The 211,647-nt window shown below is 34.8% G+C and overlaps 5 protein-coding genes and 1 long non-coding RNA gene across 10 annotated transcripts; 4 read left to right on the forward strand and 2 right to left on the reverse strand.

Moving 5' to 3' along the window:
* Positions 1–14,795: 14,795 nt before the first annotated feature.
* On the reverse strand, positions 14,796–83,169 carry LOC132547573 (sodium bicarbonate cotransporter 3-like). 5 transcript variants are annotated; one of them, XM_060211350.1, is made up of 23 exons: positions 82,772–83,169; positions 65,041–65,318; positions 63,788–63,925; positions 61,409–61,498; positions 47,725–47,863; positions 47,016–47,176; positions 43,192–43,404; positions 39,575–39,643; positions 36,596–36,744; positions 30,076–30,321; positions 29,498–29,644; positions 29,252–29,361; positions 28,468–28,642; positions 27,627–27,760; positions 26,655–27,135; positions 25,939–26,052; positions 25,223–25,384; positions 24,020–24,198; positions 23,619–23,691; positions 22,695–22,940; positions 22,185–22,322; positions 20,890–21,113; positions 14,796–20,402 (listed from the first exon to the last, which is right to left on the reverse strand). In XM_060211350.1, exons 2-23 carry the CDS (start codon positions 65,123–65,125, stop codon positions 20,183–20,185), a joined length of 3,693 nt encoding a protein of 1,230 aa, XP_060067333.1. In that variant the 5' UTR covers positions 65,126–65,318; positions 82,772–83,169; the 3' UTR covers positions 14,796–20,182. The 5 variants fall into 5 exon arrangements, with proteins under 5 accessions (XP_060067333.1, XP_060067330.1, XP_060067331.1 ...); XM_060211347.1 differs by having other exon boundaries at positions 43,156–43,404; XM_060211348.1 differs by lacking the exon at positions 82,772–83,169 and adding an exon at positions 68,861–68,926 and having other exon boundaries at positions 43,156–43,404.
* LOC132547574 (uncharacterized) lies at positions 63,798–103,651 on the forward strand. Its single transcript, XR_009554123.1, has 5 exons — positions 63,798–63,883; positions 67,695–67,836; positions 99,477–99,597; positions 100,228–100,331; positions 103,584–103,651. It is a non-coding gene; the product is annotated as an uncharacterized LOC132547574 (long non-coding RNA).
* A 4,823-nt stretch (positions 103,652–108,474) lies between these two features.
* On the forward strand, positions 108,475–136,381 carry LOC132547584 (ADAM 17-like protease). The gene is made up of 23 exons (XM_060211362.1): positions 108,475–108,535; positions 109,796–109,928; positions 110,285–110,421; positions 111,150–111,238; positions 111,561–111,670; positions 113,781–113,872; positions 114,037–114,155; positions 114,431–114,511; positions 116,245–116,334; positions 117,278–117,413; positions 118,191–118,301; positions 118,993–118,998; positions 121,515–121,633; positions 122,717–122,786; positions 123,111–123,246; positions 130,166–130,276; positions 130,713–130,775; positions 132,163–132,236; positions 132,570–132,682; positions 133,057–133,135; positions 134,079–134,167; positions 134,803–134,856; positions 136,056–136,381. Exons 1-23 carry the CDS (start codon positions 108,475–108,477, stop codon positions 136,272–136,274), a joined length of 2,292 nt encoding a protein of 763 aa, XP_060067345.1. The 3' UTR covers positions 136,275–136,381.
* A 4,059-nt stretch (positions 136,382–140,440) lies between these two features.
* LOC132547576 (microspherule protein 1-like) lies at positions 140,441–171,460 on the reverse strand. Its single transcript, XM_060211354.1, has 12 exons — positions 171,339–171,460; positions 170,287–170,696; positions 168,242–168,295; positions 167,481–167,561; positions 146,290–146,399; positions 145,418–145,526; positions 144,932–145,070; positions 144,526–144,630; positions 144,122–144,214; positions 143,602–143,684; positions 142,866–143,081; positions 140,441–142,267 (listed from the first exon to the last, which is right to left on the reverse strand). Exons 1-12 carry the CDS (start codon positions 171,352–171,354, stop codon positions 142,181–142,183), a joined length of 1,503 nt encoding a protein of 500 aa, XP_060067337.1. The 5' UTR covers positions 171,355–171,460; the 3' UTR covers positions 140,441–142,180.
* Positions 171,461–171,700: 240 nt separating this feature from the next.
* LOC132547571 (dnaJ homolog subfamily B member 11-like) lies at positions 171,701–180,241 on the forward strand. The gene is made up of 10 exons (XM_060211345.1): positions 171,701–171,771; positions 172,959–173,115; positions 173,742–173,833; positions 174,874–175,003; positions 175,658–175,800; positions 176,163–176,245; positions 176,771–176,828; positions 177,482–177,593; positions 178,489–178,648; positions 179,185–180,241. The coding sequence occupies exons 1-10, from the start codon at positions 171,701–171,703 to the stop codon at positions 179,256–179,258; spliced, it is 1,080 nt and encodes a 359-aa protein (XP_060067328.1). The 3' UTR covers positions 179,259–180,241.
* Positions 180,242–187,571: 7,330 nt separating this feature from the next.
* Positions 187,572–194,686, forward strand: LOC132547586 (D-serine dehydratase-like). The gene is made up of 8 exons (XM_060211364.1): positions 187,572–187,732; positions 188,550–188,687; positions 190,060–190,202; positions 190,813–190,993; positions 192,116–192,237; positions 192,937–193,129; positions 193,726–193,831; positions 194,597–194,686. The coding sequence occupies exons 1-8, from the start codon at positions 187,572–187,574 to the stop codon at positions 194,684–194,686; spliced, it is 1,134 nt and encodes a 377-aa protein (XP_060067347.1).
* Positions 194,687–211,647: the final 16,961 nt, after the last annotated feature.

A 211,647-nucleotide genomic window follows, 5' to 3' on the forward strand; every position in this document is an offset into this window, starting at 1 on the left:
ATTGGTACCACTTGTACAGGTACATGGACATTCAGGTCTTATAAACGGAGACTCAGGACTGGTGGAAGTGGTAGACGGAGACTCAGGACTGGTGGAAGTGGTAGACGGAGACTCAGGACTGGTGGAAGTGGTAGACGGAGACTCAGGACTGGTGGAAGTGGTAGACGGAGATTCAGGACTGGTGGAAGTGGTAGACGGAGATTCAGAACTGGTGGAAGTGGTAGACGGAGACTCAGGACTGGTGGAAGTGGTAGACGGAGATTCAGGACTAGTGGAAGTGGTAGACGGTGACTCAGGACTGGTGGAAGTGGTAGACGGAGACTCAGGACTGGTGGAAGTGGTAGACGGAGACTCAGGACTGGTGGAAGTGGTGGAAGTGGTAGACGGAGATTCAGGACTAGTGGAAGTGGTAGACGGTGACTCAGGACTGGTGGAAGTGGTAGACGGAGACTCAGGACTGGTGGAAGTGGTAGACGGAGACTCAGGTCTGGTGGAAGTGGTGGACGGGGACTCAGGTCTGGTGGAAGTGGTGGACGGGGACTCAGGTCTGGTGGAAGTGGTAGACGGAGATTCAGGACTGGTGGAAGTGGAAGACGGAGACTCGGGACTGGTGGAAGTGGTAGACGGAGACTCGGGACTGGTGGAAGTGGTAGACGGAGATTCAGGACTGGTGGAAGTGGAAGACGGAGACTCGGGACTGGTGGAAGTGGTAGACGGAGATTCAGGACTGGTGGAAGTGGTAGACGGTGACTCAGGACTGGTGGAAGTTATAGACGGAGACTCAGGACTGGTAGAAATGGTAGACGGAGACTCAGGACTGGTGGAATTGGTGGACGGAGACTCAGGACTAATGGAAGTGGTAGACAGAGACTCGGGACTGGTGGAAGTCGTAGACGGAGACTCGGGACTGGTGGAAGTGGTAAACGGAGACTCAAGACTGGTTGAAGTGGTGGACGGGGACTCAGGTCTGGTGGAAGTGGTGGACGGAGATTCAGGACTGGTGGAAGTGGTAGACGGAGACTGAGGACTGGTGGAAATGGTAGATGGAGACTCAGGATTGGTGGAGGTGGTAGTCGGAGACTCAGGACCGGCAGAAGTGGTAGACGGAGACTCAGGACTGGTGGAAGTGGTGGACGGAGACTCAGGACTGGTGGAAGTGGTAGGCGATGATCCGGATGTTGTGGTCGATGTCGATGACGATGACCCAGTTGTGGTCGATGTCGATGACGGTGACCCAGTTGTGGTCGATGTCGATGACGGTGACCTAGTTGTGGTCGATGTCGATGACGGTGACCCAGTTGTGGTAGATGTCGAAGACCCAGAATCAGAACTGGTGGAGGTCGTAGACGCAAAATCTGGTGACGATGTACATTAGGGAAATAAATTAACTGTGCATCTGTCCTAAATCAGTTTGACAACATTTACATACAAAAAAGGAAAATGGAAAAGGAAAAATATTACAATGACAAACCATAGGTCACTTCCACCCAACCCCTACTCGAAATTGTATATCGATGAGGAACCACTATATAGAATATATATATAGAGAAAATAAAATAAAAATGCGTATCATCACTTACATGAAAAATTTGTTGGTGTTGTCATCGTCAAATTGTTACAATTTCTGGCTTCTACAAGGAAAAAACAAAAGTGATGAAACATAGAGACAATAGACACAAAGTGAGGGGACAAAGAGAGAACAAATATAGAGAGACAATAGACACAAAGTGATGGGACATAGAGAGAACAGACATTGATAGACAATAGACACAAAGTGATGGGACAAAGAGAGAACAAACATAGAGAGACAATAGACACAAAGTGATGGGACAAAGAGAGAACACACATTGAGAGACAATAGACACAAAGTGATGAGACATAGAGAGAGGACAAACATAGAGAGACAATAGCCACAAAGTGATGGGACATAGAGAGAGGACAAACATAGAGAGACAATAGCCACAAAGTGATGGGACAAAGAGAGAACACACATTGAGAGACAATAGACATAAAGTGAAGGGACATGGAGAGAACAAACATAGAGAGACAATAGACACAAAGTGATGGGACAAAGAGAGAACAAACATAGAGAGACAATAGCCACAAAGTGATGGGACAAAGAGAGAACACACATTGAGAGACAATAGACATAAAGTGAGGGGACATAGAGAGAACAAACATAGAGAGACAATAGACACAAAGTGATGGGACATAGAGAGAACAAACATAGAGAGAGACACAAACATGGGACAAAGAGAGAGAGACAATAGACACAAAGTGATGGGACAAAGAGAGAACAAACATAGAGAGACAAGAGACACAAAGTGATGGGACAAAGAGAGAACACACATTGAGAGACAATAGACACAAAGTGATGAGACATAGAGAGAGGACAAACATAGAGAGACAATAGCCACAAAGTGATGGGACATAGAGAGAGGACAAACATAGAGAGACAATAGCCACAAAGTGATGGGACAAAGAGAGAACACACATTGAGAGACAATAGACATAAAGTGAAGGGACATGGAGAGAACAAACATAGAGAGACAATAGACACAAAGTGATGGGACAAAGAGAGAGAGAACAAACATGGGACAAAGAGAGACAATAGAGAGACACAAAGTGATGGGACAAAGAGAGAGAGAGACAAACATGAAGGGACAGAGAGACATAGAGAGAATAGACACAAAGTGATGGGACAAAGAGAAGAGAGAGACACACATGGGACAAAGAGAGAACACACATTGAGAGACAATAGACATAAAGTGAGGGGACATAGAGAGAACAAACATAGAGAGACAATAGACACAAAGTGATGGGACATAGAGAGAACAAACATAGAGAGACAATAGACACAAAGTGATGGGACAAAGAGAGAACAAACATTGAGAGACAATATATATATCAAAAGACTTCTCTGTGGTGACCCAGTACTGCTTGAAATAAACAAAGTAAGAAATATAACGCTAATAAACAAATTATCCAAGATTACCCCTCATCATTTTTTGAAAATTTAATTGCCAAATCTAGGATGACCAACTATCCACCATTTTGTTTTTCTGATCTGTCCCAGACTCAAAGGGTCACAATTAAGGACCAAGAAAAATGTTCATCTGAAATCTGAGAAATATGTATCCAGTACTTTCAATATCATAATCGAAGATAGCCGCTTGACCATTGTGTTCATCTAACCAGTCGCAAAATCTCCATAGCACAAATAGGGATCACGGGGAATGCCCATATGAAATTTGAGAAAGATTCTTCCTATCTACCTTCCAAGAAATATCGATGACAAACTTCCATTTAAAAAAAAAATGTCCGCTTATCCGCTGTTTTTTTTAAAAATCTGTCTCAGAATGGAACAATCTACAACTTAAGACGAAAGGGAGCGGCTTAAGAAATCCGTGAAGTATCCACCCTTCTCTTCTAGAGAAGTAGACTTTTATTGTCAAAGCGCAACATCACCGCCAGTCGGCCATTTTGTTTCTCAAATCAGTGCTAAAATAAGGTAATGCACCACTATGGACAAGTAGAAATGAAATTTGAAAATAACCTTTCCATTACTACAAAAAATTAGTGTCAGTATCCAAGACGACCAGCTTTCAGCCATTTCGCTTTTCAAATCAGTCAAAAAATGGAACATTGCACAACCAGGGACCATTGAGAAACTATACTTTAAATCTGAAAGTGATACCTCCAGTACTTCTCAAAACATAGCGATAACAAGGATTGTTTAATGACAGACAGTCCGACAACGGACGACAGATAACGGAGAAACGGCGATTTGAATAGTTTAACATTTAATGATTCGGTTTGTTAAAAAGCATGTGAAGTGGGATGCCGCTGAGATAAACACTGGGATAACAATGACTTTAGGCGATGTTACGTTTGATAATAAGACTGGAAATAAACCATCAAGCCCTCAAACATGTACAAACTTTGGTATGATATGATAACGATAATTAAACATTCTAATATTCTTCTCAACAAGCCCAGTGACAAATATTACCTAACACACCAATCTCGCATTGTTCAAGGACGGACGGACGGCCTTCAAACATGATGTTGCCGATGCCATCTCCGGGGTAACTATACATTCAGTCTGATTCTAGCTTAGATGACTAGGTGATGACAGGATAATAACAATACCTTTCAATCAGTAAAAGTATATAAAAAATGTCAAATGTCTGGGCATCTCTAACCAGCCAATCTTACCTAACAGTATATCAAACATGTCAAATGTCTGGGCATCTCCAACCAGCCAATCTTACCTAACAGTATATCAAACATATCAAATTGTTAACCAGCCAATGGTTAACAGTATATCAAACATATCTTTAAACTTTCTTATCATCACAATCTTACCTAACAATATATCAAACATGTCAAATGTCTGGGCATCTCTAATCAGCCAATCTTACCTAACAGTATATCAAACATGTCAAATGTCTGGGCATCTCTAATCAGCCAATCTTACCTAACAGTATATCGAACATGTACCTAAGAGTTTGATAAACAAATTTCAAAATTCCGTAAGCGTCTGTCTGTGAAAAAAACATATTTATCATCATTTCTACAACCTAACAATGGAACTCAACTTTAACAGACTCAAACATTCAATCACAAACACTTCTCGTGGACCTAAATCTTATTTACACAGTATCATCAAACATGTACCTCAACAAATGTCACAGTCACTCACAAACCTAATCTTACCTCAACAGTATATAACATGTCACACAGTCACTCACCAAACCTACCTAACAGTTTATCAAACATATCAAATGATTAACAGTCACTCACCAAACCTACCCATTACCTCAACAATAACAGATCAAACAGTCAATCACCAAACCTACCCATCTCAACAATAACAAATTCACACAGTCACTCACCAAACACCTCAACCTCAACAATAAATGATTAACAGTCACTCACCAAACTTTCTTATCATCACCTCAACAATAACAGATTTACAGTCACTCACCAAACCTGCCATGTATCTCAACAATAACAAATTCACACAGTCAAAACGTTCGGAAGAGTTTGATAAACAACCAAACCTACCCATGTACCTAAACAATAACAGATTCACAGTCACTCTACAACCTAACATGTACCTCAACAATAACATATTCACATTCAATCACAAACACTTCTCGTGGACCTAAACAATAACAGATTTACACAGTCACTCACCACACCTACCCATGTACCTCAACAATAACAGATTCACAGTCACTCACCAAACCTACCCATGTACCTCAACAATAACAGATTCACACAGTCACTCACCAAACCTACCCATGTACCTCAACAATAACAGATTAACAGTCACTCACCAAACCTACCCATGTACCTCAACAATAACAGATTAACAGTCACTCACCAAACCTACCCATGTACCTCAACAATAACAAATTCACACAGTCACTCACCAAACCTACCCATGTACCTCAACAATAACAGATTTACAGTCACTCACCAAACCTACCCATGTACCTCAACAATAACAAATTCACACAGTCACTCACCAAACCTACCCATGTACCTAAACAATAACAGATTCACAGTCACTCACCAAACCTACCCATGTACCTCAACAATAACATATTCACAGTCACTCACCAAACCTACCCATGTACCTCCACAATAACAGATTCACAGTCACTCACAACACCAACCTGTGTATCTCAACAATAACAGATTCACAGTCACTCACCAAACCTACCCATGTACCTCAACAATAACAGATTCACGGTCACTCAACAAACCTACCCATGTACCTCAACAATAACAGATTCACGGTCACTCACCACACCTACCCATGAACCTGAACAATAACAGATTCACAGTCACTCACCAAACCTGCCCGTGTACCTCAACAATAACATGTTCACAGTCACTCACTAAACCTACCCATGGACCTCAACAATAACATGTTCACAGACACTCACTAAACCTACCCATGGACCTCAACAATAACATGTTCACAGTCACTCACTAAACCTACCCATGTACCTCAACAATAACATGTTCACAGTCACTCACTAAACCTGCCCATGGACCTCAACAATAACAGATTCAAGGTCATTCACCAAACCTACCCATTGACCTCAACAATAACAGATTCAAGGTCACTCACCAAACCTACCCATTGACCTCAACAATAACAGATTCAGGGTCACTCACCAAACCTATCAACGGATATTAGACATGGCAACTGCGCACAAACACATGGTAACTCATCACTGATCTTTACAGTATTAATCCCCTTACATATGAACAGATATATACCTGTATTTTTCGATACAAAACTATTGAATATAATACAAAATCGAGATTTACACTTCGAGGAAATAAAACAGTTTTTTATGCGAGTACATCAAGTCCATTAATTACATTGTGCGGTCGGGTTATATCTGTAAACGGTCACAAACCCGACACCACACCCTATTCAAGGAAACGATATATTACCCACACGAGAACCTGTTAAAATATTCCCGGTGTTTAAATCATAAACATCCTACCTTACATAAAATCTATAATTTAACATTTTGGTTCTGAATGGTATACAAGAACAAAAATCGCAACTTGTGCAGGCTCCGAATTTAACACACTGCACATGGTCTTAGTGTGACAAATGTATAAACGTTTCTTTATCCTAGGTAAATGCTTCGGACACGGGTTTGTCTCGGGCCCTGACTTTGTTACATGTATACGTCAAATTTATTATCCTATTTCTTATGCGAGCAAAGCTGCTCCAGTCACTCTGTAAATAAAGGGTTGTGGGCCTTGGAGTTACAATGCACATCGCTTTAAAGTAACTTATGTAGAAACCGAGTTCCACGATCCTTGCTTAAGGACTGTATCGGTTATCTTTTATTGGTTCAAAGTTTCACAGAGCTGCATTCGTTTGTCGGTTTAAGTTCGTTTATGAAATTAGGACTTTCATGTTGTCCTTTCTGTTGAGCTTCGAGTAAGCTTAAGGCTTACATGAATATTTGTAGGTCCGCCCCGATTTGTGCTGGGTGTTACATTAAACGTATTGTATTAACAAACAGGCCCAAAGTTCTGCTAAAACATGTAACAATAAACTAGAGATTGTATTCCTTACGTAATTCATAAAGCGATGTATGGTTTTCGTTGGTAGTATAATTAGCAATGTCTCGTTTTCACAATTTCATTCCAATCTGAAAAATATCGAAAGAGTAAATATTTTGAGAGTATATATGAAGTGAACTATTCGTAGATATTATTGAAATATGTACTTACATGATGGTTCATGTTGACGATTAGTTATGACTACGTTACTGATGTTTGCCATGTAGCCAAGATTTACTTTCCACCATCTGTCGCCGGTGTCGCGCGTATGTGAACACGAGCCTTTACTATACCACGGGTTCCGGTTACCGTCCACGGCCCTTGATGCCACGCCTTTGTAAATAACAGAGGATTGAGAAGCATTCTTGTGTAAGGCGATGTTGTGTAATGTACAGGTATTATCTGGAATAAAGACACCACAGAGGGATGAATAAGGAAAGGAATGTAGGTGATGGTGGGGATGTGAGGGATGTAGGTGGGGATGTGTGTGGTGTGTGTGATGTGGGGAATGTAGGCGAGGATGTGTGTGGTGTGGGGATGTGTGTGGTGTGGGGGATGTAGGTGGGGATGTGTGTGATGTGAGGGATGTAGGTGGGGATGTGTGTGGTGTGAGGGATGTAGGTGGGGATGTGTGTGGTGTGGGGATGTGTGTGGTGTGGGGATGTGTGTGGTGTGGGGATGTAGGTGGGGATGTGTGTGATGTGGGGAATGTAGGTGAGGATGTGTGTGGTGTGGGGATGTGTGTGGTGTGGGGGATGTAGGTGGGGGTTTGTGTGGTGTGGGGGATGTAGGTGGGATGTGTGTGATGTGGGGATGTGTGTGGTGTGGGGGATGTAGGTGGGGATGTTGGTGGGGACGTGTATGGTGTGGGGAATGTAGGTGGGGATGTGTGTGGTGTGGGGGATGTAGGTGGGGACATGTGTGGTGTGGGGGATGTTGGTGGGGATGTGTGTGTTGTGGGGGGATCTAGGTGGGGATATGTGCGGTGTGGGGGATGTAGATGGGGATGTGTGTGGTGTGGGGGATGTTGGTGGGGATGTGTGTGGTGTGGGGGATGTAGGTGGAGATGTGTGGTGTGGGGATGTTGGTGGGGACGTGTGTGGTGTGGGGGATGTAGGTGGGGATGTGTGTGATGTGGGGGATGTAGGTGGGGATTTGTAAGGTGTGGGGGATGTTGGTGGGATGTGTGTGATGTGGGGATGTGTGTGGTGTGGGGGATGTAGGTGGGGATGTTGGTGGGGACGTGTATGGTGTGGGTGATGTAGGTGGGGATGTGTGTGATGTGGGGGATGTTGGTGGGGACGTAGATTGGGATGTTTGTGGTGTGGGAATGTAGGTGAGGATGTGTTTGGTGTGGGAACGTAGATGAGGGATGTTTGTGGTGTGGGAATGTAGGTGGGGATGCTTGTAGTGTGGGAATTTACGTGGGGATGTTTGTGGTGTGGGAATGTAGGTGGGGATGCTTGTAGTGTGGGAATTTACGTGGGGATGTGTGCGGTGTGGTGGATATAGGTGGGGATGTGTGTGATGTGGGAATTTACGTGGGGATGTGTGTGATGTGGGGGATGTAGGTAGGAATGTGCGTGATGTGGGAATTTACGTGGGGATGTGTGCGGTGTGGGGGATATAGGTGGGGATATATGGTTTATGGATGTAGGTGATGATGTAGGTGAGAATGCGTATGGGCTGATGGTGTAGTGATGTAAGAGGAGATATGTGTGGTGTGGGGATGTAGGTGGGGATGTGTTTGGTGTGGGAACGTAGATGAGGGATGTTTGTGGTGTGGGTGATGTAGGTGTGGAAGAGAGTGGTGTGGGGATGTAGGTCGGGATGTTTGTGGTGTGGGTGATGTAGGTTGGGATGTTTTCGGTGTGGAGATGTAAATTGAGATGTAGGCGAGGTTGTGGGGGATTTGAGGATATGGCAGATGTAGATTGGGGCGTGGTGGGGACGAAGATGGGGATATAGATGGGAATTTAGATGAGGATGTTGATGGAGATGTTGGTAAGGATGGGTATGTTGATGAGGATGGAAATGTAGAAATATAGGTAGGGATGTAGGGATGTAGATGGGGATGTTTGTGGTGTGGGTGATGTAGGTGGGGATGTAGTTGTGGATGGGAATTACATGAGGATGGAGATGTTGATGTGGATGGGAATGTAGATGTTGATGTAAATGTAGATAGGTATGTAGATGTTGATGTAGATGTAGATAGGTATGTAGCTGGTAATGTAGATGTAGATAATGAAGTAGATGGGGATGTAGATGTAGATAGGTATTAAGATGTTGATGTAAATGTAGATAAGTATGTAGATGGGGATGTAAATGTAGATAGGTATGTAGATGTAGATAGGTATGTAGATGGGGATGTAAATGTAGATAGGTATGTAGATGGGGATGTAGATGTAGATAGGTATGTAGATGGGGATGTAAATGTAGATAGGTATGTAGATGGGGATGTAAGTGTAGATATGTATGTAGATGGGGATGTAGATGTAGATAGGTATGTAGATGGGGATGTAAATGTAGATAGCTATGTAGATGGGGATGTAGATGTAGATAGGTATGTAGATGGGGATGTAGATGTAGGTATGTATGTAGACAGGTATGTAGATGGGGATGTAGATGTAGATATGTATGTAGATAGGTATGTAGATGGGGATGTAAATGTAGATAGGTATGTAGATGGGTATGTAAATGTAGATAGGTATGTAGATGAGAATATATAGGGGAATGTAGACTGGGATGTCCAATGTCTACATAGACAAGATCCTGACAAATAACCAGTGATATGTTTTCTATATATTCTACAAACCTGTAATAACTGGAAACAAAAATATACGTAACGGAAAACAGACTGCAAAAAATGCTCGCATTGTCTACTTCTTATTTTGTTTTACATACCTGTATTCCCTTCAACAACGTGTATCAAGGTCCAAAGAAATCGCCCGAAAACAAGCACTAACGAAAAAATCATGGTTTTTTTCCGAAAGGGACATCTCTACTTCGTAAAAGTTTTGTAACACCGAGATGTGTTTTCCCCAGGTGATGGCAGTTCACACGGTATTATCAGCGTATCCATGAGACACCAGTAAACTTCATTTCTTTGTTTCATCATTGTGTGTTGTTATCATGGTATCCATATCAATTTCTTTCGATATTAATACTGGATTTTTTTTTTCAAATAAATTCCATACGCATCAATGCCGTTTCCTTAAAATAGCAATGTCGTGTCCATTCATTCTATTTCCATGGGGTATATAACGGTTGCCTTAATGCATATCAGCATAATGTAAAACTAAGGTTCTTTCCGTTGTGTCCTTCTGACACAAACCTTGGTATCGTCTGGACGGTTTCTGTTTCCTGTTGAATGTTGTCGCTATTTTGACACGGGTAACGCACGAGCTGAGACCGTGACACGGATAATGTGTTCAACTAGGCTCGTGCAGTAAATTATTTAACTATCATAACACAAATATGTAATTAACTTCGTAGCATTTGCTGCCAACGTTTCAGAATGACGCTTTTTTCACTCTATATCACTCATGATATTAAAATTACCATCGTTTATTCAGTTGTGAAACATCATTAGTTTTATTATATATCTATATTATATCCTCTTTCATGCTTCTAACTTTTCACTTTGACGTATGGTTAACTTTATAAACCCCATATAAGGACTGCAATCAATGTCGTTTTCAGACAAGACAATCTGAAAAGACAAGCATGAAATATGGAAGACGGGAGTGTACTTTGTAATTTCCAACCCTGAAATCCTATGAGATTTTTCCGGTCATTGTTCAGTCGATAATGTGACAATGCGGTCTTCGTTATTTGGAAGTTGCCTGTACCTCTAAGCCATTAATAACATATTCAGTATTTTCACGTTACCCTTCGCCCTATAATGATTAAGACGGAATCGGTTAAAAAATCCGTGCTTTATTTTTCGAGGGAGATAATTCCCTACGTTTATACAAAATAAGTTGGCCGACTCCAAATTTCGTCGAACTCTATGAAGGTGTTCTTGACACGAAGAGTTAAGGTTAACAAATAGACAGATATAGTAGTCTCGGTGAGACTATGACGTTGCGTCCTGAAAAAAATTCTAGAACAGTGTCGGATGTGGCAGGACAGGCTAGTGTGGGAATGGTAGTCCATCCCACACCAATGACATTTGTAGTCCAAAGCTGGACAGTCGGTCAGGTTTTGGGCGGCCTTTCTCCCCGATCATTTTGAGCAGGTGGTGATTACTGTACCGTCTCCGAAAAGTCCCGCAGGCATTCAGTTAGACTTTGGACTTCGCTTTGTCAGTAGAGACATGGTCCAAAGAGAGATGCCTTCTGTGGCAGTTCCGAAGGCATGCTTAAGTATGACTATGAAGACGGTATCAAGCAGGATGGTTGCAATGTCTTGCTCCGTTTTACTTCTCTACGGATGTCGAATGTGTCCGATGTTGAACCGTCGAAGACCACAGTGCCCTTTCAGCCTTCACAGATGAACGAGGTGGACAGATGATTTTGTTGGGGATCTAACTGAGGCTATCCCTGCTGACTAGGTCGAATGTCTTCACCAGATCTATGAAGGCGATGAAGAGTGGCTGCCTTTATTCATCGCTCTTCTTCTGAGCTGTCCGAGAGAGACGACCATATCGATGGTGGGCCACACTGATTCTGGGTAGACCCTCTCTGCAAAGTACTTGAAGCCTCTTTAGTGTGACTCGAGCAAAGAGATTCCCGAGGACGCTGAGGAGAGAAATCCCGAGATAATTGCTACGGTCAACCATATCGCCTTTGTTTTTTGATAGAGTGGCACCCCTACTGTCTCGTGGCAATTTGCCTTCTTTCAAGCAAAGACAGTTAATTTCGTGCATCTCAGTGAATAGGGTCCCTTTGCAGCTCTTCAGGACCTAGTCAGGAATGCCGTCCTTTCCAGGAACTTAACTAAAGGTAACATTATCCAGGGCCTCGATCAGCTATCCGAGAGTTGGTTTTCTGTCAAACTCTTGCAACACAAACAGGCCCTCGATGGTGTTTTCAGGGACGAAGTTCTCCTTTGTGTAAAGTTCAGTGTAGTGTTTTATCTAGCGCAGTATCTGTTGTGCCTGGTCCAGGATTACCTTGCTGTGGTTGACTGCAAAAGGTGAGAGTCCGTTATCTCCTTCTCTGCCTTCGCACAGCCTTTTGATGTTTCCGGTGTCAGCTGCAATCTTGGAGCAGAGCGGGAGCCAGTAGTCAGTGATGTATCAGTATCGTCTAACGTTCTGCTGCAGTTATCTTTCGGCGGAGGACCTACAGATTCCGTTCACTGGGGCAAATTTTGTACACAGTCAGGATGTGTCTCTTCTCCTCGATCACAGTTATCAGTTCCGAGGAGTGAGTCTCAAGCCAATCTGGCCACTTGGTGGTCTTTTATCTAAAGGTGGACGTGTCAGCGTTCTAGACAGCGTCCGTCTGTGCAGTGCTCCCATCTTTTGCAAGCCTTTTTACTGGAAGGACCCGGAAGGGAGCCCTCTAGAGCTCTTGAAAGCTGACATCGATGAAAAGTCTGGCATCCATTCCAGCGAAGCTGGAGTGTTCTCTCCAGGGCAGTAAATATGGAAGTCCTGCGTTGCCCAAGCGTCAAGACCCTTCCTCTTGGTCTCGCTGGATGAGTCTTAAGTAAAGGACATTAGAAATCAGGTTGACTGCACATCCGCCTTAGCGGCTCCACTCCGGATTTGTGCAGGTTTTACTCCCCTGGTATTTGCCTCTCCCGGGGCACCTACATAGCAGTGGGGCTAATTACTCGTAGCTTGGGTCAGTTCACGGGACCAGGGCGTATCCACAAACCAGGGGCTACCGTGCTACATGGCTGGGGTCCTGACCTCCTCCGAGTCATCTGTAGTTTAGCTTCAGTCTCTAAGACGCTCAGGTACCATACATGCTATGGAGAGGCACACCATGAGGTACATTGTTCCTGAGGCTATGTTTGGTAGAGAGAGGCTTACACACAACACTCCTATTTCGTATGACTGCTAGCCAGCAGCGATAGCTCAAACCGGGAGTGACAAGCACGGCCACTACAACAGCAGAGGCCCTTTTCGTTCACCTGGTTTTGTTGCTAATATTGATTAACTACAATTAAAGGAAATCAGTAGGATGTATTTCCCTGTAATAGCCTCATACCTTCTTTCAAAGGGGGCTAGATGCACTGCTTGTACAAAACTGAGTTCTCTTTGCCAAAGATTTCTTTAGTTTGAACAGAAGGATTTTAAGGAATTTGCTCTATTTTACCTATTTGTCCTCGCCCCAAGGGGCAGAGACCTACAACTGATACAAATTTAATTCCCATTCATCCAACAATGCTTTAGGCCTAATTTGGGAAATCCAGTCCTGCAGGAGGATTTTAAAGTATTGGTCTAATTCTATTTGGTTTAATCCTCTTCACCATGCATACTTCATATCAAATTGAACATCCAGGTATTCCTCCACAAGGATTATAGAGAATTTGCTCCAGGAGGCCGACTTTCACTGATTATATTAAACTGAATTCTCTTCCTCCAAGCATTCTGCAGGCCAAATTTTGACGTTATAATGCTATCCCTGATGAGCAAGACGGATTTGAAAAAAGAAAATCGATTTTTCCCCTTTGAACCCTGCCCCTCTGGCCACCAAGTGGGTCACTGATTTCTCTTCAACTAGGCATGCTTCAGACCAAATCAATCGTTCAAGACTATTTGTATTTTATACAACAAGAAATCCCAGAGGGATCTTGGCGTCCACCATTGTTTGATCTTTATATGCTCTTTGAAAGTTGGATATTTTCCCTTTTTTCACTTTTCTTCTCTGTTAATCTGGTAATCTTCACTTGCAAATTCCAAAATGGCCACCTGGAAGCCATTTTGTTTCTTCTGATCAGTCCCAAAATCAAACGAGCACAAGGACAGACCAAAGGAAACATACGTAAAAAAATTGAGAGATGTCCATTCAGTACTTTTTAAGAAATAGTAATAGCAATCTTTACTAGGTAAATCTTAGATGGCTGCCTGTCGGCCATTTTGTTTTTCTGGTCAATCCCAAACACAAACAGGCACAACTAGGCACTAAAGGGCACCTACATTGAAATTTAAGAAAGATACATGTACTTCTCAAGAAAGAGAAATAACAAATTTTCATAATCAAAATCAAAGATGGCTGCAATTCCACCATGTTGATTTTCTAATCAGTCCGAAAATAACAGGGGGACAACTAGGGACTAAGGGATCCATCCAGGACCTCTCAGGAAATAGGGATGACAAGAATTATTTACGGAATGACGGACGGACAGACGGACGACAGATGATGATGGCAGGCAAAAAAGTTGAGAGACAACAGCATACCTATAGCTCCTTTTGGGCCAGGTGAGCTAACCAACCATTAAATTGACAGAGAATTAGGCAATATAACTAAAAAAATTTGTAAGACATGAATGTTTCCTCTTCCATGAAAAACCAGAATCATTTCAGATATAGAAAATGATGTTGATACTATGAGGTAAGTATGAACCATTTCTATGGAGAAGTTCTCAAAATAAGGTGTTGATTTAGTATGGGAGGTGACAGACAGACAGACAGACAGACAGACAGACGCTATATGCTTTCTCCTGCCCCAAGATAAAGTGACTGGGGTATAGTCTTATCTCTCTGACTAAAATCAGAAACAACTCATAAGTACTGGTTGTAAAGTCATCTTTTATTCAAGAAAAAATTATCATAAATGATTTCAATCTGATGATGTTAATACATTTTGTATTGCTGAATCAAATTTGATTTGTTCTTTTCTTGGAGAGTTGAGTTGTAAACATTGTAGGAAGAAACACAATGTAAAAGCAGAGACTTTAAATAATAACATTAGTTTGGAGAAGAATACAGGCTTATATAAAAGTTGTACAGGGCTGTTCTCATGTTTAGGGTATTTTTTCGCAGGGGGAGACAATTAGCAAATTCAAGATAAATGCTAGAATTTGTAGACCAGTTAAGTAAATTTCAAAATCACAAATTCAACTTTTGGGAAATTAGGAATATTACACATCAGTGTAAAAACATTACTGAGTGGAATCTGTGATGGTGCAGTGAATCTTGTCAACTATGTTGATATCAATGTAGTTCCAGCTATTTAAATTGTGAAATGAAACAGAATGCTAGGACTAAAAGATGAATACTATATTCACTCCATTAACAGCAATGGCATCAAAGAAATATTTTTTTCCCCAAAAAAAGATGGAGTTTGAATTATTTTTGATAACTGAATTAAATGACAGAAACATGATGGGGGCAGGGGTATACCAAACTTTTCTACTTTTTGATTACACAAGAGACAAACACACCAATTTAAAGAGCGTATCCAACTTTTCGAAAAAAAAGACAAAACAAAACAAAACTCTTCGGTGTTATAACGGTTTGACCTATTCTTTGATGAAATCTTCCTTCCTTATGATATTCTTTTGATTTTTAACATCTTTTACACAAATCATTTGTGGTATCCACCACACTCTTGATTTCTGGATTTCATTTATTTTCATACATGATTAATATAACTGGGGTTATAAGTAGGTCCCAGACAGAATTTTTTAACAAATAAATACAAGTCGTTTCTGTTTGAATTGCAGTTAAGGGATTTGATAATTAGGACAGGAAGAAGACATTTGCACTAAATAACACACAGAAACAGAATATTTAATATAATCAACAAATGCTAGATGTTCCTGAGACAAAAACATTAAAAGCACATTTAGAGAACATTAAATAAAATCAATCAAAAAATTGACCTTGATACATGTACTATTCATAATAATTTAGCCATAAAGTCACAAATCAGTACAATTTTCTCTTGATTACTTGATATGGTACATTGCTACACAAATCGACATTTCTACATTTAACGAAAACATAATCAAAATATTGAACTTTAATAATGACATCATATTAAACGGTGATGTCATCAAAAATTGACAAAATGGTGACATCACATAAAACGACATACATTTATGACATCATCAAATCAAATGATGACATCATCACAAAAATTATGACATCATATAATATAGACATCACATAAATTAATGACATCATCACAAAAATGATGACATGATGATACAATGACATAACTTGAAATTATTTCTTAAAATCACAAAATTACAGAAAAAGGGTAGAGTAATCACAATGATATGGTGATGACACTTTGGCTACTTTTTCAAGACATCATCACCATACGGAATAAGCATTTCATTCATAATATCACAATACATGAGCACATCATCACCATCATCATTTCTGATGACATCATTACAAAACCTATGACATCATCATAACATGTGTATAACAATACCTTTTAGATGTCACAGATGATCCAGTATTGACTAAAGCACTATGAATTACACAACTGCTATGCAATATATTTTCCTGTTTCACTAGTGACGTCGAAAAAATATAATGTACTATATATCATATTTAGTATTAATTCATTTAACTCTAACTGAACACATAAAACAAATTATCGTCATCAAATTTCAGAATACACCGAGGAATCTTACTACGAAGTACTCATCTCCACGTTTTTGGATTTAAATAAGTCTCTCTCATACACTCTTTTCTTCAGAGTCAGACAACCTTCACAGTCACAGCTGGATCTATCAATTCACTCTCAAAGTCATGTCAATATTACACCAGATTAGGACTAATGTTTAAATATGTGTAAGTATAATGACATACAAAATAACACATCTCTCTTTCTCTCCGTTGTTTAAAGATTTGTCAGCTTACCGACCTACAATATTACACACATCTGTATTGTTTAAAGATTTGTCAGCTTAACAATCTACAATATTACACACATCTGTATTGTATAAAGATTTGTCAGCTTAACGACCTACAATATTACACACATCTGTATTGTATAAAGATTTGTCAGCTAAACAATCTACAATATTACATACATCAGTATTGTTTAAAGATTTGTCAGCTTTACAACCTAAAATATCATGCATCTCTCTCCCTCTTCTATTTACTTTATAAGGATATGCAGGCAAAATTCATATCACTGAACTTTTTATATACAAATAACATAAACATTTATGTATTTTCTGAGAAAATGAAAAGAAAATGCAGTGTTACATGTCGGTGCTATCTGTTGATATGGTAATAAAACGGATTATAAGATATAAGGTAGTTTATTTTAAAAAAAAGGTCATTCAACATGGTGTAAGATGCTGTAACAAGACAGGACAAATTATTGCTATGAATCCTGGTTATTTCCCGTATATTTGTGCATCCATGTAGCGAACCAAAGTATAGCTGTTTTCATGCTTATATTCCGCAATTTAATTTTGACTGGTTGAAATATTTTGGTGAGTATACCGGGACACTTTTTATTCTTACATAGGCATGGATTTCATCTGATACATATATATATATCTAAGATTAAAACAAAGGTAGAAAAAAATAAACAAAAGATCTCACTATAAAGAGCCAATGAAAATAACTTATTGTTAAACAAAAAAAAAAAAATAAATAAAAAAAAAATAAAGGAAACAAATCCCTAAAAATCTAACAAGCTGTAAATGAATCGGTAAAAGATTAAAAACTAAAACGTCAGGGACTTATTTATGAAATGAGACAATACATGGTCTACATGCTCTAAAAATAACTTGGTGAATAAAAAAAATAATTAATTCTGCAAGGGGAATTCATTAGTTAATGGATTTGAAAAAAAATAGTAAGATTTAATTGCAGTAATTATGATTCATTATACCTATATTATAAACAATTATCACAATAAAATACTACAATGAGTTTTAGTACAATAAGTATGTGATAATGACACATACTGAAAATCCCTTTCTATATATACATGTGTCAATTTGAATTTTCAATCAGTCCCAATACTTATAACATATGATATATAACAGCTATTGCAATATAATGTTAGATTCTAGTTATCAAAGGATATAAAGGGAGATAACTTGACATGAAGGGAGATAACCAGGGACCTAAAGGCAGATAATAAATGATACAAAGGGAGACAACAAATTATACATGGAAACATATAAAATGATACAAAGGGAGATAACACATGATACATGGAAAAATCTCAATTTATACAAAGGGAGATAACAAATGAAACATGGACACACATTAAATGATACAAAGGGAGGTAACAAGTGATATAATGGTTGTAAATAAACAACACATTAGGAGACAAGATTATGATGAAACTTCTAATGAGTCTTTAAGAATAAGGACATAAGCTATGGGACTTTTCGGTACTATCTTCCATAAAATGTAGGTGTCCCATGATCACCATGCTTGTAGATACTACAAAATTAAACAATATCTGGGACATAAATGGTAACAGTTTACAAAATCCGCTGATCTGATTCTAGATAATTTATATGACATTAGCAATATATATGGATAATGATAGAAATCGATAACATTTGCCTCTACCAGACTCGGGTGTAATCATGACAAGGATTTCGGATCAACAGACATATTGGGAGAGGTAGGGTTGATAATAATTAAACAATCAACCAGACAGAATGACGGTCTCACTTTTCACAAAGTTTAGCACACACTAACATCAAATCAGTTTTTTCATGTAACATGACCAAATGGTAGAGTACTGTTAAAATGCATTTCTGTCACTTTATCACATACATGTATATAGAGTTATGTTTAATGTATCATTAAACATAGTACTGACAAACAAATCTTTAACGCACCTCATGAAATCAAGTTATAATTTCATACTTCACTAAACTGATACTGTATTTATCAAATGGCTGATAAGATGCCAACTTCAGCATATTACAGAATAAATGGAAAGGTAAATGCTAGTACCTAAAATTCCATTATTTTAAAATATCATTCCTAAAAAAATGAAAATGAAACATCAACAAAGAGAAATCATGAAGAGTGCGACATGGAGAGACTGAACTTACTTGGAAATATCCAATTGGATAGTCTTCAAATCTTACCGTAATCTCGAGCTCCAAAATTTGTTTGATTGCCAATCAAAGAGCTATGGATTATGGTAAGCTTAAGCAGACTAGACTAGACTCAGAATAAAAGTAGGAACTGAACACGTCGATGCCTTAATCAGAAATGTGCAATATTCCAGCCCAAAGTCACACTTAAAAATAAATTCTCTACTTTTCTTTGTTATTGGATTTGAGGAATAGATCTCAAAAAATATATTAGAAACACAACAAATGAGAAAAAAGGGCAAAAACTTTTGTTATTATAAAACTGATATGAAGGTCATAATTTGTAAAGGGCTATAACCCTCTTACTGTGAAAACATAAAAGGCAATAACTATTTTAGGTATAGTGTTCTAAAAGTAACTGGAGACAAGTCAGGAAAATCACCAATGATTAGCTGGGACAATTGTGACCTCTGAACTTTAACCTGCTGATCTCTACAAGGAATCAAGGTTACAATACTGCAGATAGAATGATAAATAATATTTGAGGTATCACTATATTTTGATAAACACCATCTGGAATAAATCATATTGACTTTAAATGATGTCAAAAGTAACAAATTACTATCCCAATTCATAGTTATCTGACATAACAAATTGAATTCCAAATCCCAGGCTACATTTAGAATCAAAATATTGTCTGGAATGTTTCCTTGTTTGCAGAGAATATTCCACACAGAGGTCTCAATAAAAAAATAAGTTTCTAAAAACATTCCAGAAATTTTCAGGTTCTGAATTTTCAAGTCAAGTGCCGATGTCATGTAACACAGTCAAATCAACAAAGTGAGACTAAGATTATGGTATGGAACTGTCACGTGTGACACATCACCTCACATCACATGGCCATCCCCGATACATCACTTTGTCAACTGACAGGGCCTATTCCGACACCGTAGCACATAATGAGGCCATTCTGATGCCTTGTGTGACTTAGCAAACCCTAGACACACTAATTAATCTCCCTGTACTGGTGAGATCTGTTATAATGATATATAAATATTGCATATTTAGTCCTACAGGTCAAACAACAAACTAACTGTAATAACAGCAATTAAACATGTGACTATTTTGGCTAAGTTTAACAGACGGTGTCCTCATCAATTCGACTGATTGAACCCTTCGTACTCGGAGGGTCAACCACAATCTCTATTTTTGCAGGATTGTTTGGTTTATCATCTAGTAGCTGCTCTTTTTCCTCGTCGTCGATGTAGAACTGAACAGGCATCTTGTTCTTTTTGGACTTGTGTTTATGATGGCCATGTGAATTATGGTCATCATCTGGGTATTTGGACTTGTGGCTGAAAGTAAACAAATATCTGTGAAACACGATCATCACTAATTTACTACAAGGAAGCATGACTAAAAGATACCATATCTTATTTTGTAACTGCAAGGCCAGCTTTTGAATCTAAATTTAGCAAAGTGAACATTTGCATGTGTTTTTTTCTGTCTTTAGAGAAATCCCTTTTTTGTCTGTATTTTTAACAGATCTCTTATCTCAGAGTCAATTAGAAATTCTTGTTTTTTGGGATTTTTTTTGTGCGTATCTTAAGGGGTATCTTTTCGTGTTTTTAAGAGAATCTCTAATTTTCTGCGTCTCAAAAGGAATGACCTAATTTTTTTTCTGTGTCTTTAGTAGTTTTCCTGTTTTTCTGCATCTTAAGAGAATTACTTACTTACTTTGTCTTAAGGAAAATACCTTGTTCAATCTGAGTCTTTAAGGTAATTCCCTGTTTTTATATGTGTCCTGCTAACACTGAGGTTCAGATCCAATTAGAAACTTACTTTTTAACACTGTCTCCATGAAGGTTAGGAGATGATTCGTTAGCCACTATTGTTTTCCAGAGTGTGGTCTTGGCCATTTCCTCAGAGATATTCACTGGTTCCATCTCCATGCCTACAGTGACACGATCTACCGGGATATTGATGAAGCTGCCGGTCTGGAGCGGCAGATTGACATGGCCTGGAGTGTATTTATTTGGATCTAACAGCATGCTCTGTTCCTCTTCCTGTAAACATCAAATCATTTAAATATTATATACATTTTCACAAGGTCGCTTCATATCCAATGTATTAGCAGACTTTTTAATATCTTCTAAGTGCAGTAAACCTGTAGTTTGATGGTGTGAACATTTAACTGAAAAACATCAATATCAATTGGAGCTCTTTCATCAAAAATCTAGAAATCAGCTATAGTTATATAAAATTCACAAACACAATATGATATATATATGTCTCAAACCTCCTTTATAAGGAGAATATTAAAATGACAGTTGTCTTGAAATTGAGGATTAAGTAGTTTTGATGCTATCAGGATATAACTTTCTATACAGAAAGCAATTTTAATATTTATCTTTACTTGTTTGCATGTGCATGATACCTCTAAATTTTGAATTTCTATCTCAAAATTTTGCGTTGCTATCTCAAAATTTTGGGTTAATATCTCGAAATTTCGGATTACTAACTCGAAATTTTGAGTTACTGACTCAAAATTTCGAGTTGCTATCTCGAAATTTTGCGATAAAATAAAACACAACATGGCTGGAATATGCTTCCATACTGAACACATATACATTTACTAAATGCTGATGGCTTTCAAGCAGTTGCTGTTTCAGTATTTTTGCCTGGCTTAGAAATTTCCTCACCCTAAGAGGCTAAATACTACTTACACTTTAAACTTTGCTAGACTTACTCTTTTACAGTAGATATAAAACATTATTTAGCACTTATTTTGGTTTTGTGTTCAAGTAGAGAAGAATTTTTTTTAAAGCAGTACGTTTTTTGCTTTGTTTCTGCCCCGCCCCATAGGCCCTAGGAGTGTGGGGACCACAAATTTTACAATTTTGATGCCTTCAGGTATTAAAGCTAGTGACAGAGTTTTGTTAAAATTGGCTCAACAGTTCTTGAGAAGAAGTATGGACAAAAGGTTAACGAAAACCTTTGGCTCAGGTGACCTAAAAAATGTTAAATCAAAATGCTGATCAGAATATTGCAATTTGATTTTACATACAAAATGTATTTACAAAGCGGACAAAGCGTGCTCTACCCTAATCAATATTTCCCGTGATTATTTGACTTACTTTTTGTTCTTTTTCCTCCTTCTTGGCATCTTCCTTGGCTCTTGAGTGTGACTCCGGCATGATATCATCTAGCCATTTTAGTTCTGTCTGCGTGAATATCCAATCCATTCCCTTACGTACGAAACACATTGCAAGTACCTGTAAAATACCAGAGATAACTTATGTATGAAGCACGTTTGGATTAAGTCAGGTTAAAGTACCTGTAAAACATCAGCGATTACGAATTATTAAAGAACATTGACGGTGGGTCAGGTAAAGTACCTGTATAATATCAGCCATTACGAAATATTAAAGCACATCGTCAGCAGGTCAGGTTAAAGTTTCTATATAATAGCAGCCATTACGAATTATTAAAGAACATTGACGGTGGGTCAGGTAAAGTTCCTGTATAATAGCAGCCATTATGAAATATTAAAGCACACTGATGTTAGATCAGGTAAGAGATTCACTTATCAAAGATTGGCTTGACTCTGAGATATTAGTTTTGCTCTGTAATGAATGTTTACATACCATGAGTGGAAATGCGATTGAGATGGACTTGATAGTTTTGATGACCCACAGACATGCAAGGCAGAGGACCTGTATAATGGTGAACATGTGGACCCGCACAGTTCTGACATGTCGCAGGTACATGACATCTGGTTGGTACTTCTGAGGCATGAACCATATCATGATTCGGTCCACAGCCTGCATCCCTCGTAGAGAGGACACACCCATGTAGAGAAACACACCATACAATACTGGCATCGGCAGAGCCTAAAAAAAACACAAGGTCTCATTACTAAATACTTGAGGTATGCAATGAATTTTGAAAATTATAATTCCAAAACCCCAGCAAGAACACGCACAATCAATCTTTGACAAACTCACTAGCAGCACCCATTGCAAAACAGTTTTATTTTTTCTGATTTTTTCAACGTTTATCGATACAAGTATTGTGAAATACAGAAGTTCCATATGTATATGTATTGCTAAACCCTCATACCCTTGATTTTACTCCAAAAACTGAGAGGGTACCCTATTTAAAGTGATAAATTCTGGTTATCCATAACTAGTAAGCTTAATACCAAAGACACATGATGAACTATGGTGTTATTAATCCTTAGAACAATCTGCTTCATGCAAGTAGTAAGCATGTAGTACTTATAGATAACCTGATATGGAATGTACCAATTCCTAACTGACTGCCTACAAGCAGTGTACAGAGTTGATTTCTACATTCACATTTGAATTATGCCCGTGATTTATCCCATGAAGGATATAGTGTTTTCCATTAATAAAATATTATTTCATCAGCCCAATACAACCCACTATAAACAAGTTGTAGAGTATAGTCGCTGCTAAATACACTGAGTGGAGGATAATGAAAGCCTTTACCTCTAAAAGGTTGCCTTCATAGTAATTAGCAGGAATTCTTTGTTAGATCATTTTTACCTTCAGCACTCTTGTCAGCAGCACCGACATCCCAATCACAAAGAAGATGGCTATTCCAGTTACCCTCTGCTCCCTTCAAAACAAAACAGTTACCATAGTAACAGACATCAAAATTTATCCTCTCCTCCCTTCAATACAAAACAGTTACCATAGTAACAGACATCAGAATTTACCCTCTGCTCCCTTCAATACCAAACAGTTACCATAGTAACAGACATCAAAATTTACCCTCTCCTCCCTACAATAAAAAAACAGTTTCCATAGTAACAGACATAAACATTTTACCCTCTGCTCCCTTCAATACAAAACAGTTACCATAGTAACAGACATCAATATTTATTCACCTCTTCTTCTGACCAGTAAAACTATTCTCCCAGATTTGATCTTGTGCCCATGCTTACCTGACACCCAGGAACTTTGGCCTCTCTCCTGGAGCTGTACATTCAGACTCCTGTTTCAGACTCATCACATGATTGATGGAGAGAACAGTGGCAGCAACAAACCATGGCAATCCCAGAAAGGAGCAGATCATGATCAGAATAGCGACGATAAAAAGGTCCAGATGATAACCCTTCCCTTTCTGCAGAAAAACAAAAACTCATTTTCAGATCTTTTGTACAAAAAATTAAACAAGAGGCTCATGGGCCTTAATGGTCATCTGACATAAAATACAAGATTTCAAATTTTGAACTTGAGAAGAAGTCGAAAAAGTGTTTTCAAGATGGCGGCCATGTTGGATTTTGGACCAACCCGAAATTAACAAACAATCATTTCAGGTTAGTTTCATCTCAATGAGACATGTAGAACTTGAGAAGAAGTTGAAAATGTTTACGACGGATGATGCCGGACAAAAGGCAATCCCAATAGGTCATCATACCCTTCAATCAGATGACCTAAAAACTCCATGAGCCTGAAAATTCCCCTTTGTCTGTCAACAAGATAAACCCATCCATCAAGGAAAACTACACAAAAGGAAGCTACTAGGTTTTATTCTGTACTATAAAGTTGACCTCCGTCATTTTGAACACTTTTTGCAGCAAGATGAACTTAAAATGCATATGGGGTTGGAATTTTAATCTTATTTGCTACATAGCTTTCGAGCTACACCAAAATGGCAGAGCCTGAGAAATACAACCATTTTACATATAAATATACTTAATATATATTAGAGTGTTTTTTATGGTTTTAACTATTCCTCAATTTCAATGAGAGCTGTAATTTGTATAAATTTGCCTTTGAAATCTATAATATCTGATGACGATATTTTATTTTTCCTAAAATGTTCTTAACTGTATAGTACAGGAGTCATTTTCTATTTTGTGCCAGTTTCCCTTGATCTGTCGGAGCATAAGTTTGTGTTTTATATTGCCATGACAACTCTTCTGTAAATCTATCAAATTTAGCACAATGAAATTTTAGTGCTTGATCCTTACTTGACAAATTCATGCATCCACCATAATTGCTATTTAAACAACATATAGAAACTGGAAATAGCTTTGTTATACTTTAGTGCTATATCTTAAGCTTAAAAAAAAATTGCAAATATAAAATTACCGCTAGAACATGTATGTTTACAGTATTTTCTGTATAATACAGTTACCTACCTTTAGTTTATTCTCCTTCCTGTTAACAATAACGGCTGTGATCTGTTGGTCCATGAAAATCAAAATGGTTGCCAACAGTGACGGAATAATGGCTGCAATAATAGTCCACCAGGGATTCTTACCGACTGGATTGATTATCCATCCGCGACCAGCCTTGGTTGGCTAAACATATACAAACTTATATTACTTACAAATCTACTCATCTACTGAAAGGGGAAAGGTCATAATAGTGGACGTAAAACCCGTTAAATGAAGAAATAAAGCTCAATGCTAAACTAGCTTTGGTAGCCATCTGAAGAATCAATTTGATCAACAATAAACATTGTTGGTTTCAACAAGTTAAAAATGAGTGTTAAACAACAAAATTCAAACAGCTAATAAAGTAACCCTTGAAATAGTTTAAAACTTACTTTAAAAAAAAATTTTATGAGCAGAGGGAATAGTCGTACAAATTAAGCGAAAATTGACCTAACATTATACAGTAGTTGTTATTGCAAAGATTTTACTCTCTCATTCTTGTTTCTAATAAACCCATTATTATCTTTTATATAAAATTTAAGCCCCTATACTCTACACCAGGATATTTCAATACATCTAAGATTAAAAAAATCAAGTCAATGCTTGTGCAATGATGGAAATGGAACTATGAAGAAGCCTTACATACAAATTTCGATTGGAAAAAAAAAGTGTACAGTTCAAGAAGTTATGAGACTTACAGCAAAGCTGTCAGGGACTTCAAGTTTTGGTGTGTCCAATCCCAGGCCAGCATCAAGTCCTACCATTGACATAATTGCTATGAGAACAGCAAAGTCACTGATAATGGTTCTCACCTGTAAGACAAGCATCAATGTTTCAACATATGCAATATAACTCACTGATATCAGTGTAAAATAGTTAATTTTCACAGAGTTTTTATCGATGGTCTAAAGCAAAGAAACTATATGTCCATGGACTGATACAATTTAAAACTGACATTAAATTTTTGTATTTGTGGGTATCATGGAAACTTTTTATCCATGAAATCAAACATTGATGAAACAGTCATTTTTTTTTCAAAACCACAAAATCTTGGCACCATTTTAAAGTATAAGCAGATTGAAGATTACTTTTCAACTTTGTAAGTATTATACTTATCACGCAGTAAGCCAGGGGTGGGTGGGAACTATAAGTAACATTTTCATAACCTCTGTCTCAATGTCAGGGGTTAGGCTTATTACAGGACAATGAAATACCATTTGTTTACAATTCTATAGCACATAAACAGACATGGATTAGCTCATTACCAGGACATGTGGTTATTATTTTGATAAATACGGTAGATATAACTCACTACCAGACATGGTGGGATCATTGTTGAATTAACAAGTAAGTACCATCTCTAACTTTTTAGTGTTTATCATTATGTTATAGACTAGGTTCTGTCCACACTTACAAAGCTAGGGAAAAATGCACTGTTCCTCATCATCTTGAGAGAGTAGGCGAGGGTAAATGTTCCGATGAAGAGAAGAATGGAGAGGAAAAAGATATCAGCTTTGTAATCTATACAGCCTTCTCCATCCAGCTTTCCCTCCAGTCCTTCACAGTCCAGCTTGGTGAAGTTGGACCAGTATTTTGCCTTGCCTTCGATTGGATATATGTCTGTATCCTTGGTGATATTATTAAAAACAAGGCAGTTACATGGAAAAAAGAGACTTGGGTGAAAGTTAACAGGGTACTTGTCTTTGATGTGGACCACTTTGGCGATGGCTTCCTTGATGAAGATCAGGGAGATTAAAAGAGCAAAACTCTCCTCCGTAAATCTGGTGATGTAACGCACCAGTGCACTGAGGTCAAATGCCGTCATGGTGATCAGAATGATTCCAGTCCATATCCCTATCCAAAATCTCAGTTCTAAATAATCTAGACCCATATCACTGAGAAAAAAAAATAATAAAAGAGTTATCTCCCTTCAGCAATACAACTTAAACAAACTAACTTTATCAACACACACATACAGTATAAATCATAAAAAAGGGGAAAAAATCAATGAGATACGAGGAAAGTTTTTGTCTAATGAAAAGTTTACAAAAAAACAAAAAAAAAGCCAAAATAGCAGACATAAAAGTACTGAATATTTATAGAATAATATTGGTATATACAGTTGTAACTCATCATAGTTAACTGCCTTTAAAAAAGCCAGGGTCATATAAAAACAGAAATAGATTCATTCACCCGCCTTTAATTCTAGGCTAATTTTCACCCAAAACATTTTAAACTGTTGTATAGTTACAGCTAGACAGCACAATCTTCACATATCTGATAATTATCTATAAAAAATGTCAATGGATATTGCTCCATATTAGATGGCATGTTCTTTATGTGTAAGAAGCAGAGTAAAAGGAATATTTATTTTAACATAACCTACCCACAAAACTGGAATGTAATTGTTTCAAATACCAGGACTGGTCCTGTGCTACCAAGGATGGTCAGAGGCTGTCCAGCACAGAGGGCGTATACCACACCACAGATGGCTCCTGCCAGGATACTCTCAAATGCCGCCTAAATCCAATATCAAAGAATGAGATCAATGTCAGTAGGACTCTTGCCTCATGTAACACAAGACAGTTGTAAGAACTACATATAAGCTGTGTAAACATTAATTAATAATTAACTAAGGGCAGTTCAACAAAATCGGGGAATATTTTCAGATCAGACATTATCTGATTCTGGCAAAAAAATTTGAAGGATCTCAAAGGAATGGATGTAAGCCTTTTATTTATTAGCAGTAATATACTGCCTGGTTTGAAAGATCTCTTTGTCTCAATGTGTTGAGTTTGTGCCAGGCAAGCCTGATGTCTCAGGTTCAAACCAAAGTAGAGACAAATGAGATCTGTTACAAACATAGGTTTTGATCAATGATTCCCAATCATTAATATATATATCTGGTTCCTTTACTTTTATATCAGAACCATTACAGGGAGCTTACTTTATATTGTAATATTGTGATATTGTGTATTATAATCCGCTAATTCAATACATTTGCGATGTTACCAAAATCTTAATGCAAACAGGAGATATATTTTACAGAAGTTATAAAACTGTGCTTAGTTTTCCCTCTTTAATACATCTGTTTAAGTTGTCTATTTCCCCCCAATTACACTCTATCCCTAAAAATAGTAAAAATAGGAAATCCCTAGAGTATATCTGACTTTATCGTAGAAAGTAGAATACACATTATGGAGACATCCTTTCGTTTTGCCACTGACCATATTGTTTTTTGTAGCATCTCCGAGGAGACCCCCAAAGGTGATGATTGGTGTCAGACAAGCGAAGTAGAGGAACACAAACGAGGCTATACACTGTACATGTAGTACGTCTTTAAAGTCACTCCCGTAGAATGGTGTCTTTCTCTTCACATCGTCTATCAAACCTCCAAAAAACCTGTATGTAGTGAATTGATATGCAGATGAGCAGCAATCGCAGACCAGACAAAGTTTTTATCATCAGTCTGAAAGTTGTAACCTGATAGATCATTTCTTAATAAACAACTTCTATAATTTATCAGATTTTCATTCCACAAAGATTGTATTGAAAAGTTTGTAAGTATTGGACAACAGGGTGAATAAAGCCTATGTAAGCACTCTCCCTAGGGTAGACAATTACGTAATTATTGCATATGACATATCGCACATTAACTGCAACACGAACAACTGACATCTATGTCTACTTAATTTGAAATGAGTTACCTCCTCTTGTTTACGAGAAAACAATTTACGGTACATGATCTGTTCAATGAGGTTGTATGTTTACCATCTAAATCAGTTCTCAAAATTTCCAAAGTAAAGTGAAAATTGATAAATTGATAATTCATGACTCTATGAAATTCAACATTGAAATATTCGATAGAGTTAAGAATGAAATTTCAGACGGAGATGTCTACTTACCGTTCATGAATCCTAATTTTTGCAGAAATTATTTCCTGAATTCTTTATTGATCTATTTTTACACAAATAATGTTTTTGTATAATCGCATAAACCCAAATTACTGACCTGCCTGTACGTTGGAGACAAGGGTCGTCTCCATGGGATTCCTCAACCTCTTCCTCCACATCTGCTTTTCCTGAGGGGGTCTGGCCTGAAGGAGCTGTCTTACGACTTGTCTGTAGGGAGAACACAAGCTCAGGGGTCAATTGAAATCAAAACACCATGGATGCAAAATGGAGCTAAAATTCAACCTTTTATATTGCTATGGCTAGATGGGTATGTTTAGATCTTAGATATTTCAATCTATCTTACCTGTGATGGAACACTCTGTGGTGGTTCGATACGGATGCTGGGATCCCATTCTCCAGGGGGCAGCACTGTTACCTGGTCCAGAAACTCATCAATACCAGCTAACAAGTCTTCACGGTTTCTGGCGTGATATGCCACATCATGGAATACCTGTGTTAAATAATACACACAAATTAATACATATTGTCTCTGATTGTCTCTGGAGGACAGTTGAGAAATAACTGATGTTTTATAACATGTGTAATTCAGAACATATCCGAAACAGAAAGATAATCGACAGAAATTCCTCATTACCAACTCTAATGTTTTATAATGTGAAATTTACCATTAGAACTGACTAAATGAAAACATGTTTTAGTCCTTTCTTATCTTTCTTTTCTACAAGATCAGAAGGCAACAGATGTAAGTACAGCTATGGAGTGACCAATCTCATGGAACTTGTTATATAAACTCACCTCATCGGACATGAGAGTAGCTATCGAGCAACCAATCTCATGGAACTTGTTCTAAAAAATTACCTCATCGGACATGAGAGTAGCTATGGAGCGACCAATCTCATGGAACTTGTTATATAAACTCACCTCATCGGACATGAGAGTAGCTATGGAGCGACCAATCTCATGGAACTTGTTCTGGTTTCCCCTGGGTCCTAACAGGAAGAAGATGAACTTGGTGGGAACAGGAACCTCTGTGAGATCCCCCATTAGTTGAGAATGGAGAAGGCGAGTGAATCCGACAATAGGATAGTTCAGGAAGTCAACCTCGCCCACAAGAATATTAGCCGCTTCAGCCTCTTTAGGAATTTTCTTCATGAAATGCATGTTCAGCTAAAATACAAAAAACATCACAAATATAAGAATAATTCTGAATTGTGATAAGGCAGTCCAAGTCTTTAAAAGTCTTTAACTTAATTCTATAACAAAAATCAAAACTTTGAAAAAATTCCAAGCATTTGTGTAATTTGTTGGTTGGGAAGAACAATTTGTGTGATTGATCAGAACTGACCAATAGAAACAATTTGACAAATATTCATCATAAAGTGTTTGATTGTGACTTACAACTTCTTTATACAGCTAGAGTTATTGAAGAGAAATATCGTACGATAGATAACTCTCATTTAAATCCACTTGGGGTCCCTTAAAAACAGAGTATCACATTCAGTAGATAGTGCATCAGTAGAAAAAAAAACCAGGCACAATCTTGATGAAGAGCAACAAAACAAGCATTGTCTAGAAACCTCTACGTTTTGTCCAGTACTGTTTCAGCTATAACTACAAAATGTCAAACATGCTGTGTTTAGCGTATGAAAAAGTGCAACAAGATGAGTAATTGATGAATAATAGATATTTAATATTTAAAGAAAGAAAAATTACAAAATGCATCGAGGCATTCTTGTAAAATAAAACAAATAGATTCTAGAAGAATCTTTGTACTTTCGTTTTTTGGCATTTCATTGGGTCAACGTAACTTTGTACTTTTCTTTATTTGAAAATACTCTCAGTATCAATTGAATCATGTGTTAATATGTTAAAAAATATATATACAGCAGTACTGTAGGTACTACTGCATCTATCCTGCAGCTACAGAAGATCAATCCTTTTTTTTTTTTGAGAAATATCAATAACAGTCAAATGTCATAATCCAATATGGCTGAAAGTCGTCCATTTTGTTATATTCAAACCAGTCCCAAAATCAAACACCTATGACGATATTAACAGGAACCAACTTATAGACTCTGAGAAAGAGCCATCATTGCTTCTTCATGTGTAAGACCAAATATCTTACTGTTAAAATCAAAGGTGATCTGACAACACAACATCTGATCATCAAGGGTGGATGAGAACAACACACTTATAATAATAACTGCACATTGTATATTGTTTCTCAAAAATACTGTTTCTTGTAAACATTGTATCTGATAAATATACATATGTTGATATATACATCTGACAAATATGTTTCTTACATAAATTGTTTGTAACATAATATTTTATATACACATTGATCTGTTAATCGTGTTTACAATATACATTAAAATTGTATCAAATGAATAATTCATCTTGTATATATGTTTCTGATATACATTGTATCTTTTAAACATTGTTTTTGTTATACTTATTTGTGGTAAATGCTATATTACAGATAAACCAATTTCAGGATGTTTCCAACACCATTGTAAAATGTTATAAAGCAGATTAACCCTGTTCTTGCTATAAACCTTTCCACATCCTGGGTTTGAATTAGCAACATGCGATATTTGTGGTATACTTTTGTTTGTTACACCTTAACCATACACGTAGCTGTTTGTTTAGTCTTGTTGAGGTAAATATTTCCTCACGTACATACACAAAATAATATAGAAATACAAACATTAAATCTTAATGGACTTTCTCATAAAAACATTTCTTATTTATATTCAAACAATTAACTTCATACCATCATCACCCTGTAAACACTTAAAACAATTAAATTTTGGCACAATTCATTACATAAAAATGCTTTCAATATCTAAATCCTCATGAATTTAAAAAAAAGCCAATTCAAAAAATAATTTTCTGGTACATATATAGCATAGTTGTAAAACTTCATGCAGTATAATGTATTCTTGATACAAGCATCAAGTCATACTGGAAAGTCCAGTTAGTAACTGCCTATACAACAGAATGATTACTGGTGGTAGAAGTCTTTTTTGGCATTAATGATATAAACATATTCTATCTATCGAGAGTTGAGAGATGTTATATGTTTGATGGGGAACACGATATTGAAAGAGAAGATATTTTTCAGTGGGTTATTTTTCTACAGGGGCTTTCTGCCATATCGGTACAGGTATGAAAAGTATCTGAATATTTTTTAAACATATGAGGTATATCTAATGTATAATACAGGGTTTTGACATTCTAATGATAGATTAATTTTCCGATTCATTTTGTGAAGACAAGACAGTTTTTAGCCCCGCCACTCAGGCCCCAGGGGGTTGGGGGTTGGGGGGGGGCATATAATTTACAAATATGGTGCACCTTCAGCCATGGAAGGCTTTTGTAAAATTTCATTAAAATCATTTCAGGAGTTTTCCAGAAGAAATATTAACATTGACTTTTAAATACTGATACTATAGTCTCACAAACATGACTTTGAAGCTTTCTTAAACGGGCAGTCACTTTATCAACCTGATCCCTTTTTACATTACCGAGGATTTGTGCGGGGTATCAAAAATATCAGAGCTTTAAATATTGATAATGAGCCCATGAATCCTGCAGTAGTTGGTCCTAGGGCATGGGAGAACAAATAATCAACATCAAAATCTTATCGTCCCATCCATTCAACTCCTCAGGACATAAACGAAAGGGAAATCGATTTTCACAGTAAAGTAGAGAATATTTCATATAAATCTTCTATGTGATGACCTTTTTCTTGACAAAGGTGCCAAAAAAGACTTCATAAAAAGTACAGCATATACAGGCTTATTTCAGAAGGAGATTTATCTTTTAATACAATATAATGGAATTGGGATAGTTTGAATATTATTAGATTTTAGTGTTAATTAGATTCTCAGTTAAAACTAATGTATACCACTACAAGTTCGTAAATTATATAAATGTACCCCACAAGTTCGTAAATTATATAAATGTACCCCACAAGTTCGTAAATTATATAAATGTACCCCACAAGTTCGTAAATTATATAAATGTACCCCACAAGTTTGTAAATTATATAAACATCCCCACAAGTTCATAAATTATATAAACATCCCCACAAGTTCGTAAATTATATAAACATCCCCACAAGTTCATAAATTATATAAACATCCCCACAAGTTCGTAAATCATATAAATGTACCCCACAAGTTCATAAATTATATAAATGTACCCCACAAGTTCATAAATCATATAAATGTACCCCACAAGTTCGTAAATCATATAAATGTACCCCACAAGTTCATAAATTATATAAACATCCCCACAAGTCCAAATACATTACAGAAAGAAACCCAATAAGCCAGTGCCATTATATGAATTTACTCTACAAGACAAGATCATTACAAAATCACATACTCCACCATGTTAATTACATTACTTGAATCTGACAAAAACTCTAGAGTGAAATATTGGTGAGTTCAAACTATCCCAATTGTATGATACAGGTAAAATGTGTATAAATTGAAGTAGAGTGGGCGAAAGCACCAAATATCAGCAAATGCTACGACATTCTGACGATATATAACGTAGGATGTTTATTACCAGCTACCTTGGTATGGTTATCATGGTGAGGATGAGTCGCATGTTCTGACGAAACCGTTAACTTCGCGTCCCCTAAGGATGGCTTTGGTTAATAGAGGTAACCAAACAGATATACATAAAAATCACTCAAAAAATTACAGTTTATACAAGTATATTGAAGAAAGATATAAATCACCTGAACTGTCATCACACATAGTATAGAGAACACTGTCCAATCCACTTTTTGAAAATATAACCTGGCCAATCAATTTGGTTAATGACACTGTATGGCAGGCAGACTTTCAAAATCACAAAACTGATGTGAGACCAGAAATGTCCTAGCTATGACAAATTTCTAATGTGAGAATCTAATTTTTAAACTTTCTGTTTCCATTTTTCAGCTAGCTGTCCAGCGTTTTTTTAAAAATAACTTTACTTAGTTCTGGATTGGACTTGTATATATGTATATGATAACACTCATGTTAAATACAGAAGTGGAAAAGGATTTATATAAGTTGTTAACTTGTTTCCAATTCCTCTGTCTACTTTGCTATGTATTATTCGCATGTTGTTATGGAATAAAAATAAAGTTTATATTAAAGACAGAAGTGACATCACTCAGATATTAAGAGAACTTGTTGTCAAATCAGCACTCAATCACACAGATGTTTGTTACTGAATAAGAGTGAAAAGTTATTGGCGTAGAAATTACTTTTAATGACATCCTACTGATGATGTTTATGAATCAATGATAAAGTGATGACCATGATATGTCCTTAGTGATGACCCTAATGATGATGATAGTGGTGTCCCTAGAGATGACCCTAATGATGAGAGTGATGTCCCTAGTGATGACCCTAATGATGAAGATAGTGGTGTCCCTAGTGATGACCCTAATGATAGTGGTGTTCCGAGTGATGACCCTAATGGTGATAGTGGTGTTCCTAGTGATGACCCTAATGATAGTGGTGTCTCTTGTGATGACCCTAATGATAGTAGTATCCCTAGTGATGACCCTAATGGTGATAGTGGTGTCCCTAGTGATGACCCTAATGATAGTGGTGTTCCTAGTGATGACCCTAATGGTGATAGTAGTATCCCTAGTGATGACCCTAATGATAGTGGTGTCCCTAGTGATGACCCTAATGATAGTGGTGTCCCTTGTGATGACCCTAATGATAGTAGTATCCCTAGTGATGACCCTAATGATAGTAGTATCCCTAGTGATGACCCTAATGATAGTGGTGTTCCTAGTGATAACCCTAATGATAGTGGTGTCCCTAGTGATGACCCTAATGATGAAGATAGTGGTGTCCCTAGTGATGACCCTAATGATGATGATAGTTGTGTCCCTAGTGATGACCCTAATGATGATAGTGGTGTCCCTAGTGATGACCCTAATGATAGTAGTGTCCCTAGTGATGACCCTAATGATAGTGGTGTCCCTAGTGATGACCCTAATGATAGTGGTGTCCCTAGTGATGACCCTAATGATAGTAGTATCCCTAGTGAAGACCCTAATGATAGTAGTATCCCTAGTGATGACCCTAATGATGAAGATAGTGGTGTCCCTAGTGATGACCCTAATGATAGTAGTATCCCTAGTGATGACCCTAATGATGAAGATAGTGGTGTCCCTAGTGAAGACCCTAATGATGAAGATAGTGGTGTCCCTAGTGAAGACCCTAATGATAGTAGTATCCCTAGTGATGACCCTAATGATGAAGATAGTGGTGTCCCTAGTGATGACCCTAATGATAGTGATGTCCCTAGTGATGACCCTAATGATAGTAGTATCCCTAGTGAAGACCCTAATGATAGTAGTATCCCTAGTGATGACCCTAATGATAGTAGTATCCCTAGTGATGACCCTAAAGATGAAGATAGTGGTGTCCCTAGTGATGACCCTAATGATAGTGATGTCCCTAGTGATGACCCTAATGATAGTAGTATCCCTAGTGATGACCCTAATGGTGATCACAGCGATGTCCTTTATGACTTTTAAGCCTTCCACACCACACAGAAATCCTGTTAAAATTGTTCAGGTCTATAAAAAATTTACCTTTCTTTTAAACCGCTAAAATGTACAGTTATCTGGAATTCATTCATAAAGGTCAAGATATCGACACTGGAGCCTATAGTTAATGCTGTCTGATTGGCTATTAAATTCAGTTTTTTTGTTAATAATTGAAAAAAAGTACATTGGTAGGTACATTATTTCTACAAGCCAAACTCAAAATCAATGCTCGATAGACCATGACGCTTAAACTTTCCCTCAAAGATAGATCAATACTGCCTTTTGTGACTAGACATTCCAAAACCATGTTACAGAGAAATTATCAACTTTCTCCTGGAATCCAGGAGATTAGGTTAAAAGATGATGGCTTTGGTTTATATTTGAGAAAAATAAAGATAAAAAACACATGGTTTTGACTGCATTTCCTGTTTTAAAGCACTGAAAAACAAATACACTCCTCAAACAGAATACAATAAACCTGTCATTTGGTTTCAAGTGGTATTAAGCTAAACAACCAATTTTGGAATGCTGATGATAGAAATGTACTTCCAAATCAATGGATTCTCAAGGGTTTTTTTTAACCTTTTAAATCTACAATTAAATTACTTTACGTCTTTTGAGACTCACCAAGCACTGGAAAATGGAATCCAGTCAATGGTTTATATTTCAGAATTGCTAAATATTGCAAAATATTGGAAACAAACTGTGGGATTTTAACTTTTAAATTCACTGCATTTCATTTTCACTTTACCTATCAACTGATTGCATGTTTTCAAAATATTTTAAACAATTCTCAATTATGTTTGACAAGTAATATTAAGGAAAACTACTCTGTTCTTAGTAAGGGAGACAACTGTGGCTTACCTTATGATTAGAAGAGTGTTCGAGAATGTCTGAACTACCATTATGGCTGAGGAAGGATGGCTGTGTGTTGTGGTGCTCTATCCGTGGTGTGCTGTTGTTACGTTGTAAGTTGTTGAAGTTTGGCGTACTTTTAGCTCCTGGTAATCCAACTGTAAACAGATTGCCACCCAAAACACAATTAGTCCATGACAGATCACATTTTTCGCCATGAAAGTTTTAATGATTAAATACTGGATACAAGGTACATCCAATTATTGAGACTTTGATTTAACAAATGAAAAGTATTCACAGAACATTGATATGTAACTGAATCACATGACAAAGAAAAATTTATCAAATTTAATTATTAGTATGTATATAACATTATACAACTATCACTTTCTATATATTCAGAATTTTTGTCAGCACAATTTCTTGATTTTCAAAACAATTTATTTCCACATTCTGAATGTTTCTGAAATCAATTCTTATGTACCCACTGGTAATTGGATGTAAAAGAATTGTGTCTCATTGAAAATTTAACTAAGTTTTCTAACTGAAAATACTGCTGAATTTTATAATGATACAACATGTTACTTCTAACATTTACTTTGACAAGTGAAATAACAATCAATAAACTGATACACAGCTATTTTCTGTCACTAATACACATTTACTAAATAGCTAATTCATAACGTTGCTATTCCCTAAATCACAGAAAACTTTTATAATTAACTAATATATATATAACTTTTATAATTAACTAAAATATATATAACTTTTATAATTAACTAATATCTGTAAATTTTATAATTAATTAAAATAATTCATAACTTCATTCAAACCATATGTGATGCAAAGTAGCTACCTTTCATATCTAAATATTTAACAAAAAAATGCAGTTATACCCCTGTGGAATAACATTTATGCATACTAGCTAACTTAACTCCAGCTATAATAACGCAGTTCTGCTAAGCTAAACACAATCTGAACATTCTTCTCTATATACAATAAGCATGTTGCCTAGCACTAAATACTTATTATATAACAACATTCAAAATTTAATCAACAACAATTGTTTAGAAGTTTTTAATTATCACATAGTATTGTCCAATAGTAGATAGATCAATTCCATTGAAATTGAACATAACATTTTTTTATAAATCAAAAATTCCCCTTAATAAGATGACCATCACATTTATTCCAGACTAATATAGATTTGTAAAATGTCATCAGTTGTCAAAATGTGGGGTGTTCAGGGAAAGGACTCTGATGACAATCTCTTTACGGAAAAAAGGAAAGTTCATTGTACACAACGTCTTTCAAAACTTTGGCTTAAAATGGACATGGGGAAGGAATGTATTTGTAATGACAAACTCTCGACATTCCAAGGAAATGAGGAAGTTTAACATGAGCAATATCTTTCAAAATTGTGGCTTGTATTTGGACACAGGAAAGGAATGTATTTTTCTTGACAAATTTTAAATTCTGGGGAAAATTTAAAAAAAAAAAAAAAAAGGCTGTACTTGGACAATTAAAAGGAAAGGAGTGTATTTCTAACAAACAGTCATCATTTTGTAGGACAAGAAACATCAGGAGGACTGCATGTCTTTCCAAATTCAAAATCTTTGGCTTTACTAAGAACAAAAAAAGATTGATAATATGTGTTTAGGTTTTGTTTGTGATTTGTATTTATCTTGCCTGACATAGAGATTGGTAATTGGTAAAGTCAAGGTTTTTGCTCTTAAGACAACTTTTCAAAAACGTAAAAATAAAAAAAATCTCCATAAAATTAAAACAGACATCCTGGGTTGGAAAACATCAAATTCAAAATTTCCTGCGTAATCAAAATGTATTACTGGATATCTATTTAAGTTACAGTAAAATAAGACCTGTAATATATCTAGGGTGTATTTAATGTGATATTGGTAATATAAAAAGATTTCAATAATACCATACCACCTTTGTTAGAAGTATATAATTCTTTCCACTTACAAAGTTATCCTGTATATATATATATATATATATATAGAGAGAGAAACTACACAGAGGTGCTAACAATGTTAAAGTGTATGTATAATATATCACCACCTTGTAGCATGTTAGTTGTGTTTGTGATACTCCAATCTGAAGTATTCAAGTCTGGTTGGCTTATTTTCCCCCGAGAAAATGCATCAGATTTCCCATTCTAAATCCTTACACATCACAAAAATAATTTCTGGTGACATAAAAACTTTTAATTTGACATCTTAATCTTTAACCAACCGATTTCTCCGATTTGAGAGCAGCCATCTTGTAGTCTTAAACCCTTTTACTTTTTGTTTTAATAAACGCAATAATTGATCATGGCACTATCGCTTTACTTGATCTCAAAATTGGAGACCAAGGGGAAACAACTCCTCTGTAACTTCAAAATGATTTAACCCTGCAAGCTCTTATATACACAAACAACAATCATGTCATCGAAAGCATCCACTGACAGCCAAAGTGCAATAATGATCAGCGATGAATCTGATTGGCCAAAAAACTGCATTCCTTCATTCAATTATTCTACTTATATAAAAATTAGCGTTGAAAATATTCAGGATTTTTTCTAAAACAACAAAAACAGCAGACAATATCTAAACAGAATATTGTTTAAAACAAATCCAAAGCTTTGTTCTCTGAACATATCTATTGAACAAAATAACCTATTTATTACACCGAAGATTCAGTACATTTTATAGATATATAAATGACTGTCACAAAATTTTTACATTAGATTTAAAACTCCGCTAGAAAAATTTGGGTTTTTTTTCTTTTTATATAACCAAATTTAAAATTGAAGAGGAAAAAAATTGAATATAAAATCATTTCCAGTACTGAATCCCAGTCTGAATCTGATGCAGGGAGTGGGGGGTGGGGTGCATGCTATTCTATATGCAGACCACGGTTACTCAACCGTGTCTAAGTTCAACAGAAGGTAAATAAAGGAAACCAAAACAGAAAAATAGGTTTCACCATCAACACTTAGGCAATTTATGTCAACAGCACTGGATGACTTTTTTTCTGCGGCTGGTGGTAAAAGTTCTGAAAATAGGATCATTACCATAGCAACAACACTGTTTCTAGGCAACAACCTGTTGATAATTAATTCTGATTAACAAGTTTGTGTTTATTTCCATAAAATATCTGTTTCTAGGCAACATCTAAACAACAAATTAAAAATTGTTTATCCATTACATGTAAGTCATGATATATCTATTAACCTGAGGTGACTTTTTTTCCAATTTCTTACAAAACAACTTAAATCTTGCTGATGGCGTAAAACATTGATACGTTAAAGTTTTTGTTTATTTATAAAAAGAAGATAAATTATTACCTAAATCAACATTGGTTTGTTAGTAAAAGTTGTCAGTAAATATTCATTTCACTTTCTTCCTGTTTCAGATTCACAACAAAACTTGTATTCAGAAGTCAAACCATTGGTATGAAATAAGGCTATTACTACATTTTCTTGTGTTTCGTCAATCTTTCACTTAAATAAATTTTGCAGATCCATTCTAGCTCGGCCAAGCCTTATTTAGATGACACCAATGATCATATTTTACAGTGTCTCGTAAACCTTAATAGACCGGGTGTCAATCTTACTACATGATATACATTCTTCAATCTATTTATATCATGTACCTTCTGAAAAATTGACATGTGACACTTGTAACAAGATATATTTCTTTAAACATTAGAATTTTGCTTTCATTCTCAGTATATCTCACGAAATGTTTTCTCTCAACACATCAACTACAAATTAATACTATATCTATGTAACTGAATTCTACCTGTACAAACTATCAAATTAAATTCTACCTACACACATATACCGGGGGTATGTCTTGTGTACTCCATCAAAAATATCAACTGTATGACAAACAGAAATACTTTCTATTCAGGGATTCATTCTTTGAAATAGAAATATGAGCCGAAAGACTAAATAATACCTTTGCTTCAACAAGTAAAAAATAAACTTGGGGCACAAATCTCAGCAGAACCATCAAAATGAAACAAAATAAGGTTTGAACAATAATTAATTTTTAAGTTCCATGTGCTGCCTAGACTGACAAAGAGCAGGTTTCAATTTATCTTTGCTGACCACAAAAATTACATAAAATCTTGAATTATGCAAATACCTTTTTTCTATTTCACTCAATGAATTGTTTACTAAATTCCAAACTCAATCTTTTGTCTCAATTTTGAGAAAAAGAGATTTTTTAATGAACTGTCTCAATTTTTAGAAAAAGATATCTTTCAATAAATTGTCTCAATTTTGAGAAAAAGATATTTTTTAATAAATATTTTTCTTCTTCTATGAATGATGGAATCAACTTATGCCATAATACTGTTTAGATAAATTATCAGCATTTATACTTACTGGCTATTTATAATACAAACAAGAAAGTTTGACAAATTCAAACGGACTGTCACAGAGCCTCATAACATAGAGATATATTGCTTGTTGCCTAATCTAGTTTACAATAATAAAATCAATAGTAATTAGCAAGCCTCCGTCAAATTTTCTGAATGCATGGGCGAACAAAAATGTCTAAATACTGTAAAGGTACATATTCTAGCTGTAATCTTATCTTAGCACTTTTTGTGATATGATTTTGCTAATCGTACATTTAAGCATGTCGTTAAGAAAGATATTACAGCAAATACACCACTGAGCCTTTACACCTTTAATTTTCAATCAAAATTAATATTGTACTATAATTTGATTGCGCCAAAATAGATATGTTTACAGTATTCTCATACTACAAGGGAAAAAAAATATATAACTTGTGTTTGTATGGGACCCTGAATCACTTCTATTGCGAGCTGATACATCAGCCTTTTAGCGCATGACAAGTTAGTTGTAAGTTCATCACAACAGGGGTAGGGGTAAGGAAGAGGGGGTTAATAATTAGATTAAATGTTTTAAAGGGAAAATATATTACATGTTAAAGAAGTTTGACAGTGTTGGTTTAATTAATGAAATAATGTATAATTATATTTTTTGCTCTGTTTTTACAGCCAAAAACACTGTTTTTGTAGGTAAAAAGTCTCCTTTTCTAAAATAAAGGAAAATTTAGGAATATCTTTCAAATTAAAAAAAATACAAGCAAAGGTAGCTATATAATTCAGGTAGAAAAAACACTGCTCATAGTTAGTCATAATGGTTTTATAATCATTGTTTTGCAAATAATTAACCTTTTTGTGTAATTCTTCATGCTAAGTGTGCTTAGGACATAGGTTCGTATTGGAGTCATATATATTAAATCTTTGCTGAATCTCCTTTTTGTTAAAACCTACCTTAAATTTCATTCCAGTATCGTATCATGTGTTCAAACAAAATAACATTGTGCCTTCACAAGTAATAATATCAGTACCATTTAATCTCAAAAATAAAAAAAAAAATTGTGACACAATGTGGTGAAGAATTCAGGAGCCATACTTGATACAAACGCAAAACAAATGTTGCTGTTATAAATAATGATGGTGATATACAGGTGTACAGTAAGATTTCAAATGAGAAATAGTATATTAGCAGCAACAAACAGGAAGAGCCTACTACAGGTATATATAGTCAGCCGCACTAATACATTTAGATATAAGAAAAAGAATTTATTCTAGCGACAGAATAAACATATACACAACAGATCATTTTCAATATAGAAATGATAAGTTGCATTTGAAAAGGTTTATCATAAAGAGCCAAGATTTATTTAACATTTCACTCACAGTGGAGCTCTTTTCTCTAATCTTTGTAGTTAAATACCAGGTAAGAAAAAATTCTCATTTTCTCTATTTCTTGACCCTAATGACATTTTCTGTGTAATCTGATCGTGCGGAGTTACTTTTCGTCATTTCATTTTATCAGATGAGACAGAGGAAGTTTTGGTGTTGATGGGCAAATATTAAGAAAGAAATAGTTATTCTCCTTTTTGCTAATGCACCATGTGAAAATTTTGGTGAATTCTACCAATTATTCAGTTATTCCCAGCATCACAAAGTACTTAAATTCATCTAGTAAGTGGAAATTTCAAAATAACCTGTATTACACCTGAATTTCTGTTTTCTTTTAATTTCCTAGTAAAAACTAATACTTCCTATGAATATATATTTTTGCAAAGATTTTAGTGAATTTTGGAATTTACAAAAATATGGGGGGAAAAGGAACAGAGTTCATACTTCATATTGAATTTTAATTATCGGTAAGATAAGTTCATTTCAGGAGGAGATAAAGGATGTTGCATAACTGGTAGACTGAACTAGATAATCGATGATATTTTTTTTTCAAATTAAACTTAACATTTGATATCAAATCATGTAAAATTCAAACTTCATTTAAGGACAGTTAACTAAAAAAATAAAAAATAAAAAACACCAATACATTTAAAAAAAATGTAAATAATGATAAAAAGGGTATGAAGTATGAAATAAACTGAAGACTCACACTAAAAGTAGTCGGGTAAACAGAAGATGTACTGTGCAGCATATACATGCACGATACTGGAAGCCCACGTCTAGCCACGAGAGAAAAATTTAGAAAATTTATTTTGTACCTTCTCCGGGTGGACTTGGGCTGTCGGTGTCCTTACCATGGTTATTTAGAGCGCGAGGCTCAGAATACTTCCTGCCTATCTCGGCAAAGGAACGTATAAGGGGCAGGTGGTATTTGCTACCACCATTTTCATCGTGTTTGTGTTTTCGATCGTAGAGATGTCGATGTCGTAGTAGGAGAATGTCGCGTACTTCTTCCTTGAGGGGCTCCTCTAACTGTTTTGAAGCCACCATATTGTCCAGGAAAACATCTAAAAAGACAGATATTGTAATAATAGCCGAGATAGAGAGAGATGAGATTGAAAATGTTTGTTTTACAATGAGCAAATTTTATTTATTGATACCGAGTAAAAATATCTATTCATGCCAGAACTAATTGAAAGGACATAAAAGAACTTCAAAAAGTTCAGGAGAATAGCAACGGGCCTATATTCTATTCAGGATGTGTGTACAATTCAGGTATAAAATGGAATGATTTCTATTCATAGTAACTGTGACCTTTTTTTAAAAACCAGAATGTGGATATAGGGAAATCATTAAAGAGTTAAAGTTGTGTTCATGTTTGATGTTCATAGGACAATAACTGTCAGCAGAACGAGAACATCAAACAGTTTTCAAAAGTAAAAGTAACCTTATTTGAAACCATGATGTCAATATGCACACTCATACAAAATGTTTTGATTGCCTAGTAAGTGCAGGAGATAGAGCCAGGACAACTGTTTTTTCAATGAAGGTCAAAGGTCAAAATGTACGCCAGAGTGACCTATTTTTGATACATTACACACCGTGTCACCAAGGTGAATCCATACCCAAAGTATAAGTTTCAGTGACAAGTATCGTAGGGAGAAAGAGCCTGGACAAACATTTTTCAATGAAGGTCAAAAGTCAAAATATATGCCAGAGTGACCTACTTTTAATACAAGACACACTATCTTAATAAGAAGTGTACGAAAAGCAGCCCAAAAAGTCTATACGACCTTTCCTTTTGAGGCATGTTGAAGGTTAAAATATATATCAGAGTGACCTACTTCTAATACAAGACAAACTGTCTTAATAAGAGGTTTCATTGACGAGTAGTTTAGGAAATGGGCCCAAAAAACCTATACGACCTTATCCTTTAAAGCATGTTGAGGGTTAAATATAGGTCAGAGTGACCTAATTCTGATATACACCACACTGCCTCAGCATGAGTTCCACTGACTAGTAGTGTAGTATGTAGACAGACAGACTTTTTCTTTGATGTAGAACAAAGTCATAATAAAGGTCAGGGTGACCTCCTTTTGATGTACGACACACAAAATCAACGAGGTGAAGCCACATCCCAAGTAAGCAGTTTCAGTGACCACAACTGTAGGTGAATCTGCCTATCTCTAACACATGGTTGTGAATTTACTTACCTACAACACATGGTGGTGAATCTACCTACCTACAACACATGGTAATGAATCTACCTACCTACAACACATGGTAATGAATCTACTTACCTACAACACATGGTGGTGAATCTACTTACCTACAACACATGGTAATGAATCTACTTACCTACAACACATGGTAATGAATCTACTTACCTACAACACATGGTAATGAATCTACCTACCTACAACACATGGTGGTGAATCTACTTACCTACAACACATGGTAATGAATCTACCTACCTACAACACATGGTGGTGAATCTACTTACCTACAACACATGGTGGTGAATCTACTTACCTACAACACATGGTGGTGAATCTACTTACCTACAACACATGGTAATGAATCTACTTACCTACAACACATGGTGGTGAATCTACTTACCTACAACACATGGTGGTGAATCTACTTACCTACAACACATGGTAATGAATCTACTTACCTACAACACATGGTAATGAATCTACTTACCTACAACACATGGTAATGAATCTACCTACCTACAACACATGGTGGTGAATCTACTTACCTACAACACATGGTAATGAATCTACTTACCTACAACACATGGTAATGAATCTACCTACCTACAACACATGGTAATGAATCTACTTACCTACAACACATGGTAATGAATCTACTTACCTACAACACATGGTGGTGAATCTACCTACCTACAACACATGGTAATGAATCTACCTACCTACAACACATGGTAATGAATCTACCTACCTACAACACATGGTAATGAATCTACTTACCTACAACACATGGTAATGAATCTACCTACCTACAACACATGGTAATGAATCTACTTACCTACAACACATGGTAATGAATCTACTTACCTACAACACATGGTAATGAATCTACCTACCTACAACACATGCTAATGAATCTACTTACCTACAACACATGGTAATGAATCTACCTACCTACAACACATGGTGGTGAATCTACTTACCTACAACACATGGTAATGAATCTACCTACCTACAACACATGGTGGTGAATCTACTTACCTACAACACATGGTAATGAATCTACCTACCTACAACACATGGTAATGAATCTACTTACCTACAACACATGGTAATGAATCTACTTACCTACAACACATGGTAATGAATCTACCTACCTACAACACATGGTAATGAATCTACCTACCTACAACACATGGTGGTGAATCTACTTACCTACAACACATGGTAATGAATCTACTTACCTACAACACATGGTAATGAATCTACCTACCTACAACACATGGTAATGAATCTACCTACCTACAACACATGGTAATGAATCTACTTACCTACAACACATGGTGGTGAATCTACTTACCTACAACACATGGTAATGAATCTACCTACCTACAACACATGGTAATGAATCTACTTACCTACAACACATGGTGGTGAATCTACCTACCTACAACACATGGTGGTGAATCTACCTACCTACAACACATGGTAATGAATCTACTTACCTACAACACATGGTAATGAATCTACTTACCTACAACACATGGTGGTGAATCTACTTACCTACAACACATGGTAATGAATCTACTTACCTACAACACATGGTGGTGAATCTACTTACCTACAACACATGGTAATGAATCTACCTACCTACAACACATGGTAATGAATCTACTTACCTACAACACATGGTGGTGAATCTACTTACCTACAACACATGGTAATGAATCTACCTACCTACAACACATGGTGGTGAATCTACTTACCTACAACACATGGTAATGAATCTACTTACCTACAACACATGGTGGTGAATCTACCTACCTACAACACATGGTAATGAATCTACTTACCTACAACACATGGTAATGAATCTACCTACCTACAACACATGGCAGTGAATCTACCTACCTACAACACATGGTAATGAATCTACTTACCTACAACACATGGTAATGAATCTACCTACCTACAACACATGGTAATGAATCTACTTACCTACAACACATGGTAATGAATCTACTTACCTACAACACATGGTGGTGAATCTACTTACCTACAACACATGGTAATGAATCTACCTACCTACAACACATGGCAGTGAATCTACCTACCTACAACACATGGTGGTGAATCTACTTACCTACAACACATGGTAATGAATCTACTTACCTACAACACATGGTAATGAATCTACTTACCTACAACACATGGTGGTGAATCTACTTACCTACAACACATGGTAATGAATCTACCTACCTACAACACATGGCAGTGAATCTACCTACCTACAACACATGGTGGTGAATCTACTTACCTACAACACATGGTAATGAATCTACTTACCTACAACACATGGTAATGAATCTACCTACCTACAACACATGGTAATGAATCTACTTACCTACAACACATGGTGGTGAATCTACTTACCTACAACACATGGTAATGAATCTACTTACCTACAACACATGGCAGTGAATCTGCAGCCATATCCAGTATCACAGTACCCTGGAGGATGTTACACCTCAACTCAAACAGAGAGTGAAGTGAAAGGGTGGCCACGTGGGGCTTAGACCACCGCTCGCCTCCTTCTTCTACATCCTCCTCAAACTTTACCCATCTACAAAACAGAAAGGATTACCTTCAACCATAGACTTCGGACTTGTCACATAGAGTGATATGAGACAAGAACGGTTCTTCACTGTAGTATATATTTTATCATACAAAAGCTTATCAAATATAGTGTTAAAATAAAAAGGAGGTAATATATAGTGTTCCAAAAAAAGGGAGGCAATCCACTTTTGCCTGGCTTATTTTCATATCCTATACTCAGGATGTTCCATCTGACGCAGTTACATAAGAGGATAAAAACAACCAATCACTGCCTTGCTTCCAAAGGATGATGCATGCACAGACAATGTCTAGTTTTCCAGTTTTCCAAAGTGATATGGTAGGTCAAGCTGTGGTGTCATTACTCATGGGAATTACAATCTACTAAAGTAAGTTCAATCTTACAGCTGGTGATCTGCCTGGGCCAAAGTGTTATAAGGGAGATAATCCACTTTTACCTTTAATTGTTATATGCAGTATTATAATACAAGGGAGATAATTCACTGTAACCTGAATTATTATGTGCATTGCAATACAAGGATGATAATTCATTGTTACCTAGCCGTTTCTTTCCACTCCACATCTCCACCGTCCTTGTACAGAAGTTCGGCCATCTCACAGAACACATCATGTGCTTTATGCTCTTCATCCTCCTCCTCACCGAGCAGGAACTGAACTCTCTGGGCTGGGGATGTCGCTGTTAAATTTAGAAATATAGTCACAAATCACATTCCAGTCAAATTTTTAAATCTAACAGAAATGTTATTCAAATTTACAGAATATTCTAAAAAGCTCTGATTTTGTTAATTTCAATCAGATATCTAGAACATTTATCTCAATCACCAACAATATACAAGTCAACACCATTAAAATCTATAATGTATAATGTTCCTATTACTAAATTCTGAACTTTATCAACTTCACATATCAAATACATGTATTACACGTAACTAATAACTACGCCGTAAATAAGAAATATATATTCATTTGCAGCTAAAAGAAAATACACTGTATTTAATGAAAAAGCATTGAATGGGACCAACAAAAAGCTCTAGGCTGCAATCTCTATTTAAAATTGGCATGCAGCACAATAAGACATAACCTGAAACAAAATTGTTCAATATATTGGAATTCTTATAATTCAATACAGACATGTATTACAAAATATAACTTTAAATTAAACTTTGATCAACAGAAAACATATATGAACCACATTGTGATTTTGATCCAAGTCTTCTTATGGAAATTCCTTATACTGAAAAAAAAAATTATAAATGGATTTGGTTTTAATTCCATTAGCACCATTTCCTTTGTTTATTTGCAAATTAAAACTTATAAATGTCTTTTAAATTTGGATTCTCTACCAGAATACCATAAAATCTGTCCTTGAATTATTGTTTGTTTCAAATCTAATCTACACATCTCTGGCAGATTGCAAACAAAAGACCAGGATGGATTTTTTAAACTTGAGGATTGTGAGATTTTGCATCACAAGCATTTGAGCAAAATAAAAGGTAGATACATGTTTGTTACCACAGCTGAAATGTATGGTTGTATGATTTGAGCTTGAACTCAACAATGGTCAATTTTTTAGTTCCACACAAACTACCATTGTTGGAACAGAATCCTCTTTATCTTCAGATATCTGTAGTGTGACAGAAAAGTATATCATATAAAAAGATAACCATAAGTGAAAAAGAATTTTCCTTTTTTTGAGATATCTGTGGTGTGACAGATAAGTATATCACATAAATAGATTACCATAAGTGAACAGAATTTTCCCTATGCTTATCATCATCATTGATAAAACCATTTACTGGTTTAAGATCGATGACTTCAGTATTTAAAATAATACTTAATCAACGCCATCTCAGACAACTTGGTCAGTATAGTTTTAACTCTGTCCATGAATTTAGTATTTTTTTCAAATTCTAGAAATCTGATTTTGTTGTGATGACCAGAGCTACCAAAGAAACATTATCTACTACTATTACACCAACATATATCAGAGAGGAAACCAAGATAAATGTTTTAAGTTTTGAGTTATTTTAATTATCGTCTGTGTACCAGTCATTTAAGGTCATACAAGGATGAAGCTCTAGGGAAAGATCATATGAGGACGAGGCCCTAGGGAAAGATCATATGAGGAGGAGGCTCTAGGGAAAGACCATATGAGGAGGAGGCTCTAGGGAAAGACCATATGAGGAGGAGGCTCTAGGGAAAGATCATACAAGGACTAGGTCCTTGAAAAAGATCATAAGAGGATGAGGCTCTAGGGCTTTACAGAAGCGCTTATGTCATTGCCACAGTGACACCATGTAAAGAGTATGCTAATTGAGAGAAAATGTGTGTGAATTTCTGTTACAGTGCCTTGTGCCTGTGTTAGTTCAAATTTGTTATGTATATACAGATTTACATAGTGTAACCTTTAAGTGAATGGCAATTAGCACATAAAACTTGCTATCAAAAGAAAGTCAAGTTTTGTCTCCCTCCTATTGGAAACGGTGTAACTAAATTACCGCCATCCTTTTTGATAATGATTTCTCACATGCATCATCAAGCCAGGGTAATGCCCTAATGATGGCCAACCACAAATCAATACTGGACTCTCCTTACTAACTAGGTGAGTAGTCCATACAGAAAAAGTGACACCATCCACACACCTAAATGGAACCGTAAATGGAACATGTCACAAAATGTCAAATGGCCTACCGTCACATTATTACTCATCACGACCCAAAAGCTGGACAAATCTGGTAGCTGCTGATAATGCAGGAAAGACGTCGCCTTCATGATTCAGGGGACATCTAGCTTCTCCATAGCCACCGAGGGACATTTAAGGCAAGATTTAAGCCTTTAAGATTTGGGACATCTAGCTTCTCCATAGCCATTGAGGGACATCTAAGGCAAGATGGCCTCTTGGTCTGTAGTATGGACTTTGAGCTCTGGGTTTGGGAGTGTAGTTGAATGAAATTTTATCCCAGACTTGAAGAAAGTTTTCCAAATCTTCCATTTTCTACAACCCATCTTCTGAATTATTCTGTATCCTCCTTCCCCAACCCCAAACCATTCCACTATTATGTCTGTTCTTTTAACTCTAAGCCAGTGTAACATTCAGAAGCCACTTGCACGAGCAAACAGATCTGTCTATAAAGTGTTTACTTGTGGTGATTATAGAAACATGAGCATTACAGGACTAAAAACTCCTAACACAAAGTATGGTGAAAGGCAAAATCAATATCACATTCTGTACTGTAGGTATTAAAACACTCCTAAACTCCTCTGTAACTCTAGATGGTATTTAAATTGAAACAAGAAGTGAATCAGCAAAATAGCATAAAGCTGAATCCCCCCTTCCCCTACACCATCCCCAAGTCGGGCTGGAATAAGGACTGTCTATATAAATTTGTTATACTGTCATGGAGCCCAGCACTTGTACCTCACTGGTCTTCATGGGGCCCAGGACTTGTACATCACTGGTCATCATGATGCCCAGGACTTGTACCTCACTGGTCTTCATGGGGCCCAGGACTTGTACATCACTAATCTTCATGGGGCCCAGGACTACTATCTCACTGGTCTTCATGAGCCCAGGACTTGTACCTCACTGATCTTCATGGGGCCCAGGACTACTATCTCACTGGTCTTCATGGAGCCCAGGACTTGTACCTCACTGATCTTCATGGGGCCCTGGACTACTATCTCACTGGTCTTCATGGAGCCCAGGACTTGTACCTCACTGATTTTCAAACCTAAATCCCAACTCAAAGGAGTTCCTATTGTCTGAAAGACCCACAGGTGCCATGAACAAATATGCACAACTTAAGGCATATAACTCTACATAAAGAAAACTATAACTTATAAATAACAACAAGACAATAAAATAAAGGACAGAAATACCGTATTTGTTCTAAATCAAATCCAGATGACCTGTACAATCTGTTAACAATAAGAAATATACCAATGTGGATATCAAAGTTACTCCTGGTGAAACTTCAGTATCAGTTAGGAACAAAGGGGCACATAGGACCTCCCAATGTCATCACAAGACACTCAGTGTACAGATGATACATTTTCATGGTCATATTGGTGAAAAAAATGTGATAGGGAGTTCTGCTCCAGACACACATTGCTGGCAACTCATCAGACATTGTCATACCCTAATTTGTTCTGTGATAGATGAACATTGACCATCTCTGAGAAGTGGAGCTAGCTGTTTCTCTATATATGTTTATACTGTTGATGTCTGCTCCTTGTCCAAAACAATACAAGATTGGTAATATTGATGTCCTGTTGGATGTTCTGTACACTGTACCAGTAAATCTGGTTTATAATCAATAGAATGATCAAATTATTGTCTACGATTCAATGACAGATTACCAATATTTTTATATATATTATGAGGCCCACTGTTTGACATTTCCACCTACGAGATCCATCTGACTCCAGAACACATCACATGTGCATTTCCTCATCAGCTGCATATAGAGCCTCAAGTCACATTGTTTTGGTTGTTGTGATGCATCTTATGTAATCTTGTAATTCCAGCTGTCATTAACATCTAGAAAACCATCCATCATAGGTAACAAGATATAACCACTAGTCGCTCTTACTTAGAAAAAAATAAAAACCAACATGTGCTTATTTAACAATATACCCTCAGTTGTAATTAAATTATGAAACGGGACACTAAAACTGTACTATGAAAGGCATGTGCTAATTGTATGTAGACATTGTGATACACTTGTCTTCGTTGTGGTGACGATTTTTTTTACTTAAAAATGCAGGTCAAAGGTCATGGTCAAGGTCACATGGTACCACAAGAAAGATCTTGTCACAAGGGACACACATTCCAAATATGAAAGCCCTACCTCTTACAGTACAATAGTTATGGCCATAATTATATCTTTTTGAAATGTAGTCAAAGGTCATTGTCAAGGTCAGTGGTGAAAAATGTTGGTACCTCCAGAAAGGTCTCTTCAGTAGGGACACACTTGCTAAATATGAAAGTCCTATTCATACAGTGCAATAGCTGTGGGCAACGTTAAAGTTGACAACAGACAAACAGACAACACAAAAATAATATGCCCCCGACCTTTCCATCCAGGGACATAAAAAAACCTAGAAAACGTCATCAAGACATGAACACCCTTGCTCCAATTCAAAGCACAATCAGATCAGGTGTAGAACCTAATGTTATAAGATACTATGTGCTGAATAGGAAATCTCTTGAGAAGTATTCAAGACATGACATTGATCTGGAACAAAGCAGGACAGACATGGGAACACTTATATATATGATCAACTGTCGAATAGCTAAGGGTAATATTCTCAGACAGCAATTACTTTGCTTCCTTGCCATTTTACAAGAGTAGAAGTTGAGTGTACAAGTCACCTTACTAGCCTCGGCTAGTGGAAATTTCCTTATAGTCAAGAGGTCTGGTGTGTGGCTAGAGTTTAAAGGGTGGCTAGCTCAAACCCTGCTGGGTGCAAGATTTTTTTTCATCACTCATTCCTATCAAAGATTTTATAATGTTGACCACTCCTGGGATAGAATTTAGCTATAGGAGATTGAGATGCTTCCTAGAAGATGTTGAATATAGGTTTTTATTGTTTTCAAAGTCAAAGACTTTGAGGAGTGAGTAGTGTCATGTTGTCAGTACAGGTCGTCTTGCAAGCATAGGCTTATAGGAATTTCTCTTTAGTCGAGCAATAGGATGTCCGGCTAGGGATAGAATGGTTACTAATTCAAACTGTGGCAGGGTATTTTTCATTACATCATCATATTACACAGGCAATCATAGCTTGTTGATAAAAAAAATTCATGTATCTTCAGTTTAAGGATTTACAATTTCTTATCAAGTATATGTGTGTCATTTGATATTAAATACTGCCCATTGAAGTGTTGTGATCCATTTACATTCAGTTTTCACACACCTTTAATAGGAAAATAAAAAAACCATAATAATAATAAAAAAATCTAAATAACAAACATAGTTAACAATATAACCAATATAGTTTAGACAGGAAGACAACTCTTACAGCTGTACGTTTACATAACCAGCATAGTTAGCAATATAACCAATATAGTTTAGACAGGGAGACAACTCTTACAGCTGTACATTTACATAACCAGCCTAGTTAACAATATAACCAATATAGTTTAGACAGGGAGACAACGCTTACAGCTGTAAATATAACCAATATAGTTTAGACAGGGAGACAACTCTTACGGCTGTACATTTACATAACCAGCATAGTTAATAATATAACCAATATAGTTTAGACAGGGAGACAACTCTTACAGCTGTACATTTACATAACCAGCATAGTTAACAATATAACCAATATAGTTTAGACAGGGAGACAACTCTTACGGCTGTACATTTACATAACCAGCATAGTTAATAATATAACCAATATAGTTTAGTTACAGCTGTACATTTACATAACCAGCATAGTTAACAATATAACCAATATAGTTTAGACAGGGAGACAACTCTTACGGCTATACCCAAAGATCATTACAATTTAACAGATGAGTGATATGAGTATTTCAGGGAAGTATGTTTACTAAGTCGACCTATGGAAGATTACAAATCATGTTTTGTCTTAACAGATCCACAGGTATCAGGTATTGTCCATTACAGTGACTGTATCACTGAATACTGTATTATATCAGTTTTATTCTGCTTCCTATTGAAACCAAATAAAACAGCCAAGAAGATATTCTATTGCTTCCGAGTACTTTTTTTATTGACATCTTTCAAAACTGCTCCTTTTGCAAATCAAAAAGCTCGATGTTGCCTCTCAATGATTTTGCCTATTATGTATTCCCTAAACATTACTCTGAATTAATTTGATGGATTCTGCAAAAGTTTTTTAACCCAGCTCGATTACCTCTCAACCCTTATTTCCAAACTGGAAATGGCTGGTAAGACAGCTTTCTTTTATCAGTTTAAATCTGAAGATATCAGTTAATCTCTTAATACTAGCATCAACACTTTCAAAGTTGCTAAAAACTTTTTGAGTGATTGTAACATATCTTCCATGCTACCAATCAGCGCTTGAGTTTAAAACAAAGAATAACAGTGTTTTAGGATAAGTAAACTGTGGTAAACACCTATTTTTTTATAAGCCAGATTTTGTAAATTTTGGTAAACACCTTTTTTATTGGTTTTTTGTGATGTTATCACAGACATGACAGATTCCATACCACCCTGAAATATTACATTAGCTTCCCACATGTTAAAATATTTTCTGGTGTAGATTTACATACAAATCCACTACCTTTGTATTAAGACAGAATCAGCTATGTATTTATAGCATGAAAATTAACACATATCAGATTATAAACTTGAAGCATATTATAAAGTATATATTATAACTCTAAAAATTTCATGTATTCAATTAAAATATGTAAAATAACTCTGTGAAATCCTGTGTACTGTTAAAACTGTTATAAACAGACATCCAGGTATAATAATTATCTACACAATAGAGTGTTATATATAGTGAAAACAAACGGTATCCTCACCACAGGCTCTGTAAAATAAACCTTGTGTTATGTAGAATAATTTACACGGAGCAGCTAGTATCACTACTGTACAAAGAGCAGCCTTCAGACCTAGTTTTTAGACAAGTCTCAAGAGCCAGCATTATCTGCCCTAGTTCCAGGACAACTGTGACTAGGTACGCATGCACTGATAAGAATTGTTTACATATCATCAAAATCTTGTTTTGAGCTAATGGGGTTCTCTTCTAGACATGTTTCCTCCCTACTTTTATGTTCAAATCATGATATTACAGGAGGTATATGTCACAACTAATACCAAATGATTGATACCTCATCAAACATTCTCCCTAATGTAACATACTTCATCAGGCCCGTTATAGTAGCCATTGATAACCCATATATCACGTGTCTAAAGATCACAGCAATATCATACATCAGTATGGCAACAATGGTATAACATCATAATATCGACTTGAAAATACATTGGAATTGTACAATATATATATTATGAAAAACAAAAGTAGGGTTTTAGTCCAAGTTTGATAGGACACTCTAATGTAGACTACAGTTGGGGAAAAGTGGTCAAGAGCAAGGTAAGGTAGATCACACTAGATTGATAAAAATATACAATACATAGAGAAGAAGGGTGGGCAATATGATGGATGACAATCACTACATAATATTACAACATGGTCCCCTTCTGTTGATATGTGTCAAACTTTATACAAGTTAATTTATATATGACATCCCCCATTTTTACCACACTAAAACCATTGTGATGTAGGAGATCATTTGGTCTATCTACTATAAAATCTTTGAATTTTCGACAAAAAAAAAAGGGAGAGAAAAAAAAAGAAGGGACATAACTCTGGTAACAAAATATATAAATATATATATATATATATATATATATATAAATGAACTCTATCTAAATATAAGCATTAGGCATTAATTAATTCATGACAATTTGATAATTATTTTGAAGCTATCACAACTTGTACACACTATATCTGATCATCAGACTGAAAACTGACATCCTGACAACAGAAAAATTACTGGATATTTCATCCCAGACCGTTTCAATTCATCTTTGTGTAAATATCACCTCAGAATAAAACAAAATCACTTCAATACATGTGTAAAAATAGCCCTGAAAATCAGTGCCACCAACTTAATCAAATTGGTATATAAATATAAAGTTCCTAATTTCTTCAGGATTACTTTATAATCATGCATTTGTTTGATATTTTATTTCAAGATTATCTAAATTGTACCTACAATAGCATAAAGTGGCAGCACAATTCATATATGCATTTGTCATACTGCAAACAAAAATTAAGCTATTTCTAGTTGATGAACTTTTGTATCTTTCTAACACTGATACATCAATATCAAGGGCGACAACTCTCAATACCAGAGAGCGGTATAATAATTCATGTCAGTTATAATGCATGATATTTTCTCTTACTTAACAAATGTTAGCAGTACAACAAATACATATTACACCACATAGCATTTCCTGTGATAAGTCATATTTGCAGTGAACAACACTTAATTTTTAAAAACAAAATTCTGTTTAGGAACTTTTAATAGGCCAACTGGGGAATACTGGTCTGTTCTTATTTTGTAATTGTCTGGACTTATCACAGGTGAAATGGGTAACGACGTCACAAAATGGTAGGCAAATTCAAGATGATAATGGAAAACTATATGCATAAACAGTACAAAAGTTACTTCCATAGATTACCTGTCTTAGATACATCTGTTTCCTCCTCAATGACTGACAAAGAAAAATCATTCAATACTCTTAACAATTCTGAAGATAAAAAGTTCTCCCTTTTTCCCCCATTGCACTATTTTCATCTCATTAAACAATTGTACTGTCAAAATACTGGCTGATCTAGAGATAGCCACATCCTGATGGTACCAAGTTCCAGGTCGTGGCTTCATGGTGTTCTATTGCCAAATCAAATACAGATATGTAACATGCTTTTAACTGGGTATCCAGTTGATGTTTGACATTTCCAAATTTCAGAAGAATCTGAAGGCTTAAAATATATGTGAAATATAAATCATGTTTCTTTAAAAACAAGAATCAAACATATATTTGAAAGTCAAAAACATATACTCTTAAGGGTCTAGTGCTGGATGCCTGAACTCTCAGATCACCATATTTTCCGGATTTTTCCAGATTATGAAAAAAAAACACAAAATAACAGAAAGTGTCCTGGTTCACCAGTACGGGACGGCACTGAGTACCTGCCCATAAGTGTTTGAGACTGAAAGAGATCATCTAGAACCGTCATTTGCAATTGTATACAGGATGACTTAAAGATTGAAATAAAATAAACATTCTCATGGATTTAATTAATCATAGTTTTTAATATGAATCGCAATATCTTTTTTGGACTTTCCAAGTCACTTCGGAGCCATAGCGGAAGTCTACAATAGCCTTTTGCTGCCTGGGATTGACAGGTCAACAGGTTAAAGGTCAGTTGTAGAATGAATGCTTTGCTTGTTTACAATATGAATGGCTTCATGTAGCTTACAAGAAGAAAGATTATGGGACTATAAGAATATGGTCAGCATGCGAGCACCTTTATTAATATTTTACAATACAGAAGATGGAGAGATTGCTTAGTAAACTGCACATAACATTAGGCCCTATATCTGTGCATAAACAATCTATAAAGACACCCAAACCAAATAAGTTTGATATTTGCTATTTTACGTTTTTTGAAATACATCAATAAGATAACGGATTATCTGTGTATAATTCATTTGCAAACTTCGTTGTCCATCACATCAACAAACTTTGGTCAACGTAATGGTTACCACTTCATAAGCAAGGGTGCGGCTTATATGTGAATAAAATCGAAAAAAAAAAAACTCTGCGGCTTATATACCAGTTCTTCTTATAACCTGGTATGATAATAAGTGTCTCGGGTAAAATAGAAAACCATCAGCATTCACCATATTACCAGCAACATATATATTGATCGACCTCAATCACTGCTATTGACAAGCTTTAATCATGTAGGTCACCTGTCACAGCAGCCTTGGATATTATCCTAATGCTACAGAACAGGGCACATTGCTAAGACAACTGGACTTGTGAGAGGAATTAGCCCTGAGAATCAGCACTAATACACAGTAGGATAATTAGCTCCTTGTTTTTAACGAATTTACATTCATCAGCTGCAACATATCTGCAGCAAATGACAAATAGGTAACAGATAATCAAAAACCTGCTTGGACAAATATTGTTTTAGAGTATGAACAATGGTCACTTCGGATTTGTCAAATAAGGCTTTTCTGAGAGCCTCACTCTAGTTTAGTTGTGATTCAGTCTAATTGTCTGTGACTGAGGTAAACATTATTACATTCTTAACGACCTGTCAACGCATAAAATGTCATTAGGGCCATCAACCGGTAAAACACACAGCTGAATCTGAACAGTTTCAAAATGGGTCTCTAGACCTGTAACATTACGATAAAATTTTTCTCGAGTAGACAGAAGGTCAATGCAGTCCAAGTTTAACAGTGAATGGCTCATCACATACTATGCACTGAGGGTTGTCTTCAGCTTTCAGCATATATGAATGTGTAACATTTTTGGTTTAAGTTTTTTTGTTTTTTTGATTTTACAAAAATCATTTTCAAAAGAAGAGTTAAAGTAGCCATTAAGATATAATATTTATACTTACTTCAATCTTATATTTCCATAGGTTATAACTTATCATTTCAAATACTGTTTGTATAATTATATACATTTCATGGTTGTTTGGCTCTTGATTTCGTGGAATAATCTTGCTTACACCAGTGCTCCAGATAGCCTGCGTGAATGCGTTTTCACGCACAATATTTCTAATTTCACGCTAGGAAAAAAATAAGATTTACCCATTAAAAATGCGAAATAATTTTTACAAAAAGATATTACGTAGTTAGAAAACTCAATAATCTAAGTCAAACAGACACTTATCAAGTAAACGAAACTCGTAACAACGCTTTCTTGAACGTGATTATAAACCAGTCACACAGCAAATATGGCGCTGTCAAAAATGTTTACAAATTCAGTGTTACCACACATATGGAAAAACCCATACACTTGATGAAGGCAGGGGTGAAAAAAACCCTCAATTTATAAAGGTAGGAGTGAAAACCCCACATGTCAAAAAGTTATCTGGAGCACTGTTACACAATCAACTAGTACTATAATCCATGTAAACATTTATCATGGATTGAAATATAGTACCCATGAATTAAACAAAAATAAATTACCCACCAAAAATGAATAATTTTTACAAAAAGATTTTTGGTGAATCAGAACCATTAATTATCAAAGAAAAGTCAGTGATGCTATGTACATCACACAGCTATTTCACTTGTTGGTGATGCTATGTACATCACACAGCTATTTCATCCTTCTAGGACTTGTCAGTGATGCTATGTACATCACACAGCTATTTCATCCTTCTAGGACTTGTCAGTGATGCTATTTACATCACACAGCTATTTCGTCCTTTTAGGACTTGTCGGTGATGCTATTTACAGCACACGGCTATTTCATCCTTCTAGGACTTGTCGGTGATGGTAAGGGCCTAAATTTTGAAGCCTAGGAGGTGACTGGTGAAAATCCAAAGTAATCAAAGGAAAAGTTAAAATATAAATGGGGAGGTGCACTAGCCCCATAATTTCATATACTTCATAATTTTCTTATATAATAGACAATTTTAGAAAGTCTTGTCTGACTTGTGGACTAAATGTCCACCAGTAGTGTGTTCCACCTGCAATCTTGAAAATTGTACAAAAGACACACAGGTAGATAGCCTTTCAGTATAAAATATTATAGAATGATATGACAGAATGGTAGTAAGTACCATAAGACAGAATAGTATCTTATACAAACAAGACACTTTATAATGATTATAAGCATGATATGACACAATGGTATCTGATACAGACAAGACTGTCAGTATTGTAAGACAGAATGGTACAGACATACATTTTTAAAGACAGGTCTTGACTTATGCCAATAACTGCGTTACCCATGAAGGTCATAATACCTTCTGTTGAGGGCAATAAAAACAGGTAAAAATCATGAATAACTAAAGAAGAGTACAATCTTTACACACAATCAAACGATCCATAATACTGCAGGGTATCAATAGTACACTTGACTTCCTGAAAAAAAATTAATGATGAAAATATTAAATCTGATCCTATAAGAATCCTTTCTGCTGGCTCTACAGTGAATTATTCCTGTAAAAAAAATTTTTTTAATCACATGTACATATTTTTTTTACCAAATTATTTATATTTTTATCACAAAAAAATAAGAAATTAACCATCAGTTATGTCCCTTGATTTGGAGTCATCATGAATATTCATGATACATGTAATTTGTGATTTTTTTTCTTTTTTAAAATAAGAAATCCCGGAACAAAGTGATGAAACATCACCTGAAACTGAAAAGTAATTCTGTCTGTACAAAGATATATGTACAATATCACACACCATGGATTTTCTTTCTCCAAGATATCACAAAATAATGAAACTTAATAAAATAAAAAATAAAGTTTGATTGTGTTAATCATGAAAGGTTTAGATATTAGTTTAATTGTGTTGTGTTTAATAAATCAAGAAGTAGCTGTAAGAAAGTCTAGATATAAAACTATTATGAATATTATCTCCCGATCAATATTTATCAATTTTACATTCATTCGTGATCACAATAAACGAACTTTTCTCAAGGCTAACATTGTTTTGTTATAAACTACCAATCGGAGGAAATTTCAATCTCATCTTTGACACAATTTTCTTTCTTACAAATTATCATCCATATAATTCAGAATAATTTTGTTGCTTTTTTTTTTAACCTGGAGGACATCACTATGTTCGATATAATTATTTGCAAGGAAATAAATAAAAAAAATTGTTTTAGATAAGACTTTGCTCAAAGCAGAGAAAAATAAAATGAAATAATTATTGTTACTCTTTGTTCAAAGTACAGATAAATAAGATAAATTGAATATTCTAACTTGTTAGAAGTTTGGAAGGAAGTCTGATATGATATTATTATTATTTAGTAAGTCCAACAAGAAACGGAGCCTGCAGAACAAATTCACTTACACAGCTGGTGTCAACTTCATTAAAAACATGTTTAAAAAAAATCTGTTAAATTGAAAAATCATATTTAGAAACCAGAAGCCTTTTACTTCACAGCATATCTTATATAAGATTTTGCTATTTTCTGTTAAAAAAAAATTATTTTAAAAATTTAAATAGTCTAATTAATTAAAATTTTTTTTTAAACCTGGTAAAACAATTGTGCGTTTTGATCTGCTACTGAAAGAATAAAGGAAAGTAGATGAGGCAGGACGCCTGCATCAAGAAACTCTCACTCCACAGAACCATTCCTTGATCAACCTCGGAAATAAGGACAGTACCACACACAAGACAGGAAGTAGGGACAGGCCAAAGCCATACATGACAACACATACCATCCAGATCGCCATATTGGCTGAACTGGCTGATCTGACTACCACGCCGAAAATCCCTGCCAGGCGGCAACAAGAAATTACCTGAACGTAAAAATGCAAACAAAAATGGCGTCAAAAATGGTTTAGGGATAGGGAGATCTTCAAATCTTGTTGTTGCTGTAAAGTAAATGGTCACAGGAAAATTTGTAACAAGGATTTTTGGTTCACATCTGTACCAACCTACCGTCAAGGTCACCATAAACACTAAACTGCCAAACCTGGCTCACTTGGCTAGCTCTGCGGGTATTAGCCGCATAGGGCATCAACAGGGTATCTGGTGACAGAAGGTGTCACATCCTAATAATTCATCCACATTACATTTTTGCTCTTTTTTTTCCCATGAACATGAAGGTGAATTTAAGATGGGGCAAAAATTTGTTGTACTTATATTTATGACTCTTTAACATAATCCTCAGAAAGTGAAATGGACATGAGGCCAATTTTTGTATAATGATACATGCAAAGAACTTAAATTGGGGCAAAATATTCCGATATACAGCATGTAATTTCTCATCAAACTCTTCTGTTAAATTTAGAAAAAACAGTTTTATTTTATAGAAAAACTCTCTACTTAAAAAAATTGTCATTGCATCGTGACATATAACATACATGTCTATTGGAATTACTCCGATTACAAAAAGCCTTCTTTAGAACCATAAATACTATACTAACAAGTGATCACATTCTTTCTTTTCCAAGCACCTACCCCTTTAATTTGAACTTATGGTTTTTTTTTTAGATTAGTCAGTAACATTGATTAATGATACTCTATGTAGAAATCAATGTAACTGAACATCTATAGAATGATAGAAACATTCTATAATTTTGATCAGCAGTAAAATATTCTAAACTTATTAACATTAAATATATGTTAATCTCCACAAAGAAAAATTTCAAATCTTACTCTCAATATCACAAAGGATATTGCTCCCAAATCTCACTCTCAATATCACATGATATTGTTCCCAAATCTTACTCTCGATATCACACAGGATGTTTATCCCATTACACGAAACATGAATGAGAAATTACTTAAGGAAGGAGTGGTTATTTATTTTTAGAATGACATTTTAAATCAAGTTTCATGTCACCATGTCAATAGGACTTACTGATAACATACAATTCTTGACCTAGACATGTCTGATACTGGTCAAAAGTTTAAAATGGATCTACACTAGTTAAAGGTAAAATCTCAGGTTAACATTATATCAGATAATTTCCTTATGGCAATATCTTTACTGCTCAATAATATTTTTATCTTTTTATAGTGAAATCTTTATATTGGCATATACTTGCCAACTAAATGGAATTTACATGATCATTCAAAATATCCAAGCCCCTTCATACTTCCATCAAGACCAACCACAGTAATGAATATAAGCTGACAGCATGATTTACAATTGTTGTAAAATAAATAAAGTTTATATTATATTTAAATATCCAAGCCTTTACATAATGTGCAGTTGATGCACTTCCTAATGACAGGTACTTAAAAGCAATATGTGTTAACTGCCTTTTCTGGAGGAATTATCTAATTTTTGAAATTATAGACAATTTAGAAGTCTTATGAACAGAGAAGGTTGGCAAAGATGGAAAATCACGTTAACTAGACCTTTTTCTTTGTAAAATCTTTTTGAGTTTGACTATCGTTTAAATATATAATGTATATAAATCATCTGGATCCTTGGATCTCTTCATAGTACACTTTGTCATGAATACATTATATTATAAAACATATATTCCCATAAACAGATACAGATCAAAACATTTATATAAAAAAATAAACCTGTAAAAATACATTCATACTTTTCAAAATTTAAAACCCATATAAAACTTTGGCTCGAAACTTCCTGGCTACAGCAATATATTTGTAAAATATGAGTTCTTATCCGGAATGTTAAATATTTTCATTTTAATTTTGTCAAAATTTTTATTTTTTTTTTTTAATTTTAAATGTATAATCTCAACCGTGTAAACCACAAATTCAAAACATTTCTACGTAACACAGATTACATAGCAATTAAGAACAACTTTATGATTGTACAAGGATTAATCTATGTACTTGCATGACTATTTACACCAATTATAAACCCTTGAAGCATGAGAGTAATTACAATACACCTATATCTTCAACTTAGTGTTTGGGTAACATATCTTAAGATGTACACCAGTACGTCATTAAACAAACTAGACAATACATCTTCAACTCCCCATTTTTTTGTATCAGACAACAGGTTATATATACATAACAAAGCAGAGTGCTATTATTGATAATGTACATTATATTTCATCATAGCCCTCCATCACCAACCAAAATATTGCCACGAAAAAAAAATTAATGAAGAATCAAATGTTATATGTAAACATCGGACATATATGATTGTATCCAAGAAATCACTTAGATATTAAGACAAGGTCAGTTGACAAATTATACAAGACATGTCCCTGACAAACTGACAATAATGAATATTGGACAATAAATCCAGATATAGGTCCATCAGACCTAATATCACTGCTGGAGAACTATATACAACATCTGTTATATAATACTACAAGTACCTACCATCAGATGGCGCTGATGTGTTATGGGATTTTTCCGTATTGGAGCCTTCACGTTTATGGTGGCGACGATGTTTGTGTCTATGTCGATGTTGTTTTGGTAGGTGTAAACCTATGTACACTTTGTCCTGCGACCTGTGATCTACAAAGTTACAAGAATATAAAAAATCAGTCATACGTTAAGATAAAATTGTTATAATTTTCTTAGACAGCAATCTCATCAGAATTAAACAGGAGAATGGCTTGGATTTTTTTTAGATTGTTGAAAAAATCTTTTTAAAAAAGAACAGCCTCTCTTGATGATAAAATATTAGTTCTGACTTACCTCCCTTGGTTAGAAATCTCAAAATTAGAGTATAGTATGATGCAGTACAGCCAATACTTTTATTTATTTATTTATTTATTTATTTATGTCTGACTGTTAAGAAATATTTAATGTTATTTTCTTTCACACTGAATATCGTGTCTGTTTGTGTATTGGCAGAAGTTAGCATTGATATATTAGCATGTGGAGTGTGGATTGAGAATTATAACTACAAATTTAATATTTATCAAAGTTGGTCTCAATGGTGTTTTACGAAGCATGAGAGTCTTAAAATTACTCATTATGAAATAGGGAACTTTGAGTATGTGAATATCTCACTAAAATGTGTAGTGAAATACTGTTACTCTTTTGACAAAACACATTTCTACATTCTCTGTAAACTGATTGCTTGCAATACTGAGTTGGGACCTCAATTTAAGTCAACTGGCACAGACACAATTTGACAGCAAGACATGAAGGAAAACCTGATTTATGGAGAGTTTATTTACCTGGTTTGGTCATTAATAGGCAGATAATTACCTGTACCCATGATAACCACACTGAATAATGTTGATTAGTGTGAAGACAAATGTTTGTGTACTTAAGATGATTAAATCAAGGTTAACTGGACAGACGAGTATACAATACAACATCTCTGATGACAAACATTACCTGCACAAGCAGATATTTTGTTTTTTTTCAACTGTATTGTACATATAATTATATAGAACATGGTAAATGAAAGTCAATATCTGAGATGAAACTTTTTTCAACTGTTTCTCGAAGTTTTGGGCTATTCACATCATTGATCAGTATAGAACCATATTTCCAGCATTTTCAACCCCACAAAAATACACCTGTACAACTTAATCCAAAATTTCAACAATTAATTCAAACATCACCAATATCCTGTGATGTGATACAGCCATCTTAAAAAAAACAGAGTTACCTACCCTTGATGTCGGCATCACTTGGTATATTTGAGGCCACAAAAGACCCCAAATCCTTGATTGGCATTGTGCCATGTTGTGCATCCATGGTGACAGGTCAGCACTTTTTTTTCTTAAATATGATCTCTTTTTGATTTCACAAATACTTTGAGATATATCCTGGGGTGAATTACTGATTCTCCTCAACTAAAATATTCTTTGTAGAAAACAGTTTCTGGTTCACTTTCTTCAGATCTGTCTTCAGTACTTGTAACCATGGTAACCGTTATTGCTCAGTCAACCTGTAAAGTGAAACAAAAAATGTTATCATACACGATACAAAAATTTTACCTGCAGTCCTTAGAGACTTGTTAACATTACCATAAGTTGTTAAAAGTCCATTCACACTTAAAAACCTCCTAATCTACTAAACTAAATATAGAAAATGCACCTCCTTCAATAAATATGGCTATATATTGCTCCCACTGGGATCATTTATGTTGTGGCCACACTTGAAATGGTCAGTATCCTTTACTGTCTCCGTACTCAGATATATTCTGTGCTCTGTGCCATGTTATACTTTACCAATGTGCAGTACCTAGTGTTGTATAATTTTTTCTGTACTTATGAGACCCACGACTAAAGACAGAACTGAAGTATTTCTACCTGTCATCTTAATGTAAATCCACACATTTCTGAGATTTTAAACAAAAACGTGAGTATACCATCCATGCCTACACATTAGTGGAAACTGATAAAAGTGGTTTACTCTTATCAACATGTGAAGTCTGACTCACAGCTTCCTCCACTGGTCCCCTCCCCCCACCCACTGTTTACCTTGTCACACACATGGCCCCCTAAACCCCAACCCTCTACCTCTAATGTCACACACATGGCCCCAAGGTGTCAGGATGTAGCCCTCATCAACTCATCTTCTTCTGATGTTTTTTGTCATTTTTTAGACGATGAAAAGAATTTTATTGCTTCATGAAATCTGAAAAACCGAAGTTCTATAATCATTTTCAATTATCATCATTCTTTTTTAATGTCTTGAATTTTTAGTTCTTGAAGTTATGAATGAGTTGAGTATTATACTGTAAGAGCAGGGCGTGTCTATATCAAATTCAGGTACACAGCCTATAGGGCCCTGACTTCTGAGCCTTCAAAACTAAGACTTTCATAAAGATAGTCTGTTATATGGTAAATCCAGGCCAATCTATTCACATGTCAGTCAACTGGAATTTACGTAGAGCTTGTCCTTATGATCAAGTACTGAAAGTTCATTATAGTGAGGCAGTCAGAGTCGTTATGAAAAAGTACTGTTACTATGCTAACACAGATGTTAAGTAATTAATAACATATCTATATATCTTATTGCATAATAGACTGTACTCTTGGATTTACATAACTATCTCAGGACTGTTACCCTTCAGATATCCCTATGTTATAGTACAAACCTGTGCAGTCATATCACATTGCCAAGAAACTGACTTTCTTGGATATGAAAGGAGTTTAACACTAGCTTTAATAACCTTTAGCCTTTTCCCTAGAAGCACAATCTGTTTTACAAGATGAGGCTCAACAGTCACCCTGAGTGTACCGTCCACCGTGTTGTTGTAGTGAATCTACCTATCAGTCCTGGTACACAGTAATTTTTTTTAATAATCGCACTGAAATTGGAAAATTCAACATGCTTAAAATATATATAGGAAATATGTCCCATTATTTGACCCTTTTCTGAGGAAAATGTTCTGACATTTTTAAATGTAAGTAATTTAAATCACTTTTGTTGTAGTTGTGGCATGACAAAAAAACAAATACTTCATTTTTTAAATTAACAAAGTACTTGTATCTGTCTCAGATGAACTTAAGTCAAGATTTGACAAAGATTTCTGATTTTCATTTTTTTACACAATGATTCAAAGTTAAAACACCATGTTTCAGATACAGAATTAAGGCAGCTATCATAAAACGTAATTATTGTAACCATAATTATAACAGATTCCAATTCAATTTTTGGGGGGTTTCAGGTACACTAGTGAATTGACAATGTGAAAACAAGTATTAAGTAACATTATCTTCAGCTATATGCTTGACCTCTAGGGGTAACTTCTTGTCCCAATTCAAGCTAGCATTAAGTACTGACATAAATCTCACTAAACAAACACCAATCTTGATACTGTGACATTTTCGGTAAACTTTAGCCATCCATAGATCAACTTGACCCCACATCAATATGTGAAAAAGAGATGAAAACTCTGATGGATTTAGTATGTTTCATCCTCTATGTCGCTAGATTTACTCGACTGATGTCAGACTAACATAAACCTCTCCAACACCCTAAGCCTCCACCTCCTTCCCTCCAAAACCCAATCCCACCTCATCGTTTATTCTTAATGAGAGTTTGTTTGTAGAGGATCATACATAAGATTTATGAGAATTATGAAACAAGTCTTAAAATTTTTCATTATACCGAGTCTGGGTTTGCGATCCATTTTATGGACTCTTGGTTAGGGATAAAGTTTACAGAGTCTGGGTCAGGTTTTGGACTTGAGAACACACTCCAAACATTATAGTCTACATCAAATTCTTCAACAATGATAATTGCTGAGCAAGTCACTTAAATATTATTCATTCTTGTCTGTTTTAAATTTTTCCATGTGAATTTCATATTTCAGAGATGAGTGTATGGCCCCTGATCCTCTTTATAATCACAACTGTACAGGAAGGTCAAAGAGATAAACCAATAATAACCTTCTTTATGTGTAACAACGTTGGAAAACCCTGGGATTGACTTCACTCACAGATAATGACTGTAAGGTGAGTGTTCCACATATATCCCCTTGACAGAATAATTTTCTCCTCAGCAGACTAGATATGCACCAAATGCTCACCTATTAATTGGCCATCTTTGCTCACAGAAGATCTGGTTACTCAGCGATAGATTTCAATAGTCAATACTTAGGAACACACTGCCCTGATTCATCACCAACCTTACATATATACTGTAACGACTCAGTCCAATAGTTAATACTTGGGAACACACTGCCCTGATCTCATCACCAACCTTACATATATACTGTAACGACTCAGTCCAATAGTCAATACTAAGTAACAGTTTACAACCTCAGTAACAGTAGCTTAGTAACATGACATACCCTCAGTAACAGTAGCTTAGTAACATGACATACCCTCAGTAACAGTAGCTTAGTAACATGACATACCCTCAGTAACAGTAGCTTAGTAACATGACATACCCTCAGTAACAGTAGCTTAGTAACATGACATACCCTCAGTAACAGTAGCTTAGTAACATGACATACCCTCAGTAACAGTAGCTTAGTAACATGACATACCCTCAGTAACAGTAGCTTAGTAACATGACATACCCTCAGTAACAGTAGCTTAGTAATAGAATTAATATTCATTAACAAAAGCTTAATTACATGGTGATGTCCTCAGTAACAGAAAATACAGTGACATACTGTAAGAATGCTTTATTCTTCAGTTGAAAGATGCAGCCTACGCTGGTAGCAGCTTCAGTTGATCAGTCTTTAATAATCAATAATCTGTTAAACCTCAAATGAAACGCTATCGTCTATGATCTGCAAAATTGTTCAGAGTTATGCTGTCTAATTAAATTGAACACTAATTGGAACAAGCTCAACAAGATCAATACATATTACATATAGCTTAGTGTATAAAACCCGATACAGCCATAATTATGTCACAGACTGAGTCAATAAAATTAATCTGGTGGACTGGAAAATATGATTCCTGTCACATTGTCTCAACATAATTGTACAATTTAATCTCAAAGTTGCAAATCTTTACAAATACTTACCAACATTATGAATCAACATGAGCTCTACATTTCTTAAAGTAAAAGATGAGTAGGAGATTTATCTTGCTGAAAATGACATCACTATACAGCAGTCCTCTCCAGAAGACACATTTTCCCCATGCACATCATAGCTAAACCAGACACGTAAATGAAATATATTCATAAACTTTTGGGAGGCAAATGTAACAGTAGATGAATAAAAAGTATCTGAGGGAGGCAAATGTAATAGTAGATGAATAACAAGTATCAGAGGGAGGCAAATGTAATAGTAACTGTATAACAAAATTGTGTCAGTGGGAGGCAAATGTAACTGTATAACAACTGTTGTCGGAGGAAATCCAAATCTACAGTAACTACACTTGTGATACAGCCTACAGTTCCGATTTATTTAGATTAATGGGTTGTTATCATTGTCATCAAGACGGGTTGTTATCATTGTCATCATGACAGGTGGACATGACCAAATCAATCACTTACATTGTACCAAATAGGTTTCATAACAAATATTGCCAAAGGATATTCAATATTCTAGAATGATACGTATTCTAATTAGTTATTGTACCGTTTATAACCACCTGTTACAAATTAAATTGTATTGTCCAGCTGTTTACTAACAGTATGGCCCTGTAGGTATCAGTAGTCTCAGTACTTGTTGACCTGTCCAGTACTAGCAATTTCCCTCACTACATGCACAAATAACTACAACAGTAGCTTGCTTCAAGTTCTCCTACATTTACAGTTACTTTATAACAACTTAGTATCAGAGGGAGGCAAATGTAACAGTAACTGTATAACATCTTAGTATGAGAGGGAGGCAAATGTAATTGTAACTGTATAACAACTTGGTATCAGAGGGAGGCAAATGTAACAGTTACTATATAACAACTTGGTATCAGAGGGAGGCAAATGTAACAGTAACTGTATAACAACTTAGTGTCAGAGGGAGGCAAATGTAACAGTTACTATATAACAACTTATTGTCAGAGGGAGGCAAATGTAACAGTAACTGTATAACAACTTATTGTCAGAGGGAGGCAAATGTAACAGTAACTTTATAACAACTTAGTGTCATTGGGAGGCAAATGTAACAGTTACTGTATAACAACTTCTTGTCAGAGGGAGGCAAATGTAACAGTAACTGTATAACAACTTATTGTCCTAGGTAGGCAAGTACTGTAGCCTGTATTTGAATTCAATATTCCTTTTCAAAAAGTTTCCTACAGTACTAATTCTGTTGATATTATAATAGACAGTAATACACATTTCCTTTTGATCTGTGCAGCATGTGTAGATAATGAAGTATTAAACAATCTTCTTGGATAGTAGTAGAAGGGTTATGTTCTGGGAGAGGTCATGACATGTAGCATACAATTTTCATACATCATTTCCCATAGTTCTTCAAGGATGTAGGCTTTTATGTCAGAAACAAATTAGAGAACTTTCACATTTTATTGCTTTCTCATCTGCCACTTCCTCTACGGGCAATTAGTATGGGTTATCTCATTTGAGGTGGATAGATCTTGAGGTGTATCTGTAAATATAACAACTGTATCTTTTTTATTGCCAGGAAATGAGAACAATTCAAAAATTTTGATAAATCATGCTTGCACCTTCAGGAGTTAGCAGAGGTCTTACTTCCCTATTAACACTTTATTAGATAAAAACCACCTCAAAATGGGAGCGTTTCATTTACGTTTCACAACTACTGACTGATAAAATCATCAACATGGATTTCAACACCTTTCCACTCTGGTTTAAAAACCACTCCCTATTACTGTTGCCCTATATGTACATAGTAGAAGCATATTATAGTATCAGGTAACCTTTTAAAATGGTGCTTTTTCTTGTTCATCCACAAAGACTCAATCAGATCAATGACAGATCCATTTTGCTATTTTTCCTTCTCAATTCCCCAATTTTCTTCCTAAAATGAGCAAAAAATATGTCTGATCACAAAATCGTAAAAAGCGTCCTATATTATTAGATCTATATATAGATGTAGTATAGTGTCTTTCCCATTTAGAAATTGTAATTTCATTTTAAAACTCTTTCTTCAAATAAGTATTAATTGGAATTTTTCTGGCATGTTTAATTTAACTTGTCTAAGACATTCTATAACATGCATTTTATTTCTTCACTCGATAAACTCATGTCACACTGGTAAACTGTAAAGTTCTGAGATGTACTGCCATACAGCATTGCAATGCATAATGGCTCAATGTACAGATTTCTCACCTGGAGGGTGCAGTAGTTCACACGGTCTATACAGATCAGTGGTGAGAACTCAACAACCTGAAGCTCAAACCTATGTATTATATAATAGAATCACATGTAGAATCCTGATTATTCTACAAGGTGATCTCCACTGAGGACTTTCCTTATTTACAAATGAATTGGAGATTAGCCAACACACCATCATCGACTATGTTCTTATCCCTGAGAAAGCCTTGTGTGCATTACACTGATCTGACTCCACAAAATATCATTACATAGTACAACTGTCTTGATGTCTTTTATATAATTAATTATTCCTGTGAATCATCTTGGTCGAATTTTCAGGTGAGATTAAGAGTTAAGAAAGACAATATATTTTTTTCTTTAATTATTTACAAGATTTAGCTGACTATGTAAACAGCATAGAATGTCCATATATATATTTTATAAAAGGTACAAAGATTTTCACATTCATGGATTTACCCATCAAATACTACTTCAGTCTATTTTCCAGTTTCTTCTGTCCATTGAGGTACATGCTTAAAACATTTTATTACCCTATCTTCTTGTACCACCAACAAAAATATATTCAAAATTCAGTTTACAGATTCAAATCAGCACTTTCCCTACCAATAATTTCCCATGTACCTTAATATCAGTTACATCAACACAGAATCTTTGCACGTTTTACTCCGAGGCTGAGAAATTAATACAATCTTATCGGGTAATATATAGAACATCTACACCACATGCAGGACAGATTTCAAGTTCTGGTTTGTTGAAGTTTCAAGAATTTATAGACATAAAAATTCTGATCTGTTAAATACGATTGGCTGTAATACCTGGTACGAACTTGTACCTGTACATATATACAAACTTAGGTCATTGTATATTAATGTAAGTAAATTAAATGAGACCTAATGCTAACACATACCTATACACCTGAACATACTATATATATATATGATGTTTATAGTTATAAAGTCACCAGTACCTAAGTCATGAAGCTTAGATAGATTCAAGCAAATTTTTCCAAGCTTCAAAATTTCTGTAATTTTTAAAAATTATTTTCTGGTGGTAGATTTCTCCAATCCTGAAGAATTCCCAAAAGCCTTTATTCAAAGATATGTTATTAAATCAAATTTCAAATTTCATCTTTTTGATTTCTTTCAATCAAATTGAAAACATTAGGGAAAAATACGGGTATGTTTTGCGAACAAAATCAATTCACACCATGGCATATAAAAAATATTTTAAAAGTAACGAGACCTATGTGTAAACCCTTAAAATAAAACCCAATAGTTGTATGTAATACTAGTAGATAAAGTCTCAGTCAGTTTCACTGTGACTTCATAAACTTTAAAAATAATGAATCCTTTAAAAATTTTGGTCTTAAAGGGGACTTCAATATTAAAGTTTTATAGATGGTCAGAGTGTTAGTCTACATGACCCCAATCATGTCTTCATTTTAAGTCCTTGTTAAAATTCTATATGGGGCATGATAAATAATTTATGCAGATCATAGATTAAATCAGTATAACATACATGATGACATTTTCTACTAAACATGCCGGACAATATGATAAAAGAGTTAACTGATGTTTTAATGGCCTAGAAAATATCTATATTTAGAACTTTACTCTGTTATCAATATTTTCTTATAAAATCTTTTAAAAGTTTGTCTTATCTTAAGAATAATCTTAAAATCACTCACTTCCAAAGGAGAAGGAAATGTTGATTATACAAAGAAACTGCACCATCTCGCTTCTGTATGGGGTGTTTATGGCCGTGTTGCAGATTGATACTCTCCAGTGTGTCAGGTGTGAGAAGAGAGAGTATTTCCAGCATAATCAGTCCATGTAATATTTATAAGTATCCTTGATCCCAGGATAGTATTTTACAGATACACCAGGTACAGAGAAATAAAGCAAGGCCTCCAAACCTTGGCCAAGGATTTTTGTTCTTAATTCTCAGTTATTCAGCTAAAGAGCATAAAGAAAGTGACAAAATGGCACCAATGTTTCACCAAACGCTCGACCAAAATATCAAGGGGCGATGCACCAAATCAACGATTGAAAATCTCAGCTGATCAGCAAAATCTATAAACAACCGTGGAATATCATGCACATCATCCATGAACATGGCATCTCATAAACAACATTAATGACCTTGGTTAAACATAGCAACTGGCCTCTGTTATGAAAAACATCAATGACCTTGATTTATCAAACAGAACATCAATGACTTTTAATTTATCAGACATAAATTCAATGACTTTGATTATAAACACATCATCAATGACCATGGTTTATCATGGAAAATTACTTTTGTTTGTCTTACATATACTGAAGAATGGCATTTGTTGATATTTCATATTGGTTCAAACAGATCATAAAGAGTTAGCATTCTTTTTGGTTAACACATGGATGTTCAATGACCTTGAGGAATGTCAATCAAGTGTTCAAGGTTAGCATGCTGTTCCAGACTTTAAGTCTAGGCCAGGAAAGCTGACTGGCAGGTACAGAGAGGTGAAATACTTCTCAACTGTGAGATATGCCAGGTATCCATGCCAGGTAGCTAGGATTCCCTGTACTGCTGAATGTTAACATTGTTTAGTACTGTTCAAGGCTCCTACTTATTACATAATACACGTGAAACTCTTCCTGTAATGTAACTTTAGTATGCAACATAAATAAAGCTGAAAAAAACTCAGCAACCATAGATAGAAAGAAGAGAAAAACAAGTGAAAATGTCTTTGATTTCCTTGAATGATGATGCAAATTTAAGGATGAACTACCATATTATAAAAAGCATAAATATGTAATCAAATTTCTTCTCATTTTTGTTCTAGATAATCACAATGAAATATCAGTTACTGATGATTTCGGGTAAATCAGGGGATATAACTCCCATACAAATCAGATATATACACTAAATAACGTATACATTTAAAAAAAAAAAAACATGTGCAGTCAAGAGACAGGTTATGCTCCCCAAACGGGACAAAATATAAGTATGGAAAATACCAAAGGGCAATAAGAGAGTTATGACTCTATTGCACTTCCCTCCTTCTTGCTGAGATCTATCTAGGAAGTTTCATGCCTAATATAGATTTAGTGTAAGGCTCCGAACAAAATACGAATATGAAAAAATTAACAAAAGGCAATAACTCCTAAATTATGCAAAAGAGAGTGATGATTCTTGTACACTGTACTTCTCCTTGCTGTGATCTATCTACCTATGACCTTTTATGCTGATGCTTCTAATGGTTTTTTGTGTTATGCTCTGGAAAAAATTATGACAGATGGATGGACAAAGTGGCGACTATATGCTCTCAGGGAGCATAAAAACTGTTACATGTGTATCAGGGTATGTCACTTTTGGTTAGGTCAGAGGTCATACTTCTTGGTTATAATAAGGAGCTGGAGGTCAGCTAAACTCAAATATCAATTCATATCAACTACACCTGTAAGCTCAAATGGCAGTGTCAGGGGATATTAACCTGACAGGAGCATCTACCAAAAGCTTACATCATTGAGCAAGAAACCCTTAAACAGTTCACATTCAAATGGGGAGTCTTGGTGATAGGTAAATATACACTGCTGGTAATAAATTTATTTATAAAGCACTCAAGTTTTAACAAATAAATCTATAAATATACCAAACTTGGAAGACAAGTCTCATAATAAAAAAACCCATGAATTATATAATATTGATTACAAAGTTCAGGGACATATTCAACGGAGAAATTTTTTAGTCAGCACAATATCTAAAATGACTTGGTTTTGAACTAAGAAAGCTTGAAACATTGACTCTGGAAACTGATAACTGACCAATATATACAGAGAACGTTGTCTTCACATTTAATTACCTAAGTAGGTCATGATTAACGCGTACCTGGTAGTGATGATCATGTCATATTTACCTTCTTGTCCTAAGGCTTTCTACCGCAGGATTATATCCTGGTCTGTACACAACGCTATCAGGTACCTTCAATTTTTTCTTGTAAAATTGTCCTGTGTCCTGCTTTTACCAAAGAATCTAATATGTAAACACAATTTTCTATATATACTTAGTAGTACAAATGTAATATGAGCGTCTGTTAGCGTTCCTGCAGTATACAAACATTATACCGGAAATATAACAAAAGCAGAAAAACGCTCCACTTTGACACAAGGTCAACATTTGACATGTATACCACTGTGTGACTTAGCATCATCCATGATAAAAGCAAGTGTATCAATGTCTACATAAGACTAGATTCCTTAAATAACAAGCTAATAATCCAGTCCCTCTGTTACTAGCATTAAGCCCTTAGCTGGTAGTATGGTCACCCTTAATTACTGCTGATTGTAGAAGTACAAACTACCTTTAAAAGTTCCCTAATAATTAAGCCTGACCTCTGACTATGAGTTTGAGATAATAGATTAAATCTTTTGGCCTACTGATGGATAATTACGATATAGAAATCATGGTACCGGAAACAAGAAAAGGCAAAATATTCCACTCAGACACACTAGGTCAACATCAGATACACACACCAACTGATATATTGGCCCTATAAGTTAGAATAGAAGTTCTTATAACACAACCAGTAGAAGATTAGAGTGTGATGTTTAGATGACTACGCAGTCACCTTCATCAGACACTATGTACATCAATGTGCTAGTGCACTGTACACTGGACACTCGTCTGATGAAGGAGACAGTGCAGTCATGAAATATCACGTCCAAATCTTCTACTGATTGTGTTATAAGAACTTCTATTCTATTGACATTACCAACCTGAAGTAAATGTTCCAAAATGGCTTCTAAGTTATTGTAGGTTAAATAAAGTTCCCTACAAAATTCCAATCCTATTCAGAAATGTTTCTATGTCTGTAAAAGTCTAGAATTTGGCTTCAATTGGAACCAAAGTGTTGTGACAAAGCTAGTTCCAGTTTACCAACATCAGCACCATGTTAATGCACTGGTTCACCTTAAAGTGGCTACAGACACATCAACTTGACGGGAACAAATTTCCCTGTAATGGGCGACAACCTTCTGCAGAATCTGTCTTTAATCTTTACTTCACCTATACATGTTCATTATCTTACATGTTCCTGATTCTGTGTATACCCTGAGGAATTATGTATACAACAAACACTAACACAAGTGCACTGTTATTTTGAAATTGCTCATTAATCCTATATGTGATAGAATATTGTTATATAAGCACTCATGAGTGGCGACATTATGTCACTATAGTCTGGATTGAAAAGTAGACATCATTCATGTTTAATCTGGAGGCCACCAACCTGAGCATCCTAATTTCCTCTTACTGAATTGACTGAATATATATATACTGGGTAGTCGGTTAGAGTTACCTTCATTCAACTCAGTGATTCAATCAACTTTTTACAATAGTTTGGGTGAATACTTTTCACAAATTGAACATGATCCTCATTTCAAGCAGGACTTGAGCAAGTCTACTATTTAATGAGAACATTGACTCCTAGCCTTGTCTTACCTTGTGTTGGCAAGGTACTGCAGCATATATACCTCTTTGAGTGAACTTGTTGATAAACTTTTGGTTAAAATTTTAGCTATCATTCCCATGCTTCTTTTACAACGGATCCGTAACAACGTCCTGTTGATAAGTGTAATTGATACAAGCAAAATATCAGATTTTTAACACTTGATGGTTTTAGCATGTGTAAACTGTGTGCCCTTTAAGCTAACAATGAATCAGTTCTACCAAGACCAACCCAAAACCAATCAGTGTGTACCGACTTTAAGGTTCTCCTTAGGGTATCATGTGTCATAACATTCTACACAATAATAACAATCTGTTTTGTATACAGGAGGTCTACATCATGGGGGGTGGTGGGGGGGGGGGAAGAGGGGTGGGGGTTTGTGTGTGGTCAGTGTTTATTATTGCTAGAGCTGGGGCGATAACCTTTGTTAATGGATGGGGAAATAGGGGGACAATCTCTGAGGGAAAGAGGGTGGATATGATAATTACTTACCATTTATAAGGCTGAGGCCATAACCTTGGTTCAGGATAGGGAAATAGGGGGACAATCTCTGAGAGGAATAGGGTGGTGTGTGGTCATTGTTGATCATTCCTTAAGCTAGGGCGATAACCTTTGTTTCATGGATGGGGAAATAGGGCGACAATCTCTGAGAGGAAGAGGGTGGTGTGTGGTCATTGTTGATCATTCCTTAGGGATGGGGAAATAGGGCGACAATCTCTGAGAGGAAGAGGGTGGTGTGTGGTCATTGTTGATCATTCCTTAGGGATGGGGAAATAGGGCGACAATCTCTGAGAGGAAGAGGGTGGTGTGTGGTCATTGTTGATCATTCCTTAGGGATGGGGAAATCTGGGAACATTTTTTGAGGGAAAGAGGGTGGATGTGGTCATTATCTATTCCTTAGGGAAGGGGACATCCATTTCATGGGTGGGCTAACAGGGAGGCCTGTGATAAGGTGGATGTAGTCATCATTTCATATTCTTTAAGGGTAGAGACCTTTGTTTCATGGATGGGGATGGGAAGGTGAGTGTGGCAACCTGCACTTAAAATAGGGCAGGGTGGGTGAGGCATCTGTTTGTGTGAAGAAGGGTCACTTAGGTACATAAATAAAAATGGAAAAAGCAATCTGGAATTCCCTAGGACTGCACTTTGTAATCTGTAATTATCAGGTAAATTGTGTAACATCAGTATCATCACAGGAATTCTGAACAAGATGAATATCAGTTTCAAACTAACATCACAGCTAATCTCATCAAGCCTCCACTGTCCCCAGTGTTAGGACCAAGACATTGACATCACAGGAATCTGTGCCTGATCTGGGACAGTCAACTCCAACAGGTCCTGTACTACAAAGCACACACACACCTGTCTGAGTAATTGTGTACTGTTCATTGGGTACATAGATATTGACCCACAGTCATACATATCTGGTATATACAATGTACACTTCATTGGTACATAAACACACAGGTATTGTACATCTCAAACAACAGTTCGAACATAACTTCTTTTAACACTTTTTTACAGTTTCTCTTTGATGTAAATAAGTCTAGCTTAAAACCTGTTTCACATGTGTTGGTGTCACAAAATCTACTTAAGTGTTTTACCACTAATCTAACCTTTAAATTTAGCAAATTAGTAATCTCTAAACCTATAGCGAAACTTTAATGTTGTAAACACCTGAAAAGGAATCGAACAGAAATAAAGTGCAGCAAAAACAATCAGGAAGTTAGGAATGCAGAAACTTCACATCAGTCGTCTGTCAGTCAAATGTCAGGAGGCCATCCAAACCTCAAAGCTGTGTGACATTGAAGGCCTTGCTTTTTATCTGTATCTCAGTCAGCATTCGTCAATACACAACTCTTGAATCTGACCTATTGAAAAGTCAATTATCATCAACAAAGTATGACCTTGACCTGTGAAAGGTCATTTATGAACAAAGGCTGACTTTGAAATATGGAAGGTCATTTATTTGTATCATAGTTAGCATTAGAAATATTCCAAAATAAGACCTCAAAATAGTGTTTTAGTCAGTATGCATCAAAATTTTGAAAGCAACATTACAGCGTTAGAGTTTGAACCAAAAGAAAACCTGAATGCCAAAACGAAACATCACAAAACCTCTTAATTCTGATGGATAAGTGGAAACTGCACAGATTGAAGGACAAAACAAACTATACACATGTATTACAAATTTGCCTCTAGTCATTTCATGACAAGAGAATTAAAATATTCGAAGGAAAACTTCTGCTGGAATGATTTGCCTTTAAGTGATTTATGTGATAGGAGATAATTACTATACATACTCCAAATACTGTGTTTCTCATCTCTATAATGTATCTTTGTAATCTGATTCAAATTAAGTGGATGAAATTGGATGTCACACTCCACCACCAAGATATCCTTTATATGCTCTATTTATCAAACATTTAAAGTGATGTGTCACCCATGTGCTGGATTTACTTAGAGAAAACATAAACAAGTTAGAATATAAAAATAGAGTATTGGCCAAAAACAGAAAATTTTAGTTAGAGATATGTACCTAAACGTAAAGACATTTAAATATACCAAGGTAAAGGTACCTAGAGACAGATAGAATCTACTTATAGACATTTAAATATACCGAAACATAGGTATCTTGAGACAGGAGACAGATAAAATTGACATAAAGGCATTTAGATATATGAAGACAGGTATCTAGAGGTGGGTAGAATTTACAGAGACAGATATACAAAGACAGGTATCTAGAGGTGGGTAGAATTTACAGAGACAGATATACAAAGACAGATATCTAGAGGTGGGTAGAATTTACAGAGACAGATATACAAAGACAGGTATCTAGAGGTGGGTAGAATTTAGAGAGACATTTAGACATACAAAGACAGGTATCCAGAGGTGGGTAGAATTTACAGAGACAGATATATGAAGACAGGTATCTAGATGTGGGTAGAATTTACAGAGACAGTTAGATATACAAAGACAGGTATCTAGAGGTGGGTAGAATTTACAGAGACAGTTAGATATACAAACACAGGTATCTAGAGGTGGGTAGAATTTACAGAGACAGATATATGAAGACAGATATCTAGAGGTGGGTAGAATTTACAGAGACAGATACACAAAGACAGGTATCTATATGTGGGTAGAATTTACAGAGACAGATATACAAAGACAGGTATCTAGAGGTGGGTAGAATTTACAGAGACAGATATATGAAGACAAATATCTAGAGGTGGGTAGAATTTACAGAGACAGATACACAAAGACAGGTATCTAGATGTGGGTAGAATTTACAGAGACAGATATACGAAGACAGGTATCTAGAGGTGGGTAGAATTTACAGAGACAGATATACAAAGACAGGTATCTAGAGGTGGGTAGAATTTACAGAGACAGATATACAAAGACAGGTATCTAGAGGTGGGTAGAATTTACACAGAGACATATATACAAAAAGATCAAAATCAATTCTAGATTGATATATCATATATATTTTCAAAGTGGTTACCAAGGAAATATCAACAGCTGTTTCTGGAACTAATAGGTCAAAGGTCAAAAGTGGCCATCTGAAGAAGTGACACTGGTGAACACAGAGACTTTGTCACCTAATCAAATAATTAGTTACAGCTCTGTGATAAACATATAGAATTAACCTCAACAGATATCTCTATATACAATGTTGACAAAAGTCGTCATCTACTTCAAAGTGATCACGGCCAATGACCAAGGTCACAGAGAACAAAGATATACAAAACACAGTTGCGATGTATAATTATATTATAGATATATAGAATTATTTAGAACCGACAGGATGTGTATCATGACAGGGTAAGTTTGATTCATTTTTTGAGAGCAAGTATCCGTTAACAATCATGACAATGGGACGTATAAACCTGCAGAGTAGATATATAGTATTGGTGATTAATACATCATGTAAAATTGATCTAGTTTTTTCATTTTTTGTGGTAAATTCTGTTGTTGTTCTTTTCTGCTTGTGTTTTTTTTCAGCCATGCTGTTTTTATTATTACCTGTGCTATGTGCAAAGCATGATGGGATTTAAGGCTAAATACATGTTATCTAGTCAGTCTGACAAGTTTCATGGGATAAGGATTTCCTACATTCATTAAGTAATTAAACATTTTCCGGATCTCAGGTATTCAGTTTGGGATATAGAAAAACTAGACAAATATTCAAATACCATTTCACTCTTCAAATGTTTAGGAAAAAATATTTGTTCCTGAATATTTCAATATTCATTTTAGTTCTACTACAGTCATCATATGTATTCTATTTATATGTTGAGCTAAGAAAACACATCTAATTTGCATGTGTTAGGAGATGTGTTATTTCAAGTCACTCAAATGCAAATATTAATGACGTATTGTTTTAAAAGATCATTCAGCCATACCTATCAACCAAACATCAGTTCATCAAACTTATCAGAGAGACTTGTTATTCATACAGGTGACCAGGTGTGAGTTTAACTGTTTGGTCAAATTACATGGGACTATGCACCTATGCATCTCAGTGAAATCACATATTGTATAACTGAAGTTTTTTTTTCATTTTTTCAAAATACTTTTACCTAATATAAAGGTTTTTAATGAATTGTACAGAATAGAAGTTGAGAATTGGATTCAGATCATTTGTTCACTTCTGCAATCAGAATCCTTTTTAAATTACAAACTGGCCAAATGTTCACATCCCATATATATACTAGGCTGATTTGGAGAAGATGCACATTATTGTCACACCAATATGAGTAATATTAACCACTGATTATTTTTGATGCTTGTGAAGCAATATCAGAAAACACCTGTCGATCAATGTATTATATTTGTAAAGTATTTGTATATAGTTTTTTTACATTACCTAAAACTACAAAATCTGGGGCCACAATGAATCTATAGCTTTGTCCCAATTACTGACCCACACACGTAGGCCTAGCACAGTATATATTTAGCTATGTATCTGAATACTGACCCACACACACATATGACCCACACCCACATATGACCTACATACACATATGACCCACACACACATATGACCCACATACACATGACCCACACACACATATGACCCACACACACATATGACCAGCACAGTATATATTTAGCTATATATCTGAATACTGACCAACACACACATATGACCAGCACAGTATATATTAAGCTATATCTTAATCCACTTATACTGATCTATGACTTCGTTCACTGACACTTGCTCCCTTGAACCTAACAATACTTAAAATTACTACACAGTTAACATGTGGTCTTCTACTCTAGGTTACACATATGTATGGATGGCCTTCAAAACAAACCTAACCTTCAGTGTTTGTAAAATCTTCACAAATTTACTTACCACAAGTACAGTGGGGTCATTGCTCCTGTAGTCTAATTTTAACAAGTACTACACAGGGATTCCAGCCTACATTAGGGTTTATTCTAATACACATTGGCCGGGGGGAAGTGTACACGACTTCATTGAATGGGTATGCATGTAACAATATCAGCCAACCTATCATGCATGACAGATTGGGTAAAAGAAAATGTCAGAAACATGGTTTACGTTACTCAGTATAGGTGACATATCCTACCAAGAACCATAACTTGTAAATTTTCTACCGATAAGCACGGTGCCGAAAGTCTTCTATTATTCGTTGCACAATATTGACACTGAACATCCACATGAAACAGACTAAGCGTCTCAAAGAAATCTAAATATGGTCGCATACAAGCACTCATTAGGAATCAATACCCTCCATTGTGCTGCCTCTGGACTAAAATCTGGGCTAGCCTTTCTGTAAACATATCTCTAGATCATCCACATTGTATATTGAATCTGTTTACAAATTACCACAGGTAATACACTTTTTTTAGTTAGATAATTTCTAAACAGTGCGTGTGTATAATCAATTATTGCTTTCTTGTCACCTGAGAGGAGATTTAAATATTTGATATTGACAGTAATACAAAACAGGTTATTAATTTGACTTGAATTTTACAGCATACTACTATTACAATCCTTAACTTCATTAAAAGCTAGGTGTCTACTCAGGGAATATTTCATCAACACTGGCTAACATTACTCCTATGAAACTCCAGGACAGCTGATTACACTGAAAACATTTAATTATGTTCTGACCTCATGTCTGCTATATTAAAAACTTAAATACACCTACCCTTTTAAAGCATCTGAACATGTACCAATTCCAAAACAATCCTGGGCATTGATATTGCCGTGTCACCTTGTGTCAATATGACTCAGTACTGTCCAGTCAACTGGACGTATACACACGGATCAGGTGAATCAAATCCTCCACAGGTTAACACTACATCAATTTACAACAGGTTCACAAATTTGTGTGACACTAAACTGTTAAACCGTTTCCTTTATACTTTGACCTCCACGCAAGTCTTCAATGATAAAAAATCCTCCAAAACGTGATTCACCTTCAAGATAGAGCTAGCATGGTGAAGAGAAATGCCAGCTTTAGATAAATGTTTGTATGTACAGATACAGTGTGTAGATTTTACTCTAATTATATCCAGTTTCTTCCTCATGTAGTGAACACTGGCTGCAGGTGAAATGGCTGCTGTAACCTTGTATGTCCCCGCGTGTGTTTACACTACAGTCTGATGCTACTGATGCTGGGCTCATTGGAGGTGTTGATGCAATTTTCACCCCTATAAAATTAGTTCCTCTGGAAAGAGGTGTAATCTTTCTTGCATATTTGAATAATTTATAAATTATACAATATATTAAATATCTAATCTTTTTACATTTATACAGAACTTGAAGTCAATTCTGAAAAGAATAATATAGTAATCGTGATAATTTCAGAGAAACTTGAAATACATGTATCATTAGTATGATCAATACCATGACAAGCTTTGGGAAATGGCTTCAAAATTCTATAAGGATCATCAGATTCATCACAATTACTCAAAAGATGCAATCATGAACTTAGCAGGAAATAAATGGCGAAGTATTCACCGAAACGGTTAAAATGTGATAAGTCGGAAGATTCTGAAGATTCATTAAAATTTTGATTTATTAAGAAATGTATTCTCTATGCAGTTTATGAAGAAACAGTGAGTAATGATTTTCATTTTTCTAGTTTCTAAGAAGTTAGAGTTCCTCGTTAATTGACTAATTATCCCCAAATTAATTACCATAGATACCAACAATGTATTTATATAAGATCACACATCTGTGGTTCAAAATGGGTAAGATAAGAAAAATGATTAAATTGCCTGTTTTTATATAAATGAGGAGAAAATAATCCAGAGTTTTTTTTATTTTATTTTTCTTTAATCTATTATTTTAAACCCTACAAATCCTTGACAGACCCAATTATAATTTTTTTGCCCTTGTAAACTGTTGTTAGGTTTATGAAGATAATTAGTCCACAAGAATCTTAAATCTTTAAAGTGCTCATCTTGTGTCGGGAAACTCTGCTAAATAGAATCCTGGAAGGGATCTAGGGATATATCATAGAATATCATAGTGTTATCTCTGTCTATATTTAACAGCAAAACCCACCTATATAAGTTAGTGCAATATTGTCTGCAAAAATCATCCATATAATCTATTTTTGCACATCTGCACATCCCCTGCATCTACTTCAAAATTACAATGATAATAACATTTTATTCTGATGACAAGGATACATAATATGTTCAAACAACAACACTTACACCATAAAGTTTAAACCATATTTTCCGAGTTATAAACCGCATCAGTATATAAACCACAGAGCCAATTTTTAATGTTTTTTTTTAGATTTGATCCATATATCAGTCGCACCCGAATATAAGTCGCACCTTTTCTTACGATGTGGTAACCGTTACGTTGACCAAAGTTTGTTGATATAACAAACAACAAAAGGCAATTAATCAATATTGTCAGTGAAACATTTAATATATGTTTGCAAATGAATTATACACAGATAATACTTTATTTCATTGATGTGTTTCAAGAATGTAAAATAGCATTTATCGAACTTGTTTGGCTTGGAACTCTCCAAAGATTGTGTACACAGATATATGGCCTGACGTTACATATGGTTTACTTAACAATATCTCCATCGGTGTCTGTTCTGTTAAATATAAGCAAAGGCCCTTGCATGCTAACAAATATCTTATAGTCCCATATTATTTCTTGTAAGTTACATGAAGCCATTCTTATCGTATGCAAGCATAGCGGTTGTTCCAGAATTTGACCTTTAACATGATGACCTATTGACCTCAGGATACAACAGGCTAATGTAAACTTCTGCTATGGCTTCCAAAGCAACCACGGAAGTTCAGAAAATATTATTGTGATTCATATTAAAAGGTATTATTAATTTCATCCATGAGAATATTATTTTCATTTTAATCTACAGATCATTCTGCATATGATTGCAGATGGTGGTTCTAGACGATCTGTTTCAGTCACAAACAGGTGATGGACAGGTACTCATAAAAACTTGGTGGTGTATTTCTTTTTTTATTCTGCTATTTTTTTCATCCACATATAAACTGTACTGGTATGTGAGCTGCATGCCTGACCACCAAGGGAAAAAACAGCAGCTTATAATCCGGATCACGATACTTGAACTTGAAGAACATGTAACATGGCATATCCTGTTATGTTAAGTCTGGCATATCCTGTTATGTTAAGTCTGGCATATCCTGTTATGTTAAGTCTGGCATATCTTGTTATGTTAAGTCTGGCATATCCTGTTATGTTAAGTCTGGCATATCTTGTTATGTTAAGTCTGGCATATCCTGTTATGTTAAGTCTGGCATATCTTGTTATGTTAAGTCTGGCATATCCTGTTATGTTAAGTCTGGCATATCCTGTTATGTTAAGTCTGGCATATCCTGTTATGTTAAGTCTGGCATATCCTGTTATGTTAAGCTATCATATCCTGTTATGTTAAGTCTGGCATATCTTGTTATGTTAAGCTTGCATATCCTTTTATGTTAAGTCTGGCATATCCTGTTATGTTAAGCTTAAATATCCTGTTATGTTAAGCTTGCATATCCTGTTATGTTAAGCTTACATATCCTGTTATGTTAAGCTTGCATATCCTGTTATGTTAAGTCCTGTTATGTTAAGCTATCATATCCTGTTATGCTACTTCTGGCATATCTTGATATGTTAAGCTTAAATATCCTTTTATGTTAAGTCTGGCATATCCTGTTATGTTAAGCTTAAATATCCTGTTATGTTAAGCTTACATATCCTGTTATGTTAAGCTTGCATATCCTGTTATGTTAAGCCTGGCCTACCATATCCTGTTATGTTCAGTCTAGCCTACCATATCCTGTTATGTTAAGCCTGGCCTATCCTGTTATGTTAAGCTATCATATCCTGTTATGTTAAGTCTGGCATATCTTGTTATGTTAAGCTTAAATATCCTTTTATGTTAAGTCTGGCATATCCTGTTATGTTAAGCCTGGCCTATCCTGTTATGTTAAGTTTGGCATATCCTGTTATGTTAAGTCTGGCCTATCCTGTTATGTTAAGCCTGGCCTATCCTGTTATGTTAAGTTTGGCATATCTTGTTATGTTAAGCTTGCATATCCTGTTATGTTAAGCTATCATATCCTGTTATGTTAAGTCTGGCATATCCTGTTATGTTAAGCTAGCATATCCTGTTATGTTAAGTCTGGCATATCCTGTTATGTTAAGCTTGCATATCCTGTTATGTTAAGCCTGGCCTATCCTGTTATGTTAAGCTATCATATCCTGTTATGTTAAGTCTGGCATATCTTGTTATGTTAAGCTTAAATATCCTTTTATGTTAAGTCTGGCATATCCTGTTATGTTAAGCTTGCATATCCTGTTATGTTAAGCTTGCATATCCTGTTATGTTAAGCTTGCATATCCTGTTATGTTAAGCTTGCATATCCTGTTATGTTAAGTCTGGCATATCTTGTTATGTTAAGCTTGCATATCCTGTTATGTTAAGTCTGGCATATCCTGTTATGTTAAGCTAGCATATCCTGTTATGTTAAGCTTGCATTTCCTGTTATGTTAAGCTTGCATATCCTGTTATGTTAAGTCTGGCATATCCTGTTATGTTAAGTCTGGCATATTTTGTTATTTAAGCTAGCATATCCTGTTATGTTAAGCTACCATATCCTGTTATGTTAAGTCTGGCATATCTTGTTATTTAAGCTTGCATATCCTGTTATGTTAAGTCTGGCATATCCTGTTATGTTAAGCTTGCATATCCTGTTATGTTAAGTCTGGCATATCTTGTTATGTTAAGCTTGCATATTCTGTTATGTTAAGTCTGGCATATCTTGTTATGTTAAGCTTGCATATCCTGTTATGTTAAGCTTGCATATCCTGTTATGTTAAGCTTGGCCTATCTTGTTATATTAAGCGTATTATCTAGGTATATAGTTAATCCTTACATGACCATTTTATACTCAATCTTTGATAACACAATAGACTATAATGTGACAACTGACATGGACAACACAATTCTCTAACAAGGATAAAGAGGGATGGAGACAACGTCAGGTAGAAGTTATTGGGTATTAAGTTAGATACTTAACTCTACCCTAAGATCACTAAAAATGCCCTAGGACTTTGGGATCAAACATTCTGCTGAAGGAGGGAGGAGTGTAGCTAAAGTGGACATAGCCAGTCCTTGGGAACCAAGCTTACTATAAAGCCTGTGTACACAGAGATAAGAAAGAACAATAAGACTAGTTTTTTGGGTGACAATCAGACAGATAACACAATCTACTGTTCGTCTTGTTCTCGGACAGGTACACTCATCGTGTCAAAATCATTATGGGAATACACATGTTCTTCCCATAATTTAACCTATAATACAAACAGTGGTTACTTGACCTTTTCCCTCTGACACTTCAAGATCTATTTCACATCTGCAGCACCTGACACATTTTGGCCAATATTCCTTATTTTTACCTCTATACTGCCTTCAAACACCTTAGTCTCTCACTTACACACATACAAATTACCATCATTTCCAAAGGAACATTCCATTCTAGTCATCGTGCTTTAATATATAATCTTGATGTAATCCTACGAGGTAATATACATACCATATACAAGCTGCTAATTCTACTGATTTGGCTTGAGAGAATGTCTTTGTGACTTATTTGGTTATAGTCGGCCTGATTTGATCCCAAGCTGAGGCATTTTAAATGTAATGGTCTGTATTAGATCAACACCTACGTACTTCCTTGGTTTGTAACCATGTTAAGTAGTACCCTGCATTTTTCACCTCCTAACTCCATTAGCTCAAATTTTTCTCTAACACAAGTCATACTGTCATAGGTTTTCCGTCTCCATGCACCGAGACTATAGCTGGGCACAATCTCACTATGAGCGTTAGTGTTCTGGCTACGTCAATCGTCCGAGGGTTTAAGTTTAAGTTAGCCAAAGGTCCCAATTCAACCCCTGTGATTGGCAGATTCATTAAATAATATTTGTTCTCTGTAACATCAATATTGTACAGTATATTTTCCTGAATTTTTTTAGGTGAGCCTTAAAATTACGAAGACTTTGCTAAAGAATCAGAAATTCTAAATGTATATACACATTTCTATTTGTCCATTGGACCCAAAACCTGTGCACTCATTGGCTTCAAACCTACTGCTTACATAAACTGAAGTCCCTTCCATCCAAGGATGTTTCAGACCAAATAATTGGACAGAATCTAGGCATTCTTACAAAAGAATGATTTGAAGAATTTTCTCCATTTCCTCTATTGGATCCTGCCCCTCTGGCCCAAGGGAGCATAGACCAACAATTCATAAAAAATTGATCCCCCATTACCTAAGAAGGCTTCAGACAAAATTTAGACAAAATCTTATCTTTCCTGCAGAAACAAAAGGATTTTAAAGAATATAAGCCCCACACTTCAGGCCCCCTGAGGCACAGACCCACCAATTATATAAACTTGGCTCCTCTTTCCTTAGCAATGCTTCAGACAAAATTTGGTTCAATTGATCAGGACATGTAGTAATTTTAAGTAACAAGTCCACATCAGACGGTGAACTGTTGACATGCAATGGCATTGAAGCTCAGGTGAGCTGAAAACAGAAAATGTCATGAATGCTACAACTCCTGTACGAACCAGAATAAAAGGTTTAGAAATTGCTGTTGCAATATGATGGAGCAAGTATGAACCAAATCTGTTGGGAGGTACCCAGCAAGTATTGGGACTGGCTCTCAACAGCTAATAAGACACACCTTTGGTGGTTTTTGTCTTTTTATGAAAGGAAAACTGAGTACACAGAGAAAATGACAGACACATGACTTCTTACTAAACCTAATATATGTCTATTTCATTAATTAATATTTCAGTAAAAATGTTATCCAGTGATATTTTACTAACTTACAATAAGCTTGCCCCCTCAAAGAGTCAAAGTTGAAGAGTTGCACACTTCACCTTATTACAGGTATTTTCTTGCCTGTCTATGCCTGACATCCGTACTGATGAACCTTTCCCACTTTGTTACGTCAGTTGATGACGTGCAACGTTATCAATGAACATGTGTGTCACGAACACTAGTAAATATTAAGTAGTAGAGTATCAGTCATTTCAAACATTCCATAAGTGTTTGGTTTATCAGAGTAAATAACATAATCATATTAAAGCAAATTAATCTCTTGTGCAAATATTTTACTTATTTAATCTACTAAACGTAAGAAAATGTGACCTCTGTATTTACTGGTCATCACACATACAAGATAAAATATCCTCTCATTCATAATACTGCTGTACGAATCAAAATATTACAAACTTTGAAACTGTCTTCAAGAAATTTGGGTCACCAATATATATGGCACTATATATGGCCGACATATGATATACAGAAAACAGATTTTCTCCTCATTCTCACTATGGCATTGGCGACCGCAAACTTAATATTATCCACACAAAGCTTACAACACCAGTGTAGTTCTTTAAATTACGACTTATTCTGTTTGAGCCTGGTGGAAACCCCTAGCTGCACATGTGGACATATTTGTGAGAATGCCTATCATTTTTTCTTTGTATGTGGTGGTTTTGATACTGAAAGAAATATTCTCTTTCAGAATCTAAACGACAAGATTTGCAGGTTCCTTGTGATTTGGATTTGCTTTATTTGGTAACCAAGAATTGTCGCATGATGCAAACTGTGAAATTTTCTTACGTGTTCAGCACTTTTTAAAGTCCAGTAGCAGGTTCTGAGTATAACGTTTCATGCCCGCCCCCCCACTCTTCCCTCTCTTCTTCCCCATCCCTTTCCTTCTCTCTCTCCCTTACTTTCCCACTTCTCTCTCTTCTTCCCCATCCCTTTCCTTCTCTCTCTCCCTCACTTCCCCCCTCTCTATCTCTCTCGCTTCTTCCCCATCCCTTTCCTTCTCTCTCTCCCTCTCCCTTACTTCCCTACTCTCTTTCTAGAAATAGTCATTTGTTGTTGATTTGAAATACGTATTGTCATAATTGTATTATGTACATTGTATTTATTTGTTTGTATTTTGGAGAGGGCGTTTTACAAGTTGAAATAACTTGTGCCCAATCCATTTACAACTTTGTTGAATAAAATATCTTTAAACTAGAAAACAGATCTAAACCTTCATTAATATTTCATGTTGGAATGAACATGTAAAAGAGAGAATAGAAAATGAGAAATGCTGATAGTGCAAGGACAGAAGAGTTTCACTTTAAGAATTGGTGACCCAGGTGACTAAAAAAAACATTAGCTCAGAGAAATCAGGTGCAATGGTCTTTTTGGTAATCAGGTTAAAGAAAAAGAGAAAAACATTGTGTATTTTTACGAGAAATGGTATAAATTGAAAGGATTTCTAAACATTTGAGCATCACACCAAACCGATAATCTATGATAGCGAGTGATTGTGTAGGACATGTTTATACCACTGTTCCTGTGTGTTCAGCTGTAGTTACCTACATGTAAGTACCTCCCCTACAGAGATATATCAGCTACAGCCACAAACATCACAGGAGATCACTTGTAATACAAAAGGTCAAACACTTCAGAGATATCATAGCGTACTCAGGTGTTAATCATGAGGATGATATATAATCTGACCACTGTCACCAAGGCCCTGTTAGCTTGGTTACAGTACTAGACACAAATTACCTCTTATTTATGCTTCTCATCACACAATGAACAGATTCACATAGTTAACAGTCAAATATGAAGTCAACATAACATCATCTATAAAATTTGATTAACCAGGAGAAGTTTTTTTCAATATTTTACAAATTTGATTCTTGTGACCTTGGAAATTAGTCAAAGTAATTTCTTTTCAACACTGTGTTATTAGGAACCTACCAGCTAAATTTCTATGATTTTAAATCTTTTGGTCAATCAGGTCAAGATGATTTCTTATTACAAACTTGTCTAATCTGGGGGACCTATCAGCCAAATATCATGATTTTAAACTTCATTTGGTTCATTAAAAATTGCCTGAAAAGTTTAAGTAAATTTGACACATGTGACCTTAAACATGCAAAAAACAATGTAAGGATTCATTTCAGGAACCTATCAACTAAGAGAGGGCTAAACACATTAATTCTTACTCTAGGTCAGGGGGTGGGCTTATTATAGGACAATGTCTAATAGCATTGGTTTATCAATATACTGATAAGTAATATACCTGGGTAGCTCACTGGGCTTAAGAACAGAGACTGACTTAATGTCAGATAATTGCATAAAAAAATGATGACTATCAATATTCCCCCAAGATAGATTTCTAACGTCTTACATTACACTTGATGAGCATTAATAATGGAATACAGAGTTCAATAAACTGTAACTACAAATACCACGACGGTACTTCATTTGCAGAAATTTCCAAAGAACCAATTTGATATGACTCATGAATTCAGTGGCTATGATTGATTAATAAATCTCCATGGAATTTGATACAACTGATCCATGGAGCAGAGGAGGAATTTAGTTCATCAATTATCACTTTATGGAATTCATGAATGTATGAAGAATGCAAATTAATCATTCAAATTTCGAGAATGATCATAGGAATTTATTAAAAATAACTGTTTCAAAGCGAGAAAATTTGCCTAGAAACTAAACATTTAGGGTTTGTATTTCAAACATAAATTAATTGGTTTTGCATCGTACAGTTTAAATTTGAAAATTGTCAAGATGGTTCATCTTGTATCATCAATTCATTATAACATTTGGAAACGGAATCAGAATTGACAACAAATTTACTGTTATCATAGCTTACCAAATGTTTTACTTAAACCAGCTAATATCATAAAATGGTGATGTACTGGTCGTTCATATCTGACGATCACATCTCGTTTGTAAAATTTAACTATAAAATAGGTTTTAATTGGCAAAGACATTTCCTTCTAATCAAAACTTCTGCTTCCAATAAAAAATAAATGTTTTGTTTGCTTGTTTTATTCTCCAATCAACAGTCTGGGTCATTTTGAGCAAGGGTCAACTTGTTAAATCTAAAGGCTATCTCCATGAACAACATGAAGGAGCTTGTTACATCGACCATCCAGTGCAATTAAATAATAATAATAATAACCTATATCTATTTTACAACATTTGTGAAGCAAGTTTTTCCAACTTAAATTAATCACTCTTGTTGGCCCGGATGGAAGCACGCGAGGGGTCTTACAGCGGGAGGAAACCAAAGTACGCGGGGAAAACCCACGTGGTCGGGCAGGTGACCCCATGTCTTTTCACATCCATTCCGGGAATTGAACCCCAGATAGCTAAGTGAAAAGTGAGTGTGTTACAACTGCACCACCCCACCACTAAAAAATTTATCTTGGCTAAGGACACAACCCTGATAAAACATACCATCTATTTCTCTGCTTCCTGAGAAACAAAACCACCAAGGGCAGGGAGCTTTGAACCAAACTACTGGGATCTTTGTCTGAGGGTATGTAGGCAAATGCTCTACTTAGTGAGAGATCTACCCCTCCCCAACAAAATAAAACAAAACTACTTGTTCTTAAAGGAAAACATAACAGACTACAATGACACAGTATACAAAGTATTGTTCGTAAAAATCTTTGATCTCGTTGCTTTTTAATATTCTTCTTTATCAAGGTAAGATCAAAATATCACTTTCCCTCCACAGGCACTCGAGGCCAGGATATTATTTTTTAAACATTGATTTTTGTTTTAGCACTCATAACTGACGTTATTTAAACGAAATATCAGCAGAATTCAAGTTTATGTGCCGGTTGACAAATCCGAGGTCCACGGTCATTAAAAATACACAAGGCAAGCAACTCCAGATTTTAAAAAATCGACCCCTCGCTTGGAAACTGGCTCAAAAATGTAGTTATGATAAGTTCCTTGTAAAACAATATGTATCCGTAGGTAGTGTGTATATTTACCTTTTATTTGGTGCATAACATTACAGGCAACGAGAAATTCACAATACGTACATGAGATTAACATCTCAATAACCGGAGATTTTATCGTCCATGTAATTATCTTTGACGGAAGTAACATGCCATTTCAAGGGCGGTCACTCCGAGTTTTTGGGAGAGGAGTTCCGGATAGCACTATACCAGTGAACAGGTAAGAAAGATTCCGATGTCATTACGCGCGTGACTTCAAAATAGATATTTTTATTTCTACAAATACATTTGCGGGGATGGAAAAATAATGGCTGGGCAAAAAAGTCCACATTTGCCAACTCGGATACAATATCATGGTAAGGGATTATACAGAATGCATCAACTTTCAATCAAGCTGGCGGTAATGAGAATTTTTTTTCAAAAAAAAAATAGAAAAAAATCATGCAGATAATGAAAAAAAGGCGCAATTTATGAAAAATATCGTGGGGGAAATATATTAACTTAGAAATTGGAAATTAAATGATTTTTTCCATAGTGATTTTTGTCAAGTTATTGAGAATATTTGAAAAGAAATACATATTACTTATTAACCAAGAGGCCCAAAGGGCTTGTATTGCTACAGGTACTGTATCTTTTGGCAAACATCCATACAATGGACTTCCTGACCAAATATCATGACCCAAGGCCTTTTTGGTTATCAGAAGATGTTATTTAAGGGTTTATCCATGACCTTGAATATAATGTCAAAGTAATATTTCATTATCTGCATGATTTTTTTCTTATTTTTTTTTTGAAAAAAAAATTCTCATTACCGCCAGCTTGATTGAAAGTTGATGCATTCTGTATAATCCCTTACCATGATATTGTATCCGAGTTGGCAAATGTGGACTTTTTTGCCCAGCCATTATTTTTCCATCCCCGCAAATGTATTTGTAGAAATAAAAATATCTATTTTGAAGTTACGCGCGTAATGACATCGGAATCTTTCTTACCTGTTCACTGGTATAGTGCTATCCGGAACTCCTCTCCCAAAAACTCGGAGTGACCGCCCTTGAAATGGCATGTTACTTCCGTCAAAGATAATTACATGGACGATAAAATCTCCGGTTATTGAGATGTTAATCTCATGTACGTATTGTGAATTTCTCGTTGCCTGTAATGTTATGCACCAAATAAAAGGTAAATATACACACTACCTACGGATACATATTGTTTTACAAGGAACTTATCATAACTACATTTTTGAGCCAGTTTCGAGGGGTCGATTTTTTAAAATCTGGAGTTGCTTGCCTTGTGTATTTTTAATGACCGTGGACCTCGGATTTGTCAACCGGCATATAAACTTGAATTCTGCTGGTATTTCGTTTAAATAACGTCAGTCATGAGTGCTAAAACAAAAATCAATGTTTAAAAAATAATATCCTGGCCTCGAGTGCCTGTGTTTCCCTCTTTAGCAAATTCTGAGAAGTTTTCACTTGCGCTCAGACCAAAGTTACTATAGCCTCAGGTCATCAGACAATGAATATTGCATGTTATACTCTGTACCATGTGACTCAGGATTTAACATTACAAAGTTGGTTTGTCCCTTGACGATAAGGTAATAAAACACGCCCTACATCAAATTTCAAAATCAGCTGGAAATAAAATCAACATAGATAATCTGCAAGGAAACATAACAATTAGTAAATTTAAGAAATAAACAAATTAATTTCAATAAAATTATATCAAATCTTGTCTAAAATTTCAAAATCAAAACCAGTACATACCTGTAAAGTTCAACTGCACTAGACTAATGTGACTGCATGTTACCCAGCCTCTCCTGGGTATAAACTAGTACTGTACAGGTACATACAGATGTAGGTGAAGATGACAGTGACCTACTTACAACTGTACATAAAACCAGTATTCCCAACAATCACACAGCCCCTAGTCTAGCCATAGATACCCGCATTGCCTTGTTATCATGAAGTGATTGCTTTTAAACCAGATTCTGACGTCTTGTTTGCTTCTTTTAAGTTTTCAAAAATCAGAAAATGTTTTGTCTATCATTACAAGAAAAAATAAGTAAATTATCATTAATCAAATATACAATATGTTATAAGACTTATTTGTGTAAAGTTGATAAATTTTGTAAGAATGGTTTAGTTTATTGATGTTGCTATTATCTGGTCAGTGTTTACTCAATAGCTGCTAATCTATGGAATCACATGGTACATACGTTGTACCCAGAGATAGTTCTGAGAGGTTGACTTTAAATCTAATCTAAAGTGTCCACAGTTTTAAAGTGTGTACTTACATATAATGTATATTCTACACCATATATTATGTTACAAGATTAATGTGACGCAAAATTGTTCTATTTCAACTTGTTATATTGATTCAAATTTCGAACAGTACAAACACATTGCGACAGTTTAAATATTTAAACCAAAATTTTGTCTACAAGAAAAAGAAAATGAAGATGTAGTCAAATAATACTCTAACTGATTACACAAAATGCACTTTATTATACTATATCGTTTGATCACACGAAACAAACAGCCAATAATTATAACAATTAAGTCAATCCCCAATACACCATTTTGTTGCTAGATTTTGTCCACGACCAGCTGAGAAAACATTCTACAACCATAAAAATAAATTTACTAATTACACAAAAGTACAAGTGCAAAAGCTGGGAGTACATAATTCCTCTATTAGTGAGAGTTTCTCTTTGGTCAATTTTTTTAATTGGTAGAGCATGCAGACAGAATCAAAACTACAGGCAGTTCAAACCCTGGCAAGAACAAGTTTTTTTTCATCGGGTCACTGCAAGAGGACTTTGAAGTTGAAATCCAGACACAGACTTATCTGAGATGACATGCAGGAACATGGTCGTCTGATCATGTTCCTTTCAAAAACCAAGTTACCACATTAATGACACTCAGAACTGACAGACAATTTTCCATACGTAGCAAATGATGATGACTCATTTGATAACCTAATGATTTAATTTTGCTTCGTAGTTTTAATTATCAAAATTCCAGGAAATGAAGGCGACACAGTGATCAGCAGATTTCACTGTTTTCAGAGATAATTTCTATAATTAGCAATGGTGACCTTGACCTAGCCAGAGGTGGACTTATGTTCATGTGGAAACCTGTAAGCAACCAAGCAACTTTGGAGCCTTGAATACAAACTGTTTTATCAGCTAACATTTGCATGACCTGAACAAAATTCCTAGAAGTCACTAGATTGATTGATACAGGACAGGACAGAATATGACAGACATTTGTTACAAACACTCTATCATACATGCCTAGGACCCAGGAATCCATAACAATATAACACTACAGACAAACTCGATATAACCCAAGAACATGAACTATTTTGTCATGTCTCAAAGAACAAACAGAATAAAAACAAGTATAACATCATTAGCGATGTCTTGATTGTTTCTGATGTGATGTGTAAATTATCTCTAAATTCATAAATTGTTATTGTGCACATACACACATTACCATAATAACTCCATCGATCAGAATTTCTCAATATATCAGAATCTGTAAAAGACTAACATTCCAGTGAGTCTGGACACACCACAGAGGTACACTGATCAGGGTGTATTATTTGCAGACTAGTTTGTCTGGTGAGAGAGACGGGTCTATAGCCTTTATCTCTTACATAAACCTATCTAACATCCCAGCCTCAGACACAGCACCCAAGTGATTTCCCTGGTGATCTTGTCTGCCTGGTCCAACTTCCTCACCTTGAAAGCTCCTTGGGATAACAAGATCTCATGTAAATCAGTATGCTTTGGTATATTATAGATTTATCAGTCAATAGGCTATGTAAGCATGTGTATACAATTCCAACGGGACTATTCTTTCAACCTGTTATATAATACAACTGGTTTTATCAATATTTTCAAAACATGAATATATCTCAATTCCTTACTCCAACAAAAGGTTATCAAGTACATTTGTGTAAACATTGAAGGTTTTTCCAAAGTATCATCACAATATTAAGGTATAAACCTTCAGAATAATCATCTTGTTAATTCACATCTTGGTGAAGGCAGCAATTTTTACACTTGACTATTTCTGTGTCATTTCTACATTCACATGTGAATATATACAGTGTATGTCAATTGAAAACTGTGTAAGAAAGAAGTAAAACAAATCAAACATTTGAAAAAATTAATAAAACGAGAATGTCCTCACTCCTATGCAAACCAGAATGAAGTTGATATAATACATTAGGGCTATATGAACCAAATCTGTTGACGTCTTTGAGATATTACATTGATACTGAACAGAGGTGCAATAGTACACACTGGTTATTCATTTTTGGGTGCACAAAAAAATTATCTATTTAATTAACCAATTATACGTGTACTATTACCGGCTTTCGGCCTTTCAGCAGAAAAATGTTCTATAATTATTTTGAATGTTTATGCACTTCCATTCACGTTTGAATTTAAATATTTTTAAAAATGCGATATCTGAGTATTTTGTATTTGGAGGTTAGACAGTGTCATCCTATCTCATCCTTTGTAATATAACAAAAAGTTGTCATCAATATTCAAGTTCTGATGAATCCACTTCCTATCCCTTTTTATGGACAGAAATCAGACAGCAGTATCTCACAGACATGAGCAACAACCTGAATCTGTCTCTCAGTTCATAATCCTGTCTACAGCTCTGTAACTACAAAAGTGATAAAAGTAGACTGTGCATCCTGTGCATCAAAATCTATTATATCAGCCTTCCCTGCACCCACCCTCCCTCCTCCCGAAACAGCTCTTGATGCATTTGATTTACAGTAAAGGACTGCCTCATTAAAAATGAATTTACATTGCAACATTTCACATGACAACTGGGCTGTCATTTCAAGACGCTCACATGTTCAGAAAAGACAACAATTGTAGTGTATACAGAATCTAATTCCCAATTAAAAGACAAGGCCACATTGCTGTACTGTAGCAATCACAAACACAGGAAACAGTTTCATAGTTAATCATGACACAGTTCTTATTTCATTTTTCCAATGAACCAATCCATCTCTGTATATGTTTCTACGTACACTGTTATAACACATCACTCTTAGCTATACACCGCAGGAAAAAGCCAATATCATGCAGTCCACCGCATCAATTCTCTTTTAAGAAATGAGCATGAATTCTCCTTTGAGAAATGAACGTTTCCCTGCTGGGGTGTAAAAATGTGATGACAATGTAACACACAGTGAAATAAGATCATACCAAACACAGAACTGTAATATGAGGAATTCATAGTTGTTATAAAAGACACAACTTTGAGATCCCCGAGAATCTTGGTGTCTATCATTTGATCTTCATGCATTCTTTAAACACAGAATCTGTATCCTACTTTTTTTTCTCCACTGTTTTTGAAAATTCCTCTGAAAATGGGAAACTAATAGCTATATGAAATTAATCCATCCAGTACTTCTCAAGAAATAGCGATACCAAACTTCACAATCAAAATCCAAGATGGCCACCTGTCAGCTTTCGCTTTTCTGACCAGTTCAAAATCAAAAAGAGCACATTACATGGGACACTGAAGAAATCTGAAAAAGGTCCATCTTGTTTTCAACAAGGAATAGTGTAAAATTTTATTGTAAAAATATAAGATGGCCACCTGTAAGCCATTTTGTTTTTCTGCTCTGTCCCAAAATTATAAGGGCACAAACATGGGCTATGGGGCACATGCATATTAAAATTGATTGCCAAATACTTCCAGAAATAGCCTGTAAACAAACTGACATGTCAGCAATTTTTTTTTAGTTTTTCTTATCAGGTTTGAAATATCATTCAATAGAAATATTGTTCTTAAAAACACAAATCCAGGAGTCTTCCAAGTTTAAAAGCAACTGTTTAAAAACAGGAAACCAAATTGAAGATTTACAAAAGACACACAACTTTATAATAACTTTCAGTACTAATTTAGAATAACTATGATACACAAGAGCCAAACAATGAACTAAACTTGTATAAACCACTATGCCATTAAAGCAAAAAAACTAACTTTTACGTAATGATTATAAAGTGTACCAAAGACTTTTGTTTAAAACTGAGGGAGAAGATCTCTGTAGAATTATTAAAACAACACGGAGCAGTAAAATTCTTCCACAGCAGTTGACTCAAACTGTTGTTGAGGAATCCTTCATCACATGATACTTATGGGTACCGTTAGTTAAATTTGAAATAGATCTGTTGGAAACAGTGGGAGAAAATCTCCAGACTAATACTTTACAATGGACAGACAAAGCTACTGCATAGACCATAACACATTAGTGGGTGCAGTGCACTCAATCTTTCAACACATCACAGTTTTATTTTTTCGATTGGAATTTTGTAATGTGAATTCCTGAAATTGGTTTGAGTCAGGTCTAAATTTACAAAATAACTAAAATGGTGGCCTCCAGGCGGTTTAAGGTATGGAACAAGACAGCATGAATGATAAGTGAGTCACTACATGTAAAATGTGTAACAAAACCCAAAAAATAAACAAACACGATTGACAATGTCTATGTATTATTACAGGGTGGATATATCCACTGAATGTACTACTGGGTCTACCCACTCTGACGGTAGCAGTACGTCAACTTTGACTCAATCGATTGAAAAACGAAGTCCTTCCCATCAATTGAAAATAGCAGATCAGGTGAATAGACTGATATTGTGAAAAATTATGTAAGAAGAATGCACTCAGACAGTCTTGTATATGTAACTCTGCTAAGGCAACCTAGTCCTAATTGCCAATTCTATCAACCAAACAAATTTAAAGCTTTCTATTATAATGCAATCCAACAAATTCTTCTTCATGTTTCATTTGTTAATTTGTTTTGTTGAACCTTTATTAAATACATCTCTTTTTTGTATATGATGAGTGTTATTAAAAGTGAATTGCTGACAAAATTATCAAAGGAATTTATAAATAATGATTGTATTTCTAGATTCAATTCAAAATTGTTCAAACCAAGAAGCTGTGAACTAACCTTGGTTCCCTTTGATGAATGTTTGATTCGTGCCAGTCCCATTATAGATTGTGTCAAAAGTTTTGAAGGATGAACATTTTATAATAAAATAAAACAGGCAGTATTGCATTTTGTCAAGTTAGGCATCTAACCAAAATCAGGTTTAACTGAAAACCATATTGAACTAAAATATAGAAAGAGACAAGAGGTCCGATTGGCCAATAAAATTTCTAATAAAAGTTTTTTTAGTTCATGGAGATAAGATAAGACTTTAAAAACTGAAATGTCTATTTCAAACTATCTATTTTTCTTATCAGCAGGCTTCATGTGGAAAAACATAACACTGGATCTCCTGGTTGTAGTGAAGCAGTCTTTACAGGATTTGAACACATTTCACCTGTGACCTTGGACGTGAGTCAAGGTCAGTCATTTAACAAACTTGATAACCTATTATACAAGCACACTCACTCACATTGGCCATTGTGTAAAAGTTGTTTTAACACAAGTTACAGACAAAACTTGCCATAGTCGAAATACACCTGCTACATATATTTTTGCTGTATTTCACTGTGATGGAAAACAGCTGTATTTTAGCATGTGCAGTAATTTGACAGAATTACTCTCTGAATTTACTGAAATATTACATTTTGAAATATAAACAGTTATTGAAATAAGCAGTTTTACATGTTGTAATGAACATGTTGATCTATGAAAATTTCATAAAATTGCTGTTATATCAGGGGAAGTTTAAAAATATATTTCCATGCAGAGCAATTAATTTGGCATCCGTCATCAGGCAATATTCAGCATAAAGTCAATGTCGGGTAAACACAGATTGAACAACAGAACTGTTTAAGTTTCAATAGTCTGATTTTCAATCAATGTTGCAGGATAGATAGAATATATGGTCAGTGTCTTAAAACATAAGCTGTATTTTCGCTAGGGACAGAAATAAAAAATGGCTCGCCACTGACCATGTATTCTCTATATATCAACTATTTAATACTGACAATTGATCCTCATGTATTCACAAAATCTGTGAATCGTAGCATGCAGGCATCAGGAGTCTCAAGAAAGGTATTGATCTAACAGACAGAACCTGGTCTATTGAACAAAGATAGCTGGTCCTAGTCGTATCACAATGAGCGAAAACTTATAACCATTCTCTGTATTCATAATTCATTGCTCTCAGTCCAACCTCAAGCCTCAACAAACATAGGAAAAATCACTTCAGTCACAGAATTCTGGATCAATCATTCTAAACTGAAAATTGCAGGGTTTCAACTATTAGATTCTGTATGAAAACTGAAGATCAAAAAGTCTTTATGTAAAAATGTCCATTGTTAAGATTTATTTTTGAAACATACAAGCTAATTCATTTCAGCAAACAATTGTAACTAATTTGATATGGTCCAGTTGGGTCAACAATTTTTTTAATTTTATCAAAAAGATTTCTGGTCTTAAATGAAACCTAGTTAAAGGTTTTAAAATAATTGAGTTATCTTAGGAAACTTTGTTATGAAGATTGTGCATGTATTATTACAAAACTGAATGTTCACACCAAACCCAACATACCAGCAGATTTACAAGAGAGAATTCCCCTTACAATTACTGTACAGGTGTGAAACTATCTGCTACAAACCCCACACAACACCAGGTTAGGATGCTCTGATGATAGTACAGCCAGAGGCCTGACTTGTTCATACTCTCATGATCAATTAACGACATAAATACAATTACGGATGGTCAATTGAATTATCTCTAGAAGGTATAGAGATATAGGGTACATGGTTCTTTGGTTCACAGTAACTGTAGGTAGGAAAACTACAAATACTCTGGTAATATAATTATGTTTGATGTGCCAGGTTATCTACTTGAGTACACATTGACAACCCTACCTCACAAACAAAGTAGTTACAATGATTTTTCCAATAAACATCAAGGAAAATAAGGAAAGATTTTTCTGTCTGTACAATATGTGTTCAAGTTAAGTCTTACATATCCTAAATACTAATAGAGATATGATTACTTTTGCTCTCTACACCCCTGAAACGTGTCACGGCAAAATTGAAAGGACAAGCAAAGTAATTTGATTGGCTCCAGGAGAAAAAAAACTAACCAATCACATGCTGATATGCTCCTTTTGAAGAATGACATCCAATGTCAAAACCATTACAATATAACATTATGCAACCTCAAGATTCCTTTGATGTAGATCAAAGGATCAAACTTGTCTTTTCATATTGTGCACAAGGTGCCACACATGGAACCTTCAATTTTGCCATGACCTGTCCCAGAGGTGCAAAGAGTAAAAGTGATTGTAACTCTGGATTATTGAGGATGTGTCTTTCATGAAAAGATCTAATATGATACTAACCAGACAGAATCTATATTTCAAATTTTGTTTGCTAGGTCTTCACTGTCAATAGCCAGTCAGTTTAAGGCATAGTCTTCTTGTAGTAGTTTTATGGCTACCTCAAGGAAAAAATATATTTAAGGAGGAGATATAAAGTGTCTTGTAACACTTATATCATACACTAGTCTGTTTCTAATGATCAGATTCTTCAGAAAACTAACTGCCATGCATACCATGCATGTCAAATCTTCAACTGAGGTTGTGAGGTTCAGAACTCAATCAATTGATCTATTGGCCTACCTGGAAGTTTTTAATTAAAAAATTTCAAGGAAAAATTTAATTAAGTCAAGATTTCTTTACTATAAACATCTTTCGTAAAAGTATTTTTAAAACAACAAGATTACCCAACAAACGAAACTGAACTAATTTACAACCCTTTATTTTCTATGTATGTATGTAAAAACACTTGTGTTTTGGCCTAACACTGTTTTTCCCTAACATCCCATTTCACTGGTTTTATGTAGTAGTGGATATTCCTTCTTGTTAAGCAGCCATCTTTGAAATAAGTTATATCTACCGTCAATGTAAATTTCTTTTTCAGTCAATCCATTAAATGGTGATGAGTACTTTATATTTTTAAGCAATTTCTCGTATCAATCTCAATATCAGAGAATTTGTCCTAGTTTCAATGGTTGAAAGCTTTTTTTACTGTACGTACGTCAGCAAAAGTATAAACATGATAAATGTTGACGTATTGTGAATTTCACTTCAGTACATATCTAGACAAACACCCCCCCCCCCCCCCCTTAACCGTCACTTTAGAGTGTAATCAACAAATAATACTTACATGAATAAAAATCTATCTACATCATGGATGTCCCTGGAAATTAAAACAGAAATAATTAACAGTAACTATTAATATGTCTAAAACTGGAATCCAGACTAAAACATAAAAACACATTATCAGTGGAGTTTTTCAGTGTTGATATTTTAGTAACAGTATCATTCAGATGTTTGCTGAAATGACTGTTGACATTAAATCGTCAGTTCTACATTGAAAATTGAGTTATGAATTAATTGATTTGGTTTAGTAAGTATACATGACAAACTATCTGTAGACATCATTATCCCTCGCTCTACTGTCAATACTACAGTGACAAGTTTTACTCCAGCACAAGTTTACAGATTTGGTTGACTTTTAGCTTTACACAAGAAGGAAGTTTGCTTTAATTCAATAGGCAGAGCATAGCAAAGGGTTTCGGGTTTGATCACCAGTAGAAGCACACTAATCCCTTCCTGGTAACTTTGTTGTTGTAGACACTCTAAATGCTAGTGGGAGGAGACTGGGAGGACTTGTTGGAACAAGAGAACCTTGGTTGATGTGGTTTTCGTTGGTAAACAAATTAGAAGATGGGAGTAATGTGGCAGGTTTTAATTGTACACAAGAGATCATGGGAATTTCCCTTTTGTTTCATTAGTAAGAGCAGTGGACTAGTATGCCAAGGTCACAGGTTCAATTCCTGATGAAGGTACACTACTCTTTTCCTGTTACACTACTGATTAAACAAAACTGTGTAAGTCGGAGCTAATATCACTAACTAAATTAACAATCACCGTATCTATTCTAAAGGAGAGTGAGCTGTTATATGACAGCTACGAAATACTCACTTTTGACCCCATGTTAGCACTTTTATAAATAGAAATTGTGTTAATTTTGTAATTGCCTTGAAGATTATTTTGTTTTGGAAATACAGGTTCGTATATTTTGGAATTCAACTGCACATGCATGGAGATTTATTTTACTATATGGTAAGCCATACAAGAAGAAAACCTCTGAAATAAAGAGACGGGAATGTTTTATAAGGAAGGGGATATTTATTACAATTAATATGGTATATTACCTGAAAACATGCCTATTCTTGGTAAAATAGGAAAACTCAATTACATAAATATTTCTGTTCAGTAAAATTATAAATAATATTTTGTTTATGTCCTGTAATAAGAACAGATTTTGAGTAAGAGGTAGTACAGTGATCTGCTTGACTTATTGCATGAAAGATTTAGTAATCTCCATTTCAAAACTCTATCAAAAAATGTAAAAACTGTCTGCTCAGTTCGCATTTTATTTTCTAACAGCAATGACATTTAATTTCATGGAAATTTTTTAAATAGTTAAATCACTTTTTATCTGTAACCATCTGTCAAATCTTATCTACCACAGGTACCCGGAATTTATATTTACAGAAACTTCAGTATCCTGTTAGGCACATAACACAACTTTTATGTATACATCCTGTTGCTGGCAAACCTTTTAACTAACCATAAGAAAATTTCTCTTATCAAAGGTGTTCAATCTCAATTAACGACTGTCAGTAATTACATTTTGATATATATATATGTCAGTAATTACATTTTGATATATATATATCAAAGATTTTACGTGGGAGGATATTGAACTTTTAGTTTTGAAAACATGACATAAATGTTCACTTCCCATTTGACCTCTTATCAGATAATTCATAAAAATCACAATTTTAAAGACATGTTTAGCCAACAGCAACAAACAAGACACTTTCCAGATATCATACAATTGATGAACAGAGCTTAATAATACATTTTTGCAACCAACAGTACTTAAGAAGCTAAATGTTGCTAAAATCTTGTCACATTAAATTCACTTCAAATGAAAATTCTGTTTCTTTACTTCTTGACTTTTCCATGCATAACCGTCTAAACCTACGAGCTTTCAGTAGTAAATTAACATATGAATAAAAGTTAAGTAAAAACAAGATATGTATCCGTTTATTGACAATATGGCAAAATATAAAATGTCATGATGACTGTTATTTGTATATAAATATATATATGTCTAGAATTCTGATCATTTTGTAGTGCTGTGTTATGACAACAGAATATAAACCGTAATTTTATCCACAAATTATAGCTTTGGAGTTTAAACAATCATGTAACTCTAAAAGTTTTTCCCAACATCAAACAAAAATTAGGTAATTTACAACAATTAAGCAAAATACTCCTTAATCAGATACCTGATTAAAGGGAAACAACCCTGCCCACACCAAAGACCTAACATATAGGTATGTTAGTGCGGTGATGACTCTTATTCCATTGGTTTGTTACAGTGCTGAAATGATGTGCCACACCTGATCATTTTTCCTTTGCAAAATTCTTTTTTTTTTTTTAATTGTCATACTCGGACAATACCTAGAATGATTTTTAATTTATTACACTCTTTAAATGAAGACATATAAGGTGTTGTTTTCAAATAAAAAATCAACACTTGTAATGGTTCAACGTCAACAAAAGACTGAAGCAGGGATGGTTGATCTCCCAAACACTATTTTTTATATTTACAAATGATTTTATCAAAGAGTTTTGGCAGTTGAATTTGGGAATCAATGTGGATTGTATAAATAATATACCATTATTTTACGTCTGTGATATTGTGTTTTTTTATCTCTTTCAGCTAAAAACTAACAACGTCTAATTAATCACATTGTGGAATGGTGTGCCTGGAACCTGAAAGTTAATCATGAAAAGTTTAACCACACATTTCCTTACATGAACACTCCAGTGGAAAATTGTCTATGCAATATTTGTGACTGTGGTCAAATTAAAGATGAGGTTCATTTTCTCTGTGATTGTACAATCTTTAATGATATCGGAAGTCATCTTTTTACTACAGCTACAACTGTTTTAACCAAATTTTCCTTCCTTAAATCCTTTTTTATTGTTAATATAACCATTTTTTTTTTTAGAAGAGTGTCATATAAGCTGATACATGCTGGATATCTCTTTTATGTTTGTAAATATAACCAATTTTTATTACTGTGTACTGTGATGTGCAACAAATAAATAACATATACTGTATTGTGCATATATATTTTTCTGTCGTCTGAGGAGACACATTTTTTAATTATATTCTGTCTTTGATCGAGACTAGGAGTGAACTTTTCAACAAAAGATCAATTTGTATTTTTGTTTCTGTAAATATTACTCGTGTGGAAAATAAATTTTAGATATGTTTACAAGTGTAACTCATATACCGTTATGAATATTAGTTTTATTTCTTTCAAACCCACAGATAAGATTTCATTAAAGATTATATAAAAGACTTTATATGTGACAGTATTGTGTGAACATTAACCAGATAAACGGCTGTGTCGGTTAACGTTGCGCACGTTCTATACCCACGTGCCTTTTTGTCGTGTTAAAATCGATCTGAAACTTCCTCATTAAAATTGTGACAAAAAGAAATCCAGTCTAATCATCATAACCACATGTTTCTAGAGTATTATACACAATAATCCCTCACTCTTCCATTCAAAGATCACTCGCTAGATCTGTCATACCATCGTTTACATCCTGTCCGCGTGCTATTTCAATATGAATTGTTCACTGCTATTTGCATTGTCTTTTTTTCACAACATGGATATTAAATAAATTGAAGATTCAAATAAATAATTTTCCACTCTGAATATGATAACTTAGCCTATCTATCCTTCGTAATACCGATATTATATTTTATCATCAATTTACCTTTTGAGCGGAGAAACATTAATCTCTTGTGTGCGGACAAACGTCTGTCACTCTGGATCGTTTCGTTAAACAAACAGCTGTTGGACCGTTTCCTTTTCATATGAGCATGCGCAGTAAATATAGACTTGCTGTAGTCATCAAGATTGATATCACAATTGGTATAGTTAAAAATTGTTAAATCGTCAAATAAATGTTTAAAGACGGATACTAATTTACACCAATAATATTCATAATTGTCATTCAAGAAGACATATTTGGAAACTCTGTATTTCAGCCGACACAGCTGACTCGTGATAGTCTAGCCTGGTCGTTACCAAAATGTTCCCTGACCAGTCCAAACCGATTGTGTACCAAATGCAACGATATTTGTATATAGGACGAAATACAGTTTTTAATTATATATATTTGGTAATTACAGAAAAGAATAAATTCACATATATGTAACAGGAAATGCCCAAATTTCTCAGCCCTAGGTCCATCGAACAATTTGTCAGCGGAAGACTGTATTTAAAAAAGCAGAATTTAAATATAGCAAAAATATGTTAAGCTGGTGTTTAAAATATGACGATTCAAATCATGCAATTCCTACTATTTTAGTTGTGTAATGGTCATGTTTGCGTGATATAAAACGTGTGATTACTGCGATGTCATTTAGAAAGATAAAAGAAAGACAAAAAAGTCAAAAAGCAAGACTCACTCAAGTTTTGTACATCTTGAAAATGTACACATTTGAATAGCTTTAGAAACTATTAAAGTGTCTTTTCAATATGAAATTTTCTTAATCTATTTTCTATAAATTATGTAATGGTATAATCATGAAAGCCAATTTAACAATATTTGAAAAGCAAATTTCTTCTTTAATCAAGAACGGGCAGTGAATAAGGTACAGACATTAATTTGATGAAAATTTCGTTAACTTTTGCCAATCAAGTCCGTTCGTCCCAGGAGTTCTTCTAGCCAAGGCAATGAATGTCTCATTGGTGCTGAACTATGCATTTTGGCAGAACTCCTATATAATTGACAAGGTTCGTATCTTGTAATTGTTGTTGTCACTAGTTTTTGTTGTTCATTTTGCTGTTCATGTTGTTGTTATTGTTGTCGTTCTTCTTCTTCTTCTCCTTCTTAGAAGAGGGGCGTTTATTCGCGATGATATCAAATTGGAGTGGGTTGTCAAATCAATGATGTCATCTATTTGATAAAAACATACGTGTGAGTCAACACTAACATGTTACAGGGTTGGTCATTTCCTTGCAGATTTCATTTGAATAGATTTTGTTGCTATGCCTCCACCCGGATCTTGAACCGGATATCGGAACAAGGTATTTGAGACTATATTCAATTTATCTCAACACCCATGAGGAAGTACATATGTTTTTTTTCATTACAGGAGTGCGTTCTGATTCTCCGAGCTTTAAATATCTATCTATCTATCACCATCATTATCATAGAAAATGTTTAAACGTCGTTGAATGAATTACACTTTAAGCAGAGACATATATAACACATATGATATATGCTTTAAGTTTCAAAGACGTATATCTAAATAAATACATTGAAAAACAGATATAAACAAAATAGAGTGATCTCCCTTGTCGGCAGGTACGCGCGTTACCAATGAAAACATGTCGACTGCGTAGAGAAAGCTTACGGGATGGTTTGGAATATTATTTCTGTGTGTGTTCTTATCACACTCGTCTTAGACGGAACGTATGGTAAGATGTCGATAAAACTGATGATATTAACACAAATGATTTCTTTCTGGGAGTTTTTAATAGCTTAATAATATGAATAACACATCTCTAAACAGGCCACTGGGTACTGCACATCTGGTAATATACATGTACATTGTCTGTTATTGTCATCTATCGTCGGAGAATACAAGCCAAATACTCACGGAAGCTAATTACTGAATACTAGTAAAGTGATAACGTTGAAATGAACCTGTTGTGTTGATTTTTGTCTATATGGTGGGTGGGTGGAAAGGGTGGAGGGGAGAGGGGGGGGGGGAGGGGGAGGAGATGAGGTAAAGTGTGAATATAAAATCTATATGTTTTAGTTTGATATATATAGAGCATGGTTGGTTGGGTTACATACACCATGATAAAGAGAATGTGTGAGAGCACAATGCATTTCACCGATTTGTGCTAAAATCTAAACATACAGTCATTCCAACCCTTACATTTAGCATGGAATGGTCCTTGATCCCTATTTGCTGAATCAGTGATAACCACTTATTTGATAAAACCATTTAATAATCAGAAAACGATCAAGAGATTTAGAAATCAGAACATGTATTTTCACAAATACATGAACATAGTGTGAAAGGTATGACTAGAAAGAAATTGTCCTTTGGAGGAATCAGTTATGACACAAGTCAATACATATTGTTTAATAGATAGCCATGATATCTCATATCAAGTATATCTGATTCTCCACCATGTTGTATGAAGAGTGTGTTGTTAGCAACCTTAGTGAGATTTCCTGTAATCAGTAGTATTTCTACCTTGCCACACTACTGTATAGACAATTAATTATTAATTGAACTGACAGCCTAGCTGATTTGTGTTTTTTTTTTATTGATTGGCCCTAATGTAAGTGTGTGAATGGTCTAATTGTGGGAGGGAGCTGAAGCACCCAGGGAAAACCCACATGGTCAGGTAGTTGCATGACCCTTGACCGTTCCACTTCCATTCAAGAAATTGAACCTGGAATGCTTAGGTGAAAGGCGAGTGCATTACTACTGTTATTAGTATATAAGGCATAATAGAATTGTTTGTGGCTGTAATTGATTATCTGCCTCAGGAAAAAAAGCTGAGACATTCATGATCATACAATATATATTCTAAGATGCAGGGACATCTTGTAGGAAGGGGCATAGGGGTTCCAAGCTTTTCCAGAATCTTTGTTAAAATTAAAATGATAGCATAAAATGTAAGATGTTGCTACATTAACAATCTTGTTATGTTGATCAGCTGACCTCCGAGACCATCTGACTGAGTATGAGGTACTGGAGTCTGTTACAGTTCATAGCATAAAGCGGAGGAGTTCAGAGGATGGAATATATCGTCGACCAAGCAGACATGTTAGCTTTTATGCCATGAGCAGGTAAGGCAACAGACTGTCAGGATCTTAGAACCCTGTACTGAATTACCAGAGAGTATATCCCTCTACTAAATTCTCCTCTATGTTTAATTTAGAGGACCTATCATCACTAACTAGGTAATATAGATATAAAACAGTTTACAAACAAGATAAATAAGTCAGTCAAAAAATGACTGACATTAAGACATCAGTAATCCCTTCTCTCGCAACTCCCTCCTTGTTAAGATATACAATGGCATATTTTCTAATATCAACAGATCTTCTATTTCACAATGTCATAATAATTCAGACATTAAAATTTTGATATAAAAAATATTTCATGCTAATATTTGAGTAAACATATGACTGTTTTCTTGTAGAAATTTCACCCTTCAACTTAAGGAATCTATTGGAATATTCTCCAGTGATTTTAAGTTCCAAGTGATTGACTCTGAAGGTCACATGAGGGAGGACAAAGGACTTGATAAGTCTAACTTTTACCATGGATGGGTAGATGGTCAGTCCCTCATTGTTCAGCTTTATATAATAGTGATTTTCCGTAATTTTTCATTGATATTAGTATCTATAAATAACTATTTTAGTCATGCTTATAAAGTTTTGCTGCTGCAGTAAATATTACCTGTATTACAATCCATTGGTACCATTTATGGCCTGACTCCTAACTTATAAACATTTATATATAACATATGTCTGGTTATTTTCATGAGGATGATATTTTTAATATTTTGCAGTACATTAACATTATTGCAAAAATTTTACATTTGAATTCAAGAGACACATTTATTAAATGTCATTTTATGTCCAGATTGTGAAATCTTGGTTTGTAAAATATAATTTTCTTGTTTAAATAGGAAATCGCAAAAAATTGGACTAGCCAAACAATATTTTTATGCACTGTATATCAAGATCACCTTTTCGTGTTTGTAAGAATTTCTGCATACATTAATGCTGTCATTTAATGATTTTTTTAACTTTTTGTAAGCAATGTGAGATTCAGGCTGAGCAGGCAGATGGTGGCAGCATATCTTGATTTCCTTTTTTTTTTTATATTCAGTAATTCTTAAATTTGTAGCTACTATAGTATGTATGAGTTTTTCTTTAAAAAATTGCTGAACTCTCATGTAATAAAAACATAGACTTGACAAATGTTGGTAAAATAATGAATTCCACTATATTATACCCCACAAGAATTTCCCTATCACTAACTTTCAATCTTATTTTCAGGTGAAGATAAATCAGATGTGACAGCTTATTTTGATGGGGATGCCATGACAGCCTCCATCTTTCTGGACCATGATGAATTAGTGATAGAAGTAAGTAATCTAAAGAGTGACACTTTAAAGGGAGTTAATAATGTTAAGACTCTTGTAATTCAGAGAATTGGATATCTTCTGGGTATAATTGAGATGATGTATTTTTAAAAGCTAAAATGCCTACAAAAATTATGCTGTGTAAACATTATTATTTCTGTTAGTATAACAATGCTCTCAAAAATTGGTCAAGCATTGGTAATAATTTTATTCTGATGTTCAAAATAAAATCTACAGAACTAAGTAATAAAATGTCAGTATGAGAATGTTGGGTAAATTCTGTATTCAATGTGTTTCAAATCAATTTTTGTCTGATTTTCCACAGCCAAAATGGAGACATGATGGAGCGAAGAAAATGAAGGGGGATAACTCTATGATTGTATACAGAACTAAACATATGATTATGCCTAAACCTAAGGACCAGACACAAGAAGGGTATGTAGTGTTATTTCAGTAGATCTATGTCACATTCCAGATCCTCGTTCTAACCACTCAAGTTTTCTAAAGATTTCTATTAAACTTTTTATAGAAATGTCAACTATTGCTTCTTATATATGTCTGACAGACATTGTATAGGTTATATTTACCAGGAATTCATCTTTCACAATTGTAATTAAGGATGTTTGAGATGCTTCAGTTACAGCAGTTTTTACCTGCTTCTGTAGCTGACCTGGGTTTGTCAGTGATGATGTCTCATCGTTCAATTTTGCTATAAGTTTTGTAGGTATGAGATTAACTTCTGCTTTTAAGATTTAATTATTAATTTGCTGTCCTATTCAGCCAGATGCCTCAATCCTTCTGATAAGTACTTTGCTGTCAAATGTTAACACATATAAAAATTTCCAATGTGATAACTTGTATATGTTTATATAATATGTTAAAAGATCTTTAAAGTTGAAGATTGTGTGACTTCATGGCCTTGTTAGTATGATATCATGTAGATCACACATCTAGGTTAAAATGATGGAAAAACCATTTTCTTTTATCTGCTCTCTCTAATATTCAAGGTGTAAGTATAGAAATAAAAATATCACAAAGTCACTGAGCTGTCCATGGATTGTATCAATAGGAATGGTATAATATGTCATTGGTTTTCTGTCATGTTTCAGCATGCATTCACCATGGAACTTTTGAGGTCACCATCTTGTATTATTTTTTTAGTTAGAAATGATTCATGCTAATAAGGACACTTTTTAAAAGTTGAGTCAGATTTATTTGAAGAATGACTGAATTTGAATTATTTTGTTCTCTGTTAGTTTTCACTTCATAAATATTTATCAGGATAATCATTTCCATCACATTTCACTGTTAAAGTTCGTGTCAACTACAAAAGCATGCAGTCATATGGCTAAAGGAATCAATGTCAGCTCAAAGCTTGATTTCTTATCCCATATGTAATACATGTATGTGTAACATTGTTGAATAGATTGAATAAAACAATGTTTAAACAAAGGGTGAAATTTTGGGTTTGACATATTTACATGTAAAAAAAAATTGTATAAGATGCTCCGATATTTTGGAACATTTTCTTCAGGTTGGTAATGTCTCACACACTGGTTATATGTTTAATGAAGGTGACCGTGTAGTCATCGAAACGTCACACACTAATCTTCTACTGGTTGTGTTATAAGATGAAGGGGACCGTGTAGTCATCAAAACGTCACACTCTAATCTTCTACTGGTTGTGTTATAAGATGAAGGTGACCGTGTAGTCATCAAAAGGTCACACTCTAATCTTCTACTGGTTGTGTTATAAGATGAAGGTGACCGTGTAGTCATCGAAACATCACACTCTAACCTTCTACTGGTTGTGTTTTGTTACAACCATAAAACAATATCTACTAATCAACCAAAAAGGCACAAAAGCTTGGTATTTTGCTGTAAGATTCCTGAGATGAACTCTGACAAGGTTTGGGAAAAGAAATGACCTTGACTCATATTCAAGGCCACAGGGGTCAAATTTGTTAAAATCTTTAAACAACTTCTTCTGATTAACCAAACTTGCTATGATATTTGGCAGGTAGGTCTCTGGGATGAAGCCCAACAAAGTTTGCTAATAGAAATGACCTTGAACCATATTCTTGGTCACTGGGGTCCAAGACTTCTTCTAATAAACCAAAAGTCTGAGGGCCAGTACCAGAACATCTGGTGGAAAGGTTTTTGTAGGTAAAAGTCCATAAGATTTTGAGGAAATAAGCCAAACCAAAACAAACAAACAAAAATAGAAATAACATATAACCTTCACTCCAGGTTAAAACTGCCATTGTTTAGAACTGAGTGTAAGAATCTAAAGTTTGTTGTGGATATTAGGTTCCCACTTTGAATGTCAAAGGTGCAACACCTGTTTATGTATTTGTGATGAACATTGAATACCAGGTGAGTGATGCAGGTCCATTGGGCCAAGTGGAGAAATTTGCCTGTTTTGAATATCATGCATGCATGTCTCTCATATTGTTGAATATACTAATATTATTTTGCAGTTATATATGTATTTTTTTCAATATTGATCAAGGCTTTTGAAATCTCATGGTGCTATTTCATTCAGGGCATCATTTTGTGGTGCAAAACATGCAGATGGGGCACCGGATAATGAGCTTGATGAAGATCTTCTTCGTCAAATGAAGGACAAAGAACTAAGTATGTTATGTTTACTTTCACTTTGTATATACAATGCATGTCACTTAACATATTCTGTTTTAAAGTCAATGGTTATGTTTTAACAATTCTAAATCTGGTGCAATTTTAATCAAAAACAAAAAGGTTTAAGATTTAAATAAGATATTGTGACCTTTGGTTTGCAGATGAACACCACCGTTCCAAGCGTGCTGCCAGTAGACGTTGTCGACTGATGGCAGTGGCAGATTATAGATTCTACAGTATCATAGGGGGCTCAAACAAATATACCACAGCCAACTATATAGTAAGTCATAGGTTAAATATACATCGTCTAATGATATAATATGTCATAGGTCATATATACCAATTATTTAGTAGGTCATAGGTTAAATATACAACAGGCAGTTATTTTAGTAGGTCAGACACGTGGCAGTGTTGCCAACTCACCCGATGTTGTCTTGTTTTTTCCAAATCTTAATCTTTGAATTAGTAGACACACAACAATGTTTGTTTCTTTTTTTATCAAATATTTAAAATACTTACAATTAATTTTGGCATCAATGTTTATTTTGAATTTAGGTTTCTGTGATAAATCGAGCCAATGCTATTTATGAAAGAACCAACTTCGGTGGCACAGGGTATGGTTTTGAGCTGGAACAGGTATGTATTTTGGACCCTTGCAGCATTTGTTAATGTAGAATCATACATAAAAGGGAGATATATTCACATTCATTAACATATTAACATATTGATTGCTATATATTCAAGAAAAACACCATATTTTCCCTGCAATAAGCCCAGGATGCTAATTAAAGCACATTTCTAAAGTGGGGTCTTGAATTTGAGAATGAAATACCATTTAGTATTTTTCATATTACAGGGCAATGAAATATTATGTAGTATATTATGTAGTATTTTTAAATTTCAGGACAATGAAATATTATGTAGTATTTTTTACATTACAGGGCAATGAAATTTTATATAGTATTTTGATATTACCAGACAATGAAATATTATGTAGGTTTTTTACATTACAGGGCAATGAAATTTTATATAGTATTTTGATATTACCAGACAATGAAATATTATGTAGGTTTTTTACATTACAGGGCAATGAAATTTTATGTAGTATTTTGATATTACCAGACAATGAAATTTTATGTAGGTTTTTTATATTACGGGACAATGAAATATTATGTAGTATTTTTTACATTACAGGGCAATGAAATTTTATGTAGTATTTTGATATTACCAGACAATGAAATATTATGTAGTATTTTTAAATTTCAGGACAATGAAATATTATGTAGTATTTTGATATTACGGGACAATGAAATTTTATGTGGTATTTTGATATTACCAGACAATGAAATATTATGTAGTATTTTGATATTACGGGACAATGAAATTTTATGTAGTATTTTGATATTACGGGACAATGAAATATTATGTAGTATTTTTAAATTTCAGGACAATGAAATATTATGTAGTATTACGGGACAATGAAATATTATGTAGTATTTTTAAATTTCAGGACAATGAAATATTATATAGTATTTTGATATTAAGGGACAATGAAATTTTATGTAGTTTTTGATATTACGGGACAATGAAATATTATATAGTATTTTTAAATTTCAGGACAATGAAATATTATGTAGTATTTTGATATTACAGACAATGAAATTTTATATAGTATTTTGATATTAAGGGACAATGAAATTTTATGTAGTTTTTTATATTACGGGACAATGAAATATTATGTAGTATTTTTTAAATTTCAGGACAATGAAATATTATGTAGTATTTTGATATTACGGGACAATGAAATATTATGTAGGTTTTTTAAATTTCGGGACAATGAAATATTATGTAGTATTTTGATATTACAGGGACAATGAAATTTTATGTGGTATTTTGATATTACGGGACAATGAAATATTATGTAGTATTTTTAAATTTCAGGACAATGAAATATTATGTAGTATTTTGATATTACGGGACAATGAAATTTTGATATTACGGGACAATGAAATATTATGTAGTATTTTGATATTATCAGACAATGAAATATTATGTAGTATCTTGATATTACCAGACAATGAAATATTATGTAGTATTTTGATATTACGGGACAATGAAATACTATATAGTATTTGTTTTTGCAGTTGGTTGTGAGCTTATCACAGAAAAATGAAATCGTTATTATAGGATTGGTTTAGGAATGAAATGATAAAAAATGGATGGGCTTATTGTCATGTATGGGCCTATTTCCATAAAGATGTTACCAAGGAATCAAGAAATAAATCAGTAGTTAGTATAATGACGGAAGGAAGAATCAGACATTTTTTTCTCTGGTTTATTGAACCGTGTTTATGGTTTGTTTTTTACAGTTACGACTCCATGAGGGTTTCAGTCCTTCAACTGGTTTCCCTTATAATGTTGCCACGCCAACATGGTCAGACATGACTGGTCTCCTGTCGGTAAGATAATAAATCCTAGATGTTTTGTCAACTTATGCTAATAATTGATATGGTCGTACAGATGACACGATACATTTATCTATTTGGGCCATTGAAACAATACAGTTTACAGATACCCATATATCTTAATTCAGTTTCTTCTACACAAGGAAAGACATGGAAAATGTTAAAAGGATATACTTAATACAACTCATAAGGCTGATTATATTATAGGCACACCAGATGAGTTAACTTTGTGCAAGAGAAAAATGAAAATGAACATATTTGATATTATCTTAAGATATTTTCTCTAAAATATGCCACACACATTTTACATGTCATAATAAAATGCGTTTCATTCTTAAAATGGCTGCTCTACTTCCTTGATGTATGCATTACATAGTTTCTTAAGAAGTTGAAAATTGTCAAGTTCCCTGAGTGAAATTACATATTGACAAGAAAACAAAATGGCCCACCAGCAGCCATCTTGAAGTTTGAAAATGAAAGTTTGCTATCACTTTTTGTTGAAAAGAACTGGATGGATTGTTCTCAAATTTCATATATAGGCACCCTTTGGTACCTAGTTGTGCCCTTATAAATTTGGGACTGATTAGAAAAAGAATAATGGCTAAAAGGAGACCATCTTTGATTTTGCTGTTAAATATTATTATTGCTATTTCTTAAGAGGAATGTAAAAATTTCATAGAATTAAAAGCAAAATCAGGGAAGGTCATGATGATGGGTGCCAATATCTCTCTTTTATCACTTTTATAAAGATCAAACTTAATACAAACCTGTTGATTACTTACATTAATGATAACAGTTTATCGTTTGTCTGAAATTAAAAATATTCAAATTTTAATGTGATGGAAAATTTTGCTACGGCTGTGAAATAACTCTTTTTAGATACACCGTGTATATTTCTGACAATTAAGTGTGTGTATGTGTTGGTTGTATTTTTCAGACATTCAGTGAAAGTGCAGCGTTTAGAGAATTTTGTCTGGTACACTTGTTTACCCACCAGGGCCTGAGTAACATTTATGGAATGGGATACATTGCTGGTACATCTCTGTCTGCTGCTGGGGGAATATGTTCTCTTTGTAAGTATGTAGATGTCTCCAGATGAATCACAATCGTTGTTTAATTTTGTTTTTTAGGTTTTTTTTTCTGACCTTTTATTGGTCATTGCCACTTGAAATTTGCTTCTCTGTCTATTTACATAACTCCAGAGTTCTCCTTTGGACAATATAGTTCCACATGTTGGACACAAGTCTTCAAATAATTTAACATAAAGTAATTCAATGTGACCCATATAACACTCTAATAATTTGATAATAATTGGCAAGGATAGTTAAAAATATAGAAATTTGTGTCGTTCTGTTTCATAGAATTTCAAATGGGATGTATTTTCTCTTCAAATATCGTGATCTGATTGGTAAAAAATTAATGAAAATTTTCACTGTAAAACCTTTGTTATATTTCAATTGAAAAATTGAATTATGTGGTCAGGGCACCTGTTTTCTGTGCTAGAATGGATGAATAAAAAAAATCAAAATTACTGTAAATGTCCATCATTGGGCACAAACAAATTTTAGCATATTTTGTATCACGTTTTAGTAAATTAGCACAATGATGGAACAGCACATCCAGTCTAATTGCTATATAAAAAACATCAAGAAATTGCAATAAGTGCTATTGTATTTTAGAACAATACATTCAGTGCAAAAATTGTTAAAATAAAATCACTGCTAAAGTATGTACCCTTACCAGTTTATAAACACACATTTGCAATAGTTATGTGAGGTAGGTCTACAGTTAATTTCTGGCCTGTTAGTTTCCATTAATTGTACATAACATGCACGTTCAACTGTTTCCAGCATCTAGCAGTGGTGGCAAAACTTACACTTACAACACGGCTGTCACAACCACCAGCGATGCCAGTGGCAACACCATCCTCACCAAAATGTCTCAGCTTGTCACAGCTCACGGTAAGTGTGATTTCCATTGTAGAAACTGATTCCCTAGCCTGGTGTGTACCCATGTTTTTATCCAGCCATAACCCAATACATGCCTGATAATAAGCCCATCTATGTCTTTTACTGTCCAGTAAAATTCTTATCCAATGATATAGCAATGTCCTGCACTCCGTCCACCCTGTACTTTGAGTGAAAATTTATGTGTTGGTCCCACAGGCTTATTACACGATTTGAATATGAAAACTGCTAATTAGTGTAAACAGAAAAAAACATTTACCTGAGTTGTTTTACCCTCAAATGAAAATATTTGTCCGTGCTAAATGTTGAAGTCATCATAAAACCATAGTAAGACATGTATATAGATGTAACTTGAAAGTTTAGCATCCATTTTATTTTTTATTTTATAGTTATGTGTTTTGCATATACAGTATAATTATGTAGCTTCAGTTTTTAAAAATGATTAATGTCTATTGTCATCAGATTCCTATATTGTTAACTGCAATTGTAAACATAAAACAAATAATCCGATTTCTACATAAAAGATTGTGTTCCAGGAAATCTATATCCACCCTTAGGTGAACAGTTACTGTATCAGGGGTCACTTCCTATCATAGTCTTTACACTACTGATTAATGCTGCCTTCAGGGATAATTGATTTTTATTTTCGTTTTCCATATGCTGATGAACTTTTTCGGAAGAACAGAATTCGGTATGTATATCAAATATCAGGATAATAAAGATATTTTAGATAAGGCTAATTGTATGTTGGACTACCAACTACCTGTGTCAAGTACTATATATATCATGTCACAAGTAGTATCTGGTGCTACCTGTGTCAAGTACTATATATATCATGTCACAAGTAGTATCTGGTGCTACCTGTGTCAAGTACTATATATATCACGTCACAAGTAGTATCTGGTGCTACCTGTGTCAAGTACTATATATATCACGTCACAAGTAGTATCTGGTGCTACCTGTGTCAAGTACTATATATATCACGTCACAAGTAGTATCTGGTGCTACCTGTGTCAAGTACTATATATATCACGTCACAAGTAGTATCTGGTGCTACCTGTGTCAAGTACTATATATATCACGTCACAAGTAGTATCTGGTGCTACCTGTGTCAAGTACTATATATATCACGTCACAAGTAGTATCTGGTGCTACCTGTGTCAAGTACTATATATATCACGTCACAAGTAGTATCTGGTGCTACCTGTGTCAAGTACTATATATATCACGTCACAAGTAGTATCTGGTGCTACCTGTGTCAAGTACTATATATATCACGTCACAAGTAGTATCTGGTGCTACCTGTGTCAAGTACTATATATATCATGTCACAAGTAGTATCTGGTGCTACCTGTGTCAAGTACTATATATATATGTCACAAGTACACAAGTAGTATCTGGTGCTACCTGTGTCAAGTACAATATATATCATGTCACAAGTAGTATCTGGTGCTACCTGTGTCAAGTACTATATATATCACGTCACAAGTAGTATCTGGTGCTACCTGTGTCAAGTACTATATATATCACGTCACAAGTAGTATCTGGTGCTACCTGTGTCAAGTACTATATATATCACGTCACAAGTAGTATCTGGTGCTACCTGTGTCAAGTACTATATATATCACGTCACAAGTAGTATCTGGTGCTACCTGTGTCAAGTACTATATATATCACGTCACAAGTAGTATCTGGTGCTACCTGTGTCAAGTACTATATATATCACGTCACAAGTAGTATCTGGTGCTACCTGTGTCAAGTACTATATATATCACGTCACAAGTAGTATCTGGTGCTACCTGTGTCAAGTACTATATATATCACGTCACAAGTAGTATCTGGTGCTACCTGTGTCAAGTACTATATATATCACGTCACAAGTAGTATCTGGTGCTACCTGTGTCAAGTACTATATATATCATGTCACAAGTAGTATCTGGTGCTACCTGTGTCAAGTACTATATATATCATGTCACAAGTACACAAGTAGTATCTGGTGCTACCTGTGTCAAGTACAATATATATCATGTCACAAGTAGTATCTGGTGCTACCTGTGTCAAGTACTATATATATCACGTCACAAGTAGTATCTGGTGCTATCTTTGTCAAGTACTATACATATCATGTCACAAGTAGTATCTGGTGCTACCTGTGTCAAGTACTATGTATATCATGTCACAAGTAGTATCTGGTGCTACCTGTGTCAAGTACTATGTATATCATGTCACAAGTAGTATCTGGTGCTACCTGTGTCAAGTACTATATATATCATGTCACAAGTAGTATTTGGTGCTACCTGTGTCAAGTACTATATATATCATGTCACAAGTAGTATCTGGTGCTACCTGTGTCAAGTACTATAGATATCATGTCACAAGTAGTATCTGGTGCTACCTGTGTCAAGTACTATATTTATCATGTCACAAGTAGTATCTGGTGCTACCTGTGTCAAGTACTATATATATCATGTTACCAGTAGTATCTGGTGCTACCTGTATCAAGTACTATATATATCATGTCACAAGTAGTATCTGGTGCTACCTGTGTCAAGTACTATATATATCATGTTACAAGTAGTATCTGGTGCTACCTGTGTCAAGTACTATATATATCATGTCACAAGTAGTATTTGGTGCTACCTGTGTCAAGTACTATATATTCATGTCACAAGTAGTATCTGGTGCTACCTGTGTCAAGTACTATATATATCATATCACAAGTAGTATCTGGTGCTATCTTTGTCAAGTACCACATTTATGACAAGTAACATTTTATACTTCCTGTGTCAAGAAACATATTTATGACCAATAGCTTTAGGTAATACTTGTGTCAAATTACCACAATAATGACAAGTAACATTGTCTGTCAGAAATTGGTAACATTTGGTGTCAAGTACACTGTGCTAAGTACCACATTCATAACAAGTTACATTCAGCGATACCTGTGTTAAGTACAATATGCAGTCAAACTTTGTTATCTCAAACTCATATTACTCAAAGATCGCATTTAATTCATAGAGCCGACGTCAGTTCCAAGTGTGTTGGTGAATCATTGAGTTGCTGTGTGGTGGGTATGGATACCGAAACCCACTTACTAGTGATGAGTATATTGTGATTGAAACTACATGGATAAAAAAAATGTTTAGTGACATAAAACCTTTACCTGAGGTCTATGATATGTTTATGTTGCTTTCCATGTTGTTTCAGGTCATAACTGGGGAAGTCAACATGATCAGTCTGGAGACTGTACTCCTTCTTCACTTATAGGTGATGGCAAATATCTCATGTATGCCTACGCTGTCACTGGCCAGGACCCCAACAATGATGTAGGTGATTTTTAGATCATCTGACCTGAAGGGTCCAGACACCCAATAGTAGTTGTATTTTGTACATTGTCATGTGCCACATGTAAATTTTTTACATTTTAAAATTTCTTCTCAAGTTCCACCTGCCGAAACTTGCCCAAAATGATTCTGAGAAGGTCCTGACAAGTGTTGTTGTTTTTCAATTTAGTCAAAAATTCAATATGACTGCCATGGCTTCCATCTTGAAAAAGACATTTTAAACTTCTTTTATGTTGCACTGGTGCCATTGAGCTGAAAAATGGAAAGTTAAGGAAGGAAAGCTAAAGAAAGTGTTATGACTTTCTGGCCTTGTAAAATGTTTGATAAAGCTTCTATTGTCCACCAGCGGGATTTAACTGAAATGTGCCTGAAGTGATCCTGAGATGGTCCTGTCCAAGTTTTGTTTTTTTAAGGGTCAATTCAAAATCCAATATGGCTACAATGGCCAACATTTTGAAAACACATTTCAAACTTCTGAAGTTCCAATGGTGCCACTGAGCTGAAAATTTGTAAGAATATTAAGGAAGGAAAGCTGACAAAGAGTTGATAATTTTTTGCATTGTCATTAGTTTCTTTTGGCAGCAATGGTAGTCATTTTGTGACCATATTGTGCAGTCATGGTTTCCTTGAACAGGAAGACCTAGTTTGAACTTCAGTTCTACTTGTTGAATATAGCTAAAACTTGCCTGAAACGATCCAATTATTGTTATTTTTCTTTTTGGTCTTCAAACCCAATATGGCTGTCATGACTGCCATCTTTGAAAACACATTTTATACTTCTTCTCTAGTTCCACCAGTGGGACTCAGGTGAAATGTGCTTGAAATGATCTTACGGAATTAACAGTCTGTCACTCAGAAAATGCTTCTTTGCCTCCATTGGCAGAGACATGGATTGGGGCTCAGGTTCAGTTCACTCCAAAAAATATATGCTTAGTTATGATTCCTTTGTTTTGTGTGGGAGTTCTTGCTACTAACAGGATTTTTTGGCAGTGAAATCTTCAAAAGTTTTGAACAAAGTTTAAAAAATTTACTATGATTTACCAAGTATCATTTTTAATTCTGCAGGATTTTTCACCATGTAGTAGGACATACATCTCCCGTGTCTTGGCTGCCAAAGCCAGCAGCTGTTTCCAAGGTAACAATTTCATGCCTGAATCTGAAGATAACTCAAACACTTGCAGGGATAGGTCAATCTTCTTATTATTGTCCATTTTCATTTCTGTCAATCTGTTTACACAAAAAGTTTGATGGTAGGCAGAACGGAACGAGCATTTGTAGCCTGTTTATTAACCTCTGAACAAATTCTACAGATCTTTCAGAAATACCTTGCTTTCCATTTTGCATATTCCTTTACATGAATATGTTATAATTGTCTTTATTTTCATCTCTAAATGCAGAGTTATATATGTGTTGTAAAAATTGTTATGAGAGTAAAATATTAGAATTATCTCCCTTATAGCTGCTACAACCACCTCACTTTGTGGCAATGGTAGAATTGATAGCAATGAGGAATGTGATGGTGGACTGTTAGGAAAGCTTGGGCTTGATTCCTGCTGTTCTAATGATTGTACTCTTACACAAGGATCTGTTTGCACGTAAGTATTTACACTTTACAAGGATCTGTTTTTATGTAAGTCTTTACACTGACACAAGGATCTGTTTGTATGTAAGTCTTTACACTGACACAAGGATCTGTTTGTATGTAAGTCTTTACACTGACACAAGGATCTGTTTGTATGTAAGTCTTTACACTCACACAAGGATCTCTTTGTATGTAAGTATTTACACTTTACAAGGATCTGTTTGTATGTAAGTCTTTACACTGACACAAGGATCTGTTTGTATGTAAGTCTTTACACTGACACAAGGATCTGTTTGCATGTAAGTCTTTACACTGACACAAGGATCTGTTTGCATGTAAGTCTTTACACTGACACAAGGATCTCTTTGTATGTAAGTATTTACACTTTACAAGGATCTGTTTGTATGTAAGTCTTTACACTGACACAAGGATCTGTTTGTGTGTAAGTCTTTTACAAGGATCTCTTTGTATGTAAGTATTTACACTTTACAAGGATCTGTTTGTATGTAAGTCTTTACACTGACACAAGGATCTGTTTGTGTGTAAGTCTTTACACTGACACAAGGATCTGTTTGTGTGTAAGTCTTTACACTGACACAAGGATCTGTTTGTATGTAAGTCTTTACACTGACACAAGGATCTGTTTGTATGTAAGTATTTACACTTTACAAGGATCTGTTTGTATGTAAGTCTTTACACTCACACAAGGATCTGTTTGTATGTAAGTCTTTACACTGACACAAGGATCTCTTTGTATGTGAGTCTTTACACTGACACAAGGATCTGTTTGTATGTAAGTCTTTACACTCACACAAGGATCTCTTTGTATGTAAGTATTTACACTTTACAAGGATCTGTTTGCATGTAAGTCTTTACTGACACAAGGATCTGTTGTGTGTAAGTCTTTACACTGACACAAGGATCTCTTTGTATGTAAGTATTTACACTTTACAAGGATCTGTTTGTATGTAAGTCTTTACACTGACACAAGGATCTGTTTGTGTGTAAGTCTTTACACTCACACAAGGATCTGTTTGTATGTAAGTCTTTACACTGACACAAGGATCTGTTTGTATGTAAGTCTTTACACTGACACAAGGATCTGTTTGTATGTAAGTCTTTACACTTTACAAGGATCTGTTTGTATGTAAGTCTTTACACTGACACAAGGATCTGTTGTGTGTAAGTCTTTACACTGACACAAGGATCTGTTTGTATGTAAGTCTTTACACTGACACAAGGATCTGTTTGTATGTAAGTCTTTACACTGACACAAGGATCTGTTTGTATGTAAGTCTTTACACTGACACAAGGATCTGTTTGTATGTAAGTCTTTACACTGACACAAGGATCTCTTTGTATGTAAGTCTTTACACTGACACAAGGATCTGTTTGTATGTAAGTCTTTACACTTTACAAGGATCTGTTTGCATGTAAGTCTTTACACTGACACAAGGATCTGTTGTGTGTAAGTCTTTACACTGACACAAGGATCTGTTTGTATGTAAGTATTTACACTTTACAAGGATCTGTTTGCATGTAAGTCTTTACACTGACACAAGGATCTGTTGTGTGTAAGTCTTTACACTGACACAAGGATCTGTTTGTATGTAAGTATTTACACTTTACAAGGATCTGTTTGCATGTAAGTCTTTACACTGACACAAGGATCTGTTGTGTGTAAGTCTTTACACTGACACAAGGATCTCTTTGTATGTAAGTATTTACACTTTACAAGGATCTGTTTGTATGTAAGTTTTTACACTGACACAAGGATCTCTTTGTATGTAAGTCTTTACACTGACACAAGGATCTGTTTGTATGTAAGTCTTTACACTGACACAAGGATCTCTTTGTATGTAAGTCTTTACACTGACACAAGGATCTGTTTGTATGTAAGTCTTTACACTGACACAAGGATCTCTTTGTATGTAAGTCTTTACACTGACACAAGGATCTGTTTGTATGTAAGTCTTTACACTTTACAAGGATCTGTTTGCATGTAAGTCTTTACACTGACACAAGGATCTGTTGTGTGTAAGTCTTTACACTGACACAAGGATCTGTTTGTATGTAAGTATTTACACTTTACAAGGATCTGTTTGTATGTAAGTCTTTACACTGACACAAGGATCTGTTGTGTGTAAGTCTTTACACTGACACAAGGATCTCTTTGTATGTAAGTATTTACACTTTACAAGGATCTGTTTGCATGTAAGTCTTTACACTGACACAAGGATCTGTTGTGTGTAAGTCTTTACACTGACACAAGGATCTGTTTGTATGTAAGTATTTACACTTTACAAGGATCTGTTTGTATGTAAGTCTTTACACTGACACAAGGATCTGTTTGTGTGTAAGTCTTTACACTCACACAAGGATCTGTTTGTATGTAAGTCTTTACACTGACACAAGGATCTCTTTGTATGTAAGTCTTTACACTGACACAAGGATCTGTTTGTATGTAAGTCTTTACACTGACACAAGGATCTGTTTGTATGTAAGTCTTTACACTGACACAAGGATCTGTTTGTATGTAAGTCTTTACACTGACACAAGGATCTGTTTGTATGTAAGTCTTTACACTTTACAAGGATCTGTTTGCATGTAAGTCTTTACACTGACACAAGGATCTGTTGTGTGTAAGTCTTTACACTGACACAAGGATCTCTTTGTATGTAAGTATTTACACTTTACAAGGATCTGTTTGCATGTAAGTCTTTACTGACACAAGGATCTGTTGTGTGTAAGTCTTTACACTGACACAAGGATCTCTTTGTATGTAAGTATTTACACTTTACAAGGATCTGTTTGTATGTAAGTCTTTACACTGACACAAGGATCTGTTTGTGTGTAAGTCTTTACACTCACACAAGGATCTGTTTGTATGTAAGTCTTTACACTGACACAAGGATCTCTTTGTATGTAAGTCTTTACACTGACACAAGGATCTGTTTGTATGTAAGTCTTTACACTTTACAAGGATCTGTTTGTATGTAAGTCTTTACACTGACACAAGGATCTGTTGTGTGTAAGTCTTTACACTGACACAAGGATCTCTTTGTATGTAAGTCTTTACACTGACACAAGGATCTGTTTGTATGTAAGTCTTTACACTGACACAAGGATCTGTTTGTATGTAAGTCTTTACACTGACACAAGGATCTGTTTGTATGTAAGTCTTTACACTGACACAAGGATCTCTTTGTATGTAAGTCTTTACACTGACACAAGGATCTGTTTGTATGTAAGTCTTTACACTTTACAAGGATCTGTTTGCATGTAAGTCTTTACACTGACACAAGGATCTGTTGTGTGTAAGTCTTTACACTGACACAAGGATCTGTTTGTATGTAAGTATTTACACTTTACAAGGATCTGTTTGCATGTAAGTCTTTACACTGACACAAGGATCTGTTGTGTGTAAGTCTTTACACTGACACAAGGATCACTTTGTATGTAAGTATTTATACTTTACAAGGATCTGTTTGCATGTAAGTCTTTACACTGACACAAGGATCTGTTGTGTGTAAGTCTTTACACTGACACAAGGATCTCTTTGTATGTAAGTATTTACACTTTACAAGGATCTGTTTGTATGTAAGTTTTTACACTGACACAAGGATCTCTTTGTATGTAAGTCTTTACACTGACACAAGGATCTGTTTGTATGTAAGTCTTTACACTGACACAAGGATCTGTTTGTATGTAAGTCTTTACACTGACACAAGGATCTGTTTGTATGTAAGTCTTTACACTGACACAAGGATCTCTTTGTATGTAAGTCTTTACACTGACACAAGGATCTGTTTGTATGTAAGTCTTTACACTTTACAAGGATCTGTTTGCATGTAAGTCTTTACACTGACACAAGGATCTGTTGTGTGTAAGTCTTTACACTGACACAAGGATCTGTTTGTATGTAAGTATTTACACTTTACAAGGATCTGTTTGTATGTAAGTCTTTACACTGACACAAGGATCTGTTGTGTGTAAGTCTTTACACTGACACAAGGATCTCTTTGTATGTAAGTATTTACACTTTACAAGGATCTGTTTGCATGTAAGTCTTTACACTGACACAAGGATCTGTTGTGTGTAAGTATTTACACTGACACAAGGATCTGTTTGTATGTAAGTATTTACACTTTACAAGGATCTGTTTGTATGTAAGTCTTTACACTGACACAAGGATCTGTTTGTGTGTAAGTCTTTACACTCACACAAGGATCTGTTTGTATGTAAGTCTTTACACTGACACAAGGATCTGTTTGTATGTAAGTCTTTACACTGACACAAGGATCTGTTTGTATGTAAGTCTTTACACTGACACAAGGATCTGTTTGTATGTAAGTCTTTACACTGACACAAGGATCTGTTTGTATGTAAGTCTTTACACTGACACAAGGATCTGTTTGTATGTAAGTCTTTACACTTTACAAGGATCTGTTTGCATGTAAGTCTTTACACTGACACAAGGATCTGTTGTGTGTAAGTCTTTACACTGACACAAGGATCTCTTTGTATGTAAGTATTTACACTTTACAAGGATCTGTTTGTATGTAAGTCTTTACACTGACACAAGGATCTGTTTGTGTGTAAGTCTTTACACTCACACAAGGATCTGTTTGTATGTAAGTCTTTACACTCACACAAGGATCTGTTTGTATGTAAGTCTTTACACTCACACAAGGATCTGTTTGTATGTAAGTCTTTACACTTGCAGAAGAATCTGCTGGGGTCAGTTCTAGGAGATCATTTATCACCTGACCAGCTCTGTCTTTGCGATGAAGCTGGTTCCCATGTCTACAGGTTGATTGTCAGTGAAGGGTTTAGGAAGTTACCCATTATATGTTCATTACAAACACGTGCATCAGGTAGACCTGACAGACAATGGAAATACATTAGGTTTACTCTGGCACGCTGAGGCATGTTGCACAACTTATGGCCCCTTTTCCAAAGATAACACTTTTTTATGTGAATATCCTCCATAAAATAAACTCTCAACAGAGATAAGTGCTAGTTCATTGGTTGACATGACGTCTGTGTGAACATCATCAGCATCATTTTCTATGTCATCTGGAGTGCTGACATTACTAGGTTCACAAAACATTGATTTCTATGGTCATTGTTTGTAGTAGAGCTTGTACCATTTTCCACATATTGTACATTCTGCTGATCTACAGGAATACCCAGTGGTCAGTATTTACTGCAGACACTAACACTGAGTTAAATATACATATTGTGTTTAAACACTGCACATTGAAGTAAACTTTTCAATCTGGTTTTGTAACCACGAGGTATACACGCATATAACATGGGAATCGTTTAGGTGAACTTAATAACAGATCAGGCTAGCAGTTAGTACATGTAATTAATACAGAATATCTGACAGACATGTAAGTGAGCTTTCTGAAAATTGTATAAATACAATTATAATACCTATACCTGTATTCAGAAAATATCAGATTGTATCAGGTGTCAGACAAGGTTATCATTTCTTGGTTTAGTTAATTAAAGATGTAAAATCATTTAATATTTCTTTTGTTTGATGGGAAAAAGACAGAATGATAATTACATGTTTCTTAGTTTTATTATAACAATTATTTCATTGTCTTTGTATATGATGTGTTTATCTTCGTTTATAACACTGTCTCAGCTGAGATAGTTCTACAGAGGGTAACTTACTTGTATAAATCATATTTGTAACTTATGACTACAGCACATAACATGTTTAATTTATTAAAGAGGTTTGGTATGATACAAAGTACAAAATGTATATTTATTTACCATGAAAAACAACAATAATCGATTTTTATATGATAACGAGAAATTATTCATTGGACAAGTTTGTCACGCTAAAAAAGGAATTTACCAGTTTTGATGTTTTGATATTACATAGAATTGATTGTGTAGTTAGTACATTATATTTATATATGAAAGGGTGTTTTAATCCTAACTCCCTTTAAAGGAAGGGAGAAGATAAGATTTATCAATGTTCAGAAAAGCTGGCAAGTGTTTACTCACTTAAAATACCTAATGAAATTCAGAAGATGTTATATTCCCCAGGCATCACCTGTTATGGTAGAGTGGTGGAAAGGTGGTGGATAAGAACAATAGTGGTGCTAAATAAATTACTGCTGCTGCTGATGGCAGAAGAAAAACTCTTCAGTCATGTGACCTGCTAAACTTGACCAGTCAAGTGACCGGACTGACGAATGACGATAAACTTATCACATGTAAAGAACGTGTTCACTCACATGTAGACTATATTATGTGTTTGTATTTTCTTTGCGCAAGCTGTTTACAAATCATTCACTTAAAAATGATAAGACAAGTTTGTATTTGTTCATAAACTGCACTTATGTAACAATACATTAGTTTTAATGTATGAACAAAAAGGAATATAAGCTTCAACTACATATTTATTGAACATCAATATATTTAATCTAAGGGGCTATAACAGCTGTGGTATTTGACAAGACTCCAGTTAGACCCAGTTGACTTGCCATAAATAAGCCTTGCAGGAGAAGCTGGCTGAGTTTATATAACTGAAGGCAGTAAATTTAATAAAAAAATTCTTGGTGGACTTGCAAATTACATAATCACATGTACACCAATATGACAAATACCAGCTAACATTTATTTTATATACTCTGTACTGTCCTAATTCTTTTTTACAAAATTACATTCTCCTATGACAACTACCTGTGGTTTTGTTAGGATACCCCCGTCACTCAACCTGGTTTTATGCAAGGAAGTCCATTACGACTCTCAGTATTAATAATGAATAATTATCTATGCAGTTTGGTTTATTTTTCATGTATCTACATGTGGCAAAAAAATAAAAGAAATTAAGGTATGGGCTAAACATTGACGATCGCCTTTGTATGCATTGAATTTATTGATATTTTCTGTGTTTTTTTTTTCAGTCAGACAAACTATCCATGTTGTACAACTTCCTGTCAAAGGGCCGTTACTGCTGACAACCTGAGGTGTGCTGGTGGGGAAATCGGTAGCTGTCTCAAGGAAACATTTTGTGAATATCCTTTATGGTCAAAATTAGTGTATTATCCTGCAGTAACAACTTATCATGTGTTCAAGTCATCGTTTTATTAACAGACTAATGAGATACATTGGTTCACACCACATAGCTGGTGCTTCATGCCATATAGCTGGTATTTTTCATGGGTAAAAAAATCTGATAAAATTACATTTGAACGCATTAAAATTTCATAATCTGAAAATGTTAAAGACCATCTGAAATACATATGTCTCGTTATTTCATGGATTTTATTTTTACGGTCATGCTATTGTACCACAGAGTGACAGAAATATCATCCTTGCAAAAAATTACTGCTTATCTGGGGATTTTAACAAACAGTAATAACAAAGGTGGGCTTAGTACCAGCCATGGATCTATTACCAGATGTGTTAAGTTGACGTTACAGCCCTGATTGTAATCCTTAACCTTTGTACTGGTACCAGCTTAAACTGTCCAACTCAGGCTCCATTACCGGACGGCACTAGTTGTATAGATCAGTAAGTTAAATCATTTTAACGTCAGAAATAATTACTGATATTTCTTCAGAGCATATTGAACAATTCTGGATTAGTGCTAATTATATAACATATGGCTGTTGGAAATTTTTAAAAATATTATGAAATTATATTTTCGATATGCTATTGAGTAAAAATACACATTCCTGCTGGATGCTCTAACAGGGGTCAAAGTTGAGTATCTTGCACTATTTACACTGTCACCAGATAGATTATGGATGGTTTGAATTACCTTTTTGTCTTTGGTCTCTGTGCCAGACTGCCTACAAAACCATTCTTACTACTTCTATTTCTCAACATTTATACGAATTCAAGAAATATTCTTGAAACGTGATGAACACACTCAGTGGGATTTAGATGTGGATGCCATATTTGTAGATTTAGAGCTATGATTGCCACTGGTAGCCATTTTATTTCACAGGTGTGCATATAAAACAATTTTAGCTACATATACCACATTTTGAGTCTGGTTGAATATTTCTGTCAGTCACCATTAAATTTTTCATCTGGATTTATAATGCTATTTCTTTAGTATAACTTCAATGGCCTCCAAGAAATTATTAATATAGGTTTCATAGAAATGTTCAATATATGTGTCTTCTAGAAATGTTCAATATAGTTTTAGAAATGTTCAATATAGTCTCTTAGCAATGTTCAATAAAAGCCTTCTAGAAAAGTTCAATGAAGGTCTAGAAATTTTCAGTATATGTGTCTCCTAGCAATGTTCAATAAAGGTCTAGAAATTTTCAGTATATGTGTCTCCTAGCAATGTTCAATATAGGTCTAGAAATTTTCAGCATATGTGTCTCCTAGCAATGTTCAATATAAATCCCCTAGAAATGTTCAATAGAGGTCCAAACGGTATACTTGCTTGTTAACTGGGTTTATCACCCCTGTCAACATGTAGCCAAGATCCTTTTGAGACGCTGTCTTTTTGCAGTAACTAATGGTTACCATACTGAACAACATAGGGGAGGCATGCTGCATGTCATTCAAAGCAATTGAGAAAGTGTTTTGCTGAAGGACAAACTATAACAGTACAGACTAGTCCATTTCTCAGCTTTCTGAGAAGTGCAAACTGCCATGAGTAGGGAATGTCTCACTACAGGCTTAAGATTTTAAGCAGAAGTTACATATGTCAACGCTTCACTGACAGAGCCGTTGGCCCCATTCTACTGATATTGTAGTTACCTCATTAGCATGTTTTGAATATATCAAATACTGTAAACTAATTTTCGTGCAATTTATTCACACAGATTTAGTGATTGATAAAAATTGCCAAAAGTCCCAAAACAGGGATGACGTTAATGACTACAGAATTAAGTAGAAATTTTTTTTTGTGTTAATGAAAGAAAATCTGTGTTTGCAGAGGGTCTTGCAGGAATGGTGAATGCCTGGCTTACTGTGAATTCCGTGGATTGACCTCCTGTGTCTGTAACGACGGTAAGAATTACAGGGTTGATTTTGGCTGTAATTCTTTTCCCAAGGCCCACTATTAGAAGTCATATAGGATAACTGAACCGTAAAGGAATATAAACACATACACTACAAACAAACACAGTCATATATAAACATGCACACTGTAAAGTTTGTTATTTTTGTGTTTCTTTTCTGCGTTATTTTCATTGATAGAATACAACAGAATTAACTGAAAATACTATAAGCTGTTTCAATCCTTAGCTTAAAATTTGATCTGATTTTTTAAATGTCTGAAAAGTTCTACAGGCACAAAACAAATATTTATGTACAATGCAGTTGTTTTTTTGTTTTTTTTAGTCGGAAGTTCCTGTTATAGATGCTGTAGAAGCAGTGGAGTGTGTTCCATAGCCAATTCCACATTGGTTCTAGCCAAGGACAGACCCTGTACCTATGGTTACTGTGATGGTGCTGTAAGTTGTCTCCCCTGTAGATGTCCCAACAATTTAAAATCTACCTGCTCTATTTACACAGATATTAAAAGGACAAATTATCTCCCCTTAACCAACATACATTTCACAAATTACATATACCTACCCCATTGCTATTATTACTCTGTAAAGAAAAAAATCATCATCGTCTTTACATTCCCATATCTGCTAAATGTATCAAACTCCACTTGGTAAGGTGAATTTAGGTGCACCATTCACTGTCAACCAACCCCATAAAAATTGGATTATAAAAAAGTCTGTCTGATGATAAAGAAAGACTGGTTTTTAGAGATACTGTATAATGTATGAGTGAAGATTTAAGATATTGTTTTAATTCACATAAATCTGTTAATTAGGGTACCTGTATCAAAACAGAGCCAGGGTTGGCAGAACGATTCTTTAGTCTCATTGACAAGATCAGTTTTGACTATCTTGGTGAGTATATTCTCTATGTACAGTCTCTAATTACAATTATGTTTACTGTCAATAAATGTGTAAATGTATATCTAAAGCAACTTTAGTATATTTATTGATGGATGTCAGTATCTTTGTTATAATCATGTTTTGTGTAGACTTTAATTTCAAATATTTTTTCTAACATATTAAGAATTGTTTGGCATGAAGAAGCAGGTATAATCATGCTGTGAGGACTGAGGGTGAGGTCCTGACCAAGGGGAATTGATGTAGCCCCTGTAGATGAATCAATAAAACTTAAGGAGATAGTGTGGACAACTTAGAAATGATAGCTCTAATGCCAATCATAGACTGTACACATACTTAATTTTGGCGAAATCAAATTTCAGCATATTATCACTTTTATTTGCAAATTAGCACAATAATGATTTAGCGTATCCATAATAATTGCAATAAAAACAACATACTGAAACTACAATTAGCAAAGTCATGTTTAAGTGTGATCTGTTCAGCGCAGAAAACGCTAAAATTAGATGAAATATATATGGTTACAGTAACATATTAAATAGGCTGATACAACTGATAACCCAGATGTATAATAATTCTTAATTTTGTTTTCTGTCCATAATTCAGGCAAGTTATATACATGTAGATATCATAAAAGTATAAATATGACTATACTGTACAGATAGTGATTTTCATGGGTCAAAGTTATTGTGAATTTCTTTTAAAATGATAGGATAACATTTGAACAAATCAAGATTTTGCAGTCTGGATGTAAAAGGACGTCTAGTACACATGTACTTCGCGGGTTATATTTCCACAACCATGTACCGGGAAATAGTGAAAATATCCCCATGACAACAACTCGCTATACGGTAACTGAGAACTCGTTTTTATGTTGATTAATGATACAGATTTTGTGGATTCATGTATCAACATGTATCATCCTTAATTTTCACAGTGGAGGCCTTTAGAACCAATATGGTGGCGTTTGTACAAGTATTTTCTCTACTTGTATGGGTACCACTCAGCTGTACATGTTGGTGTTACGTAAGTTACATATCACTCTTTTTTCATATCATCAAAAACAAGAGCATAAGTTAAATTTGATCACAAGTAGAACAAAATTAACCTCAAAGGTGTCAATATGCTGCATGTGTGATAGAATGTGTCTTGTGTACCCATAACAGCAAACATGTTCGCTAAACTCAAATTCCTGGAGACAACTTAAATAGGGTCTGCCTGTTATTTGATCCTATTGACTAAATTTGCATTACTTTTTTTGTCAAAAAAATTTGTTGAAATGAATGAAATCAAATTTGAAAACAGTGAACGCATAGAAAAAGCCATAGATTGGGTCCGTGTTTTTAGGAAATTTAACTCTTAAGTAATGGAATCTAACTTAATTTGATAAGAAATATGTAAGTATTTAGGATTTAAAGATAAATTCTTCTTTTTGTTCAAAATAACAGTATTTAATAAATGAGAAATTACCGGTAGATAAAGATTATAGATCATGCAGGATGGAATTATCGTCTGTCTATTTATAAGCCTTCCTTTGGGATTTCCTTACCATATATAGCAACTCAAAATCAGTATCTTACTTCCTGATTTGTTTAACAGGGTTTATAATTCTTTTAGCAGGTATTCATTTTTATAGAAAATGTTTGTCATGGTTTTTTTAGGATCGAAGGAGGAGGAAGAAGAGAGAAACTCGGGACGAATTGACTATTCGCACAGTAAGTTATATACACAATAGTTTAAAGTATGGTGAACTGTTTGTTGATGTCGAGTGATGACCAATTCTGAAAAATTGTTGTTCGAATAAGAGGAGGGATTGAGCCAACACTGGGTTGTTGTATTTGGGGGTGAATTCTTGGTTCATAGGCCCCCTTGTCTTGATACCCAAAGGTATGCAGGGTGATTGAAGGATAAGTAATATGATTTAGTATGTAGAAGTCAATCGTAACAGGCAAAGGGGTTGTTCAAAGTAACACCAAACCTGTCCATATTGTTCTGAAGATCTGTTATAATAAAAATCAGACAAAAAGTCCTGATCATTCAGATAGGAAATAATCTGTTATAGTGATTGTTCATTTCTTCTTGTCTAGTTGTGGTTATGATTAGTCTAAAACTCGCACATATCCAACATGCTATGTCCAGCTGAATCAGATTTCATGAGATATAGTTTACATCAAAGCGGTCACCCAGGGTTATTTAAGCCCTCACTTGAAAATATTCATTTCCTATGTAAAAGCACAAGAACATGTATTGTGACATTAACTTTCAAACTTTAGCCACTGTGTTGTTAATGCCTAATAGATAGATGGCTGAAATGGCCAAATTCTAAACTGCCGCAAAAATTTCCCCAGAATACAGCAGTAATTTGTTACCACCTGGCCAGTGTTTTGAAGATCAGCAATTTTCTAAGTAGTCTTATCAACATTTCATCTCTCCTCCACTTTACTGTTCATAAGATTATAGTGTAGCCAAACTGCCCTGTATACATGTATTACACTTTGTAGGTAATACAAAGAAGCCTGGGAATTATTGTTATTTCTTTCACAGTGTCAGATTTACAAACTATCTAAAGGCATTTTGTAGAAAATTTGAAGTTATTTGATAATTCCATGCTTGATATTTTATTTGTATTCCGGTTTTGAATTTAGGATATGATGTTTTCACTAGTACGGTATTCATGCCATCCCGTCTCTGATATGAAATTCTCATGTGCTTTACATTGGTCATTCATTTGATGTGACTGTGTAGTCATCAAAACATCACACCATGGATTTCTTATTGGTTCTGATTCAAGAAATTATCCATTTAATGTCTTCGGTGTTTGGTTTTGAGACAGATGAATTTCTGATAAGAAAAAATGAAATTAAAATGATGATCAAAGTCAATACTTGTTAGTCAGTGTCGTTATTTATTCCAGGACCGAAAACTCATCTATGATTTGGATGGTGAACCAGTCATCGTGAAAAAACCTGCACTAAGAACTAACCGCAACATGCGAAACATGATACCCATACCCCCTATTGGTGGTATGCGAGCCATGAGTGCGCGTGCACCGAGTGAAGCTAGTTACTCCTCGCGGAGGCGGAATCAGGTTCATCCAACACCTCTAAACAAGCCAAAGAAAAGGCAGTCATGAATGAGGAGGATAATGCTAAGGATGACTAAATGATCATTTTTATCCTGCAATAATCCAAAGGGAACAACAAATTACTTCTTACTCAATGTCAGGGGGTGGGCTTATTACAAAACACTGAAATAGTGTTGGTTTATAATTTCATACCAACTAGGCCTCCTTAAGTAGCTGATGGCTACCTCACTGAACAACATACAGGAGGACCATCACATCTCATCCCTATAACTGTCTGAGCTATCGTGATCCATTGAATAAGTACAATAACAAATTTAATATTGATAGACGTATAAGATTAATGTATAAAAATATTTTTAAGCTTGGAGTTTAAGTATTCAAATGTAGTTGTAATCTTTGATTCAAATGTACTATTTGCTTTGAAATTGACAAAAACGATTGAGCATAAGTTCTTAATATATACTGTGTGTGTTACAATAGTTTGACCAAGAAGTATTTTAGTTCTAAAAATTTCTCTATATGAGATGATGCACAGGGTATGTGGTTCATTTTCCAGATTGTGAAATGAGAATGCTTTATTATATACAATGCTGTGATATTTATAATGCTGTTATATACTGAGCCTGCACGAATGCAAAAATGTCATCTGTGACATGTTACCACAGCTTTTTGCTGGATACATACAGTTATCTAATATATTGCATTTTTTACAACCTGCCATTTTTGTTGGAAATCATTATAATGTAGCGTTACCCATATCTATCCAATCTTCTCTTATCTGATGAGAAATCAACATTATCTCATTCAAACATTAATTTCTTTAATCATTTTGATAAAAGTTCATGAAAAAGTCCAGTATGAGAATATCTTGTTTGGGTTTATGTTTCAGGGTTCAAAGGTGAAGGACACAAAAAACTATTTACGCTATAAAGAAAATTATCATCCAATTTTCATGGCAGTAGGGTCTTTCACGAGTTGACCATTTTCTAGTTGTGGTGTAATTTTCAGCACTTTCTACCAATTATATGACAGTTTGTTATTATGTGCATTTTACATTGTAGCTTGTAATACTGATGTTATTTACAAATGTTGTAGATGGTGTTGGTATATCTTAATCTACATTCCAAAGACATAATATCTTCTATTTTTGTGATATTTTCAAAATGGTATTACATTTTTGTACAGGGTTTCATTAATTCTACAAAATATATTCAATTTGTTATATAACGAACTGTTACTTGCTTAAGATTTTTAAAAATTTTTACACTTATCTGGCATTTTTTAAATGTTGTTTGTATTTCTGTGAATATTTTTAACACTTTTATTCAGTTAAATGATATAACTTTTTCTTGGATTTTGTGAAACTTGTATAACAAATCCTTTTTCCGTCCACCATGTTTTTTACCTTGTGATATTATTGATGCTCTTTTTTTTCAATGACTTATTCATAAATAATATATAAATAATGTTTTACATTTTTGATCATCAAATATTTAAAGTTACAAGGTCTTATAACCTGATTTTTTTATAGTTGATATTTGTTCAAATGTGCAAAAAAAATTTTTTAAAAAATTACAACTGCTGATAAATGAAATTATATTTCGTTAATCTAGCTCAGAAACTAGAAAATTAACCACTACCAGAATAAGATCAAATTTTCTTAAAAAATCATCCATGTTCATCTAAATATATGTTTTTATATATTAAATCATCTCTATCAATTTGGAGCTTGTATAAGATATCTGCAGCTGTTAGACATTAACCTGTTATTATTAATGAGAGGTCATGACCCTTGTGAATAAGGATGAAGGGGTCTTTTCAAGGTTCATTCGATGAAAAGTTATTCAGATCACTTTTTTTTTTAAAATATCGCTTAAGATTTAACGATTCTAATTTCTGTGTTAATTTCATTTTTTCTAAACTTGTACAAGACTTAAGATATCGTATACCTCTATATGTACAGTGTATTTATATTTTGATAGATTTCTACAAAATGGTGACGCAACTTTAACCATTCTTTATGAATGAGTAGAATTTATAAAAGCTTGTATTATTATAATAAATATGTGTTTTGTATTTAAGATTACTGTTTGTGCATTAATGTTTATTTGTTGTTAATATGTTTTACTGGTGCAAGAAGCCCTACAGGTATATACTGCACCTGTGCCATAGATGACAGAAATATTTGTCCTTGAAAAAAAAAATATTGAAATATCACCATCCTATAAATTTGATTTCTCTTAAATAATAGTTAATTTTCCCCATGGCTTGATGATAACACAAAAAGGGTCACATGCTATTTACAAAGCTACATTAAATTTTCTTAATACAATGTTTAACTACTTATAATGTTTTTGCACTCTCATTAATGTTTAAAATTCAGTGTTTTTGTCTGGAGAGCCCTTCTGTCTGGGGACATTTGTTTATAAAGAGGCTGACCCCATGACCTCAGCCCTGGCAGATCTCTCCCAATTAAGTTCTGTGTTAGTAATTTTTTTCTCCTAAAAAAGAAAGGAAATGATATTTGGCATGAGAAAGAGTGTTTAAAACTATGCATTATTTTTTTTCTCCTAAAAGGGAAAGAAAAAGATATTTGGCATTACAAAGTGTGTTTAAAATTATGCATTAATGTTATTTTCATAGACTGGAGGGAGGTTACTTCTGTGACTGGTGAAGCTTGAAATCAAGGACATAATCTGTTTTCATATCTTTGTACACAATTTATTTATTATAGTAATAACTGATTAGAGGGAGATAAAGCTCATGCTTGTGTGAAATATCATATGGATGTAATTATGTGGTTAACAAGTAAATATTTAAGTACTCTCATTATAGGTAATTGTACAAGTGTATTGTTTTGCATGTGTGTGACATCTCAGAAGGAACTTTTATAATGGTAAACTTTTAACTCTTGAATCTTTTGAATTATCATAAAAGATATATTGATATGATATTAACTTATTTTACAATATCCTAAGGAGCTTTGTTTACTCATGGATGGAGGAACACGAGGGGTGTTATTGTGGGAGGAAACCAGAATACTGGAGAAAAACCAAGGTGGTCGGCAGGTGACCCCATACCTTTCTGGGAATCGAACCGTGAACACTTAGTTGAGAGTCAAAAGTGCTATCACTGTGCCAACTGACCATCCAATATTTGCTTTAAATCAATTAATCAGAGTCAATTTTATTAAGAATATGTCTTCAATAGTAGTACCTTAAAATGGTATGTAAAAACATTTAATGGAACTTTGAAACTAGTTTTTAAGTTTCAAATATCAAAATTGTATGGATTTAAACAAAGCCTCCTTCTCTACCTTTATGTAGTGGTACAACTAATATTCAAATTAGGAAAGATGAAATTTTTGAAAATTGTGTGATGTTTGAGGTTGTGGATGTTGTCGGGGTGCGGATGTGATATTAACATTCATTGAATTCTATTTCAGTAGTTATTTTAACATTCATTTGTTAGGTATGAAAGGATTGCAGAGTTTTATATGATTTTTCTTATCAAAGATAATCAAAGGAAATAAAATTTAGAAACTATCTTCTGATGTTGTGATATTTTCTGTTCATTGAGGTCAAAGACAAAAGCAGACCTTGAGTTCTGAAAGGAGAAATAAGTTTCTTATCATCTTAAATTTTCATCTCTTCTTTTTTGATGATTGAAACATTTTGAGTTCAAAAAATTTAAAAAAAAAAAAAAATTTTTGTCCTCATATTGTGACATACCCCCAATTTCCAATCATACTTACAACATAATCTCATTACAAGGAGTTAAATATGTGGTCATGATTAAGATCCTAATAAACTGACATTATTATTTTTAATTATACATTGTTTCTTATTCAGGGAGGAAGTACAATTTCAATAACCTGTTTTATTATTTTGGTTTATATCAAAATCAATTGTCCTTAGTTCAGTCTATCAACATTTATGTGGAGAGTGATGTGTATTTCTGTCCCCAGTAATCACCTGTTGATTCTATCAACATGGGTGTATTTCACTCAATCTTTACTCCAACCTAATAAATTACCTTGGGTATTGTATATGAAATTGTAATGAAAATAAGTAAGGATCAATACACTGTTTCAACTTAACTATCAAAATTACTATCAGAAGAAATACAATGTATTATCTACCTAGAAGTATTTAAAAACCACCAATAAGACACCAGGTTTGTTATCATTTTACACAATTTTTTTTATTACAGCCTGTATGCAAACATACATCCAACATTGAACATAACAACCTGACCTTCCATATGCATCCAGTAATAAGACCATGCCTGGTAATAAGCCCACCCATATATATATATATATATATACCGTATATATACAGATTCAGCATTAACAACAGTAAATGGTATATCGTTGTCCATAAGTCCACCGCCCAAATTTTCAGATTTTATATGAAAACCCTCTGGCTTATTGTCAGATAAATATGGTACTTAACACAGGCATGCTTCACTCTCAGTCACAACATATTTTACATACATATGCTCCACATATCTCCTACATGTTCACAAAGCATCAGCAGTCTAGATCGTCTAAACCAGCCATCTCATAACAACATATATCATAGTAGGTACAAAAATATTAACAATAAATGACACTAAATGAGTTTGTGAAGGGGATCTGATGAGGATAAAGTAATTTTGATTTAATCAAGTTATGACTCTAAATGATGTCATGACGTTGGCGATAGTAAGGACGATAAAACGTCTGATAATGAAGCGATGATAATGATATATGAATTAATATCATGATGATAAAATATTCATGACTGAACAAATGACGAAAAGAAAACAATGATAACAATGACAAAATGAAACAATTAATTTAAAATTGAAATGATATTTGATGATAAGTCTGATCAAAGCAACTCATTCAACAGATCACGAAACAGTAGTGATAGATTATCTTATAATGTGAAGGACTCTGATATTAGTCAATATGTTCAACATATTGTTTATTGGCTTTGTTGCAGTAATTAACTTTTTTACAGCTATAAATATATTTAGTGTTTAATCAACCATTATTTAATACAGTTCTTGGAAAACATGATGATTTTAAGCACCAATTATACTTTTCTGAAGCTGGTTTCTTAATATTATTATTTTTCTTTCTTTAAATCAATTTCTACAGACATAATAACAGTACAGACTGTTAATGTCAATCTGTAAATACAATGAAGGACGTGGGGACATGAATGAATCTATCACCACCAGTTTGATATACAAACATTTTGCCAGAAAGATTAGTGTTGATATATATACTACACATATTTCTTTCATCTTGGTCAATTAAATGGCTCCAAGTCCATGTTTTTACTGTTTTCACACAATGTCAACTCCATCTGTACCATTTAGCTTTCGATTTCAAACAAACTTGTGAGATTCTGTGAATGTTCTATCTTTTGACTTTGAAACACGAATGCCACTTTCTGAAGCATTCTGACTCAAACATTGGTAAGTTTCTGACTGTAAAACATCAACCATTGGTCAATTTCTCCATTCTGTCCATGTGACATCAAACATTGGACAGTTTCTGCCTGTGTGACATAAAACATTGATCAGTTTTCTATTCTGTCCATGTGACAGCAACACCAGGTCAGTTTCACTGTTTTGTCCATGTGACATCAAACATTGGTCAGTTTTTGAGATTCTGCCCCTGTGACATCAATCATTGGTCAGTTTTTGAGGTTCTGCCCATATGACATCAAACATTGATCAGTTTCTCTATTCTGCCCATCTGACATCAACACCTGGTCAGTTTCGCTGTTTTGTCCGTGTGACATCAAACATTGGTCAGTTTTTGAGATTCTGTTCGTGTGACATCAAACATTGGTTTGTTTCTCTATTCTCCATGAGTGACACCAAACATTGATCAGTTTCTCTATTCTGCTCATCTAACATCAACACCTGGTCAGTTTCACTGATCTGCCCTTGTGACATCAAACACTGGTCAGTTTCTGTGATTCTGTCCGGATAACATTAATAAGATCTTGGTTGATAAGGAAAATAAACCGAAGACATGAAATCTGAAAACAGAAATTGAAATCCTGACAACATGTGAAGTTTAGACTGTTCATACAATAAACAAAAAGAAAATACCAACATGTCAAAATGCAAACTTAAATTCAATAAAACTACAATACGAACAAGAGAAAGATATACACAGAAACTCATGAAAAGTACTAGGAGAATAAGACCAGGTGCTCAGGAAGAGTAAGAGTCTTCTGCTTCATTAACGACATCTGATATATAAAACTTGGTCAATTCCAAGTGAGTAATGTCATGTCCTCAAATGTTTTCTATTTCGTATAAAATGCAAAATAAAAATGAACTAATTCATCAACAATGACATATTTCAATTTTAAATTAATTAATTAATTAATTCTGATTGTGCATTTTCAAAAAATGGCTTATTTTCAAGGTACTATTCCTAGCATGAAAACTGCCTTATTTTCAAGATTATAGGGTATCCTTTCTCAAAGAGACAAACCTGTCTTTTCCAACTGATCACTATTTCACTACAGCAAAACATATTTTCATACAGCCAAAAATTTGCGTCTTTTGAAAAGAATACTGCAGTATTTATCTTCAAAGAGCCCCTGCTTGAGTGCTTTGAAAACTTACCTCTACAACTGAATTGTTACATAGTTTCTGCTTGTTTCCAACAAGAACTGGACGCCCATCAATATAAATAGGTCGCTTGCCCTCATTCGCAATGAAGAAGTCTCCGTTATTTCTAAGCTTGATGATTCCCTGGCGACGTGAGATTTTCCAGGCAGGTCCTTCTAGAGATAAGTCTACGTCTATCTGGTTATCTTTGGTGGCTCGTCCCAGAGTTATCTACAAGGAAGAAACATTCCTATCAACTTTACTTCCATTCAAAATAAGGTTGGATGTCTGATTAATATTTCAAATAAACACATGTAATGGTTTGAATCTGGATTTGGAACTTAATTCATAAATCTTGTCCATTGGTCCATATTTCCTTTTGAACACAGACTCCAAAGCTGTTTTTGTTACACATTAAAGACACAGAAATTATTTATAATGAATGAGAGACCACAATATCTCGCTCAGAGTATTGGCATATGTCCTTATTTTATGAATAAATCATCCTCATCTATCTGGTCAAACCAATAAAAGGAAACAGCATACACTTTACAACCATGATAGTATCAGATATCATTCACGTGACCTTTCATACTAACAGAAAACATCCAACTGACTCAGAAGACCTGGTAAATTCAAATACAGTTTTGTTATAAGGCAATGTTGGGTAGCAAAAAGATTATAATGAATTATTGAATTAATTACATAAAATTCAGTTTTAACAACATAACGGTTGATGATTCTGTCTTACCTCCCTTGATCTCATTAGATAACGCACCAGACGACCGCGAAGTACCGCCAAAGTCTGGTTATCAAAGTCAGGCGGACTAATACCTGGAATGAGTTATAATTAAGTTATTAACATGTTAAATTGTAAAAGATGTGTCTACAATCAAACAGTACATTGTAACAATTAGATCTGTTTAGTCCCTTCCTGGAAATGGTATAAGACCAGAAGTTATAGAAATATAAAATATCACAAGGAAACTAATAATCTCCGACTTCGTAGAAATAGTACAATAACAAGACTGTATTGTGTAGTAACACTTGGTTGGTTTTAGTTTTACAAACAACAAGTGTTTATATAAACATGCTTTTCAAATTATTACTAATTAATATTCAGAAACATGAAACTGATCCAGCTTATTTTAAATATTTTTTTATTTTATACGTTTTCACTTTTTCAATAAGAAACAACTGTATTCTGTACACAGCTCACCTGTCACGCTATCAACAAGAAGCAATCCTGCTTTATTCTCTACAAAACTCACCTGTCACACTGTCAACAAGCACCTGCCATTTGGGTAGTTCTTGTTCTAAATGACGAATTTCTTTCTTATTTCTTCTGTCTGACACATTCAATTCTGTAGAAAAATACGAAAATGTCCATATCATCAAAATGACATAATATATCAATTTCAAAATAATTGTAATTTTTTTTTTTGGCATTGGTAATTTGAAAGGTCTTCTCTTGCCTGAATACCATTGGATAATCAAAATACAGTTGTAACCTACTACAAAATCCATATGTGTGCAGACAATAATTCCATATCTAGTGATTAGCACATCTAAGTTTATTTCTGTCAGTTAAAGAGTAGATTTACAATGTATAATTACCCTGTTCTAATGTCTAGATTTCAGATTAAACTTTATATAAGATCAAATGTATAATAACCTTGTTCTAATGTCTCGTCCTTAGGGTCCCTTACATCCTCATCATTCATCATGTCCTCTGCATCTGAGAAATTCAGGACATGGTCACCGCGAGGCATGGGTTGTACTGTTGATAAAGAACAAATGAATTGTCACCAATACTAGTGTCGGCAATCCCTACTCATCAAATATCTGGTCATAGCCCTCCAAAATCAAAAGAAATAGGGAGTTTTAAAGGGACCTTATAATCAGTTACTGCTCATATCCTTTGTAACTCTCTATCTGATTGGTTGATTTTGATTTTAGCCCTGATTTTGATTGGCTGATAATCTTTAACATTGTATCTTGTGTTGTTTTTTTCTGTTACTCATTAACATTCAATTTGATTGGTAGATGATTTAACAGACTAAATACATGTAACCCTGTACCTGATTGGTCAGGAAGCAGATGGTACTGTTTCATTAGTATCCAATGGTTGTTAAGAGCTTTAGCAGTGCGGAGTGGGTGGAAAACATCAGATTCTTTTTCCAGAAGATCTTGGAATGTATCTCCTGTTGGTTGACTAGTCTGTTTATCAAGAAAAAACATAAACATTTTAAGTGTTTCTACCAGGATCTGATGAGACATTGCTTGGAAAAACTGTGACTTACAAGTTTGTCCTCAAGAGATGAAGTTAAAGAAAGGATCTCACTAGGAAATTTTGGCTGTATAAAACACAGGTCTTTTGCCATATTAGTTAAAAAATGTAAGAAAATTGGTAACAATTTTCAATTTCACAAAGACTTATCTTATATCTGTGTAAAGTTTAAAGTAGTCATATCATTGATTATTGATTTGATGGTCTGATTGGATCTCCAGAAAAAAGGTCTTTACTATTTCATGGAGATTTCAGATTTAGTAAAATTAAAACTCACAGATGCTATAGTTCCCAGTAACGTTTCCTCTTCTTTACTAAACAGAGCTTTTCCCTGAACGTTGTTCATGATATCAGGATGGAGTTGTTTCATAGCCTGGATTGCAAGTCTGTAAATAAAACATTACAATATAATTGTATTTAACAGATTTCAATATCGTATCACGTTCTTATGAACATGCATTCTTTTCATTGACAGTTGTCTAATTGCCAGAATTCAGAATAACAATAAATCCTATTTTTGAAACAAGCCCTTTTTATCTAGTCACTGGTAATGCTTAGGTTTCCACTGCTCATTACAAGGAGCTGCAATAGATTTGTTAGTTAGAATGTTGGCCTACCGTATATAACCTTCAGTGAAGATAAGGGGCACAGGGTGCGACCCCTCTTACTCCTGGTTTATTACATTTCACAGGAAGCTGAGAAACAGACAGGTTTGAGCTGTTTTGGTATCCTAATTGCTATGTTTGGCATGTGACTGGTCTTTTCTAAGTGAGGTGGTCACAAGTTAAAATAAGGAGACCCAGCCTCACAAAGACTCTGGCTGTTCACAGGACGAACCCCTACTTTATACAGAAAAATACAGCCATATATTTGAAATTCTGACTAAATATAGGATACAATTGTACAACAATACAGTGGCAGTGTTAATGTGACATTGGACTACCGACCTGACTACTGTGAAATGATGACATGGAATTATTACTGTGACATGATGACAGGAAGAGTTTCTGTTCAACATCACATCATTGTCCTAACAAGGGACCCAATCACCCTCAAGGGTGAGACAAGGAGATCTTAACCCAAGATATAATAGTCCAGGGTACAAGAAAACAATATTCACTTGTCCGACAACCTTGAACTTGTACTTACTTTGATATGACCGGGTCGTAGAGCAGAGCATACCATCTCTCCTGGATTTCTTTCAACGTGAATCGACATGAAAACTTAACGCCTAGGTGGACCGCTGTGAGATCATTTGTCTACATATAAATAAACCATAGAAAGTGTGAAGTAAAGAAAGATATTTCATAAATGGAGAATAAAATAAAAATTTTAATGCAAACTAAAATTAAATATATCAATGTGACATCAAAATTGAATTTGCATGAACTTCAATACTTTCGTTTTAAAGACTTAAAGTCTAAAGAATGTAAAATATTAAAATATGTAGTTATTTTTTTTATGCCACAAGTTTCATAATTTTTTGCCAGTCTGATCAACCAATATCCTGCGGATATAATTTTATCAGTACAAATGCTTTTGATAATCAGTTTTATTTTGAACCCGAGTCCCTTCAAATAAACCTAAAGAAACCAGTTTCAAACTTATAGTTACCACTATTGTTGGCTTAAATAGTAGTGTATTTTGGGTCAAAAGGCTGAGGAAATTTATATAACTTGTACATAATTTGTCTCCACTTGATCTACAAGTAAGATTTAATCAATTTGTCGCCACTAAATCTACGAAAAAATTGACACATAAATCATCGATCCTTGTCTATATATAAGATGGAACATAACGTGATTCCTATTGATCTACAATTTATTTTGTTCATGCAGGACCACACTGAACCTATCTTTGTAAGACACAAAATAAATGATTTTCTATCCTTGAATTACAAGTTAGAAGAGCAGATTTGTATAAAGTTAATTCCCCAGCTACAAACCATCCAGATTTGATTTTGGATCATTCAACTATTCACATACAAAATCCTATATCCTTGAACTAACTATTGTATATGACTACATAAGTTGTCTCCCCTTGATTCACATACTGTTAGGTTCTATTCGAGCTGACATGTTAAATTGTAATATTTTTTTTTATTTCTATATAATTTGTCTCTCATATTTCCAGTGTTAATATGATTTGTTTACAGAGGTTATCATTTCCTTAACATACTTTTTCTCATCTGCTTACAGTGAAGGTCATGATGTACGGTCAAGGTCATTTTTACAAGTTTACTATACACAAAACAAAACAGTTATGAAAGATGATATTTTTGACTTAATATAAAACTATTTTTCTTTTTACTGATTTGATATGATCTTAGTTTTGTAGAAGCTATAAGGTAATGTAACAGTCTTCATCCAAATTAATTTTCCTTTCCTTTTAAGAGTAATTCGGATTCTGTGTATCTGACACAATGGTAAAATCAAAATATTGAAATTTGGGATGAACTGCTTCATAGCCTTAAATCTGATCAAATACTTGATTATTGATGATAACATTCAACAACACCAGTTTTCACTTTCTTTCAGTTTTATTGAATTATAAACAGTATCATTCGACACAGTGAAATATCACATACATTTTGTATTCTGAATGAAAAATAAAGTTTTTTGTTTTAAACATCAACAAATCGAATATTTTACAAAAACAGAATGATTCCAATGAACTCCAATAGAACTATACAAGCTAAACTTTCTAACAATAATTCTAAAAAACCTTTAATACCTGTTATCATATCTTAATATATAAACTTCAAAAATATGACATGTTTCTACTTCTTTCAAAACATACATAAATGTTCCTAATACATAGTAACAATATTCTTAACTTACAATCATTTTCAAAAACAATAACAGCACTCAGAGACAAAATTAATTATACATATTTGGCAAGATATCCAGACTACAAAAATATCCTTAATTGGGGAGGTTACTAAATTAATTGTACCTGAAACAGGGTCAGATTACACAAGTCATCCAAGTACTCCAGCATCAAAGTTGACAGGATATCCAATCATTCAAGTAAGTTACTGTATCATTCAAGGAACAGAATGGAATTTCAAAATACCTTGAGTCAGATTATACAATATGTCACAATATACTGATCAGATTAAACAGGTTTAAGGTAAGTAATTTTTTTCTGGTATATAATAATTTGTATTTACATGAAATAGGATATCAAAACTATTAGGACCAGGTAAGGTCAGGTAAAGTAGATCAAAACCCTAAATAGTGTCTGATTACTCTGGAATCAGAACAGAAAGATTTTTAAATACAAAAGGTCAGATAACACAAGATGTGACAATACAAAGGAAACAGATTAAACAGATTCCAAGGCACTTTCCCACAATATCTGATATCCAATGAAATATCTGGTGTTTGCTTAATAATGCATACTGTCTATCACAACAATACAACTGATCTAAAAGTAACTCATGTCTTAATCCTACACATACCTAAGTCATGAACCAATTATGAATATCTCGATATGTGAAAAAAAAATTGATAAAGAAATGGAAAAAAAATCTAATTTACTTAAAAAACCGTATCCAAAACCTTAGGATATCTGACATATAAATAAAAATTGTGCTTATAAATGAATTTTTCATTACATATGTCTGTTAATTAAAAAAACTCACACCTCATAAAAAATGTGTTGATCTGTAATATCTAAAAAAAAATATGGGGAGGAGATTCCCAATTGAAATGTGAGCATATACATAAGCAATGAATTCAAAAATTAAAGCACAATGCCAGCCATACTACACTATCATTACCGATATTTTTCCTAATGACAAGTGCTTTTTAGGTCTCATTGTTTCTTTAAAAGAAATAAAACATTTTTCTTGAAGAGGTTGTGAAAGGCTGAAAATTTGTCATAATGGGCATTTGTAAATACAGGTAGATATTTAATTTACTGTGTTTTTCCTAAAAAGCACTAAAATGAAAAAAATGAAGTCTGCGGATGATATAACTTAATTATTTCTAAAAGAGTTAAAACAAAGTATTACAGCTTATATTTGAGAAAATCTGAGAACATCTTTTTTCAATTCTTTGATTCATTGTGGCAAACTTTACATAAACTTCATAATAAAGTTCAATGTAACAGTACAATGTGATCACATGGAGAAAGGAACATCCAGAGGGACTCACTCTGGCACAGTTTACATCACAATCTTTTTGAGTGGGATGAGATATATATAACTAAATTCATTTAGTTTGATGTAATGTAATCCAATCACATTATTCATCAAACAATGCTGAGAATAATATTGAAAAATTCTTCCTCACTTAAAGTCAGCCAATCTGATCACAATTCAATGAAATCATACCAAGGACATATTTTGTAAAGATAACAAAGTGTCCACAGAGAAGTTTGTATGATTCAACTGTGCTCTGCAGCAGCAGCACTACCACCACGTAAGCAGTCTTGTATTCCTTCTATCCACTTGAAGGCAGAATGTGTTAACTTCCTATGAAACAATGACTTCAGAGACTCGTTAATGAATGGAATACATCTCTCCTGCCAATGGAACTCCTCAATTGGGAATCTGTGAAGTACAACATCTTTCACTGCAGATATCTTGGTTGGGTTCAGAATCTGTGACTGCGTGAGGCGATTCCTTGTGTTATGGGATTCAATCTTTCTGCCTTGAAGTTCTCCAATAGTAAAGATCATGAAGACCAACTCACGAGCAAAGTATCTTGGAGATGTCTGGGTTGATGCGGATGCGATGGCTGCTGGTAGGATTTGACAAGTCTGATAATCATATGCATTTCTTACACCAACATCTGAAAATGACAATATCTCTCGAACCCTCTGCTCATAAATCTTGCCTCTAAAAACAATCGGTGGCGTGTTCCTCAGTTTCCGCAGTGGAGCATATCGTACCGAGAAATAGTCGTGTACTTCCTTACTGGAAGGTTTCTTTTGGGAGTTCCCATGTTTGTCATGTCTTGGAGTGTTTACAGAAGTTTTAGCTCCTTCAGTGCTGTCTGGTTCGGCAACCTTCTCCTGAAACATGTGGTCCTTGTTCTCAGGGACAATACTTGTAATCTGTATCCTGCTTTCAGAAGTTCCTGACTTGAGGGTATTCCTTACTCCTTCTGACCATCGGCGACGTTTTTGAGGGTTCTCAACATGATGAGTACAATGTGTTGACAGATACTCCTTGTCCTTGATGACCCAGTCAACCTCAGATTGATCCGGCCTCAGCCTCTTTCTGGATATGTGTACTTTCGGGGATGATGCATGATGTAGCTTCTTATTCAAAGTTTCTTCTGCTAAAATATCTTGAACAGAGTTGCAGCATCTGTGTTCTTGAGAAGGAAGATCACCATCCTTTGACAACTTCCCACTCAGCTTGTTATTTGAGATGGCCTGGGTCTGATAGCTGGTAAACTTCTGAGAACCACCTTCTGCTGCAGACATAATGTCAGTCATGGTACGTTTTATCAGATGGTCCTGCAATGTGGGACTATGATGGACACCAACAGGAGTTGAGGAAGTAGAGCTGGAAAATTTACTGGACAGGAACCTCTGATTTCTGATGACTTGAGAGGGAATTCTACTAGACTGGGAAGATGAGTTGGAGTTGGTACTTTGGATGATGCTGGATGACTTGGTATCACCCATGTTGATCGTTCTTCCCTCTGTAGCTACCGACGACATGGAAACAATAGATTTCTCAAAACTAGTGATGGCTCCGAGCTTGTTAATCTGCTGATTGTGAACATTTTTAGTTGGTTGTTGTTTAAAGACAGGTGACGCTACTGATGGAAGAAATGAAGCTGATGATGCACTCACTGGTACAGCAAAATCATTCTTACTGAGAGCAGAATCCAAATGATCCAAGTGGCAAGTCTGAGCTTTCTTCATCTTTATGTCCAAGACTTCTGTTGATCGACCTGCACAGCTGGTGACCAAGGGTCTTGATGCTTTTTGTCTCTTTTGTTGACTTGTTATGTTGATGTCATCATCAGAGTTGCTATTTGTTATGATAACCAATCTGTCAGGTGTCAAACTCTCGGAATCACCAGCATTTTCATATGATATGGCAGTTTGTAGTAAAGGTGCAGTTTCTGAAGTTGTGATACCTCCATTGGAGGTGGCTCCCATTAATGTAGCTGCCGTTGACAGGGTGGTAGTGACTTGAGAGGTGAAAACAAATGAAGTGGCATTTCCCTGGGCAGATGGAAAACTCTGCAAAGCTGTAGACATTGGAGAGGCAGCTTTATCTGAATCTCTGATGGTTGTCACAGAAATGGCTGATCCTTGAGTTGCTCTTGTTCCACATTTCACATCAGTCAGCTGAAGGGTTGATGGAACAGCTGTTGTTTGACGTGATGACACATGGTAGATGTCAGTCATTTTTGTATTCCTTGTATAAGTGACTCCGAGTGAAGACACAGAGGAGGCAACTGGTCTCTCAACACAGAATATATGAGTGAGTTTAGGCTTGGGTGTAAATCCAAGTGAGGATCCAAGGGAGGTAAATGATCTGCCAGTGCTTGATATAGGAGCGAGATTAGGCTTCAGAGTAACTCCCGGGGAGGACTCAAGGGAGGTAAATGATCTGCCAGTGCTTGATATTGGAGCGAGATTAGGCTTCAGAGTAACTCCTGGGGAGGACTCAAGGGAGGTAACTGATCTCTCAAAACTGGATACTGGTGCAAGTTTATGCTTAGCAGTGATTCCAAGTGGAGACCCAAGGGAGATAATAGGTCTCATATTGCTGAATGTTGTAGTGAGTTCCAGCTTGGCAGGCGGTCCAGCTGATGATCCACAGGAGTTAGCTAGTGTTGTGATGTTGGCTTCAACATCAACTGCTGGGGGACAAATATGTGGATATAAAGGGACACTGACTGGAGGCAATCTTGGAGGAAGATTGCTATCAAATGCTGCAGTCTTGACATCACCAGGCACTGATAGAGAAGTCATACCATGTTCTGAGGAGGAACAACATGTCCTCAATGAAAACTGCTCTGTTGAAATGGTTACTTTTGATGATGATTCTGCACCTTTAAAATTGAGCGGAAGGCGAAGCACAGGTGGATGCGAGGATGTCGGAGTCTTTGGGGATCCTCCATTTTTCACAATGTTGATTTGTAGCTCAATATCTTTTCTTAATAGATGTTTCCGCAGTGGTTTTATTGGTTTCTTTGCAGTAGGAATGATTGGTTTAGGTGTTTTGTTGGCATCTCCACTTTTAGTATCAACAGGACCACTCAAGACGGCTTCCTCAATTCTGGCTTTCTTCACAATTCCTTGGCAAGTTATAACTCCTTCAGAGGATGGCATCTTTTGCCTACTTTCTGCCAAATTTGTCTGGATACTTGACAAAGAGGAATGTTTCCCTTGATGTTTGTCTTCTTCAGTTTTCTTTCTCCTAGAAGGTGTCTTGGGACTTCTGCCTTCAGAGGATTTCTTGCCTCTAGGAGAAGGACGGGTCCTTGGGCTCTTTGCTTCTGCAGTTTTCTTCACTCTTGGAGAACGAGAGGTCCTTGGACTCCTAACTTCTGCACTTTTCTTTACTCTAGAAGAAAGTGTCTTTGGACTTTCGCCCTCTAAAGTCCTTTTTTCAATATTGGGGCCTGATCCAGAAGTTGAGTGTATTGTTGGACTATCGTGTGCTGCCATAACCTTTGCTGTAGCAGTCCTGACCACAGTTGTTCTAGGATGTGAAGATGTTCTGGCTGTCTTCATTTCCTGCTCCACAATGTGTGAACTCTTCTCTACCTTTGTAGTCATTACTGATGGACTTTTCTTGCCCAGTTCTACCCACTGGAAACCATCCTCCTGTTGCCATAGCGAAGATCCTTCCTCTTCCAGTTTAAACTGTTTTTTCCGAGAGGTCAGTTCCTTACACATGATCATAAATTTCCTTGCCTTGTGGAGAGGGTTGAAAGATTTCAAGGAAAAGGTTGAACAAGACTTGACATTCACAGTCTCATCGATGATCTCTCTCTTGTTACTCAATGTTAAACCATTTTGCTCTGCCTCTTCCAGCCCGATTGTATGTGTGGCTAGTGGACTTGAAATAGACAACGGTGTTGGTGCAAGTGTTTTTAACGGTGTTGTTGACATTGATGTTGATGATATTGAATTGGAAACTGTAACTATGGCACCCTGTTGTCTCGGTGGTGGTGATAACAATGGGTTGGAAACTGTTACCATGGCAGCTGGTGGTCTTGACAGTGGTGAAGACATCAGGTTAGAAACTGTAACCAAGGCACCTGGTAGTCTCAGTGGTGGTGATGACATTAGGTTGGACACTGTAGCCATGGCAACTGGTGGTCTCAGTGGTGGTGATGACATTAGGTTGGACACTGAAGCCATGGCACCTGGTGGTCTTGACAGTGGTGATGACATTAGGTTAGACACTGCAGCCATGGCACCTGATGGTCTTGGTGGTGGTGATGACATTAGGTTGGACACTGTAGCCATGGCACCTGGTAGTCTCGGTGGTGGTGATGACATTAGGTTGGAAACTGTAGCCATGGCAACTGGTGGTCTCGGTGGTGATGACATTAGGTTGGACACTGTTGCCATGGCACCTGGTGGTCTCAATGGTGGTGATGGCATTAGGTTGAAAACTGTAGCCATGGCACCTGGTGGTCTCGGTGGTGGTGATGACATTAGGTTGGACACTGCAGCCATGGCACCTGATGGTCTTGGTGGTGGTGATGACATTAGGTTGGACACTGTAGCCATGGCACCTGGTGGTTTCGGTGGTGGTGATGACATTAGGTTGGACACTGTAGCCATGGCACCTGGTAGTCTCGGTGGTGGTGATGACATTAGGTTGGAAACTGTAGCCATGGCACCTGGTGGTTTCGGCAGTGGTGATGACATTAGGTTGGAAACTGTAGCCATGGCACCTGGTGGTCTTGGTGGTGGTGATGACATAGCTTTGGAATATGTAACCGTCCTAGGTGGTGGATGTGATTGTGGAGGTGATAACAATATGGAGTCTTTACCAACAGATGCTTGCTTGACTGATTGAATTGGTTCTGGTCGACTATGACAAATTACAGAAGGTGTAGCTGTGCTGTGATATGATTCTGACTCCAAATAATTAGTTGGGCAATGGTCCCTACCATTGGCATTTGGAACTAAGGGTGGGCTTATCATATTGGACCGATCACTTGGTTCACAGGTGGCTCTGGTTGACATCTCCTGTCCCACAGGATTAAACCTTGATTTGAAGAATGGACTGACTGTGTCACTTTGATTATTTTCATAGTAAGACCAGCTTGTGCAAGGTGAACTGGACATCAATGGAGATGATTGAGATGGTGTTGATGCAAAATCCACTTCCGGAAAAGACTGTATTATATGTGTTGTTGTGGATCCTTGCAACTGACATTTACGAGATCTGCGATCACACCTGCGATATCCATCGCCTCTATAGTGATGTCGACCAAATGATCTGTAGTTGTGGCTACTGTTTCTGCGATTGTATCGTCGACGATTGGGTGGTGTTTGGAAGCCATCCAACAATGGTAGATTACGGTAGTCTTGATCTTCTGTACTACTTCCCCCAAATGGCAATCCTACCTGATGATCCAACATCTCAGTACGCGACAAATGCAATTGATCCTCCTCTCTAAGAGCAATTCCATGTCGTCTTTTATCAGGACTGCCTTTGGCAAAAAATAGTTCCCTTGACCTTGGTTCAAATGAGTGCTGACTAGTCAAGTTGCTAGCTGATGATGTAAATTCCTGTCTTGGGACAGCAGGAGGAGATGACACCATGGGTGGTTGCCAGGGTTGATTGCTGTTACAAGAGTAAGGCGATGGAAAGTGTGGAATGTTGCCAGGTGCTGAAGATACGCAAGGTAGCTGGAAATGTCTGTCTTCAAGAAATGGTGGACACCATGATTTGTTGTCAGAGATCGATACAGGTAGCGGTGGTGACATATGCTGTGGATAGGTCTTGTAGATTTCATGTACACCTGACACGGTAATCGGTTTCTGGTTGAAGGCTGGTTTGAGATCCTGCTGTGAACTTGGTTGTGTTGCTGCATCACAAGTATGTATGTGCTGGGAAAGGAGCTCATCTGTCTTCTGCCTCAAGGGATCCAATGTCTGTACTGACCCATCATTTGTTACTTTCATCAGCTGAGTTCTATACTGAATACTCTGCCTCTTCAAGTTCTGTAGTTTCCTAAGAGAAGTTCCGCAGAACATACGTATAAGCCACACACACTCAGAACAACAACGACAGGCCATGGTCTCGCACTTTAGAAAACTGCTACCTAATGTCAAACCTCTCTCGATGTCTTCAACTTTCTCCTCAATTTGAGATACTCGGTTGCTATTCTTTTGGTATGTAGTGATGTCCAGAAGATGTTCAATAAAGTCATATGAGGTATTAACACTGTGAATGAACCTTGCAAATGGTTTCATTGTAAATGAGGCTGGAGTAACTGTGAAGATGACCTCAAGTTGACTAATCTTGCTTGCAATCAAGTCAATTTTGTGAAGGAAGCTAATTATATGTTTGTCAAACTTCATCAACCTACCCGATAGGTTTGGTATGCACACACAGGGATTCGACATGGCACGAAAATAAGAATTAGACATAAACACATGATTGGGGCTCCCTGGTTCTGTTTCTTGTCTCTGTAAAGGTTTGACTCTCCGTAAAGGCTTACTCACTGTCTGTTCAAAAGGAATATCACACCCACTCACCACAGTGCTGTCAATCTTGTCTCCTATAACACTAGTGACGGGACAATCATTAGGACCATACGAAGGTGATACCTGACTTGTCAGAAGTTTCTCTAAATCTTGTTCCATGATATACAGATCTGTCTTGACATCTTTCAGGAGGTCGCACAAGCCATGTAGGAGTCGCTCATGTTTCTCACACTCCATTGTAGTAATCAAGCACAGTTTTGGGTCAAAGATTCTCTCCTCTCCGAAGGGTAAGAATGACCCTGAAAAAGAAAACTGATATAATCACTACATCAAAGTTCTGCATTCATTAGATCGTATAAATGAAACATGGAATTCTCTATGCTTTCATCTGATCATATTACACATACTCAGTAAAATTTGTATCAAAATTCACAGCCTTCCTCATGCTAGGGTTATCAGAGGCAGGTTATTTATAATATGCAGAAAGATAAAAAAAAGTTGATGTTGGTGCAAGCTATGCCATTAACCATTGACAGGGCTGGCAACTAATGAAAGATTTTTTTTAAATGTTACTGGCTTTTGAAGAGGTAGATTTATGTCTCTTCAGACTACAAGATAATGGCTGTCTTAGGACCAAAGTAAACTCAACTACTTATCAAATTTTAGTTTAATAACCTCAACTGGCATTCAGAAAATGAGCAGAAGAGTTTATTTCTTATTTTTTTCAAGTTCAACAACAAAAACACTGGAAAAATAAGCTGGAATATGAATTTGTACTACATTTACTCAAACTACACTTAGATATCAAATTTCAGTTCATTACCCCATTCTAGGCTCTATCTGACTCAGTTCAGCGGTCATAGCAATGGGAACGAAGAATTACAAGACCAAGGTGAACCCATATCCAAACAACAGATCCCAGAGAGATCTTGGCGCCCACCATTTGAGGATCTCTTTTCAGTTCTTGAAGATTTGTTTATTTTTTTTTGTTTGTTACAGGTGTTGTAAATGTTCATGAACTGGTCTTCATTGAATGTACTCAATGATGGCACAAGATATTTTTATTAAGCACAAATCATTTATTAATCATTAAGCAAATATCATTTGAAAAAGATCCCAAAGTATTATTAGATAGCAGTCAGTTGCAGGTTGATAATGGACAATATGCTTGTGCTGTATTACTGTCGACATCCAAGATGGCTGCCTGTGGGCCACCTTGATTTCAAATCAGTCCAAAAAAGGTACAATGCACAACTAGGGACCAAGGGAAACCAATATCTATGAAATATCAGAAGGATCCATCCAGTACTTCCTCAGATATAGCAGTAACAAGATTTTACTCTCAAAATCCAAGATGGCTGCCTGTCAGCCATCTTGATTTCGGATCAGTCCAAAAAGGTATAATGCACAACTTGGAACGAAAGGGAACCTGCATATGAAATTTGAGAAAGATCCATCCAGTACTTTCCAAGAAATAGCAGTAACAAACTTTTACTTCCAAAATCCAAGATGGCTGCCTGTCTGCCATCTTGAATTCGAATCAGTCCAAAAAAGGTACAATGCACAACTAGGGACCAAGGGGAAACTGTATATGAAATTTGAGAAAGATCCATCCAGTATTTTCCAAGAAATAGCAGTAACAAACTTTAACTTCCAAAATGCAAGATGGCTGCCTGTCGGCCATCTTGAATTAGAATCAGTCCAAAAAAGGTACAATGCAAAACTAGGGACTAAGGGGAAACTGCATATGAAATTTGAGAAAGATCCATCCAGTACTTTCCAAGAAATAGCAGTAACAAACTTTAACTTCCAAAATCCAAGATGGCTGCCTGTCGGCCATCTTGAATTAGAATCAGTCCAAAAAAGGTACAATGCACAACTAGAGACCAAGGGGAAACTGCATATGAAATTTGAGAAAGATCCATCCAGTACTTTCTCAGAAATAGCAGTAACAAACTTTTCTTCCAAAATCCAAGATGGCCACCTGTCGGCCATCTTGAATTAGAATCAGTCCAAAAAAGGTACAATGCACAACTTGGGACTAAGGGGAACCTGCATATGAAATTTGAGAAAGATCCATCCAGTACTTTTCCAGAAATAGCGGTAACAAGAATTGTTTACGGACGGACGGCGAATGCAGGGCGATTTGAATAACCCACCATCTATTAGATGGTGGGCTAAAAATCAAGTTGACAAGATTAGTAGTGGAGAACATATAACCTGGAGAAACTTTTTCTTTGATGTAGGTCAAAGATCAAAGAGTAGGTTAAAGTGACCTGATTTTGAAATGCAACACTTCATTTCACCAAGGTGAACCCATATCCCATTCCCCTGATCAGTAGTTTAGGAGATTTGGCAAAGACAATTTGTTTTCTCTTTGATGTAGGTCAAAGGTCAAAATGTAGGTCAAAGTGACCTTCTTTTGATATGTGACAAACCAAAAGTAAATCCATATCTTAAGTATTAAGCTCTGGTGATTAGTTGTGTTGGAGATAATGCTAGGGAAAGAGAGCAGAAAAACTAAAGGATGCAAAACTGAAGTCCCCTCTTTCATATTCAATATGTCTGTTTTTCTTCTTCCAAAAATTGAATGGGTACAGATAGAGACTATGGGGCACCTATAAGATCCATCAAGTACTTCACAAGAAAGAACAATAACAAGAGTTGTTTACAGTGGAGGGCCACTGATACTAGGTGTTTTAATAATGCTGGGCTAAAACTGGCTGCCAGTAGGCCAGTTTGTCATTTTGATCAGTTACAAAAATTAAGAAGAGGTCTAACGGAATCTGTATATAAAATCAAAGAAGGATCCATTGGGCACTTCTCAAGACATAAAAATAAACTTCCATTGTCAAAATTAACGATGACCACTTGTCACCGTTTCAATCAAATTTTTAAAAGTCTATCAGCCATTTTTTATTTTTCATCAGTCCCAAAATTGCAGCACCTAAGGACCAAGAGGAACTTACATAAAAAAATCTGAAATAGAGTTAACCAGTACTCCCCAAGAAATAGTGATAACAAACTTCCATTGTCAAAATCAAAGATGACCACCTGACATCACTGACCAGTCAGTTCTAAATAAAAAAAGGCACAACAAGGGATCAAAGGGAACCAGCATATGAAATTTCAGAAAGATCCATCAAGTCCTTTTCAAGAAATAGCAATTAAAATTATTTTAAGGACCAGCAATGGTCGAAAGACAGACACAAAGAAATTTTAACACCCAACCATCTGATACAAACAACATAGAAAACTATTTTGGAAAAAATTTAAGCTTGTGAAAAAAACATTGTCTTTCCTTATTTATCAAGAACATACTTTATTTCATATTCTATACAAACTCAAACTAATTAAATCAAAATACAAAAAAACTAAATATTTATCAGAAAATATGTTTTGTTTAATCTCCAATTTCACTAGCACTGACATTTGATTAAAGGTCACAGGAACTTAAGTACAGCGCTGTGGTGATATTCATTATTGACCTATGACCTACTTTCATTACACTTCATGTTGCCTGCATTTGACTATTTGACTGAAAAGGTATTACCTAAAAATGGATTTAAAAATATACAGATAACCTTAGCTTTTGAGGTGAAAGTCATGATCACTTACTTTCAGTTGGTGTAACAAATATAATTCATAGTTAGAGATATTTCGTCTAATCTGAACTTTGACCTTGGATGAAGGCCACAGTAACCTAATCAAAGAACACTACATACCAATTGTTGGTATACAGTTATAAAAAGAATTTTATTTCTAGTAACAACTTCAGCTAAAGGTCACTGAGATCTAGTACACCAGGATAAAGAACAATGTCTACTTACTGATATTATAAATATATTACAATTTCCAGTACGGTGTCTAAATTAGTTTAAATTCATATGGAAAAACAACATAATAATAAACTATACAATTATTTCATCTTAGGTTTTGCTTTAAAGGTGACATTGATTTAAAAAAAACAGGGGAAAAAGGGAATAATTTTCTATCACAGGCTTCCTCTTAAAATGACAGGTCCCCAATTTGACAATCACATAATTTAGCATTTCATTTGTCTAACACAAATAATAAATCAACTATGAGTGTGAATTTCAGAACAGACAAAGCAATAATGCACATTTCCTTTGTAAATTGCTGTAAATTTTACACTTTCTGGAGGCCTACAATAGTTTACTATAATAATTAATATCGGACACAAGTCTAAAACAGCATTACAACAGTAAACCAACATTTACCACAGAAATTATACCAAGATACAATATCTGACATAGATCTATGTCAAAAATTATTACTGAATCATTTTACATACAATATCTGACCTAGCACTAACCAAATATAATTAACCACTACAGAAATGATTCCGACATACCATATCAGTTATAAATCCTATATCAATTTTTGTCTTCTTGTTGAGCAAAAAAGTGTTTATTAAAGTTTATATTTGGGACTATTGTCATCAATTTAGTCCGTTACGTGCAAACAACATTAAATCATATACCACAAAAACTACAAGTCCCAAACAATTAAGATTAGATTTCTACAGAGTTTAACAAGCAATCGTTGCATTAAACAATTTTTTTCCAACATTTGCCTCAGAAATGATATTTCATATATCAATTTTACACCATATTTCTGTTGATTTTTACCCTATCCTTTTTTAAATTTTAATAAATCACTGAATGTGTATGATTTAAAATTTTCTACCTCATAAAACTGTTAAATTTTTATTTCAATTGGTTCATATTATTACAGTGAACAATTAACAGAAGGTAGGAAACAGTAACAAGTATCTAAGGTAGCCCTGCAATTATCCAGATGTTGATAGTCCAGCAAACTCCCAGAAATGTTGGGGAACAGGTTTTGTACTGTTGATTGTACTCATGATCATCAGTCTTGGAAAATGCTTTCTCTTCCTTAACACCTGGTCTTAATTCACCTTGTACTCTTTCAGGAGTGTCTGTGTGAATATTTTTATCATATTTTGCCCTAGTTATCTTGAATTTGAGTTTGATGATTATGTTGACATGTTGGTATTTTCTTGTTTTAAAAAAATATTAAAAACAACATAATGTAAAATATTAACTCATCCACAAAATAAAATAAAGGAAACATGATCAACACTAGTATGTCATAAAAATACAAATTTGAGAAGTTTACAACAGTTTTGAGGCCATCGTCAGTCCCTCACTACTTCCTACTCACTGCTTAGGATTTTCCTTGTTATCAGGCGGATAATGCTTATGTAAGCGAGAGAGAGAGAAAAAATATCTACTTTCACTTTTTGAATAACGAGTCTCACGCACACATCTATGTAGGTATGTGCTCATAATACAGTCAAATTAACCTATTCACTTAATTCTGAAAATATAATAGATCCTGACGACAACAAATTGTTTATATCATCAGGGAATCAGGATAAGATTAACAAAGAGCAACTGTACTGACAAACAAAATCTTAATACATAACCCTTTCTCTTGAAACATTTAAAATATGATCCGACATCTCTTCATTCTGATTACATGTTCAATCAATGTTTTTTGGGAGCAATTAATTTTGTGATGTATAAGACGAATTTCAAAATTGCTTGCTTCAAAGTAAACTATTTTCTTATATGTAATGCTGAAAGCGTGTTTACTATTATTTTATGCATAATATCAGTGTTAAAATTGTAAATATATAATTTGCAATAGGGAACAAAAACTTACTTTGTTTGCAGAAAAAAAAAGATATGTTATAAAATTCTATAAATAATCAATTAAAATAAAAAAAAAATAACAATCAGACAGCTAACAACTGTGTCAAACTTTTGTTATAGCAAACTTGATAATGATATTGCATTTAATTTAATAAGGTACGTCCGTGATTTAATTGAGCCCTTATTTACAATGAATTCATCACGGAAGTGATTCCAATATTATCTGGACAATTAGATAATTTGAGTCCGTGTTCAATGCAATGTAATTAACTTCTTATGAACACATTATCGTTTAACTAAATGTTTAAAAAGAGTATGATACCTTTAACACACCAGACTCAGATTCTCCGATCAGCTGACGTTTTTGTTCATGGTACAAGTGATTACATCATACTTATTTTGGTCTATTTATGTCAGTAAAATAAAACAATATTTATGACTGTTAAACTCTTATGAATTTTGGTTATAACATACCTATTTGTCCGGTCATTTTGTCGAATATATTGCAGACGACATTTCATACGCGCTCATCTTTTAACCCACTGACCTCTGAGGGTCCGAAAATCTCGTGCGCTCACTGATCGCACGACACTAAGTATCCCGCCAACATTCCATCGCCCTCACGCACCGTTATTTTAATAACACTTTGTAGTCTTCAAAACGACTGAAAGGGGGAAATATTCCGTAAAATAATATTAATTTTCAAATTATTCTCGATACTTAAATCGGACCGAACATCGATTTATGATGTCGTCGGCCGAAAACCGAAACTTTCTCGGATCTTCAGGTCCTCTGTAAAATAATTACTTTGACAATCTAGAGAATACCAAACAAATCTTAATTTGTAAAATACATATACCTAATTTTTATCACTGGCCGTAATAAATCTACTTTATTTTTTTTTATCCATGGTTTGCCATTCATTGGGCGATCATGCTTTTACTTTCACATTCGTTTTAGCGTACGATGATTTACGGCGGGAGAAAGTTGGGTATTCGTGAAGAAATACCAGCGATGCGAGTTACGGGAAGAACTTTTTTATAATCCTTTTCAAAGCATAGTATGGCGAAGTGGAAAGTTTATTATTAAATATTCCGAAATTTCAGTATGTCAATGCGTTATGCTCAAAAATGTAAAGACGTTCAAGGATCCAAGGCAAGGGAGATAAGCCCTGACAACAGCTGAGTGGCAGCCAGCAGGAGTTTATTGGGGAATCTATGACAGCAGGGAGCCCTAGATGGGGAGGGGGTGTTATGGGAAGAAGGCTTAATGGGATTGGGAGTAAATGGGAAGGGCAGTTGAGAGGGGTAATCGGAAGCGGACAGCTAATTGAAGGGGGTACCTAAAGGGAAGTGAGGGTTTATTGGAGGATAAGCTAATTAATGGGAGGGAAATATGGAAGAAAACAGCTTATTTGAGGGGATGCTATTGCTAGTGAGGGATTATTTCATGGGGAGCTTATAGGAGGGGAACGATGGATGGAGAAAGCTTATGGCGGGGGAGGGGGGGGTAATCATGGAAAGAAAGATCTTATGGAAGGCAGTGCCGATGGGAGGGGCCAGGGAAGGGTGATCTTGGAATCACAGAGCTTATGTGAGGATAATATTGAAAGGGGAGGGCTTATGTGAGGGGCCATAAAAGTGTGCTTATGGAATGGTGATCTTTGAATTGGAGAGATTATGTTTAAGTGATCTTGGAGTGGGAGAGCTTATTGGAGGATGAAAGCTTATGGGAGAGGGCTTAATGAAAATGGAATGATGAACTAAGGAAAGGTGAGTTTTCAAATGGACAATTATGGGAAAGGGACTTGGAAGAGGAAAGCTTATGGGAAACAAGAACATTAGGAGGGAAAAGCTTATCTAAAATGAACCAAATAAGAAGAATTTATGGAAATGGAAACTTAGGAAAGTTTCTGGGAGTGAGGAGCCTTGGAAGAGGACTTATCAATGTAGAAAGGAGGAAATTTGGGAGGTGAAATCTGATTTTGGTTCAAACATTTGAAGAGTTAATTTGAAAAGGAATCCAGGGATGGAGAGAGAATATTGGAGAGCAGTCTTTAAAGAGTCTTTAGGCTGAGGAACCTTGGGAAAGGGCTTTTAGGACCTTAGAAAGGAATAGCATATGGGAGGTATACCTCCTTGAAAAGAGAGTGCACAGCAGAATGGGAGAACTTATGAGAGGGGGAATAAATGAGTAGAGGGGAGCTAATGGGGAGTGAGGTATTATGGGGGGTGAGAGACCTTGGAACAGATTTTATGATAAGAGACTTTGGAAGTAAAGCTTATTGGAGGGCAATGTCGAAGAAGAAAGCTTATTAGATAGAGACCGTACTAGGGAAAAGCTTACAGGAGGGGGACCTGGACAAGGAAATTCTGGGAAATGGTAACTGGGTAACCTTGGAAGAGGAAAGCCAATGGCAGAAAAAACTGGGCGGAGGGCTGGAGAAAGTTATTAAAACTTTAATGGAGAATCCTCATGGGAAGAGAATTCTGGAATTGAAAAAAAAAGATGGAAGAGAAAATCTTGGAAGACAAAAGGGGAAATCTTAATTTGAACAGAAATGCTGAATGGATGTGCAGATTTGGACAAGGAAACTTGACTGAAAAGGGAAATTTGAATGGTATGGGAGAGGGAGCTATTTGAAGGAAAATAAAAGAATGAATTGAGGAGGGAATTTCTTGGGAATGAGATGCTGTGAGCCTTAGCATATGGTTTGAGAATAATTTCCCTTCTCATCATATATATATATGTACAATTTATGAACAGTTTAAGGCAGGCCAATAAAATCTTCGTTCTACACCATATTGATTTAAAAATGATAATAGAATAAAAACTAACAATACAATTTCTTTGCTTAGTAAAGTTTCCATTATATCTAAGGCCTTAACAATGACATATATATGTCAGCTTAGAAATTATAATTAAAACTAGAATAAAGAAAAGGGATTTCTGTTTTTTATTATCATTTGCTTAAATTTTCATTTCTTTTCTAGAAGACTTCAGATTTTATTAATGAACTTTAATAAATCGTCACTATTAATTTCTTGCATCTGTACAATTTTATCATTTAAGTTCCTGCTGTAATTATACATGGACATGAAATCATGTACATCATATATATATCCCTGAATTGTATAAATTATTTTGTAAAAACAAAATTAAATTAATATTGATAAAGAAATATGACTTAATTAGTACAGCAAATACCTCCTTTGATATTTATATTATTCATAACTGTAGTTTAATCAAATCACCTTTCAACAAATTATCTTTAAAATAAACAAACAAACAATGTTATGCGAGACAGGTCTTTTCCTTGTTTTAACTTTTTACTTAATTGCACCACATCACATACCATTATTTTGACCTTGTCATTTAACTTCGTGATTTCAAAAACAATATCTACAGGAATCAAGGTTACACACATCTATACAGGACACACATGCACTTTCTAAAATATGACTAGATTATCATTACCCAGAAAAAGTTTAGGACATGTACAACAAGGGTGATAAAAAGAATTTTCAAGTGAACAAATGATCCTAAACTTGCTTAAAATGGCAATACAGGAGAGAACATAGCACTATGATCATACTGGTCACCAACAATTATTTTTTATCATATTTTTTTTAATATCGTTTACATTTCAAATATGAAATACAACCTATATGATAAAAATTTATCTTTATTAACCTTTTACTAACTTTTTTGTTAAAAAATGGGGGTTATATACAAACAAAAATTCTCAGAGAAATAAATTTCAATAATGAAAAAGTTAAAATGGTATCAATTTGAATATTACAGAAGTATAAAGTTAAAACAATGCAAGACTATATCAATATCAACCCTCAAACACCTGTAATAACATTTAAACCAACTTTTTAAAATATTTTTGTTTGATATTATGAATGAATTTTGTTAGGGGACAGGTATGACAAAAGTATAAGGCTTGATTCAATCACTCACCTTCTACACCCTTTTCCTCAGTATGCTCGCGATAAACATCATAGTCTGCATCTTCTCTCTCCAAACAGCTTTTCCAAAATGATACACTTATCAGAGATGATGTGAAAATTTCACACCTTGTCAATCACAACTGACTGTCTTACCTGTGCAATATACCTGTGTTATTTACATATGGTACACCTGTAATTACCAAAGAGACTGGAAGTCTGGGTCAGTAGTAAGAACAAAAGGCTACCTGTATGATTGTCATCAGGACCAGGTAGCAAGCTACCTGACATAAATTTACCTGTGCAAACCAACAAAAGATAACTCATAGTCTCCAATAATTACTAATTGTTATTTTAAATTTCAACCTGTAGGGCTTCTCCGTAGTAAACTTCACCTGAACAGAATCACCTGTACTCCCTGTTTCAGGCATTGGATTTGGTCAGGTGACTTGAAAAGACAGTACTTTAAAACAGAATTGGGATGAAAATAAATTCAACTGGATTCTCTCTCTTTCTTTAATTTCAAATTATTATTTCTAATTATGAACTAATATTTTTGGAATTTTTTAAAGTGCACATTTCAGAACAAGTATCCCATTTGTAATATACCAACTTCATGACATCAATTATCACAATTTTAAATGTCTTATGTAGATAATCATCAAATTGTGAATATTTCTAATAATTCGAATAAATACGTCCAGCACCTATAAGTCCACATTTAGAATTAGATACAGTAGAACCAAATATTAATTACTTGTATCATACCACCGGTTTGTCCTTCCAAGATGTCTTTGATGATACTGGCTCAAAGTATTAGAGGTATAGTGTAGGACTTCAGAATATTACACAAATAAGGTTAGAATAATGCTCCTCTATACATATATAACTCTATCAATACTTCCAAACTAATCCATGAGTTTTCCATCAAATTACGACATTCAGGTTTATTTCTGAGGAATTTCTAAACTCTAATTTGCAATTTACATAATACATCTTTTGAGATCTTCATTCAGCTATAGTAAATATGATTCTGAAGAAATAAACACAACACAGTTAAAGAATTTTTTTTTTTTTTTGCTTTCCTTTGTTTTCTATTGTGCATCTTCTGTTATTTAATAACACACCTCAAACCCACTGAAAGTCATAGGCTAGCTGTTCTTTCTTGGGTTTGACAAAATTCAAAAGCTTGTTGTTTCACTGAAATACTTTCAAAGACAAGAAAAGAGGTCTGTCATGTTATAAGAGTGAGTCGTTTTTTTAAAATATATTTACAGAACGTCTCTTCCAATAATGAATATATGTTAATAGCATTTATCCTGTGGTAAGTCTAGGGGTTCAAAATATATAAAAGTCAGGGTTGGTTTATCACAGGTCAATAATCCCAGAGGTTTAACATACAAATGCTGACTAAAAGTCAGGGTGGGTTTATTACATACAAATGCTGACTAAAAGTCAGGGTGGGTTTATTACAGGATCATAAGACCAGAGGTTTAACATACAGATGCTGACTAAAAGTCTGGGTGGGTTTATTACAGGATCATAAGACCAGAGGTTTAACATACAGATGCTGACTAAAAGTCAGGGTGGGTTTATTACAGGACAATATGTCCAGAGATTTAACATACAGATACTGACTAAAAGTCAGGGTGGGTTTATTACAGGACAATTTGCCCCGGGGTGGGTTTATATTGCATATGTTAAATCTGTTGATATTTATCAAAGTATAGAACATCAATGAAACTTGTATGTTAACTTGGATAAATATCTAAACATATACTATCTATGTTTATGCAACAGCTATTTAGAATAAGCATTAATTGATGAAACTTGTGGCATTTTCAAAGAAGAAACAAAAAAGATATTTTAATGTACATCTTTTCTGAAGTTTAAAACCACATATACACAGACACTAGGCTAGTGTATACATCCTGTGTGTATGGACAAAGCTAGTACATATGGTAGAAATTTGATAAATTTCAAACATTTATCATGAAGCCAAGAATCTGGGTCAGTTGAAAGTTTGACATACCTGTTGGATTGCTGTTATCAGTGCTAAATCATCTTGAGGTTTCCATCGACCCAAGTCTTTCGTAGACGCCGGAGCTGGTGGCTTATCAAATAAGATGTTTTATTTTAATTTTAAAACAAATAACATGCCAATAAGCAGGGATAAATGGGGGGGTTTATTGTTTTATTTTTTCCTTGTTATTTTTTTAAATGAATTTATCCAAGAATTGTTACAACCCTTCACAAACCAACGATAAAATATTAAGAACAGACCAATATATCACGGAATGATGCATTTTGTAATTGAAATGACTGAAGTTTGTTTGATCATTGGTCATCCTTAATTTTTGCTTAATGATTTGAAACAAGAGATGAATATTATTTCAGGGTCTTTGCTAAAGGAATTGGACCTTGGACTTCTTATAAACTATTTTCAAGCTCAATCAATCAAGTTCTACAATGAATTAAATTGTTGTTCAGGAAAGTACAATTTCACATCATATTGATGAAGTCTACCAAGTTTGAAAGAAATAGGTTGAAAACTGTACAGATTTCCGGACAAGAGTAATGTTATGAAAACGTCAAGCTAGTAAGAGGCAGTAACTCTTCCAAATACAGTCAAATTGAACAGCTGTTCAGGAATATTCAACTTCATTGACTGAGCTTATCAAATTTGAATGCTATTGGTTGAACTGTCAGAGTTCCAGAGTTGTCAAAAGTTTTGACAGGCACATAGATAGGAAAAGGGGAGGGGTGTGTGTTAAAGCTTGAATTTATACATACCTTTTGACGTTTAGCTCGTTTTGATGAAGACGACGAAGAATGAGATTTGGATGACTGTAAAAACAACACCAAAAACTATTTTAAAACATGATAAATTAAATGGTTAACTTTATACATAGACAATTTTTGTTTACTGATTTCTTTGTCAGTGAGAGGGCTTTTTAATTAATATTTTTTGTAATAGTAAATAATATATTTATTCATTAAGTTGATTAGTATGTGTGTTATAGCGATAAGGTGTTACAGAAGATTTTACTTGTCAATTTTATCAATGTTATTACTTGGCTACATTTTTGGATTAGTAGTCAAAGTTTTCTGAGACATATTTAGTTTGTATACTGCTTATATTTACAGTTGTGTATTGAATAATAATGGCTATCATCTTAGTCTCGCATGCTTTCTAAGATGAAGAATAGGAGTTAGATTACATTTAGAGGAATTTAAGTTTGTAAGAGTAATCTGTGTCATGTCAAGGGTTAATTCTAATCACTGATTCCTGTACATGTATTAATAAAGGTAGACAACTCAACACAGTGACAAAAACACCAACCAAAACACAGGATACACTTCTCAAACTCAGATTTTCTGGTATTCTATACAGCAACCTTTCTGCTGAAAATTTCAAGTCAGGTGCTTTGCCTTTCACTGCATGACCATGTCACTAATTCATGTTTTATTAATGACCACATACAAAAAGGTTGTTTCACAATTTCATTTGGACCAGGGTTGTTCATTTATGAAATATGGGGGAGCCACTGATCTGATTTTGTTTTCTGACATGCTTCCACAATGTCTTTTGAGTTCTATCCTAATTTATGCCTGAAACATTACGCTGCCAATAAACCAGTTGTCCACATAAACGAACAGACCCTGGGACAAAATAAAGTTATCACGAAGCCTCACTGTCATTAAGTGTCATGACCATGCTGGTCAGAATCAGTTACATCTTTTTTAACCCAATGTTGGATAACTCTATTTGATTCACACACAAACAAAGGTAGATAACTCAATATACTGAAATGTACACCAACCACTGTAAATGATGAATAACTTTTTAACCTTTAAACTTTTAAATGATTATTAAAGATGCAATGTAAAGCATGAATAACTCTTAATATGTTTTTTTAAAAAAAAGCAAAATCTGTTAATGTTTGATGAAACTAAAAATTTGTGTGAAGTGACCTCAGATGAGATGAATTTTTTCATTACGTAAGAAAACATGTAAGTTTCAATAGAATATCAAAAGTCCAAAATATTAATGAAAATATCTAAGAATCAGGACAAACAAACTGCTGATGATAACTAATTAGAATTTAGAAGCATTTTTGCATTTCTAGCTTTTTAAGAAGTAGTTTTTCACCTGGTGTCAGTAATTGGTCAAATTACTTCATGGCTGACTGTGATTAACATGTTACAAACTCATATCAAATTTCAGTTCAATACATCATCCCCATCCAGCAATGAGAAAGTAAGCACACACTTATAGTACCTTGATACCTGTTACATGGGCAATAACTGGAACAGTCAGTCACCATTTAAAGTAGACATTAATCTTCTTGTATGACAACTAACTATACATTGAATATCATTCAATATTCCGAAAAGCTCTTGGCTTGCATTTTCTAATTGATATATACAAACATATTACCAATATTATTATGATATTATTTTCATTTGTACTGAGTTGACAATCAAGGAAAATCAACCATTTCCAAGCAATGACAGGTGCATTAAATAGAAACAGCAAGGGTGTTATCTCTTTAACAATGATGTTACAGATATTTGAATTTATCATTTAGCATAAGCCTTTTCATTGGAGCATGGACTTACACCTGTGTCTACAACAGACAACTTACAAATTAATGTAAACTTTGTAGTAATTTGTGCTCATTTTTCATTCTTTTAGGGTGGGGCAGAGGATAGGGGGTATATATATTGATTCTGCATATAGCTGTTACTGAATCTGAATTTCTTCATGGACAGTTTTAACTGAAAATAAGCTTTCACATCACAATGTATGATCAGTTCTTATAAGTACTACTTACAATTTTTACTTTCTTTTTTTCTGGGTGTGGTGTGACTATGACCTTTTTCTTCTCTGGAGGTGGTGCCACTGGTATTTCCTTTTCAACAGGCTCTGGTTTCTCTTTTTCCACATAAGGTGGGGGTGGAGGTGGTGGAAGTTTCATACGGCCCCGCTCTGTCTTTATTAGACTGCTTTCAACCACCTCATCATCAAATTTCTTTCGTTTTATCGACCTAGACGAGCTTCTTCGTTGTTGAACCTCCATCTGAGTCACTCTTGAAGCAACTGACCTGCTGGATCTGGGTGTTACTAAGGCTCCTGGACTGCTGAAGGGTAGTAAGTCAATCCTTGGGGTCACTCCAGGGGAGGCAAGGGGTTGTTGTATACTCATGTCCTCATGTAAACCATGTGTTTTGTCTAATTCTAATTCTGAAATGAAAATATTCTTAGTTTATTTGTCTTATTTATGACATTGTTTTAAGTTATTGAATAACCAATCAACAGCAGCTGGTCACTTATGGACAGCCTCTTGATATATGCCAGGTGGGTGACTGGGATGGGCATACTTGTTTGCGAAAGGCTGCAATATGTTATGTAAGCCTCCTTGGTTTGCGATAGTGTGGAAATGAAGCCAACTTTACATTTTATTTCAATGCCTCAACTGATCGAGCTTGACAGAAGATTTCAAGTAGTGTGGTATATTGCATCTTGTATTTTACCAGGGTTACAAATCCATTTTCACAGGCTTTGGTATATATCGACAATGGGGAAGGTGCCAAAGCCTTCCTCACAAGGGCGAACACCCAACAAAATGCCAAAATATAAAACATAAGTATAGGGAAACTGTAGTTGATCCCAAATTTGGTCGCCTTTCACGATCGACATGGGATACAATTCTAATACCCAATTTGATCTGACCGGCATGATTTCCAATTTGTGAAGATGGGAATTTGCGTATTCCTTCTTACTTGAATACTCATGTTAGCATTAACTGGCATTATCTGACTAAGCTGAAACTTATTTGTCGCCTTAACTTGTTATATACAAAGTATAGTAGGTACAGTACATTACCTTCTGCGTCCATCATTCTTTTATCTTCTTTTACTCCAAACGTATAATTGAATAAAGGAACCAATAATCTGCCGATTAATATCCCAAGGATTCGCCAATATAAGATATAAAGTAAATTTAATTCTAGAATCGATGCCCGAACGCTTCACCGGAAGTCGTAGGAATCCATCTTTGTTTCTTAATCTCTGATATGAAACAAAAAGGAAATTTAAAACTACCTTGGCTATCGATCAATCTTATTCGAAACAAATTGTTTCTAATTTTTATGGCAACACATTAAGTTATAACAGGAAAAATTAGACTTAAAAAGAAATTACATTAAAATTATCTACCGGAAGTGACTATTTCATTCTACAACAACAATGGCGTCTCTAGCAGCGTGGAGTTTATTTGCGTTGAATATATTTTTACTTTTTCTCCAAATTATGGGAGGGTAAGTATTATTGAAATGACATATACAAAATATAGTCATCAATGACTTTTTACGGTAATGAATTAAACGTGGTGTCGATTATTACTCTAAAATATAGTGAATTATATTTCCTGTCAAGCCGGTTTCTGTAGCAGACGCATTTTTGTAGGCGTGGAAACCTCTCATTGGTCGAAAAAGAGAAAACTACGAATCTTGAAATAATCGATTTTATGAATGAAGTGATATCTTTTTATTTTTCTTTTGATTTTGAAAAGTAATTAATGATTATGTCTTAACCTAAGATAAGGGCTCAATTTAAAATAAAGTCTGAAGATTCTTTGGACTGATTGGGGAAAATGATGTCATTGTAATCAGTAGCTTAACCCTGACACCATGAAATGTCAACATGTATCAGAATGATAATATCCAGTATGTTCCTAAATTATTCATTAGCAAAAATCATACATATATAGAGGATTCCTGCTGCTATTTTGATGCCTTATAACTATCATGTCTCATACAAATCCCAAATGGAGTATATAACACCATTTGGAGTATATTGACTCAACTGAAGTACACTGTTACACTATGGTCATTTACGTGCAACACTCAAAGCAAAGATAATTGAGGCATGACACATGTTTTAGTTTTAAAACGTAGTCATTTTCCAAACATGTCGCATATTTTACCAAATTTTTAACATTGTCTTGGGGGAAAAACATGTTCAATACTTAAATATAGCAAGACTGTCCAATGTACACATCAACAAAAACTCTGCGAATTCCACATAACATTCACGTAATGTCTAGCACATTCAAAGCAATCATGTGATTGTTCTGATATTGAAGATAGTCAAGCTGTATAATTTTCTCTCAATATCTATTTCCTGTAACTTTGCCTTGAAACAAAACACTTTTTCACTGAGTACATACTCATTTGATACCAGGTAATTGTCCTTATTTACTGACCAATAATTGATTTTGGGAATGGCAGAGTTTATTTCATTGGAGTAAAATTTTTTTTGAAAAAAATAATGGTATGGTGCCCGTAAACAAGTATCAGAAATTATATCCCTGTACTAATCAGGTCTTGGGGAAAGAAGTACTATCCACACAAACTAATACCAATGTCGCACCTCTTAAAATCATTAAGATCAGTTAATTCGTTAACACATAAAGTCAGCTTTTATCTTGTGGTTTGTTTTGCAGAAGAGACTTTTACAACATTTTGGGACTTCGAAAATCAGCAACAAAAAATGAAATAAAAAAGGCTTACAGGAAGTTAGCAAAAGAAATGCATCCTGATAAAAATCAAGGTGATCCAGAGGCTAACGAGAGATTTCAGAATTTAGGTGCTGCATATGAAGTAAGTACATGTAACTTTTTCACGTGTTTTGCAGTATTTTGGGTACTGGTAGTGCAGATGTGGGTCAGGTTGAACAAAATTCGTTTATTTATTGATTATAATGTTATTGCCAAGTACAATTACAACTTTACAAAGTTGTTTTAATGGTTATGGGGGATTTGTAATCACTATGTTATACTATGTTATGTATTTTAAGGCAAATTTAATAATTGGAGGAAATTAATTAACAGCTAGCTGAATGCATAGGCAAATCAAATGATATACTTGGTAAAAATGTTCCCTGGTATACTGAATATTCTATAATTGGGACCTTGGTTGTGGAATTAACGAAATATTTTTATACTTCAGAATGTAAAATTGTAAAAATGTGAAAAATGTGTGTTGAAATAAGAAGAAAAAACTTTAATATAAAGTTTGTGATACAATATTTTGCTAGAAGTTACACAATGACACCATCTGCCATTTATTAATTTAATTTTTTTTTTTATATTGATTTGGAAATTTTGTTTGTTGTGATTGGTAAAATTTACAGTTCTTTGCCATATTTGACAAAGGAGCATATGTTTCACAAAAATCCTGTGGGTGTTTATTGATTTGGTCTTTTCATAAGTTATTCTTCATGACAGGTGTTATCAGATGATGAAAAGAGGAAGATTTATGACAAACATGGAGAAGAAGGTCTAAAGAAAGGCGACGTATCAGGAGACCCATTTGAAAGGTTATTAGACTGGACATTAATTAAAAGTTCATATCAAACAGAAATGAGTGTCATTATACCGTTCTACCAATTCAGAATTTTTCGCAAGTGTGAAAGTGAAATACTTCTTGATAGACATTTAAGGAATTAAAACTATGTTTTCAGACTAGTGCATTTGTAGTTCGAAGAAGTACTTTTTATGAAGTCAATACTGTAACAAACAAGTGCTTTTCAAAGATTTTGCAAGGCCTTGTCATAAACATGAAGGGAGATCTATGTGTTGAATTACACCCATATACCAATGCTTTTAGATAAACATAAGTGATTTCACAATCAGTGCATATCATGCTTTTTATCCTGAAAATGATTTTTAACATGTTCATTTAACTGATTGTCAAGATATTTTCATAATTTTTGTTGACAGGAAGTAAATCTTGTATTGATATATTCACTTTTCTTTAGTATGTATAAAGAAATTTTGAGAAATATTTTATATATTTAGAATAGAAGTTGATCAATTAATAAACGTATACAGTCAACATACAAAATCGAAATATTTAGGGAACAACACTTGTTATACTCACACATGCTCACAATGTAGAAGCCCTATTAATTCAATCTCCAGTGTTATAATTGTTCCTTCAATAGCTTATTGACATATTTTTATGAATCATCATTTGAAATTAACTTTTGAATTTAACTTAAATCATTTTACAACAGTTGCAAAACAAGCTTTTCCAACCTTAATTAATCACTCTTGTTGGCGTGGATTGAAACATGCTAACTATTTGAGGAATGTGGAGTAACTTAGATTGACTTTTTCACAGATAATACAGCTTTATGTATTCAGTGTTAAAGATCTTGATGTAAGACAATGGGGTATACATATAATACATTTTCTCATATTTTCCTAAACATTTTTTCAGTAAAATACAAATACATTTTTTCATTCAGATAACATCAAAATCATATCATTTACAGCTCTCTAAAAACCTCATAGCAACTTACAAAAAGAAAGCTTTCACAATCCTATTATTTGTTTTTATTCCTTTATTTTGCAGTTTTTTTGGAGGCTTCAGTCCTTTTTTTGGAAATTCAAGATCACAGGACCGGGAAGTTCCAAGAGGTGGTGATGTTATTATGGACCTGGAAGTTTCACTGGAAGAACTATATACAGGAAACTTTGTAGAGGTTTGTGTCTGGATTTCTGATAAAAAAAATCTGGATAAAAGTATCATAGTTGTTTTTACAATTCTTCATCTAATCAGGATGTTTTGCAAGATTTTCTTCTCTGTCTTCATCTCATATAGTTCAATGTCTTGATGAACTTATATATTTGATGAAGCATGCACTGCTTGTTTAAACTGATAATCTAATTATGGAAACTTTTAGATACATATTGAAGATTAATCATAATATGATTGGTCTCATCGTACAGGTTTCCCATCTTCAGGAATCCACCTATAGCAAGGTTTTTGCCTTGCCAGTATATGTCTGTGTACTTTTAATACATGAAAATTTATTAAGGGAGATTGATTGAATGTAAATAATCAGTATTATGTGTTAGGTTTTATGAATTACTGCCTTGTTAAAATAACTTTCTCGTGTGTTAATATTTTAATACAAAGAAATTCCTAATAAACAAAATCTGAGAAAGGACAGAGGTAGCGATAATTCTTAATCAAAATTAGATGGTTAAGAAAAACTAAGGGAGACTACTCTTATGTCATATAAAGTTTTGTTAAAGTGCTATATGCTTCTAAGTCATTTTAAGATCTCTTGAATTTAAAATATAAGCAGTAACTTTTACTAAATCTTGAAGGATATCACATAACATGTTAACAGGTGATCCGATACAAGCCAGTGGCTAAACCAGCTAAAGGTACAAGGAAGTGCAACTGTCGCATGGAGATGGTTACTCAACAGCTTGGACCAGGCCGCTTCCAAATGACCCAACAACAAGTCTGTGATGACTGTCCCAATGTCAAGTATGTACAGCTAACATCATGTTTACTAAGATTGCTATCCAGCTATGTGCTGATATCAACAACGGTGACAAATTTTATAAAAAGTTACTGTAACAACCTGACTTTCCAGTATCTCAGTATTTGTATTTATTCAATAATGCTTGAAAACTAATGTTAATCATTACAGTTGATATTTTCTTTCTGTCATTCTAAACACAATGAAATTCATTTTTGACTAAAGTGACAGAGAAACAAAATTCAGTGATAATATTATCCTACAGTATTTTGTGTCGAAGTAGATTTTAAACATTTTTGCATGTAAGAACATTACAGTTTTACTCAGAAAGTTTACTTGACCATTTAAAAACATTTTTACCACACAGGATGGTACCAGAAGAAAGAGTTTTGGAGATAGAGATTGAGCAGGGCATGAGGGATGAACAAGAATATCCATTTGTAGCTGAAGGTAGGACTTTCACTAATTTAAGTTTATCTCTCTTAATAGATTGATAAGTGGTAAGACTCAAAAGAGGATATTCTTTTTACATTGACAAACCAGTTTCTACCTTTAAGTTATCAAATTTCAGACAAAAGTAAAGACAGACATGAAAATACAGGTTTTGAGAGTTTTTGGCTCCTCAGAAAGCAAAATAAGATATACATATAATCACTTCTATCCTTATTTTGTTAACAAACAACTCTGGTCCCACAGGTAAAGACTTTTAAACAGAGATGTAAATGTAGCACACTTTTTGGTAACAGGAAATCAGGACTGAAATGAGCCCCCTTTCCCACTCTCCTCCTTTCCCAAAAAGAATGAAAACATTTTTAGGAGCATTGAAGTTTCTTTTTAAAATATAAGGATGATATTGTTGAAAATAACAAGAAAAACCCGATAAAAATGCTACTTAGAATTTCAGTTTTATGCTGCAGAATCTGTGTCATAGATTATTGTTATGATCTTTGTTGATACTTTATTTCATTCTTACAGGAGAACCACACATTGATGGAGAACCAGGAGACCTGAGATTCAAGATCAAACAGGCGAAGTGAGTTACCAACAGCAATAATTTATCTGTATTTCTCTTGATTAGTTGACATAAATTACAGGGTTTATAGGGTTTATCGGGTGGAGGGCTTAGATAACCTTTTCTTAGTCTAACAATTTGTGTTGTATGGATGCTTTCAAATTTACTTGAATCAAGCAGGTCCATTTTACCACATATCCAGTTGTTTTCATTGGGACAATATTTTTGATGGTGTTTGACTGGGAAATCAGTGATCAAGTATTTTAAACTTTATATTGAGAGAAATGTTTATAAAAATTGGATATCTTATGTCAAGGTTAAAGGTCAAAGGTCATCATAGACCACTTTGATCAAGGGGTAGGGTGTAAGTGAGCCCCTTGTTTTTATCATGCTGTTGTAAGTATATAAAAGAATCAATACAGCAGCTAGCTAAGAGAGAAAAGGATATAACACTTAAATACAGCTAAAGAAGATCAGCAGATTTTAGACATCAGGATTGAGCTCCTCTGGATCCCTTGTTTTCAGCAAAACCAATCTTTGCTACACCAAGTTTATGTTTAAGCTCTCACATAACTGAGGAAGAAATTTAAAATTACTGCTGCAGGTAGATTTAGAAGACATATTCCTATCTTCTTTTTTGATGTGCCTAATAAAGTGTCAACTTGATCTTCCAGACATCGACGATTTGAGAGAAAAGGAGATGACCTCTTTACTAATGTTACCATCACTCTGGCTGATGCACTCACCGGTTTTGAGATGGATATTCCTCATTTAGATGGCCATTTGGTAAGATATGCTCCGTATTGTAAAACTGTGTCTTTACTTCTCTCAGATTGTTACAATTGCTGAAAAATTCCAGAATTTCATCTTTGTAGTTAGTTGACAGTTTCTGTCAAGATATTATCTTTTTAGGTGAACTGAAATTTTCCCTTGACCTGGTAACTAAACCCTGCTAAGATTAAGGGTGGATGGGTTACCTGATAGTAATCTGGTTACCCTGTAGTAATTTGTCTGTGTGTCCAAGTATGCATGAGTGAGTGTGTGTAGTGGTGATCACCATGTGTACGAGATGTTTTTTGAACCCCTGAACAGATTTAGTTAATACTCACACCAAAGTATCATACCACTAAGGTTTACACCTACTTAGATTTTGTTGTCATGAGTGGAGGTTAAAGGTCAAAGATCACACTTGACCTCTTTGCAAAATCAAAAAAGCTAACATACTGTCTATCTCATGAATCTCTGAATTGATTGAGTTCAGATTGTAGCATCACAACACCAGAGTCTAGACCTAATTATATTTTGTTGATTACTAATCAAATGGTCATCGGTTACCTTTGACATCTTTCAAATAAGAAGCTTGTGTATATGATTTAGGGGAGGAGGGAGTTATATCAGTGTGAGATGGTGCTCACTCTGTTTGAACTTGTGAAAGAAATTAGATTAGATATGGAATTCTGTTATGGTCAGTAACTTAAAAAGGGATGTATAATGTATGGATAAAACTTCAGAAAAGATGATGTATTAAAGGAGTTAATACAATTTTGAAAAATTGCTTGTAACTGAGTTTGCAGGTTGTTAAATTATGAATTGACTGATGTGATATAATTTGTAATCAACATACTGAAAATGTCAGCTCATGAGGATACACCTTTATTATTATAATAATAATTTTTTGCAGGTCCACATAGTTCGTGATAAAATCACCTGGCCTGGAGCTAGGATGAGGAAGTCGGGAGAAGGGATGCCAAATTATGAAAATAATAATGTGAAAGGAGCCCTAATCATTACCTTTGATGTAGAATTCCCCAAAGGTACACTTACTCAGGAGGACCAGGAACGTAAGTACAGAAACTTACTCATACAATTGAAGATTTTATGATTGAAATTGATAATTTCATAAATCAATAAGTTAAAAAATGAAAAAGTTTGTATATTTATATTAATTGCTATTAATTCAGGATCCTTTTTGATCATGAAACATGAGGGTTTTGTATTTAGGTTTCTGAAGAGTTTACTGTCTAGTACATTTATGCATCTTAAGTGCTTCATATCATATAAATGTTGAGTAAAAATAGGATTATAATCTGTCACAGCCTTGTGATACAACAATAATGTGACTACCATATACTACCATATTTTTTGGGTTATAAGCCACACTGATATATAAGCCGCAGAGTCGTAAAAAACAACTGATCAGACTGAAACACTTTCATGTAAAGTTGTTCTCTCAAGCATTTTCCTCCAATATGACAAAAGTGAACTTTATTTTTGAAACATTTATTGACTTCAAATGAGCTTATCCATATTTTTTTGTGCCATATTGAATGTTTTTGTCTTGGAATATAATATAATGCTCATGTTCTTTTTATTTCAGAAATAAAAGATATTTTGAAACAAGAATCAAAGAAAGTTGTTTATAATGGACTTCAAGCAAATTTATTTGCTTAACAGATGTGTTTTAGAGTTTTAATTTCAATATCTCCAAACATTTTGCTTTTGTTTAAAAAATGTAATTGTCATATATATTTGAAGTTATGTGATGTATGAGAGGAAAACCAGCATTTGTAGTGGTGGTATCTAATGAATTTATCTCCCAAAATAAAGAGTTCCACAATGAAATTCTGATTAAACCTTTTCTAGATGATAAATTCATTATTTCATTGATGGGAACTGTGAATATTTTGAAGGAGTTTAGCAATGAGGAAACTTGGGTAGTTCCAAGTTTTTATGTAAGGGAGATGACTCTTACAAGTAATACAGTAAATATCCTTAAATGATTTATTTAATTGCATTTTTTTCGAAAGTAATTTTTGATATTTTTGTGATACAGTTGTCATTGATTTCATCAAAAATATGTTAGTTGTTCATTAGAACTGATGTTGTATTCCATAAAATTTTGTAATATAAAACATTCACTCTGGGATCTGATCATACATAAGGATATAGTAGTCACTTTTTACAGTTATTTTTTCATACCATGTAGTGTAAAGAAGTACATGTATTTGGGTTTTTTTATTTCACTATTTTAATGTGCTCTATCCCTACAACTATAAATAACCTATACAGATTATAGAGCTGTAGTGATAACTTCCTGTGTGCATTCATTCTGTGTAGAGTGACAAGTCTGTATTTCCATTTACTAGAAGTTATACACATGAAAAATTCAAACTGATTTTGATAAGATACTCAAACATACTAATCACATGCATCTTTCCTTGGTTTATGAAATAAATTCTAAAATATATCAAAGTGCTGATATGTGAGTGTGTTTGTATGTGTATGTGAAAAAGCTGGTATCTTTTTCATCTGTTTAATGATATTTATACATGTTTGATAAAGAGGCATGAAGGACAGAGTCCAGGGGAATAAAACAATTTTAAGTGAAAAGTTAAGAGTTTAATAAATATAGAATACAGAAGGATTTTCACATTAGCTGAGATCCATGGATTATACATGTTACCCTGGTAAATAATAGCCACTCAACTACAGAGAGCTTATCTTCAGCTTGGTCAGGTGAAAACAAGACTGGTAAAAGGTTCAGGTTTGTTCTCTAGCAAAGGCATTGTAATATTTAATGTAGATAATGTCTTATATAACTGAACTCTTCTGAGTCCTTACAGTGAAAAAAAAATACTACAGTGGATGTTAATGTAAATATAATTAATTTTGTGCAATTAAATGTTATTTCATCATCTTTGCAATTAGAGCAGTCATATTATAGCACAATACTCAGCTCGAAAATTACTATATTAAGATAACAGCAAAAATTTGTATGTTAACAGTAATTTCCAGGGAGGCAACTGAAGATCAACTTTGTATATATTGTGGCCATTAGGTTGATGTGTTGAGTTAACAACAAAATTCTTTTTCAATCAATTTTACAACTCTTGATGTAAAATTTATACAATTTTTATCAAAAATATCAAATTCTGTTGTGTAAAATCTGTAAGGACAGGAATTTATCTTGACAACGTTAAAGTTTATTGGAAATTACTCCATGAATTACTGTAAACTCACCTTAGTCAGGAAAATCAAATTTCTGAGCATTATCACTTTTTGGTAAATTAGCATAACAGTAAATTTGCACATCCACAATAATTATTGTATAATCAGCATACAGAAAGTACTATTAGTGCAATCATATTTCACACAAAATTTTCAATACAAGAAATATTAGATTAACATTACTACTTAAATATGTATGTCTACAGTAATTTCTAAGATCACAGATTGTTTTACCTTAATAATCTTCAACATGTATGTGTAGATTTGTGAAATGTGTTGATTATTGATATGTATATATTTATCAATATATCACTGATTTCATATTTTTGTTTATATTAACATGAATTCACATTTTTCTTTAAATATATGTTATTATACATTACTAGGGTATTTTGGGTTCGGCGAGTGTTTTAAGTTTGATCAGATCACTTCAGGGATCAAATGCTCTTCAGAAGATTGATGTATGTATTGTCTGTCATAGAATGAAAAAAAAATGCTATAGTAATAACATCATGGTTCATGTTGTGTGTACCACTATTTTGAGGGTTTGACTCATTCTAGCTTCAGTGGGACATATTTGTTTGAAGATGGAGACACTTGTATTTTGGATAAAATCATTTCTCTTTAACTGTTGATCGTGTGGTAATGTCACAAATCTAGAAACAAGCCTGTGTCTCATTGTTGGTATATGACTGTGTTTAATGTGATGATTATGAATGTAAGATTATTTTGTAATGAGAGTGCTTGTGAGAAATGTCAGTTCAAAAAAATACATTTTATACCACCATGTTTTCAATGGGACAACTGTAAAAACCATTAAAACTATTTTTCCTAAATGAACTTTTTTTTGTATTTATTTTCGTATATACATATTGTGCTTCATCATGGAGCTACTTTTAGAGAAATTGGAAAAATTCCAGTATTAAACTTTTTTTCTGAGGATGATTTTTGAAAGGTAGATTAAAAGCATAAAATCACTTAAATCTATTTACGGTATTTGACAATCCTTTAGTATTAAACTTTTAAAAGACTTTATGTTTGGATAGAGAAATTTTAGAGAATTCTTTTCATGATTAAAGAAAGAAATTCACTGTGCTTTTATTTTAAATTTACATCTTAATAGCCATTTTTTCCAAGATCAAGAAACAAGTGCAACCATTTGTTTGAAATTTGTGATCTGTGATGATAATTCATACAAAATTTATTTTATCTATTAAATGTATTTAAATTACTTTGAATCTACCCTATGTAGCAATCAGAAAATGTTGTAATTGTGGATACTATTCACCAAAATATGCTGTCAAAAAGAAGTACTCCATGAACAAAATTTCTTCAAAACGTCATAAAAATTGTCCTTTTTAAGTTTATAAAGTTTATAGGAACACAAAAGTCCAAGAAATGATGTTGGAATTAATTTCATAAAGAAATTATTGCTTAGTTGCAATCAATGGAGTGCATTTTCAATTTTTTTCAGTTGCCTCTTGGTTTTCAAAATTTAATCATTACTAAGAATTCTTAGAATAGAACCGTGATATGATTCTGTTGGTTTTTATTTGGCTCTACTAGTTCTTACTTTGTATTGTAAGGTGCTATTTACTTTTTACTTTTTTAACAATCATTGAGAAAGCAGAGAGATCGTACAAGACAATCATTACAAATACAGGTTAACAGTCAATGTAAAGAACAGTATGGTACATATTTATTTAGAATATAACTTAGTTTTTATTTCATATCAGATAAATGAATTTTTTTTTATTTTGGAAATATCCGAAAGTTTCTACTGAGCTAGGAATAATATTGTGTCAATTTAATAAAAACAATTATACGTAATACTGAACAAAGATCCAGTACACCTCTTAGGCAGACAAAAACATTGTCTCTCCAGGGAGACAACATTTCATTCTTTACGCTGGGACCAAATTATACATAATGTCAAGGAGATGCTCTTCAGCAATAAAGGGTTTGTACAATGCAACTATAGGTTCATGAAAACACTTTTAAATGGCAGTGAGAAATTGTTCGTGAAGAAATTAAAAAAATATATAAAATCGGGATTCCCTTTGTTTAAGGACTTGAGCTTATCAAATATAAGTTCGTCCTCGTGGAGTGAAACCCTTGCGACCTTTGCTACCATTGCGCCTTAGACGTCAGCTGTTTTCACTGACATAGCAACAACACCGGGACACCGGTTACACTAATAAGGGGTAAAAACACAAATCTTAAATCAATGGTTGGATGTGCTTTAACACCAATCTTGCACGCTAAAGACCTAAGAATTCAAGCTATATGCCGTCTTAAATTTCTATACAGTTATGGAGAGGGGGTCTAAAGAAAGACACCCTAAAACATGTCAGTCAAACAGGATTGTGCCTCGGTTACAAAGGCATCGTTATTAGCACCAGAAAGTATTTTGATGACGTGTCAAAGGAAATGAAATAGAGAGCTTCATGAGCAGTTGTCTTCCGGTGTGACGGAAAAGTCGAACACGGATGAAGATGACTCAATTGAACCAGTGATATTGTCAAAAAAATAAGTGCTTTTCAAGATAGCAGCTTTGTCTACCAGCTCTGATTCCAGCCTGACCCTAGGAATAACACGACACTTAATCAGGACCATTTCAAGATCCTTTCATACAATTTTGAGCTGAACCCCAGCTGGTTTTTGTTCAAGAAAACATTTCGCAATCGTGTTACAAAATGGCCGCCGTGATGCCATGTTGAAATTTTGAGCGGGCAGGAAAATAACAACACCTTGTTGGCTTCCTTTTCTTGACAACCCCACAACTTCCAGCTCAATGGCACCAGTGCAGCTAGAGAAGCGGTTTTAAACGTGATTTTAAGGTGGCAATCATCCAGGCCATTTTGGATTTCGGATAGATGGGTAAACAAAGGGCGGAGAGAAAGGTAAAAAAAGAGACGATATCAACATTCTGCCGATATCATATTACATAAAAAAAGTCGTGGTAAGTCCTACTTTATTAAACAAGAGTTCCTCAGAACTGTATGTGTCGCCTGCATTAAGTGTCATGATCACCCAGAAATCGAACTGGATGTGCAACGTTCAATCATAAAGTTGTAATACCAAATTTCATTTCTATAACTCGAAGCACAAAGGGAAAACTGCGCAAAGCAATATTCCTAAGAAATTTTCCAAGTTCAAAGGGACATGTCACTGCCAAGAAAGGTTACAGACTGCCAAGATGCGAACTCGGTGCTTAACTTTTGACCAAGAACTCATATACAAAATTGTATTTTGATAACTCGAAGCATAACCAAGAAAAGTTTCCAAGTTTAACGGGGCATAACTCTGCCAAGAAAGCTGTGAATCGAACCTTATCTGTAATGTTCGACCATGAAGCCATTTCTCATATTTCATTTCAAAAACTCTAAGCATAATCAAGAAAAGTACAAGAAACCATATTCTCGAAAAATTTTCGAAGAGGCATAACTCTGCAAAGAAGGGCCACAGACAGCCAAGAATCTAAACTAATCTGTACCCTTCCAACAAGAAGTCATATACCAAATTTCATTTCTATAACTCAAAGCATAATCAAAGAATGTCCAGAAAACAATATTCCCAGATAATTTTCTAAGTTCAAAGCGGCATTACTCTGTTAAGAAGGGTCACAGACAGCCGGAAATCGAACTTAATCTGTAACCTTCCTAGAAGAAGCCATATACGAAATTCCATTTTGATAACTCAAAACATAACCGAAAAAAAGTCCGGAAAACTTCCGTACGGACGCCGCCGACGCCGACGCCGACGCGTGACGACGGATAAAGTGATTCCTAAGTGTCTGCCAGCTCTGCAAGCGACACAGCAAACTGCTAGCTTTCAGGTAGTCGCCAATATGTTTACTACTACAAGATTAAATTTTAGCCTTCGTTATAAAGGTTATCTACGCTACGGATCAATACTGGTCAATAAAAAGCATTATGCCCTGGTTGCAACAAACATTTAAACTGTACTATGTAAAGCATGTGCTCAATATTGCACACTTTGTGAAATACATATGTCTTTATTGTAATAATTTAAGTTGGTCAATTTCATGGTTAGGGTGCCAGTTTGCACCACTGACACGTGACGTTTGAACATACATACATATTCATAGGTTCCACCGAGATAAGACACGATGACAGGGAGAACTACACCACAATGCGGTAGTTTATGAGTGTGTACAGTCATCGTTTAATAGTCGTGGACAGGTAGGTATTCAGGTCGAGGTAATATTGATTGGATAATAAATAGTGTTGTACCTTTATCGAATAGAAATATGGAATGGATCCAAAGGACAGAATGGCTAAGTGAAAGATGGAAAAATACCATGTTCGCTCACAACACTCTGTATTCATGTATTCTAGAGCCAGGAAGCGTGTTTATACATCAGGATCAGGCCAGCAGACAGTTCTAACTGTAGGTAAGTTACAAGTCCATCCATTGTCAGTAGACAATACGAACCGTTTATGACGTGTAATTTACCTTATGTAAGTCTGCATAGAGCGAGATATTGACTCAATTACACGTCAGTTTCACCAGCATATATTAATATATTAATTTACTTTCACCCCCACCCCAACCCCCACCCCTGGGATTGAAATATTCATATTATGAAGAACTTGTGAAAACTTGCCTTGCTAAAGATGATTCATATATGATAAATTGTTTATTAGATCAGAACCAATACGACCAACACACAATCAATATACAATGTATTTGAATTAAAATTTACGTTTTACAAAACATGTGCATTGAAGTCGAGACAATAGTTTTTAACTGAGCGTTCCTTCTTTCAAAAGTTATGGTCAAAATAGACAGGTATCTGTTAACATTATAGACAATTTGTTACACTTTTTTCTACATGTAACCTCCCTGTAAACATTGTAGACAATTTGTTACAAACACCTTTTTTTCTACATGTAACCTCCCTGTAAACATTGTAGACAATTTGTTACACTTTTTTTCTACATGTAACCTCCCTGTAAACATTGTAGACAGTTTGTTACAAACACCTTTTTTTCTATATGTAACCTCCCTGTAAACATTGTAGACAATTTGTAACAAACACTTTTTTTCACATGTAACCTCCTTGTAAACATAACAGATATTTTGTTACAAACACTTTTTTACTAAATGTAACCCCCGAAAGGTGTTAAAAGACTGCTGACACTTGTGGTCTTCTTATGGTTGAGTGAACTGACATAATATCGCAGATAGCGTTGTCCAGAGACCAGATATACACCTGTACCAATATATTCTGTAGTAAGTCATGAAGACAACAATTATAGCGTATGATCATACCTTTTTGTTTCATTGTAGGTTTGCTTTCCACTCATATTTTGTACTCAGCTTCAACAAAACGCGACAAATCTAACTTTATGCAACAATATATATTAGAAAACGGGTTAACATTTCAGGCATTAATAAATATGAAACTTTAATTTTTTGTAAGCTGACTTTTAACACTTTCTTTGTGTGTGTGTGTGTGTGTGTGTGTGTGTGTGTGTGCGTGTGTAGTGGTGTGCGTGTGTGTGTGGGCACGCGCGTGTGTGTTCCGTTAAAATATAGAGATTAACTGGTGTTCAGATTATTGTTCATTTTGAAATTTTGATTATTTGTGATATTTGATAATTTTTACTTAATTGACGCTTATCGCCTAGTTTAGCGATTATTTGGTTCATCTAATCGACTAGTTGGGGCTCTTCGTGGTTTTGGAAAATACATTAGACATGGCGGCACCCAAGGGTTTATGGCAGTCTAGTGGCTCACATTCTGTAAGTTGATGGTATTACATGATAACAATGTTTATGATTGAATGTCATAGTGCAGTCTATTAATTTCGTTTTTGGTCAAACTGTTTGTAAACACATGCTATCGATAAACTTAGAATTTCTCGGAGTCTCGAGTACTTTCGGTTTCAACAACTGTGGTTACATGGTGTTATGTGTATATTATTACCTTTCATTATGCATTCTAGTCAATTATAAACGATAATAATGAAATAATATGAGATATTTAACCAATATTTCATCTTGATATTCTGGAGTTGGTGCGTTGATAGACAGGGTAGATATTTTGTGTAGCTTTGTGGAATGGCATGGCCGATGATTTGACGCCAATTTCTTTATTGTTTTTTTTTACAACATTTGCGCTGATTTTCTGGTGTTTATTTAGTTACATTTCATCAGCAGAAACGATTTGGAAGTCTGGTGGAATAATAAAAGTAAACTGGTATTGAGCGTCGTGTCTCCGGGTACGTCATACGGTTTCTAATTTTACGTCATATGAATTTGTTTCGTCATTCCGTTTGTAAGGAATTGCTGTTTTGATTGTAGGTTTTCATCCCTTAGCCGCTGTGGCGTTACATACTGTGTGTTAACAGAATTTCGCTAAAGTAAGGTAACTTTCATGGACCTAACTAGACTGCTGTGGTGTTACATACTGTGTGTTAACAGAATTTCGTTAAAATAAAGTACCATCATGTACCTCGCTATGCTTGTCTGGTCCGTTCTACACTGTATGTTAACAGAATTTCGTTGAAGTGAGGTCATTTTCATACATTTTCAAAATGGAAATTGTTTAAATATTATTAATTATGTGGTAAATGTCTTTTTCACGCTTATTTTTTTATAATAATTTGATATATACTGTGAAACGTCCACGCATAATACGTCGTCGCATTATTATAGATGGTGTACTTGTATGTACTCTCCCTTGACTTCTTTAGGATTAAGGAGCACAAGGCCGATATATCACAACATGGCGGCGGAGGATAAGTGTCCTGAAACAATTTATGATGTCAAAACCCCGTCTTTTCTCGTGGATATTGACGTCATCAAAAGAAACGTGACGAGAATGAAGGAGACATGTGATCGCCTTGGCGTTCAGCTAAGACCCCACATGAAGACACACAAGACGGTGTAGGTAAAACAATAGCCTGCTAAAACTGACCATAATAGCAGTTTCCGAACAATTGGTGGGCAACTAATCAAAAGTTCGGACTATGTGATTTTGGTAAATTTTCTCGCATGTAAATCGATATATTTTCGTAGGATTCTATTTTCGTGGGTTTGTTTTGCTTTGTTTGTTTCATTTTTATACAAATAAAATACTTCTTTGGGGGCTTTTAATTTCATGGATAATGAGCCCAATAAAAACTGATCCTAACAGTAACTTGACATATGAGTTCATGGTTATAAGACAACTCCAAAGTCAACTAATATATTTTCCACGAAAATTAATGGTTTCACAGTAAGTACCTTCTTTTCCCTGTCACAATAGTAATTTTCAATATTTTGTATATCTATATTTCCTGCATTTGAAGAAGACAATATCGACCCCTCTCTTCTACTCCTTTATATGTATCTTATATAACTTGTGTAATCTGTTATGTCGTGATTCTTTCTGTATTCGTGATCTTTATTCTGGAAATGTTGAAAATATTGACTAGAAATGCAGCATTCCTTGTTATAACAAACACTGGCTGTTGGAAACAAAGAATTTTGGTTTCTAAATGGTTGAGTTCAACATTTCATCACTGGTCTCATTTTGAAGTCGATCATCGATTTTAATATCGCAAAAGTTTTAACCTATTAATATTTTGATATCCACTGCGTGCCCAGTATACTCAATAATCTGTCGTTAAACAAAGCTTTTACATAACAAGGTTCAAAGTAACTCGACCGTGAGAACAAACCTGTTTATAACCATCAGCCACGTGAATTGTCTCCATCACAGAGAACTAGGCGAGATGATGACGAACGGTACGAAAAAATGTGTTGTCGTTTCCACCCTAGACGAGGCGGAATTTTACGCCACTCACGGATTTGATGATATTTTGTACGCCTATCCGATAACACAACAAAAACTAGACAGGTAACCAGTATAGTATTTTATAAATATATTAATTTTAGATAATTACAGAATACTAATATGTCAACAAAATCATAATTTGAATTAAAAATCTGAAAAAGGGCAAAATATGAAAAAGAAACCGAACTGAAATAATTGTATTCATGAAACCATTCTCATGCACGTTCATAAAATTTCTGATCAACTCAACTTTCTTATAACTCGATTAAATCATGAAAGAGCAGCTGAAAAGGAAATGTTCACATTGAAAACAATATCAATCAAAGTCTTTCCGAAACTCGTAGGCAAATAGGGAGATTTAAAAAAAATTCCTGCTCCTTCTTTAGGACTGATTGGATGTTACCCATATTTGGTCTAAAGCATTGCTGGGTGAAGGGGAATCAATCTGGTATAAATGATAGGTCTCGGTCCCCTGGGGCCTGAGACACGGGGCCCAGTAAGGGTAATAGAACGAACTCTTTAAAATCCTACTCTTTCTGAAGGAATGATTTGATTTTGGCAAAATTGGTTTCAAGCATTGCTGGTTGAATGAGAATCAATTTTGTATAAATAGTAGGTCTCGGTACATGGAGCCTGAGGGGCGGGGTCCGATAGGAGTGATAGGTCAAATTCTTAAAAATTCTAACTCTTTATCAGGAATGATTGGGTTTTGCCCAAAATTGGTTTCAAGCATGCTGGGTGTAGGGGGGGAATCAATTTTTGTATAAACGGTGGGTCTCGGTCCCCTGGGGCGGTAGAGGCGGGGCCCAATATGGGAAATAGAGTGAATTCTTTAAAATCCCAATCCTGTAGGAATGAATTGACATTTCCCAAATTTAGTCTAAAGTATTCTTTGGTGAAGTGGAATCAGTTGTGTATTTCTGGTGGATTCTAGTCCCCTGGGATGGGGCCCGATTGTGGAAATAGGGCAAATTCCTTAAAATCCTACTTCTCCATTAGGAATGATTAGATTTGGCCCAAATTTGGTCAGAGGTATTCTTAGGCGAAGAGACACTCTGTAATGCTCAATGTCGCTCTCTGTTACAGTGACTGTCGGTCTTTGTAATGCTCACTATCGCTCACTACTATGTTCACTATTGCTCTCTTTTACGCTCTAGGATGGTGATTCTCAGGGACCGTCTTGGATGTCTTGATAGCATCTTTTGTGTTAACATTTAACCCTAAATTTCTCTGTATAAAATAAGGCGGCACTTTCGTATGTTGTTTAGTGAGATATTCACCAGCTAAGTCAAGGAGATCCTGCATCAATTTGACCCTAGCTGCTCATCGGGCGATAAACCAATTGTTTAAAGATCAAACATTTAAAAAAAAAAATTATTTTCCTGATTTTAATCTCTCTTAAATTATTTACTATTGAATTGAACATTTTTTCAAGGTGCCGAAGACTTGCAGAAAAGTTAGAGAAGTTTCATATGATGGTTGAAAGTCCAGAAAGCATGGAAGCTTTAAAGACAACACCAAGGGGAGATAACAAGAATTGGTCCGTGTATCTGGAGATAGATCTAGGACTCGGACGAAGTACGTTTTTATACACCAAAGTGTGCGACTGATGATGTAATCCTTTTCTCCAGAAGTGAAGAACCTAGTCAAATTTCTAATTTTTTTTATTTGCTTGATTTTAATTTTGACATAATAAAAAGAGTGAGAGAGAGAGGGGGGTGGGGGAGAGAGAGGGAGAGGGGGAGAGAGAGGGAGAGAGAGAGGGAGGGAGGGAGAGGGAGGTTGAGGGAGAGAGAGGGGGAGAAAGAGGGGGAGAGGAGGAGGGAGAGAGAGGGAGGGAGAGAGAGAAGGGGAAAGAGTGCAAGGGAGAGGGAGAGAGACGGGGGAGGGGAGTGGGAAGAGAGAGAGAGAGAGAGAGCTTTAAAATGTAATTGCATTGGTTTAGCACGGTAGCAGTTCTATTTAGATTAAGTCCCAAGAGCCAAGCTAAGTACCATGTACATTATAGGGATCAAAGACAATTCTGCCACACTGTTACTTAAGGTTTACATCTTTGAACGGAACAACACTGGTACTGTCAGAACAAATATATTATATTAACCGTCTCTTGGCATTGAATTGTATGAAATTCCTACTAGGATTATCCTTATTGTAGTGTTGAAATCTATGTTCTATATCAATCTGACAGCCGGAGTTGAATGGGACTCTGATCTGGCATTGACACTGGCTGCAGAGGCTGCGAACTGTCCCAGTATAGACTTCCTGGGCCTGTATGTACACAGTGGGGACTCCTATCTCGCCCGCGGCCCTGACTCTATCCGGCAGTCGGGAAGAAAAAACACGGACAAATTATTGCAACTCAAGGTCAGGTAAGCCACGATAAAGCTGACTAATCGAGAGGGAAGAAAGTATATAAGTTTATATAAACAATTTTTTTTGTTGTCTCCATCATATCTGGGGTTTGACCTTTATTTCGACCATTTCTTCAAGTGCCTCCGAGATTTCAACTTAACATCACTGACGAGTCCTAGAAGGACGAAACAGTTGTATGATGTAGCATCACTGACAAGTTCTTGAAGAACAAAACAATTGTATAATGTAGTATCACTGACGAGTCCTAGAAGGACGAAACAATTGTATGATGTAGCATTACTGAGAAGTTCTTGAAGAACAAAACAATTGTATAATGTAGTATCACTGACGAGTCCTAGAAGGACGAAACAATTGTATGATGTAGCATTACAGTTGTATGATGTAGCATTAATGAAGGACGAAACAGCTGTATGATGTAGCATTAGACGAAACAGCTGTATGATGTAGCATCACTGACGAGTCTTAGAAGGACGAAAGAGCTGTATGATGTAGCATCACTGACGAGTTCTTGTAGGACGAAACAGCTATATGATGTAGCATTACTGACGAGTCCTAGAAGGATGAACCAGCTGTATCATGCAGTTTAATTTCTTTGTTTGACTGTAATATATTTAAATTCAAAATTCATTTTTGTGTCTTTTGTACAATCCTTATCTCCATTTATGGTAGGTATCAAATTCTGATCCTGTTACAGACAATATGGCGATTGGTGGGAAGTACTTAAAGTAAAACAGGTGTTACAATATAACATATTATTACCTATAATTATATATGAAAGAACATTTGCAAGCTTGTTATCCGAAAGCCTGATTATTTTCACAGACATGTTCGCTTTGTTAGAGTTTGTTTTGTAGTTGTATGACCTACCGATCATGTACGATCATATCAGGACATTGACACTACAGCAAAACTCATGAAAATTTTACAAAAGACACAAAATGCATCTTGGATACAGTCAAATTAAACTGATTCAAAATGTATTCACAATAAATCACGTCTAGACTCCATTAACGGCAGGAGTTGTCTCCCCATCCTATGTTTATTCGTATGATGCCCAGTTTTAATTGGGTTTTGAGTTGAACGTTGTTAACATGACAGTATTGTCTTGTTTGTGATAGGCTAGCAGAAGCAGGGGTGACTTGTCCAAGTCTGTGTATGGGTTCAACTCCAGGCTGTTCACATCCTGACGATAGCATGGCCCAGTTGGACTGTTTCTCGCCTGGAAACTACGTCTTCCATGGTAATGTTGAAATATTAGAGAATGATTAATTATATAGGCATAACCTAGAACATGGTGTTTATTTTAACAAGTATTTCACAAAAATGCCTGAATTCGCCTAAATATGGAAATTTTGCTCCAGGTTTTGAAAAGACAGTCAAAAATAGTCTCAATGATTAGGGAATACTTTGGAATACGTTGAAAATCACACCAAACAACATTCTACAGGATGTGCTACAAGTTTAGAATTCAATCGACTGGCATTGAATTGAAGATATATTGTTCATACATGTTTGTGCAGTATCGGAAAGGCAGCTAGCCGATTTCCGGTTCACAGCCTGAATATCCGTTGTTGTGGTAGACATTCACGGTATCAAGAAAACAATTTTATCGATGAGAATGATATGAATCATCCTTTTGATATCCATGTTATCGTAAAACGATATGATTTCCCACATTTTCTAAGCACTACGATTATCACAAAAATGTTTAAAAACGTTCAAAATGTCTGGATTATCATATAGTGCCATATCCACAATAAATATTAAAATCATGTGCTCATTGTAATGAGTGAACGAAAATATAAGAAATTTCAGCCGACAAATCCACAGCTTAAAGTAATTAGATTTCTGTTGACAAGATATTGATAACGATTTTTTATTTACACCGCAAATCATGATCACTTTGAATGGGTATTTTTTTTGTTTTTCTATGCGTTAGACACCATGCAGATGCGGATAGGCACGTGCGAGGAGAGTGATATTGCCTGTCGCGTGATCTGTCGCGTGATCAGTCACAAGAAAAGTCAAAACAAAATGTCGATTGATGCGGGATTTCTGGCGATCAGTCACGATGGGATGGAACTGGGGCTGGCAGAAGGACCTGTGATCTTCCAGGGCCACCCAGAACTAAAGTAAGCGAACTTGGTCAACAGGTATAATAATGAGAATTACCATTACGTGGTCAACAAGTGTAGTATGAGGAATTATAGTCAAGTGGTCAACAGGTATAGTAAGGAGAAATACAGTCACGTGGTCAACAGGTATAGTAAGGAGAAATACAGTCACGTGGTCAACAGGTATAGTAAGGAGAAATACAGTCACGTGGTCAACAGGTATAGTAAGGAGTAAGACAGTCACGTGGTCAACAGGTATAGTAAGGAGAAATACAGTAACGTGGTTAACATATATAATAAGGGGAAACATAGTCACGTGATCACCAGATGTGGTAAGAACGATACTGTAGACGTGATTATCAGATGAAACAAGGGAAGATACATATGATCTTCAGTATATAAACTGCCTACTGTACACAGACATTGAATATCTCTCAATGAGGCAATGATAGTGACAATAAAACTTCCCACATTATCTTAACCAACCCATATCTCTTTAAAAAAATTGTTATAATTTTATCTCTCAGCTGTCGACATCCGCAAGGAACCATGATCTCTTATCAGCCATTGATGACACCAAGATATAAACCCTGACCTTTCCTGTCTTTTTACAGGCTGTTAGGCATGTGCCAGGAGTTAGGGAGTGTCGGCACACAAGGCACCCCGCTAGACTTTTCCAAATATCCTATCGGATCCTTACTCTTCATCTACCCGCATCATGTGAGTACTATTTACATATTTTTTAGATTGGTTCCAACCACAACCAGTTGTTAAAATCCTTATTCACGGAATGACGGATCACTTTTCTACCAATAGCTAAGTCGAATAAGGGTTTTAAAAAAAATCCAATTCCGACCTTAGTTCCCCGACAGATAGAAAAGAAGAAAGGCAATTGAAATATATATAATATATATATGTACATTAAGTGTGTGGATGTGTGTGTGTGTGTGTTCACCAACTAGTTCTCTATATGGGGTGGAGGATGTCTGGTTGGTGCGCGTGGATATAGGGTAGTCTTCATATACTTCACTCGGTTAATTCGATAAGGATTTCTCGTGTCAGGTTACTACGATACCTTTACCAAGATCATAAAACAAGCATGTTGAATGAGCATTGTTATTCAATAATTAATTTAAAAGCGTTATGAAGACGCTTACTCTTCAGGAACACGTAGTCACACTCTCTTTAGGAATCTCCGGTTAAATCTTTGTTTTGCTACTATTTTGACCTTGTTTCATCGAATTTGAATATGACTTAATCGAATTGAATATTGATATATTGTTGTTTTCTTTGTTTTTTATTTAAACAGTATCTTCATTACGCCTTTTGAATTTCAAGTTTTTTTTCTTTAAAGTCAGTTTTTTATTTGATGTCGTCTTGACTTTAAGATTGATTCCTAGACGTCAGTTTAATCATCAGACTTTTCTGTGATGTTTATTTGAACTAATGCATTTTCTAAAACGTCAGCCTATTTCATTGTTACAGTCGTGTGCTACTGCAGCTCTCTATAAAAACTACTACATACATTCCGGAGAGAAAATCGTCGGGGTTTGGCGGCCAACCAGGGGCTGGTAGTTTGAAGACTTAACCATTGGTAGCTGACCCGTGATATTAATTGAGAAATATCAATTCCACGACGTTCATTTCATAAACAAGCGCAATAAACCAAATAAATAAACTAATTAATTGGCGATTGGATTTTTACATATCTGGTGTAAGAATGTATGTCATGTATACTTGGTTCCTATGTTGTACATTGTTCTCATTACAGAACGTGACATTAATTGGATTGACGTGTTAGTATTTTGTATCATATATGCTATATGGACGTGTTGTGTATTTTGCATTTTATATGTTATGTTAGCCTTAGAGAGTGTTTTTTGGAAGTTTTGAAAAATAACTGAAGAGATTGAAAGAAATATTATAACAACGAGTGACCTGTTTCTACCACAACAAAAAAGCTATTTCAAGGATAAATTGACTTGGTATCTTTCAACGTGCGTAATGGTTACTATGTCTGTTTGGGCGTAATTATTTGACCTTTAATCAGTTTGTTTATTAATATGCAAAATAAGTGGGAATATCAATTTATTACACACCATTTCATGTAATAAATCACTTAGTTATCTTCAAAACGATAAATTGATAGAAATCCATAAAAAATCAAAATAGTACAAAAATAAGCATGAACAACTTATTGGGGTGTTTTGATTTCCGCGAATGCATGAAACGCCCTTTCGCTTAAAGTTCAACTTCTCAACCAATCTAAACACGAAACCCACAAAAATAAGCCTATCATGAAAATAAACCTTTATTTCTTACATAAACACGCATTTGATGAAAGAACAAAATAAAACCAACATGTCAACATAGTTATAATTCAATAAAACTAGGGCAAAATACCGAGACGCCTGCAAAGTACATGGATAATAAGACCTTGCGTCTCGAAAATAAGACGCGCCTTTCGAGTTTCTATGACATACCATATATCTCACCAATCGTCAGTACGTCTACACAATGGTTTGAACGTGTAACAACTTAACATATTGTGGTAGAAATAGTTTTGTTCAATTACACAGTTGTTATTTACATGGCTTAATCAATTGATGGTAGTTTCAGTAGAATGATATCAAACATCAACAAGGAATATATAACAGAGTACCAACAGAGTGATTGGAGAGAAATGACTGGAGATTCGCAATGATATTTTTCAAACTTACATTTCACAAAAAAATAATAAGTTTATGCAAACATAACGTTGTCTGTAGAATACTACAATTTTTAAAAAATACATTTGTATGTTAATATTTCCAACTTTACCGAAAGAGAAGTCCAGATCTAGATGGGGAAATGCTTCAGCCCAATAATTCATAAATTTTCATATACCTGATAATTTTTAATAACGTTAAATGCATGTGTATATTTTGATATCATACTACAATAATTGTGCGGACGATGTTTGACACGCAATGTAAAGTCGCTGCACTAAACATTTTTGACTTTGACCTGTCTGGCTTAGCTCCTAATAATGCTAATGACGTTTGTTGACTGTCTGGCTTAGCTCCTGATAATGCTAATGACGTTTGTCGACTTTGACCCCTCTGTCTTAGCTCCTAATAATGCTAATGACGTTTGTCGACTTTGACCTCTCTGTCTTAGCTCCTGATAATGCTAATGACGTTTGTCGACTTTGACCTCTCTGTCTTAGCTCCTAATAATGCTAATGACGTTTGCCGACTTTGACCTGTTTAGCTTAGCTCCTAATAATGCTAATGACGTTTGTCGACTTTGACCTCTCTGTCTTAGCTCCTAATAATGCTAATGATGTTTGTCGACTTTGACCTCTCTGTCTTAGCTCCTGACAATGCTAATGACTTTTGTTGACTGTCTGGCTTAGGTCCTGATAATGCTTATGACGTTTGTCGACTTTGATCTCTCTGTCTTAGCTCCTAATAATGCTAATGATGTTTGTCGACTTTGACCTCTCTGTCTTAGCTCCTAACAATGCTAATGACATTTGTTGACTGTCTGGCTTAGGTCCTGATAATGCTAATGACTTTTGTTGACTGTCTGGCTTAGCTCCTAATAATGCTTATGACGTTTGTTGAATTTGACCTCTCTGTCTTAGCTCCTAATAATGCTAAATACGTTTGTCGACTTTGACCTGTCTAGCTTATTCCTAATAATGCTTATGACGTTTGTTGACTTTGACCTCTCTGTCTTAGCTCCTAATAATGCTTATGACGTTTGTCGACTTTGACCTCTCTGTCTTAGCTCCTAATAATGCTAATGACGTTTGTCGTCTTTGACCTCTCTCGCTTGACGATACTGACATTGACCTACCAGATATAGAATTACGAACTGACGCTACTATATCAGATATACCATTTCAATTAGACGACATTACTGACATTCTTAAATCTTGACATTCTAATAAAGCTGCTGGCAGCGATACAATAAGTCACATTGAGCTTAGATATACTACAGAGTCCATAGCTTATCTATTGTCGCTAATTCTTAGAGCTTCCTTGGAAACTGGTATCTTCCCGTCGAAGTGGAAATAAGCTTTTATTATGCATTTATTAAAAAAAGGGGAATAAAAATGAATCTTCTTACTATAGACCAATACCTCTACTTAGTACTTTTGGCAAAGTTTTTGAACGTTTGGTTGTAAAATATTTTAATAGTTATTTACTCCATAATTCTTTGATTTTTAATTACCATTCAGGTTTCCAGCCTGATAATTCTACTGTTCATCAAATTATTGAAATTTATCATACATTATGTGAAAATATTGAAAATAGGGAGTCAACGTGTTTAGTTTTTTGTGATATTTCTAAAGCGTTCGATAGGGTGTGGCTCAAGGGACTGCATGTAAAACTAGCTACTTATGGTATAAGTGGAACCTTCTAGTTTGGTTGAACAATTATGTCAGTAATAGAAAACAGCAAGTCTATGTAGGAAATAGTAAATCTACAAATGCAGGTGTTCCACAGGGTTCGTTATTAGGCCCCCTTTTTTATTTTATATATTAAAGCCCCAATATACGTAAAAATCACTATAAAAAAACAAACTTTATCTTATTTTCCCCGTAATATATGTAACAAAACAAATACTTTCCTTTAATTCAAGAAAATAGAACTGACTGTTTTCAATTTAAATAAAAATTGAAAAAATCGGAAAATAAACAATGTGGGACCCACAATAATTCATATATTACCTCTCGTAGCGATGACATTGCGCATGTGCATATTCCGCGTGTGTAAACATGGCAGACACAGTACAGATGTTCACCAGTCGCTTCCTTTTTTTCCAATCATACATCAGGCCAGTTCTGAATTCTTACATTATAATTGTGCGTCGTATCGTTTCTAAACTAATTATTCCTTCTAATTATTTCCCAAAAACTGAATGTTTATCGCAGAAATACCTCAAGTCTACGACAAGACTTCGTAAACAATGTTTGTAAACAAAAACTTACCGTAGACATATCTGCATGTGCTTCCTCTATAAGTAGAAACCTCAACTCTCGCGAGATCAGGTCATGAACTTTCCGACGTGGTTCGGCAACAATCGTAATTTCGATGGCGGAGTGTTTAAAATGGAGGTGTGTTTACAAATAACGAGTTTCAACTGCTCATATATCAATACTTTATGCACAAAGTCATGGTAACTCTTGTTTGAATAACTTAATTTTTACTACATGTTAAAGATTATCTAAATAACTATGTCTGATTCTTCACTAAATTTTTGTTGAATGTTACTATATTGGTGCTTTAATGATACAGCTGTTAATCTTGAAAATCTCTCTAAACTGTTTGCCGACGATACTTCAATATTTTGTTCTGGTACTTCCATTTTGGCCATCGAAACTAAAATTATTAACGACCTAGTTAAAATTCAAAACTGGGCAGAAAAGTGGCTTGTTAAATGTAATCCCTTAAAAACGGAAGCTTTATTTATTTCAAATATTGAGCACGATCGTGTCATAGATATTAAATTTAATAATGTGAGTGTCGACTTTGTAGACCATCATAAACATCTGGGGATAACTTTAGATGAACCATTATAAGAATTAATCTTGAACTGACCTTTAAACTATTATAGGGTTCAGCTGACCTTTGAGTATTGCATGGACCTTTAAATATTACATCATATTGTTACATATACCCTGTGGTCAAAATACCCTTATATCTCAAACGTCAACACCTGTGTTTATATATTCAATACATGATAGATATGCATGTTGGACATGTAGAGTTTAATACCGGTCATGTAGAGTTTAATACCATTAAGTAATTCGTCTGGTCACTTGTCTTTATCTGTTAAGATGTTGAATAATATAGGACCGTGGTATAAATACAGCAGAGAGCTTGGTCACTCTCGGTCGATACTTGGGCAGTCGATACTTGGGATTGTCTACTCAACAGTCACCCAGGAGGGGCTGGACCGTGAGGTTCAGTCCCTAGAACTACATCACAATAAAATACACCAATAACTTTTAAAAAGACACAAGAACGTTGTTTCGTTATATAGATGAAAATTGTAAATGTGGAAGACACATAGAAAATATTTGTAAAGATGCATCCAAACAGGTAAGTATCCTTCGTAAACTTAAATACATGTTAGATCGACAAACTTTAGTCAAAATCTATAAAGTTTATATACTTCAATTACAAGAATACTGTTGTGAAGTTTGGGATGGGTGCTCTCTCAGTGCTGCGGACGAACTAGAAAAACTTCAGTTAGAATCTGCTAGAATTATCACTGGTTTACCATCGTATACCAGTAGAAATTCACTCTATACTCTATAGTGGTCTAGAACCGCTATCAGAAAGACGCTCTAGGAGAATACTACAGCTTTTCTACAAAATAAGTAACAATCTCACTCCTAATTATCTGTCCTATCTATTGCCCCCTTTAGTATCAGAATAATCTCAATATAACCTCCGTAATGCACAAAATTACTCTTTATTAAATTTCCGACTACAACTAACAAATTTATCATTTTTTCCGTCTACTAACCGACTTTGGAACCAACTTGAACTTGGAATTAGACAAAGTGTTTCTTACTCTATCTTTAAAAATTCTCTTCGAACCCCTACACTAGTTCCAAATTATTATTTGATTGATAGTCGTAAGGCTAATATACTGAACGCGAGGTTGCGACATAAACCCTGTACCTTAAACAATGACCTTTTCAGTTCCAATCTTGTAGATTACCATTGCTGTCAATGTGGACATCCTGTTGAAGACACTTACCACTATATTTTTTGTAGGTAATAATTATGCACCAGAGAGCGATTTTATACCGAGAACTAAATAATTGTATCTCTCTAGGCCTGCAGTTACTTGTATATGGTAGCATAAACTACTCGTATGAAGATAATGTAAAAATATGTCAAATCACTCAGCAATATATACTTGACTCAAATAGATTTTGATCTCTCTGTCTCTCTCTCTCTCTCTCTCTGTCTCTCTCTCTGTCTCTCTCTGTCTGTGAAATTTAAAGGTACACTTACAACACTATAAAAATGATTGGTCTCTCTTTGCTCCGACGCACTAGTGGTGATGTTTACTTGAATGACCCGTATGACAGGAGAAAGTGAAATAAGCTCGGGATGTGACGAAATCTAGAAAAGTTTGCAAGTTTTGAAAAGTGTTTTGTGTTTTTACTAGTGTTGTTCATTGTAGGAGAGACCGATTTACAAGAAGTAAATTAAATTCTCTCTCTCTCTCTTTCTTTCTCTCGCTGTCTTCGCATAATGATTGTATTTAAACATGTCGTCTTGTCTTGTTAATATGTATTCTGTCAAAATTTATAGGAAAGGGCTTAATATAATATATATAACTTATTCCCAATCCTACCTGTACATTTGATGCCAATAAAATATTTCTAAATCTAAAAAAATGGAATTTGATGAATTTGACAATGTCCTTTTTTCAACCGTCTGAAAGGAAATATGAACTTATTTGATAAGGACTCACTATTACTGGATATTTCAATTCTGTAATCCGTTGTTCCGGATCTAGCGAAGAGCGGAAATATGGACAGAAATCCAATTTTCATATTTAGATGTGTTGTTAAATTTGGACAGGTGTTTGAAGTCCTACTTTCGAGGCAGGAAAAAGCCCACCATCCTCCCTTTGGTGTTTTTCTTATACGAGTTACATGAAGTCGTCTGTGTGGGTGTACACTCATTTGCATACTAGCGCTTTTTTTTACTTAAAAACTATTGCAACTAATAAAACCAAACTTACTGAAAGGGTTTTTTTGTTTATAATAACCATTTGGTTATTTAACGTAGCAATATTTTTACGAAAAAACTCAAATATGGTGAGACTTTGAAGCTATTGGGTACTGGTGTAGCGGATCTGTTTTACATACGTTCAATATACGTTACCTGTACCGTGATACACAAAGGATATCAGGTAAAAATGTCAAATAAGATTATGTAAACTGAGGTGAGGACCGAAATTTAATTTCACAATTTACAAAATGCAATACCAGATATTACTTCAATGTCTTATTTTCTTAGTATTCTTAAATCCGTGTATTTTGAAGTGAATAGATTTGAAACACCACGTTTAAGGTTTTTCCTGTTGTATATATAGAATACAAAAGCGTGATCAGAACAAGCCTTCATGACGGAGTCAAGTGTGACTTTGCAGGCAAGCGTGTGCTGTGACGTGAGCAAAGCTCCCGAAAACAGTGCTCTCCTTATCCCCTTTCCTAGTCGCATTTATGAATGTGGCGATAGCATGTCCGTTACGGTCTGCTGAGTTTATATATACACACACTGACTTTAGGGGATCTACAGGAAATGTGCAATTCCACAAGGTCCGTATTTTTATATCTGTTTAATTTTTAATTAACTGTCGTAAATTGCGATATGCTGTATGATTCAGGGTCCCTTATTACGAATGTCAGGATGATGTCATTCAGCTTGGTTTAAATAGACATATATAACGTAACCTCGAGAAATTGGCGATCGTGACAGGTATTTGTTTTCGGCAAACACAGGTAAATGTCTCGGACAGTAGATGAAAACTAGTATATTATTATTATCTTTATTTCCTCCAAATATGAAGATTTGCAAAGACAACTATATAAACAGCAATAAATTACATAAATTTACACGCGTACAAACCAACACGCACATACATATATATACAGTTACAATATGTTTTGATAGTTAATTAGAGGTATTTCACTACTTTCAACACATTTTCAAGATATAGGGTTTTGATACTTTTATGTACCAGAAAAACAGATTACTGATAATAGTTTTTCAACATTTGACATACATATGAGATAGCGCCTAATCTGAAATGTTCCATTTTCTCTGAAGATAAATCATACTTTAATAGACTGCCTAACAGAGCATTAGTTAATTCGAAATCCGATAAGTTATGTATATGGACACTGAATTGAATATCTGACATGTTAATAACATAGCACCATAATTCGTCTCTAATGCATGCATTTGCATCACAATTTAGAACAATATGAGTTATAGAATCATTGTAAAATTTTCCACAAACATGACACAATTCCGTATTGGTAGACCTGCGAGAGGTTACACACCATCTTAAAATACAATGTATAGATCTAGAGCACTGAGGATATTTTGCAGCAAGTTTCCATAAGCAATGTGACTCTAGCTTGTTATGAATCGACGCGAACCGGAAGAAGTCACTGTCATTTGACATTCTTTGTTTCAATTCATTTTCTTCAAATATATATATACGTACTTATTTACCAATGTTTTCCACTGTCGTTTACCAGGTAACGAGCCCGTTCTTATACAATCTGAAAAAAATACCATACAATGTATACTTTCGTAGGATCCGTACAATATCTGGTATGAATTCACTTTGTTTTGCAGTACTCGTATTAAAAATAAAAAATCTAGTGGCAAATATTTTATATACCAAAGTGCTAATGTTCATACTATATATTCGCCTCAAAAATAGTAACTGTCTTATATCAATATAAGCTTCAATAGATGTCCAACCTAATAATGAGTTACACATATCGGTTCTCGTCCTTTTTTCAAAACCTTGGATGGATTTAACAATAAAATTTTGTGCTCTTTCTAACATAGCTATTTCAGCTTTTGAGAGTATCCATAGTTCACAACCATACAACGCAGACGGATACACTTTAATATTAACCAGTTTAGCTACAGTAAGAGGGTTAAGTGCACTGGGGTGAGCACCAGATTTAAGGAGAGACATGGTACCAGATTTTAAATTGTTGCAAGCTCTTTCTGTTCTTTCAGTTGAATTACATCTACCGTTTAACAGTATACCTACATGTCTAATTTCACTAACTACTGGCAGAACACAATTGTACAGGTAAACATTTGGTATATTATATGGATTGCATTTCTTTGAGAAACATACTATTTTACTTTTTGTAGAAGAGAAGGTAAATCTCCACTTTTTGCTATAATGTTCACACATGCTGACCATTTGTTGAAGACTTCGATGATTCGTGCTCACTAAACATATATCGTCTGCTTGAGTTGGTATATTAACTTTAAGGTCAATAATCATTGCTCCTTTCCCACATGTCTCTATTTCATTCAATAATTCATTAATAAAGATAAGATACATTTTAGCAGACAGAGCTCCCCCTTGTAAGATTCCTCTCTTCATTTTAACATTTGGTGAGGTGAAACCATTATATAAAACAGAGCTTTCAACATGTGTGTACATTTCTTGTAATATGACCCATATTTTACCCCTCAAACCCATTTCATGTGGTTTAAATAAAAGGCAAGCATGCCAAACTGTATCAAACGCCTTGTTGCTGTCTAAAAAGGCGACATATACGTTTGAGCCATTTTCTATATTATAATTCACACATTCTTGTAAGTTGAATGATGTACACATGCTACAAAGATTCTTTTGGTATGCAGACTGTTGCTTGTTCGGAAACGTGTTTGAACACAGTACCGAGTCTATTCTACTTGAAATAGCCATTTCGAATAGTTTAAACATGACAGGCAGAAGGGTGATTCCCCTGTAACTATTGGGATCATCTTTTACTTTCCCTTGACCTTTATACAACGTTACAATGATTCCCTTTTTCCATGGCTTAGGGATGTATCCTTTTTGTATTATAACATTAAATAACTTGGCTATGTGTTCAGACAGAGTTCTGCTACCATACTTAATGTGTTGGTAAACTAAACCATCATGGCCTCCAGCTTTTTTAGAATTAAGTTTTTTTACACAACAGTTGTATTTCGGAAATGTAATCACATCTCAAAGAAAATCATCTTGTTCAAATTTCCAGTTTGACTGTATATGCTTTATATTCGCATCAATAAATTTGAAAAAGTCTGTATCGAAGCATTCATCAGAGTTATCTTGGTATATAATTTCAAAGTGTGAGACCCAAGCATTAACAATCTCTTCTGGATCACGTAATGTTTTCCCATTGTACTTTAGTTCAGTTAGAACATGGGATTTTTCCCGTGACTTTCTTTTATATAATTGCCAAAACAGTATTTGATCTACCTCTCCACTTCTATCAATTTCTGAAAACTGCTTTGACATATACACATTGAAAGCTTTTCTCAAGTTCATACGGAAAATTGTTTTAGACTTTTTATAATTAAAAAAACTTGTACTATTAGATCTTGGTCTACCTTCTGAAATCCAAATTTGTCTTGTATTAGTCATCGATTTATGAATTCTAGACAATTCCTTATTCCAATATGGTTTTAGATAACTTTTATACACACTTTTAGGCAATGCAGCATCAGAGTCTTTCTTCATAGCTAATACAATATTATTACAGTATACATCGATATCTTCGTTACTTGCGTCACTTTCAGGTATACTTACGAGGCTTAAATTATCATCTAAACATCTTCTATATTCTCTGAGAAGACCGTTAGTTATTGCCTTCTTCCAGTTATACTTCACATAACCAGACTGTACATTAAGAGGTGGAGAGACAGGCACTGATAAAGAACATATTACAGGATTGTGCTCGGATAGATTGTGCAAATCTTCGTCTAAAACTTCACAGAAGTTGATGAGATCAGCTGTGTTTGATTGAACTAATATATGATCGATGGATGTATAATTTCCTGTTTGGGGGTAAAATGTATATACTGGACCGTGACAGTTGGGCTGTACATTAACCGAAAATAAATTTACTCGGTCTAAAAATGATTGAAATAAGTCTGACCTTTCATTGTTTTCAAATTGATATCGATCACCACGTATCTTAACGTTTAAGTCACCAATGATAAAAACTTTTCCCTTTTCAGAATAAACTGTGAAAAGTGCCTCCAGAGTTTCGATATGATCGATGAACATTTCAATTGGCCTCGTTGAGGCTGGCATGTATACTGAGAAACAATAAATATATTCTCTGTTTGGAGTTTGGATCTCAACACCAATAATTCTAGGACTGTCAACCTCTATTTCAGTGACAATGAGAGTGTTGGATTTAAAAAGTATCGCAACACCTCCTCTTATGTTACATTTATATCGAAAGGGGTCTATTTCATGAACAGGTTTGACTATACATATATAACCATAATCATTGAACATGTCAAAGAAGGAAATATTGTATTCCCTAACCCAATGTTCTGACAAACCACAAATGTCAATGTCATAAATTTTGAGACACTTTAGAAGGTAACACCTTCAATGTTCCAACACATCAAATTAATAGAATCAGTTGTCATTGATTTGATTAAAGAATACGTTCCTTGGTAGCCATTCTTTCATCCCTATTCCGCCTGGCCAGAAATTGGTAGCACGTATAATGTCTGCATCATCGGTTAGAATGTTTAATTGAGCTGATGCTGTAGATTTCCACCTACTTTGGAAATACTTAATGTGAGTCACACGAACACCGGATTGAGCCAGGAAGTCTCTCATTGCTGACTCTGACGCGATTCGTTTGTTGATGCCATGGATATAAAATCTACTAATCCTCTGTCACTGAGTGGTTTTGTATCCCACAAATCTGTCTGCCATACTTTTCTTCTCTTTTATCGGGTTACAGACTGACTTAGGGAAGTGTACAGAAATTGTCTGTTTTGATTCTAGATGTTCCGATTCCGGATTACTTGTACTACTCCCCGAGATGACGGGTGGTCCGTTGTTCCAAGCATTGTAGTCTCGCTGGTGTGATGTAGCATTTGAATTCCTCGGAACAGTTTCCTCTTCGTTGACACATTGATTACGCTGTACAATGTCGTCTTCTTCAAGCGGCGTAAATCTGTTATGAACACGGATATCATGAGTACATGAGCCACGATTATTGTTTGGCGACTGTTTCTGTTCTTTCAATAACTTTTTATTTTCAGTCGCTTGTTTCCGCATTTGTGATACATCTTTTCTCAATTCAGTCACATATTCAGAAATTTTCTGAATATCGTCTTCACACGATTTTCCACTCTGTACGACTAGTTTTACAGTTTTCTTCAGACGTTCTAACCCATTTGAATGTGTGTCTTCAGATCGTTTAGCAATTTGTGCACATTCTCCGATGTTTTGTTTTGCCTTGTCAATGTCTGTTTTTAAGGTGCTTAATTTTGTATTCAAGGCAGTTTCGGTTTTATGTAGTTTCTCTTCTAGATCAGTCAACTGTTTCTCGTTTTGCCTACTGTAGGATTCCAGAGAGGCTTGTTTCTTTTTAACTTGTTCGAGTTCGTCCAGTGTTTTGTTGATCTCTACGTTGTGGTTTTGAAGTAAAACCAGTGTTGCGTTACACTTTTCATTTTCTCTCCCGAACTTTTCAATCAAGGTTTTTATTTGTGTTTTTAAATCGTTGTTTTCTTTTTCACGTAACGCCATTTGCGTTTGGAGTGTTTTTATGTCATTCTGGTATTTCTTTGCTCTTTTCTGGGCATTTTCTTTTTCTTTCATAATATTATTGAAAGTTTCAGTTTGATCCTCGTTTCTCCGTTTGATTTCTAAAACATCTCTTTGAACAAGAACAATAGTTTCTTTTAATAGTTCAATACCTGTGGTCTCATCAACAGGTCTTTGTGAGTCGTTGAAGGTACTGCAGGTGCGCTGCTTTCTAGTTGGTACCACCTCGTGCAGATCATCCGTATACTCTCCATCACATGCACGGAGGAGAATGAAACAGTCTTTCGATAACTTTGATTGGATTGTCGGATTTGATACCAATAAAATATGTTTAAATCTAAAAAAAATGTAATTTGATGAATTTGACAATGTCCTTTTTTCAACCGTCTGAAAGGAAATATGAACTTATTTGATAAGGACTCACTATTACTGGATATTTCAATTCTGTAATCCGTTGTTCCGGATCTAGCGAAGAGCGGAAATATGGACAGAAATCCAATTTTCATATTTAGATGTGTTGTTAAATTTGGACAGGTGTTTGAAGTCCTACTTTCGAGGCAGGAAAAAGCCCACCATCCTCCCTTTGGTGTTTTTCTTATACGAGTTACATGAAGTCGTCTGTGTGGGTGTACACTCATTTGCATACTAGCGCTTTTTTTACTTAAAAACTATTGCAACTAATAAAACCAAACTTACTGAAAGGGTTTTTTTGTTTATAATAACCATTTGGTTATTTTACGTAGCAATATTTTTACGAAAAAACTCAAATATGGTGAGATTTTGAAGCTATTGGGTACTGGTGTAGCGGATCTGTTTTACATACGTTCAATATACGTTACCTGTACCGTGATACACAAAGGATATCAGGTAAAAATGTCAAATAAGATTATGTAAACTGAGGTGAGGACCGAAATTTAATTTCACAATTTACAAAATGCAATACCAGATATTACTTCAATGTCTTATTTTCTTAGTATTCTTAAATCCGTGTATTTTGAAGTGAATAGATTTGAAACACCACGTTTAAGGTTTTTCCTGTTGTATATATAGAATACAAAAGCGTGATCAGAACAAGCCTTCATGACGGAGTCAAGTGTGACTTTGCAGGCAAGCGTGTGCTGTGACGTGAGCAAAGCTCCCGAAAACAGTGCTCTCCTTATCCCCTTTCCTAGTCGCATTTATGAATGTGGCGATAGCATGTCCGTTACGGTCTGCTGAGTTTATGTATACACACACAGACTTTAGGGGATCTACAGGAAATGTGCAATTCCACAAGGTCCGTATTTTTATATCTGTTTAATTTTTAATTAACTGTCGTAAATTGCGATATGCTGTATGATTCAGGGTCCCTTATTACGAATGTCAGGATGATGTCATTCAGCTTGGTTTAAATAGACATATATAACGTAACCTCGAGAAATTGGCGATCGTGACAGGTATTTGTTTTCGGCAAACACAGGTAAATGTCTCGGACAGTAGATGAAAACTAGTATATTATTATTATCTTTATTTCCTCCAAATATGAAGATTTGCAAAGACAACTATATAAACAGCAATAAATTACATAAATTTACACGCGTACAAACCAACACGCACATACATATATATACAGTTACAATATGTTTTGATAGTTAATTAGAGGTATTTCACTACTTTCAACACATTTTCAAGATATAGGGTTTTGATACTTTTATGTACCAGAAAAACAGATTACTGATAATAGTTTTTCAACATTTGACATACATATGAGATAGCGCCTAATCTGAAATGTTCCATTTTCTCTGAAGATAAATCATACTTTAATAGACTGCCTAACAGAGCATTAGTTAATTCGAAATCCGATAAGTTATGTATATGGACACTGAATTGAATATCTGACATGTTAATAACATAGCACCATAATTCGTCTCTAATGCATGCATTTGCATCACAATTTAGAACAATATGAGTTATAGAATCATTGTAAAATTTTCCACAAACATGACACAATTCCGTATTGGTAGACCTGCGAGAGGTTACACACCATCTTAAAATACAATGTATAGATCTAGAGCACTGAGGATATTTTGCAGCAAGTTTCCATAAGCAATGTGACTCTAGCTTGTTATGAATCGACGCGAACCGGAAGAAGTCACTGTCATTTGACATTCTTTGTTTCAATTCATTTTCTTCAAATATATATATACGTACTTATTTACCAATGTTTTCCACTGTCGTTTACCAGGTAACGAGCCCGTTCTTATACAATCTGAAAAAAATACCATACAATGTATACTTTCGTAGGATCCGTACAATATCTGGTATGAATTCACTTTGTTTTGCAGTACTCGTATTAAAAATAAAAAATCTAGTGGCAAATATTTTATATACCAAAGTGCTAATGTTCATACTATATATTCGCCTCAAAAATAGTAACTGTCTTATATCAATATAAGCTTCAATAGATGTCCAACCTAATAATGAGTTACACATATCGGTTCTCGTCCTTTTTTCAAAACCTTGGATGGATTTAACAATAAAATTTTGTGCTCTTTCTAACATAGCTATTTCAGCTTTTGAGAGTATCCATAGTTCACAACCATACAACGCAGACGGATACACTTTAATATTAACCAGTTTAGCTACAGTAAGAGGGTTAAGTGCACTGGGGTGAGCACCAGATCTAAGGAGATACATGGTACCAGATTTTAAATTGTTGCAAGCTCTTTCTGTTCTTTCAGTTGAATTACATCTACCGTTTAACAGTATACCTACATGTCTAATTTCACTAACTACTGGCAGAACACAATTGTACAGGTAAACATTTGGTATATTATATGGATTGCATTTCTTTGAGAAACATACTATTTTACTTTTTGTAGAAGAGAAGGTAAATCTCCACTTTTTGCTATAATGTTCACACATGCTGACCATTTGTTGAAGACTTCGATGATTCGTGCTCACTAAACATATATCGTCTGCTTGAGTTGGTATATTAACTTTAAGGTCAATAATCATTGCTCCTTTCCCACATGTCTCTATTTCATTCAATAATTCATTAATAAAGATAAGATACATTTTAGCAGACAGAGCTCCCCCTTGTAAGATTCCTCTCTTCATTTTAACATTTGGTGAGGTGAAACCATTATATAAAACAGAGCTTTCAACATGTGTGTACATTTCTTGTAATATGACCCATATTTTACCCCTCAAACCCATTTCATGTGGTTTAAATAAAAGGCAAGCATGCCAAACTGTATCAAACGCCTTGTTGCTGTCTAAAAAGGCGACATATACGTTTGAGCCATTTTCTATATTATAATTCACACATTCTTGTAAGTTGAATGATGTACACATGCTACAAAGATTCTTTTGGTATGCAGACTGTTGCTTGTTCGGAAACGTGTTTGAACACAGTACCGATTCTATTCTACTTGAAATAGCCATTTCGAATAGTTTAAACATGACAGGCAGAAGGGTGATTCCCCTGTAACTATTGGGATCATCTTTTACTTTCCCTTGACCTTTATACAACGTTACAATGATTCCCTTTTTCCATGGCTTAGGGATGTATCCTTTTTGTATTATAACATTAAATAACTTGGCTATGTGTTCAGACAGAGTTCTGCTACCATACTTAATGTGTTGGTAAACTAAACCATCATGGCCTCCAGCTTTTTTAGAATTAAGTTTTTTTACACAACAGTTGTATTTCGGAAATGTAATCACATCTCCAAGAAAATCATCTTGTTCAAATTTCCAGTTTGACTGTATATGCTTTATATTCGCATCAATAAATTTGAAAAAGTCTGTATCGAAGCATTCATCAGAGTTATCTTGGTATATAATTTCAAAGTGTGAGACCCAAGCATTAACAATCTCTTCTGGATCACGTAATGTTTTCCCATTGTACTTTAGTTCAGTTAGAACATGGGATTTTTCCCGTGACTTTCTTTTATATAATTGCCAAAACAGTATTTGATCTACCTCTCCACTTCTATCAATTTCTGAAAACTGCTTTGACATATACACATTGAAAGCTTTTCTCAAGTTCATACGGAAAATTGTTTTAGACTTTTTATAATTAAAAAAACTTGTACTATTAGATCTTGGTCTACCTTCTGAAATCCAAATTTGTCTTGTATTAGTCATCGATTTATGAATTCTAGACAATTCCTTATTCCAATATGGTTTTAAATAACTTTTATACACACCTTTAGGCAATGCAGCATCAGAGGCTTTCTTCATAGCTAATACAATATTATTACAGTATACATCGATATCTTCGTTACTTGTGTCACTTTCAGGTATACTTACGAGGCTTAAATCATCATCTAAACATCTTCTATATTCTCTGAGAAGACCGTTAGTTATTGCCTTCTTCCAGTTATACTTCACATAACCAGATTGTACATTAAGAGGTGGAGAGACAGGCACTGATAAAGAACATATTACAGGATTGTGCTCGGACAGATTGTGCAAATCTTCGTCTAAAACTTCACAGAAGTTGATGAGATCAGCTGTGTTTGATTGAACTAATATATGATCGATGGATGTATAATTTCCTGTTTGGGGGTAAAATGTATATACTGGACCGTGACAGTTGGGCTGTACATTAACCGAAAATAAATTTACTCGGTCTAAAAATGATTGAAATAAGTCTGACCTTTCATTGTTTTCAAATTGATATCGATCACCACGTATCTTAACGTTTAAGTCACCAATGATAAAAACTTTTCCCTTTTCAGAATAAACTGTGAAAAGTGCCTCCAGAGTTTCGATATGATCGATGAACATTTCAATTGGCCTCGTTGAGGCTGGCATGTATACTGAGAAACAATAAATATATTCTCTGTTTGGAGTTTGGATCTCAACACCAATAATTCTAGGACTGTCAACCTCTATTTCAGTGACAATGAGAGTGTTGGATTTAAAAAGTATCGCAACACCTCCTCTTATGTTACATTTATATCGAAAGGGGTCTATTTCATGAACAGGTTTGACTATACATATATAACCATAATCATTGAACATGTCAAAGAAGGAAATATTGTATTCCCTAACCCAATGTTCTGACAAACCACAAATGTCAATGTCATAAATTTTGAGACACTTTAGAAGGTAACACCTTCAATGTTCCAACACATCAAATTAATAGAATCAGTTGTCATTGATTTGATTAAAGAATACGTTCCTTGGTAGCCATT

Source organism: Ylistrum balloti, unplaced genomic scaffold, assembly GCF_031769215.1.
Source record: "Ylistrum balloti isolate Yb309-2 unplaced genomic scaffold, AGI_CSIRO_Ybal_v1 Utg369962, whole genome shotgun sequence".
Classification (NCBI taxonomy): domain Eukaryota; kingdom Metazoa; phylum Mollusca; class Bivalvia; order Pectinida; family Pectinidae; genus Ylistrum; species Ylistrum balloti.

Bases quoted from the DNA above. Each gene is read 5' to 3' on its own strand.
- LOC132547573 (XM_060211347.1), bottom strand. From the start codon at position 65,125: ATGGATGCACAACATGGCACAATGCCAATCAAGGATTTGGGGTCTTTT. The intron at 61,499-63,787 runs GTAGGTACTTGT...TTCTGTCACCAG, and splicing joins CACATCAGCGCCATCTGATG to ATACCCTGTTGATGCCCTAT. The intron at 28,643-29,251 runs GTCAGTAATTTG...CACTACATACAG, and splicing joins TGTCTCCAACGTACAGGCAG to GTTTTTTGGAGGTTTGATAG.
- LOC132547586 (XM_060211364.1), top strand. From the start codon at position 187,572: ATGGCGGCGGAGGATAAGTGTCCTGAAACAATTTATGATGTCAAAACC. The intron at 190,203-190,812 runs GTACGTTTTTAT...TCAATCTGACAG, and splicing joins AGATCTAGGACTCGGACGAA to CCGGAGTTGAATGGGACTCT. The intron at 192,238-192,936 runs GTAATGTTGAAA...TCTATGCGTTAG, and splicing joins TGGAAACTACGTCTTCCATG to ACACCATGCAGATGCGGATA.
- LOC132547576 (XM_060211354.1), bottom strand. The intron at 145,527-146,289 runs GTAAGTACAAGT...TTTTATTTACAG, and splicing joins TACGACCCGGTCATATCAAA to ACTTGCAATCCAGGCTATGA. The intron at 143,082-143,601 runs GTAAGACAGAAT...TCTTCCTTGTAG, and splicing joins ATCTAATGAGATCAAGGGAG to ATAACTCTGGGACGAGCCAC.
- LOC132547584 (XM_060211362.1), top strand. From the start codon at position 108,475: ATGGTTTGGAATATTATTTCTGTGTGTGTTCTTATCACACTCGTCTTA. The intron at 113,873-114,036 runs GTATGTTATGTT...TTTGGTTTGCAG, and splicing joins AATGAAGGACAAAGAACTAA to ATGAACACCACCGTTCCAAG. The intron at 117,414-118,190 runs GTAAGTATGTAG...AACTGTTTCCAG, and splicing joins TGGGGGAATATGTTCTCTTT to CATCTAGCAGTGGTGGCAAA.
- LOC132547571 (XM_060211345.1), top strand. From the start codon at position 171,701: ATGGCGTCTCTAGCAGCGTGGAGTTTATTTGCGTTGAATATATTTTTA. The intron at 171,772-172,958 runs GTAAGTATTATT...TTTGTTTTGCAG, and splicing joins TTTCTCCAAATTATGGGAGG to AAGAGACTTTTACAACATTT. The intron at 173,116-173,741 runs GTAAGTACATGT...TCTTCATGACAG, and splicing joins ATTTAGGTGCTGCATATGAA to GTGTTATCAGATGATGAAAA.